The sequence below is a fragment of the Pelophylax lessonae genome, assembly GCF_965119305.1.
Source record: "Pelophylax lessonae genome assembly, chromosome: 9".
In the NCBI taxonomy this organism is placed as follows: domain Eukaryota; kingdom Metazoa; phylum Chordata; class Amphibia; order Anura; family Ranidae; genus Pelophylax; species Pelophylax lessonae.
This window is the reverse complement of record NC_138776.1, coordinates 181,563,441-181,851,798: the sequence shown is the minus strand read 5'-3', so window position 1 is coordinate 181,851,798 and position 288,358 is coordinate 181,563,441. Positions and strand designations below refer to the sequence as shown.

Sequence of the window (288,358 nt, the reverse complement as noted above, 5' to 3'; positions counted from 1 at the left end):
GATCAGAAGGTTTTACACCCTTAATGTGAAATGGTGTGGGTGCGCTGATAAGGGTAAAGCTGCTACCTGAACTAAACCTAGTGAAAATAAATGTTGAAAAAATAGGTGCGCTAAACAAGAGTGCTATAGTGAATCAACATAATGGCATATATGCAAACAATATATCACAATCAAAATACAGTGATGAGTGTATATGTAAAGACAAAACAAAATTAATCCAATAGGTGAATGTGATCCAATCAAAAAGGATGAAAAAACCTTTTGGAAAAAAGAAAAAACCAATAGAGGTTCAAAGACCAATAATAGTCCACAAAGTCCAAATAATATTGTGATCTTCACCATGTGACTCAAATGTGAAAAATAGGGTGTTGGAAATCGACCTCTAGTGATATTCAGGTGATATATAAAGTGACTCCCACCACCGACAGGCTTTCCTCCTTACCAGATGGAAATTGGTAAGGTGCAGATAAAGACTCAATATAGCTAGTTGGAGAGGAGGAAAACTTCCACTACAATTGCACCCCGTTCGATGGCACAATGGGGCCTCTTACCAGATGGTATATAGCTTAATGTTGGAAGAATTCTCCTAAATGGATGTCCCCTCGGCTGGCTGGATATCTGGAATCAGCAACCATGCAAGTCCGCTAACTCACTTCCACTCCCCAGGATTTTCATGCGAGGAATAAAGGAGCAGACAATAGTGTGATACCCCCGGTATTTTATTAAAAAAAAAAAAAAAAGGTAATGCATTTACCCCCTTAATGACCAGGTCACTTTTTGCGATACAGCATTGCGTTACTTTCACTGAAAATTGCACGGTCGTGTGACGCTGTACCCAAATTAAATTGATGTCCTTTTTTTCCCCACAAATAGAGCTTTCTTTTGGTGGTATTTGATCACCTCTGCGGTTTTCATTTTTTACGCTATAAACAAAAAAATAGCGACAATTCTGAAAAAAAATAAATAAATTTTACTTTCTATTATAAAACACCCCCAATAAAAAAAATTAAAAAATATATATTTTTTTCATCAATTTAGGCCAATTTCTATTCTGCCACATATTTTTGGTAAAAAAAAAATCCCAATAAGTGTATATTGATTGGTTTGCTCAAAAGTTATCGAGACTAAAAACTAGGGGATAGATTTATGGCATTTTTTATTTATTTATTTATTTTTTTTACTAGTAATGGCGGTGATCAGTGATTTTTAGCGGGACTGCAACATTACGGTGGGCAAATTGGACACCTAACTGACACTTTTGAGTGGACCAGTAACATCACTACAGTAATCAGTGCTAAAAATATGCACTGCTACTGTACTAATCACACTGGCAGGGAAGGGGTTAACATCAGGGACGATCAAAGAGTTAAGTGTGCTCCTAGGGGGAGCTTTCTGACTGTGTGGGGGTTGTATTCACTGGATGAACACAGAGACCTGTGTTCATCACTGACAGAACAGCGGTCTGCCGTGTTTACATTGGCAGACCGCCATTCCGTCTCTATGGGTAGTGATCATGGGTGCCCAGCTTCCCCTCTAGCCAATCAATCGCGCATGCCCCACTATCTGTTACACGAAGCGACGTACAGGTACGTCGTTTCACGTAACAGAGCCGACCCACAGCAGTAAGACCACGGCGGCTGGTTGGCAAGTCGTTAAGTAAAAAATATGGTGAAGTTATGAGAAAATGCCTCCATGAGTACATTTGCACATGGTGCCTTGTGGACCTACTATTATAATGTCCATTATTAGAGCACTAGCACGGCTTCATCTATATACTGTATTTGCATCCCTGTATACCATCATGTAGCTATTTAGACATACAGTACATATACACGCAACATATATTTGTATATTGTTACTGTAGCGCTACTCCCAAAGGAGTCCCTTTGTAGCAGAAGGAATCTAGTGGACCTTGCTTCTTCAAGACTCTAGCCAGTGTCCCCTTTAGTTTACACCCAGTATGCTGACTTCTAGCACTAAGAGGGAGATTCTGGCAACAACAGTCTCTGGAATCCCTTTAGGGTCTGTACTCATAAGGCCCTGGCCGCAGGTCACCTTTCTCTATGATATCAGACAGGATCCATGGACATCTTCCCTCAGTCAGCTTGCAAGAGAACCATGGGTTTCAGCTTCAGTGTTTCAGGCCCTCAGATCTCCTCCCTGAGACCACATGGCAGCCTGTGCTGGGGAGAGGCAGCAGCCCTCTCCCCACCTTGAACTCTTTCCCTAGAGGTGGGCTGGACTGGACTGAACCACAAGCTCATGTGCTCCTCAGATATAAATACAGTCACCCAGCATGCTAATTGGCCAGGGCTGTATAGACATCATATGCTCTCATCTGCCAGGTTTCCACCCACTGTACAATATAGTCTATATATATAAGATACAGCAATTGGATCAGTGTGAAACATCCAGAGAGCATGAGCAGCACCAGAGCACACTGAGCAGTCTCTGCTAAACAATCACAGCTCTCTGTTAAGCAGACAGCATATATATTTGGCTAACTGTTTTCCTTTTAGGTGGAGAAACCAAAAAACTATATACACTCACTCTAGCACCTGACTAGGCATCTCTGTAGTAAATCCTGTCTCCCAAGTTACACACAGGATTCTTGGTTGGTACTGTAATTGCTCGGTTCTAACTGTAGCAGCATCTCCCCGCAATGACCACACTGAGCCCAGGCGCTTAGCTTCACAGTCACACGCTGAAATCAGCTTTCCTGGCTCTCCACCACCTCGTGTAGCAATCCCAGCATTCCAACTTACTCCGGCACTCGCCATCTTGCTACTCCTCACACGTGGCTGCTTCTTGGCTTCTTGGCTACACCCAGAAGTGGAAATTATGTCACAGCTCCTCCCCACTCAGCTGATTGACAGATTGCGGGCGGCGACTCTGCCCACACTTCAAGACTAGCTGACTTTTGGCGGCAACTCCTTCTGTTGGACCGACCTCTTCAGTGAACCCTTTCCCGCGCTGATGGTTAACCCTTTTGTTGATGCCACTTGAACACTGTTTAACATTTACGGACACTGTAAAGCAGACAGTATCCAAAACAGCAGACACACAGACAGTAACTTCACCCAAAACCTCAGCAGCACATCCTCTCCAGTGTGCAAAATTACCTTCTTCACTGCTACTACTTAGAAATGTCCTGTTATTAGCGGCTGTGTTGCAGACATTTTCTTCTGTAGTACACGTGCTGATGCAACTCCGAGCTTTCCGTTTCTGGTGCCCTGAGTTAACTCTTCCTTTGCTAATCTCTGGAGATGTACTTGCAATGGCCGCTGTAAAGTAGACATTCCCCTCCATGGCACAACACAGTTTCTCTTCGATTGCAGTGCCACAATCCACACAGCAAGACATAGCGATTTCTTTAACACTTTACCCCGCCGTTGCCGGTAGCCACCACTTCTGCGATAATTCAGGTAATAATCCCTGGACGAGCCCCCATGTGTAGCTCTCCCCCCCCCCCCCATTAGCTGCTTGAATAATTGCGCCCAACTCTCTCACTGTTTAAACCACAGCCAGTCACAGGGTATTTTCACACAGCCAGGTGCACACACTCTTCTCCTCGTTGTCTCCAATAACCAGTCTAGGGGATGTGTTTTTGTATTTTATTTGGAGAACTTGGAAAGGAGAAGGGAATTAGTAAGATACTCCAGGATAACTTCTTTAATAGAACTGTGTAGCAAGCAAGTCCCTTTGTAGCAGAAGGAATCTAGTGGACTTTGCTTCTTCAAGACACTAGCCAGTGTCCCCTTTAGCTTACACCCAATATACTGACTCCACAGCTATTGGATCAGTGAGAAACCAAAAACTATATACACTCACTCTAGCACCTGACTTGGAGGTCGCTATATCACTTTGTCTGTGGAAAAATGTAAATAATTAGGCTAATGAGGGGCTTTTTGTCACAAGAAAAGGCACAGGAGCTTCAATGCCCAACAGGAGTCACTTGAAGTCAACACCAGAATAACACCTTATCCATAATAATAATACCTAAATGAACTGGAGAATGGGACCTACAGGACAGATGGTTCTGGCTACAAACCTATATTGACAGAAATATGGTGGCTAGTGCTGGCATCTTCAAAATACTTGCAAGATAAATTAAATGGAGTTAGAAACCATTTTGTCGGGGGCGTGGCCGACCGGGCATGTGAGTAGAAGCGACTCACGGAGCTCCCTCCATTAACCTGGACTAATTGCCCTTTTCCCCGGCCGGGATACACTGTTCTGGACCCTAATCCTCTTCGGGGGGTCCCCCTGAGGCTAGCGTGGTGTACTGCTCCCGGATAGGTGCCTGGATCGGGGCTGCTGCGGGCCGCGAGGAGGGGACCGCACCGCCGGATCACTATCCCCCGCCATCCTCCGTTATCCTTGCAGACCTGGGTCCTGGATCACCTCCCCTGGCACTGCATCACCATCTGCTGTGCGGGCCTGGCCCTAGTTTTCGTGGCGGAGCGTTACCAGCTGAGCTCCAGATTGCGGCCTAGTTGGAGGCCGAAGCCGCGGACTTTCCTGCTGCGGGCGCCCGCTCCGGGCGGCGCGGATGCGGTGAGCGGCGGTTCTCCTCTAACGGCCCACTGACCACTAGGGACTGTTCCGCAATCTGGGCCCTACCTCCTGGCACCTTGCATGTCACGCGCAGGGGCTGCTATGACCCGCGGGAGCAAACTGAAGGATGGCTCTGTCCCTGGCCCGGCCGGCCAAGATGGCGCCGGCGTAGGGACACCGCAGCCCACCTCAAGGGGCCTTGACAAGCTGAAGGACACTGGGACTAAACCAAAAACAGGGCGCCCGGGGGGAAAGGATAGTGCTGGCGATATCCTCCTGTATGCCAAGAAACTGTGTGACATCCCGGGCCCCAGCGCAGTGGAGACTGCACCTCAGCCAGGTGCACAGGCATTGGGGGACACTCAGCTGGACACGGGGGCTCTGGAACCACCTGAGCAGCTTGATTTTGGGACTGAGCTGGAGGGAGTTGTGCTGGAGGGGACTCAGCCCACCTTGGGACATATCCTACTGGCTGTGCAGAAGTGCACGGCTTCCGTGAATGTTGTCAAGGACAGACTGGGGGGTCTCACGGAGGAGGTGGCCCTTTTGCGGCAGGATTTACAAAAAATGCGGGAACGCACCACTGCTGCTGAAAGTCGCATCTGCGACCTGGAGGATCAGATGCCCACATTACTCTCGGAATCCAGGGAAACGACCAGGCTGGCGCAGGCTAATAGGAATAAGACGGACGATATTGAGAACCGCCTGCGCAGGAATAATGTCCGCATAGTGGGGCTCCCGGAGAAGGTGGAGGGACGGGATCCTACTGACTTTGTTGAGACCTGGCTGTGCGATACTTTTGACCGGGCCTCCTTCTCCCCCCTGTTCGCTGTGGAGAGGGCACACCGGGTCCCCACTAGAGCCCTGCCTGGCAATGCCCCCAGGCCAATGCTTGCAAAAATACTCCACTACCGTGACAGGGAGAAGATCCTGCGACTGGCCAGAGAAAAGGCAGACATACGTTTCAATGGGGTCAGAGTGTCATTCTACCCTGATTTTTCTGCCGAGGTGCAGAAGCAAAGAGCAAAGTTTATTGACGTGAAGCAGCGACTTCGCCGCCTGGGTCTGGTGTACGCCATGCTGTATCCCGCCCGTCTCCGGGTCACGGCTGAGGGGCGAGCACACTTTTTTGATACGGCCACAGACGCGGTGACTTGGCTGGACGTGCACGAGCCCGCCCTCCGCCGCAGACGTCCTGAAGATCCGGGAGACTGAGTTGGAGTGGTGGCGTGACGGGTTCCTGCTGGGTTTCGGGGTTTGCTCCCTTCTACAAGTGCTTTCACATTTGGATTATAATTTGGCCCGGCCGGGGACGTTTACAGTTTACCGTTTGGATGATGAAGCTCTACGCAAGGTATGCATATCTGGGCTTTGCTGTATCTATCCACACTGCGGGTGTGGCATGTTATGACCTTTTTGCACGGTTGTGCGTTTTTGGGCGGGTGGACACCACTGGATTGTCCGGACAATGTCGGGTTTACCGATATTGGGCTGCCTGCCCGTTCTCAGTTTTGTGACGAGGCACCGTTGTGCCTTGCTTGACTGATTCTTTTCCTTCTGTTTTCTATTCTTGTTTTTGAGAGAACTTCACCCACACCGGATTTTTTGGATTCTCTGTATCTTCACAGCTTACCCCCTTCGCCCTTGTTGCTGGATGTCGCTCCCTGCTCTGTTGCATGGCGGCGGAGCGGGGGGGCCGAGGCCCCACGCTGTTTTTCTTTTTTGACATGGCTGGAGTACCTGTAATTTCATGGAATGTCCGTGGCCTTGGGTGTCCAGTAAAACGGGCCATGATTGCTGCACAGTTGAAGAAACACCACCCGGCCATCATAGGCCTGCAAGAGACACACCTGCAGGGGGACACTGTGAGCTGTTTGAGATATTCTTGGGTGGGTTGGGGGTACCACTCCACCCACTCCACTTATTCCAGGGGAGTCAGCGTTCTGGTCCACGGGGCGCTGGCTTTCCGGGAGCTGGGGGTGCAGGTGGACCCCGAGGGGAGATTCGTTTTTTTGCACTGTGTTCTGTTTCAATTTACATGTGTGTTGGCGGTGGTTTACATACCGCCCCCGTTTTCCTCTTTAGTTCTTAGAGAATTGCTTAACTTTATGCTAGACAAAGCGGACACCCCGCTGATAGTTGTGGGGGATTTTAATGGTGTCTTGGACCCTGTCCGGGATAGGCATCCACCATCCCCCTCTTCGGTGGCTGGCAGGGGCACTGCCCTTTCGCGCTTCCTGGAGGAGGTGGATTGGTCAGAGGCCTGGCGTTTGAAGCATCCTGGAGTGGTTCAGTTTTCTTGTTTTTCTAAAACGCACTCCTCCCTTTCTAGGATTGATCTCTGTGTGTGTAACAGGGCCGCCCTCCCTGTGGTGGAGGAAACGGAATATGCCCTTAGGGGAATCTCTGATCACTCTCCGCTGGTGGTTCAGCTGGCGGTGCGCCCCTGGGTGGCCTTAACTAGGGCCCCCTGGAGGTTCAACGCATTTTGGTTGAAGCTGTTCCCACAAGACAACGGCATTGCGGCCGCCATCGGGGAGTTCTTCGAGATCCACGGCCATCACGGGGATGTGCTGGCGAGATGGGATGCCTTCAAATGCTACCTCCGAGGGGTGTTGATTACACATATCCGGAAGGTTCAGACGGGATCTAAGCAATTTGAGGAACAATTGGCTGGTAGTGCGCAGAGGTTGGAGGAGGATTATATTGTTGACCCTACTGAGGAGAAGAGGGCGGCCTGGCTCTCGGCTCAATCGGTATGGTTGGGGGAAGTCCGATCTAAAGTAGACAAGAAACGCTTTTTCTCCAAGACCACATTTTATGAAGAGGGGGAGCGGACGGGCCGCTTGCTGTCTCGTTTGGTGGGGGCGCGCCCCTCAGTTCCCCCCATAGGGGCACTTCGGCTGCCGTCAGGGCAGCTGGTGAATCGGCAGGAGGAGATCATGGCGGAACTTGCTAGGTTCTACGCTGACATTTATTCTACAAGGGTGGAGTACACTTCGGAGGAGTTGCAGGAGTATTTGAGTACCATACCATTCACGAGACTCACGGCCGAACAACGGGAGGGACTAGAGGCACCCATTACGGAGGAGGAGTTGATGGAGGCACTGGCTCTCTTTCCGGGAGCCAAGGCACCCGGGGATGATGGCCTCCCAGTGGAGGTTTATCAAACCTTCTCGGGGCTGCTGCTGCCGCAGTTGCTGGAAGTGTTCCGGGTGGCTAGAGAGGCTGGGACACTTCCGGAGTCCATGTCTAGGGCAAGCATTGTGCTTCTGCTCAAACCCGGGAAGTCACCCACGGACCCGGGATCATACAGGCCCATTTCACTGCTCCAGGCGGACGTCAAATTGCTGGCTAAGGTTTTGGCGCGGCGGGTGAATTCGGTGATCACTCATATTATTCATGAAGATCAGGCGGGCTTCATGCCCAATAGGTCCACGGCCCTTAATCTTAGACGACTGTTCGTTGCGATTCAAACGCCTGCGGATAACGTAGGTGAAAGAGCGCTGTTATCCTTGGACGCCAACAAGGCGTTTGACAGTGTGGAATGGGGATATCTGTGGGCGGTGATGGAGGCGTTTGGGTTCGGCCCAGTGTTTCTGTCTTGGGTGAGATTGCTATACCATCAACCACGGGCATCGATACGAGAGGGAGGCAGGACATCTGAGGGCTTCAGCCTAGGTAGGGGAACGCGGCAGGGCTGCCCGATTTCCCCTCTGTTATTCGCACTTGCAATTGAGCCCCTTGCGACGCGTATCAGACACAGGGATTCCATAGTGGGTTTTAAATACGGCCCTCTCCAGGACAAAATACTTCTATACGCGGACGATATGCTTCTGACACTGGGGGACACGGGTGGCTCCTTGCGGGCGGTTATGTCTGAGATCACTGAGTTTGGGAGGTTTTCGGGCCTTACCATAAACTGGTCCAAATCGGCGCTACTGTATCTTGATGCGAACGCCACTCAGCCACTGGACTCTTACTGTCCGGTCCCAGTGGTGGATAAGTTTAATTATCTGGGGGTAGTGGTATCGGCGGACCCGAATCAATATAGTGTGCTCAACATTGGCCCTCTTCTAACGCGGTTCCGGGATAAAATTAAGATCTGGACTAAGCTCTGGCTCTCGCTAGCGGGACGGGTAAACCTTATCAAAATGATCTTGATGCCTCAGTTGTTGTACTTCCTGCACAATTCCCCGATTGTTATTACCCTGAAAACTTTCCGCATTGTGAATACCCTCTTCCGGTCCCTGTTGTGGAAAGGAAAGGCGGCTAGGATCCGTTTGGAGCAACTGCAGAAGCCCAGAGATGGGGGGGGTCTTGCCCTACCCAACCCCTGGCTGTACTATCTGGCGTCCCAGCTGCAGCACCTGGTGGGTGCGCTGTCGGGGGCTCCGGCTGGTGCTGCGTTGACAGTTATGCGGGAATTTACAGGGGCAATTGGGGTGCCGGAGGGACTGGAGGCTCAGCTGTTCACCAAACCCAATCGGCGATACCCGACGTATCGCCTCCTACAGAAGGTGTGGGATAAGACAAAACAAATGCAACAAGTGACGGGATATACCAAATTTAGTCCGATCTGGGGTAACCGTGCTTATCCGGAACTATGCAAATTAGATCAGGCGGATAGGTGGCGGGCTTTGGGGGTGACTCATTTGCGGCACATCCTCCATGGAGGGGTCATGCTACCTTTTGCGCAGTTACAGGAACGATTCTCCCTACCTGACCACATGAAATTCTACTACATACAGTTACAACATGCGCTGCGGGCTCAGGCTGCCAAAGGACAGTTCCACCTGTCACCTGCTCCTGTATTCTATCTTATGGAGCAGTTTACTGACACCAAGGGGTTCATATCGAGTTGCTATAACGCCCTGCTGAGCAAGTACTTGGACAAATACCCTAGTAAAGCCTGTGACCACTGGAGCACAGATGTGGGGGAGATCCCGGGTGAGCAGTAGGAAGAGGCTCTAGAGTCAGTTCGCACGTGTTCTTTGAATGTCTCGCATCAGGTGTCTCAATTATACATCTTACTTAGAGTCCACCATACTCCTCTGAAGCTGTACTCCATGGGTGTCCGTGACGACGATATATGCGGTCGTTGCCAAAGGGAGGTGGGTGACTTAATTCACCTGTTGTGGCGCTGTCCGAAGCTGCACAGGTACTGGACTGAGGTGCGCTCAGCTATTAATAGTACCCTGGGAATAGATGTACCCGGGGACCCTAAACACTGCCTTCTGGGTATCTTAGACCAACAAGTGGAGGACCGGTATCTGCGGGAGGCGGCCTCCCGCGCCCTGTTCCAGGCTCGCTTGCTTATATTACGCCTGTGGACGGCACCTGAGCCTCCGACTTTTCGGATGTGGCTAGAGCAGATAGGGGGCACACTCAGAATGGAAAAGGTTATATACCAACATAGGGGATCTCCACAAAAATTCTCTAAAATATGGGGTGTATGGCTGAGCTGCCCGGGAATGGCCCCTACTGACCTCATCCTGGACCGTTTATTATCCTGAGTATGCAAATATGGGTTGGGGCTGTTGGGGGATGATTGCATGAGGCCCTGGGGTGGAATGGAGGGACATGATAATGATATTGTACCAGTTGCCGCTGCTTGGGGCTGTCTGCTTTAAGGGCGACTGTGGTGTAATTGTTTTGCATTCTATTTTCTATGGTGATGTTGTTTTCATGTTACTATGCTTGTACCGTGTATTGCTGTTTCATTGTGGTTCTGTGAATTTCTCTCAATAAAGATGTTTTCTGATTTAAAAAAAAAAAGAAACCATTTTGTCCAAGGTTTGTCAAAGATCACTATATATTCTGTATTGAATCAAATAAGTGCAGCGCTAAACAATTCTAAAAGAAAGTGTCCATATCCATGGCTGCGGAGAACATAGGAACAATCTTCTATTAGTTCTGTGGAGACCACCACTGACACCCAATCACACAGCCTCCTACCAATTAACACAGACCCATTACAAAGGTCTATGGAAACAGTAGACCATGTATCAGGCACAAGTGACAATGGAATCCTCACAGCGTTCCTCCTCAGTGCTCCTCTCCCTTGGTCTCCATAATCAAATTGAATCATGCGGAGATAAACGGGACACCTCTCATAGTGTATATATCACAAAACCACTGAAGTGTAGGGGGAATGTGCACACACACCACAGCCGCACCGGCTGTGCTCTCCTCACACATGAATCTCTCACCCGAAGGATTCCATTTGATTATGAAGACCAAGGGAGAGGAGCACTGAGGAGGAATGCTGTGAGGATTCCATGGCCACTTGTGCCTGATACATGATCTATTGCTTCCATAGACCTTTGTAATGAGCAGGGGCTGACTGGCAACTTTCGGCCCAGGGGGCAAGTACAAACCAGAGGCCCATGGCGCCTCTTCCCAAATTCCCTTGTCCTAGCCTCCTCCTAACCCCCATTCCAGGCTGAAGCTCTGCTCCAGGTTCTCTCTACTCAATGGCCGAATCCAGGTTCCTCACCTGGCCACCAGGGTGGAACTGGGACAGCTAAGTCGGGGCTGGCCAGGGGAGGAGAGTCTCCAGTGGGGCATGGAACCAGCCTCAGTTCAGACACAGTTTACACCATCCATTTTAGGGGGGAGGCCTGAGCTCTGTCTTTGTCTTCATTCCGCACTCAGTAGCTCAACGGGGAACTTTTTACTTCTCTTCACCAGGAATCCTTTAGGCATGTCTGTGGCAGAAGCAGTGCAGCCTTTTTACAGGGAATCAGAGTGGCCGGGGGGGCAATTGCCCCCCTGGCCCAGTCCTCCCCTGGTAATGAGGGTCTGTGTTAATTAGTAAGAGGCTGTGTGATTGGGTGTCGGTGGTGGTCTCCTAATAGAAGATTGTACTAATGGAAGATTGTTCCTATGCTCTCTCCATGGATATGGACACCTTCTTTTATGATTGATTAGCTCTGCACTTATTTGACTTTTTATGATTGATCTTTTGCAATATTCAAGATTTGGTGCCAGCTGCTTTCTGTATTTTATTCATGCCAGGCGCAGCATATTTTTGCTTATATAATATATTCTGTAATGCAAACTGAATGATATAAACTACTAATAAGTGAAAACATCATTGAATTTTTTCTGGTGAAAAGTTCTTTAGTAAGGTTGATCTAGCAGAAGCCTGCTGAAGGATAGAAAATGAAGAAGACTGCAAAGTGCTCCACTGGTTAAATACAGACTGTGCTACTGTAACAGGCTCCTCTTTGGCATAGCCTTGGCCAGGGCTTTTTTTTCAGTGGGAAGGCAGGGGAACGCAGTTTCTGCACCTCCAGTACTGAATGTACTTGTGTAATGACCAGGGGTGCTAGGATGTGCTGGAGGGTCTATTGATGCCGGATGCTGGGGGGTCTATTGTTGCTGGATGGGGATCTATTTTTGCATGGTGGTCCACTGTTGCTGGTTTTCTGGAGGGGGGGGGGGGTTATGTTGCTGGGGCGTTAATTGTTCCTGGGAAGGATCTGCTTTTGAGGCAGGGGTCTATTGATGCTGACTGTTGGGAAATCTATTGTTGCTGGAGGGGATCTATTTCTGCATGGTGGTCTTTTGTTTATGGTTTGCGGGGGGGGGGGGCTTATGTTGCTGGAGGTCAGTTGTTGCTGCAAGGGATCTGCTGTTGAGGCAGGGGTCTATTGGCTGCTGGGAGATCTGTTGTTGCTGCTCAATGTCTATTATTGCTGGGGTTGTGTTTTTTTGCAGGGGTCCATTGTTGCTGGGGGAAATCTATTGTTGCTGGGGGGGGGGGGTGGGGGGGGGGTCTATTGCTGCTGGCTGCAGGGGATCTATTTTACTGCTTTTCTTGCTATCATTACCAAATTTATTAGCACCAAATGACACTTGGCTCTGTATTCTCTAAAAAAAGGCAGTACTGAGAGTTGGGCGGAATCACAAAATGGAGCTTGGAGATGGGTGGGGGACAGAGACAAAAATTTACTCAGAAAAGGTGGAGTTCTTCCACCTAATCTCTGAGAAAAAAAGCCCTGGCCTTGGCTCCAGTACCCTGACAAAATACCACGGAACAGGGATTATAACATGGCTGTTTGGGTGCCCAGTATTTGGATATTGATTTAATTCGAAAATGACAAAGTCCCCACACCTCATCTGAAAAGTGTTCTAAAGATATTAGAGAATGAAGGACCCTAAGACTGTCACAGCGAATGTGAGTTCTTTAATCCAGGGAGTGCTCATTTTACAACAGTTTTAAATTGTACCAATTAATGTCATATGCCAGACAAGTGCTGATCACAGAGGCACATTGGGGAGTCTAGGGGTGCAAAAAATGTAAAGATATTATCTCTTATACACATATACTGCTGTAGTTTTGTATTGAGATAAATTGAGGATCAGTCATCTACAGAATTAACTGAAATGTGATCTGTGCTGACAGACACTGCCTAGTTAAAGTATGGCAGGTATCATTATTAACTTTTATAAGTAAAATGGATCAATATATGTGTAAAAGCTATTGACATAAGTTTCCCTTTGTCTGTCTCTGTCTGTTTACTGTGTGGTAAAGTGGGTAACACCTTCAATAGGTTAACCGCATGGAAGAAAAGCTACAGCAACAAGTTGATGGCTTGGTACCCGGTTAGGTGACAGGTCCTCTGGTAGCAAGGGGGTCAGTGCTCTGACTCCCTCCTTAGCTTTCTGTCTCCTCCGGTCACCGGAAGCAGACCAGTGTCACAGAGATCTAAGGCCTGATCATTAGGTAAGGGGTAAAAAAAGGGTTAACAAGCATACATGGGGCCAACTATGAAACTCCATTCTGTTACTGGGAGTGAGGTAACAAAGGTACCCTGGACTAGTGGAGGGGGCAATGGCTCTGCATGCTCCTCTGAATTCAACACATACATTTATTCAAGTGTGTATTTACCTGGGACGAAACATCTTAGGGAGGAACTCTGTTAGTTGGTGCTGCACACAAGTGGCTCATCTCTGAGTCGGGGACTGCTTAATGTTAGATTCTTCACATGATTATAGCCTCCACGCGGTCCCAGGCATTGGTAAGCATGCCTTCGGGCAAGGTGTTACCTCTCGTGTAGGGAAGCAGCCAGACCCTGCCCACATGTGTAATCAAAAAATTAAGGCCAACTGCTTTCGGCTGTCCAGGAGAATTATGCACAAGTTGACAAAAAGCCACTTAGTCTAATATGGGGAATACAATGCTACAGTATCTGTTTGGAAGCAAATTGACTCTTCTACCTGATCATCAACCCCTGATTTGTATTTCTAATTACCAACTGACTAGCTTAAATCAGTTAAATACAGTACATTCTAGACACATGAAAACATAAGGTGTTCAAAGTCTTTTCATTTGTCCAAATTATATTAAAAGTGGATGTACTATGTAGGGAGTAAGTATAGCATAGGAGCTACATGTTTGTGACTTCGGAGTGGTAAAAATGAAATCTCTAGTTAGGACCTTTATATGTTGGCCAGGAACAGACGAACAGATAGAATAAATTACATAAGAATGAACAGATGTTCCACAATGCCACGGCAAAACAATGAATGCACAGTTTGCTGGACCCTTTCTTGGCAAATGCTTCTAGCAGTAGTGGTGGATATCCATGCAATGTGGTGTTCCAAAAAACACATTTAACAGCCATACAGATGGATGAAATAATGAAGAGTATCTTGTAAAATATGAGTTTCAGGTTAAGCATTCATCGAATTTCAGTTTTTTCTCTGAACAGTTATCAATTTTTAAATCTGAATGTAACCACCATGTAACATCAGCACAATATCATTCAGCCACAAATGACCTGATGCTAGCTTTAAGGAAAACTTAGCTGGCTGAAGAGGTGTCTGTACTGGACTATTTTTTACTTTGTGTTTGATTAGTCTGGTTTAGCAAGGAAGTACAACAAAGGACAAAACTGTTAGTCTGGAAACTGTATGATATGAAAAGGCCATATTCACTATCTAACCCTCTTTATTTGGTGTATGAGGCAGATGTAGAGTATTAGGACTTTACTTTATATATGCAATTGATTTATATAATTATTTTTTTACATATGAGCAGTAATGTCATCTCAAGGCCACTTAGACCAGACTTCATCAGACTTTTTTGGGTGGCCCCTGTGACTACACTGTAGGTATCCTTGTTCATAGGTAGGGCTGTACTACCTAATTGTTGCCAGAACTTGATCATTGGAAGGGAAGGTTTTTTCCAAGTTAGGGCATAAAACAATAGGAGCTACAGTACAGTCTGTTCTGCCACTGTGGGAGCTGAATATTCAACCAAGCCCAGAAAACATATCCATAGAGAGGGTGAGAACATAATACCAGAGCTATTGTTAATGAGATGGACCAATGATGCCAAGTACTGAGTAACATCCGGACATGACCAAAAGATGTGAAGTCTCCCATTGGGTGGTTGCAACACCAGCAATTCAGAGGAGATAACGGATTCATCTTAGGGACAGTATATGGGGTAAAGTACGCTCTGTGCACTACCTTGAATTTAATGAGCCTGTCTCTGAGGGGGGACAAAGTGTTTAAAGGGAAGATCCCAGATGTCCGACCGATCTCCATCCAAATTGATTCATGGATGTTTAGATGCAGAATTTGATTTAGTGTGCTAATCAATTGTTAATCTATTGCTTGGGGCCTGTCTGTGTCATCAGCTACTCATCATTACTCAGGTGTCTATAGTTATTCATTTGGGGTTTAGGGTGCTGGAAAACTCTTATTGGTCATTCATAGTAATATAGGCCAATTGACATGTTGCTACATGCTATTTAGTATAATAATAGTTCTTTATAGTCTGGCTTTTCCTTATATCACTGTGGGCTTTTCCAGGTCATGTCTGGTCCAAAGACTTATGACTAGTTGTATTAACAAGTCAGAAGACTGGATAAGCATCAGCTCATGCTGACATCAAATGTTATTGCCCTGCTGGTAGTCTTTAACAGGCTCCTTGCACAGTCAGCTCACTTAGGTACTTTACAGAAATCTCCAGTAGGGATATTTACTGATATTAGGATTAACCATTCTCACATATTGAGTCCTCCTGAAATTAACAAAAACATGGTCTAAACCCTTTTTTTTTTTTTTTTTATTACAGTTGTAGACAGATAAGCGAACAACCTGGAAAAGTGCCATGGGACTGCCTGGTAAAGAATCCAACAAAATAATCATATTAGGTGTGAGGAGAGATTTATGGTTAAAAGGATCTTTACAGATTAGCACACCTCAAGTACATTGACAGCCCAACTTTACCATTATTTGCTGCAATTCACTATTTAGGGAAACTCACAATGTGATCTATGTCAAGTGTGATATATTGTATATGCCTATTGCTTTAGTTCAGTATGTTTCTGCTTAGTAGTAGGAATGTGTATAATGCTGTATATATGCTATAGTTATTTGTTGATAATATTGCTTGTAACGAGACCCTTGCTCGCTCGCTTCCGCTCTCCCGACACTCCTCTGTTTCTAGTGAGTCAGCTTGCAGATCGCAACTTCTGATGGTTCTGTCAACCAAGGATCCGGGATCCGAACTACAGCTATGTGCTGTTCGGAATCCATTAGAACAAACACCAATCAGGCTGTATGTAAGTTCAAACAGGAAGACAATTTATTGGAAGAGCATAGCACACTTTTATACAGAATTTGGAACATCCTGCCCCCAACAACCGCCCTCTTATTGGTCAATTGCAAAGTACCTGCAGTTCCCCTTCAGGTCCTCCTTAGCCATGCAAATGAGGACTTGAAAATGAGTCAGCAGGGATTGGTCCAGCTTGGATAGCTTGACCAGAAGGACTATTATGTGTAATGAGACAGAAGCCCCAGGGGGCAATCAATGTACACAATAGCCAGACACAGAACAATGGTTCCCTAACGAGCCCCCAATACACATTACTCTGTGTGTCAATACATCCCTTAGCAGACAGCAGGTGAGTTCATTAGCACACCCGACAATAGGTGAATGGAAAGCCACCTCAGACAAAAGCAACATCGTTAGACAGTCCGTCTCCTCATTGAACTTCCTGGAATGACCATATTAGGAGTTGTACTTCCTGGTCAGGGACCTAATGGAAAATGGGAACAAATTTGCCCCAAATCTCAATATTTCTACATGGAGACCTTGCTGACAAATATGAAGCAATTCAAACCATCACCCATCTGTCCTTAATTTCCAGTGACGGTGAACACCGTCACATTGCTTGTTAAACTTTATATGTTGAATTGAATGTAGCTTGGCTGTTCTAGGTCACTGTGTAAGCACAGGCCTGGTGCACACATTCTACCCTTAACAGGACCATGTACTTAACAGAACCATGGGAGGGAAGGCTACCAACAGTAGAAGCATTGAAGGACTGTGTGAGCGGGCAAGGCCAGCAGTTGCAATTTAATTTCAAAACCCATAGCCAACTTTTACAGGAAATAAATGCAAAGCACAGAGTGAAAGTTACTTAACCATCAGTATACTGTAAATAACTGGAGTATGGAACCCTACTACACCTGTAAAGGCCAATAAATGGTGCTCCCTGTCACCTATGGAACGAATGAGATGAAATGTGAAGTAGCACGATGCTGACTTTACACTGCACTAGTACTAGTGGTCTGTACTACAGCAGCTGGTGAAGGGATACAGCATAGTGATTGTGTAAGAAACTGCTGACCAAATTTAAAATAGTGGAATGAGCAAGCTGGTACAAAATGTGCCAGCTGTAAGAACAAATCAGTGAGTTCTCTAGTTGGATCCCTTTTAGCTGTGAAAAATTGAGAGATACTGTAAATAGCTGGCTGTCCATCCTGATCCCTGAACGTTTGAATCTTTAATACTGAAGTAATCCTGATCTGGCCCAAACTAATAGTAGTTCTGATTCTGAATTGCAGGCACCATATAGCCTCTGAGAATCTTGGATCCCAGGTTTGGCTTAGGAATAAAATTATAACTAAATTCTTACCCCCATCACTTAACCTATGCCTTAGCTTTCAATCTCTAACACTTAAAGCCTAACTCTGGGCTACATTTTTTAAGGGTACTCACATCTCTTTCCACCACTGGATGTTCTCAGTGTTTAAATGATGCTTTGTGTTATCAACCTGGTAGACTGAGGATACCCTGTGAGTACAAGGTGTCATGAATCTTAGGGGGTGTCACAATGGCACCCTTACTTGCAGTATTAAGATGCAGAAAGCAGTGATGACACTTTCTAAATCATAGAGAATCAATCACCCCCAACATATTCAATGGGTACATTAAAAACCCAAAAAGCAAAAAATACACACTGGGGACCCTCCGGGGGGGGGGGGGGGGGGTGGATAGGCCCAGAGTTAAGCTTTAAAGTGTATGTAAACATTAAAGCTACACTTCACTATACGTGGCTTTGTGTAGCACTGCGTTAAGATGATTTTGGTCATTTTGTTTATTGATTAATGATGATGAATTTTAGGAAGAGCTTACTTATACTTTAGCCCTACATTGAAAGTAAGCCCTTTGCACTTCCTCCTAACATTTCCCCTAACATTTAACACTAAGGCTGCTGATCTTTGACTCCAACACTAGCCTGATAGAATCCCTAAAATAGCTTGAGTTCTAAACGAACCCCCTTGTTCACACCCTATCCTTGGCTGAGGGAAACTTCACATAATCCTCACAATGCTACTGACACCAAGCTATGAAAGCCAATAATATTTAGAAACATTTTTCAAACTGGGATCAAGTCACGCTGTGCGGCGCGGCTTCAAAGTCGGGCGACTTTGAAGCCGCGCTAGGGTGAACCGAGACTTACTGTTAAAACACACAAGTCCATATCAATCAACATTGGTACATTCAGCTTCTATTATGAGCTTAGGAATTCACACTTGCGTAGGTGTTTACTCGGCTGGTCCGACTTAGACTGCTCCCACTGAGCAGTGTGGAAGTCTGCACTGGAGAGAGTTTTTAAATGTTTTATGTTTAGCCCCTATACATGGGCTTTAAATAAAGGCTAATATACATTTTAACGGTGTCTCCATTTTTGTTTTCCATCTCCCATATTCATTTTGGAGTTCTCATCCACTGCGAGGAAGGGAGTTCGACGGACCGGTTTGAGATCACATTCTGGAGATTACATCTTGGTCAAGGAGACCATCAAAGCTTCCTTTGATCCTATTGCCTTATGGTAAGGAGGATCAATACCATCTGATGAGTGGGGATTTTTACACTCACTTTCCACACAGGGTGTCACCTTTTCTTTGTTAAAAGCTTTCACTTTTTGTGGGATGCACTGATTTATCACGGCAGGAGGAGTGAGCCTTTGGAGGACACAGAGGACTTTTTTGGGACTGTTTTCATTGAATATGAGTGTGCACTGGGGTTAGGCACAAACTCTTTATATGTGGTTTTTGTTTCACCAGCATATGCATAGGTATTCGCATATGTATATTGATGGTACTATTTGTTTCAATTCTTGCACATTTTTTAGAGAAAGCGATGTTGCATAGAGTATAGCACTCTTGTGGATTTTATAACTTTATACACAATTATTATGCATTTCTTTTGATTGTGCTTTAGTATGCATTCTGCATGACTGTCTGACAGTTAACTATACGTCACTGGGCAGATATACATACAATTTCAATGAACAAGTATTATGTATAAAGAATGTATAGCTTGTAAAAAGCAAGAACGTCTTTAGACTAAAAAGTCGCACTAAGTGTTAACTGGTTGTTATCGTTACATAAATTCTACAGGAAGGGCAAGCAGCAGAATAAAAATAAAGAGCCATTGAGAGCTGAAGCACAGGGGTCAGTGTCCTGGCCACACACCTTGCCAAGTGAAGGTTTACTTTCTGGGAATTCTCCCTAGGGTGTTCTGGTGACTGGCTATACTGAGCAACAAGGAGACAGAAATATGACTGATTGGGGGTGGTTTTCACAAGGTATGATGACTGCGGAATAAGGGTAAGTTGTAAATAATGGATCCCAGAAATAGCTCCATTCAAATGTTCAAATTAAAGGTTTTATTTACGCACTCATTATTACCATTGCATTTAGGAACTTTGCTCTAAAACGCAGCACATATTTACCAATCCAATAAAACGCCTTGTCTCCTCGCTAAAGAATCAAATATAAAACAAAGCAGTCATTATGTTTCTGAACAGGTCACATGCTCAGCAGCAGAAATCTTCCTTCCAACACTATAACCTTTTGTTGCTTCCTTCCAGTTTCTCTTTCTTACATTGCCCACTTATCACAAGGGAAGCTCACAGAGATTTGAGCAATACGTAACAAGCAGTAAGCACTGCAGAAAAAACATTCATGCAGTTTTATCCTTGTGGATGTTACAAGATTTAAGGGTTTTTATAGAACAATCTTTGTAACTGGTTATAATTATTCCATTCCTATTTGTTGACAGGTGGTAGAAGACACATAAAGGGATAATTAAATACCAACAGACAAAACTGTAAAGTTACGAATGTACATTCCTGCATAGTTATGAACAGTGGTCATCTAGAGCAGTGGTCCTCAACTCCGGTCCTCAGGGCCCACTAACAGGCCAGATTTTAGGTATTACCTTGGGGAGATGCAGACTAGAGTACTGCAATCACTGAGCAGCAAATGGTATCACCTGGGATGTATTTCAGTTATCTTGCAAACCTTACCTGTTAGTGGGCCATGAGGAACAGGGTTGAGGACCACTGATCTAGAGCCCAGAGCGAACATGCCAAATTGTGACCCCCCCCACCCAAGATGCATGGGCATTATGTGTCAGCATAAATCCCCCCCCTCGAAAACAATTAGGCAATATTCTGCATGCTCAACCCCAAGTATAAATTCCACCTCCTCCCAGCACAAATATTTGCCCCCCAATTGCCCCCCCAGGTCAAATCCTCCCTCTCCATATTTGCCCCAGCACAAACCCCTCCCCAAAAACAAAATCCCCCTTCGAGCATAACTTCTCACGCCAAATCCCCCCCCCCTTCCAACACTAATTCCCCTACCCCAGTCCCCCATCCTAGCACAAAATCCCCCCCCCCCCCACAAATTTACTCTCCTAGCACAAATACCCCCGTTTCATCCTTGCTAGCACACACCCCCCCCCCCAAAAAAATATCCTCTTATTCTCACTCCAATTGTTGTAATAGTGACTTATCCTTTTCTGAGACCTATTCCTGGTCTGTATAAGCAGGTACAATCACCGTGGACAATCGTTATCAGATAGCTAAACTCACCAGACTCCATTTCTTTCCATCCACGTAGGTTTTATTGAAAGCAGTATGTATAGCAGACAACAAAAGATGGTATCTGCAGGTCAAAACATGGTAATGTGCGAGCAGTTGGATAAAGGCCTAGACAGATGTGGCCATCTCTATTCCCACAAGCATAAAGAAGCAGGAACAGGAAATGCATTATAAATGGGAGGGGACAGGAGGGAACACAGAAGGGAAAGACAGAAAGCAAGTACAACAACTGAAACAACCACAAGATGGCAGTATAATGATCAAATATATAGACATGACCACAAATATGCATTATATTGTATCTTACATATTGGTGTAACAGCACACCTCAGCAATTATACTTTTATAGCACAAATTCTCCTCCTAGCTTAAATCTTCCTCTCCTATCCCCCTTCCCAACACAAATACCCCCAAATCATCACTCCTAGCACACCTCCCCAAATTTGCTTCCTAGAACAATTCTTACCCTCTAACAACCCCCCCCCCCCCAAATTTCCCTTCTCAACACAGATCCCTTCCCCCAAAACTCCATGTGGTGGCCCAGCCCCTCAGCTCACATGATACCACAGTGCCCAGGGCAGTCACCCCTCCTGCCTACCCCTTGTCCCGGCCCTGGTTGTGAAGCACAAATGTAAAGAAGGAAACGTGCTTAAAATTTAAATCTGAGTTACATGTACAGTTAAAATATATGCGCGTGTCTGTTTTACTTAGGCTATATAGTTATGCAGGCTGAAAAAGCAATGAAAAATCAGTTGCAAAAACATTTTTTTCAGAAACCTTAAAGGTAACCCCTTGCCACCATCTAATAGGGTCTTAATGCGGTGTAGAGATGGGCGTCCTGATCACATGGCTGCTATGACTGGTTGTCACAGTATTTACATAATTGAGAGCTCCCAATCCTAAACAATGGCCGGGGACCCAGCGAGTGTGCTCTCACCACGGAAGTGCTGTTCCCCATTGACATTTATATATGTCGGCTTTGTGTTAAAGTGGATGTAAACCCCGTTCATGAAATTTGACCTGGGCACATATATCTGTAGTGTTTACCTATCTTTCTCCAAAGCCCTAAGGGCCAGTTCACACTAAATGTAGTGCAAATTCACAGCGAATTTGCTGCAAATTCGCACTGCATCAGCTTCGCAAACTGATAGCGAAGTGTATGTTAACGACACCCCGCAATAAGTTTGCAAAATGCAGCGTGATTTGCAGAATCGGATCGCAGAGTCCTGGACGGGTTTGGTCCGAATGCGATGCAAATTCAGCCAGACATAGCATGTGATCTGCACAGCAATGCGCTGCAAATCACATGAGATGTCTCCCATCGCACTAGCGTGAACCGGCCCTTAAGCAGGGTACACACTAGTAGAAAATCTGCCGAAAATTCCCGCCTGATGTGAAATCGTCCGATTTTCGCCTAGTGTGTACACAACTTTCAGCAGCCGATGCTGACATTTTCAACGAAAAAAACGGAGGGACAAACATCAAAATTTTTTTCGTCCGTCCCCAGACGACCGATTTTCGTTTAATGTGTATGCAGTACGTCCGTGAAAAATCGGATACGAAAGACCTGATCTGAAGTTGCTGACAACCCGGAAGTCTAGGAACAAATGTGCCAAAAAAAAAGAAAAATCGGACGAGAAATTTTGTGAACATTTATGCACTGTCGACTAAAAACGGTAATGAACGCTGAGAAGACAGAGAAAAATCGGAGGATATTTCGTCCGATTTTCGTCAAGTGTGTACGGCCCTTTAGTCTCGTGTCTTTCTGCTGCTCCATTCTTCTGTTATCAGCATGATAACTTCAGACAAGTTCTCCGACACAGGAGATGAAAGCAGCTGGAAATTTATGTCGGGGTGGTTTCATAGAGATAGATTAGCAGAGAGCTGGTCTAAACTGTGCATGTTTCTTCCTTCCTCTGCCTATGTGGAGGGGTGGGGGAGGGGTGTCCCTTTCCTCTAATCAGCTGTCACACAGTGTATGCCAAGACTCCACACCAAGTGCTGGAACAGGAAGAAAACATTCTAACACGATGCTCACTTTCTAAACAGTGTAGAAAGCTGAAGACAGCAGATATACATGTAAAACTTATGTAGGGAGATTAGTTTCATCTCTGTGCATCAACTGAGGTTGTTCACTTCACTGGGTATATGTGAGGGTTTACATCCACTTTAAGGCCTATATACAGTATGTGTACATCCCTTGGGAATAGGTTAACATGTGATTTGACAAAGCAAAAATTTGACCTAAAGCAGTGGTCTCCAAACTGCGGCCCTGGGGTCGGATGAATCACTTTACTTGCCTTTACCCACCCCTTGGGGCTCTGTTCCTCCAACTGATATAAGACACTGTTCTGCCAACTGATACCAATAATGGGGCACAATTTTTCCCACTGATACCAATAATGAGGCACTATTTCTTCAAATGACATCAATACCGGGGCACTCTCCCGAATAGCAAATGTGGCAATGTTTACTCCCACTGATGCCAGGAAAATTTCCAGTCCCGCTGGCCACAGTCCGACCCCCCCTAAAGTCTGAAGGACAATAAACTGGCCCATTGTTTAGAAAGTTTGGCAACCCCTGACCTAAATTATGGGCGTTCATTCTGTGGCCCTCCAGTTGTTGCAGAACTACAAGTCCCATCATGCCTCTGCCTTTGGGAGTCACGCTTGTAACTGCCAGCCCTGCAATGCCTCATGGGCACAACACAACAGCTAGAGGGTCACAGGTTGAGAACACCCATGATCTTAAGTGTATGTTCACTTTGTTCTTTTTCAGCAGTTGAGGTCTTAGGCAGACGCATACTAAGCCAGCCTTTACCAAGATTTTTATCCCAGGCGTTGAACCCCTTTCATTATTTTCAGGTTTTAGGGAACCTTTGCTAAAACCAATTTATTGGGGGTCAGTGGAAAAAATGTTTTTACATTGGTGGAAAGTGGGAAGAATGACTGTCTTTCAGTGTTAGTCAGAATGTCTCTCTTACAGACAGAAAAAAAAGATCATTGGTGTAATGATGTGGACTCTGCCATTTGACAATGGCCCCAGAATTATGCAGGTCAATCATCTACAGCTCATGGAATCTCTAGCCACCTCTCAAAGAACTCTAGTTGAGAACGGCTTTACTTAAATTGGTTGTAAATCCATGAAAAATTAACAAAGCACATCCTTCTATACTGTCACTTCTGACTTTTCCCAAAACCAAGAGATAAAAAGGTGACGAGGGAGGAGCGCTTCAACACACAGCCTGTAACTGATATCTTCAGCTCTGCATGTCTTCCATGTACTGTGATGTGGGGGTTGTGTCCCTTCTCTCTAAACAGGGCTCGGAGCTGATCTCACTGAGATCGGCACTGTAAGATTTCAGATCCCCATCCACTGCTTTTCATAGCTGAGACATCCTATGTAAATTCTGGACTCTGAATGACTGTATAGGACAGAGGGCTGTAGATAAACAGCTACAACGTGTGCAGTATTTGTTTAATTTCTTTTTATCATCTGATGCTGGTCACTTCACAGGGTAAAGTGGTTTCAACCACTGTAAGATGGCCATAGATGGATCAAAATTTGGAAGTTTCAGCAGGGAACGATCGACTTCTGTTGAACGGACATGTTGGAAAAAAGCCATTTGATCAGCAGCTGCAGCTCTGATCTGTGTATTCTACAGAGGAGGAGTCCCCTGCTATTAGAATACAATATGGCAGTGGGGAGGATTTCCCCATCCTCCTCGAATGTGTGGATGGGGGAATTGGTTCTATTTTTTTCCATTCAGCCCACTGCCTGAGTGAAAAAAAAACCACAACCATATATGGCCAGCTTAGGTAATAAGTCTTGCTTTTCATACTAAAAATTGCCAATAATTGCCTTTTATCACTGAATCATTCAGTGGTCACCTGACTTCTGTCTCACTGTATCTGGTTTACTGAGCCTATGATTTTGCTGGTAGCATCAGGACCTAAAGTCCCAGTCTCCTTTGTGTAATTTCTCTACTGTTGAAGCCTGAGAATGGGACCTTTGGACTTTGCAAGCATGCAGGGTATAACACAGTGGCCTGAAGTTCCAAAGCTGGAGCACCCATGGCAAGGTGACAACATCACCACTGCATTAAAGGAGATGTACAGCCAAAGTTCGTTTGGCTGTACATCTCCTATGGATCACAGGAGTGCAGTTTGTTGTGCACTCCTGTGACCCATTTTCAGCAGAGAGTGGGCTGAAGTCCGCTCTCTGCTGACATCACAGAAGTTAGTCAAGGGCACTGCATCATTACGACAATGCCCGTTTACCAAATTATATGTATTCAGCAGTCATCCAATGGGAGCATGGATCTGCACATCTCTCTAAGAACTTAATGAATTCACTGATCAGCAGATATTACTGAGCCCCAGGACCAGGAATAACCACCTTAACCAGAAATTACTGCGCCTCATGTGCAGTATGTGAAAAATGCAATCCGGTGAGGACAGAAGAGACACCGCAGAAACATTTGGCGAAACCCCTGTATCCATTCCAGAGGATACAAATTGATCATATACAGATGCCAAAGAACCCTAGTGATGGTAGACATGTCCTCCGGTTGGCCAAAAGCCTACAACGTTACAAACATGACAGCCTAGGCCACAGCCAAGAAATTATTCAGTGAGAGATTATGTAGACTTGGGGTCCCAGAGGTGGTAGAGAGCGATCAGGGCCCAGCTTTCACAGCAACCCTTACAAAAGAGATTTGGGCAGCACTGGGAGTTCAGTTTGCTCTACACACCCCATACCACCCTCGAAGTAGTGGGAAGGTAGAAAGGATGAATGAGACTCTAAAGAACGGGATGTTAAAAATGTCCCAGGAAACAGGGATGAGTTGACCAGACAGTTTGTCCATTGCCCTGTTCAGTGTCAGACACATCCCCCTGGGGGAAACATGCCCTGTCTCCTTTTGTTTGGTTCAGCCCCAAGACTCAGCTGTTACTTCCCACAGCAGTTGCAGTTACAATCTGATGTGTTAATTAGTTATGGTACACGTTTGTCTTAAGCAATAACTAATATCCGTTTGAGTATTTTCCTCCATTCCAGACCCAGAAACAGACCCGGGAACCCACAGAAGACAAGATTCTGCCGGCAGCACAATGATTGTGCTATATATCCTTTTCTTTAAAAGTCTGATAAAAAAGCTCAGCAGGTGATTATCACCAAACCAGGTACGCAACAGGTTGCCACCACTAGGACAAATGGTATCATTACATTTTTGTACAATTCATCCAGCACACAAGCAGTTGCATTTACTTTTTGATTTTTGTAGTATAATACTCCTGATAAATACACTCTAGCACCCAACCGCAGGAGGAAGCAAACAGCTCCCTGCGGAAGCTTTGACCCTCATGTGTACATGAATAGGGGTCCCAAGGGGGGTCCCCGATGAATTCGAAGCCAGGGATCAGGTGGTTTTGAGTCTCTTAAGTTGAAGAAGAACTCCGGTATTACAGACCCTTGATCTCAGTATTGTAGCTGGATGAGTGGGTGGCAGAAGGTGTTCGCCCAGGTAGGTGTAACAGTACTAATCGAAGAAGAGGACCGCCTTATGATGGAAGAGGACAAACCCTTCATTCCTCTATAGTCACCCCTACTCATTATTTCCCAGTTCAATAGGGTTATAGGGATAGATAGCACCTGACTGCCCTCTCCAAGCTGTATCGAGGGGGGTAGTGAGCTAGTTACTGCTCTTCTCTATATACGGCCTCCAAAAAAGTTCCGGTGGAGTATGGGCCAGGTGAATAGGCGCTCTAGTAGTAATAGGGACAGATTGAAATAGACATTCCAAGGGGGGAAACTGTAATGGATGTAATACTGGTTATATTAGTGAAATGCCTATTTCACTTTATGGTGAATACCTTATGTATATATGTTACTGCTGAGATTTACTACCTTACTCAAAATGCAATTAGATCACCCCTCGTTTCGGAGAAGCAAGATGGCGATTGAACATGGAGACAACACCCAAAATAAGACCTCTTGATATCCTGGAAGAAAAACTTGGAATGGAAGTGAGCAAGGAGGGGGCAGAGCAGAGAGCTGCTGACTGACAGTCAGCAGCTCTCTGCTCACTGAGCTGTCAGAACTGAGCGATCAGCGGTGTTTGATCTCTCGGTTCTCAGTGTAGAGGCGCCGGGGGACAGATGCAGCATCAGACCGATGCTGCATCCACCTAGGTAAGTATAATTGGGGGGAAAAACTGAATCCCATACATCTCTTTTAAAGTATACCTGTGCTTAGTGTTGTCACCCTATCACAGGAAGGCACCATAGAGAGCAGAAACTGGCAGAATCAAAGAGTATTAAATAAACATTTACTAACGTCTTTATAAAAAAAAATAGTACAACTATGTTTGCAAGCGAATAGAGGAAGCTAATTAAACAGTTTTTTATTTAGGAGAATGCCTGATAAGGAAGCGTGCATGCTCAAAATGAATACCGCCTCCCCCCTGCATCCCAGGAGCAAGTCGCACCCTGGTCGGCAGCATCCTCAGCCCCCACGAGCACCATTGGTAGTGCGGGAATCCACCAGCACAGGCGACAGTCTGCCATTGTTACAGAGACAGAGAGACACCCAGCCGGACTATCCGGGAACTGCTAGAGGGAGTTATTTGTTTTTACAAGTGGGATCTCATCTATCCCTGTGAGTGCATAACTTTTAACCTTTTTGAGTGTTTTCAGCTATTACACTAGAAGCGCTATTCTATCTCTTTCTCTCGGTTTTACCTTACAGTAATCCTCTGGCTCATGGTTTTTACTGAAAGCCATAAAATGTTTTGGTGCAGGAACTCTTTCATTCAGATTTTTTTGGTTGAGATGCAACATTGTGACTCCAAATATGAATTGCAACCATTGCAGCCATAAGCAGGGCTTTACTGAAGCTAGAAAAATAGTATTGACTACCTAGTTCTGTGTATTATAATACAAGTCAGACATCACTGAAACCATTTGATTGTTTTGAGATATTAATATTATTTGTTTAAAGTGGTTGTAACGCTGAGAAACCCCCCAAAAACATGCTTCTGTCCCTTTAGGGCATGAGATGTAGCGCAGTGCTTTTGCCAGGTCAATTGTCCCTTTCTATGTTGTACAAAACCTGGTTGATCCTGCCTGTTCCTGTGTCCCCCGGTTTAAACTGACCATGCTTATCATAAAAGCGTGGTCAGATTACGTGCCTCCATCATCCAGCTCTCTCCTCAGCGTCTCTGCATCTCCCCCTTCCCTCTCCTCCCCTCCCCTCCCCTCTCCTCCTGCCTTAATTGAGTAATACTATTTCCTGGCAGCTGCTCCTCTCCCCCCTCTATGATGCCATTTGGGAGAAATTGAAATCAGGTCTCACAAATTCAGAGTGAGAAAGGAATAACAGCCCCTCCCACTGGAGTCCCTCTGTTCAGGAGCGAGAGCAGACTGAACCATGGAGCACACAGAAGAGCTCCTATATAAAGTAAGAAGATTTTGCAAAAAAAAAAAACATTTCCAATACTATTGCCACATAAGATAATGAATAATGGGAGTGTGCTTATGAGACTTTGCAACCACTTTAAACATAGACATCGTAAATTATTAATATTTTTGTATATGATCATTAGTGTACCTAACAATTCACACAGATATCTGGGGCTCATGTAAACATACTTAAAGCTTAATACCAAAGCCCTAGAATGTTAATCAGGCACAGTGTTTAAAATATACTATTATCAATTTAATATTAAAATATACAGTATAAGGTTTACCATATTTGCCAATGTATTTGAATCCATATAAATAAAATGTACATTAAAAAAAAAGGTCATAGCACACAAAATCAGCTCTGCTCTAATTTTCTTTCAATATTACTTCAAGGCTCTTGTAAAGCTGGTAAACAGTTCTCCCTACTGTTTGTTTAAGTGGATTAGGTTAGATAAAGCACTGTAAAGCTATATATATATATATATATATATATATATATATATATATACATTTATTTTATTTGTTGCTATATTTTTTCAATGCATTTTTTTATTTGAAAAATTCCTGGAGCATCATGGCAGCATACAATGGGTTGGGGCTCTGCCCCACAATCTGATAGGACTGGCTACCTATAAATCAAAGACAGACCCAGCTTGCAGCATTTTCTTTTTTGTCCTCACCTGATCACAGGGCCGGACTGGCCTACCGGGATACCGGGAAATTTCCCGGTGGGCCGCTTTAAAATTATGGCCGATTTAAGACGCGGCCGCTATTGTGGCCGCTTTAAGACGCGGCCGCTATTGTGGCCGCTTTAAGACGCGGCCGCTATTGTGGCCGCTTTAAGACGCGGCCGCTATTGGGACCGCGCCGCGGCTGCTGCATCCCTGGTGAAGTGAAGTCTGTACTACGTCAGCCGCTATGAGCGGCATGACGTCAGATCTGGCGGGAGCGGCTGCGCGGCGCCGGCTGGCGATGGATCATGTGACTGTCAGCAAGACTGACGGTCATGGTGACGGCGCCGAGGGACCCATTACACGGACGCCAGCCCAGCAGCCCAGCAGCCCAGCACCCTGTCTGACCAAGTTAGTAATAAAAAATCAGCAGACTGCAGTGCAATTATTTATCCCATCCTCCGACCTCCACCAGACCACCACAGATCTTCTCCCTAATAGGATGGAGGGGAAGCAGTGGCGGTGGGGAGGATGGCACCCCCCATCACCACTGCCACCAATCTCCCCTCACCACCACCACTGCCAACGATTCCCACCCCCCTCACCACCACTGCCAACGATTCCCACCCCCCTCACCACCACTGCCAACGATTCCCACCCCCCTCACCACCACTGCCACCGATTCCCACCCCCCTCACCACCACTGCCACCGATTCCCACCCCCTCACCACCACCACCACTGCCACCGATTCCCACCCCCCTCACCACCACTGCCACCGATTCCCACCCCCCTCACCACCACTGCCAACGATTCCCACCCCCCTCACCACCACTGCCACCGATTCCCACCCCCCTCACCACCACCACCACTGCCACCGATTCCCACCCCCTCACCACCACCACCACTGCCACCGATTCCCACCCCCTCACCACCACTGCCACCGATTCCCACCCCCCTCACCACCACTGCCACCGATTCCCACCCCCCTCACCACCACCACCACTGCCACCGATTCCCACCCCCTCACCACCACCACCACCACTGCCACCGATTCCCACCCCCTCACCACCACTGCCACCGATTCCCACCCCCCTCACCACCACCACCACTGCCACCGATTCCCACCCCCCTCACCACCACCACCACTGCCACCGATTCCCACCCCCTCACCACCACCACCACTGCCACCGATTCCCACCCCCCTCCACACCACTGCCACCGATTCCCACCCCCCTCACCACCGATTCCCACCCCCCTCACCACCACTGCCACCTATTCCCACCCCCCTCACCACCACTGCCACCGATTCCCACCCCCCTCACCACCACTGCCACCGATTCCCACCCCCTCACCACCGATTCCCACCACCCTCACCACCACTGCCACCTATTCCCACCCCCCTCACCACCACTGCCACCGATTCCCACCCCCCTCACCACCACTGCCACCGATTCCCACCCCCCTCACCACCGCCACCACTGCCACCGATTCCCACCCCCCTCACCACCACTGCCAACGATTCCCACCCCCCTCACCACCAATGCCACCGATTCCCACCCCCCTCACCACCACCACCACTGCCACCGATTCCCACCCCCTCACCACCACCACCACTGCCACCGATTCCCACCCCCCTCACCACCACCACCACTGCCACCGATTCCCACCCCCCTCACCACCACTGCCACCAATTCCCACCCCCTCACCACCACCACCACTGCCACCGATTCCCACCCCACTCACCACCACTGCCACCGATTCCCACCCCCCTCACCACCGATTCCCACCCCCTCACCACCACTGCCACCGATTCCCACCCCCCTCACCACCACTGCCACCGATTCCCACCCCCCTCACCACCACTGCCACCGATTCCCACCCCCCTCACCACCACTGCCACCGATTCCCACCCCCCTCACCACCGCCACCACTGCCACCGATTCCCACCCCCCTCACCACCACTGCCACCGATTCCCACCCCCCTCACCACCGCCACCACTGCCACCGATTCCCACCCCCCTCACCACCACTGCCACCGATTCTCACCACCACTGCCACCGATTCCCACCCCCCTCACCACCACTGCCACCGATTCCCACCCCCCTCACCACCACTGCCACTGCCACCGATTCCCACCCCCCTCATCACCACTGCCACCGATTCCCACCCCCCTCACCACCACCACCACTGCCACCGATTCCCACCCCCCTCACCACCACTGCCACCAATTCCCACCCCCTCACCACCACCACCAGTGCCACCGATTCCCACCCCCCTCACCACCACTGCCACCGATTCCTACCCCCCTCACCACCGATTCCCACCCCCTCACCACCACCACCACTGCCACCGATTCCCACCCCCCTCACCACCACTGCCACCGATTCCCACCCCCCTCACCACCACTGCCACCTATTCCCACCCCCCTCACCACCACTGCCACCGATTCCCACCCCCCTCACCACCGCCACCACTGCCACCGATTCCCACCCCCCTCACCACCACTGCCACCGATTCCCACCCCCCTCACCACCACTGCCACCGATTCCCACCCCCCTCACCACCACTGCCACCGATTCCCACCCCCCTCACCACCACTGCCACCGATTCCCACCCCCCTCACCACCACTGCCACCGATTCCCACCCCCCCCTCACCACCACTGCCACCGATTCCCACCCCCCTCACCACCGCCACCACTGCCACCGATTCCCACCCCCCTCACCACCACTGCCACCTATTCCCACCCCCCTCACCACCACTGCCACCGATTCCCACCCGCCTTACCACCACTGCCACCGATTCCCACCCGCCTCACCACCACCACCACTGCCACCGATTCCCACCCCCCTCACCACCACCACTTCCACCGATTCCCACCCCCCTCACCACCACCACCACTGCCACCGATTCCCACCCCCTCACCACCGCCACCGATTCCCACCCCCCTCACCACCACTGCCACCGATCCCACCCCCTCATCCCCACCACCGCTGCCACTGATCCCACCCCCCTCACCACCACCTCTGCTGCCACCGATCCCAACCCCCTCACCACCACCCCTGATGCCACTGATCCCACCCCCCTCACCACCACCACTGCCACCGATCCCACCACCCCTGCTGCCACTTATCCCACCCCCCTCACCATCACCACCGCTTCCACTGATTCCACCCCTCTCACCACCACCCCTGCTGCCACTCATCCAACCCCCCTCATCATGTCTGCAACCTCTGACATCTCCTGTACCATGTCCGCACAGCCTCTGACATCTCCTGTACCATGTCTGCAACCTCTGACATCTCCTGTACCATGTCCGCACAGCCTCTGACATCTCCTGTACCATGTCCGCACAGCCTCTGACACCTCCTGTACCATGTCCGCACAGCCTCTGACACCTCCTGTACCATGTCCGCACAGCCTCTGACACCTCCTGTACCATGTCCGCACAGCCTCTGACCTCTCCTGTACCATGTCCGCACATCCTCTGACATCTCCTGTACCATGTCCGCACAGCCTCTGACATCTCCTGTACCATGTCCGCACAGCCTCTGACATCTCCTGTACCATGTCCGCACAGCCTCTGACATCTCCTGTACCATGTCTGCACAGCCTCTGACATCTCCTGTACCATGTCTGCAACCTCTGACATCTCCTGTACCATGTCCGCACAGCCTGAGACATCTCCTGTACCATGTCCGCACAGCCCATGACATCTCGTGCACCATGTCTCCACAGCCCCTGACATCTCCTATACCATGTCTCCACAGCCCCTGACATCTCCTGTACCATGTCTCCACAGCCCCTGACATCTCCTGTACCATGTCTCCACAGCCTCTGACATCTCCAGTACCATGTCCACACAGCCTCTGACACCTCCTGTACCATGTCCGCACAGCCTCTGACACCTCCTGTACCATGTCCGCACAGCCTCTGACCTCTCTTGTACCATGTCCGCACATCCTCTGACCTCTCCTGTACCATGTCCGCACAGCCTCTGACATCTCCTGTACCATGTCCGCACAGCCTCTGACATCTCCTGTACCATCTCCGCACAGCCTCTGACATCTCCTGTACCATGTCTGCACAGCCTCTGACATCTCCTGTACCATGTCTGCAACCTCTGACATCTCCTGTACCATGTCCGCACAGCCTGTGACATCTCCTGTACCATGTCCGCACAGCCTATGACATCTCCTGCACCATGTCTCCACAGCCCCTGACATCTCCTATACCATGTCTCCACAGCCCCTGACATCTCCTGTACCATGTCTCCACAGCCCCTGACATCTCCTGTACCATGTCTCCACAGCCTCTGACATCTCCTGTACCATGTCCACACAGCCTATGACATCTCCTGTACCATGTCCGCACAGCCCCTGACATCTCCTATACCATGTCTCCACACCCCCTGACATGTCCTGTACCATGTCCGCACAGCCCCTGACATGTCCTGTACCATGTCCGCACAGCCCCTGACATGTCCTGTACCATGTCCGCACAGCCCCTGACATGTCCTGTACCATGTCCGCACAGCCCCTGACATGTCCTGTACCATGTCCACACAGCCCCTGGCATGTCCTGTACCATGTCCACACAGCCCCTGACATGTCCTGTACCATGTCCGCACAGCCCCTGACATGTCCTGTACCATGTCCACACAGCCCCTGACATGTCCTGTACCATGTCCACACAGCCCCTGACATGTCCTGTACCATGTCCGCACAGCCCCTGACATGTCCTGTACCATGTCCGCACAGCCCCTGACATGTCCTGTACCATGTCCGCACAGCCTATGACATCTCCTTTACCATGTCCGCACTTTTACCACTTTTAACTAGAATTTGCTCTTTTATATATAAAGCACTATATGCTTTCATATCTATCTTATCTATGTATAATACACTCTTCAAATTTGCTTTAAAATGCATGGTTTTCCATTTTATGAACAAGGAAATAATGGCGCTATGCTGTTGGGCCGGTATAATAATGCTATGGGGCTGGTATGACATTTTTTCCAGGGCTGAATTTTATTCCCAGTCCGGCCCTGCCTGATCAGGATTGGATTTGCAAGGTATCCCTTACTGCTAGTTGCCCCAGCCAGGTTCAGCCTCTCCTGGGTGGAAGTCCTTCCTGTCCAGCCTAAATGAGCTATATGGTTGGAGCCCCACTTTCATTGTCTGGGGGGCATGGTTAAGCCACTCCTAGGTGGAAGTTCTTCTTGTGCAGCCTCTAAATGAGCTGTATGGTTGGAGCCCCATTCCGGTGGTGCAGGCTTGTCAAAGAAAGCTTTAAACAAGATATGGTGGTAAGTGGCAGTGTTTTACCTTTGCTTTTCATATATTTTTCCCTTTTTTTCTCTGTTTGTCTGTGCTTTCCTGCACCTGTCTGTGTTGTGGGCATTTGGCATTTCCAAGCTGTCTGCAGCAGTGCATGACACTCTGAGCATGAATGGCAGGAAGTGATGCTGCTGCTGTGGCCAGTTTCCTGGCTTGCCCTTTTCCAAGATGGTGCTGATAGCCCCAAACTGTGATCTGAGCATGCTCAGGCACCGATATCATCACTAATGGCCAAGGGTGCAAATTTTAAATGGTTTTAATGCTTTTTTGGGCAACACATGGTGGTGTTTTCTACTCTTCACAAGACCATTCTAGTCCAGAAGACTTAAAAGCACATTCAATCAGGGCAGTGACAGCACAGTACTTACTGTCTCCTCCTAAGGCGGGTTGCCACCTTATCCATTTAAACTAGGACACACATTTATTACACAGGCTGATTAAGGTGGTATTTAAACTCACTTAGTGGCATAAGTGCATTATATTAACCTTAGAACCTGTGTAATTATTGTGTCCTTTTTTAAAGGGATGAGGTGGCAACCCTACTCCTGAGGCTATTAGCAAGTTAGCAATGTGGTCCTCCCAGAACACCTTCATTATGCTTTGTTAGGTGAACCTGGCTCAGCTTACGACAATAAAATTTGGAACATTTGTTGTGCAGGCGCATACTTACGCTACTGACCATTACAAATTTTCATCTTGCGCCCTCCCATATGGCGAGTTTGTTTCCATTGTATGCTGCCATGATGCGCCAGGAAAAGGGAAAATTCCATACTCACCTTTCTTTAATTTCCCTTTCCTAGGGCATCATCATCACAGCATACAGATTACCATCCAAATGGTGTTACAGAGAATGCAGCGAGCTGGGTCTGTGTTTGATTTAAAATTAACCAATCCTATCAGATTGTAGGGGCAGAGCCACAACCCATTGCCATGAAGATGCACCCAGGAAAGGAAAATTACAGAAAGGTGCGTATACAATTTTCCATTTTAGAGTGGTTAACAGCCATTGGTTAAGGCTTGTAAATACCTTATGTCAATGCATCAAAACACGTTACATGTGTTTGATGCATTTACATATACTTCCATGGGGCCTTCCAATTCACTAAAACACAGAAAAAACTCAGGCATATTTTTACCAATGAATTACAGCACAGAGATGGGAACTGAATTATGGTTTACCGGGACAAATGCGGTGTCGGAACATGTAAGTAAATTGCAAAGATTGGCCCTTATACAGCTATGTGGTTGGAGCCCCATTCTGCTGGTCTGGGGGGCATGGTTAAGCCTCTCCTAGGTGGAGGTTGTTCCTGTACAGCCTCTAAATGAGCTGTATAGTTGAAGCCCAATCAAACCTCGCTTCTTGTACTCATTTTCTGACATGTTGGCCTACAAAAGTTTATTTTATTAATTTTCCAATAAATAGACAATAAACAACACAAGTTGATATATAATGGTTTATTTTGGAAAAAGAAAACAACAAATTCATTGCCTGTTAAAATACTAAAGCACTACAACAAAGGCAAAGAATTTAAGGCACAAGTCGGAATGCCAATATGGGAATAGAGCTCAGTCTGGGTTGTCTACCAGATGCTGAGTTCTGCCCATCCTTTTAGCACTACATATGGTTACCCAGTAACATTTTAATCAATCTATACATACAAAAATTATGACCCCCAAGTTCAGAACAAAATAACATATATGAGGATCCATGCTTATTGTCTACAGTCTCCAAAATACATACTAATATATAGTTCTTGGTTAGTGCTTGCATTATTGCTGCAAATAATGGATTTTTATATATGCACTATGAACTTGGCAAATTACTTTTTTTTTAACAGTGCTTACAATAAAAAGGTTCCACTAAGGGAACAAGGCAACAAAATATCTATAACTGCTATCTAAAGTTATGTAACATGATGGTTGAAAACAGAGGCAATCAAGTAGATAACGTTAAAATACAGAGTGTGCAGAAGGAAAAAAACATATCAAGCAGAATCCAAAAGTTTACACTTTTACAGCCAGTGAAGAATCCAACAGTGTGCACATGTACAGCTAGTCGTAAAGGTTCTACAGGACTGGCTCTTCTATATGTGTGCTATATGATATGTGTGCTAAAGGAAACCTGTACTGAGAGAAAATTCTGATTGATTGGATATTGTGCAAATCCAGTGGCTTCAATACTAAGTCATGGACCAAGAATTGTTCCATCCAGAGGCAGCCAGGCAACTAACATATTCATAAAGAGCAGGGCTAGGTTAATATTTTCTGCCCCCCCTGGCCACTGTCCATCAATAGTCCATCAGCTATCCTTAGAAAATACCAACAAGATCAGATGTCATAGCTAAAAAATGCCTGCCAGGGCTGGGAGTGCTGAGAAGAGAAAATTTGCCCACTTTGCATTTATGAACCTTATTCTGCTAGCAGTTCGGATCTAGGTGTACACAATTCCATCAATCCCAACTAGATTGTGCTGACAGTCTGGTGCCTTTTATTAATCATGATGATGTGTTACTGACATCAACATAATGTGTAGGTGACTATGTGCTGCCCAGGCAGCTTGCTGCCCTAGAACATTGTTTCTTAACTATTTTTCAGTCAAGGCATCCTTTCATCCTTTAAAATTATAGACAATCTCAAGGCACCCTTAAAAATTATGGACACTCTTGAAGCACCCCATTTTAAAATGTAAAAGACTATTCTAATAGATTTACATAATGCAGCAACATCCACATATGTGGGTCCCCCCCCCCCCCGCACGTTAGAGGGGATTTATTTTTCCAATGCAAATACACTTTTCCACACTGGTATTGACTAGTATAGTCCAATGTTTCTCTTCTCTCTCAGTTTCTCTAAATCAGTCAGATGTGACCTCAGTGCTGAGGGCGAGAGGCAGAGGAGGGTCAAACAAGGATGCTGTGGAGACGACTGACATCCTCCTTATCAACTGATTACATCATTGGTTGTTAGAGTGCCAGTGTCTAGAAAGTCGTAATGGTGCATAATGAAAACCTGTGGCTTTGTGTAACTAAAAGGCAGGTTTCATCCACCTACTGGCTTGTATACAATTTTTTGATCAATTTTTAAGCATTTTTCCAAGGCACCACTGAAGAAGCTTCAAGGCCTGGGCAACCCTGGTTAAAAAAGGCTGCCCTAGAATATGGCCAACGTTGGCTATGCATAAATTGGACCCTGAGATAGAGGACAGCAATGGCCACTCTTGTATTTCTCTCAGTGTTTCCTTTAACAAATAAACTATGCAAAACAGCAGCTTTATAACTTCCATTAGTATAGGAATTTAATCATAGTTCTGTTTGCCAAAAGCGGATTTGTTGTTCTGTTTAGTTCTAACATTCTCTTTAGATTTACAATGTTTTATCAACCACATGTTTTATTTATTTGTTATGCACGGAATGCCATGGCTTCCAATTAAGTATTGCCATCTATTCTAAAAGCAAGAATTTTTAACTTGTGCTGCAACATTTGAAAGATTGCATCCATTGGCTGTATGTTTAAATTAAAGCATTGACAATTGTATTTTCCTTCCTTGCCCACTGTGAATGAAAATCCTCCATAACGTGTCCAAACAGACTGACTATGGAATCGTAGATCAAATAAGGGTAAGGGCCTCTGCTGGCTAGATATTAACCTTTAAAGCAAATTCACTGAAAATGTAAGTAAATTCTAGTAATGCTACCTATGTTTTCATGATACAGCAAAACTGGAGAGTATAAGCATCCTATAATCAAAGCAAACTAACATTTCCCTTTAAGAGCTGTAACATTTTTAATGGCAATAATCCAAAACTTCAAAAGCATTATCAGTAAAATATATGTATTTATACCTATTTTAACATCGTAGTTGCTTGTAATATAATACAATAAAAACACACAAGAGGCATTTATGGCAGCAAGTGGTCAACCTGCCTTCACAATATTTCCATCCATTCCAATAAATGTAATAAATTGCATTAAAACAAAAAAACACATTGCTTACATAACTGTAAAAGGTCTTTCTTTAGACATTATGTACCAACTTTAATATAATACTTTTCCGCAGATAATATGTTCATCTTGATGATGGTTTGGTTACATACTTTATACAGACATAAGTATAATAACAAAACAAACTCTTCCATAAATATTTCCTATAGGATAATTCCTTAACTTGTAAAATAAGTACGAAAAGACTTCACTTTCATTAGAGTTCAGAGAAATAAAAAGGCCCTTTAAAAAGTTTAAAACTTTTAAAAACACTTTAAGAAAAAAAAAATAATATCACTTTCAAATGAACATTTTCTAGTAAACCAAAAGGACCCAAAATATATACAGAATAAAACATTGCAAACTGTTCCTTTACCAGAAAATTAATTGTAGCTAGTTGCAAATAAAATTTAACATCTACAAAGTTTCTTTTTTTTCCCAAAATACACACATAGTATTAAAATAAAAAAGAAAGGTATGCTATGTCAAGTAATATTGGGTATAAATAAGTATCTGCAAGCAAATTGTTGAAGATATGGGTAAACATTAGAAATGATGTGATTGTCCCTTTTATAGGATCATACAAGACACACACAAATGTTCGCAAAGGGGATATGTTCTTTCAAATGGTCAGAAGCATGATAAAACATGGCTGAGTATTATGCAGCAAACACTGGTCAGAATTTTTAACCTCTAGCTGCCCCCCTTTGAATCCATTTATGTATCATCAGACATACAAAACAGCACTCATTCATAATAACATGTTAAAATGTACAAAATACGGTAATATTTGCATGAAATACTGTATAGTTGGCACTAATTTAATCATGATTTGCTAAATGCATAAAAACTGGTTGAGTATAACTGAAGGACCAGCTAGGACACAAGTTTGCTTTTATGTAAACGCTATGGCTTATGGTACCCAAAAATATAAGATGACCTTCTTGCCATTGTCAAGTGGGAAGATTTTCTATTGTTCCCCTGATAGGCAGTCTGTCTTCCTTTGTTTCTTGTCCCTACCTTCCCAATTCACATGAATGTACAACGAATGCCCTCTCATCTCAATGGGTAGTTTTAAAAAGTCACCAGCCCTTAAAATTTTATGGATATCTATCCATTACTTTCTCTTCCAGTTCTAAAATTCTGGACCAGATTGGAATCTTAAAAGTAAGAAAACTTTTGAGCCTAACAAGGTCAAGTCCATGATTCCAGGCAACAAAGAAAACAAACTGTGAGAAGGTCTACTAGATAACTCTTTATTGTACTGGATAGACGTGTTTGGGAATTGAATTCCTTTATAAGATATAAGGAGTTCCCAGTTCACCAAGGAAACCTAGTGGGTAGAGTTGGCGCACTACAGCTATTCCTTGGTGACAACTTTGACCCTGAGCATGTTGGTTGCACTCATAATCTGCATCTCAAGGCTTCAGTTTTCATTGAAAAGTACCTTTAACCTGCTTGTTAGCTTTTCTTGCTACTAAGGAATTGTACCTCTTGTTGGCAATCAAATCATCTGTAACACTCAATCAATGTTCTGCAAATGAGGTGGCTGCCAGCAAGTCAGTAAATTATAACGTAGCATGAGATGAAAATCAGTCAAGTAAGTCATTAGGGTTGGTTTAAAGGATATCCTAAGTTATATATGCATTTCTCTAACCTGTGCTAGCCAAAATGACACTGACACTGTGCTATGCAGAGAAGTAGAGATGAAAAATATAGATAAGCATGGTGAGAAACGTGCCTTTCTCACCATTGTGGTGATGCAGAAAATGAACATTTTATGATGATGGCCTTATTAAATAAACAATGCAAGAAGCAAAGTGCTAAGTGCAAAGGACAGTTATCCATAGCTATCCATTAGAATTCACTTTTCTGAATATTACAAGATACATTCTGATTTGGGGCTATGACTAAAGTACATGGCAGTATTGCTTTATTCCTTGAAGGAGCTTATTAAATAAGTCAAAGTACGTGACTATTTTCAGACAAGGCATTAAAGAGGCAAGACTATTATTAAAGTCAGCAACCAGGCTGTTGTTTTATGCCCTCACACTAACACTGAAATGCGTCCGTTAAGAAGCAGCCCAAAGTAAGTTCTGAAAGCTTATCTCAAGAAGACAGAAGAATCAGAACAGTTGACATTACGAGTATTATTAAATAGGTAAGCCAATATTAGGATGAATATTCAATTTTTATAAAGCTGAAATTTAATTTGCTTACATCAAGGGTCTTCAAACTATGGCCCTCCAGTTGTTCAGGAACTACAATTCCCATCATGCCTAGTCATGTCTGTGAATGACAGTTTTACAATGCCTCATGGGATGCGTAGTTCTGCAACAGCTGGAGGACCGTAGTTTGAAGATCCCTGGCTTACGTTGTCTCTCCTGGTTCCACCCATTAACACTCTAATACCATTTTTATTGTAATGTTTTTCATTACACACCTTATTTTAGACCCAGTGATGTCATCATTATGTGTTTGTGATTTCCTGTAATCTATCATGGCTGGTGGGGAGGGGTCCACAGGGTGCTGTACATAGCTTCCTAAACACTTCAAGCACGCTGCCAACAGGTTGAACATAAAAAAATGACCCGATTCCTCCATCCACATATTCAATGTGGATGAGGGAATCCTTCCTGCTGAGTCCCCATCATCAGAATACACTGATCTCTGCTGCAGGCTATAGCCAAACGCACTTACCAGTTGGGAAAAACCCAACAGGTCGTATAACTGCAGTCAAAGAGAACGTTTAAAGGAAACACAGAAGTTGTCATTGCTGGCCTCCTCATCTGCAAATGGTAATTGCTTAGCCATGGTATTGCTCCAATTATCTTAGTTCTTTACTGAAGGACTTCAGACTTTCTGAATATGTGTGTGAACAGCCAATCATCTCGAATTTTCAGAAGAAGATCAGCAGTAGCAGACCCAGCTTTCGCTATCTTTATTCGTTTTTTAATAAGTAGATGAGTGACTATATGCAGGACAGCCTGATCTGTTGACAAACAACAGACTTACTGGCCAGATCACCAGGTGAAAATTTAGGAAAGAAAGTCTAAAAAAAGAAAAATAATGCTGGTAAAAACTGGTAAGCTGCAGTTTAAAAAAAGGTTTGCTATTTGAAACTGCTTTAAGGATTACCATAACCTATCAGTAATAAAGCCACTCCTTCCAGTATTATGGTACCCAAACAAACCTAGATGGATATATCATACTGTATCTCTCTTCCATCCCACATTACAAGCTGTGAGGTATTTAAAATTATATTTACACAAAATAAACTAAAGGCAGTTGTGTAGCCTATGTCTACTGGATATAAAACTTGACCAGTTTCTACATTTGAAACACAAAACACTAAAATAAAGGGCGCTAGTGTTCAGACAACATATCAGAGAGGTTCAATGGGTAAAAGTACTCGACAGAACCTACAAAATGTCCTATGAAGCCTATGTTGTGTAGACCGCATGGAAAGGAGATGAAAAACATAATGCTTGAGATGACATTATTAGAGGTTCCTTAACTAAAGAAGGAAAAAAAATACATTGCAGAGTTTTCTGTAGGTATGTAGGAATGGCTATTTAAAAACCTTAATTTTATTTTTTTAGCAGTCTTTTAGCTACATTATGCTGATTAGTTTGTAATAATTATTGTTACGCATCTACCATTTATAGACTGGGAACACAGAACACAGAAATCCAGGCTAGTTATAAAAATACTAGTGAACTTAAAGTGATTGTCCAGTCTGAACAAAAAATAAAAAATAAAAGTCAGCAGCTACAAATCCTGTAGCTGCTGACTTTTAATATAAGGACACTTACCTGTCCAGGGATCCCACGCCATCCTCACCCAGGCTAGTTCTTCACTAGCCTTCAGGCTCCTGGCGCCTGCATCTTAACTGTTGGCAGCCGGCTACGCAGCTTTCGGCTTCACAAATGGCTGGCCATTGCACATGCACAATCCACACTGCGCTTTGTGAACGGTTCCGACGTGTCCCGTGCGGGGAGGGAGAGGGGAATGAGAACTTACGCTCAGATCGCAGAGGCGATCCAAGTGGGAGCAGGTACCTATACATAACAGGTACTCGCTCCCCCCCTCCATAAAAAAAAAAAAAAAATGACATGCCAAATATAGGAGAGGAGGAGGAGAGGAAGACTTAAAGCGAAACCTTTTGGGTGGAGTTTGGCTTTAAGTAATGTACCTGTTTTATTTTAGTCTAAGCTGCAGTAATACTTGGTATCAGCTAAGGGCAAGTGCCTAGTCATTTCTAATTATGGATAAGTGGAGAGGTTTACCACTGTATGATACTGCTAGTTGGTGTCCACAAGCAATAGAAGTAGAATGTCTCTAGAGGCAGGCTGCAATTATCGTAATGCACCCAAAACTACCTGGAACATTTTTGCAAAGTTGCAACTACTCAAAAAACAGCTATATGTTAACAGCTATTCACATTTATAATTTAATACAGAATGTTGTGTTTTGACAGGAATTCATACAAATGATCAGATCACAGAAATAGCGAACATGCACCTAAATGAAACAACTTCCCCCAACCCTCTTCAACCTAAAGCACTTCCTTGGAGTTCTTCCTTAGCCCCGAATGTGTATGTAGATTAGCAGTTGAGACAATGATCCTTCAGTTGCATTCCTGATTTTTAGCTATAATTAGGTCACCTTTATCAGTAATCTACGAGAGTATCTTCCTGTGTATTCATTATGCCGTAAAGTAAACTTCAGACAAAAATTCTCCTTCTCCAATAATGTCTGCTGCCAGTTCTATAAAATCACATCAAACCCTCCCAAACTCGCTGTTTATCTGTCTTGGTTAAGATAAAGCCGAGCTCCATTGCAACAATAACATTCCTCTACCAAACAAGAATAAAAGCATATGTGGTGACCATAAGGGTCTGTGCCGACGGGCTTCTGTTTGTGTCAGAACTACATCTCTCCCTATACAAGTCAATGGGAATGCAAAAGCAGCTTGAAGAAATTTGATGCAGCTAAGAAGGGAGTGAACCCAGAAGTGTCTGAAACCAATGGGGGTTATTTACTAAAACTGGAGAGTGCAAAATATGATGCAACTCTGCATAGAAACCACTCAGCTTCCAGGTTTTATTGTCAAAGCTTAATTATACAAGCTGAAGTACGAAGCTGATTGGTTTCCATACTCAGCTGCACCAGATTCTGAGTGCACTAGTTTTAGTAAATCCTCCCCAATGTCAAATGAAAGCGGAATGCACCTGAAAGCACTTCATTTGCCCACTGACACAAGTGCAAAGTCCGTCAAAACAGGCTCTAATACTGGTAACCATCACCGATGCCTGCACTTACAGATGTCCCTCACTCCATGTGTTTTCATTTTAATCTGATCCTTTAAAAGAAAAAAAAAAATTATATATATATATATATATATATATATATATATATATACGTATATATATATATATAAAAGAAAAGTAAGCTATACTGTAACTGTATCATTCCACATTTATTGTATGATGACAGGCTGCTATGGCTTCCTGTAGAGCGATGTCTACCGTAAAACACTTGCAGTCCGCCTAAAAGCATCAAGAGGGACAGAAACAAAGTACATTTATTATTGGGGCGGGGAAGGCAAAATCTGCAAATTTAAGTCATAAGGTTCTCTGCAGCGCAATTAAAATAAGTGGAGCTTGGATTAAATCAAATCACTAATCACGTGTGTACAGTACTGTATGGTCTCTAAATATACCCTAACTACAATGGCAAATTCTATATTCCCAAAATTCAGCAAATACCATAACTCACAATCCATGCCTGTCTAAAGCAATTTCCACTATATGCAGTTGAAATGAGAAGCACCATATGCAAATCATTCAGCATTGCCTAAAGATGCCTCCTAAGGTATACTGAAAATGGTCAAGATTTTATTAAGTTGGTATATGTAGACTGCATAGAGTCCAGACTGGGGAGACCGCTCCAGGTGAGACAGGAATCAGGTGCCGGTCGGATCCGTGATCCAAAGCCACATAGAGCAAAAAGGAATGACCGCACTTCCGATAAAGATCAAAAAATGGGGTGTGTTTATTCCACATCAAACAATCGGCAAAGTATAATACATACACGCTGTGAGTGCAGGACAAAAGGTAGACGCGTTTCACGACTAGATGTGTCGCTTACTCATTACCAAGTGACTTGGTAATGAGTAAGCGACACATCTAGTCGTGAAACGCGTCTACCTTTTGTCCTGCACTCACAGCGTGTATGTATTATACTTTGCCGATTGTTTGATGTGGAATAAACACACTCCATTTTTTGATCTTTATCGGAAGTGCGGTCATTCCTTTTTGCTCTATATGTAGACTGCAACCAACTTAAACTATAAGTCTGGACAAACACACAATTTGCTACTACCCCAGACTGTAAGCTATTGTATGACAGGTAATGGAAAGGATAACATTCCCTCCTTTCTACTTGGGCCAGGACTGAGGCCTAGAAAATGGCAGTTGGTAAGTGGCACTCTGAATGCTGCTTATCTGAGGCAGAACATGGGTTTTGTTACTTGAGCTTTTGTTGATGATGGGCAAAGCCACCCTAGCACAACAGTGTATAAGAATGGAGAAAATGCATCAGTTAAATAGATAAGAGGACTAGACTAATTAGCTTCTATGAACATTTAGTAAATAAAATAGAAGTTTCAGCACACAACGACACACACATAAATCACACAATCAGACAAAAACAAATCTACAAAGTGGCTTACAAAATAACAATTATAAATAGTACTTGAGGCAAATCTCTAGCTCAGGGATTAGGGACAATTTCAATCCATGGACAACCCCATATTCACAGTTAAAGTTTTATGTGTGCTTTTGGCCTATAGGAGAATACAATAAAACACAACATGTAACACTGTTTTCTTCTGACATAATACTATTGGTGTTGTGTCTTGCCTCTACCTCAATTTTAGGCCATTTTGAACATAAACCCCTGTTGCTACTGTGGATACTTCCATTAGTTGATCAATAGCAAAGAGGTTAAATTACATGTAAACAAATGTCCCTTACCTTCCCAGAAGTTGAGGATAGTTTTTTTTTTTTATTATTGGTAACAACGTTGCCATATGCATACAGATTTTTATTCTATGTTTTTTTCTTTTTTTTTTTAGGTGATGTGTAGGGATAAGCAACCACCACTACGTGCCTCTAAGTCCAAGGTTATAAAAATAATAGAGGCGACAGCTGTTTCTTGGTAATAACTGTTTGGGACATGATGAAGGAAGACTAATTGTTTAGTTCCCATAGGGCACTGCAGATGTGTTATATGTGGTGATTGCCATCTCCGAGGCACATTGTGTGGTTAGGTCATACCATTCTTTGACAGCCATGACACTATCTGTAAAACATATCTGATGTAAAAGTCCTTTTTTTTATGGTAAACACATGTTGTAAGTAAACAGCAATTGTTTTTTGCTTTTTTAACATTCAGCTTTTGAAAATGGTTCACAACCCATGAAAAAGTGCAAAAATATATTTCCTTCTCTTCCGTAGGCATGGGCATATCGTGGGCATATCGCAAAAGCTGACTCGTTCAAGCTATTCAGAAAGACAAGGAGAAATGTGAAAAGTTTAGTAGCCCATAGTATCCAAAGAGAATCCAAAACTTCTATGATCTTACCTTAACAAACTAAACTCTGGTTGGTTACTGTAGAGTTACGGCATTTTCACGTAAACACTGCCATTTGAACTGTTTTACAGAGCATCTGTGTCATAGTTTGATATTCTAGAAAATAATAGCCAGATCTTCATTTTTTTGAAATTTAACGAAACAGGGAAATCTGGAGGCAAATGGCAACCACTTTCTTAAGCCCTAATGCTTTATAAATACAGTTTTTACACATACACAGGAAGAATGTTACATTCTAAATCTCATATTATTAGTTTATATGCAAGTCACTGTGTCTTTGTTCTTCTATGTCTTCAATTCTTTTGCCCACCACCATCGGAACTTGGTTCTGTTTACTGGACACGGCGGCAATAATATCCCAGAACTTTACACTTCTCGCACAAATGCTGGGGGTGCTCCTTACTTTGATCAGACACATCAAGACCGTCAGGTTTTTCCAAAGGTCGCTGCAAGGGGGAAAATGGGAAACAAAAGATTAATTAGTGCATATGTAATCGAATGCCATGCTTGGTTATAGTTGTGGCTCACCAGCTGTTGGTGGATTTCAACCAAGTCCTTAATGATGGGTAACAGGTGTTTTTTATGCTTGAAGACTTTCAAACTCTCTCACATTTTTTTTTCTTTTAAGAATTTGTTGCAAAGTTTATTCTTTTCAAATTGCTCTCGTGAGAATTTTGGAGGCGTGGAACCTGTACATTATCTACAGCCTTTTTTGTTTTAATTTTTACAGAATTTCTGTACATAAGAGATTTTAAGAAGCCTATAGTGGGTGAGTTAAGTAGTAATAAATCCCAAAACAAAAAAATTATATATTGCAGCTTGCCAGTTCTTAGATGTGGTGGCTCCATTCGATTTATCACTAATGATCAGGAACCAGAGGCGCAACTCCCAATACCCTGATCACTGTAATAGCCTCTGATTGACTATGATGGTGATCAGTCAGTAAAAAGGATTAAAGCAGCATTTTTTAAAAAATTTGTATCAATGTTAGTGTCCTATGGGAAGGAGTGACTGGGATATATCTACATAGTTTATGTTTCCACTTGAGATGGTGGAAATTTATATGGCTGTTTATATGAATTGATCTATAATATATGTACTATCTCTGTTTACTATTTTCACTTTTTTTTTATAGATTAATTCCTCCTTAACAATACTCCTGAAAAAGGGAATTTCCGCAAAACATGTTGAGGTTATTGGAGGCGGATTAGTGGTCCCTCTGTGTGGGGAACTACAGCACCAATTTTCTGATCTAAGTTCAACTCTGAGGGCCTACATGCCTCCAGTGGACTAACACGTCAGTATATGTGTCATTGATATCCCCCTTTTTTCAAAGGTAGTAATGTGTTTTTTAATGTTTGTATAAATCAATAAATGTATCCTTTTATATAAAAAAAGTATTGAGTTGTAAGTCTTTTGCGGTACCATGACAGTCCTCAGTGCCTCAAAACAATAGTTTAATGACATATCAATGTTAGTGTGTTTAGTTAGGGTAAATTATTAATAAAATATATTAATTATGGACATTATTGTTTCTTGGCTCTACTATGGGTACAAACAACAAAGAACATACACATACGAGGTATCACCAGGAACAGAAAAACGTATTTGGGTTGTTCTTTGGTGGTAGGGTATAGTAATAACAAGAAATATATAGCTACATTTTAAAAAATGTTTTGTTTTTCTTTTACTATTTTTTTTCCAGTTTTCCTGTCATAATTAAAAATCAAGAGATATTCATTACCATTTACCGCCAAGTGAAAACTTAATTTGCCCTGAAAAAACAAGATATAAATCACCTGGGTGTACTAAGTAGTTGCGATGATTTGTACAATTTTGCCAGCACATGTCAAAAGTTGCAAAACCACGTTCATTAGGATTTGTTTTACCTTCCATCATGAAGGAGTTAATAAACCAAGCTGTCCACAAAAGTGGCAGTTAGAGAGTTGAGACAAACCATTTAACATTGACAGGGGTGCTTACAATAGTCATCTTTTATCCATTTATGAAAAAACTTTATCCCAAAAGGTAGAAAAACTGTTGCTATAACTGCTTACAAAGTGTTAGCTTAAGTTTCGCTTTACTTTGTTAGTCAAGTCCATCTAAATTAGTTATTGAATCTAACACTACCCCCTCCCCAGACAGACAATGCAGCTGTCCATGTGTGTCTCCATTGCTTTTTCAGTAGCGTGGAGACATGCTGAGACAGGAAGTGTGTTACTGACCAGATCACCAGTGAAAAAAAAGGGGAAAAAGTTTAAAAAAGAATACAAATGCAGGCACCACCTTTATACCACCACCTACAATGACTGCATGCAAGTTCAAAGCTGGGTGGGTGCAATCTCCTGGAGGGGGAGGGCAGGTGCAGGGTGTGTGGTAATGAGGTCACTTGCTGAAGTACTTCCCTAACAATTTTCATGTCCCAAGGACATATACCAGGAAGTAATGGAGGAGTTTTTTTTTATGGAAGAGAGTGGAGGCTGGGGTTAGGCATGCTCTAGGATACAGAGAAAGCTTTTTCTTTTCTGCAACAGAGGTACATTAATGGTATATTGGTACATAGGGAAGCTGGAATTTAAAAGAAAACAAAAGCAAAAAGGTGAACTTAGCCTGGGTTCTTTTGGGGTTATTAATTTTGTAACTGCTTTTCTTAGCTGGGTCCTACATGCAAAATTGACATTGTACTACAGGATACTACCAAAGTGTATGCAGTAATTCTAGAGGGTAAAAAGACAGTATGCAACAAAATGTACTGGAAATATCACTAATAAAACCAGTGTACAGGCAGGCGACTGATACAGCAACCAGGTCATGCTAAGCTATTCCATAATAATATAATAAATGAAAAACACAGTTTGTTTCATAAAAGGTTTTCCATTACATAAAACAAAAACTCCTATTTCTTATTTTTTGTTTTCTTCTATTATTTTCTTGTGACCACATGTTTTTGGCTTTTGAAGTATGCCATGACATACCAATGACATTTCTGGCAGTTCCAGAATCCAGATGTGAAAGGAATGGGTGTAGCTGACAAGTAACATCTGAAAGATGGCAGCTCCATGCTTTAGGAGAATCACTGTAATTGTTTACTTTTTTATACGGTTAGCTTAGCATGTTCACTATTCCTTGCTGGTATTTCATATTTCATATTTTCCAGTAAAACATATTTTGCAGTATTCTGCTAATCTGGAAATGTCCATGTGTCAGTGTGCATCTCCTGTACCCTGCCTGCAGCCTCTGCCTCTCCTGTACCATGCCCGCTGCCTCTCCTGTACCATGCCCACAGCCTCTGCCTCTCCTGTACCATGCCCGCAGCCTGTGCCTCTCCTGTACCATGCCCGCAGCCTCTGCCTCTCCCCCGCAGGCTTTAGAGTCTGTGCTGAGCCTCAAACACACCTTCTGAAACTAATTTTATTATAATATTATCTTCAGCTATCAACAATAGGACAAAAGTACATGTGATATGTGGAACTAGCTCACAGCATATACCCAATATGTACATTTCAAAGTGTGCTATATGCACTGTGATGAAGCACATAGATGGTACCTACATTGGGTACCTTAGGGTTTGTTGTACGCACTGCACACTCACCTCAGGTATTTGAAGGTGAAAATATAGGTTGCAGCGCTAAAACAATATTATAAAAAGTGTGTGAAAATCCAGTTCATCAATGAAATATAAAGACTAATCGAACCATTAATTTTAAACAGATGACGATATTCTGTGTCAAAGTAATTCAATTCCAGCACCAGCTAGTGTTCCTACACCAAAGTAAAAAGTGAACACTCACCAGACCCATTTGCTGTCTTATCAGGACAGCTGAAAGTGTGTAAGATGAGAAATCAGAGAAACCAGAGAAATCAAGCGGGGAATGATCTTCTTATCCCTTCACCGGACATACTCTCCTCCTTAAATCCAAACTTGGTTGTTTTAAATGCTTTTAGGTGCAGAGGTTTGGGGGACTTTTAGACCTCCAGATTCCTCCACAACAGTACCTGTCAAGTGCTAAAAATGAAAAAATATAAAAAATGTAAATGTACAAAGTTTTTCACCTTATTGCATTCTATGCATTAAGGTGAAAAACCTTCTTTGTTGCAGCTGCCCCCAGAGCCAGGGCCATCTTACCAAATGGGCCCCAGTCCCAGCCAAGCATTAGTCCCGATTTCCATATGCATCCCACCAAACTTAGCAGGTGGCAAGCGTCTTTCGGCCCTGCGCTGCTGTCAAGTCACTTGGGCCGTGAAGGGGGAGCCCACAATTGCAGGAATGCCTGTCTGCTTCCACAGGAACAGGCACACACAGGACAGTCGAGTCTGACTCCCCTCCGTGTGTGTGTGTTCACCGGACCCAGCCACTGAACTTGGAAGCTGTCATTAGCCTGGCACTGCTGTACCAATAAATATCGCCTTATCTATAATTTGCAGTTTTATTCTTGTGGGTGATTGTGTAGGAAGGGCTCCAGTGCACTGCATTGCCTGGGGGCCTTTAATGCTCTTAAGATTACACTGCCCAGAGCCCCCCCTTTTTCTTACCTGAGCCCATCCATTCCAGCAATGTTCATGAGTCCAGTGGCTCCAGCTGCTGTCTCTGTCCTCATTGGATAGATTAATAGCAGCAGGAGCCATTGGCTCCCACTACTGTCAATGAAATCCAGTGACACAGGACCGGGGGGGGGGGGGGCAGAGTCCCACTGTATGTGTCAATAGACACAGCAGCGGGACTTAGGAGCGGGCTCGCATGGGTGACCCCATGGAAAGCGGCGGAAGGAAGGAGCCAGGAGTGCCAACAGGGCACCCTAAAAGAGGAGACTCAGGTCTGCTCTGTGCAAAACCCTTGCACAGAGCAGGTAACTATAACATGTTTGTTATTTTTATTATTAGAAAATCTGAACCTTAACAAACCCTTTAATCATCAAAAAAAGTCTAAATTCTCAATCTTTAGTATACTAACAACCCTGAGTTTGTACATCCATGAAACCAACTATCAAATGTGGCTAGAGAAAGCACAAGAGCCTGGGAACCTATAACCTATGAGTGTCCTTTTATTCGTCTATGGAAGAACATTTTCCCTTGCTTAAAGCAGACCAGCAGACCTCCCCCTCCCCTTCTCCTTATATGAAAGAAGCAACATTAAATATATCTGTATGCAAAATAAAATCCATATAACACATTATTTCTTGCCTCCAATTTCCTTTTCCATTTTTCCCCTGAAATTTTGTGAAATCTCACAAGATCTTGCAGTTTTCTGATGAGATCTCCTGGGTAGGCACTAGTGATATAATCTTCCCAGAGTGCAGCTGAGGGGTCAGAGATACATCACCAGTGCCTCAAACTACCAAGAAATGTGATTCAAGAAAATGTGCATGCACCTTGGATTCTTACTATCGGGGGGAGTTCTACTTTAACCAGTTCTGGACCGAAAGGTTTTACCCCCTTAATAACCAGGCCATTTTTTGCGATACGGCCATGCATTACTTTAACTGACAATTGCGCGGTCGTGCGACGCTGTACCCTAATAAAATTTATGATTTTTTTTTCACAAATAGAGCTTTCTTTTGACGGTATTTGATTACCAGTGCGATTCTTTTTTTTTTTTTTTTTTGCGCTATAAACAAAAAAAGAGCGACAAATCTGAAAAAAAAATATATATATTTCTTACTTTCTACTATATAACATTCCCAATAAAAAAATAAAATGTTTTCATCAATTTAGGACAATATGTATTCTGCCACATATTTTTGGTAAAAGAAATCCCAGTAAGTGTATATTGAATGGTTTGCGCAAAAGTTATTGCGTCTACAAACTAGGGGAAAGATTTATGTAATTTTTATTTATTTATTACTAGTAGTGGCGGCGATCAGCAATTTTTTAGCAGGACTGCAACATTGCGGCGGACAGATTGGACACCTAACTGGCATTTTTGACACTTTTGGGGGGACCAGTGACATTACTACAGTAATCAGTGCTAAAAATATGCATTGTTTCTGTACGAATGACACTGGCAGGATATGGGTTAACGCCAGAGGCAATCAAAGAGTTAAATGTGTCACTAGGGGGTGCTTTCTAACTGTGGGAGGGGATGGGCTTGCTGCATGAACACGGAGACCTGTGTTCCTTAATAAGAGGAACACAGGATCCCTGTGTTCATAACTGACAGAACAGCGGTCTGCCCATCCACAGGGAGCTATCCCAGCCGTCAGATCCGCTGATCAGCTTCCCCTATGGCGAATGGGTGCGCGCCCCCGCGAAGCAACATACAGGTACGTTGTTTTGTGGGACAAAGCCGACCTGCTGCAGTAAACCTATGGCGGCTGGTCGGCAAGCAGTTAAAGGAACCTGTCAGGTGAAATGAAGGCAATAAATTAGTAATTTATCAAATAGGTGTTTAAAAAATGTTAGGGTATCTGAAGTGAAGTCTAAGGTAATACTACAGTCAACTTCTTTGTAAATGTGGCCCATAAGCCCTCGTTCATATTGAATGCGGCTTTGAAATGATGCAATTTCATCTAAAATTGCACTATTTCAAAGCAGCATGTCAGTGCTACTTCAGGTACAACTTTGAAGACATCTGTGCAGCTTTATGCACAGATATCTTTGCAAGTCGCACCTGAAATCGCCAAAAGTAGTGCAGGAACTACTTTTTCAAATGGATGCGGCACCGCAAAGTTGGCGTTGCTTCGATTTGAACAGCACCATTGTCGTCAATAGGGTGTGACTTGACTTGTCAAATCGCCTGACAAGTAGCTCCAATGTGAACAAGAGCTAGAGCCCCCTGTTACCAAATAATTTAACTTCCTTTTCCAACACTGCCTAAGTACTAGGGTAAGGTTCTCTGGCCAGCTATTCTCGGGATTTAAGAAAGGTTAAGTAGAGGAAAGGTTCTACATGTTTTTTCCTTCGTGTTTCAGCTGAAGCAAAAAAAATGCATTTATTTTCTAACTCGGGTACTTTCCTCTTTTTTTTTTAATGTTTTTTAGATTGTTGAATGCTTGTTATTTTGGAGGCATGATTAATAAGAGTGTTCTGGACAGGGGGACCAAACTAAAAAGGTTTAGAAAGTGACAATGGCTGCAGCATCAACGTCCATGCAGCAATATTTATTCATTCCTAGTGCCAGGCAAAGGGAAAGTCCAACATAGCATCTTTATGTTCTGCAACAGCACAGTTTTCCTGCAGCTGGCATGAAACCATTCCAAAAGTTTGTAGGGATAAGAACTGGCTGAGTTTGTCATAAATACATAATTCAGTCTTAAAGTCTATAACATATGTAATATTAAAATATGAAGATGTTTGGAGCAGGCACAAACTTTCCATAAGGTCTGCTGACGTTAGTCAGACTCTGGGATGAAAGGAGTCAGATTTAAGAGCTACAGTACCGTCATAACTTAAAGTGATTGTAAACGATCACCATGTTACATAGTTACATAGTAGTTGAGGTTGAATGAAGACAACAGTCCATCTGGTTCACCCTGTGTGTTGTGTGTGTGTGTGTGTGAGTAACGTCAAAGCAGTTACCACCAATTGTGGAAGAGAGTTCCACATTCTTACCGCCCTTACAGTGAAAAACCCCTTACGCAGCTTAAGGTTAAACCGCCTCTCCTCTAATCTTATTGTGTGGCCACGTGTCCTCTTACACTCCTTGAGACTAAATCGTTTTTTTTTCCCATCCTGGGATCACTATTTAGGTATTTGTAAATCGCTATCATGTCCCCTCTCAGGCGTCTCTTCTCCAGGGAGAATAAATTAAGCCCTTGCAATCGCTCCTCATAATTAAGGCCCTCCAATCCCCTAATTCGTTTAGTTGCCCTCCTTTGGCTCTCTCCAGTTCCAGCACATCCCTTCTGAGGATTGGCAATCAGAACTGGACAGAATACCCAAGATGTGGCCGGACCAGAGTTTTATAAAGTGGCAGGATGATAGCTTTATCTCTGGAATATACCCTCTTCCTTATGCATGCAAATATTCTGCCGGCTTTGGCAGCTGCAGCTTGACACTGAACGCTATTGATATCTTCCGTTAGAACCCCGTGATATTTCTCCATCCTTGATTCCCCCAGAGGTTCCCCCCAGAGCATATTTTGCATTTATGTTTTAGCCCCCAAGTGCAATACCTTACATTTCTCCACATTAAACCTCATTTGCCATGAAGTTGCCCACTCTGTTATTTTGTTCAGGTCATTCTGTAAGATTTCTATTTCTTGATGAGAAGTTATTGCCCTGCCTATTTTCGTGTCATCTACGAAAACTGAGATTGAGCTAATTATCCCATCCTCTATGTTATTTATGAATAAATTGAACAAAATTGGTCCCAGGACTGAGTCTTGGGGGACCCCACTTACCACTCCAGACCAGTCTGAGTACGTGTTATATATCACCTTTGGACACGCCCCTGTAACCTGTTTTCTATCCAAGAACAAACCTTGTAGTGGATGCCTGCAGACCTTAGTTTGTAGATTAAGCATTTGTGGAACTGTATCGAATGCCTTAGTATAATCCAGATACACCACAGGTATCCCCCTATCTAGCTCGCAGCTCACCTCCTCGTAAAATGTTAACATTGGTTTGGCAAGAATGTCCTTTTGTAAACCCATGCTGATTACTGCTGATGATACTGCTGTCCTTAGCAAATTCTTGGATATAGTCCCTTATCATCCCTTCCAATAATTTACATAATATTGATGTCAGGCTGACCAACCTATAGTTTCCCGAATATGCCTCTTCCCTTTTTTGAATATTGGTATCACATTGCCTTTCCTCCAGTCACCTGGTACAGTTCTTGTCAATATACTGTCTGCAAAGATTAGGAACAACGGTCTAGATATAACCCTACTGAGTTCCTTGAGTACTCTTGGGTGCAAGCCATCCGGTTCTGGTGATTTATTTGTGTTAATGTTATCACGTCTTTCCTTGATTTCACCCTCTGTTAGCCAAGGCGGCAGTCCTGTGTAAAAACTGAGGAGAAGAAAGCATTTAGTACCTTTTCTGTGTCCTCTGTAACCATCCTCCCATCATCGTTAATTATGTGTGCAAAGTGCTCTGACCTTGCTTTTTTGCTATTAATATATTTAAAGAATTTCTTAGGGTTTTTTTTTTTTTACTCTCCTCTGCTATGTGTCTCTCGTAGTCATTTTTAGCCGTCCTGATTTAATTTTTACATTTCTTGTTACATTCCTTGTATTGGTGTAAAGCCAACAATGTCTCCTCCGATTTATATTTCTTAAAGGCCATTTTTTTTCTCTAATAAGCATTTTTACATTATGGTTTAGCCACCCTGGTTTGACCTTGGCTCTTCTATATTTATTTCCCATTGGAATGCACTGTGAGATAATTTTATTTAATATGTTCCTAAAGCATTCCCATTTTTCAATGTTCCTAGAGTTAGGTCCCAATTTATGTTCTCTATTATTGAGCTCAGTTCAGGAAAGTTTGCCCTTCTGAAGTTTAGGGTTCTTATATTCCCCTCGTGCCTTGTTATCCTACGATTTACACTAAATATGATCATTCTGTGTTGAACCCAAGTTGTCCAGGACTCCTACATCTGAGATTAGGCCTGGGTCATTCGTAATTAATAGAGCTAGCAATGCATTCTTTCTAGTAGGAGAATCCACCAACTGAGACAAATAGTTGTCCTGTAAGGCATTCATGAAATGACGGGCCTTTAATGTGTGAGCTGTCCCCTCTTCCCAGTCAATATCGGTATAATTTAAGTCCCCCGTTACGATGACATGTCCCTGCTTTTCCGCTATTCCCAACTGTGATAGAAATTTCAGCTCCACCTCCACCCTTTGGCTGAGGGGCCTATAACATACCCCCACTATAACTTTCCCCCTTACTTCTTCCTTACTTCTTCCCTATGGAGTTCTACCCACATGGATTCCACCTCCGCCCTCGTTCCTTCTACAATGTCACTCCTCTCTACCACCCTGATTTTATTTTTGATATAGAAACATACCCCACCCCCTCTTTTGCCTTCCCTGTCCTTTCTATACACAGAATACCCTTGAATATTTGCCAGCCAGTCGTGTGAGAGGTCAAACAAAGTTTCTGTTATTCCCACAAGGTCTATGTCCTCCTTGTGTACTAACAGTTCCAATTCATGCATTTTGTTAGCTAGGCTCCTGGCATATGTGTATACCCCTCTCAGTGTTGTAGGAGTGGATAGTGATTTATCATTACCGTATATACTCGAGTATAAGTCGACCCGAATATAAGCCAAGGCCCCTCATTTTACCACAAAAAAGTGGGAAAACTTATTGACTCGAGTATAAGCCTAGGGTGGGAAATGCAGCAGCTACTGGACCCAACTGGAGCACCACGAGACACAAAACAGGGGCTGCGGGCATGGTACAGGAGATGGTGCAGGTCATGGTATAGGCATGGCACAGGTCATGGAAAGGGCATGGCACAGGTGATGGTACAGGCATGGCACAGGTCATGGTACAGGCATGGTACAGGCATGGCACAGGTCATGGTATAGGCATGGCACAGGTCATGGTACAGGCATTGCACAGATCATGGTACAGGCATGGCACAGGTCTTGGTACAGGAGATGGTATAGGCATAGAACAGGTGTAGGTATAGGCATTGCACAGTATGTACAGGCATGGCACAGTAGGTACAGGCATGGCACAGTAGGTATAGGCATGGCACAGTAGGTATAGGCATGGCACAGTATGTACAGGTATGGCACAGTATGTACAGGCATGGCACAGTAGGTATAGGCATGGCACAGTATGTACAGGCATGGCACAGTAGGTATAGGCATGGCACAGTATGTACAGGCATGGCACAGGAGATGCAGTGCTGCGGGCATGGTACAGGAGAATGTCCTGTACCATGCCCGCAGCACTGCATGAGGAAATGCAGGGGCTGTGGAGGAGTCTCACTTACCTTTCGGTGAGATGCCTTCGATTTAAAAATCGCGCCGCCTGGCGCCAATACATCACCGCGAATGCGCCGCCGATGCTCGGGAAAGCCCGTACACGTTCGGCTATTCCCGGGCATGCAGCACATGCGTGGTGACACGTTGGCGCTGGGCGGCGCCATTTTTAAAAAGACAGTGACTCGAGTATAAGCCGAGGGGGAAGTTTTCAGCATGAAAAAACATGCTGAAAATCTCGGCTTATACTCGAGTATATACGGTAAGTTTATTTCTGCTTGGTTTGTGGTTTGTCCGCTCGTTCCCCCCAGTAGTTGTTGTTATGGTTATATTGTCCCTGCTGACCCCCATAATACCTTCTGTCCTTTGCTCACTACTAACTGTCACTACCTATGACCACCCCCCCCCCCCCCCAACACCTAGTTTAAAAGCCCCTCCAACTTTGTGGTCATCGTTCTTCCCAATAGATCTGTACCATCCCCGTTAAAGTGCAGCCCGTCCTTACTAAAGAGCTGGTAAGCGACTGGGAAGTCAGCCCAGTTCTCCAGGAACCCGAACCTCTCCTTCCTACACCAGTTCCTCAGCCATTTGTTCAGTTCCCTAAGCTCCTTCTGCCTCTCTGGTGTGGCTCAAGGTACAGGTAGTATTTCAGAGAAAACCATCTTTCCCTCAATCTATTCCCTAAGTCCCTGAAATTATTTTGTAGGATCCTCCAGCTTCCTCTTACTTTGTCATCGGTGCCTACATGCACAATGACCACTGGGTCCTCCCCAGCCCCACCCAATAATCTGTCCACCTGATCCGCGATGTGCCGAACTGGAGCGCTCGGTAAACAACATTCTGTTCGGCGACCGTGATCGTTTTGACAGATAGCCCTTTCTGCCTCTCAATAATTGAGTCCCCTACTACCACTACCTGTCTAACCTTTCCTGAGTCTCTGCCCCCCTCCTTCCTGGAGCCGTCGCTCCCCTGGCAGCTAGGGGAGGGCGCCTGCTCCAGAACTGCCACCCCTGAGCTTATATCCCCAACAACATGTAACTTGGCATATTTGTTGGGGTGTACTAACTCAGGACTGGCCTCCCTAACACCCTTTTCTCTTCCCCTCCTTTTAACTGTCATCCAACTACCAACCTCTGGCTCCTTTCCAGGTTGTTGATGCTGCACAGTGTTGCCACCTTGTTTTCTAGATCTAGGATCTAGGCTCTGTGCTTCAAAAGAAATAAGTCGCTCACATCTCGCACAGCAGTATTCGCCCTCGATTGGTTCATCAAGGAACGCATACATGGAGCAAGAAGTGCACTAAGTGGCAACCCCAATCCTGTAAAACAACCCATTCAGTTTAAAATAGAAATGAAAGGCAAAACATTTGTGTATAGCACAAAAAAATTATATAAATCTCTTTTTTCCCTTTTTTATAAGTGATCATATACCCTCTGTTCGAGTTGCATAGCAGCTGGAGAAAGAGAAGCAGCAACACACTGAGCCTCAACATAAAAGGCTGTGCTGTGAAAGTATGTCAGCACAAGTCTGATCATTGGAGCATAGAATTGACCATGTTGAGCTCTCCTGCTTAGCGTGGTCAGTTTTTATTAGGAAAGCAGAGGGACTGGCAGGAACACCAGGGATTTCACACAGAGGAAGCAATATAAAAAGAACTGGATACTTTTTCATACAAGTACATGACATGGTACAGCAGGCACATATTAGCATACCTGACATGGGAATGAGGGACACCTATTAGCAAAAGTATGTAGGCATAGGACACACCCCCCGCTATGCCCCCCTCCCCTACCCCTTAAAGGAAAATTATACAAAAAATGATTGGATAAACTCACAAGTGTTTTTTTTTTTTTTTTTTTTACTACTACTATTCCTTTGTATTGGCTTTTGGAATTTACAGATGCAACAAGTTTGAAATCGGATGAAAGATTTAGCATTGTAAAATACTTTTGGATAGATAATTAGTGCATTTTCTATACAGTACAACTACACAATATTGTCAAAATTATTGGGACGCCTGCCTTTCCACGCACATGGACTTAAATGGCATCCCAGCCTTAATCCATAGGGTCCAATATTGAGTTGGTCCACCCTTTGCAGCTATAACTCTTCTGGAAAGGCTGTACACGAGGTTTAGGAGTGTGTCTATGGGAATGTTTGACCATTCTTCTAGAAGTGCATTTGTGCACTGCTTGCTTTGTGCACTGTGCGCAGTCATGTTGGAACTGTTCCCACAAAGTTGGGAGGATGAAATTGTCCAAAATGTCTTGGTATGCTGACCAGTGGCATAGCGTGGGGGGTGCAGGGGGGGCCGGCCGCACCGGGGGCAACATCTGGGGGGGGCGCATTCGCAGTGTCACTCTGTCTGTCTGACTCTGACATACCGTAATGTTCTGGTACCTTTGGGTACCCTAATTACTCTTTCATAAGTGTATGCGCCCCACCATTCTCTTTTGGTAAGGTGCGCATACACCTTTAAGACTGATGCTGTCATCACTGAGCGCCGGACTGGATGGCTATTTAGATCGCCGGCTCTCACTCACATGTGTTCGTTCAAACTGCTTTGTGCCTTGATGCTAACCTGTCTTGAAGCTCTCATGCTTGCAAGCATGCCTCGCTGTCGGAACCACGCTGCGCTGATCCCTGTATCCCGCTACCGGATCATCCGCTCTTGCCGAACCTCTCCTCTGCTACATTGCTATTAGTGATAAGTACCCCACAGGGGAAACCTCTATAACCTTTATACTAAAGCTTACACTATCTAGCTCTGCATACTAAGGACTATTACTACATCTGCATTATCTAAGATTGCTAGCTCTTGAGCCTACTACCACCTGTTCTTGCACTGGGTTGATCTCTCTTGTATGTCCACCTGCTACTCTGTCATCTACTACCATACATGATTGCTAAACCTATCTGCATCCCATCTGCTACTATTTTACTTTCAAGAACATTTCCTTTCAAGTGTCTGTCATCTACCATCTCTACCCAACCTGTCTCTTCAGCCTATCATCACTGTGTTACTATATACATAAGTCACTCTAGGAAACATCTTATTGAGTGTGTGTATTTACTTGCTGAATTGAGATCATCCACACATGATGAGTCATTGAGAGTTGGGAATGGTGTCTCAGCGTTTCTCTACATGACTACTGAAGTGGAATATTTCTGCAGCTGAAAATCCACATCATACGTAAAACGCAGGAGCGTTACACATACACAGTTCACACACTGTCTGCGGCTGCCTCCATCTTTAGGCTGGGAGATGTCCAGCGCGGCTGCCCTATGGCTGCAAATGGCAGGTCGGGGCAGAGCTGGACTGTGCCTCACCTGTCCATTGGTGTAGGGTGGGGTGGCGTTGCAAGCCAAGCCCCACCTATGCCGCCTCTCCTCACTGCTCAGCCAGTTAAGCAGCGAGTGAGTCAGCAGTGTTTTTTTTTTCTTTTTGAATCACCTGATTAGAGCCAGAGGCTCTAATAGGCTTCAAAAAAGGGTGGACCCGGGGCACAGAGCCCACCCATTGTGTGACAATAGCGAATGAAAATTCGTTATTGTCACACGGATCCCCCTCCTGGCCAATCAGGAAGCGGGTCCGAGACCTGCTTTCTGATTGGCCGAAAGGTGAACGCATGCCATTGGCCGAGGAGGAGGCGGGAGGACTCGAGGAGACGCAGGGAACTGAGAAGCCGCCGCTGCAGGTAAGTCTCTCTGCATTGAAGGGGGCACGCTGGTCATTCTGCATTGAAAGGGGGCACGCTGGTCTCTCTGCATTGAAAGGAGGCACGCTGGTCATTCTGCATTCAAAGGGGTCACGCTGGTCACTCTGCATTGAAAGGGGGCACGCTGGTCTCTCTGCATTGAATGAGGGCACGCTGGTCTCTCTGCATTGAAAGGGGGCACGCTGGTCTCTCTGCATTGAAAGGGGGCACGCTGGTCATTCAAACTTGTATTTAGATGCATTTTACTTTAATTACATCAGAATTTTCATAACAAACAATACATGTGCTTAGGGGGTAAGGGTTTCTTTAAGTAACCTAGTGGAAGAGACTCGAGTGCTGAAATCCCGCGGGTTAGGGGGCGCAAATTACTTGCCTTGCCCCGGGTTCTGACAACCCACGCTACGCCACTGATGCTGACGCCCTAAGAGTTCCCTTCACTGGAACTAAGGGGCCAAGCCCAACCCCTGAAAAACAACCCCACACCATAATCCCCCCTTTACCAAATAATTTTTACCATAGACACACTCCTAAAACTTGTGGACAGCCTTCCCAGAAAAGTTGAAGCTGTTATAGCTGCAAAGGGTGGGCCAACTCAATATTGAACCCTAAGACTGGGATGCCATAAAAGTTCATGTGCATTGAAAGGCAGGCGTCCCAATGCTTTTGACAATATAGTGTAGATAAATTATACCAAAAATGATGGACAAATAAGGAGGAAAGAGGGACAGAGGGACGTTGTTTAAATGAGGGACATTCCCTCGAAATCAGGGACAGTTGGGAGCTATGCATATCAGGAATATGACATGTTGGGTTTACAAATGCTTTAATATCTTTCCCCTTATTGTTCTCTACCATCTGTTAACCTGTGTCTTTTTCTTAGTCTTAGCTATCCCTGGATCTATCAGCCTCATAGGATGCATAAGGACTCTTCTACTACTCATCTTTAATTCTAATATGTAGAGTATCCTGTTACCCAGCTTTTGTGTTCTGCTCCTTTACCCAGTTTCTTATTTTTAATTGTGCCTACTAACCTCAGCCCTCATTCCCTGACTGTTGTTATTCATCTCACTATTTCCTGCACATGCTTCTGATTATGTTAGGATTTTACTTGTACTGCAACTACCTCAACATTCTGGATATATTTAAAACCTTCAGCCAGATTGCCATCTTCCCTGACCTCTGTATATTTCAACATATGATCTAGTATTTCACTTCAGTGGTTTGCCACCCCATCAAATTATAACAGTGGGATATGCCTGCAACCCAGGGCTGGCACAAGACCTTGTGCTGCCTGGGTCCAAGAATGAAATGCTGTCCCCCCCCCCCCCCACAGAACAAAATCACGCCCACCAAAAGGTCCACCCATTATTTATCATAAAATTTAGAAAATATTATATAAATTGTTATCTTCTTCCATAACTAACCACCAGACCGGTCCACCAAACACACGCTGTCTGTCTTCAGTCCTCCTAAGGACTCTCACTGCGTGAGAAGGAGTGCACTGATGTCTGACGTCTTTGCGCACACCACGATCATGTGAGGGAAGTTTGCACTATGGGCGGCAGTATGAAATAGGAAAATGCTGCCCGTAACCGACTGCAAACTGATGACACACAAAACTACTGGAAAAAAAAATCTTAGGGGTCAATTTGCTGCCCCTCTCCAAGTGCTGCCTGGGTCCAATGGACCCAGTGGGACCCATGGTAGGGCGGGCCCTGCTGCAACCAGTACAGGTACAAAGAGTGGGCCACTAGCAAGTAAATGACCACATTAAGCATTAGGAAAAGCCCTAAGGGACCGTTATATGGGTAGTATGAATTAGTTGAAAATCTTGCTTTCAGATATTTCTTTCAAGTGGGGTTGACATCACCTACCTATTTTTAAATAAAATACAAAATCTATACCTCTTTTTATCACCTGAATGTAGACTACACAATGTAAATGATTCAGGATTACCTCAGTTTTAAAATGTTAAGTAAACTTATTTCTTCTTCAAATATAATTTTTGTGTAAAACTTATCTTCCTTTGAATTGATTGATTCCATTATTGCAATGACACACTACACAATGCATTCCTTAACCACTTGCCAACTGCCCGCGGCAGATATACTGCGGCAGGCTGGCTCGGCTGCGCGAACCACCGTACTTATATGTCGAACATGGGGGGCGATTTGCAAAAGGGGAAGCTGATCTGCGGGGCCGGCGGGCACCCGTGATCACTCCCCGGAAAGACAGAACGGCGGTCTACCGTTGTAAACACGGCAGACCGTTGTTCTGTCAGTTATCATCACAGGGCTCCTGTGTTCCTCCTATTTAGAAACACAGGTCCCTGTATTGATCTAATAAGCCCATCCCGCTCACACCTAGAAAATACCCCCTAGGCTCACATTTAACCCTTTGATCACCCCTAGGTTAACCCCTTCCCTGCCAGTGTCATTATTGCAGTAACAGTGCATATTTTTAGCACTGATTACTGTAGTAATGTCACTGATCCCCCCATAAAGTGTTAAAAATGTTGTCTGCCGCAATGTCGCAGTCCCGCTAAAAATCGCTGATCGCCGCCATTACTAGTAAAAAAATAAAAATAAATTAAAATTACATAAATCCTTCCCATACTTTGTAGACGCAATAACTTTTGCGCAAACCAATCAAAATACGCTTATTGGGATTTTTTTTTTTACTTAAAATATGTAGCGGAATACATATTGGCCTATAATGCTGAAAAAATTAGATTTTTTTTAAAAAATTTTTTGGTAATTTTATATAGCAGAGAAGTGAAAAATATTGTTTTTTTTTCAGTAGTGTCGCTCTTTTTTTTTATATCGCAAAAAATAAAACACAGGAGACCAAATACACCAAAAGAAAGCTCTATTTGTGGGAAAAAAGGACATCAATTTTATTCGGGTACAGCGTCGCACGACCGCTCAATTGTCCGTTAAAATAACACAGTGCCAAATTGCAAAAAAAAATGGCCTGGTCATTAAGGGGGTAAAACCTTCCGGTCCTTGAATGGTTAAACACAACTGCATGCATGATTTATTGGCATCCCACTCTGGCTTACCTGTTTATGGGGGTAGACATTGATGTGGCACTTTATACACTCTTGACCCATGTTGGCCCATGAGTTCCCACTCATCCATTTCCGCTTGCACTTCGGACATTTGTATTCCCCAAAACATCGTTTCTTTCCTTGATATGGGGTTAGACCTTCACCCTTTGGACGAGCCTGGCAAAAAAAAAAAAATAGATGAATGTACTACATCTGTTATATCCTGACACCATACACAATGGTGACCTGACATGTCGTAAAATACTTCACTGTGAGTGGTTTTATCACACTAGAAGTAGTAAGCAATCCAAGTTGAATTAAAAAAAAACAAAACTATATTTTGCTCCATGACAAAATTACCTGTTAAAGATATCAATACTTCAAAAAATGTATGCCTATTACCATCCCATATATCCTGCACTCTACAGACATCAAATTGGCAGGTGACCTTGTCTTAGAGCTGTAGCCTATGTCTTATCAAGCTGTCTAGTGGAAGGCCTGATATGGGCTTTCAAGTAGATGGTTTCTCTATAACAGTCTATAAAAAAATGCATATGTAGCCTGGATAGAAAAGAAGAAACAAATGCTCCTGCGCTTAAGAATTGGTAGTGGCTTGGTCTATATGACTCCACTTGTTTAGTCGCTATGAAGGCTGTGCTGTCACTCCAATCAGGTCAGGGAAACCCAAATAGACTCTAGAATGAAAAAATACAGAGGCCGCACCAGCCTAGCACATTACCTTTGCAACAATTTATATAAAAAAAAGGAATTTCTATACATTATACTCACAAACGAGATGACTTGTTCAAGCGTGATAAAAAAAAAAAAAAAAAATATATATATATAACTTTAATGGCATCCCAGTCTTAGTCCATAGGGTTCAGTATTGAGTTAGCCCACCCTTTGCAGTTTTAACAGCTTCAACTCTTCTGGGAAGGCTGTTCACAAGGTTTAGGAGTGTGTCTATGGGAATGTTTGACCATTCTTCCAGAAGCGCATTTTTGAGGTCAGGCACTGATGTTGGACGAGAAGACCTGGCTCGCACTCTCTGCTCTAATTCGTCCCAAAGGTGTTCTATTGGGTTGAAGGCAGGCCAGTCAAGTTCCTCCACCCTTAAGAGTTCCCTTCCCTGGATCTAAGGGGCCATGCCCAACCCCTGAAGAATAGCCCCACACCATAATCTCCCCTCCACCAACTTATTTGGACTAGTGCACAAAGCAAGGTCCATAAAGACATGGACGTGTGAGTTTGGGGTGGAGAATCTTGACTGGCCTGCACAGTCAATATAAATAAATACAGTATATTTATATATATATAAATATATGTATTTATATACAGTATATACACAATTATGTTTGCCATGCATTTCTATTTTAAACTGAATTGGTTGTTTTACAAGGTAAGGGTTCGCACATACTTCCAGTACCTTACTAGTGCATCATTATAGTATAGTATGGTATAGCTATAAGCTTCTCATTAGTCATTGTTCTCATGATTCACTGCTTGGGTTCCTCAAAATTAAGGGTGGGTTCCCGCCAGGATTTGGCAATTTTCTGTCCTGTGGTCAAAATGATAAAGGTGAACAATGCTACTTCACGTTTGATACGATTTGGGATCCTCTTATTCACCAATGCTTCCTCAAGTGTTCTGTTATAGATGACAATGTAGTATGGATGAGACAAGATTATATTCTTGGAAACTCAGCTTCTGAACTTTTAGGTAGTCCCAGCAAACATGGAGAATAGAGTCTGAGGAGGTACAGCACCAAAAGCAGTAGTGAATAGTGTAGGAGTATAACTAGTGATTCTATCTGGGGTCAGGTACAATTGTATGATTTCTTTCACTACATAAGATGAACTTTTGGCATACTATGACCAAATTATTTGCAACTCCATTTGCTGAAAGAAGCCCACAGTTTTTTTCCTACTTATATCATATATGGAAGTTTGTTAGGACTTCGTGAGGAATTGAGGTCTCTATATCAAGAGGAAATTGGGCACATACTGTAGATTGTGGCTTGTCCAGAAATGTGGTTTCAAAGTTTGAAATCTGTAGTGGTGAAACTGTTTTGCTACTGAATAGGGATTCTAGAAACAAATTTTATTTGTAGGCATCAAAAAATTCAGATTTTTGGAATGCTGAAATGTGGTAATCAACCATAAAAAGTTAATAGTCGTATTTAGGTGCATGATATTGCCAAGGTTTGAAGAAATAAGATTCTGTATGGGAGGAACTGAATAGGGGGAGCATATTATTACAACCAAGGGTGGATGGGGGATACCAATGCACTAGAGAGTTTAACGGCATCCTATTTGTCTAAGGGTTAGCGCAGTGTCTGGCCTTGGACGTGTGGACGATATTGTGGTGGGAGACAGATTCGATTGTAAATTGGAGTAAGGGAGAATTACATGAAATTCAGATTGGTCCATAGTAGGAGTTCTTGAGTGACATGAAGTGATGAAAAACATGCTACTCACGCAGAAGTGTAGTATTTCAGAACCTATCCACCTGATAATTTTTAAGTGTTAACACATTGTTCAGTCTCCTAGGCCCCATAGTCCCCAATATATATTTTAAAATCTGGAATTTTCAATGCATAAGATATGGTTTCAAACAGCAATTGATAAGGCTTGTAGGTGGTACCATAAATTTGGTAGGTTAGACATTTTTATTGTATGAAGTCTACATTATAAAAAGATGGGCAGGATTTTCATTCAATAATTTTTTATTAATTTTCTTCCATTTTCTAGAATAAATTTGACAAGCATGACATTACAAATGAAAAACATGGGCAGAATTAATAATCAAAAGGTGAGAGTTTGCTAACGAGAGCTGGGTAATTCTCTCTCTATAGCAAGTTACTGTATAAACTGGGGTAATATATACTCCTAAGTATGGCTGTATGGTGGACCAGGTAAACGGTCGGTTTGAAGAGTAGAAAAAATTTGAGGGTCCAAATACCGTATTTTCCGGCGTATAGGACGACTTTTTAACCCAGGAAAATCTTCTCAAAAGTCAGGGGTCGTCTTATACCCCGGGTATCGTCTTATAGGGAGGACGCTGAAACTTCGGAGCCGACTGAACTATACGGTGGGGGGGGGGGGGACCAAAAAGGGCCACGGTATGCCTGCTTGGATTGGCTCTCCCTGCTTCCCAGCCCTCCCTGTCTCAGAGACTATGGTATGCCTCTTTCACCCGTCTCGCCCGCCCTTGTATCCTATTACCGTACCTCCTTCTCTGCATCGCGCTCCCGAGGACTGCAGTAAAGCGGTGCAGGCGCGCATGTGCAAGATCTGAGAGGCAGAGAAGAAGGTACGGTAACAGGATACAATGGCGGGCCAGACAGGTGAAAGAGGCATGTTTTTCTGGTCACATCGCCGCTCTCTCTCTCTCTCTATCTCTTTTTTCCATACCCCGGGCATATGGTATTTTTAATCATAGATAGCATCTAGGTGCTGGATCACACTATATAAACGTGGAAGGGCTGGTTGTGTACAGAAAGCAAAAATATCTTTGCGTTACAGACAGGATGCTGAATTGGTTATGAAAACTGAAAATTCAAGTGACACAGTATCGTCTATGACAAACATGCATTCAAAAATTAAAAAACACTGTCACTGAGATCAGGGGCCATTTTTTATTTTGTTTTCCTTGCCAATTATATTATCCTCTAACTATTGGGTCATAGTTTGAAATCAAATATTGAAATATTGGCCATATTGAAATCAAATGTGATGTTTTTTTAATTTTTATTTGGTGTGCGTTGGAAGAGGGGTAGTATATCACAAACTCTATATTTTACCTGGAAAAGTTGGGGGTCGTCTTATATGCCCAGTCGTTTTATACGCCGGAAAATACGGTATTTATTTATAGCTTTTGTCCACAAAAAAAAAATAAAAAATAGGCATTGAAATAAAAGGTGCGGAATAATGCAACAAGATGTCATCCACAAAGAAGATTATTTTGTGGTGGCTACCTGCAACTTCTAGTCCCTTTGTGTTAGAATCTGATCTAATGGGTATCACGAAGGCAAAGCCAAAGAGGACAGGGGATCCCCAAGGTCGCTATAGATTGCTTGTCTAAGAAATGTATTGAGTCTGGTCACGAAGACCTTTGCAAGTATAATTACGATATCTGTCTGAAATTTAAGGATGGAAAATTTCATAGATGACTGAACTACTTTCTTTCACAAAAGAATAAACAGGTTGTACTGCTTTGGAAGAGTTTATACAACAGTAAAATCCTGACAGAGCTTATAATCATTCCCCCTTCTGTTCAAAATGTAAAAGTCTTTGGGTTTTGTTAACTGTCTCAGCAGTAGGGCCAACAAATCATTGCTCATTATTAATACTACAACTTGCACTACACCTGTAGGACGTACAAGCAAATCATGATTATCTTTTAATGAATGCATAGAGCAAGTGAGCCATACATTTAGTGAAGTTATTCATGTGGCTGGCAGCATATGCAGTTGAGATCAAGTTGTATGTCACCCTTTTAAAAGACAGTCATGTATAACCAGTGCCAGGAAAAAATACAGACACAATTTTCCAAAGCTAAAATAACTAGAATTCCTCCATGAGGTTTTATAGTTTCTTTGCCAGCTATGAATTATCACAATTAATAGACATTGCTGTGCAACCCAAATGATGTGCTCTCATTTTGCTGTTAAAGCTGAGGTTTAGCCATAAAAAATAAAAAAAAATAAAATCTCTTTAGCTTTAGTGAACCAACTTACCTATAGTAAAGGATGTTCCACGTTGTGCAGGCAGCTGGATCCTGTATAAATCTTCACTGCAGGGATGCCTGGTCCTCTTCCTGTCTTAGAACGTTGCTGCTGTGGAGGTCAATTGCTTGGGGCTTCTGTAAAACTACTGTGACCTACCCCTTCCTCCCTCATACTCCATTATTATTGCTATGTTTGCCTTTTTTGATTTGACTTACATTTTTACTAACTCATTGTTTTACATTTTTGTTAATTGTTTTAAATTGCATTAAATTACAGATTACACTCCCAAGAGTGCAACCAGTTGCCCAATGCAATTACTTTGTCTTCTCCAACTCGAACAATGAACTTCTCCTATTTATTACCTTTTGGCTTATTAAGTAAACCGCTCAAAGCTTTTTTTTAAAACTGTATGGTAAGTGAAAAAATATATCTGTAGATCATCTCAGAAATTCTGAGCTGTCCTTTGCCCTGTGCACATTTCCTATGTTATCTCAAGGAGCCTCATTAGCCCTCCAATTTCCTCTCTTGAAATATCACAATGATTCATATCTATTGTAGCACCCTCCAAGGTAGGTGCTAGGTAAAGTTATAGTGGTGCCTTTGCCCACTTATCAGCAGGGCCATATGATTCAGCTAGGCTGACATGAGCTCCCAGGTGTGCCTGTTGTGCTGGGGAGTCTCCCCACTGTATCCCAATGAGGGCTCTCATTGGGCAGTGGAGGAAACCTGACCAATAGCACACCAGGGCTTGTATCCATCCTGGAAGGGCAGATTCTGCCTCACAGCATTCTGGGAAGGGGTATAAGTCTGTGGGGCGCGCATGTCAGATTGTCTTTGGTGGGAAGCAGAGTCCCGGGAGGGAGGTGACGGCTGTCTCTCCTCCTGTCAGAAGAAACGGGTGCCCCAGTCGGCTTGCCTGAGGGGATACTGGGCTGAGCTGAGCTGCAGAGAAGGATCCAGGGTGCTGAGGACCGGCGGAGCTGTTGGGGAAGAGTTTCAGGAAAGCATTCTGAGTCGTGAGTACTGCAAACTACCCCTGGGGTCTGCCTAGGAGAGGGGATCACTTTGAAGATGGTCAGAGGGATCCAGGAGCTAGCTAGCCGGTGTGAAAGTGTAGCAAAGGGGGTGCCAGTGTATGCCCTGAAGAGTAAAGGGGGCACCAGCAGTTAGGCCCTGAATTGTTAAAGTGTTGAGAGTTGGAGCAGTAACTACAAGTGGCTACCTCAGTCAGGGAGGACTGGAGGAAGCAGTGCAAAGGACTTTTGAGCTAACAGAAGTGTCAGACGTCAGTTTCAGTTCAGTGACAGCAAGTCAGTAATCACAAGCACTAGCAAGCGTTGGTCGGCATTCAGCCGGCACCAAGTCAGCGCTAGAAGGCATTTTTTCTCAAGTGTCCCATTTTTGTAAATAGTTGAGCCCGAGGAGTATCCCACTCATTCCCTTCTCCCATCCCCATATCAAATAAACAAAAAAACCAAAGATGCCGGACTGTTCATTCTCTCAGTTCTCACACTTGGGCAACAAGCTTAAATGTGCTGTTGGTGTTAGCGGTAACCCTGGCAGACCCATATCCAGCACCAATGCTGGAAATTCTGCTATTCTATGTTATGGAGTGGAGTGGGTGGGTTTGGGTAGTCTAGAAAATAAAACCGGGCAGGGCTGTCACCACTCAGTCCACAAAGGAGTTGAGTGCATTTATAGCACATCAACAAGTGGAGAGGTGGGGGCGTGAATGACACAGTCTCCACATTGTCCAGTCAGAGAATGCTTAGCATTCACTGAGAATATGAGAAGTATTCTCTGAATAAAGCCTGTACCAAGCTGGACCACTATAACTATGTAAACGTTTCCATAAGTAAACTTCAGCTTTAACCACTTGCCGACCAACCACTGTAGTTTTACTGCGGCAATTTGGCTCTATTACATGAAACGATGTACCTGTACATCACTTCGTGTAATAGATAGTGGTGGCGCAAGCACGCCTCCGGAGGTGCGCACACACGCCGATTGGCCAGAAGGGGGCCAATCAGCAGGTCAGACGCGATGTCCGCCGGACGCGATGTCCCCTGGCCACCTGCAAACGCTCCTCATGGAGACAGAACGGTGATCTGCCTATGTAAACAAGGCAGACCTTTGTTCTGTCAGAGATGAATACAGAGATCCTACGTTCCTCCTATTTAGGGACACCGGTCTCTGTGTTCAACCAGTGAGTCTATCCCATATACAGTTAGAAAGCACTCACTAGGAGAACACTTAACCCTTTGATCACACCTGGTGTTAACCCCTTACCTGCCAGTGTCATTTGTACAGTAACAGTGCATATTTTTAGCACTGATTACTGTAATAATGTCACTGGTCCTCTCAGAAGTGTCAAAAGTGTCAGGTAGGTGTCCCATCTGTCTGCCGCAATGTCGTAGTCCCACTAAAATTCGCTGATCGCCGCCATTACTAGTAAAAAAAATAATAAAGAAAGATTACGTAAATCTATCACCTAGTTTGTTGATGCGATGACTTTTGCGCAAACCAATCAATATACACTTATTGGGATTTTTTTTACCAAAAATATGTGGCAGAATACATATTGGCCTAATTTTTTTATTGGGAATGTTTTATAGCAGAATTTAGAAAATATTTTTTTTTTTTTTTAGAATTGTCGCTCTTAATTTTGTTTATAGTGCAAAAAATAAAAACCACAGAGGTAGGGAAAAAAAAAAAAGGACATCAATTTTGTTTTGGTATAGCACCGCAAGACTGCGCAATTGGCAGTTAAAGTAACGCAGTGGCATATCGCAAAAAATGGCCTGGTCATTAGGGGGTAATAGTGGTTAGAAAGGTTTTTTTTTTTTTGCCCTGACATACCCTTTAACAACAGTTGGGATAAAATATTAGCCACATAGGGAGTGCTTTATTTTCAGTGACTCAGCCAGCTAATAGGCTTGCAATGTGAGATGAGAAGCAACAGCAGAGAACAACCATTATATAACACTGCAAAACAGGAAGCACAAGCTGCATATGTCATGTGTAAATATGACTGCCGCATAAATAATTAAAACTTTTACATAGCTACAAGGATTATACAACATTAACAAACCCTATTAAGAATATTTACATCAAGATTGAGAATACAGAGCTTTATCTGACTCTCATGTGTAAATGCCTTCCCCTGACCATCACAGTCTATAAAGGGTTTATAGAAGGGCTGGATTCATCTCTTTTTCATGGATAGTGTAGGACCCACTGATAATGGGGTACTTTGACGCAGTAGTGGGCTTGAGCACGATATGGCCATATGGTGGGACCAAACCCCCATTTTTATTTATGGACTCTCTTCAGATTTGGTAGTAATTTCTTTTGCATTTGCGCGCTATTCTTTTTTAATATACATGTCTTTTGGTTCATAGCTGCAGCAGCTTTGGAAATACATGGGTATGCTCCCCCAAATTTTTTGCCTGTTTATTATGTATTCGGTCTGACCAGACTATCGAGGTTGAGCAGCCCTCCCCACCCCCCACATACACCTGTACTCAATCAGTGTCCACCATCAAATGGATATAGGAGGAGTCCCCTGTAGTGCATTTGCACATTTTTCCCAGCAAGGAGTGTTGTCTCCAAGGGTTAGAAGGGCTGGATTCATCTCTTTTTCATGGATAGTGTAGGACCCACTGATAATGGGGTACTTTGACGCAGTAGTGGGCTTGAGCACGATATGGCCATATGGTGGGACCAAACCCCCATTTTTATTTATGGACTCTCTTCAGATTTGGTAGTAATTTCTTTTGCATTTGCGCGCTATTCTTTTTTAATATACATGTCTTTTGGTTCATAGCTGCAGCAGCTTTGGAAATACATGGGTATGCTCCCCCAAATTTTTTGCCTGTTTATTATGTATTCGGTCTGACCAGACTATCGAGGTTGAGCAGCCCTCCCCACCCCCCACATACACCTGTACTCAATCAGTGTCCACCATCAAATGGATATAGGAGGAGTCCCCTGTAGTGCATTTGCACATTTTTCCCAGCAAGGAGTGTTGTCTCCAAGGGTTAGAAGGGCTGGATTCATCTCTTTTTCATGGATAGTGTAGGACCCACTGATAATGGGGTACTTTGACGCAGTAGTGGGCTTGAGCACGATATGGCCATATGGTGGGACCAAACCCCCATTTTTATTTATGGACTCTCTTCAGATTTGGTAGTAATTTCTTTTGCATTTGCGCGCTATTCTTTTTTAATATACATGTCTTTTGGTTCATAGATGCAGCAGCTTTGGAAATACATGGGTATGCTCCCCCAAATTTTTTGCCTGTTTATTATGTATTCGGTCTGACCAGACTATCGAGGTTGAGCAGCCCTCCCCACCCCCCACATACACCTGTACTCAATCAGTGTCCACCATCAAATGGATATAGGAGGAGTCCCCTGTAGTGCATTTGCACATTTTTCCCAGCAAGGAGTGTTGTCTCCAAGGGTTAGAAGGGCTGGATTCATCTCTTTTTCATGGATAGTGTAGGACCCACTGATAATGGGGTACTTTGACGCAGTAGTGGGCTTGAGCACGATATGGCCATATGGTGGGACCAAACCCCCATTTTTATTTATGGACTCTCTTCAGATTTGGTAGTAATTTCTTTTGCATTTGCGCGCTATTCTTTTTTAATATACATGTCTTTTGGTTCATAGCTGCAGCAGCTTTGGAAATACATGGGTATGCTCCCCCAAATTTTTTGCCTGTTTATTATGTATTCGGTCTGACCAGACTATCGAGGTTGAGCAGCCCTCCCCACCCCCCACATACACCTGTACTCAATCAGTGTCCACCATCAAATGGATATAGGAGGAGTCCCCTGTAGTGCATTTGCACATTTTTCCCAGCAAGGAGTGTTGTCTCCAAGGGTTAGAAGGGCTGGATTCATCTCTTTTTCATGGATAGTGTAGGACCCACTGATAATGGGGTACTTTGACGCAGTAGTGGGCTTGAGCACGATATGGCCATATGGTGGGACCAAACCCCCATTTTTATTTATGGACTCTCTTCAGATTTGGTAGTAATTTCTTTTGCATTTGCGCGCTATTCTTTTTTAATATACATGTCTTTTGGTTCATAGCTGCAGCAGCTTTGGAAATACATGGGTATGCTCCCCCAAATTTTTTGCCTGTTTATTATGTATTCGGTCTGACCAGACTATCGAGGTTGAGCAGCCCTCCCCACCCCCCACATACACCTGTACTCAATCAGTGTCCACCATCAAATGGATATAGGAGGAGTCCCCTGTAGTGCATTTGCACATTTTTCCCAGCAAGGAGTGTTGTCTCCAAGGGTTAGAAGGGCTGGATTCATCTCTTTTTCATGGATAGTGTAGGACCCACTGATAATGGGGTACTTTGACGCAGTAGTGGGCTTGAGCACGATATGGCCATATGGTGGGACCAAACCCCCATTTTTATTTATGGACTCTCTTCAGATTTGGTAGTAATTTCTTTTGCATTTGCGCGCTATTCTTTTTTAATATACATGTCTTTTGGTTCATAGCTGCAGCAGCTTTGGAAATACATGGGTATGCTCCCCCAAATTTTTTGCCTGTTTATTATGTATTCGGTCTGACCAGACTATCGAGGTTGAGCAGCCCTCCCCACCCCCCACATACACCTGTACTCAATCAGTGTCCACCATCAAATGGATATAGGAGGAGTCCCCTGTAGTGCATTTGCACATTTTTCCCAGCAAGGAGTGTTGTCTCCAAGGGTTAGAAGGGCTGGATTCATCTCTTTTTCATGGATAGTGTAGGACCCACTGATAATGGGGTACTTTGACGCAGTAGTGGGCTTGAGCACGATATGGCCATATGGTGGGACCAAACCCCCATTTTTATTTATGGACTCTCTTCAGATTTGGTAGTAATTTCTTTTGCATTTGCGCGCTATTCTTTTTTAATATACATGTCTTTTGGTTCATAGCTGCAGCAGCTTTGGAAATACATGGGTATGCTCCCCCAAATTTTTTGCCTGTTTATTATGTATTCGGTCTGACCAGACTATCGAGGTTGAGCAGCCCTCCCCACCCCCCACATACACCTGTACTCAATCAGTGTCCACCATCAAATGGATATAGGAGGAGTCCCCTGTAGTGCATTTGCACATTTTTCCCAGCAAGGAGTGTTGTCTCCAAGGGTTAGAAGGGCTGGATTCATCTCTTTTTCATGGATAGTGTAGGACCCACTGATAATGGGGTACTTTGACGCAGTAGTGGGCTTGAGCACGATATGGCCATATGGTGGGACCAAACCCCCATTTTTATTTATGGACTCTCTTCAGATTTGGTAGTAATTTCTTTTGCATTTGCGCGCTATTCTTTTTTAATATACATGTCTTTTGGTTCATAGCTGCAGCAGCTTTGGAAATACATGGGTATGCTCCCCCAAATTTTTTGCCTGTTTATTATGTATTCGGTCTGACCAGACTATCGAGGTTGAGCAGCCCTCCCCACCCCCCACATACACCTGTACTCAATCAGTGTCCACCATCAAATGGATATAGGAGGAGTCCCCTGTAGTGCATTTGCACATTTTTCCCAGCAAGGAGTGTTGTCTCCAAGGGTTAGAAGGGCTGGATTCATCTCTTTTTCATGGATAGTGTAGGACCCACTGATAATGGGGTACTTTGACGCAGTAGTGGGCTTGAGCACGATATGGCCATATGGTGGGACCAAACCCCCATTTTTATTTATGGACTCTCTTCAGATTTGGTAGTAATTTCTTTTGCATTTGCGCGCTATTCTTTTTTAATATACATGTCTTTTGGTTCATAGCTGCAGCAGCTTTGGAAATACATGGGTATGCTCCCCCAAATTTTTTGCCTGTTTATTATGTATTCGGTCTGACCAGACTATCGAGGTTGAGCAGCCCTCCCCACCCCCCACATACACCTGTACTCAATCAGTGTCCACCATCAAATGGATATAGGAGGAGTCCCCTGTAGTGCATTTGCACATTTTTCCCAGCAAGGAGTGTTGTCTCCAAGGGTTAGAAGGGCTGGATTCATCTCTTTTTCATGGATAGTGTAGGACCCACTGATAATGGGGTACTTTGACGCAGTAGTGGGCTTGAGCACGATATGGCCATATGGTGGGACCAAACCCCCATTTTTATTTATGGACTTTCTTCAGATTTGGTAGTAATTTCTTTTGCATTTGCGCGCTATTCTTTTTTAATATACATGTCTTTTGGTTCATAGCTGCAGCAGCTTTGGAAATACATGGGTATGCTCCCCCAAATTTTTTGCCTGTTTATTATGTATTCGGTCTGACCAGACTATCGAGGTTGAGCAGCCCTCCCCACCCCCCACATACACCTGTACTCAATCAGTGTCCACCATCAAATGGATATAGGAGGAGTCCCCTGTAGTGCATTTGCACATTTTTCCCAGCAAGGAGTGTTGTCTCCAAGGGTTAGAAGGGCTGGATTCATCTCTTTTTCATGGATAGTGTAGGACCCACTGATAATGGGGTACTTTGACGCAGTAGTGGGCTTGAGCACGATATGGCCATATGGTGGGACCAAACCCCCATTTTTATTTATGGACTTTCTTCAGATTTGGTAGTAATTTCTTTTGCATTTGCGCGCTATTCTTTTTTAATATACATGTCTTTTGGTTCATAGCTGCAGCAGCTTTGGAAATACATGGGTATGCTCCCCCAAATTTTTTGCCTGTTTTTTATGATCATATGTTTTATTTAAATGTGCTCACTATATAAATACACAAAATCTCATGTGAGCTGCCAGAGCCCTCACTGTAAATTCCTACCACTGGTTGGTGGTTATCTGCTGATTCGCCTGGTTTGGATGTTTAACCACTTCTGGACTGGAAGGTTTTACCCCCTTAATGACCAGACCATTTTTTGCAATTCGGGAGTTATTTAACGGACAATTGCGTAGTCGTGCGACGCTGCACCCAAATGAAATTGACGTCCTTTTTTTCCCCACAAATAGAGCTTTCTTTTGGTGGTATTTGATCACCTGTGCGATTTTAATTTTTTGCGCTATAAACAAAAAAAGAGGGACAATTCTGGAAAAAATATATATATTTTTCCCATTCTGCTATATAAAATTCCCCCCACAAAATTTTAAAAATCAACATTTTTCATCCTTTTAGGCCAATTTGTATTCTGCTACATATTTTTGGTAAAAAAAATCTCAATAAGCGTATTTTGATTGGTTTTCGCAAAAGTTATTGCGTCTTCAAACTAGGGGAAAGATTTATGTCATTTTTATTTATTTATTTTTTTTACTAGTAATGGCGGCGATCTGCGATTTTTAGCAGGACTGCGACATTGCGGCGGACAGATCGGACCCCTAACTGACATTTTTGACACTTTTGGGGGGACCAGTGACATTACTACAGTAATCAGTGCTAAATAATATGCACTGTACTGTACAGGAAGTGCAGAATTATTAGGCAAATTAGTATTTTGACCACATCATCCTCTTTATGCATGTTGTCTTACTCCAAGCTGTATAGGCTTGAAAGCCTACTACCAATTAAGCATATTATGTGATGTGCATCTCTGTAATGAGAAGGGGTGTGGTCTAATGACATCAACACCCTATATCAGGTGTGCATAATTATTAGGCAACTTCCTTTCCTTGGGCAAAATGGCTCAAAAGAAGGACTTGACAGGCTCAGAAAAGTAAAAAATAGTGAGATATCTTGCAGAGGGATGCAGCACTCTTAAAATTGCAAAGCTTCTGAAGCGTGATCATCGAACAATCAAGCATTTCATTCAAAATAGTCAACAGGGTCGCAAGAAGCGTGTGGAAAAACCAAGGCGCAAAATAACAGCCCATGAACTGAGAAAAGTCAAGCGTGCAGCTGCCAAGATGCCACTTGCCACCAGTTTGGCCATATTTCAGAGCTGCAACATCACTGGAGTGCCCAAAAGCACAAGGTGTGCAATACTCAGAGACATGGCCAAGGTAAGAAAGGCTGAAAGACGACCACCACTAAACAAGACACACAAGCTGAAACGTCAAGACTGGGCCAAGAAATATCTCAAGACTGATTTTTCAAAGGTTTTATGGACTGATGAAATGAGAGTGAGTCTTGATGGGCCAGATGGATGGGCCCGTGGCTGGATTGGTAAAGGGCAGGGAGCTCCAGTCCGACTCAGACGCCAGCAAGGTGGAGGTGGAGTACTGGTTTGGGCTGGTATCATCAAAGATGAGCTTGTGGGGCCTTTTCGGGTTGGGGATGGAGTCAAGCTCAACTCCCAGTCCTACTGCCAGTTTCTGGAAGACACCTTCTTCAAGCAGTGGTACAGGAAGAAGTCTGCATCCTTCAAGAAAAACATGATTTTCATGCAGGGCAATGCTCCATCACACGCGTCCAAGTACTCCACAGCGTGGCTGGCAGACTTGTATAAAGTACTCGAAATTTCTACTTGAGTAAAAGTACAAGTGCTCGATCAAAAAATTACTTGAGTAGAAGTGGAAGTGCTCGCAGAAAAAGTTACTTAAGTAGAAGTACTAAAGTATTCAACATTTTTTTTACTTAAGTATTGCAAGTAGTTTTTTCAAAAAATTTGCTACTTAAGTACTAAAAGTAAAAAGTACCAGTAGTTTTGAAAAAAAAATTCTACTCAAGTACTGAAAGTAGAAGTACAAGTACTGTGTTATGTAGTTATTAAAGAAAGAAGTCAAAAGTATGAACATCATATTGTTTTTATTATTTCAAATGATTTATTCAAATGATTAACCTGTGTTTGTTAGTAGTTTCTTGATGCACTTTAAGCGCTATAGCACCATTTATTTGTTTGTTTCATATTTTCTTTTTATTGGAAAGATTTGGTATAGCAGCTTTTATTATACACAGCCTTTATTTTCGTATGTGCTGATTTACAAATGACATTATACACATTTTTTTGAGCTTTATGCAACCTGCCATCTACTGTTCTGGCAGTGGTAATTTTTTTTAAAAGTAACGAGTAACTATGCAGCACAAAAAAAAAATACTTGAGTAGAAGTATCGAAATCATCGAAAAAATGTAGTGAAGTAAAAGTAGAAGTAGGAGAAAAAAATTCTACTCTAGGAAAGTACAGATACCGCATTTTGGTACTTAAGTACAGTACTTAAGTAGTTCTACTTCGTTACTATACATCTCTGGTGGCTGGCAAGAAAGGGTATAAAAGAAGAAAAGCTAATGACATGGCCTCCTTGTTCACCTGATCTGAACCCCATTGAGAACCTGTGGTCCATCATCAAATGTGAGATTTACAAGGAGGGAAAACAGAACACCTCTCTGAACAGTGTCTGGGAGGCTGTGGTTGCTGCTGCACGCAATGTTGATGGTGAACAGATCAAAACACTGACAGAATCCATGGATGGCAGGCTTTTGAGTGTCCTTGCAAAGAAAGGTGGCTATATTGGTCACTGATTTGTTTTTGTTTTGTTTTTGAATGTCAGAAATGTATATTTGTGAATGTTGAGATGTTATATTGGTTTCACTGGTAAAAATAAATAATTGAAATGGGTATACTGTATATTTGATTTTTGTTAAGTTGCCTAATAATTATGCACAGTAATAGTCACCTGCACACACAGATATCCCCCTAAAATAGCTAAAACTAAAAACAAACTAAAAACTACTTCCAAAAATAGTCAGCTTTGATATTAATGAGTTTTTTGGGTTCATTGAGAACATGGTTGTTGTTCAATAATAAAATGAATCCTCAAAAATACTCATTTGCCTAATAATTCTGCACTCCCTGTAATAATGACACTGGCAGGGAAGGGGTTAACACCAGGGAGCGAACAAAGGGTTAAGTGTGAGCATGGGGTAGTGTTTTCTAGCTGTAGGGGGGAGGGACTTGTGAAATGACCATAGAGAGCTGTGATCCTATATAGGAAGAACACAGGCGCTATGTAATCATTTCAGAGAGAACAGCAGCCTGTGGATCGGCATCCCCGCTGCCTAGAGGAACGCCCCCAGCACTGTTACCGCAAACTGACGTACCTATACGTTGATTCACGCAGCTGAGCCAGCCTGCCGCAGTATATACGCTATGGGCGGTCGGCAAGTGGTTAAAAATACTTTTCATCTACTGCATTAAATTTCCTTGGTTTCCACCATTGTAGCTCTTGTCCTCAACCTTACCCAATTAATTTATTTATAGTTAATTATTTAAATAAACAAATAAATTAATTATAATTAATTTATAGACAGAAGGATTTGAGGCAGCCTACATCTACAGACGATCTGTGGTTAGTTCTCCATAATGTTTAGAAAAATCTACCTGTCAAGTTCCTTCAAAAACTGTGTGCAAATGTACCTAGAATTGATGCTGGTTTGGAGCTAAAGTGTAGTCACACCAAATATTGATTTGGTTTCAATTTTTCTTCTGTTCGCAACTTTGCATTTTGTAAACTTAAAAAATAAACAATTAAAATAATATATTGTTGCTTTACAGCATTTCTTCACACCTGCCTAAAACTTTAGCAGAGTACTGTATGTAAATTTTGAAAAAGAAAATGTATGTATTTTCATAGGTATGAATAGACCCATAAAACCTGTTTGTTTACTCTGTAAATCTTATCAAAACTTAAAGAAAAAAAATCTTCCAGAGAAAATCTGGTTTCCTGACAGACTCCATGACAGCATTGGTTTTGGGTTTAGCCCCGCTTCCAATCCTATGTTAAAGGACCCCACTCCCATAGATATTTGCTCCTGTTCAGCATCCGTGTCACTTTTTTGTCTTCCTCAGGAGCACCTATATGGTACACTGTTCCTACCAAAGGTGGAAGTTCGGATTAAGGCCAGGCAAGCAGCAACCGAGGGAGACGAGTCGCTAAACTCCTATAGGCTCTTGTTATTAGCAGGGTATAGAGTGGGCAATGGAAGAAGTGCTAAATGCCTGGTCACTGACTGGCATGTGATTTGTTGGCTAAATAGCCCAGTTGCTGCGGGTGGCCGTATTTGCAGGAGTGGTAAGACATACCTTCCATGGCAGCAGCTTCTTATGTATAAACCTTTGATGAGTGTATTTTTCTCCTCTCCTCCTTCTTCCTCTTCCCTGGTGCTTGGCCATCGCGGCTGGTTCTGCATTTGCATTCCAAGCCGCCGCTGTGTCTTCTGCCTCGGTATTAAGGCTTGGTTGCCCGTGTGCAGTAGCGGCAGGATGGCGCGGTCACGCATGCACAGTGCATCGCCAAGTGGCTTCGGCAATGACGTCAGCCAAGGCGCTAATTTCAAAGGAATACTGTCCTGGCAGCCTGTGGGAATGATCGTGGGCCAGGCAGCGACTGTCCCCATCTCCAGAAAGGTGGTAGCAAGGTAGGGATGGAAGCCTCACCGCCCTCCTGTGGCCAGCCCTCTCACAGCAGGTACTTTGTGGGGTTATGTGCTGGGGTACGGCTGTGGTGAGTGCTGGGGGGGGCGGTGGATCATGTCCCCTGCTACCTGTGTGTTTCTTTCTCTTTTTTTTTTTTTGAAGCCCTTCTAGGTCTGATCTTCAATGCACTGCATGTATAGAAGACGGTCATTCAAAATCGCAACACCGGCACTCTTCCTCAAGGTCCAGGTCCCCTTCTGGCTCAAGGTGCCACAGTAGGGACCCAGCCTCCTTACCCGGATCCTCATGTCACCCAGACAAGACAAGGTGCTGGAGATGCAGCTCTCGGGTTCCAATTGGGAGATCTCTGTGTGATCGCTGTTTTTCCCAGGCTGCAGGTGAAAGAGGTAGCTAGGACCAACAGCTAGAATCCATGGTGAAATGGGTCCTTAAGGATTCTGTAAGCGAATTAGGAGTTAGCCATGTCCAGAGTCTGGCCTTGGATCCTCCACACTCTCCGTCCAGAGAAGCACAGGGCCAAGACACCTTGTAGTCATCACAATCAAACCGCCCTTCGGCCATGTTCTCAGACAGTGATTCGGAAGTAGAAGATCCCTGTCTGGGCTTTGACTTTGGCCTAGTTCGCTGGGAGAAGTCATCACGGACGAGTGGAGTAAGATGGAAAGGAAAAACTCCAAGCTCCCGAAGATGTCGAAACTGTATCCCTTGAAAGAGAAAGAAGTGACAACATCTGGAGTCTCCGCCTCTTCTAGACCCGGCTGTGATGAGGCTCGTAAAGCATGTGACCCTTCCTTTAGAGGATACAGTGTCATTCAAAGACCCTCTGGACAGACGTATTGACTCCGACTTCAAGCTAGTCTATTTAACAGCCGGCATGGCTTGGAAAATGGCCTTAGTCCTAGCAGCAATGTGCAAAGCGATGGAGATATGGGCAGACAACGTGGATGAGACCCTTAGGAGCGTCTCGGAAGAAATGGCCAGAAGCTCTCCTATTCAGGAGCTGAAGATGGCCTCGACCTTCTTGGGAGAGGCTTCCATCGACATCATTTGCCTGGTGGCCCAGGTTAGGCTCTCCTCAGTTACCGCTAAGCGTGCCCTTTGGCTTGGGCCTTGGGTGACTGACCCTGCATCCAAGCAGGTGTGGTGCCGTATCCCATTTAAGGGTTCTTTCCTCTTCGGTAATAAGTTAGATAGCACCATAACTCGTGCAATGGGTGGTAGGTCGAGGTTCCTAACCCAAGAATCAGAAAAGGGCTCAACCCAGGAAGCAGTTTTCAGATTGTGCTAGGGAGGCACGTAGCTACAAGCCCGGCAGGGAGTTGAAAAGAAGCAGGAAGTCAAGACAGTGTTCTTTTAGGAAACCCCCCAAGAGTGGTTCTATTGGGGACCGAGAGGCCACCAAGTCTTTTTGAGATTGGGCCTGCTCAGAAATGTCAGGTGGGGGCTCGTCTAATCCGCTTTCAGCATGTGTGGGCAGCCTCAATTCGGGACTCCTGGACCATCAGGACGGTTTCTTATGGTCATACCTGGGCTTTCAGCAGCATTCCCCGGTTTAGGTTCGTTCTCACTTCTCTGCACTTTTCAACAGAAAAAAGGCAAACGCATCTATCCTACGTGGAATCCCTGGCATCACAGGGTGCCGCCATTCCCATCTCGGAAGATGAGTGGAGGCAAGGAATCTATTCACCTCTCTTCATGGTGCAAAAAAAGAATGGTACTTGGAGGCCTGTGATAGATCTTACCCATCTAAATCAGTTTATCAGGGGGCAGAGGTTCAAGATGGAGACACTACTAACAATCCAGCAGTCGGTCCACCTGGGGGATTGGCTAGCATCAATAGACCTAAGAGACGCTTATTTCAATGTTCCCGTTGCAAGGAACTTCCAACTGTATCTCTGGCTTGCCATTGGGCAGTCTTACCTACAATTCACCTGTCTCCTCCTTCAGGCTTTCCATATCGCGTTGTGCGTTTTCGAAAGTTTTGTTGTAGCCTTGATTAAACTCAACTGTTTTCGGCTCCATCGTTACTTAGATGACCTTCTCCCCCTGTCTCAAGACAAGAGTCAACTTGTGGAGCATCTGGGTCAAGTCATTACCACTCTCCAGGAGTTCGGTTGGCTCTTAAACATGGAAAAGAGTCATTTAGATCCCACACAGTCCCTCGTATTTCTCAGGGCTCAGTTTCACACGGCGAAAGGCACCATTTCTCTGCCCAAGGAGAAAATTTCAGTGGTCCGAGACAGGATACTTCTTGCTCTCTTTTCCTCTCATCTCCATGCCCAGCAGTGTCTAAAGGTCATTGGGACCATAATTGCCACACCTTCCATGGTGAAATGGGCTTTGTGGAGAATGCGGCCCTTCCAGAGAGGTTTCCTCCAGCAGTGGAAAACAAAAAACATGGACCAACGCATCTTCCTAAGATTTATAGCAGTGGGGTCCCATAGGATAGGATTGGAGGTAGGGCTAAACCCAAATCGTATGCTGCCATGGAGTCCATCAGGAAAGGAAAATTACGGTAAGTATTTGATAACAATTTTCCATTTTATACACACCAAATTATTTCCGTTTGGGTTTAAACATTCTTTTTCACTATAGGTCTGAAAGCAGACCGTGAGGGAGGCAGCATTACTAAGTAATAATGCGGTGGTATACTGTATATTTATACTTGGTTCCTAATTTTAGTTTTCAGTTTCAACAAATTCCGTGAAATTAAATCTCATGTACTGCGCACACACAGCTCTCTTGTGGACAAAAATGTGACGTTACATAATAACAATTTTGTTAAAATGTGGTATCAATATGCTACCAGATGTCTGAATCCTAGTAGAAATTCAGGAACTACTGACATTTTTATGAGGCTTTCTCTATTGTTAGCAGTGCAAAAATACTCCTCCTGGCTCCCCTATAAATGTTTACTGAGTCCTAAAACTGGCGGTCTTATCACTTCTAAACAGAATTATCTTGCCTTGTATAAATACACAATTGTAACCTTATTCAATATTAACTCACATAATACTTAGGTACTAGTATTAATAAAATACTCTACTACGAAAGGAGTAGAGAGTCTTGCATTCAAAGTAAATTGTCACTTTGTAAAGTGGATTATCAATTAGCAAACGAGGTGAAACAAATTCAAAATTACCTTTGCAAAGAATACCCAATGATATGCAATGGAAATTATGAAAAAATAATTTTTGCACATTCATGATCAAGTCAGCACACCTTAACTCCGTTGACTAAGGTAAGTCGAAATTCACTTTAAACTGTGTACTTAACGGTCACCCATTCTGGATTCTAACATCTAGAGCCAAACTCCTTGTAGATTAAGGTAACCGTTTGCCCTGTTCTAATCATCAGTGCTAGATTTAAAAATGCAGGCTGTCTCTTTAAGCCTTTCTGCATCCATCCTTGGCTGGCCTTGAGTGGCTATGACATCATGTTTCAGTAATGTGATAGTAGGGTATCCAGAGCTGTTTAGGGTAGGAGAGGAGCAACAAAAGTTAGTTCGCCTTGGGGGGCAGGAAATATAAATCAAGTGCTGAGGCTCAGAACTGTCAAGCTACACAGCGATTTATGCAGGTATCAATAATATTTGGCAACAACACTTGGATAAAATGAACGTATAAAGTTTAGGAACCTCTATACCAGCCTCTGTTTAACCAGGGTGCCCAGAAGCCTTGGTAAAATGTCTTAAAATTGACCACAAATTGTATATAAGCTAGCAGGTGGATCAAGCCTGCATTTTAGTTACACAAAGCCACAGGATTTAGTTGTGCATTACAACCATCTAATCGTCCATGTCCTAATAACCAATGATGTCATTAGTTGATAAAGTGGGCATCAGACACTGTACAGCATCCTTGTTTGGTCTTCCCCTACCCCTTTCCATTAGCAATGGGGTTACATTAGCTGAGTGAGGTAGAGAAACTGAAGAAGATAAACATTGGAATACTAGTCAGTGCCAGTGTGCTTTGGAAGAATAAATCACCTCTAATGTTGGGTGTCCTATGTGTGTGGAGGCTTCTGCATGACGTAGAACTATTCATTTTGTTTTTTTACGTTTTAGAATGGGGTGACTTGAGATTGTGCAGTATTTAAAAGGGTGATTGACTGAAAAAAAAAAGGCTTAGAAACACTACCTAATACAATTGCAATAAAAAAAAAAAAAAAAAAAAGAATTCTGTATTACTGAACGATTTTAATTGGAAATGATGCCTGTTCTGATCTGTCCTTAATGGTTTTGCTCAGGGACCCATCACACGTACTATGGGTACAACATTCCAATTTACAGAAAAACAGGCGTCATATTCTTTGCATTACTTTAATCTTTTTTCTCTTTGTTATATTTGCATTTTTTTTGCTGCCCATATCCTATTTTAACTACTGTTTGAAAATGAGATACAGTATCTCACAAAAGTGAGTACACCCCTCACATTTTTGTAAATATTTTATTATAACTTTTCATTTGACAACTCTGAAGAAATGACACTTTTCTACAATATAAATTAGTGAGTGTACAGCTTGTCTATAACAGTGTACATTTGCTTTCCCCTCAAAATAACTCAACACACAGCCATTAATGTCTAAGCCGCTGGCAACAAAAGTGAGTACACCCCTAGCAAAAAATGTCCAAATTGGGCCCAAAGTGTCAATATTTTATGTGTCCGCCATTATTTTCCAGCACTGCCTTAACCCTCTTGGGCATGGAGTTCACCAAAGCTTTACAGGTTGCCACTGGAGTCCTCACCCACATGACAACATCACGGAGCTGGTGGATGTTAGAGACCTTGCGCTCCTCTGCCTTCCATTTGAGGATGCCCCACAGATGCTCAATAGGGTTTAGGTCTTTAGACCTGCTTGGCCAGTCCATCGCTTTTACCCTCGGCTTCTTTAGCAAGGCAGTGGTCATCTTGGAGGTGTGTTTGGGGTCGTTATCATGTTGGAATAGAGCCCTGCGGCCCAGTCTCCGAAGGGAGGGGATCATGCTCTGCTTCAGTATGTCACAGTACATTTTGGCATTCATGGTTCACTCAATAAACTGTAGCTCCCCAGTGCCAGCAGCACTTATGCAGCGCCAGACCATGACACTCCCACCACCATGCTTGACTGTAGGCAAGACACATTTGTCTTTGTACTCCTCACCTAGTTGCCGCGACACACGCTTGACACCATCTGAACCAAATAACTTTATCTTGGTCAAATGAGACCCCAGGACATGGCTCCAGTAATCCATGTCCTTATTCTGCTTGTCTTCAGCAAACTGTTTTCAAGCTTTCTTGTGCATCATCTTTAGAAGAGGCTTCCTTCTGGGATGACAGCAATGCAGACCAATTTGATGCAGTGTGCGGCGTGTGGTCTGAGCACTGACAGGCTGACCCCCCCACCCCTTCAACCTCTGCAGAAATGCTGGCAGCACTCATAAGTCTATTTCCCAAAGACAACCTCTGGATATGATGCTGAGAATGTGCACTCACCTTCTTTGGTCAAACATGGCGAGGCCTGTTCCGAGTGGAACCTGTCCTGGCAAACCGCTTTATGGTCTTGGCCACCGTGCTGCTGCTCAGTTTCAGGGTCTTGAAAATCTTCTTATAGCCTAGGCCATCTTTATGTAGAGCAACAATTCATTTTTCAGATCCTCAGAGAGTTCTTTGCTATGAGGTGCCATGTTGAACTTCCAGTGACCAGTAGGACAGAGTGAGAACGATAACACCAAATTTAACACACCTGCTCCCCATTCACCCTTGAGACCTTGTAACACTAACGAGTCACATGCCACCGGGGAGGGAAAATGGCTAATTGGGCCCAATTTGGACACTTTCACTTAGGGGTGTACTCACTTTTGTTGCCAGCAGTTTAGACATTAATAGCTGTGTGTTGAGTTATTTTGTGGGGGCAGCAAATTTACACTGTTATACAAGCTGTACACTCATTACTTTACATTATAGCAAAGTTTCATTTCTTCAGTGTTGTTACATGAAAAGATATAATAAAATATTTACAAAAATGTGAGATACTGTACATAGCACTGAAATGCATAATTTGTGAAGTTTACGTAGAGCTATTCAGGGAGCATTCTTCACAGACAACTGCCTAAGCATCACGCAGCTCAAATCAGGCAACTGCATCTTCTCCTGGTTAACGAAACAAAAACAAAACTGACGTATGCAGTGCTGAAAGAGCCCAGGGTGTGGAATCCTAGAATCATAGCCTGCAGCACACGCACGCAAACCCTACAACGCATTAAATAAAAGCCAGCTCTACTCCCCTAGGAAAGACAACAGAGGCCCTCAGCGTGCAGGACTGCAGCAGCGTTCTGTGGCCTACACCTCTAACTGGAAATACCACTACAAGCTAGTCATCAGTTCCAGCTGATGAAGTAACTTCAACTTGTCTTCTGAGACAAGAAAGCAGTAAAAGCACTCAGCAGATGATTGCTTAACTGAATATTCCTGAGCATAAAAACAAAAAAAAAAAACCCTGATATATATATATATATATATATATATATATATATATATATATATATATATATATATATATATATTTATGTATGCAAATACATTATACAGTATACTGATCAACCATAATGTTATGACCACTGACAGGTAAAGTTAAAATCATTGATTATGTCACTACAATGGCATCTAAAAAGGAGTGGGATAAATTAGGCATCAAGTGAACAGGTTGTCCCTCAAGTTGATGTGTTAAAAGCAAAAAAATGGACAAGTAGGCCAAATTGTAATGGCTAGATTACTTGGCCACATCATCTCCAAAACTACAGCTCTTATGGGATGTTCCCAGTCTGCAGTGGTCAAGACCTACCAAAAGTGGTCCAAGGAAGGAAAATGGATAAACCGGTAACAGGGTCACGGGAGGCCAAGACTCATTGATGCACATGGGGAAAGAAGACTGACCAACAGAACAGAACAGCTACTGTAGCTCAAATTGTGGAAAAGTCAATGCTGGTTCTGATAGAAAGGTGTCAGAACACACAGTGCATCGCAGTTTGTTGCATATGTGGCTGTGTAGCCACAGACTGGTCAGAGTGCTCTTGCTGGCCCATGTCCACACCCAAAAATGCCTACAATGGGCACCTGAGCATCAGAACTGAACCACGGACCAATGGAAGAAGGTGGCCTTCTCTGATGAATCACATTTTCTTTTACATCATGTGAATGGCTGGATGCATGTGCTTTGCTTACTTAGGGAAGAGATAGTACCAGGATGCAGTATGGGAAGAAGGTAAGTCAGCAGAGGCACTGTGATGCTTTGGGCAATGTTCTGCTGGGAAACCTTGGATCCTGCCATTCATGTGGATGTTAGTTTGAAATGACCACCTTATTAAATAGTCTTGCTGACCAAGTACGCCCTTTCATGGAAATTATATTCCCTGATGACAGTGGCCTCTTTCAACAGAAAAATACACCTTGCCAGACTACAAAATGGTTCAAGAGTGACTTGAGAAATTCAGCGAGTTTGAGGTATTTACTTGGCCTCCAAATTCTCCAGATCTCAATACAGTCAAGCATCTGTGGGATGTGCTGGAAAAACAGGGCCAATCCATGGATGCCCCACCTCGCATTTACAAGAATTAAAGAATCTGCTACTAATGGCTTGGTGTCAGATACCACAGCATACCTTCAGAGGTCTAGTGGAGTCCATGCCTCGACGAGTCAAGACTATTTTCAAAGCAATATTAGGTGGGTGGACATAAAGTTATAATATATATATATATATATATATATATATATATATATATATATATATATATTCACACACAGTATATATACACACAGTACTGTACAAAAAGTGTTAGGCAGGTGTGAAACAATGCTGTACATTAATACATTAAGAATGCTTTCAGAAATTGAAGTGTTAATAGTTTATTTGTATCAATTAACAAAATGAAAAGTTAATGAACAGAGGAGAGATGAAAATCAAATCAATATTTGGTGTAACCACAATTTGTCTTTAAACCAGCATCAATTCTTCTAGGCACACTTTCACACAGTTTTTGAAGAAACTTGGCAGGTAAGTCATTACAAACATCTTGGAGAACTAACCATCTATCTTCTGTCGATGTAGGCTGCCTCAGATCCTTCTGTCTTTTCATGTATTCCCAGACAGACTCAAGGATGATGAGATCAGGGCTCTGTGGAGGCCAAACCATCACTTTCAGGACTCCTTGTTCTTCTTTATGCTGAAGATATTTATGACATTGGTTGTATGTTTGGGAGAGTTGTCCTGCTGTAGAATAAATGTGGGGCCAGTCACACACCTCCCTGATGGTATGGCATGCTAGATAAATATCTGCCTGTATTTCTCAGCATTGAGGACACAATTGATCCTGACCAAATCTCCAACTCCATTTGCATAAATGCAACCTCAAACTTGCAAGGAAGCTCCCCCATGCTTCACTGTTGCCTGCAGGCACCTATTATTGCAGGAAGATTTGAGGTTGTGTATATCTACAGATGATCTGTGGTTAGTTATCCAAGATGTACCTGTGTACCTGTCAAGTTCCTTTAAAAACTGTGTGCACGTGTACCTAGAAGAATTGATGCTGGTTTGAAGCCATGGGGTAGTCACACCAAATATTGATTTGATTTAGATTTTTCTTCTGTTCGCTCACTTTGCATTTAGCAAAATGATAAATAATAAAAAATGTAAATATATATTTTTTAAAGCATTCTTACTTTTACAGCATTTCTTCACATCTGCCTAAAACTTTTGCACCAATCAGATTTAACCTTGCTCTACAAGATGATAGAAACTAAAATCTTAAATATCATCAACATGAATGGGGACTTGACCTCTGTTTGACCGTATGCTAAAATTGCTGCACGAGAGCAGTCATTACAAAGTGCCTAAGATTACTTTGGTATAGAGGCCTTGACTGCTTGAGGCTCAAATATAAGCAAGAAATGGTACTAAGCTCCCCCCCACCCACCTTCTGTCCAGTATGTTGCTTGCCAATAAAGTACCACCATTGGACAGGGGGCCAGTGAGTAGGTGGAAGGGGGCTTAGCACAGTGGGTGATCAGTACTCTAGGGCAGCCTGTTTAGATAATAAGAGTGGAGAACAGGTTTGGCTTAAAGTCCTAATATTTAATACAAGATTTTTGGCTTATACAATCTAAGTTTGTTCTCAAACTACAGCTTCTAAATGAATTAGATGGGTGACAGAAAATCCTATCAAATAGAATAAACAGTACCATGTCAGTGGTCATGAATAGGGATGATCGAACTTTTGAAAAGTTTGGTTCGACCAGAACACCCGAATTCCCCGAAAAGTTCGGTTCGGATTCCAGAACCCCATTGAAATCAATGGGACCCGAACTTCTGGAATCAAAAAACACAATTTTGAAGCCCTAAAACCCAATTAATGCCCCTAAAAAGTGCCTAGGGTTCTGGGTCATGCCCCAAGGACTATGAATCAGGCAAAAAAAAGTTCTTAAAAATTGTCGTTTTTGATAGAGAGCCAATTATTGTAAAAATTATTGAAAAAAAAATAATTTCAGTAGCGCAGGGATGGTGTTACCCTCCTTTCACACCTGGGCGTTTTTGTTTCAGGCGTTTTTCAGGCGTTTTTCGGGCATTTTTTGAAGGCGTTTGGAGGCAGGCATGACATCTGAACTTCTGTATAGAGGTATATATATATGTGTGTGTGTGTATGTATATATATATATATAAATGTCTATGTATGTATGTATATATATATATATATATATATATATATATATATATATGCTAAACTACACTACGGTCACCCTGACATGGAAGAGTTCGGTCACCCTGGTATGGCAGGCAGAGTCAGCTAAACTACACTACGGTCACCCTGACATGGCAGAGTTCGGTCACCCTGACATGGCAGAGTCAGTTCACCCTAAACTACACTATGGTCACCCTGACATGGTAGAGTCAGGTCACCTAAACTACACTACGGTCACCATGACACTTAAAGGTATCCCTACAAAAACTAGATTGTTGAATCTAACTATAGTGGTATATAGTACCCTAACTACACTGCATATCCCTTTCCTCACAATAATAATTGCAAAATGACACTGGAGCTTTACAAGCAGCAGGAGAAACACAAATGCTTCCACTCTCTTCCACAGCCCCTGTATTACAGTGCTAGAGGTTTGGCGGGGCTATGTTATATACTGGGGGGTGTATTCACTACTGATTGGCCTCTGGACCCCGTAGTCACTCTAATCACATTCCTAGCAGACTCCTGCCCCCTAAATTGGCTTTTACTGACATTTCTGGGCCAATCACGGGCTTTTAAAGCCCAGTTCCTGTCCCATTGCATTTTGGTCGGTTCTGGTGGCCGAATTCCGAACTTTTACCGCAAAAAGTTCGGAATTCGGCCGAATTTCGAACAGCCAATGTTCGGGTCGAACCGATGGTCGACCCGAACCGTTCGATCATCCCTAGTCATGAACAGTATTGCTCGTATGGTTCACAAACCACAGATAAAAAGTACTGAACAGTGCAGACATACACCTGTACTTGATGCAAAATGAAAAAAAAAAAAAATGGGATTATGCTTAACCCAAACCAACAAACATTTTCACAAATGTTCCTGTTCTGATCCGATCCTACAACTTACAGAGGGAAGGGCAAGCACAAAAAAAAATACTTTTTTTAATTCTTTCACATGTATATGAATGTTAGAGCTATATTTTAATTCGAACATATGAATATTAGAGATATTTGGTGTTTTTCGCAGAAAGTGTTGTCTTATACAATCACATTGGTGATCCAGCATGTGGTGATCTTCAATGCAATAAGCGTTCAGTGGAGTTTTTTTTTTTTTTTTTTTTTTAATTCTGGGTAAAACACCATGACATGTGTTGAATAAAAAATAAACATACTGAAAAATACAGAATAAAAAAAAAAACACACACTTTTTTTCTCCCATGGACAGCTTTTATGTAGCCAATCCTAGCCATAAGCAGTATTGTTCAAAAATGTTGGAATGAAAGTTGCTTTGTTTTGTCTTCCAGTTTGGATATAAAACTCAGAGTAGAGAGATGTGGTAATAATAGATGACTTTGAGATACACTAATTAGATAATTAACAGGTAAGAACTGGGTAGTGTGAACAGAGAACTGTCTATGTGCCCCAAAACTAACAGCACAACTAAATACTGCTAGGTGAGGATGAAGACAATTTACACAGCTCCATAAAATATGTTCAAAATTCACTGGGGAGTGTCTACATCGCCAGCACTCTGCAGAGGAGGAGTGATAAATAGTCGCTAGTCTAGCTGGTATATAGTAGATCCTATGAAGGAATCTGAATTTAATCAGTCTGCCCCTTGCTGATATTAGGTGTTTAAAAGGCTGCTGCTCCCACACGTCCTCCCACTCCTCTCGCTGGACCACAGGCACCTCTATCATCCATGTTTCTCTGCATTTTGTTACTGCAGGGGAATTTTTTTTTAATAATTCTTTGTAAGCTACTGAGAGGATCTTTGGTAGATCCACCTTGGATAGGAGGCTTTCAAGAGCAGAGGGCAAAGCCTCAACCCTGCTATCAAAGAATTGTATTTGAAAAGCATGGCGAATTTGAAAATAATGGAAGTAGTCAGAGTTTGGAAGGTCATGTCTTGTCTTTAATTGATCAAATGTATGAAGATCCCCCTCCCTAGTTATGTCCCCAACTGTCGTAATGCCTTTAGACCTCCATATCATGGGATCAGGTAGACCATAATAATGTGGGAGTTTTGGGTTCATCCAAAGGAGAGAGGAGGGCGAGACCCCAGTGTAGCTAGGGCTGGAAAGTCTCTCCGCCAGCTCCCAGGCTCTGATGGTAGCTTTCATGGAAGTGGTTAGAGGAAGGGTAGATTTGGGTCCCCTAAATAGTGCTAATCACAGACTTTCATAGGAGCCCAATAGTGCCGTGCCACCTCTAGAACAGTTGCAGAGTCTTACTCGTCTCCAACCAGCCAACAGTGGGCAAACACCATATCTTTCTTCAGCTTTAGGCTTGACTGCAAGATCCTTCCCCAGCCTCTCCCCTCAAAGGGTAGAGCGTGACTACCTTCAGCAGGCCTCCCGTCTCTGTGTTTTCCCTGACTAGAATGAGCCCAGAGCTCCATCAATCTTAAATAAGGATGCCAAGAAATCCCTCTACTGGTAGGAGGAGCAACCCTTAAGGGTACCTTTACCTACTTCCACATGCCTACATGCTTTCAGGCCCAATCACTAGCATGTGATCAAATACATAGGAGTGGACGTGATAAGCCTCCTATTTGTTTCAATGGGGCTGCCTACGCAGTTAATTGCGGGAACCCCACTGGGTTTCTCGCATCTAATTGCAGTGTGAGTGCATTTGCAGGTGTGAATGCACCCTAAAGCTGATAAAATACCATTAGAAATATTTTGTTATTTCTGTTTGATAAGTGCAAAAATACCTTTTAATCATGTCACTCTTGTCAGTAATTCAGAGCTATCCTGTGTCCTATGTTATCTGTGTTATCTAACAGAGCACTCCTGGATCTTATCATGGACTACAGAATAATTAAGCCTTTATGTTGTAAAGATCTGAGAGTGGGAGTCATTTAATAGTTTAGTAAGGGGGACTGGACAGGGCTAACACTAAGTTCACAAAAGTCCACAACAGGAGCTGACCTAGAGGTTCACATACCCAAATTAACAGAACCGCTCCAAATTGGCATCTCCTAATGTTCACATACCATCTGGGTGCCACCTCCTGTAGCCCTTCTATACTCCAACATTAAAAGATGGCATCTTTCACAACAACGAACCAATTGGGTCTGTCTGTAATTGTTTTAGGAGGACCATCCATTGCCCTATATGGAGCGGCAGATGTCAACAGACATGTGTCCTTTGACACCCGCCGACATCCAATCCTATTCCCTAAAAACAGATGGGGGATCAGTTCCCCATCAGTCTGGTTAGATCGGATGACAGTTAGTCTGTTTCCATCTGTCCGTCCATAGGGGAAAGCGGGTTTTGTCCGTGTCCGCTCTGCATTAGCAGAGCAGACATGGATCTGTCATCCATCTGCTCAGCAGGGATCAACGGGCAGATTCCCCGCAGAATCCACCAGTCTGAAAGGGGCCAGAGAGTCCCACTACATAATTATCTTGTTCTTGATACTTTATTCTATTGATGATAAAGTACTGTATTTTCTGGCGTATAAGACTACTTTTGAACCTCAAAAAAATCCCCCAAAAATGGGGGGTCGTCTTATACGCCGTGTATAATATCTCCAGGTTAACCTAGGTATAAGTATTACCGTTAGATGTAATCTCTCAAGACACTGGCTGTGTGGGAATCCTGTACCGGTATACCGTATGTACCGTAGCTTTGGCTACATACAGTATACCGCGCTGAGCCAATCAGGGAGAGCGATGTATTCTATTATTGAATGCAAAGCCTGCTCGGATTGACGGAGTAACATCAGCCTGCCTCTCTGACTCTGCCAATCCGAGCAGGCTTTGCATTCAATAATAGAATACATCGCTCACTGTGATTGGCTCAGCACGGTATACTGTATGTAGCCGAAGCTACGGTACATACGGTATACCGGTACAGGATTCCCACACAGCCAGCGTCTTGAGATTACATCTACTGGTAATACTTAGGGTACCTTGGAGATATTATGAGAGATTACATGTATTACCTTGGAGATCTATAAGAAATCTGATGTTTTTCAATGGTGTTGCCTTGCTTCGGAAGGGGGGTAGTCTTATACGGCGAGTATAGCCCAAAACCTATGTTTTAACTTGAAAATTAGGGGTTCGTCTTATACGCCCAGTCGTCTTATACGCCGGAAAATACGGTAACTAAAAAACGACACTCTCTAAACGCCTTTCACCTCAATGGGCTTTCTCAAAAGGGTAGAGTAGGCCTACTATATACCTGTGGGCTAACAAATTGGGGTGAAAAGTGTTCAGGCAGTGTGATTTTTTGGGTGCAGACTATATGCATTGAGTTACTTTATCATTAATAGAATAAAATATTAAGAACGAGCTAATTATGGAGTGTAACTCTTTATCTTCTTATCTTACTACAGCTTTCATTGTTCTTACTCTGGCTGAATGACAGGCCGTTAAGAAGATTAAAAAGTTCTGGCAATTCCAGGTATTGAAGGACGTTGCCTGCCATTTTTTTATACACATTCATATAGCTTTGGGAAGATGGGAGGATCAAGAGGCAGGAGACAGTTTCTGTCACTACCAGGAAATGTCATAGCTTTACCCATTTAGAACAGTCCTGCATACAGGCACAGGATATGGCAGTGAAAGCTGTTTCAGATATACACTATATTACTAAAAGTATTGGGACGTCTGCCTTTACAAGTGCATGAAGTTTAATGGCATCCCAGTCTTAGTCCGTAGGGTTCAATATTAAGTTGGCCCACACTTTGCAGCTATAACAGCTTCAACTCTTGCGGGAAGGCTGTCCACAAGGTTTAGGAGTGTGTCTATGGGAGTGTTTAACCATTCTTCCTGGAGTACATTTGTGAGGTCAGGCACTGATGTTGGACAAGAAGGCCCGGCTTGCAGTCTCCGCTCTATATCATCCCAAAGGTTTTCTATCAGGTTGAGGTCAGGACTCTGTGTAGGCCAGTCAAGTTCCTCCCCCCCAAACTCGCTCATCCATGGGCCTTGCTTTGTGCACTGGTGTGAAGTCTTGTTGGAACAGGAAAGGCCCATCCCCAAACTGTTCCCACAAATATCTTGGTATGCCGACACCTTATGAGTTCCCTTCACTGGAACTAAGGGGACAAGCCCAACCCCTGAAATCCCCCTTCCGCCAAATGATTTGGACCAGTGCACACAGCAAGGTCCATATAGACACGGATGAGTGAGTTTGGGGTGGAGAAACTTGACTGGCCTGCACAGAGTCCTGACCTCAACCCAGTAGAACACCTTTGGGATGAATTAAAGTGGAGACTGCGAGCCAGGCCTTCTATCCAACTGTTATAGCTGCAAAGGGTGGGCCAACTCAATATTGAACCCTACGGACTAAGACTGGGATGCCATTAAGAAAAGCCACTCATCTAGGTAGGGCGGGTTGTTATATGGCCAACATCCCAGATAAACTGCAAAAGAAAAAAAAAACCCTGATAGGGAATGAGACTTTAACGGCCAAAATAACACCACAATTGTAAAATGTAAAACATGTTTTTAATGAATAAACATAAAATCAACAATATGGAAAAAACACATGAAATACAAAACATAAATCACAATAGAATACTTGTCATAGTGAGACAAGGATGTAGTAAAGCACAGATTTCCAAAGGGCACCCAACACCCTACGTGTTGCGGGAATACCCTTCATCAGGGGTGTAAGCAATGGAGTTCAGAGTGCTAATGTACATGTATTTCCTGAGAAGATGACCAAGTCAAGATGGAAGAAGGATCCAAAAGAGATGACTAAGAAGCAGTGTTGGGGGTAACTAGTTACAAAGTAACTGATTACAGTAACGACATTACTTTTTTGGTAACAAAGTAATGTAACTAGTTACAATACTAATATTGGTAACTACACTACTTTACTAGGCTATAGGAGGTAACTACACTACTTTACTAGGCTATAGGAACGCGCTTTCCTGCGTTACCCAAGCCGTGCGATACAATCGTTATTTCGAAGAATAGAGAGGGATGAAGTTTATGACTTTTTGTTGCACTTTATGTTTTATTCTGTTTTTTCAGGTTTTGTTCTCATGTTTCCCAAAGCCTGTGTTTATACAATAAACTCTATGCAGAAACAGTGTCATGTATCTTCTTCTACACGGTCAATTAAGACCCCGTTCAGACAGGGGCGACACGACTTGCTGGGGCGACCTGTGAAGTCGCGGTGCACAGCGTGCACTGCGACCTCGGCGCGATTTGCATGGACTTCATATAATTGAAGTCAATGCAAGTCGCCTCCAGGTCGCCCCAAAGAAGTACAGGACCCTTTTTCTAAGTCGGAGCGACTTGTGTCGCTCCTATTAGAACGTTTCCTGTACTATTCAATGGCGGGCGACCGACCGCGACTTGTCAGGCGACCAAGTCGCCTGACAAGTCGCGTTAGTGTGAATGGAGTCTAAGAAAGAGGAAAGTAAAGTAATAAGTAGTGAAGTTACTTTTCAAATGCAGTAACTAGTAAAGTAATCTTGTTACAATTTACAGAAGTAATTAGTAACTAGTTACATTTTTTGAGTAACTACCCCAACACTGCTAAGAAGAATAAAGGAACGTCGAAAGTGGAGATGAGAAGATGGCCGAAAAAATGTCTCTAAACACAGGTCCCTGTATAGAGAAATTATTTGGCTCAATTGTAACAAATCCCAAATGAATAAGTAAGTGCATATATGAGAATGTGGAACATCCTTGTTTAACCACTTGCCGTCTGCTCACGTTGAGCCTACTGCGGCAAAGTGGTTCGTTATCGTCTGACGACGTAGACCTACGTCGTCAGACACTCCCCTTTCTCGGCGGCGCGCGCGCGCCGCCGGAGGCTCGCTCCCGCTGTATTCAGTCACAGCGGGAGTCAGGCCAGGGGAGGAGCAGCGGCGATCGCCGCTGCTCTTCCCCGATCGTCGGGGAATCGAGTGTGGAGATCCACCCGCCTGTGTAAACACAAGCGGGCGGATCTCTGAAGTGACAGGCAGGGTCAGATTGCAGGGTTCAGCATAGTTGAACCCTCGATCTGTCCTTGTGTCACACAGTCACCTCCCCCCCACACGTCAGTAAGCACCAGGCATACACTAACCCCTCCCTCTCCAATAAAATTAACCCCTTCCCTGCCAGTGTAATTTTTACAGTAACAGTGCATATATATAGCACTGATTACTGCAGTAATGTCACTGGTACCCCCAAAAGTGTCAAAAATGTCAGTCAGGGGTCCGATCTGTCCGCCGCAATGTCGCAGTCCCGCAAAAAAAATCGCAGATCGCCGCCATTACGCGTTAAAAAAATAAACACCAAAAATGACAGAAATCTTTCCCTTAGTTAGTAAACGCAATAACTTTTGCGCAAACCAATCAAAATACGCTTATTGTGATTTTTTTTACCAAACATAGGTAGCATAAAACAAATTGGCCAAAAATTTAAAAAAAAATAGATTTTGGGGAGATTGGGGGGAATTTCATATAAAAAAATTTGAAAAATATTGTTATTTTTTCAAAATAAACGCTCTTTTTTTGTTTATAGCGCAAAAAGTAAAAATCGCACAGGTGATCAAATACCACCAAAAGAAAGCTCTGTTTGTGGGAAAAAAAGGACGTCAAATTCGTTTGGGTACAGAATCGCACGACCGCGCAATTGTCCGTTAAAATCGCACAGTGCCGAATCGCAAAAAGTGGCCCAGACGTAAGACAGCAAAATCCTCTAGTGGTAAAGTGGTTAAGCCCACATGCAGGTGGCAATGTTAGATCATGGCACTGGTCAAATGCTGAAGGAAGTACAGGTAATCAATCCTGAAAGCCCAGGTAAAGAAAACCTGAGCTTTACAGAGGAAGGATGAGAAAAAACGCCGTCTGGGTCGGTGAGACCTTAATGGGATGCCATTAAAGTTTATGTGCGTGTAAAGGCAGGCATCCCAATACTTTTGGTAATATAGTGTATATGTAGGCACTTCTAGGTGCCTAAACTTTATATCTGCTAGCAGCTTTTTTTTTCAATGACAGGGTCTCTTTAATGGTAGCACTAGCTATAGCTTAAAACAATGATGAAGCAGACTTCAAGCAGTACAGTTATGTTCTTTGTAAATGCTTGCGATTCCTAGCGTCTTCATCCTAAATGTTTACACGCAAAAAAAAAAATGGCTGTATTCGGACTTAATGTGGAGCTACAGCTGCAACTCATGATCAAAATAAATCAAAACAAACTCGGTACATTTAATATATTATGTCAGTTTTATCCTGACTTTAGGTGTCCTTTAAATATGTGCTTTAATCTTTATAAAGCTCATTTTTTAAAGTCATGCATGCAATGCAATTTTTCAAGGGGAGATTAACGTAGAACGTAAGGACAGCTGGATTCTATTGTAGAAAGGGGTATGTTGGTGCCAAGTAAAACAGCAGAGAGAGGAAGGCGCTCAGGTTTGTTAGTTTGAAGGAACAGACCACATGGTGTCCACGGCAGGCTAGGAGTTCTCATGTTCTGCTTGTACTGTCTCCGAGGAGTTGGGGTGAGGTGGAGGGGGGGGGGGGTCATTGTTTATAATGATAGCTTCCAGATGCTCTAGACAGCCAGAGCCAAACCCATGGGGTTTTGACAAAGACTTGAGATAACACTGGACTAAGTTCTTTATATTTTATGAGCTACATCTTCAAGTCTGAGCTCCTGCTTCAAACTAGCTGATAAAAAATATAACTGAGAAAAACATAACCCACAAAAGCATATTGCTGATGAAGGCTTTCGTCTTTTTTTCTCTATGGATTAGCAAGATTTATTGAATAATATTAAGTGATCCTGCAGTTATCGAATCTGCATTTAAACCGGGGTGGATTTTCTAAAAATAAACAGTTAACCACTTGCCGACCGCCTCCCGACTATATACGGTGGTGGTCAGCCCCTCCCAGGCAAAGTGACGTACCGTTACGTCACTAGCCTGGGAGCCAATAGGGGGCGAGCGCGCGCCGCCGGAGGCGCGCTCCCGCCCCCGCTCATTCACTAAGCAGCCCGCATGTGTGACCGGTGGACCCGATGTCCGTCAAGGGTCCGATCTGTCCGCCACAATGTCGCAGTCCCGCAAAAAAAATCGCAGATCTCCGCCATTACTCGTTAAAAAAAAAAAAACAATAAAAATGACAAAAATCTTTCCCTTAGTTAGTAAATGCAATAACTTTTGCGCAAACCAATCAAAATACACTTTTTGCGATTTTTGTTTACCAAACATATGTAGCAGAAAACAAATTGGCCTAAAATGTTAAAAAGTTTAGATTTTTACATTTTTTGGGGGGGAATTTCATATAAAAAAATGTGAAAAATAGTTACTTTTGCAAAATTGTTGCTCTTTTTTTGTTTATAGCGCATGATCAAAAAAATCGCACAGGTGATCAAATACCACCAAATGAAAGCTCTGTTTGTGGGGAAAAAAGGACGTCAATTTCATTTGGGTACAGCGTCGCACGACCGTGCAATTGTCCGTTAAAGTCACGCAGTGCCGAATCGCAAAATACCCCCTGGTCAGGAAGGGGGTAAAATCTTCCGGGGTTAAGTGGTTAAAGAGGAATGGAACTCTCATGTCAAAGGCAAAAAAAGAAATGTACCAGTCTAAAGTATTGTCAGGGTAATTCCAAACCCTGGCGTGGTTCTGCCCTATCAGCTGACTCTGGGTCACTGGAGAACAAAGTAACTGGATCATGCGACCCAAAAAAGAAGTGTGGCCAAAAAAGCTTTGGCTATACTTCTCTTTTAATTCAGCTCTGTAATAATCATCACTTAGGGCTAATTCACACCATCTGCTGCATTACAACACAGCGGCTGGTGTGTGGTGAAGTCCAGTCGGATTAATGTAGTTCTGATATTGGCCCATCTCACTGTTCGCTTTTTCTTTTTTAAATAAACTTTATTTACTTACTTTATTTATTTAATGTCATCCAGGCATATCATTCAATTGGCCGCTGCATAGCCACCATTTCCCAGGGCATGCTACACATGCCACAAGATTTACATTATTTTTCTGCTCCATCCCAGGGTTACCTAGGTTTTCCATAATTCTAGGCATACTCACCTTTTTGCTTTGATTTTTTAATTGCAAAGCCAAGCTGATTACTTGTTATACAGTGTCTTGAAAAAGTATTTTTCCCCTTTGAAATTTTCCTCATTTTGTCATTTTACAGCCAAAAACTTTATTTTATTGAGATTTTGTGTGATAGACCAACACAAAGTGGGACATAATTGTGAAGTGGGAGGTAAATGGTAAGTGGTTTTCAAAATGTTTTACAAATAAACATCTGAAAAGTGTGATGTGCATTTGTATTCAGCCCCCTTTACTCTTATACCCCTAACTAAAATCTAGTGGAACCAATTGCCTTCAGAATTCACCTTAGTAAAAAGAGTCCACTTGTGTGTATTTAAATCTTAGAATAAATACAGCTGTTCTCTGAAGCTCCAAGTGGTTTGTTAGAGAAACTTAGTGAACAAACAGCATCATGAAGGTCAAGGAACACACCAGACAGGTCAGGGATAAAGTTGTGGAGACGTTTAAAGCAGGGTTAGGTTATAAAAAAAAAATCCCAAGCTTTGAACATCTCACGGAGCACTGTTCAATCCATCATCTTAAAATGGAAAGAGTATGGCACAACTGCAAACCTACCAAGACATGGCCGTCCACCTAAACTGGTAGGCCAGCAAGGCGAGCATTAATCAGAGAAGCAGCGAGGAGGCCTATTGTAACTCTGAAGGTACTCTTGAACGTAGGGGGTGGAGTGTATGGTCACTGAGCGTACAAGTGTGAACACGGACAATTAGAAAGAATGGGATTTTGCATAGACAGGTGTAGGAAGGTATAGGAAAGCACAAAGCAAGTGTGAATGGGCATATAATGGGCTATTATTTTTTTATGTTGTTATTTTTGGATGAAGATCTGCTTTAAATGTCTGAAACTTTCCTAATTTACCAAATATATTTATTGTTGAATGTTTTTAAATCTTTTTTTTTACATAAAATATTTCATGAAAAGTAAATTACTTGTTATGGGATAATGTTAAGTGTACCTTTATTAACTGTCACATTTATCTTCTCCTCAGTTACTTTATGAAGTTCTATTGCTTGGTGTTTCACGAGTAAAGGCCCATACACACGATAAGAAAATCTGAAGGGAAATTTCGTCCGACGACCGATCTGCCAATTTTCGGATTGTTAGTATGGTGCTTTCGACAGCCGACTCCGACTTTTCTGCCTAAAAAATCCTGAAGTGCAGGCTATAAAATTTTGATCATCCGTCAACACAATGTCCGATTTTCGTCTCATTTGTACAGTTATTAACGGAAAAAAATCTTGAGAGCAAGACTAGGCATGCTCAGAGACGAAAAAACACATACAAAACAATCCAACACATAACATCACTTCTGAAGTAGAATTCTGTCGTACGGGAAAATTCGTATGAAAATAACCTCTTCACTTTCCACATTAGACTAGCATGCCACAAAAAACGGATGACAGATCGTTCGATAATCTGATCATGTGTACGGGGCTTTACCCTCCGAGCAGCCAGCAATTCACTTGACATTATTCAGGAAACAAGCCATCAGAAATCTTCATGTAGAGATAAGCTGGGACTATTGGCTTGAGGTTTAACCTAGAATGCCAGACCATCCCATTCCCAGCGGTTCTATAAGACTGTCAAACTCTGCTACAGCAAAAATATAAATTTATAACCATGAAAGGAGGTTGTAATTTCCTTCTTTCATGTACTGGAGCATGGCATGAGGATCTGAGGTACAGCTGCCAATTCCTAACAAAGAGGGAACCATTTTGACATCCAGACATGTAAACTGTTGAAAACATGTACCAAATATCCTGTGGTATGATCTATATAAGGTCAATAATATGCAAGATTTATTATTGTTACAATTACTTATAAAGCCCTGACAATATAGCGCTTTATGTTTATATTCTACATTTATACCAGTCTCTGCCCTTACCAGAGTATGGGTAAAAAATTGGGTCCAAAAAGTCCCAGACCTGCACAAGATGGACGATGAAGAATATCAAACAACTAGTGCTAAAAAATGTAGTGTACTGTTTTAAGGGCAGCTCGTTGAAAGGCCATATTAGCCTAAAAATAAGATGTGGATAGTATATAACCGCGCTCTCAATTTGTTCAAATAAATATGTGACATCAAACTTGTGGCAAAAAGTGGAAATAATTAAGGAATAGAAACTTTTATACTATTAAGTGTTCACACCAACTAATTGTGAATGTGCCACTTCCACCACCATCTGACGTAAAAATTTGATGCAATATTGTAAAGTCCGTTTTGCAAAAAAATGTAAATTAAAAATTAAAAACAAAAGTCTAAGTTAGATCCAAATAACGGAGTGATGCTTAAACACCAAAGTGAAAAATAGTGCCACCACTATATGTGTGTATAGCTCACTCACCAGAACATCTTGACCCCTATTGCACAAAGTCAAGAACAGCGCCAGGAACACATTACTTCTGCCATTTTTGAATGCAGATGGAACACAAACGATTCTGATTTTATTGCTGTTACTGCTTTACCTTGGTGTAAGTGGAATTTTATTTGTTCTTAATACATTTTATTACATTCTACACTATGAGAGGCCCCTCTTTTCTTCCCCTCCTCATATGAGCCATTTGTTGATTATATAAAGGAGCAGGCACGCTTTATTATTGGTGCAATTCTGGATAACCTCTTATACATTCAAGTCTCTGGCTGGATGCAAGTGATAGAAAAGGTAATGTGATGCCTTTGTATTATGTGAACTCATTCACACAAAATACAAAGGCTTCTGTGAATGGGCAGCAGAGGGCAGAGGTGGGCATAGCTGATGTGTATGCTTCTCTCCTCTCACAGCTGAAGCGTGTCCTCTGGGAGTGCAATACACTTGTCATATATACGTAATAGAGATGAGTCCAAGAGGTAACATCCACCTAATTGGACATAACTCATGGAGTGCTTGCACATGTGCAAAGTTGCTAAATTCCTGGAGTTAAGCTTTAAAAGTCCATTCTATTAATTTGTACAATGATAGCATGTACAGTTTGAAATCTGTCAGTGCCTCCATGCCATGAATACATCTGTCTGTTCGCTGTAAAGCCAGGGCCCTCTGTTATTTCTCATTGAACACACCTGAAACAGGGCGGTCTTGTGGCAGAATTTATGGCAGATTGAAAATTCTCTATAAGTGTAAAAGAAAGCACCCTTTATTGCCCTGTAGGGTAGGTATTCTTCAAGGAAGTTGTCATTTAATGTTTAGTCAGACTGCCTTTTCTGGTCACAATAACATTACAAAATGCTGTGCTGTTTTCAGAAGTGTTTAAAAACTCAAGCTGGCCATACATTATGCAATTTTATTTGCTTCAACCATGGGATGAAAGAAAGAAAATTGCTGGATGACCCTTTCAACACAGTCAATGTAGATGGGGGAATCCCTTCCGCTGTGCTTTTGTATTCTGACAGTGGGAGGTTTCCCCGCTATCAGAATACAATGATCACTGCTTGTGGCTATAGCCTGCGGCAGTGATCATAAAAAAAAAAATCAAGAGTCTGGTTATACTGAAGGCGATCAATAGATCTATCTCAGTAGCCTGCCATAGCTAGATTGGAATTAATTTGGTTACTTCTGCACCAACTTCATTTCAATCCATCTATGACCGGCTTTAGAGGTAAAAGTACAAAAGGAAGTTTTTAGTCTTCTCAAATAAAATAATGTTACCTTTAGAGATCCAAATAGATTCAATGTAAGTGAAACCATGAAGGAAATGTCCACTCTTCCTGAATCAGCCTAGGTTTTTAGGGCTTATTTAAAACTAAAGTAGGCCTAAACATTTTCCCTTAGAAAAAGTAATAAGAGGTACACACATACCACAAATGCTGAAATCCAAATTAATCTCTCTGTCATTATTGGTTTCATAACCAAGCACCTAAGCCTTTGTGTTAGGTAAAGAATCTAAATTTAATCAGAACTACTCATTGGTTCACTCTGCCTAAGTGTCATTTACTTGAAGCCCAACTCCAGGAATTACTCAATTGGGGTGGCCAACTGGAAGTGTTAAATGTTTGTTAACTCTAGGAGATGAGTAGTAAGGTTTAATGCTCACCCTACTCTTTGTTCTGGTGTCTCCTCCATTCAGGGTTGTGGGCAGCCCCACAACATCCTCATGTACAAAGCAGGGCTATTGGCATTGTCATTGTTTGACCACAGCCTAGACCAGTTGCACAGCTGGAGGGAGACAGCCAGAGAGAGGACTGGAAGGCAGCAACAGCAATAAAAGCTCTCCAGAAATTACAACTCTTGCCCCCTCTACTAAAATTGTGTTTTTGTCCCTATTGGAAAGTTTTCCTAACACTTGGGATGAGGGGAATTTCCCCATCAAGGTAACAGACAGCTAGGTTCTGGGGAGAAATGGTTAAACTCATTAACTTTAGCCTTCAGATGACCCTCCTGGCATCTCCAGAACTGGCGTTGTTGGGAATTCAGAACGATGCGCAGAGGCCTAGATGCACCAAATAGGCAGGGGGTTTACTCCCCGGGCGCATCTCGGTCTGCTGCTGGTGTGGCTGTGATACCCCATTTTTGTATTCTTGTACGAACTGAAGGTTGGGCATTGCTATCCTTACAGTTTTTAATATGAATCTCTGTGAGTGTATATTTTAAAAGGTAACTCCAATTTCAAGGGAAAAAAATAGTAATTAAAGAAAAAACAATATAGCATATACAATTGCGACACAAATCATATTGTAATTGAATGTTGTGACAGTATTCACTGTCACTGGAAGTTAAAGACAGATGATTAATGGTTTGAATTGCTTCAGATGGGACGGTCATATTTGCCAGCAATATCTCCATATAGGAATATAAAGATTTATTCCCATTTGCCATGAAATCTGTTCTTCCTAAATGCTGTGTATATTACATATCTTTCAATGTCAGACAGTTTTTCCTTTTGTTGTGTATTGGGAGGGAATGTGGATTGCCCTGTCTCATTGTTAAGTGTTAATGACCTCACATTGTTCTGTCTGTCTGCCTTAAAAGAAACTTATTATGGGATGTATATAGGTATGTGGATTGGATGCTAAGGGGGAGGGGGGATTGTCCCACATTGTGTACACTGTATGAGAGTGTAAAACTCTGTTCCTATTGGATGGTGAATGTTACGTCCAACAAGGTCCACCTGGGTGGTAACCTTGTGGGTGAAAACTGTATATAAGTCTGTTTTCTTGTTTAATAAAGTTGTTCTAGAGTTACTTCACCCTCAATCTAGAGTCCTGTCTCTTATTGGGGGAATCTGCTACAAGGGATTGCTATGGTCTTCCATACACCCTTAGATAATCACTGAGCTCTTGTAAGAGCTTGTGTAAGAGCTTGTTCTGCGGCACTCTCTGGGGAAAGAGAGGTTCACCCACAGGATCCTGGAGCCTTGTCGTAGGTCCAGGGTGGGTAGGAGATGCCAAGACCCTAACCAAGCTGCGGCGGTTCGTGGGGTCTGAAGTGGTTATGGTGTCTGGTGGAGTGCTTGGAGCCCTCGGAAAGCACTAGGAGCATCTGTCAACGGAGGTACCCAGTCAGGGGTGCCCTGTTCCGTTACAAATGTTACTAAAAATTACTTTTACTTTTCAATCTATAGCTGTTGTCATTTTCTGAAAATGCAATGCAATATGGCTACCTGGAGCTGTTCTGTACACAGAATGTGTACTGACCACACCCCAGAAACATAATTTCCTGCTTGTGTGAATGGCTCACCAATTTTCCCAGAAGTCTGGCTAAGATACAATTTAGATTTCTGGCATCCCCTGCAACAAAAATGTAATAGGAACATGTCTAAAGGGATTCAGGCCCAGCAGTTTTCCTCATTAGAGCTCTGCAGCTGCCCCAGCTGATAGATAATTATGAAACCACTCCCATTTGACCCACTCAGCACAGAGAAACACACAGGCATTTCTTCAGAATAACAAAAGGTAGGAATCTGCAACAAAGTTTGTTAAAATCCTTGTAATGCACATACATCACCCAGAGGGGAACGTTTTTTTTCTCAACAAAAGTGGACTTACGCTTTAAGTCATGAGGATATTGATCTTTTTTGCCACTGCCCGTGTGTGATGCATTACTTTGACTACTTCCATACTACTGACTTTGTACCATGCCTTTGTTTCAATAAGCCCCCATTCACACTAGCGCGACCAAGTCGCCTGACAAGTCGCGGTGGGTCGCTCGCCATTGATTAGCACAGGACCCGTTCTAATAGGAGCGACACAAGTCGCTCCGACTTAGAAAAAGGGTCCTGTACTACTTTGGGGCGACCTGGAGGCGACTTGCATTGACTTCAATGATATGAAGTCTGTGCAAGTCGCGCCGAGGTCGCTGTGCATCACAGGTCGCCCCTGTCTGAACAAGGGTTTTAAGGAAACTTCCGTTGTTAAAAAAAAAAAAAAGAAAACAGACAGCCTGATAAAGGTTCCTACTGTTCCTTGCTCTATTTAAAACAAAATAAAAGGTTCTGGGTAGAGTTAGGTTTTAAACACCATTTAAGTCACTAACTTGGAACTAGCCCATGAATTTGCATTTTCAGAAGGAGAGGGCAGCAACGGCAACTTCTATGTTTCTCGTAGTACTTGCATTGTGTAATCATCCATCAGTCAGCCAACCTTGTTTCCTAAGATCATGTCATTTATATTCCATATTCACTATGATGAAGTTGTAGGTATATATACCTGTCTCCCAATATATAAAAATATCTCATAACTACTTTGGGCAACTGGTAGGGCCAGATGGGAATCAAATCTTTATTTAAAATTTAAAGAGTTGTCAATTGCAAACTTTGAACTAAAGGAAAAAATAGAGAGGGAGTACTGTATGTGCAAAAATTACAGTTAAATAATTTTTTTTACATCACAGGAAATATAACTGAAAAGTCATGACATGCTAGCTGTGACTCACTTACTCTGCACTCTTTTAAAGCTGTGTCTCTTCTTCCCAAATCCTGCTCAGGAAATGTACAATTCCGGGAGAGATTGATAAGACACAATCGGATTCCCCTCTCTGACAAGAAACTGACACAGCAAATGTTCAACAACCTGCATCTTTGTTTTTTTTTATGTTTATTTTTGGGGGATTTTGGTAATACACACTTATTTTACTGGTGGTAACAAATCATTAAAAAAAAAATTATCATCCAGAATTTAATGTTTAATATATATTCGCTCCTATTTGTGGGAATTATTCATTTAACATCCTAATTTCTATTTCTAGAATCTCCTTTCTAAAACTCTTTTTAATTATTTATTTTATACTAAGTTTTAAATATTAGACCGGGTTTTTAATAGTATTCATATGATATAGTTAAACTCCAATTTTTACAATTCAATATAATTTGGTATTATAGTATTCCCATGCCGTGTAATAACTTTGATTGATATTTATATTTATTTTCCATGTATAATATTTTCTATTATGATATACTTTGATACACTTATTTGTTACCTGATGCTTCAAATGAAATATACATTTTTTTTTTAAACAGAAATAGTTTATATACTGTAGCCTTTGGGCTTCAATAAGTTATTAAAATAATAGTTAAAATAATAGTTAAAATAATAGTTGAAAAAAAAAAAAACCTTTGCAAATCTACGAGTAACTGATCTATTTTCTTAGAGTCTACATTTTTAAAACACCAAAAAAAACTATCTGCCCCAATATTTCTATTTTCAGAGGTACAACCATAAAAACAGTTCTAATCTGTTATATCAACCAAAATGCTAACCAAAGTCACTGGCTATACCACAGACAAAAATTACTAAAAATAAAGTCCCTGACACACCAACTAATTTTACTGTTTATGATTTGCACTCACTGTCATAGTGACTAATGACACTGTACAGAATTTTCCTCCGACCATCACACTGACTGAGCCTACTGTGTCATATATAAGCTACTAACTACTGTCATGCTCAAAAATGACTTACAACTGTCATAACCACTAATGCCAGTGTATATACTCTATCACCAACCAGCAGAAAAGTTCCCTTCTGTGCATAGGAACACATCCAAGTAACACCTATAGAGAACTACATGTTCTTAGCAGATGTTTCTTAATTTTCTTTTTAAATTGGCATTTATTAAGCACAAAGTTGGTACCTAGTTGACGTCATAATGTTTGGATACCAATTATGACCAAAAATTCCAAAGAATAAACATATACCATAAGGCAAAAATCATGCCATCATTCTTTTTTGTATTACTCTGTCTTCTTACAGAACAATATAGCTTATCCATCATAGATATGTCATTTTTAAGCTGTTATCCCAGCAATTTTTTTTTTAAGCAAGTTCCCCAGCTTTTCTGTTATATTGCTTCTTCAGGCAATCCCCAGTTCATCTGGAAATACAGCCTACTAACTCATCTAGCAGGGAGTTATGTGGTGGGTAACCAGTTTAATGCCCCCACTGGTTCTGCAGGACTAGGGACATAGCCCTTTAGACTCCCTTTCCCTGTGCTACTGGGGGAGAGAAGATCCAGAAGCTCATTAAGCATCCCCCAGACTTCCCAGAAAATTCTCTCTTAACAGGATCAAAATACATTTTTTTTGGATGGGGAGGGGTTTTTTTTGTAATCCTCGGTGCAAAAAAAAAAAAAAAAACGTAGGTGTACAAAAAAGGTGCATGTGCAAACACACACAAAAAAGTGCATTTAAGGATGTGCCCCCCTCCATCCCGAAGGGGTAGGGCCTTAACCTCAACCCCCAGGGTGCAAGGCTCCTGACAGGAACAAGGTTTCAAACATGGTCCACCTAGCCAAAAGGCCTGGCGGACCCCTTTTCTTATAGTCAGCTGAAGCCAACCAATGAATACTAAGTTGAGGGGCTCTCTTGAAAGGAGACCCCCCCCCCCCAGTTCAGGGGAGGAAGGAGAATGACCACTCATCCTTCCCCTAGACTTTAGCATAGGCCCAAGGACCACATCCTCCATCCAGTGATAAAAAACACACAGAAAAGTGAAAGGTGACACACGTAAGAAAAAAACTATATAAATAAATAAATAATGGCAGTGCTATGTGCACTGGCTAGGCCCTGAGGCCTGGTAGCAAAAATTACCCCGGACTTAGCCAAAAGGCCTAGCCCACAGAAGTGCAGTGCAGAAAATGTTTTGATGCTGTGACCATGTGCTCATTCACACTGTGAGTTTAACACACCCAAGTGCTACTAAGCACACCCCTGGAGTGACTATTCTAAAGGACACAGACTCTCTCCTTCCCATGGCCAGACAAGGCAGACCCATTTAAATTAGTAGGAACTGGGTCCATCAAATTTTCCTGGGGGAATTACTCCCGTGCCCCAACTGCCCATGGGCACCTGGGTTTCTGTTCCAGCCGGTACTAGCCATCAGAGCTTCCATCATACCCACAGGGAAACCATAGAGCCAGAAATTCCTACCAAAAGGCCAGAATGACGGCAGAGTACCCCTATTAAACATTGATAAACAGATACTTCACTTGAGCCAAAAGCTGAGAAATGGATTGGGGGAGGGGGGGGTGGTTAGCCTAAAAATTCTGAGATTCCAGAGATGAGCTTTAAAGTCTATGAAAAACATACAGAGCCACCCAATCAGATTTCGTTTTTTTACCAATTTATAGTTCTTTTATACTTTTTATAGAGTTCCAAGGAAACTCTAACTGAATTTCTCTTATTCAGTCCCTTTTTTTTTTGCTATATCTGTTTGATAACTGCACAAAATACATGTTGGTTTTTCCAGAAGTCTTGTGAGCTCTGGGAGGAGTTATGGAGATGAGGAGAGGTCTGTGTTCTTTGTAATCCAACAGAAATGTTAAAGGCAGGGCTGACAACACCTTCTTAGGCCAGCCATATCCCGTTCGAATCTTGGCCGGTTCAGCGGGAACCAACTGAGATTTGAACCGTTAATGGGCAGGCTTAATATACCAAGTTGATCAATGGGTTTAACTTGGGTACAACCAGCCTGCCAGATTCTCTTGCGATTATCGCTAGCGGCTGCTATAACTGCTAGCAATAATCACAGTCTTCTCACCGCCGGGACAGCTTGGACACAATGGCCCGGAAAGAGGGATTCCTGAATCAACAAGGTCTGTGTTAATGGCATAATGGAAATAATGGAATGCAATGCCAAGCTGCAGTTTCCAAAGCAAGCAAAATCTTTTCTTGTATTAGGAGAAGTATGAACTCCAGAGAGGGATATCATTTTGCCCCTGTACAGATCATTAGTAAGACCTCATCTGGAATATGCAGTTCAGTTTTGGGCACCAGTTCTTAAAAATGATATTGGGGAACTGGAGAAAGTGCAGAGAAAGGCAACCAAACTGATAAGAGGCATGGAGGAGCCCAGGTATGAGGAAATATTAGAGGAACTGAGTTCATTCTCTCTTGAGAGGAGATTAAGGGGTGATATGATCAACATGTACAAATACATAAGAGGTCCATATAGTGAAATTGGTGTTGAGTTGTTCACTTTAAGGTCATCACAGAGGAAAAGGGGGCACTTTTTACATCTGGAGGAAAAGAGATTTTATCTCCAAACACAGAAAGGTTTCTTCACAGTAAGAGCTTTGAAAATGTGGACTAGACTCCCTCGAGTTGGTTCTGGCCAGCTCAGTAGATTGTTTTAAGAAAGGCCTGGATTCTTTCCTAGATACTGGATACAAATAAATAAAGATAAAGTTGATCCAGATAATATCCGATTGCCTCTTGGGGGATAAGAAAGGATTTTTTCCGCTGCTAGAACAAATTGGATCATGCTTGATTGGGGTTTATTTTATTTTTTTTTGCTTTCCTCTGGATTAACTGTGGTTATAGGACTGCATATATAGGACTGTGTATGTATGTGTGTGTATGTACAGTATCTCACAAAAGTTTTTTTTTTTTTTTTAACACATTTTTGTAAATATTTTATTTTATATATTTTTTATTTTATATCTTTTAATGTGTCAACACTGAAGAAATGACACTTTGCTGCAATGTAAAGTAGTGAGTGTACAGCTTGCAGAACAGTGCAAATTTGCTGTCCGCCTTAAAATAACTCAACACACAGCCATTATTGTCTAAACCACTGGCAACAAAAGTAAGTACACCTCTACGTAATAATGTCAAAATTGGGCCCAATTAGCCATTTTCCCTCCCTGGTGTCATGTGACTCCTTAGTGTTTCAAGGTCTCAGGTGTGAATGGGAAGCAGGTGAGTTAAATTTGGTGTTATTGCTCCTACTCTCTCATACTGGTCACTGGAAGTGCAACATGGCACCTCATGGCAAAGAACTCTCTGAGGATCTAAAAAAGGAATTGTTGCTCTACATAAAGATGGCCTAGGCTATAAGAAGATCCAAGACCCCGAAACTGACATGGTAGCCAAGACCATACAGCAGTTTAACAAGACATGTTCCACTCAGAACAGGCCTCGCCATGGTCGACCAAGGAAGTTGAGTGTACATGCTCAGCGTCATATCCAGAGGATGTGTTTAGGAAACAGACATATGAGTGCTGCCAGCATTGCTGCAGAGGTTGAAGGGGTGGGGGGGTCAGCCTGTCAGTGCTCAAACCATACGCCGCACACTGCATCAAATTGGTCTGCATGGCTGTCGTCCCAGAAGAAAACCTTTTCTAAAGATTATGCAGAAGAAAGCCCGCAAACAGTTTGCTGAAGACAGTCAGACTAAGGACATGGATTACTGGAACCATATCCTGTGGTCTGATGAGACTAAGATAAACTTATTTGGTTCAGATGGTGTCAAGCGTGTGTGGTGGCAACCAGGTGAGGAGTACAAAGACAAGTGTGTCCTGCCTACAGTCAAGCATGGTGGTGGGAGTGTCATGCTCTGAGGCTGCATGAGTGCTGCTGGCACTGGGGAGCTACAGTTAATGGAGGGAACCACGAATGCCAACATTTACTGTGATATACTGAAGCAGAGCATGATCCCCTCCCTTCGGAGACTGGGCCACAGGGCAGTATTCCAACATGATAACGACCACAAACACACCTCTATGAAAACCACTGCCTTGCTAAAGAAACTGAGGGTAAAGGTGATGGACTAGCCAAGCATGTCTCCAGATCTAAACCCTATTGACTATCTGTGGGGCATCCTAAAACGGAAGGTGGAGGACCACAAGGTCTCTAACATCCACCAGCTCCATGATGTCGTCATGGAGGAGTGGAAGAGGACTCCAGTGGCAACCTGTGAAGCTCTGGTGAACTCCATGCCCAAGAGGGTTAAGGCAGTGCTGGAAAATAATGGTGACCACACAAAACATTGAGACTTTGGGCCCAATTTGGACATTATCACTTAGGGGTGTACTCACTTTTGTTGCCAGTGGTTTAGACATTAATGGCTGTGTGTTGAGTTATTTTGAGGGGACATTGTAGCAAAGTGTCATTTGTTCAGTTTTGTCACATGAAAAGATATAATAGAATATTTACAAAAATGTGAGGGGTGTACTCACTTTTGTGAGATACTATATACAGTATATATATATATATATATATATATATATTTTTTTTTTTTACTTCTATTGGTTGTGTGTGTGTTTTTTTTTTTTTTTTAGCCAAACTAACTACTAACTATGTGTTGACATTTTCTCCATGTATGGCCTGCCTAAGGAATTCAGAGCCAAAATGCACTGTGATACTATGTCAAGGAGGAAGCTAGCAGCACACTAAGGGGTTGATTTATTAGAGGCAAATAGGGCAGTTGGTCCAGAACTTAGTAAATGAGCTAAAGCTTCACTTTGCAAACAATACTCAATCACATGCAAGGAAGAAAAAAAAAGTTTTTGTTTGCACATGATTGGATGATGAAAGTCAGCAGAGCTTCTGCTCATTTACTAAGCTTTGGAGCAACTGTACTTGCAGAGTGCAACTTCACTTTGGAAAGTACACAGTCTATATGCCTTTAGTAAACCAACCCCCATATTTATGGCACATTGATTTATCTATATTTGCACCATGTTAGAGGTATAAAACATGGGGACATGTGAATGTATTCTTGGGATGTGCAAAATATTTTTTTTCTATTTTGCTTTGACTTACACTTTAAGGCCTCCATTGCATACACGTTTATTAATCTCCTGATTTCAATAGTATTATTTGCTTTACAGTAGACTTCATAGTGCTAATAAATATCACATGTGCAAAAGATTTTGTGCCCCCTATTGCCTCCTCTGCTTTGTTCTTCCATTATAATCATCATCAAACATAACATTTAATCCACAAGACATACCAAAAAAGACATAAAATATCATACACAAAACATTCCACATCCACAAAATGACAGCAATCAACAACCTGCACACTGCCTTGAAATTACCCCGTTCATGAAGGAGCACACATTACCTAATCCTCAAAAAAAATAAACCTTTAACAAAGACTGTCGATTCCCGTACATTATCTGGCCCATTTCTTGTTCAGCGACCGGGAATAATGGGGGAGGTTTTGACTTCTTTTCTTGTTCTGGTTTTTGCACTCAGAACTTGGCCCCCTCCCTGCTATCTGACCAGCCAGGAAAAGCATAACACATTCTAGAAGTGGAAATGCAGCAGAGGGATTGAGAATAAAAGATAAAGAGAGACAAGTGAGGCATGACACAAGACAGGGTTACTTGGCAAAACAAGCTGCTTCACTGCATTTTACAAATGCCCATTAAACCAAAGCACAGCAGTGCACTGCAACGTGTTGAGTTTCTTAAAGGGAAACTATGGTGACTTTTTTTGTGAGTCATTATTGGTATTTTTATAAAAATTGAATGTATTTTGTAATTTTTGGACGACTCAACCCACCTTTCACCATAAAGCATAAGTTTAAAATAATCCACTGTAGCAACATTTCTATATTTTCCATATTAATACAGAGCCAACGTATCTTGCAGCATTTCACATAGTACATAGAGTCACTCAATTGTCCTTCACAGGTGCTTACACTGTAATGTCCCTCCTATACTCCCTAGACCAGGTGCTTACACTCTAATGTCCCTCCTACACTCCCTAGACCAGTGGTTCTCAACTCGAGTCCTCAGGACCCACTAACAGGCCAGATTTTAGGAATTACCTTGGGGAGATGCAGACTAGAGTACTGCAATCACTGAGCAGCAAAATATATCACCTGGGATGTATTTCAGTTATCTTGCAAACCTGGCCTGTTAGTGGATCCTGAGGACCGGAGTTGAGAACCACTGCCCTAGACCTAATTTCGGTGGAAGCCTTGAGTTCCAGTTCACATATATATGAGATGTGGAAACCAGCACGATTCCAGTTGAGGTTCCCGCATCGCATGTCACATTGCCGACGGTTCACACTGACATCTGCCAACCACTGAGGGTGTCAATGCAAAGTTAATGACACCCACGGATCGGTTTGCAAATTGCAGTGTGAACTGCCAAATGGTGCAGGAATCAGATCGTATGGGTGTGAACACCCATGCAATCCGATTCCAGTGCGGATCAAAAAAAGGGTCCTGCACCATTTCGGTTGGGGATTCGATGCAAATTCAGCCATACATTGCATCACACAGACATCGCATGTGATCTGCAGTGCAGTGCGAATCACATGCCATGTCTAACATCGCGCCAGTGTGAACCCAGCTTGAAGATTGTTAAAGCGGAGTTCCAGGCACAAAATCGATATTTTTTTTGTGCCCGTCCGCTAGTTCGACATCACCTGAAAAGGAATTGGATAGTTAGGTTTTTTTTTTTGTTTACTCACCTTGTAATTGAAGATCGTAAATACTCACCTCAGTGTACTTCCTCCCTCAGCGCCGCGGCTCCGCCGTCACTTCCTGTCTCGCGATGATTCCTGGGAGCTGAACGTCATCGCTCCCAGGAATCAATGCGACGGCACCGGCCCCGCTCGTCACTTCCGGGCGACGCCGCATTCCCCTGCTAAACAGCTTCTGGGCATGCCCAGAAGCTGTGGAGGAATGCGGCGTCGCACCGGAAGTGACGAGAGGGGCCGGTGCAGGCGCATTCTGGGAGAAGAAGACGCGTAAGAAGACGCCGAAGAGGACCGCGCCGGCTTCAGCTGCCCACAAGAGAGATGGAAACGCTGTGGAAGAAATTTTATAAGTAAGTATTTCTTCTAAAAGGTAAGTGCGAACCGGGATAGATCAGAGGCTAGCCATTGTGGAATGTACTAGCCCTGACTGTCCTGGGGGTATGTTTGTTGAAAAATCATTTCTGTGCCCGGAACTCCGCTTTAAAGAGGAATTACAGGTATGATATTTTTTTACATAGTTACATTGGTTAAGCGTGGACTACTGTAACTATGTATACACCATATGTATAACCGAATGGAAGTCAGCAGAGCTTCTGCTCATTTACTAAGCTCTGGAGCAACTGCTCTTGCAGAGTGCACAATCTATTTTCCTTTAGTAAATCAACCCCAGAAGGTTTTGGTTCCAGAAGAGAGGAGGTTGGGAGTTATGAACATAGCAGTTGCCATATCTCCAAATACAACTGAATGAAAATGTTATGTACATGACAGCATGAAAATACTGCAGAACCATTTATTTTGGAGGAACTCATGTCACCCCCACCCCCCCCCAAAAAAAAAATAATAATAATAAAGTAATGGCTATAATGTGTTAACAAGTAGCCCAAGTTCCACTGTTCTTCTTTTGCAGAGCTGCTAGCTGAAGAAACGTCTGCATCTGACCTTTCCAGGAGTGTTGGATCACTGGTCCCCTTCTGTCGATAGCAATGACATAAAGGCTGGTGGTGGAAGGAGCCTCAACACGTAGTGGAAGACCAGGCAACCGAAACACCAGGATGCAGAAGGTTCTTTGGGGCAATAGGAAGCAGTGTTGGCGGCAGGATATGTAAGTATTATCTGTGTTATTTTACAGGCGTGACTTTGTTTATTTTTTTCTAAAGTGGTAGAGTCACTTTAAAGGTATTTTCCATGTTTGCTTGAGATGATGGCCCCATCCCTATCTGCATGGGTCTTGTCGTGTCTACATCTTTTGAATAAGGAACTCCAGAACTGTCAACCATATTCTTTTTCCTTACTTACCGAGTCACCCAGAACAGAAGTCAGAACTCCTGATCTGCTCACTTGCTCTGGGTCACTGACCCTTGGTCAGTTTATGTTTTTATTCTTTATTAAATTACTAGACTGCATTAGCAATCTGCCCATCCTATCTGTTTAGTACGCCGGAAGAATCCAGGAGATGTTTTTATCAGTTGTCCCCCCAATGATCTGAAAGTTCCTCTACAGCACCACAGGTCTGGATATCATAGCACTGACCGTAAGGCCAAAGCTGTCAAATCTGCCCATCAGAATGGAGGTTTCTGGATTAGCAAACGGGTTCTTACTTGGCTGAATGTTTCCATCCTTCTATATTTGATATATATGTGATCTGCTGTGAGTAGCGGGAGTGCTCATGGTGGGGGTGAGTGGGAGACTAGTTGGCAAATGTTTCTCTCCCCCCCACCCCTACATGTTTTTAATGATTTGTACAGCTGCAGTCTGGTGCTGAGTTACAGACAACCAAATACAATTAATAGATTAACCCTGTCTGCTCCACCTCTTCCCCTTAAAGCTCAACTCTAAGCAAGAAGCTAAATACACAGCTGTAAAACATGTATATGAACTGTTTTATGGGGTAAATTATATGTTTGACCAGTCTACTGATCCAGAGATCCCTGCCAGACAGCACAGCCAGATCAATAACCTTACTTTTCTCCATTAGGTCTCATGCACAATGGACGTTTTTACAGCGGCTGTTTTTGGCGTCAGGCGTTTTTTTCTGCAGCCAGTAAACTCCCCAGCATGTTATCCTATGTGTCCATGCACACACAGGCTGTTATCAGCAGTTTTTGGCAGGGGCATTTTCTGGCTGTAAAAAACTAGTGGGTTTTAGGAGGTGTTTTTCAGCTGTAAATTATTGATTTACAATCAATAATTACAATCAAGTGATTATGCGCAGCCGAGCCGCCCAGCCACAGTAAATCTGCACGAGGCGGTCGGCAAGTGGTTAAGCTAGCCAACTGCATCAAAGTAATCCCTCTTCTGGCCAGTCCCACACTGCCTTGCCACTGCAAATGCTCCGGTGGACACCATGCTAACCTGGGGCAGAAAGACCTAAGGTGGGGGGAGAGCAACTAGGCCCAGATCTGGTCACTGATTCGCTTTATAACAAATAAAAGATATACCTGTGCTCAAATCCCAATAGCTTGTTCATGTATTTGGGGTCACACTTCTTTAGCACTTGATAGTTCAAATGCCCCAGGTTGGCATGGTGTCCACCGGAGAATTTGCAGTGGCAAGGCAGTGTAGGACTGGCCAGTAGAGGATTACTTTGACGCAGTTGGTCAGCTTAACCTCCCTGGCGGTATGATTCTTTTGGATTTTAGGTGCTGAAAGCGGTACCATTATTTTAGGTGCTGAAAGCATGTAATTCTTGTGAATGAGCAGCCCAAACCAACTGTATACATTTATTATACATATTATATATATATATATGTATGTATACATATATTATGTATACATATATTATATATATATTATATATATATATATATATATATATATATATACGTATATATATATATATATATATATATATAATGTATACAGTTGGTTTGGGCTGCTCATTCACAAGAATTACGTGTATATATATATATATATATATATATATATATATATATATATATATATCTATATATATCTATATATATACATATATATATATATATATGTATATATATATATATATATATATCTATATATATATATATATATATATACATATAATATGTGTGTATATATATATATATATATATATATATGTATATGTGTATATATATATATATATACGTATATATATATATACTGTATATATATGTATATATATATATATATACATATATTTACATAAATAGTACAGTAAAACTGCAGGAAAGGGCACTGGGGGGTAATGTAATGTGATTTTATTTTGAACGGTATCAGTGTGTTTGGTGCATTTTACATTCGAATTTGCCGCCGGTTCCACCCCCCGGCGGACGTCACGTCGCCGGAGACGGAAGCCGGGGCTCGCAGACGATCTGGAGAGAGCTCCGCCGCCGCACACCGCCCGCAGTCTTCGCTGGATCCCGGAGAAAAGGTAAGTAAAACCTCCTCCAGCATCCAGCGATCTTCTTAGCGCTACCCCGAGTGTGACTCGGGGTTACCGCTTTTGGCACTAAAATCTTACCCCGAGTCACACTCGGGAATACCGCTAGGAAGGTTAAACATGTATTGCAATATATGTGAACTAAATATCCCTGTTTTTCATTGCATAGTTTTCTGGAAAGGGTGTAGCAACGTGCAGAGGGTCCATCCAGAATTTGTAGTGTTACTATGTGGTCAAACCCATTTAGCACCTGATAGTTCAAATACATGTACAAGCTATTGGGATTTCAGCACAGGTATGTCTTTTCTCTATTGTAACGCAGGTCAGAGACCAGATCTGGGTCTAGTTGCTCTCCCCCACCCTGTGTTTTTATGCCCCATGTTGACATGGAGTCCACTGGAGCATTTACAGTGGCAAGGCTGTGTAGGCCTGGCCAGAAGAGGGATTACTTTAACGCAGTTGGTCAGCTTAAACATGTATCGCAATATATGTGAACTAAATATCCCTGTTTTTCATTGCATAGTTTGCTGGAAATGGTGTAGCAGTGTGCAGAGGGTCCATCCAAAATTTGTTCGGAATCCCCTCTAGGTGATCTATTTACATTGAAAGGATTTTAACAAACTTTGTTGCAGTTTCCTCCCTTTTGTTATTCTGAAGAAATCACTGTTTGTTCCTCTGTGCCTCTGTGCTGAGTGGGTCTAATGTGAGTTGTTTCATAATTATCAATCAGCTGTGCACCTGCAGAGCACTAATGAGGAAAACTGCTGGGCCTGCATCCCTTTAGGCGTGTTCCGATTGGGAGTATCTCACCAAAAATTGCATTTTTTTGCAGGGAATGCCTGAAATCGGACTTAGGCAGACTTCTGGGAAAATCGGTGAGCCAATCACACAAGCAGGAGATGATGTTTCTGGGGGGTGTTTAGTACACATTCTGTGTACAGAAAAACTCCAGGTAGCCATATTGAAAACAGCGGCTGCAGATTGAAAAGGAAAGGTAATTTTTAATAACATTCAATTACAATATGACTTGTGTCGCAATTGTATATGCTATATTGTTTTTTCTTTATTTGCTATATTTTTTCCCCACAAAAGTGGATGTAACGGAACTCGACCCACACTGTGTTTGTGGACTTCCGTCACTATACGGCTTCCTACAGTCTTGAACATATATAGATATATACCAGATTTTCCCAGCCACCCTACAGAACTTAGCTTGTACTGGAATCTCTCTTTATTGAACACTTACATAGAATTTATATACAGCGTGGACCTCCCCCTCCTGATAAGATTACCCCACACAGGTCAGGGGTTGCCTGATTACATTATCATATGCAGAGGAAATTGTATACAGAAATAGAGAAATAACATACAGTGCCTTGCGAAAGTATCTGGCCCCTTGAACTTTTCCACCTTTTGCCACATTTCAGGCTTCAAACATAAAGATATAAAACTGTAATTTTTTGTGAAGAATTAACAACAAGTGGGACACAATCATAAAGTGGAAGGAAATTTATTGGATATTTCAAACTTTTTTAACAAATGAAAAACCAAAAAATTGGGCGTGCAAAATTTTTCAGCCCCCTTAAGTTAATACTTTGTAGCGCCACCTTTTGCTGCGATTACAGCTGTAAGTCGCTTGGGGAATGTCTCTATCAGTTTTGCACATCAAGAGACTGAAATTTTTGCCCATTCCTCCTTGCAAAACAGCTCGAGCTCAGTGAGGTTGGATGGAGAGAGTTTGTGAACAGCAGTTTTCAGTTCTTTCCACAGATTCTCGAATGGATTCAGGTCTGGACTTTGACTTGGCCACTCTAACACCTGGATATGTTTATTTGTGAACCATTCCATTGTAGATTTTGCTTTATGTTTTGGATCATTGTCTTGTTGGAAGACAAATCTCCGTCCCAGTCTCAGGTCTTTTGCAGACTCCATCAGGTTTTCTTCCAGAATGGTCCTGTATTTGGCTCCATCCATCTTCCCATCAATTTTAACCATCTTCCCTGTCCCTGCTGAAGAAAAGCAGGCCCAAACCACGATGCTGCCACCACCATATTTGACAGTGGGGATGGTGTGTTCAGGATGATGAGCTGTGTTGCTTTTACGCCAAACATAACGTTTTGCATTGTTGCCAAAAAGTTCGATTTTGGTTTCAACTGACCAGAGCACCTTCTTCCACATGTTTGGTGTGTCTCCCAGGTGGCTTGTGGCAAACTTTAAACAACACTTTTTATGGATATCTTCAAGAAATGGCTTTCTTCTTGCCACTCTTCCATAAAGGCCAGATTTGTGCAGTATACGACTGATTGTTGTCCTATGGACAGAGTCTCCCACCTCAGCTGTAGATCTCTGCAGTTCATCCAGAGTGATCATGGGCCTCTTGGTTGTATCTCTGATCAGTCTTCTCCTTGTATGAGCTGAAAGTTTAGAGGGATGTCCAAGTCTGCGTAGATTTGCAGTGGTCTGATACTCCTTCCATTTCAATATTATCGCTTGCACAGTGCTCCTTGTGATGTTTAAAGCTTGGGAATTCTTTTGTATCCAAATCCGGATTTAAAACTTCTCCACAACAGTATCTCGGACCTGCCTGGTGTGTTCCTTGTTCTTCATGATACTCTTTGCACTTTAAACAGACCTCTGAGACTATCACAGTGCAGGTGCATTTATACGGAGACTTGATTACACACAGGTGGATTCTATTTATCATCATTAGTCATTTAGGTCAACATTGGATCATTCAGAGATCCTCACTTAACTTCTGGAGAGAGTTTGCTGCACTGAAAGTAAAGGGGCTGAATAATTTTGCACGCCCAATTTTTCAGTTTTTTATTTGTTAACAAAGTTTGAAATATTCAATAAATTTCATTCCACTTCATGATTGTGTCCCACTTGTTGTTGATTCTTCACAAAAAGTTACAGTTTTATATCTTTATGTTTGAAGCCTGAAATGTGGCAAAAGGTCGCAAAGTTCAAGGGGGCCGAATACTTTTGCAAGGCACTGTGTCTAAAGAACAACCAACACAAACAGTATACTATTTCCACTCAGCAACTAACATATGACAGTGATTCAATCAACCTGAGCCAATTAACTAGCAGACTTTCTGTACTCGAGCTCCTAAATATAATACACATTATCTCAATACACAAACAATAGGGAAAGCCTGTCTCTGACATTGAAGGACATGGAACAGAAGCCAATGTGATTAGCTCTTTCAATGAACATGTTCAGAATCAAACAGGAATAGTCCTCACATATTTCTTGAGAGATATTGTTGATAAATATTACTTTCCCATTTGAAGTTATCCAAACCATAAAGTATCTGTCTTTCACTCCCAGTGACGGTGAGTACCATCACAGTGGAGTTTTAATGGAGGGTAAACTTTTTTCCACCCAAAGTTGACCCTAAATTGTATATGTCTGTGGTAGGGGCCTGAAGTTAGAAACTTGGGTAAGTTCACACAACATGTGCTAGCATGCACTGGTGATTAACATTCTGGTGCATTATTGCATACACTGCATTGCATTTTTTACATGTACATGCAGAGCATGTTTTTTTCACATTGCCTTTTTAACCGCCACTTGCTGCAGTGCAATAAAATGCTGCCTGCCTCATTATTTACAGTACATACCAACACAACACATTGTTGTGAACTGAACTTGTCCATACATGGGCTTGAACAGACTGCCAAAAACATATAGTGTGGACAAGCCATTAAGTGACTAAGCCTAAGCTTAGAAGACCTCCCAGCATTATGCAATGTTACAAACAAGTAAACTACAAATACCATGTGGTAAAAGTTGAAAAGACCTGAATGTCTGGCTGTCAGATCAACAAAAGAAATGTACTGTTTCACTCATATGGCATCTCTTTCCAATGCCATACAAAAAACTGTCTTTAAAATTTTGACCCGATAGTACATATAGTACATATAAGCCTTTGTCTTATAACATGATCTTCTCAAATCTTCCCCAAGTGTTGGAGGTGCTTAACACATGACAACACTTATCTTCATATTTTTTGGGCCTGCCTGGTTTTACAAACATTTTGGACACAGGTCCACGAGCTAATCTACAAAATAACTGACGTCCAATTGAGTGATGACCTTGTGGCACACCTGCTTCACTTGGCCCCAATGTAATATAAACAATATGAGCATTCTTTCACTATTCACCTGCTTAATGCCGCAAAGGCTTGAATTCCATACAATCTGGAGGCAGATGATACTAGCCCCTGTGGGGGTTTGGCTTTGCAAAGTTCAGGAAATTTGTATGATGAAGACACCTTGGCTTCTTCTAATCACAAAGAAGAACAAAATCCTGGTTCTACTGATTTGACATACTTTCTCTGCAACTTACCCTGCCGATCTAGCACATTAATTTCCTCACCGGCTATAAGGACCCTTTTGGCCTGTGGATCTGGAGAGTGACCGGCTACCCTTGCTTCCTGATTAGTCAAAGATGCCGGAGACCCACCCCCACTTACAGTTCCTTAACCTCCTTCTCCGCAGTGCAGTTGCACTCTACAAGTGAAGTTGCTCCAGAGCTTAGTAAATGAGGTACAGCTTCACTTTGAAAAGAATATCCAATCATGTGCAAGGAAATGTAAAAAAACAGCATTTTTGCTTGCGCATAATTGGATGATAGAAGTCAGCAGAGCTTCTGATCATTTACTAAGCTCTGGAGCAACTGCACTTGCAGAGAACAATTGCACTTTGCAAAGTGCAGTCAGTTTGCCTTTAGTAAATCAACTACATTGACTCTGCTTCCTACAGACCATCCTATGGTCTTAATTGCGATATGTCTGCTTTTAAGATTCTTACTGGAGCTCATCCCTCTAAATATTTTGTCTAACATGTCATATGTATCATGTGGATACCATTAATTATCATGGGGCTGTCACACTTTTCCAATTTTTTCCTTTTTGTGCTTGTGTATGCATACATTAGGTGCATGGACCGGTACCTATAAAAGCAGGTTTTTTTTACACCCAGTGTGTATGAGCCCTAATAAGAGACATCAGTATAAGAAACAACCCCTTTACTAAATGAATAAGGGTGCACTGGTATTCAGTAGCTGTAAACAAGCAATCACATCCAGGCATTCTGCCTCCTTGAAAAAGAATAGAAAGTATCTTAACGCTGTTGAAAAACACGAGAGGCGCAATTGTCGGAAGGAGCCTACCTTATGATGTGGGTTTGTTTGCTTATTATGCCATTGTGTACTGAGACTTTTGGCTGATGCTGGAGTCGGGTCAGTTGTGATATAGTTTGCCCTTCTGGCAGTCACTTCCCCTTGTGAAGAGCAAAAGTGCAGGGGAACCGACTTCATGGTGGACAGCCTGGGGTATGAAGCAGACAAGTGAGGACGTGTATTGTCATGTAGCTTTTCTTCAGGCTGCCACCACCCTTTCCAATGGGACCCATTCTTTCGGGCAACCACTTGTCATTGACCTGTTGCTATCGAGTGCTACATCTTAAGATATTGGTGGCACCACTCACTTTATGCACCATTTTCTTTAAGCACCACTAGGGACAGCACAGCCAGATAGCACTGCCACAATATCGATTTCTATTTTTTGTGATTTCATGTGTACGAAGAGAATGATGTGAATCTGCAACTGTTATTTTGCAAGTTTGCAAGTAAAAAGAGTTTCATGACAAAGATTAGTGTCTCAATCGTTTACTGATGAAGAAGTAAACAGAGTGTGGGCACAAGGAGTATCTAAGGCAGTGATGGCAAACCTTGGCACCCCAGATGTTTTGGAACGACATTTTCCATGATGCTCATGCACTCTGCAGTGTAGTTGAGCATCATGGGAAATGTAGTTCAAAAACATCTGGGGTGCCAAGGTTCGCCATCACTGATCTAAGGTTTAACCATGGTATACCTTTTTAATACTGGGAGTGAAGCCACCATTTTAGAAGAGACAAGTACATGTGGAACTAAGTTAACCCTTGTGGTAAATAATATGTCAGTGAATATTACAGTCAACCTGTATAGTTATGGAGCAGACGTGCAAAGAAGGAGTAAAGGCCAGCCAGCAATGGAAGCAAGTGACGGTGATGAGCGATAGGAACCCTGGTAGTGCTGGAGCTGATATATTTGATAAAACAGAAACAAGATACTGTATACCTGTGCTCAGATCCCAATAGCCTGTACATGCATATAAACTACCAGGTGCTAAAGTGGTGTGACCACATTTTAACACTCAAGATACTGGATGGACCCTCTGCACACTACTATACACTACTGCATGACTCCAGATCAATCTTCTTTGCAAACATTCTGCAAGTCTGCTGCAAGTTCTGGTTCAGTTATGTTGTGCAATAGTCATCCCGCCATAGGGGGTCACTGTGGTTGAATTTTCATGCTGTAGACCTGCAGAGCTCTTGCTATAGACTTACCACTGCAACTTTGCTCTTGCTAGAGACTTACCACACAAATTTGCTACAAATTGGAAAAGTGTCAACTAGAACTTGTACTTCACCTGCTCTGCAAGTGTACAACTTGCCAGTGAAAATGTGCAGCCATCCCCAAACTTTTCCCACAAATTTGGGAGTATGAAATTGTTCAAAATGTCTTGGTATGCTGATGCCTTAAAAGTTCCCTTCACTGGAACTAAAGGGCCAAGCCCAACTCCTACAAAACAACCCCACACCAAAATCCCCTCTTCACCAAATGATTTGGACCAGTGCACAAAGCAAGGTCCATAAAGACAGATGGACTCGTAGTTCATAGATATTTCCTGCAGCTCAGCAACTGACAGACTGTATAGAGGTATAGGCATAGAGGTGTAGGAAGTGTCTGCAGGAGCCTGCCATAGCACTCACAACCCACTGATCACAGGTGCAATGCTTTGCAGGTTTCTGTGCAAAGAAAAAAATAAATGCGCATTTCTTACCTGCAAATACTTGTGCATTTATAATTTTTTTAAACAAAGGTGAATTTGACATTTAAGTTTTAAGTGTTAGGTTTCAATAGGGATTAGGTAAGGCCCCTTTCAGATGGGGCAGAGTCAGTCAAGCGGATCCGCCTGCTCAGCGGGGGATCTCTCCACTGGCCCCTGCTGAGCAGACAGATGACAGGTCTGTGTCCGCTTCGCTATGCAGAGCAGGCACAGACACAGGCCACTGTTCTCTATGGGGTGGTCGGATGGAAACGGACTGCCTGTTAGTTTCCAACTGACTGTCATCCAATCCAATCCACCAGATGGATGGGGATCCTCATCTGTCTGTTTTTAGCAGACAGGATCGGATTGGATAACTGTCTGCTGACATCTGCCGCTCCATAGAGATCTATGGATGGTCTGATCAGGTCCACCTGAAAAACTGACAGGCAGACCCGATCGATCTGTCAGTTTGAAACGGGCTGGGGCCTAATGGTTAGGAGTCAGGGCACATGGTAGTAAAGTTTTCAGTTTACCTCATACGGTATTCTTCCTAAATGTAAAGTCCCTAATATCTAACAAGCAGAGCTCTCTGTTTTCTCCTGTATTGTATTGTAACTGTACTGTCTGTTCTCATGCTTTGAAGCGCTGCGCAAACTGTTGGTTCCTATATAAATCCTGTATAATAATAATAATATTGATCATGTCTATTCAAAAACATTTTAATAAATCAAGTTTTATTTTAGATATTCCACCTATATCGTGCCTTGACTACTGCAATTCCCTTCTCATTGGCTTACCTCTACATAGGCTATCCCCCCTTCAATCCATCATGAATGCTGCTGCTAGACTCATCCACCTTACCAATCGCTGTGTCCGCTACTCCTCTCTGTCAATCCTTCCACTGGCTTCTGCTCACCCAACAAATTATATTCAAAATACTAACAACTTCTTACAAAGCCATCCACAGTTTAGACCCCAGCTACATCACTAGTCTAGTCTCAAAATACCAACCTAATCGCTCTCCTCGTTCCTCTCAAAACCTCCTGCTCTCAAGCTCCCTCATCACCTCCTCCCATGCTCGCCTCCAGGACTTTTCCAGAGTCTCTCCAATCCTATGGAACTCCTTACCCCAATCTGTCTGATTATCTCCTACTCTATTAGCTTTTAGACGATCCCTGAAAACCCTCGTTTTCAGAGAAGCCTATCCTACCCTCACGTAACAACTGTACTTTCATTTTCTTTAATTTTCTCCATCAGTTCATCCCCCACAGTTATTGCCTTTTGTTACACTTGACCCTCCCTTCTAGATTGTAAGCTCTGATGAGCAGGGCCCTCAAATTCCTCCTGTATTGAATTGTATTGTAACTGTATTGTCTTACCTCATATTGTAAAGCGCTGAGCAACTGTGGGCGCTATATAAATCTTGTATAATAATAATAATGATAGAGTTCTTAGTAAACCTCACTCCTTAGAAAGTTCAGTATATATAGGCTAGAGCCTGCTTGTGCTGGCGTTGTGGTAGCATAGTAAGTACAGGCATACCTCATTTTAAGTACACTCACTTTACGTACACTCGCGAGTACAGACACAGCCTGGTCAGCTTGGCATGGCACTACTCCCGGTTTTTAACATTGGCATCTATGGGAAATCTTGGTCAGCTTGACATGGCACTGCTCCCAAACCATAAGTGACAGGGATACCAAACTTAGGAAGCATCGAGAGGGGACACAGGATTACAACATATCCAATTTGTGGCTGGCCAGCTTTTCTAGGTAATCTACCATGTCATAGTCCTGGATCCCCTAACATGCTCCCCAAGCTCGGTGTCCTTGTCACTTATGGTTTGGGAGCAGTGACATGTCAAGCTGACCAAGATTTCCTATGGAGCTAGTGTATTTACATGCATTGAGAAATGAAAAAAGATATTGCTTCACTTTAATTATATTTTTGTTTTACATACATGCTCTGGTCCCATTGTGTACTTAAAGCGGAGTTCTGGGCACAGAATCGTTTTTTTTTTTTCAATCTCCCCCTAACAATCACCCTTACACATCGATACATCCGCTAATCCTGGTTAGAATGGTGAAATAATGAGTTTGCAAGAATAAAATCTTACTTTATATAATTTCTGATGTGCGGCGCCATCTTTGTTGTGGATTGCCGAGTCCGTTGTGGGGAAATGTCTTCCCTTCTTCCTGATTCCAGTGGGCGTAGGCCTGTGAGTCAAGAAATGAGAACAGTGGTCGGCCGCCCATGTGACTGCAAAGTGCATCATGGGAGCGCCGAGGAAGAGCTCCCAGGACGCATTGCGGCACGGAAGTGACGAGGAGAGCCGAGGCGCAGGAGGGAGGAAGTCCTTTGAAAGGTGAGTATACAAACCTCTGTAAACAGGTAAGTGAAAAAAAAAAAACTATGGGAATATCCAATTCTGACTCAGCGGAGGGTAAAGAATACAATGCAGTAATTATTAGAAATTGAATTTTGTGCCCGGAACTCCGCTTTAAAAGTGGGGTATGCCTGTATTGTAAACAGAATATTTCATTGTATGCATTGCGATAAACTTTAGTAAATGAGGCCCAGAGAATCTGGACCAGCATCCATCAGAAAAGTAAGGTCTCATGCACAGGGATGGTTTGAGCCTAAAAAAACAATGCAATAGCCTAAAATCAGTCAAAAAAGTGAATGGCTGTACACACTTGTAGTTGAACATACGCTAATGCCTTCCTGCATCGGCCTAAAGTCATGCCTGAGACTCACTAAGTAATGATAGTATAGTTTGTATGGTAGCCAGGGAACTATCAGGTGGCCAAAATGAAATAAAAACAAGTTGAGCGTAGCATATTTAAAAATAATAAACCTGCGGTTACTACATTTTATGCACTCAGACGGTGAAGTCCAAAGCAAAAGATATGTGTGTAAGATTTGTATCTTGCAGCAGCACATGAGTCTTGATGAGATATAGAACATGGACACAAGTGGCCTCTGTGCTCCGAGAAGAAAGCAGCCCAGGGATGGGAAGAGGCTCAGTCCTGTCATAAGAAGAAGCTTCTTTGTGGCTCACATTCCTCAGCAAACAGCAGGGCTAATCAGTCACACATTAGAACAATAAGCCCTTGTGGTCCTGCAGCTTCGTATACTAGGCCCTGCACTGTTCAAGCGTCTGGGAAGGATGCATCAAGTGCTGTATCTGAATGTATAAAATGGCAATACCTCATCATCTCAAACAGGGGGTCAGACGAAGGCCTCCAAAAATACTGTAAATTATAACACTGATTTCTTTGACGCCTAATCTGCAAAGGCAAGTTTATTGCAGTTATCTCTCATGGGAATCCGGTAAGGAAAAATGGTGCTCCAGTTGGTACTACACGGCCAGACTTCAGTAATATATATACAGCCCATGGCTACAGTGCTGTTCTAATCAAGGTTTTAAGTATTTACTCAAAACTTGTAAAAAAACGAAAAAAAAAAAAAAACTGCCAAATAAACCCATTACCCTGTAGAATCAGTAGGTCAATGAGGTGTCATTGCTTGCTTAGGTTGGCTTGGGCTGGATTAGTGGTCACCTCTCATAGAGGGGAGAGTTTATCATATAGCACTATATACTCAAGATTACATTTTATCACACACAGTGCCCCAAAGCACCCCCACCATGTTGAGGGCATGTGGCCTGGTATAGTCCAGGAGGGGGGGGGGGCGCTTGATCAACCCCCCCCCCCCTTTCCTGACCTGCTGGGTTGCATGCTTGGATAAGCCCAGATAGCAAGCAATTGAGCTGTAAGTTTGATAATGGCTTGCTAAACTATTGCTAGACTTGCCAGGCTTCACAAGTGTATTGCACAATTGAAGCAAGTCCACATTAAATGACTCCAGATCAACCTTCTTTGCAAACATTCTGCAAGTCTGCTGCAAGTTCTGGTTCAGTTATGTTGTGCTATAGTCATCCCACCACAGGGGTCACTGTGGCTGAATTTTCATGCTGTAGACTTGCAGAGCTCTTGCTGTAGACTCACCACTGCAACTTTGCTCTTGCTAGACTCGCACAGGTGTCAAACTGGCGGCCCTCCAGCTGTTGCGGAACTACAAGTCCCATGAGGCATTGCAAGGCTGACAGTTATGAGCATGACTCCCACAGGCAGAGGCATGATGGAACTTGTAGTTCTGCAGCAGCTGGAGGGCCGCCATCACTTACCACACAAATTTGCTACAAAATGGAAACGTGTCAACTAGAACTTGTACTTCATGTGCTCTGCAAGTGTAAATCTTTCCAGTGAAAATGTGCAGCAAGTTAAAGAGGAAGTAAACCCTCCTCTGCCACTTGTACCTATAGGTAAGCCTATATTAAGGCTTACTTATAGGTACTGTAAATATCTCCTAAACATGCACCGTTTAGGAGATATTTACTTTGCATGCAGCCAGTGACATCACTGGTGCATGCGCTCTGAAGGAACGGCCGCTCGTGCCGTTCCTTCAGAGCCCCGTGCCGTGACCGTCGGCTCCCACGCGCATTTTTTTTTTAATTTGGTGTGGGGTTCCCTTTCAAGATTCATACCAGACTCAAAGTTTTGGCGTAAGGGTCCCCTTCAAGATCCTCAGAGCACAAGTCACATGCCACAAGTCAGATCAGTTAGGATGATGATCCGACTTTAATAAAATTTAATGGGCTGAAAATGAACCAAAGTCGGACCAAAGTAGTGAGGGAACCTTTTTCAAAGTCGGACCGACTTGTGTCGGACCAGTTAGGACTGCTCTCATAGGGAACCATTGATTTATACATGTCATTCGAGGTCCTCTCAAAGTTGTAGCGTATGTTGTACCAGTGTGAACCGGGGCTTCAAACTGCAAAATCTGGTGCAGCTGTGCACTGAAACCAATCAGCTTCCAGGTTTTTTTTGCCAAAGTTTAATTGATCAAGTAGAAGTTAGAAGCTGATTGGCTACCATCACAGCTGCACCAGAGTTTGCACTCTCTAGTTATAGTAAATCAACCCCTGTATGTTCACAACTACTTTAAAGTGGGGTACACACTATAAGAAAATCGGGCGAACGATCGTCTGATTTTCCTCATTGTTACACAGCAAATCAGGACCAATGAACGAAAATTTGTATGAAAATTCCCGTACGACAAAGGCTTTTTTTATTGTTGTTTATTGTTTCTGATCATGCGCAGTCTTTTCTTTTCTGATTTTTCTTGTACAAAAATCGTACGAAAACGATACACATTAAACAAAAATCGTTAGTTTTTTTCTCATACGAGAAACATTTTGGAGTTTGTCCCTTCGAGAATCAGCTGTTGAAAGTTGTGTACACGCTATACGAAAGTCGTACAAAAAATTCTTTGAACGAAAATGTTCGCCCGATTTTCTTATAGAGTGTAATAGCCTTAACCCCTAGCCTTGCACCTAAACAAATGTTAATACCTAAGCACAATTTTGCAATTTTGACATGCATCTGTAAAACTGTACATAACATCACAACTACTTTGTTCATCCAGGTGGATTATACCTTGTTTTTTTTTAGGACAAATTGGGCTTTTATTTTGTGGTAAATCGTAATGGATATCTCCTGATTTTATTTTTTTTATTATCAAAGGAATACTAGCCCAAAATAGTAAAAAAAAAAAAATCTTTTTTTTTTATTTAGCTGTATATTTCTTGTTACTACCATAACCTACCACCAAAGAACTAGCCAAAATAAATTCTCCTGCTCCAGATGATCACAGCTATACCACATACGTATGTGTATGTTAGTTTTTGTTTGTACCTCTAGTACCCAGTGCCAGCCCATAAGAGCATTATAGGACCCCGGGCAATGCAGTGCACTGGAGCCCCGCCTACACAATCACCCACGAGAATAAAAATGCAAAATACCGATATGGGGATATTTATTGGTACAGTGGCAGGCTAATGACAGCTTCCAAGTTCAGCGGCAGGGTCCGGTGAACACACACACGGACGGGATTTAGACTTGATTGTCCTGTGTGTGCCTGTTCCCCTGGAGGCAGACAGACATTCCTGCAGTTATGGGCTCCCCCTCCACGGCCCAAGTGGCCTGACAGCAGCACAGGGCCAACAAGCACTTGCCACCTGCTAAGTTCGGCAGCGGGATGCACACGGGAGTCAGGACTAATGCTTGGCTGGGGCTGGGTTGCTGGACAGGTGGGGCCCCCCGGGCAAGTGGGGCCCCCGGGCAACTTTCCAGCGAGGCTCTTATCTCTGTGCTCTGTGTGGTCAAAGACAGATACACATATATGCGGCCCCATGGAAAAAAGCCCAGTAAAGTGGGGCCACATATATGCATACTGTCGGTGTAAAGTGGTTAAGGGGACATTATCACTTTGTAATTTCAGGGAAGAGTGACAGCGTTTGTTTACAACGAAGGCCTCATGCACACTGGACGTTTTTACAGCTGCTGTTTTTGGCGTCAGACGTTTTTTCTGCAGCCAATAAACGCCCCAGTATGTTACGTCCATGCACACTTAGGCTGTTATCAGCAGTTTTTGGCAGGGGCAAATTCTGGCTGTAATAAAAACTCAAAAACAAGTGGGTTTTGAGTGGCATTTTTCAGCTGTAAAAATATTCTAACGTCGATAAACGCTAAAAACGCCAATGCAAAAAAAGCTGAAAAACTCACTGCAAAGCTACTGGCGTTTTTATAACATTCAGTGTGCATGAGGAATAATACTCACCTTTCCTGCATTCCCCGCCACAGCTCCTTCTTTTATTGCAGCCACCACCAAATGACTTTAAAAGTCAGATCCTAAAGGCAGCAGTTTTATCATCACTCTGGCCTAGCGAACGGCCACTTGACTCCCCTATACCTGGCATCACCAGGGGTGCCCACTGTAGGATTCTTCCTATCTTTCAATGAGAAAGATAGAAATATAATATTCTCTAAAACTGTCAAACCTGGCAACCTGGAGGTGCTGTCCATCGGGGATATAGAAAACTTCCCTACATTTTATTTGCATCTATAATAGTAAAAATTGAGAAAATAGTATTATCTTGTCATCTAATGACAACAGTAAAATTGGCTTCAATTTTTTAGATGCTTTTTCAAGACAATTCCTCACCTAAAGGGATGCATACACTGAAGAATTTTTATCTTACAGCACTGGCTTTGCACTAGGTTAAAATCAAGAAATAATTAGACAAAAGACATGGCAAGGCACCCAACGAATTCTTCGCAAAAGAGGAAAGTATGAATATGTATTTTGCAGAAATCCTTGAAGTATCTAGCTCAAGAATTGGAGTGGATCTTTACTTTAACTACCGTTTACTTGTACCCAGTAATTTTAATTAGGAGCCATCAAACCATTAAATTACATTAAAGTAGAGTTCCGCCTGAATTATTATTATTTTTCTTAAAAACACCCCTAGTATAGTTAGGGCTCGTGAGTTATCCTGTAGACCACATGTGTCAAACACAAGGCCCGCGGGCGGAATCCGGCCCCCGAGGCCATTTTATGTGGCCCTCGCAACTCTCCTGCAGCTGTGGCACCCCCACCCCACTTCTCCATGCAGCTGCAGCACCTCCAGCCCTCCAGTTGGTCCTCCTCCAGACACTGCACTTTCTGCTTACAAGCTCTGCCCCCAGCCATTCCCAACAGCAGCACAAGTGTAAGGGGGTTGCACTGTGATGTAAGGGAGGGTGGGGGGGGCTCTTGACATTGAATGTAAAGGGGAGAAGGGTGATCTGGACATCTAGTCTTACAAATATAACTGGCCATTTGAGGGTAACCATAATGATTATGTGGCCCACAATAAAACACAATAAATTTGACACCCCTGCTGTCAACTGTCCCCTTTCTGTTTTTGTGCAGCATGTCTCACTTACTATTTTCTTCTCCTGTACAGCGCAGCCATCTGCAGTCTGGGCATCTGAAGCCGCACTGTTCTGCTTCTGGGATTCCGTGCATGCTGTCTACCCAGCATGCACCTCTCAGTCTCGTGCATGCACAGTGCGTTGCAGGCGAGTTACACAGCTCGTTACGAGCCGGCGATGCCCATTGACTTCTGGGATTGATGACACTCATCTCCCAGGAGCAAATGCAAAGCAGGAAATGACATAGGCGACAATATAGAGGAAGTGAAGAGATTTTTTAGCAAAAATAAGATAAAGGAACCAAAAAAAAAAAAAAATAGCCAAATCGTTTTTAGCATGTAAAAAAGTTATGCATGATGGGAAGTGTAAAATGTGGCTGAACACAGCTTTAAGCACCATAATACTGGAGTTTTTGAATAAAAGGATATGCACCCTGTGCCAGCTCTGAACCTTCCCACTATTCATCATCATATATTGCACAGTGCCTGCTTCTCTTGCCCAAAGTTGTACTTTTTTACATACACAGCGGCACAACTAGAAGAGCTAGAAGTATTCCTGATCTCTCCGTCTGTAATTGCTAGTGGCCTGGCTGTCATGCTGGGAGCTTTTGTTCAACTTTTGATAGGAATATAGGCTGAAATGTCTACTGAATTATGAGATGAGACAGCCAATGAGATGAGTTTAATAATTTAAAGCGGAGTACCACTAAAAAGTGGAACTCTTGCTTATCAGTCTCCTCCCCACCTTCTGTGCACCTTTCGGGTGGGGGGTAACCTGTCTCCACTTCCGTCAGGCCTTGCTGCAGCGAGGTACATCAGAAGTTCGGCCCCCTCCTCCTCCCTCGGCTTCCAGGCCAGTTACTGAGTGCAGCATGCTTCGCACATGTGCAGTAGGGACCTGGCTGTGAAGCGGCAAGGCTTCACTGCCGGGTTCCCTCACCGGCAATGGCGGCGGCAGCATCCACCAGCCGATGGAAAAAATCAGCTGTGGTGCTGACATTGCTGAATTCCAGGACAGGTAAGTGCCCTAATATAAAAAATCAGCAGCTACAGTATGTGTAGCTGCTGACTTTTAATTTTTTGAGGGGGAGGGGGGCGGAAATCCCATTTAAAGCGGTAGTATACTCCGCTTTTTACTTTTACCTACAGGTAAGCCTATAATAAGGCTTATAATAAGGCTTACCTGTAGGTAAAATTAATATCTCCTAAACCTGCACGGTTTAGGAGATATTCACCCTGCATGCAGCCGCTGACACCAGTGGCGCATCCGCTCTGAAGGTCTGGCGTATCTTGCTGGACCTTCAGAGCTCCTGGAACATGAAATGTTAGGGTAACAAACGCTTCAACTGCTTGCTGAACACCCGGCGCATATATACTGCGGCAGGCTGGCTTGGCTGTGTGAATAGACGTATGGGTATATCGGTTCGCGGGACGGTGCTTGGAGCGAGTGCGCGCCGGCAGGCGGCGTGCTCCCACCCCCACTAGGCAGCGGGGATGCCGATCCATCGGGCTGGCAGCCGTGATTGCCGCCGGTCACCTGATCGCTCCCCGCTGAGAGTAAACAGAGCGCCTGTGATCCTTCTATATAGGATCACAAGTCCCTCCCCCATACAGTTAGAAAACACTCCACTAGGCTCACACTTAACTCTTTGATCACCACTGGATTAACCCCTTCCCTGCCAGTGTCATTATTACAGTAAGAGTGCATATTTTTAGCACTGATTACTGTAGTAATGTCACTGGTCCCCCCAAAAGTGTCAAAAATGTCAGTTAGAAGTCCGATCTGTCCGCCGCAATGTCGCAGTACCGCTAAAAATCACAGATCGCCGCCATTACTAGTAAAAAAAAAAAATTAAAATTAAAATTAAATAAATCTTTCCCCTAGTTTGTAGACGCAATAACTTTTGCGCAAACCAATCAAAATACGCCTATTGTGGGTTTTTGTTTTTTTTACCAAAACTATGTAGCAGAATACAATCTGGCCTAAAAGAATGAAAAATTTAGATTTTTACATTTTTTTGTTTTTTTGGGAATGTTATATAGCAGAATGTGAAAAAAAAATTGTTTTTTTTCCGAATTGATGCTCTTTTTTTGTTTATAGCGCACAAAATAAAAATTGCACAGGTGATCAAATACCACCTGAAAAACAAGAAGATTCTGCGCTAAGTGAATTAATATAAACAGAAAATGACAAAAATTGATAATGTGAAGCAGCTGAAACACTTGATCTATATAAATCAAAAATTATGGAAAACAAATAGTGCAGCGCTAACATAAAATGAACCATGTGTTTAAATTGATTACCAAAAAAGACACAATAATTGGTGCAATTCAAAACTAATTAAGTGACCAAAAAAAACAAAATATTTGGTGCAACTCAAAACTGATAAAGTGACAAAAAAGTGCAAATATGATAAATGTGCATATAAGTTAGAAGAGTCCAAACTTCAAATACCACCAAAAGAAAGCTCTATTTGTGGGGAAAAAAGGACATCAATTTTATTTGGGTACAGCGTCGCACGACCGCGCAATTGTCTGGTAAAGTAATGCAGTGCCGAATCGCAAAAAATGGCCTGGTCATTAAGGGGGTCAAACCTTCCGGGGCTGAAGTGGTTAAGGACTGGTAAACTATAATACAATACATTTACCCCCTCTGTCCTTTCTAGTTATATTCCTGGAGCCAGATGGATTCCTTATGGCTTTGGCAATATCTATACCACTAAAAGAGTCATGTTTTATTAACCTTTGAAACATTATTTTATTATTGAAACAAATTATTTGTATATGCAAATTAGAAAAATAAACGGAATCCTCAGTCTGGCAAAATCCTTTTTTCTTTTATTGAATAAATGAATAGACTATTAAATGTCACATGTTTTCTACATTGGTGCCACATAATCCCTCTTAATAAGTTATCATATCTCTCCCCTAATGTGTAAAGTGTTAATTACACATATCTGTCATAACTGTGAAATTAGCTTACAAACTTAAATAGAAGGAAGAATTGGGAGAGTCTGTTCAAGACTCTAATTAAACTGAAATCTGGGCTGTACTGCCGTTTGCTCTATAAATACACTGTCCATAAAAAACTCCAATACTGTGCTTTGTAGATGGTACTTGACCCCATCCTGGATAGCTGAAAATATTTCATATTCTTTTCCAAAACTGCTTTCTGCTTCTTTGCATGAAAATGGTTCTAAAGCCTAAATATTTCTTTTCCTTGATGCATTCCCTGCGTTAAGGTAAAAAATGTTTAGCTATTGGTATCGCCCCTCATCCAGTGCTTTGCCCATCTACAGGTGCATCTCATAAAATTAGAATATCATCAAAAAGTTAATTGTATTGCAGACATTTAATTCAAAAAGTGAATTTTATATATTTTATAGATATATTTCTAGATATTATATATAGCATTTCTTTCTTTTAATTTTGATTTTAATTTTGATGATTATGGCTTTCAGCTAGTGAAAACCCTAAATTCAGTATCTTAGAAAATTAGAATATTACATAAGACCAATACAAAAAAAAAGATTTTTATTACAGAAATGTTGGCTTACTGAAAAGTGTGTTCATGTACAGTATAGTATGCACTCAATACTCGGTCAGGGCTCCTTTTGTATGAATTACCACATCAATGTGGCGTGGTATGGAGGCAATCAGCCTGTGGCACTGCAGAGGTGTTATGGAAGCCCAGGTTGCTTTAATAGCGGCCTTCAGCTCGTCTGCATTGTTGGGTCTGTTGGCTCATGTTCCGCTTGACCATACCCCACAGATTCTCTATGGGGTTTAGGTCAGGCGAGTTTGCTGGCCAATCAAGCACAGTGATACCATGATCATTAAACAAGGTATTGGTACATTTGGCAGTGTGGGCAGGTGCCACGTCCTGCTGGAAAAAGAAATCAGCATCTCGATAAAGCTGGTCAGCAGAGAGGAGCCTGAAGTGCTCTAGAATTCTAATCCTGGTAGAGGGCTGCGCTGACTTTGGACTTAATAAAACAGAGTGGACCAACACCAGATGAAATGGCCCCGCAAATGATCACGGTTTGAATTGAATTACTAAAATAAATTACCTTTTTTTGATGATATTCTAATTTTATGAGATGCACCTTCATAGTGGCTTTTCTGCTCTCACAGGCTTTGCTGTGATTGGCTCCCACTGCTGTCAGTCAAATCCTGTGACGAGGGAACAGGGGTGGGGCCCAGCAGTGCTGTCTATATCTATGGAAGCAGGCAGTGCAGCTTGGGATCAATCCCACACGAGTTCCCCCATAGCAGGCAGCTTCTTTTTTTTTGGGGGGGGGGGGGGCTCGCAGAAGAGGAGGAGCCAGGATCGCTGGGGAAGAAGTCAAAAAGGGAAGGACAATTGAATTGCACAGAGCAGGTGAGTATAACATGTTTGGTATTTAAAAAAAAAAATCCTTTACAATAACATTAAAAGCACAATAAAAGCACAACGCTACACATTCAGTGAGCCTACCGCAAGGTCCAAAGTCAGAACTACTATCTCATTACCACAGCACCTCATCATAACATATGCATGGAGGCTTTTATTTAAAAGAAAAGACGGCTTGCATAAAGGAGTGAAGATTTCCTATGTTTGTCTTTATGGCAGCAAACTTTAACTAAATCCTGGAAAAAAAAACTTTTCTCAATCTTCAGGAAGTTAAAAACCACATTAGCAGTATGACTAACACAATAAATTCCATAAACTGTGGCCACCTTGGACTAATTACATTGGATGCACATGAATCAATGAATCCCTTAACTTTGAGGCAGAAAAATATTCATTCTTTTGGAGTGCAGTTGGTTTTGTTTGTCTGTCCTACCCTTTCATATTTCTTTCTTCTTCATTTCTCTGTTACCACTCTATGTACCCTGGATTTTATTGTCATAATAGTTTATACTCCATTGTAGCACAATTTATTCCAATTCTCTACCAAGTGTGGCAGTTTAGTAAATACTGTATAGCAGATACCAAAAAAACTTATTAGGTTCTGTTTAGTGGAGTGATGGTTTGCTGTCTTCATAAATCACCCACCTAACAACCCAAATTCATGCCATTTTAGTTCTGTCATACATAGGGATTGATTTACTAAAAGCAAACAGGGAGTGCACTTTGCAAAGTGCAATTGCCCTCTACAAAGTGCAATTGCCCACTGGAAGAAGACGATAATTGCAAGCAAATCCGTTAGACTATTTGTATCCAAGTTGGTTGATCGATCAACTTGGTACATTTGGCCTGCCCACTACTAGGGCTTTAGGTGCCTGTCCCAGGAAAGTATCTTCAGCCCCCAGTAAGGAGGTGATACCAGTATAGGAATGGAGTAGGGGTAAACTGCCAGGTGCCCGGCCAGTGGTCAAATCTTTGAGATAGTGAGATCAGATCTAACCAACAAGAAAACAGACAGCAATGAAAATCTGGCACAAAATCCAAACTATGTAAAAAAATAAAATAAATAATAATAAAGGTGTAGCCAGGATCTGGCTAAATTACCTTCAGTGATAGGGGGCCCTTAGCAATGTTTGCTACAGAAAGATTATTTCCCCTAATGCCAAGAATAGACTCTGTTGCACTTTCCTGAATGCAGAGCGAGTGAAGACTTGCAAGTGGAGAGCAAAGGATCTTGGGATATGTAGTCCGGTAAGCCAAGTTTGCATAGGAGCCAGACCATCGTGGACTACAAGTTCCAGTAGGCTGAAGGGAAAAGACAGAATGCTAGGAGAGAAGATAAATAGCCCAGGGAGAGGAGAAGTCAGTCTCTTGGGACTACAGCCTGCATCTGAAAGCAATGACAGTTGGGAAAGCGCAGCTGTGCTGCAGCCTATGCAGAAAGTGAGAGTCACTGGAAGGAGGTGTAGGTGCACCTGCTGTCAGCAACATCTGATCGTCGGGTAACAGCCGGAAGGTCACACTCATCACCTTCATCCCAGATTCAGCTGGATTGCAGCGTGGAGCAACGTGGGAATGAGCGCAGTCCCTTGAGCCCAGATTCTGCAGAGGCCTACTGCAAAATCCCCATGCCATTTCTCAAGTGGGATATCAATGGGATTGGTGAGCGGGCACTAGCCCATCCTCTTTACACTAAAGGATACTGCATGCAGACACCATTGCCTTATTCATTTTACTAAGCCCTGTAAGGAGACACTTACAACCATTTGTTTCTACACTGATGGAATGTTGCATTCACCAAACTTGCCAAGTCACATTGGGCCCATTTAAAAGAGCTAGCTGAAGACACAAGACTTCTACCTCATAGGACTACTATATATCACCCCCGCAAAAGAGACAGGAACCTTTGGTGCCTATTAAGGCCTGTAACAACCAGTAACTCTCTCTTATGGCACTTTTCCACTGCAAGTACCGGCTCGGCTCCACTTGGCCCTGCTTGGCCCGGTTTGGTTTTCCACTGCATGGTACCGCATGATACGGTGTAGGAACAGTTCGGTACGGTTTGGTACAGTTTGCTTTTCCACTAAAATAGTACTAAAGTAAGTGGGTGGGATAAAAACGATTCTCTGACCAATCAGTGGCTAGTAGTGACAAACAGTCAAGGCTGCATGCAAAGGATTGTGGGATATGGTACCGGTACGGCCCTCTTGGAACCACAACTGAGGTGGTACTGTTTTTGGTACTGTTTAGAGAGCCGTACCGTTCGGTTCCATGTAGTGGAAAAGCGCCGCCTTACCGTACCGTAGCGAACCGTTCCTACACCGTACCATGCGGTACCAGCAGTGGAAAAGCACAAAAGCGAGTCGAACCCTTCGGTTCCATGCAGTGGAAAAGAACCATTAGAGAACAGGATCAGAGACTCAATAAGTTGCTTATTTTGAATTGCATTCAGTGCTTGTGTTATTACTGGTCTGTGGCGGCAGGAAGCTAAAGGAAGTAGTCTGACTCGAGCTTGGTCATTCTCCTACCCTTTTCGGTCCTGCAGTCATAGACCCTGAATTGGCTGAACTGGTTACATACCACTAAAGGATTTCAGTTGCCTATCTATTTAATTGTTCTTAACAAAATGTAACAATAACCATATATCTTTACCTGCTGCATTCCCTTTACTGTTGACCTTATTTACTGCAGAACTTTAAGTAAACAAATGCAACTGGTTTGAATTATCGTGTGTTTTGCATTCAAATTTCTTTGCCTACAAAAAATGTCTGAACCCAGAGTGTCAGAGGTGTCGGAAGGCTTGCAAGGTCAGGGCAACCATTGGGATGACGCATCTTTAAAGAGGAAGTAAACCCTCCTCTGACACTTTTACCTATAGGTAAGCCTATAATAAGGCTTACCTATAGGTACTGTAAATATCTCCTAAACATGTACCGTTTAGGAGATATTTACCTTACATGCAGCCAGTGACGTCACCGGCACATGCGCTCTGAAGGAACGGCCGCTGGTGCCGTTTCTTCAGAGCCCCGTGCCGTGACTGTCGGCTCCCACGCGCGTGGCCGGATGCCGCGATCCCGGTAGACGGGCGACTGGACATGTCGCCCGTCATACAGCTAAGCGGACGGCATGGCGGGGGCTCGTTCTAAGGTAAGTATTTCATAATGAGCTAGTATGCGATGCATACTAGCTCATTATGTGTTTCTCTTTCAGGTCAAAAAAAAATAAAAATTTGTATGGGTTTACAACCTCTTTAAGCGCCCCTCACAGGGGTAGCGCTACAATGAGTTTAATGCTAAATCTGAAAGTGGATTAAGTATTTCCATTCAGATCTCCTGAACCTGTTGACATCCACAGGCAGACTCTGGTAGGGCTGGGGATATCAATTTTCTAGCTTGATTCTAAGTCTCATTTTCTTCTACATGTGCGGCAACACTAAATACCCCCCTTGTAAGTATAATGTGACCCAGTACTGATGTTATTTACTTACCTGGCTCAGACTGCGTCTTCTCTTTTAATACGTCTCATTATATCAGAATGGTTGAGCTGTGATGTCAAGTTTACCTGCAGTGGGCCCCTCAAATAAGATCTGAATGAAGGAGATTTTCCTCTGAGACAGTGGGGTTGATTTACTAAAACTAGAGAGTGTAAAATCTGGTGCAACTCTGCATAGAAACCAATCATCTTCCAGGTTTTATTGTCAAAGCTTAAGTGAACAAGCTGAAATTAGAAGCTGATTGGCTACCATGTACAGCTGCACCAGATTTTGCACTCTCCAGTTTTAGTAAATCAATCCCAGTATATGAAGTGATTGGAGTCATCTGTAAATTCTTATGGTTACCGGAACGTTTCTTTATAGTTGGCTTTGTCAAGTGAACACTGTGTCCAAACATGGCTCATTAGCTTGCAAATTCTGTTATTGACTCCCTCCTTCTGCTCCATAACCTTTGGCTGTTAGTAATAGTTCATTCACCCCATTAAACTCCTGCAACAATGAAGATGGCTATTTTCGGCATAATGTTTATTCGCGTTATACATCATGGCACATGGGGCATTATTTTTAGTGTGCTTGGATGACAACTAAACTTAAGCCCAGCTTGGTCAAAAATTTAAATAAATCAGACTCCAGCATCTATGGAAAGTAAAGCAACTCCAGCTGAAACTCACCCTGTCTTACGTTCTGTCCTATGCACACTCACGGATCCAGCAACGGTGCTCTTCCAGTAAGAATTACATCCAGCATCACTGAACGCATTTCTTGGAATCAAGGATGTGACGTCAAGGGTCTGTCCCCTGCACTAGACTGACCAGAGAATGTTGTAGAGAATGGCACCTGGTAATAAAGTGGTGCCCCTTTTTGCAGCATTCACGACCTGCCTATTACCAGAGAAAGAATAGGACGAAGAGTAAATTTGTTATCACATGACAGGACAAAAGAAACCCAGAAAAAGGGATTCTCTTTTTAAAACTGTTAGGGGGTATTACAATGCAGAAAGGGTTAAGTGTTAGGCAGCAGCGGAAAACAAGCCAGGAGTTGGGCTTTAAGGCATGCACTGGCAAAGTGGTCCAAGATGCCCCCTACCAAACACTATAGCCAGGTTGATGACTTTACATTTCTCTATGGTAATAAAGTATGACTAAAGGCAAAAATGTTTCTTTAGTTTTGAATAGAGTGGAGAGGGAATAGTACACCTGTCAGGTTTTTATTTTTATTGCCATCTGTGTTCCTGTTAATGGAGAAGTACAGCCAAAGCTTGTTTGGCTTTACTTCTGCTGTGGATCAGCTGACGGCAGGCTGAAGCCCCTTGTTGGCTGATGTCATAGAGCCAGTCCAGGTTGGGACAAGTTTACGAGAATAAGTTGGGATCCACCTACAACCCTGGACCAGCACCTGACTTAGAGAGGCTGAGCCAGTTGCCCCTGCCCCTTCACATCCCAGCACTCCAGTAAGTGCAGGGGGAGGGGGTGCAGAGCAGAGAGCCGGTGACTCACAGTCACCAGCTCTCTGCTCACCTAGCTCTGAGAACAGAGCGATCAGCAGTCTTTGATCGCTTGGTTCTCAGTGTTAGAGCCCGCGAGGGACAGATACAGCACTGTAAGGTAAGGTAAGTATGATTTTTTTTTTTTAAAGTCAAACTTCTCTTTTAAGGAGATTCACCCTATTTGTCATGTTTATCACCAAAAGTTGATGCAAAAGCAAAAGAAAATCACAATTTTTGGGTTGTTCCTAGAATACCGATAGTAGAGAAACCTTTCAATAGGAACACTAGTCCTGGTGACCAACCCAAGTGACAACCAGGAATTCTCTCACTTTAGAGGGATTTCCTCTTACTTCCTGTTTTGGATATTAAACAGGAAGTGAGGAGAAATGCCCCCAATGTGGCACAGATAGAAAACAACTGACAGGGGCTATAACCCTCCCTCACTCTATACAAAATAAATAAAAAAGTTTTTCCTTCAGTTCTATTTTAAAGTGGGACCAACTAACAAAATAGTGTCAAATTGTCAAATTGTTTCCTTAAATTTTTTTTACTGTATGTTCATTGCTTACATTTAGTTAAAATGTATCTCTAGGCCAAACCTTTTTCTTGTTATGGATAGAGTGGGGAAGGACTAGATTGTCTCTCAAATTCTTATTGCTGTATGGGTCCCTATTGGGAAGATATACCCCTCTATTAGTGCTGGTAATTCATCTCGCAGAGAAATCCAAAAATTTAGTATTGCCCCCCAGAACAAGAGGTAAGGGAAAATCTTCTAATGGACATGTTTTCTGGGGATTACAGTATAATAGTGGTTTTAAATTTCTGCTAACTTCCTGTTGTATATCTGAATCACAGACAGCAAAACCCTACTCTATCCAAAACTAACAACATTTTTGGCTATAGATACACTGTAAAGAGGAGCTCCAGGCTCCCCCCCCCCCCCGAAAAAAAATACAATAAAAGTCAATACTGTAACTGCTGACTTGAATTTGTTTATTGATTTTTACTTTTTAACAGAAAAGTAAAAAAAAAAAAAGGTTACAAACAATGGACAGCGTATAGGGCTAACATCAGACCAATATACAAAATTTAAAAAATAGGTCAAGGAGAACTCAATAGGTGCAACAGCACTAAAACTTTAAATAATATGCACAATGCTATCATAGAAACACCACGTTGAAGAACTAAGCTTTTTTGAGCAGTAAGAGTCGGGCCCAAACCAATGGGAGCTGCTGACTTATAAGGACATTTACCTGTCCTGGGATCCAGCAATATCATCACCTAAGCTTACTTGTTACACTGTCAAAATGTTACATTCTATAAGTCAAAAAATTGTATTGTTAGTAATGCCAGACTTAATCCGGAATATGCAGTTCAATTTTGGGCACTAGTTCTTAAAAAGGATATCAGGGAACTGGAGAAAGTGCAGAGAAGGGCAACCAAACTGATAAGAGGCATGGAGGAGCTCAGCTTTGAGGAAAGATTAGAGGAACTGAATGTATTCTCTCTTGAAAAGTGAGATTAAGGGGGGATATGATCAACATATAGAAAAAAAAGGGGGTCCATATAGTGAACTTGGTGTTGAGTTATTCACTTTAAGGTCATCACAAGGACAAGAGGGCACTCTTTACGTATAGAGGAAAAGAGATTTAATCTCCAAATACGGAAAGGTTTCTTCACCATAGGAGCTGTGAAAAAATGGAATAAAGTCAATGATTACATGGCGCTGCTAGCTTTCGGAGCATCCGTGCTCCTTCATTAGGCGGCTAATGAAGGAGCACGGATGCTCCGAAAGCTAGCAACGCCCATCTTTCCCTCCGCCTCACAGGAGGTGATGTCGGGCTGACAGGAAGTAGGAAGTGGAGCCCCACTGAGAGTCCTCCACCACCACAGCACCATCAGACAGGCTGCCAGACAACAGCCTCCACGCACCACCGGCACCCTGCACCCCTCCTTTCTGCAACGGTATCCAGGACAAGAAGATGGATGATCCCATTCACCTACCCTACCGGCCTTTACTTACCTAAGAGTAAGTCACTATGTGTTTTTTTTATTAATAAACCTTATGCTTCACTAAGCTGGCGCTGCTTTCTTTTTGAAAATGAGCAATAGACTCTCTCCAGAGGTAGTTCTGGATAGCTCACTAGATTGCTTTAAAAAAAGCCTGGATTCTTTCCTAGGTGTTAATATTATAACTGGGTACTAATATTTATAGGTAAAGTTGATCCAGGGAATATCCGATTGCCTCTCGGGGGATCAGGAAGGATTTTTTCCCTCTGCTGTAGCAAATTGGATCATGCTTTGCTGGGGTTTTTTCTCCTTCCTCTGGATCGACTTTTTGTTTTTTATTGGTTGAGCCAGATGGTCTTGTGTCTATATTCTGGTTTCCCATTATCTCTATACCCATACATCTCCCTGGGATTACCACCATATAATGGGGAAATAAGGAGAAGTAAGGAAAAGGAACTTTCCCCAGAGGCATTATCCAGTTCCTAAAGTCTGATAGCCTGAGGAGAGGTTCATGTGGAGGATACAGGTGGAGGACTGATCCATCCTAAACAAGGATCAAAGGCTCCATAGGTCCTTGCAACCTGATTCGATCTGGTAAGCAGGACTGTTTACCACATTATCACAAACGAGCACGAGGTGGAGCACTGAAATTGGAGAAATATATATTTTTTATATGTGTTTTAATTTTTTATATACCGTATTTATCGGCGTATAACACGCACTTTTTCCTCCTAAAAATGGAGGAAAAAGCAGCAGTGCGTGTTATACGCCGATATTAAAAAAAAAAGGGCAGGAAGCATTGCCGAGAGCAGAAGGGGGCGGGCTGGGCCGAAGAGAAGGGAGAACGAGCGAGCGCAGTTATCGGAAGTCCCGCCTATGACAGACGTCACACGTCTCGGCAGAGGAGGCAGGACTTTCGATGACTGCACTCGCTCGTTCTCCTCAGGCCCGGCCCGCCCCCTTCTGCTCTTATGACAGCTCGTCCTTCCTTCTCCTCGGCCCGGCCCGCCCCTTCTGCTCTCGGCGCTGCTTCCCGGCCTTTTTTAAAACAGATTTGGATAGTTCCAATGGCGCTTGCAAGGCTGCATATATGGCCACTGTGCTTGCGAGGCTGCATATATGGACACTGCTGATGAGGCTGCATATATGGACACTGCTGATGAGGCTGCATATATGGACACTGCTGATGAGGATGCATATATGGACACTGCTGATGAGGCTGCATATATGGACACTGCTGATGAGGCTGCATATATGGACACTGCGCTTGCGAGGCTGCATATATGGACACTGCGCTTGCGAGGCTGCATATATGGACACTGCTGATGAGGCTGCATATATGACCACTGCGCTTGCGAGGCTGCATATATGGAAACTGCTAATGAGGCTGAATATATGGACACTGCTGATGAGGATGCATATATGGACACTGCTGATGAGGATGCATATATGGACACTGCTGATGAGGATGCATATATGGACACTGCTGATGAGGCTGCATATATTGACACTGCTGATGAGGCTGCATATATGGACACTGCTGATGAGGCTGCATATATGGACACTGCTGATGAGGATGCATATATGGACACTGCTGATGAGGCTGCATATATGGACACTGCTGATGAGGCTGCATATATGGACACTGCTGATGAGGATGCATATATGGACACTGCTGATGAGGCTGCATATATGGACACTGCTGATGAGGCTGCATATATGGACACTGCGCTTGCGAGGCTGCATATATGGACACTGCTGATGAGGCTGCATATATGACCACTGCGCTTGCGAGGCTGCATATATGGAAACTGCTGATGAGGCTGCATATATGGACACTGCTGATGAGGATGCATATATGGACACTGCTGATGAGGATGCATATATGGACACTGCTGATGAGGATGCATATATGGACACTGCTGATGAGGCTGCATATATGGACACTGCTGATGAGGCTGCATATATGGACACTGCTGATGAGGATGCATATATGGACACTGCTGATGAGGCTGCATATATGGACACTGCTGATGAGGCTGCATATATGGACACTGCGCTTGCGAGGCTGCATATATGGACACTGCTGATGAGGCTGCATATATGACCACTGCGCTTGCGAGGCTGCATATATGGAAACTGCTGATGAGGCTGCATATATGGACACTGCTGATGAGGATGCATATATGGACACTGCTGATGAGGATGCATATATGGACACTGCTGATGAGGATGCATATATGGACACTGCTGATGTGGCTGCATATATTGACACTGCTGATGAGGCTGCATATATGGACACTGCTGATGAGGATGCATACATGGACACTGCTGATGAGGCTGCATTGCTGGACACTGCTGATGAGGCTGCATTGCTGGACACTGCTGATGAGGATGCATACATGGACACTGCTGATGAGGATGCATTGCTGGACACTGCTGATGAGGCTGCATTGCTGGACACTGCTTATGAGGCTGCATTGCTGGACACTGCTGATGAGGATGCATACATGGACACTGCTGATGAGGATGCATTGCTGGACACTGCTGATGAGGATGCATTGCTGGACACTGCTGATGAGGCTGCATTGCTGGACACTGCTGATGAGGCTGCATTGCTGGACACTGCTGATGAGGATGCATACATGGACACTGCTGATGAGGATGCATTGCTGGACACTGCTGATGAGGCTGCATTGCTGGACACTGCTGATGAGGCTGCATTGCTGGACACTGCTGATGAGGATGCATACATGGACACTGCTGATGAGGATGCATTGCTGGACACTGCTGATGAGGATGCATTGCTGGACACTGCTGATGAGGCTGCATTGCTGGACACTGCTGATGAGGCTGCATTCATGGGCACTGGTGAGATGTCATTTGATTAAAAAAAAAAATGTTCTGAGTTCAAAGATGTTTATCTTAAATTTAAGCTTTTTTCCTGAAATTTCTCTCCAAATATTGAGGTGCGTGTTATACACCGGCGCGTGTTATACGCCGATTAATACAGTATATAACAAGAACACATGGACTATTAATCACTACTTTTGCCCTAATATTGTTTGAATTAATTTTTTGGGCACCAATTCTAGTTTAGTTTTTATTTACACACCATTAAGTTATAGTTTTTTTAGTACAATTTATTGTGCACAAACATTTGCTTTAATATTGTCAAGGTAGACTATATTTATTGGTTTGGTGATTGCTATTTTACCATTACAGTACTAAAGGATTATATTGGCCAGCCTTGAGCCATTTAAATCATACACCTAGTCACCCAGTGCACAGAATTCTGGTAGGGGATAACATTGGTTTTCTGGTTGAATTGCTAAGGTTTGCCCAAGGACTGGACCACAGTGCAACATATGAGATTATTGTTGCGACTTACATTTTTTCAACACCAGTACTAGTTGAAAAGTAGTAGTTTTAGCACATAGTGGTTTCTGTGGTACACATATCTACCCTACAAGAGCATACTCATAAATACCAGTGCCTACTTTACTATATTCTATATGTAAATAGTTGGTTTGGGCTGCTCGTCCTTAAGAATTACTAGCAAAATAATGGTACCGCTTTCAGCACCTAAAATCGGACACAATCATACCTCCAGGGAGGTTAAAAAAATAACAAAAGTCAAAACTTTTTTTTTTTTTTTGTATAGAATGGAGAGGGATTAGAACACCTGTCAGTTTTTATTGCTGTCTGTGCCTCCAGTTAAAGAGATTCACGCTTTCTATTTGTCCTGTTTTATTATCATTGAAAGTGAAAGTAAAAAATTATCCAAATGTTGGGTTGTCCCTAGAAAATTAAAAGAGGGGAAATCTTTCAATGGGTATAATAGTTCTGGTGACTTGGGGGTCCCCAAGAAATTCCCTTTATTTACAGGGATTTCCTCTCACTTCCTGATTGACTACAAATCAGGAAGTGAAGTGAAGTGTCCCCAATGGGGCAGCCGTATGCTGCAGGGACACATCGCGGGACCCCGGGGACAAGGTAAGAAATCTCTACCAGGATCCAGCGATGCTCCCTGGCGGTACCCCGAGTGTGGCTCGGGGCTACCGCTAATGGCACTAAAATTCCACCCCGAGCCAAACTCGGGAATACCGCTAAGGAGGTTAAATTGGTCCAAGCTGGACCTATGTACCCAGATAGAAAGGTTAACTTGTAGCAGTTTTGAATTGTAAATCTGTTAACTTGCTGCACATTTTCATTGGCAACTTGTACACTTGCAGAGCACTTGAAGCACACGTTCTAGTTGACACTTTTCCTATTTGTAGCAAATGTGTGTGGCAAGTTTATAGCAAGAGCAAAGTTGTAGTGGTGAGTCTACAGCAAGAGCTCTGTTTGTCTACAGCAGGGGTGGGGAACCTGCGGCCCGCACAATCGTGACGTCCGGCCGCACGATCGTTACGTCCGCCCCCCTCCCCGTGCTGCTGTGTCAGTAGGAGCCAATGGCTCCGTCCTGACACTGAGTCTCTGAAAAGGGTGGACCCGAGGCGCAGATCAGTGCGCCTCGAGCCTGCCTATTTGTGTGACAATAGCGAATGAAAATTCGCTATTGTCTCACGGATCCTCCTCAGCCAATGCCATTGCCGAGGAGGAGGCGGGACGCGGGAGGACTCGAAGAGACACGGGGACTGAAGAGAGGAAGCCGCCGCTACAACAGGTAAGTCAAGTGCACTGGTCTGGGGGGCTTGGCACGCTGTTCACTCTGCATTTTAAGGGGGCACGCTGTTCAATCTGCATTTTAAGGGGGCACGCTGTTCACTCTACATTTTAAGGGGGCACGCTGTTCACTCTGCATTGTAAGGGGGCACGCTGTTCACTCTGCTCACTCTGCATTTTAAGGGGGCACGCTGTTCACTCTGCTCACTCTGCATTTTTAGGGGGCACGCTGTTCACTCTGCTTTGTAAGAGGGCACGCTGTTCACTCTGCATTTTAAGGGGGCACGCTGTTCACTCTGCATTTTAAGGGGGCACGTTGTTCACTCTGCATTGTGGTCAGTCTGCAGTGAAGGCCGGGGGCATGCTTTGGTCAGTCTGCATTGTAAGGGGGCACGCTGTGGTCAGTCTGCGTTGTAAGGGGGCACGCTGTGGTCAGTCTGCATTGTAAGGGGGCACGCAGTGGTCAGTCTGCATTGTAAGGGGGCACGCTGTGGTCTCTCTGCATTGTAAGGGGGCACGCTGTGGTCTCTCTGCATTGTAAGGGGGCACGCTGTGGTCTCTCTGCATTGTAAGGGGGCACGCAGTGGTCAGTCTGCATTGTAAGGGGGCACGCTGTGGTCAGTCTGCATTGAAAGGGGGCACGCTGTGGTCAGTCTGCATTGAAAGGGGGCACGCTGTGGTCAGTCTGCATTGTAAGGGGGCACGCTGTGGTCAGTCTGCATTGTAAGGGGGCACGCTGTGGTCAGTCTGCATTGTAAGGGGGCATGCTGTGGTCAGTCTGCATTGAAAGGGGGCACGCTGTGGTCTCTCTGTATTGAAAGGGGGCACGCTGTGGTCTCTCTGCATTGAAAGGGGGCACGCTGTGGTCTCTCTGCATTGAAAGGGGGCACGCTGTGGTCACTCTGCATTGAAAGGGGGCACGCTGTGGTCAAATATAACAGGCTCATTTTTATGTTGATTATTTTGTACGGCCCCCGAATGATGTTACAAAAATCCAAATGGCCCTTGGCAGAAAAAAGGTTCCCCACCCCTGGTCTACAGCATGAAAATTCAGCCACAGTGACCCCTGTGGTGGGATGACTATTGAGCAACATAATTGAACCAGAACTTGCAGCAGACTTGCAGAATGTTTGCAAAGAAAATTGATCTGGAGTCATGCAATGAGGACTTGTTGCAATTGTGCAATAAACTTGTAAAGCCTGGCAAGTCTAGCAATAGCTTAGCGAGCCATTTTCAAACTTACAGCTTAATTGCTTGTTTTCTGGGTAACTATGTATAAAACATCTATACCTACAATTATATTTTAAATTAAAGTGAGTGTAAAGGCAGAAGGCTTTTTTTTTTATCTGAATGCATTTATGCATTCAGATAAAAAAACCTTCTGTGTGCAGCAGCCCCCCGTAGCCCCCCATAGTACTTACCTGAGCCCGTCTTTATCCAGCAATGTTGCAGGAATGTCTAGGCTGCCTGGGACTCCCCTCCTCAATGCCTGAGACAGCAGCACTGTCAAGCAAAATCTTTCAGAGGGGACAAGGCTGAATGGACACAGGGGGCTGTGACTCGGTTTTGGTGCCCCCATAGCAAGCTGCTTGCTGTGGGGGCAATCAACAGGAGGGAGGGGCCAGGAGAGCCAAAGAGGGACCCGAGAAGAGGAGTGCAAAACCACTGCACAGAACAGGTAAGATAACATGTTTGTTATTTTTTTATTTATTTTTTAAACGCGACTTTATTTAACTTTAAGAATGACACAAACGTAGGCAATTCTGGATCTGAAGATCCACTAGGATTGCCATCTCATCCCTTTAAAACTGACCACATATGAATTACCCAGGTTCTGACTCATGTAATGAAAACAAGGCTGTGCGTAAATCAACCGACCAACTTAGTCAGCAGCAAAACTTGTATAACACATATGATTTTGTTTTTAAAGAGACACAGCAGCAATCTAAGCTCCAGTGATAATAAGAGCTGAAGTAATCTTGACTTGTTGAAGTTGAACTTGGTCACAGAAGCTCACATTTATGGATAAAACTGTAGAGCAGATAACACTATATGAGATGCATAACATTTTGTTAATATTCTTAAATGTTTCTAAGAAAACTCGGATGTAAGGGATGGTATTACTTAGCCAACTGTTTTAGCAGTGCAGTCCGCAGCTACAAGGCTGCATGCTTGTCATGTGAGATTTGCACAAATGAAAAGCTTGTGAAGCTATCAGGCATGCAGTAAGTCGCTGTATGTACACACGGGAGGCTAGGGTTACAGCTGTTCCTGGAATTCCTCTTGATTTTACTTGTGGTAACCCAAGCCAGCTGATACAGAGGTGGGGGCACTGGCTATTATTTTGGGAAGGTAAAGAGGGGGTTGAAGAAACATATGGATTTTATTTGCAAGATCTTGAATGCCTTACAATTTTTCTAAAACAAAGAAAATGCTGAACAATCAGAATCTTTATATAGATGATGATGCAGAGACAATGGATAAAGTAATACAGCCAAGGTCACAATGTTTCACTAGAATAAGAACTGTATCTGCGCCATTTTTCTGTGCCTCTAAAGCTGCCTATAGACAAGCAGCGATCAACCCAAAGAAAAATCCACTGCAGTCCTTGCTGAATGCGGACACTGGCACCCAGTGGTCTCCAAACTCCAGTGGTCTCCAAACCAGATGCAGCCCTTAGCTTGCTTTTATCTGGACCTTGGGTCACTATTACATCCACTGACACCAATAATGGGGCATAATTCCCCATTATTATTATGATTAAGCACACAGTCAGTGTGTGAAACGTGTCTACCTTGTCACGATTGTCATATTTGGATGTCCAGTCAATAAATCTGGATTTTGACTCAACCTGGAGTGCTGCCAATTCCTTTTCCTTTATCAAGTTTTCACGGAGGCGAGCCGGGGCATGCACCTGTGTGAGTCATCAGGCAATTACACCACCTTGAGCAGTGAGTCCTTGTCTCTTCAATGGGGCATAATTCCTGCAGCTGACACTGAGGAGCACTATATCTCCCAATGACACCAATGATGGGTCACAATTCCTTCCATTGACATCAAAGAAACCTATTGACAGCTTTTGACTCATCGGTTGTTAAGGATGCCACAGCTAGCTTCCTGGCCTGCTCCTTAACAACCAGCTTACACTGCACCCTGATTGTTCAAAGCTTTGCCCAATCAGGGCGCAGAATGCACTGTGCAGAGCTCAGTGTATTGCAGGGTGTTCATTGGGGCAAACACTCTGAAAATTCAGATTTTCGCCAAACGGCTGAACAAGCAAATGTTGGGCCCAAACTCATGCTCGGGCCGAACCGTTCGCTCATCCCTACTAGTAGGCATGAGCTCAAGCATGTTCGGATGCACTTTCAAACCCACATGGCCAAGCTCACCAGAAAGCTGTCATCTGTAATGGGCCAATCATTTGTGGCTGAGGAATTCTCTGTCTCAGTATACAAGGAGCATGTCTACTGTATGTACAGCTGTGAGACGTGGAATGCCTCAGCTGCAAATATTTGGCCCATTACAAGTGACAGCTTCCTGGCGGGTTTGGCAATGTAGGTTGAAAGTGCGCTCAAACATGCCCAAGCTCATCTCTACTCTCTTTCAATGACTCCGAGAGAATCAGTTTGACAGCTAGGCAGCTATCATTTTCTGCAATGTCAGAGTACGCATTTCTCTCAGGATAGGTTCCCTTTCAAGTTGCTGTTGGGTCTCTATATATATGTCCTATATGCCCACATCCTAGATAGTACATATAAGCCTTCACACAAAATTGTAGCCAAGGACATTTTAGGACATATAGTGAATGGAACCAGAAAGTTTAATTGTTTTTTGTTGTCCCCCAAATGCCCAGTCTCTGGAAGGAATAATCTTTGTTCCAGCAACCCGTAATAAAACCTTATGATTTTATGACACCGGGTTCTATTTATAAATACTGGATGCAGTGCTATATATGTTTTTAATGTACATTTATGACTTATTTGGCCGATGTCATTGGAAAAAATGCACTTTACTTTATTGGTCCATGGGAAGAATGCCCTCTTACAGTGGTGGTTAGAATGCCACCCTTACAGACAGATAACAAGATCATTGGTGTTGGAATACTGCTCTTTGAAAGCGGGGCTCCAGCCCCCTCCACCAAAAAAATAAAGTCAGCAGCTACAAATACTTTAGCTGTTTACTTTAAATATTAGGACACTTATCTGTCCAGGGATCCCACAATGTCAGCACCCAAGCAGATTTTTAAATCGGCTCTCGGATGCTGATGGCACCATTCCTCGTAAGGGAAACCAGCATTGAAGCCTTTCGTCTTCACAGCCATTTCCCTACTTGGCATGAGCATAGCGCTCTGCACTTTGTCAATAGCCAGGCGGCAGGGGAGGGAGGAGGGGCACCACATTTCTGGGGGACCTTGCCACTCGCCCCCCCCCCCCCTCCCAAGGTTGCCAAATGCGGCAGCGGAGGGGGAGGAAGTAAACAAGTGAAGCTTCCCCTTTTGGGTGGAGATAAGCTTAAAGTGGCATTGTCCCCAGAGCTGTGCAGGCACCAATAAATGGATGCTCAATCATTTTAAGGAACCCCTAGCATTCCCTAGGATTCCAGGGAACGCTGGTTGAGAATTGCTGGCTTAGATATTTGTGGTAGCATCACAATACCTGCTATGAGAGCATAACACTGATGTGGGTACCACAATACTGACTTAGACACCACAATAGTAACATACATTTTCATATTCTCAGGTACTGTGATTTCTGTATGATTTGCCCCTCACTTTCTGTTCTGGGTACAGCCATTTTACCAGACAGGAAGTGAAAGAATCTCTCCGGTGGAGTCTCTAATGGCAGTAAAGCCTAACTGGAGTTCTTTTCCTTCCCCATTCTATCCAAAAAAAAAAAGGTTTGGCTATAGATACACTTTAACAAAATATGATTTCTAGTAGTTTTCACTGTATTTTGATACAAAATGATATCCTTATTCTCCAAAAATAATCCACTACCTAATGTCCCTGCAATCTATCTTTATTTAGGCGTATCTTACTGTGCTTTTCTGCCTCCTTGTAATGTCCTCTGTGACCTCCCTACTTTCCATTTCCCTCTCACTTCTGTTAGTTTGGAATGAGCAACAGGCCCAGGGCCATGGGGATGCATGTCAGGGGTGGACTGGGCCAGGGGGTAGGGTGGCAATTGCCCCCCAGACCGCTCTGATGCTCTAAAAAAAAAAAAGGCTGCTGCTTCACTCACAGTACTAGTCCTGGCTGAGACCCGGTTCCGCTCGTTCCTCCACTGGCGGCCACTGTCTGGTTGCTAGGACGGCTTGGCATCTAGCAATCATTGATGTCACCTAATGCAGAGAGGCCCCAGCATTTAGATGTACATTCTTACTTCTAGTGCTCAGCTCTACCCACTTCTTCCAGTCTCTGAGGTGAGGCTAGGGATGGAACTTGTTGGGCGGTCATGACGGAGCTAGGCAGAGATGCAGGGACAGAGAGGATGCAAGCTAAACTGGTGCTGGTTGACAGATGACGCCCTTGGAGGAATAGAAGGGGAAGGAGGAGGTCACATCCATAGATCTCAGGGGTGCATGCTGGGACTTGTTGTCCTTTACTTTAAGGGGATGTGACCCCCAAAAGTGAAGAACTAAAAGTCCCAGAATTAACCCCTCAGAGCTGAGGAAGTGACACCCCCCAACTAATGAAGGACTACAAGTTCCAGCATGAGCCCCTGAGATATAAGGAGTCACATCCTTAGTTCTCAGAGGTTCATGCTGAGACTTATAGTCCACAAGAGACTTATGAACCCCTCAGAGTTGAGGATGTGACACCCTCCCAATTCAAAGAGATGCTAGCTGCCACAGAGGGGATGACCCTAGGCATCCCGCAAGAGATGCAGGGCAACTGCCCTAGGTGCCCATGCTAGTGCCCCCCCCCCCCCCCACCAGGCGAGTTAGTGGAGCCAAGTTCCGGCACTAGGTTTCAGAACACAGGGCTGAGAACACACCATGTTCAGGTGGGACAGTAGGCTAGCAGCCTAGGCAACCCATCAGAGGAGGAATAGAGATGTTTCAGGCTATGCACATCGCGTAGGATATGCAATGTGCTTAGTATTCACTAAGGGCGTAGCCAGATACTGTCTTTATTCTTCTTCTGTGGTGCTGTGCTGGTCTGCTGCCCTCTAATAAGCTTGCAGGGGTCTCAGTCCTTCTCTCACAGTAAGGTTTTGTTTTTTAAAAGAAGGCTGCTTAGTCTTTATTGCACGGGCCTATTTTTTGTCCCAGTCCGGGCCTGACAAGCACTAACTGCGTTAGCTGTCATGTCTACTGCTCTAAAAAAATCCCTTAGTCCATAATCCATTTTGGGAGTGAGCAAGAGACGGTGGTTACGTTCCTACATACAGTGGAGCATGTAGGTGGCCAAGCACTAACATAAAGTAGAATCACAGCAGAAAAAAAAGGAATTCTGAGATTTGGAGGACTAAGAGCAACAAAAGGTACTTTATAAGTAAGAATACTTTGGTTTTTGAGACCAGAATTTGGGCTTCAGAACACAGGGCTGGTTCACACCATGTTTAGGGAGGGACAGTAGGTCCCTTCCTGAACTGAGTTGCTCTTCATTAGGGATGATCGAACTTTTGAAAAGTTCGGTTCTACCAGAACACCCGAACTTCCCGAAAGTTCGGCCCGGATTTCAGAAATCCATTGAAATCAATGGGACCCGAACTTCGGTAATCAATAAACACCATTTTGAAGCCCTAAAACCCAATAAATGCCCCTAAAAAGTGCCTAGGGTTCTGGGTCATGCCCCAGGGACTATTAATCACACAAAAAAAAGTTCTTAAAAATTGTCATTTTTGATAGAGAGCCAGTTATTGAAAAAATTATTGAAAAAAAAATGAGATTTCTTTGGATTTAGTGTCTGGGGGGTCTAAAAAGTGTACCTAGCTAAAAGAGTTTCAGCTCTGTAGCATGTCCAGAACCAGAAAAAAAAAGTTTGTTTGTATTAGAATTGCAGTAGAGCAGGATAGTGGCTCCGCTATTTTCACACCCGGCTTTTTGTTGCAGGCGTTTATAGGGCTTTTTTGTGGAGGCAGGCATGACATCTGAACTTCTGTGTAGGGGTATATATACACACACACATGTATGTATATATACATATACATATACACATATATAGGTGTGAAAGTAGCAGAACCCTATGCCTGCCTAATGAAATTATTAGCAGGCATAGGGCTACGCTCCTATCACACTTATATGTGTGTATGTGTATAAATACATACATGTGTGTGTGTATATATACCCCTACACAGAAGTTCAGATGTCATGCCTGACTCCAAACACGTCCACAAAAAAGCCAAATTAAAACGCCTGCAACAAAAACGGCCAGGTGTGAAAGTAGCGAAGCCACTATCCTGCTCTACTGCAATTCTAATAGAAACAATCTTTTTTCTATGGCGGTCACCCTGAAATGGAAGGGTTTGGTCACCCTGCCATAGCAGTCAGAGTCAGTTAACCCTACACTACACTACGGTCCCCTGACACTTAACACTTTCCCTACAGAAACTAGATTATTAAATCTAACTATAGTGGAAAATAGTACCCTAACTACACTAGATATCCCTTTCCTCACACTAATAATTGCTAAATGACACTTTGAAGCAGGAGTAACAGAACTGCTTCCACTCTCTTCCACTCTCTTCCACAGCCCTGTATTAAAGTGCTAGAGATTTGGCGGGGCTATCTTATATACTGGGGGGCGTATTCACTACTGATTGGCCTCTGGACCCCCTAGTCACTCCAATCACATTCCTAGCATCCTCCTGCCCCCTCAATTGGCTTTTACTGATGGTTCTGGTCCAATCACAGGCTTTTAAAGCCCAGTTCCTGTCCCATTGTATTTTGGTCAGTTCTGGTTGCCGAATTCCGAACTTTTTCAGCAAAAAGTTTGAAATTCGGGCGAATTTCGAACAGTCAATGTTCGGGTCGAACCGATGGTCGACCTGAACCGTTCGATCATCCCTACTCTTCATCTCCTGTTATCTACTTTGAATAGATTCCTTAATAGAACTTTCATTTTTGAAACCAAAATTTAGTGTCACTTCAACTATTAATAGGTACACGTTAGAATGGTGTTATAGTGTTACCAGTTACTATATATACACTGTTAGCAGTGCCTAAGCTCTGAATACTGAACGGTACTGTATTTTAAATGAGCTGGTTACAAAGATGTTCCTCCTACTGATTTGCTTAAAATTGTACAAAAAGGATGATCTATTTTTTCCCCAGAAGAAATTCAACATATACCAAAGGAGAGTGAGGCACTATGATAAATGTTGTAAATAATGTGCTATGGGTATAATAGCGAGGCTACTAGTTATCTCCTATAACCCCTGAACACAAAAATATAACTTCCTTTATAACAACACCTTAACAGGATTGGTTTCCACATGAAACAAGCAAAAAAGAAAAAGTTTTTAAGCACTTTATAAATATATACATATGGAAGTAAAATTTAAAAATTCCGAGAAAAACTAGCAGGATTATAACACCGTTGTTACGTTGTTATGCTTTCATTTAGTAGCTCCACAAAGAATGTTAGGAATCCTTGAAAAACCATGAAGTTCTCATATGGCCAATGCAAAGATAAATCACTGCAAGTTTAAGTGGCAGATAGTAAAAGTAGTAGAGTGAGGATAGGGTGGGCTAATAAAATCCCTATAAGGAACAACGCTATCTTCATAAAAAAAAAAAAAAAAAAAAAAAGATTTCCTAACCCAACACATTCATTTGAGGGTATAAGGTAAAATAATTATTTTGTGCCCCCTTTTTAATTCATTGTGCTGTGAAAGGAGAAGTAAAGAACAACCATTGTGTAGCAACATAAATTGTTTAACAAAGAGCAGAGTCTAGTAATTATGTAATAAGCAAATATGGCTTTCCTCCAGTATATATAAAAAATGACAAGGTATACATGAAATCAAGGTTGTTAAAACATTACCAGTTGTTTATCTATAAAACTGATTCCTAGGAATTCTTTTTGAGATGATGGCTAAATTGCAAACTAGAGATTGAGGGAAATTTTAGACATACCAACCAATGGAACCTTTTGTGTTTAGAGTATGAGCTGACACATATGCCTGGGAGCGGCTTATGAACAATTCTGAACGCCCTTTATTATCTATGGCCAGTTTTAAATATTCAATGCCTTCTATGTCCTGGGTAATCAGTAGTAAATTAAGAAGCTGCTTATCCTTTTTTAAACAAAAAAATAATAAAATGTATCGATCTGTATTAAAGGATGTGAGAGTTAAACTATAACAAATTTCAAGGGAGTAGTAAAAAAAAGTCATTACTTTTATAATGGGACCCCTTGGGAAAACGAGGGTCACCAAGACTGAAAATTGACATGCAATGGAGCTATAAAGGTCCAAAGTCCAAAGTATTTTATTCGTTTTTTTAATGCTTTGTTAAGCTTAAATGATTAATGGCTCAAATGCCGCAATTTCTTCGCAATTTGCCGCAATTTCTTCCTTCCTATAGCTATATTAGTGCCAAGGTAGATTAGTGCCATCTTTTCACTATTCCTTACACTGATTATTCTTGTTTTATTATTATCTTTCATTATTGTTTCTCATATGTGTTATTCTTATATATGTGTTCTCATGTACATCCCTGATGAAGGGGGATCTTCTGGGACCCGAAACGTGTTGGACTTATTGGCTTGATTACACTATAACAAATTTGTTTGGACAAATCTTCTCTTTTTCGAGCAATTGTTTCTTAAACATGGAAATGTACCCGTGACAGCTCATACTTTTGTACCTTCTGCATTTCCAGATGAATCAGTGCGTAATACAACACATGACACATAGGGGATGATTTACTAAAACTGGAGAGTGCAAAATCTGGTGCATGGTAGCCAATCAGATTCTAACTTTAGCTTCTTCAATTAAACAATCTGGAAGCTGATTGGTTTCTATGAAAAACTGCACCAGATTTTGCACTCTACAGTTTTAGTAAATCAACCCCACAGAGGATTGCACTTTACAAGTTGACTAGCAAGATATTGAGGCTCTACTTCAAATAGTCATATGACCATTTGTCACCACATAGGTGCAAAAAGGCACAAATATGTTTCTTACCTGTGGACAGTCTTTGATGTAATGACCTTTGTTGAAGCAGAGATGGCACAGGTAGTTTGGAGGGGGTCGCTTGCTGGGTTTTCTGTTTTCAGTGGAGAGTGAGATTTCTGAGAAGTGTTCTGTTAAAGAGCTCAGCCCATCCACAATGTTGTTCAAGGAGCCATAAGGAGATGCACTCTTGTAAAGGCTGCTACCCAATGCCTGCTTTAGAAAGAAATAAAATGATTAGATCCTTTGCATGTTACTGTGCTCCAATTGTACAAAACACCCGAAGATATCAATTACAAATAAATACAAAGGCCAAAGGGGTATTAAAGCTGACTTCAGAAAGTACATGGTAACTTATTATTGAAATATTTAACCACTTAAGCCCCGGAAGCTTTTACCCCCTTCCTGACCAGGGCCTATTTTGCGATTCGGCACTGTGTGACTTTAATGGACAATTGCGCGGTTGTGCGACGCTGTACCCAAATTAAATTGATGTCCTTTTTTTCCCACAAACAGAGCTTTCTTTTGGTGGTATTTGATCATTTGAGCGATTTTTTTATCAAGCGCTATAAACAAAAAAAAAGCGACAATTTTGCAAAAATAACAATATTTTTCCCATTTTTTTTATATGAAATTCCCCCCAAAAAAATGTAAAAATCAAGGTTTTTTAACATTTTAGGCCAATTTGTTTACTGCTACATATGTTTGGTAAAAAAAATTGCAAAAAGCGTATTTTGATTGGTTTGCGCAAAAGTTATTTGCGGGACTGCGACATTGCGGCGGACAGATCGGACCCTTGACTGACATTTTTGACACATTTAGGGGTACCAGTGACATTACTACAGTAATCAGTGCTATACATATGCACTGTTACTGTAAAAATTACACTGGGAGGGAAGGGGTTAACTTTATTGGAGAGGGAGGGGTTAAGTGTGTCCCTAGGGGCGTGTTTCTAACTGTGATTGGATGTGGCTGTGTGTGTAACAGCACAGATCAACGGTCCTACATAGCAGGACCAAGTGATCTGTGCTTTTACACAGGGAAGAATGATAGGCGGCTTTGTTTACATTAGCCGCCTGCCTTTCTCCCTCTCCACCCGACGATCGCGAGTGACCGGCGCACATCGGGTCCGCCGGTCACACGCGTGGGCTGCTTAGGGAATGAGCGGGGGCGTGAGCGCGCCTCCGGCGGCGCGCGCTCGCCCCCTATTGGCTCCCAGGCTAGTGACGTACCGGTACGTCACTTTGCCTGGGAGGGGCTGATCGGCAAGTGGTTAAAGTGTTACTAAACTTATAACAGTAAAAGCATTCACTCCACTCACTGTGGAGCCCAAGGGGTAATTCTCCTCACTGTGTAAAAAGTCAGTTTGATCCTGTCTTCTCTGATCTACCCCTTCTTCCACTGTCCTCAATCCATCTCCTGATAAGACAGAACCTTGGAGGCACTTTGCACATTCTCAGTTGTGTGTATTGCTAGAGAGTTTTTTCTTTTTTTGGGAGGGTGCATGTGATCAGCACAGGGCCAATCAGCACTGTCCAGACAGAAGGTCAGTGGTCATGCAGCTTCATAAGGCAGTCAGAGTAGAATGAAAACTCCTCCTACAAGCTTTACCCAGACACTGATAGAAGTCACAAGACTGCTATATACTTCTGACGAGAAAAGGTATTTAGCAGTTTACATTTACTAAAATAATTGCATTTCCATGTTCTGTGTAGTGTGGGAGACCAGATATAGTGAATGCCGGCTCCTGGGTTTAGTAACACTTTAGGTCAGTTTTGACACGACCTTCGCATTCTTACTTGCATGCACTCTGTATGTTCATTATCATCATATTCAGACCTGTAAATGCTCTTTCTGGTGGTCAACTGTATAATAGGAGGTGTGCATGGCACTGCAGTGATAAGTTCAGTAATGAGCTATAGGCTTGTCACAAGGGAAAGGAGCAGTGGCGGGCCGTCCAATGGGGGTGCAGGGGGGCCGTCCCCCCCATCCATGCATCTGGCCCCCTAAGCTACATGCAGGGCACCGGATGCATGGATTCCAATAGGGTTTTTTTTTTTTTTTTTTGAAGCATCTGATTAGAGCCAGAGGTTCTAATAGGCCTCAAAAAAGGGTGGTCTCGGGGCGCATTTTATACTCAAAATGATGGTCCATTTCGGCCCGCTGCATCCAATTCTGTTTTTTCCTGTTACTTGTGAATATACTATTGTTAACACCAACCGCTCACCCCCTCCAGCTTTATATCCCTTGCTCAATATGGCCTCGGACTTAGCCTGATTAGGGAGCACTAAGAAACACAAATAAATCCGGCGCTAGTATGACAGGACCAGTGCCCTCTCCATGATAATTGGCATAACACCTGGGGGCCAAGTAGCAGCTGTGTGGGAACAAAACACACCAGGAGGGATGTTTAAAAGTATCAGTCACACAAGGGTTAACCACATATAATCTCTACACGAACGCACCGATGACGATTACTAAACACCTGTTTAGATTTGTCATCCATGTGACGAAATGAAAAGCATGCCGTTTGCAATAAACTTTGCATAAAATCGTTCATTTGCATTGGTCCACAGAATGTCAGGCAAAATGGTCGACCCTTACGCATGTTCACTTCATCAAATCTGACCCTCTCTGAAAAAGTTTGGACACCCCTGTGCTGAACAATGTCACAGAATTAAGGAAAACATGACGTTTACAACCAATTGACATAATTCTACAGACATGTTTTGCATGTATGACTCAAATATACTGTATATTGAATTACATTGTTAGGAAAACTCAATATGTACTTTGGTTGAATATGATATTGTGTTTCCAGTGTTTTTGTCACCAAATAAAATGCAATGGTACATCACAGTCATTGTTTAGTGTTTTGCTGGGAATTGATAATAAGCATAAAAATGAGCTAAATTTTTCCATGGTGGAAAAATGTTTAGAAGACTTCGATGAACCCACCCTGTGTTTGGCAAATAAAGCAGCTTTAGGGAGGTTCGAAAATTCAATATAAGCTGACAAAACAACTGGCAGAACATTGCACAGTGACTTCACTTCAGTGAAATACAAAGTGTAGCGCAAACGTGTCTTGTAAAGTGCGCGCTGGTCGTGTCCACCCTATTGTGGTTCTCTGGTGTTGGGCCGACTGCAAGAGGTCACTATGTTGTTCTCAGATTGTTATTAATCAGGGCAGAGGAAATCTGGAATGATTACTGTGTTACTGAGCTCTATGATGCAATGGCTGTCAAATTCATTCATATCCAGAGTTCAGAAAAATATACAAGGCTGGGATCACTTAGAGGGGTTTGGATTCTTTTCCCTATATGTTTCCAGTCTAAAAAGAAAAATAAACAGAGGGCGCACAAGCCTAGCGCATTACCTTTGCGACAATTTATTTTTAAAAAATGTATACACATCATACTCGCAAGCAGGATGAAATGTCAAGCAAAATATATATATAAAAGTCCACCAGATGCTCCACTCAGCATGGTCTGCTGGTTAGTGACAGTTGTGGAATGAAAACATCCAAATAAAGCTGACGCGTTTCGAGGGGTGTCCCCTCTTTCTCAGAGCTGGATTTGGAATGCAGGTAGCTGGTCTTTATATATTCCAATATATATATGGATTGCGCTCACCAGATGGATGGGACCCAAATACCATATAGTATAGGGGTCAAACAAGCTTGAGGGGATAATGATGGAATGTCCCATCAGAATTCACCAACCTCGATGGGTAACATGTAAATCAGCAGCGAGTATGAACACTCAAAGTCTCCACTCCAGCACGGTAGATGGTATACCAAAAAAAAGGGGGGACAGACATAGCGTAATACTGCTAAAAACAATTTATTAAAAATATAGCCGATACACTTACAAACATCCGTGAATGAATAGCATGTCAAGTATACACAGCAGGGCTGACTGTAGTCCTCGTAACGCGTTTCAGCATACATGCCTTTTTCAAACTTTTGAAAAAGGCATGTATGCTGAAACGCGTTAAGAGGACTACAGTCACCCCTGCTGTGTATACTTGACATGCTATTCATTCAGGGATGTTTGTAAGTGTATCGGCTATATTTTTAATAAATTGTTTTTAGCAGTATTACGCTATGTCTGTCCCCCCTTTTTTTTGGTATACCATCTACCGTGCTGGAGTGGAGACTTTGAGTGTTCATACTCGCTGCTGATTTACATGTTACCCATCGAGGTTGGTGAATTCTGATGGGACATTCCATCATTATCCCCTCAAGCTTGTTTGACCCCTATACTATATGGTATTTGGGTCCCATCCATCTGGTGAGCGCAATCCACTTTATCTTCACTGGTGTTGGGATTTGCTGCACATTTAGTTCACATTCTTCTTTGTTGGAGTTTTCTTATCATCATTATTCACATGGGATTTTTTTAATGGACTTTTCATGTTTGCCGGACTCTCATGTATTATTTGCTTATACATATCCATCATTATCAGCGCTGCACATTTGTTTTGTTTGCTTGTATTTTCTATCACTTTGTTGTCTAGTGATTGGTGCTAGCTGCTTTTTCACTTATTAGTTAGCGCAGTCATTTTTTTGCTTCCATATTTATTGCTATAAAACATATCCAATGAAAAATTTAAAAATCAAATGTCTTCATAAATTTAGGCCAATATGTATTCTGCCATGTTTTTGGTAAAAGAAAAATCCCAATAAGCGTATATTGATTGGTTTACGCGAAGGTTATAGCGTCTACAACCTATGGGATATATTTATGGAATTTTTATTTATTTATTTTATACTAGTAATGGAAGCGATCAACGACTTATAGCAGGACTGCGATATTGCAGCAGTCTATAGGACACTAACTGACAGTTTTAACACTTTGTGGGAACCAGTGACATTAATACAGAGATCAGTGCTAAAAATATGCACTGTCACTGTACTAATGACACTGGTCATGAAGGGGTTAAACATCTAGGGTAACTGTGTGCCTAACCAGTGTATTTGTGTAGTCTGTGCGCTGCTTTCACTAGGGGAAGAGATCAATTGTAGCCCCTGCTTTGCAGAGACACAGGAACAGTCCCTCCCCTTCTATAAGAACTGAGATTTGCCTTCTTTACATATCTTAGTTCTGTGTGTTTTACTGATAATCACTGGGTGCCGGAGGACATCGAGTCCCCGGGACCCGCAGAGCGGCTTCTGCTGTAAATTATCACAACAGAAGCGAAACGCCGGCAGCGCGCGTACGCCCCATGCTGGTGCAGAATCACATATATGTTAATGCCTAAAAGACATGCCTAAAAGTGCTATAGGGCGGTCAGCAAGTTGGGTAAAGAATTCCTGATGATCCTGCCAGTGGCGTAGCGTGGGGGGTGCAGGGGGGGCCGGCCGCACCGGGCGCAACATCTGGGGGGGGCGCATGATCCGCTCGGCGCTCCGCAGTGTCATGTCAGTTCAGTTGTCCCTCACACTGTCTTAGGCTGGCTGCCGCCGCCCGCTCGCACTCGCAGCTCTCTGCCCTGGCTCACTCACTCTCTCACTGCAGTCACAGTGCTGGCTGTGGCTGTGCAGCTCGGTTCCCGAATCCGATCCGAGCCGCCGGGTCGCCCACTGTGGGGGAGGGGGGGGGTGTTTGGAGAGACACTTCCTGCACGCCTGGCCTATCTGGGGGAGGGACTAACCCCTGCAGCGGCCGCCCAGCGCAGCGCTGAGCGCGGGAGAGAACCACCAGGCCAGGCAGGAGCAGAAGAACCTGGCAGCGGTGGCAGATGAGAGGCCAGAGAGGAGAGAGCCAGTGGAGACGACGGTCAGACGGTACTGCAGGAGGAAATCCTAGGGGGACTCGAGGAGAAAACCTAGCCTGCTGTGATGGGGTCTGGGACAGGTGAAAAAAAAAAGTAGGAGTGTGTGAGAAGAACACTGAAAACTGAAAAGATCTATCCCCCCTTACAGCAGGCCAGGGTGAGGTTAGGTCACTCTGGGGTCCCCCATATAGATCCCCCCCCCTACAGCAGGCCAGGGTCCGGACCTCACCTTACCCTGGCCTGCTGTAAGGGGGGAGATCTATATGGGGAACCTGCCCTGGCCTGCTCTAATGGGGGATCTATAGGGACCCTGCTCTAAAGGGGATCTATGCCATAGATCCCCCCTTTAGAGCAGGATCCCCATAGATCCCCTTTAGAGGAGGCCAGGGTCCCCATAGATCCCCCTTTAGAGCAGGATCCCCATAGATCCCCTTTAGAGGAGGCCAGGGTCCCCATAGATCCCCTTTAGAGCAGGCCAGGGTCCCCATAGATCCCCCTTTAGAGCAGGGTCCCCATAGATCCCCTTTAGAGGAGGCCAGGGTCCCCATAGATCCCCTTTAGAGGAGGCCAGGGTCCCCATAGATCCCCCTTTAGAGCAGGGTCCCCATAGATTCCCCACTTTAGAGAAATGTCCCCATAGATTATATGGAGACCATTCTCTAAAGGGGGATCTATGGGGTCCCTGCTCTAAAAGGTGATCTATGGGGACCCTGCTCTAAAGGGGCATCTATGGGGACCCTGGCCTGCTCTATAGGGGATCTATGGGGGACCCTGCTGTAAAGGGGGATCTATAAGGACCCTGCTCTAAAGGGGATCTATGGGGACCCTGCTCTAAATGGGATCTATGGTATACATTGATAATTGTTTAATTAAAAATGTTTTAATACCGCTTAAATGTTTGTTTACATTTATTTATAAAAGTGTGTGTGTATATATTCATATATATATATATACACATGCACATGTGGTTGAGGTGCACACCCTAATGCCATAGGCTGCGCACGCCTATGCACTCTGTCTGACTCTGACATAACAGTTCGCTCAGTCAGTTTAGCAGCGAGTGAGCAGAGTCAGCAGTCTGGCGCTGTCACAGATTTCGCTCCTCCAAGCCAATCAGGAAGCAGGATCCGCTTCCTCATTGGCCGAGCTGCCGAGCAGGAGGCGGGAGGACTCGAGGAGACGCGGGGAACTGAGGAGAACCCGCCGCTGCAGGTAAGTCTCTCTGTATTGAAAGGGGGCATGCTGGTCTCTCTGCATTGAAAGGGGGCACACTGGTCATTCTGCAATGAAAGGGGGCACACTAGTCTCTCTGCATTGAAGGGAGCACGCTGGTCATTCTGCATTGAAAGGGGGCACGCTGGTCATTCTGCATTGAAAGGGGGCACGCTGGTCATTCCTTATTGAAAGGGGGCACGCTGGTCATTCCGCATTGAAAGGGGGCACGCTGGTCATTCCGCATTGAAAGGGGGCACGCTGGTCATTCCGCATTGAAAGGGGGCACGCTGGTCATTCCGCATTGAAAGGAGGCACGCTGGTCATTCCGCATTGAAAGGGGGCACGCTGGTCATTCAGCATTGAAAGGGGGCACGCTGGCCATTCCGCATTGAAAGGGGGCACGCTGGTCATTCAGCATTGAAAGGGGGCACGCTGGTCATTCCACATTGAAAGGGGGCACGCTGGTCATTCTGCATTGAAAGGGGGCACGCTGGACACTTAGCAGGGCAACTAATCTAGTGGAAGAGACTCGAGTGCTAAAATCCACAGGTTAGGGGGCGCAAATTACTTGCCTTGCCCCGGGTGCTCACAACCCACGCTACGCCACTGGGAGCAGAAGAACCTGGCAGCGGTGGCAGATGAGAGGCCAGAGAGGAGAGAGCCAGTGGAGACGACGGTCAGACGGTACTGCAGGAGGAAATCCTAGGGGGACTCGAGGAGAAAACCTAGCCTGCTGTGATGGGGTCTGGGACAGGTGAAAAAAAAAAGTAGGAGTGTGTGAGAAGAACACTGAAAACTGAAAAGATCTATCCCCCCTTACAGCAGGCCAGGGTGAGGTTAGGTCACTCTGGGGTCCCCCATATAGATCCCCCCCCCTACAGCAGGCCAGGGTCCGGACCTCACCTTACCCTGGCCTGCTGTAAGGGGGGAGATCTATATGGGGAACCTGCCCTGGCCTGCTCTAATGGGGGATCTATAGGGACCCTGCTCTAAAGGGGATCTATGCCATAGATCCCCCCTTTAGAGCAGGATCCCCATAGATCCCCTTTAGAGGAGGCCAGGGTCCCCATAGATCCCCCTTTAGAGCAGGATCCCCATAGATCCCCTTTAGAGGAGGCCAGGGTCCCCATAGATCCCCTTTAGAGCAGGCCAGGGTCCCCATAGATCCCCCTTTAGAGCAGGGTCCCCATAGATCCCCTTTAGAGGAGGCCAGGGTCCCCATAGATCCCCTTTAGAGGAGGCCAGGGTCCCCATAGATCCCCCTTTAGAGCAGGGTCCCCATAGATTCCCCACTTTAGAGAAATGTCCCCATAGATTATATGGAGACCATTCTCTAAAGGGGGATCTATGGGGTCCCTGCTCTAAAAGGTGATCTATGGGGACCCTGCTCTAAAGGGGCATCTATGGGGACCCTGGCCTGCTCTTTAGGGGATCTATGGGGGACCCTGCTGTAAAGGGGGATCTATAAGGACCCTGCTCTAAAGGGGATCGATGGGGACCCTGCTCTAAATGGGATCTATGGTATACATTGATAATTGTTTAATTAAAAATGTTTTAATACCGCTTAAATGTTTGTTTACATTTATTTATAAAAAAGTGTGTGTGTATATATTCATATATATATATATATACACATGCACATGTGGTTCAGGTGCACACCCTAATGCCATAGGCTGCGCACGCCTATGCACTCTGTCTGACTCTGACATAACAGTTCGCTCAGTCAGTTTAGCAGCGAGTGAGCAGAGTCAGCAGTCTGGCGCTGTCACAGATTTCGCTCCTCCAAGCCAATCAGGAAGCAGGATCCGCTTCCTCATTGGCCGAGCTGCCGAGCAGGAGGCGGGAGGACTCGAGGAGACGCGGGGAACTGAGGAGAAGCCGCCGCTGCAGGTAAGTCTCTCTGTATTGAAAGGGGGCATGCTGGTCTCTCTGCATTGAAAGGGGGCACACTGGTCATTCTGCAATGAAAGGGGGCACACTAGTCTCTCTGCATTGAAGGGAGCACGCTGGTCATTCTGCATTGAAAGGGGGCACGCTGGTCATTCTGCATTGAAAGGGGGCACGCTGGTCATTCCTTATTGAAAGGGGGCACGCTGGTCATTCCGCATTGAAAGGGGGCACGCTGGTCATTCCGCATTGAAAGGGGGCACGCTGGTCATTCCGCATTGAAAGGAGGCACGCTGGTCATTCCGCATTGAAAGGGGGCACGCTGGTCATTCAGCATTGAAAGGGGGCACGCTGGCCATTCCGCATTGAAAGGGGGCACGCTGGTCATTCAGCATTGAAAGGGGGCACGCTGGTCATTCCACATTGAAAGGGGGCACGCTGGTCATTCTGCATTGAAAGGGGGCACGCTGGACACTTAGCAGGGCAACTAATCTAGTGGAAGAGACTCGAGTGCTAAAATCCACAGGTTAGGGGGCGCAAATTACTTGCCTTGCCCCGGGTGCTCACAACCCACGCTACACCACTGGATCCTGCCATAAAGGTCATTGTTCAGGCATTTGCTGTTACGGAGTGAAAACAGTCCTCCAACCGTGTGGTTATCTGGACACCTGTGCCACCGATAGAGACTACAAGTGTCCATGCCAACACAAGCTGCTCAAGCATGGTCCACCGTTGTTACTATTGAAAAGCTGGTGCAGACCAATGATGTGCACCGGAGGCAGAAAATGGATAAAAAAAAAAAGCCTGCGAGAGATCAGCACTGGGATGCAAAAAATAAAATAAATGCAGAAAAAGTGTGAAAACCGTAGTCTGTGGAAGAAAATTACAGTTTCTATGATATACAACACTTCAGCAAACAAAATGGCTCCTTTGTAATGGACTATCCACTATCCTTCCTCCACTGAGAACTGCAAAATTTACTCCATATAACATCAATCGTTTACGCCTGATTTATAAAATGCAGATTGCTCAAAAAAGTCAGCTCCATTGTAGAGCTGCACGATTCTGGATAAAATAAGAATCACAATGTTTTTGCTTAGAATAAAGATCACGATTCCCTCACGATTCTTGGCGTAACATCATCTTTACATTATACAAAAAAATTCTGCTAATTTTACTGTTTAGTTAATTTAAAATTCATTAAAAAGGAAGTAAAGTCTTCAGTTTATATATTTTTTCTTTTTTTTCTTCCCTGCAAAGTAAATGCATAATGTGCTAGTATGCATCGTATACTACCACATTATGTGACACATCCATCTTGGCTCATCTTCCTTCCGGGGCTGGGGACTCCAGCTGTAGTACTGGCCGGAGCCGCGTGACGTCACTCACGACACAGGGCGCCGGTCATGATACAGGGCGCCAGGTCACAACACAGGGCTCTGAAGACACGGCACGGGCGGCCGTTTCTTCAGAGTGCATGCGCCGATGATGTCATCGGCTGCATGCAATGTAAATATCTCCTAAACAGTGCACGTTTAGGAGATATTTACAGTACCTATAGGTAAGCCTTATTATAGGTACAAGTTATAAAGGTGGGTTAACAACCACTTTAAAGTGTATTTTTTCCCAAAAAAAACTGCGTTTGAAAGACTTCTGCACAAATTCAGTAAGACATAAAAGATTGCAACGATCGCCATTTTATTCTCTAGGGTCTCTACTAAAAAATATATATACAGTACCTCACAAAAGTGAGTATACCCCTCACATTTTGTAAATATTGTATTGAAAATAATGACATGGCTGTGTGTTGAGTTATTTTGAGGGGACAGCAAATTTACACTGTTTTATACAAGCTGTACACTCACTACTTTACATTGTAGCAAAGTGTCATTTCTTCAGAGTTGTCACATGAAAAGATTTAATAAAATATTTACAAAAATGTGAGGGGTGTATTCACTTTTGTAAGATACTGTATGTAGGTATGTATATATATATATATATATATATATATATGTGTGTGTGTGTGTGTGTGTGTATATATATATATATATATGTGTGTGTGTGTGTGTGTATATATATATATATATATGTGTGTGTGTGTGTGTGTGTGTGTATATATATATATGTGTGTGTGTGTGTGTGTATATATATATATATATATATATATATATAATGTTTGGGGGTTCTAAGTAATTTTCTATCAAAAAATACTGATCTTAACTTGTAAGCAACAAATGTCAGAAAAAGGTTTCTTCTTTGGTTAAACTGCCCTCACTTACAGACTGAAGTTCATTCCTTTGAGCTAAAAGAACGAAATGATACATTGTAAAACATTTTGTTTATAGTTATTTCGCAGCCCTAAGGCCCCGTTCACACTGGGGCGATCCGACTTGCCAGGGCGACCTCACAGGTCGCGGCGCGCAGCTCGCACCGCGACCTCGGAGCGCTTGGCACGGACTTCATAACATTGAAGTCAATGCAGGTCGCTCCGGGTCGCCCCAAAGAAGCTCCGGACCCTTTTTCTAAGTCGGATCGACTTGTGTGGCTCCTATTAGAACGGGTCCACAGCTTCTCTATGGCAGGCGACCTACAGCGACCTTTCAGGCGACCAGGTCACCTGACAGGTCGCCCCAGTGTGAACGGGGTCTAACAGTTGATAAACATTGGAGGCTCTCCTTTTATTTTTATTTTTTTGACAGCTGTGATTGAGTAGAGAACAGCTCTGTAAGAATTGAGGACATGACGTTTAAGTCCTGGTTCACATTTGTGCGATGCGGGAAAGCTGCGAATATGCAGCGTGATATCGCATCGCATCCGCACCCCTGGCAGTTCACACTGCAATATGCGATACGCAAGGGGTGTCAATTAAAAGTTAATCCCCCATCTGCAAGTTCGCACAGAATTGTATCGCACTTGTGTGAACCACCATGCGATTCCATAAAAAAAAGGGTCATGTGCGTGTTTAGTGCGGATGCGGTGCGAATTCAGCCATACAAAGTGTATACAGCCCATTAATTGTCATGTGCCTATGCAAACAGGCGGATAAACACGCGCCGTGCATTCTTCTGTAAAAACAAAATAGAAACATCTGCATTTTTGGTCAGTAATTTACACCTCATGAGTGATAGTGTGAAGGCGTGTGGTTTTTGAGCAAGGTGTACACTAAAAATGGACCTGCTGCCCCTTTAAATGTGTATAAACAATTCAACTAAATAAACAAAATGAAGGTAAGTGCTGGTATTAGTGGTACAATAACTAAACAATAAGTGATTTTCAAAAATAGTGCTCATAAAGTGCTTTGATTAGTATAAATTATGGTGAAGTGCACAAATATACAGTCCGGTGATATAAGGCTCAGCACAATAAATACAGTGCTCAGGTGTTTCCAAATAGGAAACAAATGATGTGATTTGAATATGTGAATAAATGATAATATAATGCAAATAATAAGTGCAATGCGGCGATTCCAGATATCAACAAAAGTCCATGCGATATTTCCAAGACCAAATTTGCAAACTGAGAATAATCCACCTCGTGAGCTGTGATATACAGTATATATGTTCTCACCAGAAATGGGCAGGTCACACAGACCTATAACGCTCAATCAACATCCAAATCAATGGGAAAGGACATTTTACTCCTCCTCTCTCCTCCTGGGGTTGTTCCCTGGATCACTCATTCAAATAATGGTAAATGGGAAACACAAGAAGCCACAAATAGTGTAATCCTGCTTATATAAAAAATAAAATGGGTGCTTACATAGGAAGTGCCCGCCTGGCACAGGAAGAAACGCCAAAGTTGCTAAGTGTGAACCGCCAACAGTGCAGAGTCTTTCTCCCTCTGATAAACTGGTAGCGTGGCAGTGGTTGGCATGCATTCCGCCGCTGATGAGGAAGTGATGTCAATGGTTTCAGATTACTCGGGCAATTTTTTGACCACTTGTGTGGAAGTGCAATTATATCATTGCTTTACAAACAGGGCTCATAATGCAATCTAGTTCCAGTTAGGGCTCTTTCACACGGGCGATCCGATCAGATCCGCCTGTCAGTTTTTTAGGCGGATCTTATCGGATCCTCCATGCAGCTCTATGGGGCAGCGGATGTCAGCGGAGACACCTCCGCTGACACCCGCTGCCATCCGTATCCGATCCTGTCCGTGAAATCTGGACGGATGGAAACCCTATTTTTCCATCCGTTCAGGGATCGGATCGGATGAGAGCGGACAGGCTGCTCTCATCCGATCCCCCATAGAGAGCAGCGGGAGCTGTGACACCTCCCTCTCCGCACTGCAAGCGGAGACGGAGCTGTCATCCGCCGGCTCAGCGGGGATCGGCGGATCGATCCCGCTGAGCAGCACGGATCCGCCTACGGAGGCGGACCTTGTGAAAGAGCCCTTAAGCCTAAAATCTACTTGTTGCAAAATGTATGCTACTTAGGCTGCCAATAGATGGAAAACAAATGGATTCCCACCCATCCACACAAGTGAGAGGAGGACTTATCCTTTCACTTGTGTGGTTGGGTGGGAATCCATTTGATTTCCAGAATACACTGATCAGCGTTGCAGCTTACTGGCTGCAGGCACTGTGATCAAATGAAAATTTCCAGCATTCCCGTTCAACAGAAGTCTTGAAAGATGGCCTGCTGAACCAGACAAGTTTTGAACTATCTATGGGCAGTGTAACTTTGCAATTAGGTTTTGTACATCTATGCCTATAGGTGACAGAGGTGGGTATTTTCCATTATCAGTAGAAATATAGTCCTGCCATACAAGCTTTTATACACATTATTACAACATTCAAACACAGGTTAAGCCTAGTACACACAATGAGATTATTGAACGAATGATCGTTACTTTTTTTTTTTAATGCTAGTCTTCATATCGAATGCGAATAGGTTACTAAAGTAGGAAAATTCTCGTACGACAGAAAATAAATTCGGAAGTAATGTAATGTGATGTAATGTATTTGTATTGTATTTTCGGACGACAACTGTAATGATTAAACTAAAATTGTATGATTTGGTATTGTATGAGAAACGTTTTCTTAATTGTCCCTTCTGAACATTTGGATGGCAACTGTGTACTAACGATCAGATTATGGTACGATCGTGTTGAAAGCAGAATTTTTTATCCGGTTTTCTCATTGTGTGTATGAGGTTTTAGACACAGTAACAAGATAATGTTTTGCATACAAGGGGTGATTTTACCCAGAAGGTGTTGCTCTGGGCACCTACATGCTCCTGTAGTAGAATCTGGCCTTGTGTTTGCCTATATATTACTCAAAAATTCTGCATTGGTTTACAAAGTATTTATAATATTAGGCCACAAAAAAGTGTATAGTCTTATATCCTTACCAAGAAAAATACAAAGGTAAATTTGTTGAGAGCTGCTTACCCTAGCAGTATGTTTTTTGATGTGGGGTAATATGTAGATAGTGACCCTGGTGCGAACTGCACCAAGAACCCCAGTTCCATAGATGTGCCCAGCCTACTGCATTAGGGTGTGCACCTCAAAGCTCAAACACACATGCCTTTCTCTGCAGCCTCAGCTGCAATGGGACAGCGAATGAATAGGAAGTGCTGAGTGGCTTCCTGTTCATTCACAAACTGAAACATAGTAAACACAGTTTACTATGCATAAGTTATGAATGGACACAGTGAGCGAGTGTGTTCACTGTGTTCATTTAGAAAAGTAAGGGGCTGGTAGATGACATATTTACTAGCCCCTCCCCCTGCTCTTTATCCTGAAAGCAGCTGGGGGGGGGGGGAGCCAGCAGCATTGCAGGGTAGGGGGCCAACAAGAGGGGAGATCTGCCCTACACACATAGTAATTAGGGTGTGTCCAGGCACACCTGGCACACCCCCTGCGCACGCCTATGCCCAGTGTTCGCAAGATGTGATGTATGTACAAGGGTTTATTGGTGGATCCCTCCACTCTCTATCCTGAAAGCAGCCGGGGGGGGAGGGGAGAGGAGGGAAGCCAGCAGCACTGCAGAGTGAGGGGCCAACAAGGGAGGGGAGGGGGGAATCTGCTCCGAACATAGTGATTATGGTGTGCCCTGGCACGCCCCTCCAGGGGGTGCCACTCTGACACTGGGGCAGCTCTTCTGGAAAGTGGAAGTGACTCCAACTGATAGAACAAGAAAGGGAGAAGGTGCCTCTAAGTGCAGCATAGACTACTATGGATGTCTATAGACTTGGAGACAACCAACAAGCCTTATTATGACTATATCATGGGATCTGTTTTTTTGTGGTTAATTGTACAAATACCTGAAAACATATCTAGTATTCAGCTAATGTATGGATCCATTTATGCTTTGTAAGTGATGCCGATGCTTTCAAATTTCCACCTTTTCAGCTTCCAGCCAGTAAAATGCCTATAGACATCCATAGTAGCCTATGCTGCACTTAGAGGCGCCTTCTCCCTTTCTGGTTCTTTAGTGTTTAGTGAATCCTAATTAATGCATATGGTAATGATGCTACAATACCAGGCCTTTATATCTGAGTTTGGTGGCCAGCCCCTTTTTATTTCTTGGCTTTACTTGTTCTATGCAGTTCTTGAGTGAGGAATTAGGTGTGCCCAGTGCTGAATAATAAAGAATCTTTCTAAAATAGATGTAAGTAGATGTGACAGACATTCTGGATAAGCAATTCCTTGCTTAGTGGAGACAAAGACAAATAGACACACTTGGCAGTCTTAGAGTTAAACTAGTGCCTGCCAAGGCCTGGAAATAGCCTGTCTTTTGCAGTGCATTCATATGCAGGGCTCGCCTCGGTCCGAAATAGCCACAGACTAGGATGCTGAATTTCATTGGCACTATTTAAAGCATGATCTGAGATTCCAGCTCTCCATTCACAGCTAAGAATGGACAGGCACACTAATGTGGCTTTCAGCTTTAGTAAAACGTTTTAATGACGATCCAGGCACAAATCAGAGGGCTAGTAACTATTAATGCTTCTAGGCACAGGCTCTGGTTGTGGCAATGCATTTGTGTAGCTGCAGACTCCGTTGGGTAGCTACGCAACTGCAGCTGCAGCCAGGACACCACAGCCAGTGTGCCTGTAGGTCTGCATGCAGCGTGAAGTGAATATGTAACTAAGGCTGCATCCACCCTGGCGATTTAGATCTGTGCGAATTGTAGTGGCAGAAATCAGAGATTCCTGCTGTGATTCTGAGTAGCTAGATGCGGTCACAGACCCCCTTCCTTTTTATAGACAACAATGGAAAGGTAGCCGCTCAGGTGTGATTAATAGGATCCTCAGAAGTCAGGTGCATGTCCAGTACGCGGTCTGAGCAAGTCCAATCACAAGAGAAATGTTGACCGCACTCCGATATGAAGACAAACAGTGGACTTTATTGAAGAAAATAATATCCAAGTATGGCCAACATCACGGACATAACAAACGAACAAAGGAAGCAGTTGACGCCTTTCAAGAATTAGATTCGCTTAATCATAACAAGATTATTCTTTTATTCAATAAAGTCCACTCTTTGTCTTCATATCGGAGTCCGTTCCCTTTTATGACAGGTCGTTGGCAAATGCAGCTATTTGCTGCGGTCCAAAAAAAAAGGATATCAGGGAACTGGAGAAAGTGCAGAGAAGGGCAACCAAACTGATAAGGAGCTCAGCTATGGAGAAAGATTAGAGGAACTAAATTTATTCTCTCTTGAGAAGAGGAGATTAAGGGGGGATATGATCAACATGTATAAATACATAAGGGGTCCATATAGTGAACTTGGTGTTGAGTTATTCACTTTAAGGTCAACACAGAGAACAAGGGGGCACTCTTTACCATCTAGAGGATGAGATTTTGTCTCCAAAAATGGAAAAGTTTCTTCACAGTAAGAGCTGTGAAAATGTGGAATAGACTCACTCCAGAGGTGGTTCTGGCCAGCTCACTAGATTGCTTTAAAAAAGCCTGGATTCTTTACTAGGTGTACATAATATAATAAGGTACTAATATTTATAGTAAAGTTGATCCAGGGAATATCTGATTGCCTCTCGGGGGATCAGGAAGGAATTTTTTCCCCTGCTGTAGAAAATTGGATCATGCTTTGCTGGGGTTTTTCGCCTTCCTCTGGATCAGTGTGGTTGCCCTTCTCTGCACTTTCTCCAGTTCCCCGATATCCTTTGTGTAAACTGGTGCCCAAAACTGAGCTGCATATTCTAGATGTGATCTTACTTATTCAACCCAGATAAACCCAGATTGCCACTAGAGCACACAAAAGTGATTGTTTTCTATGTGCCCGGTTCACCCCAAAATACCAGATGGAGCCACATGTCACTTGACCTGCATTGCAACAAGTCCTGCTGCTATGCAAAAACATAAACAAACCTCAAACAAAGCTTAAAAAAGTAGTAAGCAGTACGATGTGCTAGAACCCGTTTTGCACTGCTTCCTGCTAAAGCTTTCACTGGCAGCTCACAATGCGTTTTCCCATGCAGGCTAATGTGAACCAGGCCTAAGTGTGTATTAAAAACGGAACTCCAAGCAGATACAGTACAAGTACAGCTAGGTACAACCTACCAAGGTATAGGGCAGAGGTAGGCAACTTTTTGAGCACAGTGTGCCAAAAAATGTTTTCAAAGAAATTGAGAGTGCTGGTTTTATAAAAAAAAAAATGTCAACTTCACACTCTCAATCCGGAAAATTAATTCTTATAAAGTAAATGCTGTAAACTACTGATTAATAGTGAGAACTTAACATTCTACACTTTCATGTCTCAGATCAGCCCCAATTCCTGCACCTCCAGTCCCCAGATCAGCCCCAATTTATGCACCTTTACACATCAGATCACTGTACCCCCCCCCCCATATTTTTGCCCCACCACTGTACGCCTCTGCACATTTTCCCCACCACTGTACCCCCCTGCACATCTGCCCCACCACTGCACCTCCCTGCACATTTTCCCCACTACTTTACCCCCTGCAAATCTGCCCTACCACTGTACCTCCCTGCACATTTTCCCCACCACTGTACCCCCCTGCACATCTGCCCCACCACTGTACCTCCCTGCACATTTGCCCCACCAGTGTACTCCCCCGCACATCTGCCCAACCTCTGTACCTCCCTGCACATTTGCCCTACCCCTGTACCCCCTGCACATCTGCCCCACCACTGTACGCCCCTGCACATCTGCCCCACCACTGTACCCCCCTGCTCATCTGCCCACCACTGTACCCCCCTGCTCATCTGCCCCACCACTGTACCCCTCTGCTCATATGACCCACCACTGTACCCCCCGCTCATCTGCCCACCACTGCACCCCCTGCATATCTGTCCCACCACTGTACCCCCTGCTCATCTGCCCCACCACTGTAGCCCTCTGCTCATATGCCCCACCACTGTACACCCCTGCTCATCTGCCACACCACTGTACCCCCTGCTCATCTGCCCCACCACTGTACAATCTGCAAATTTCCCCCACTACTGTACCCCCTGCAGATCTGCCCCACCACTGTACCTCCTGCACATCTGCCCCACCACTGTACGATCTGCACATTTGCCCCACTACTGTACCCCCTGCACATCTGCCCCACCACTGTATGCCCCTGCACATTTGCCCCACCACTGTGCCCCCCTGCTCATCTGCCCCACCACTGCACCCCCTTTCTCATCTGCCCCACCACTGCACCCCCTTTCTCATCTGCCCCACCACTGTACCCCCTTTCTCATCAGCCCCACCACCACTGTACCCCCTTGCTCATCTGTCACACCACTGTACCCCCTTTCTCATTAGCCCCACCATTCTACCTCCCTACACATCTGCTCCACCGCTGTACCCCTCTGCTTTTCTGTCTCACCACAGAACCCCCTTCTCACCTCTCCTAACACTACCAATCTGCTCATCTGCCCCACCACTGTAACCCCCTGCTCATCTAGAACAGTCATCCCCGCTGGAATGGATGCGCAGTAATGAGATCAGGCAGGGGCATTTTCTGAAAGCAGTGGGCCTGTGTACAAGATCATAAGTTAGGCCCTCCCAGCTAAGAAAAAGCGGTGCTCCGTAGCAAAAATAGGGTGTGATTTTTAGTGCGCGGTATACTGGCTGTGGCTTAAAGGGACACAGAGTGCAGGGGTTCAGTGGTATGTGACGCAATGGTTCAGGTGTAAGTGAGGCAGAGTTCAGGAGTCAGGAGTAAGTGAGGCAGAGTTCAGGAGTCAAGAGTAAGTGAGGCAGAGTTTAGGAGTCAGGAGTAGGTAAGGCAGAGTTCAGGAGTCAGGAGAACGTGAGACAGATTTTAGGAATCAGGAGTAAGTGAGATAGAGTTCAGGAGTCAGGAGTAAGTGAGACAGAGTTCAGAAGTCAGGAGTAAGTGAGGCAAAGTTCAGGAGTCATGAGTAAGGCAGAGTTCAGGAGTGAGGAGAACATGAGACAGATTTTAGGAATCAGAAGTAAGAGAGACAGAGTTCAGGAGTCAGGAGTAAGTGAGACAGAGTTCAGAAGTCAGGAGTAAGTGAGGCAGAGTTCAGGAGTCAGGGGTAAGTGAGGCAGAATTCAGGAGTCAGGTGTAAGTAAGGAAAGGTTCAGGAGTCAGGAGTAAGTGAGGCAGAGTTCAGGAGTCAGGTGTAAGAGAGTCAGAGTTCAGGAGTAGGTGAGGCAGAGTTTCTGGAGTAAGTGAGGCAGAGTTCAGGAGTCAGGACTAAGTGAGGCAGAGTTCATGAGTTAGGTGTAAGTAAGGCAGAGTTCAGGAGTCAGGAGTAAGTGAGGCAGAGTTCAGGAGCTAGGACTAAGTGAGGCAGAGTTCAGGAGTCAGGTGTAAGTGAGGCAGAGTTCAGGAGGCAGGACTAAGTGAGGCAGAGTTCAGGAGTCAGGAGTAGGTGAGGTAGATTTCCGGAGTCAGGAGTAAGTGAGGCAGAGTTCAGGAGTCAGGAATAAATGAGGCAGAGTTCATGAGTCAGGAGTAGGTGAGGCAGAGCTCAGGAGTCAGGAGTAAGTGAGGCAGAGTTCAGGAGTCAGAAGTAAGTGAAGCAGAGTTTAGGAGTCAGGAGTGAGGCAGAGTTCAGGAGTCAGGAGTAAGTGAGGCAGAGTTCAGGAGTCAGGAGTAAGGGAGACAGAGTTCAGGAGTCAGGAGTAAGTGAGGCAGAGTTCAGGAGTCAGGAGTAAGTGAGGCAGAGTTCAGGAGTCAGGAGTAAGTGAGGCAGAGTTCAGGAGTCAGGAGTAAGTAAGGCAGAGTTCAGGAGTAAGTGAGGCAGAGTTCAGAAGTCAGGAGTAAGGGAGGCACAGTTCAGGAGTCAGGAGTAAGTGGGGCAGAGTTCAGGAGTCAGGTGTAATTGAGGCAGAGTTCAGAAGTCAGGAGTAAGGGAGGCAGAGTTCAGGACTAAGTGAGGCAGAGTTCAGGAGTCAAGAGTAAGTGAGGCAGAGTTAAGGGGTTGGGAGTAGGTGATGCAGAGGTCAGTAGTAGTAGATGACACAGAGCTGAGGGTTCAGTAGTAAGTGACACACACACACACATAGAAAAAATAAATAAATAAATAAATATATATATATATCAACAAAGTTTCTATAAGATCAATAGTATTTCCACAAATGGTCACCTGATTGTTGTTTTCTTAGTCACAGTGAAGTTCCTTCTTTCTGAAGGAGATTGGTAGCAGCATCCAAGCCATCTTCCTTCAGATGGTGGGAGGGGCTAGCAGGACTGTGATTGACTTTAGCAGTGGCCAATCACAGTCATCCTCCTACTGGAAACAGGGAACGCTCCACTAGCAGAACTGCACCCAATCTCTTACTCCCATCATAATAGATGATAATCGCAGCTACAACAAAGTTAGAGAACCAAACAATGTTTCCCATCTTATACAATGTATGTCCCCCTCAGTGCGGCTGCGGCGCAGGTAATTCTGAGATTGGAATGCATTAGTGCGGCAGAAGCTTTGTTTTACTGACACTAACCTAACACTAACACTAACACTAACCTGACACTAACCTGCACTGCTATGCTGATGGGGAGGGAGTCACGTGCTGACAAAAGAGGCCTCGTGTGCCTCTTGTGGCACCCGTGTCGGGGATGCCTACCCCTGGTATAGAGGTGAATTTACTAAATGTGCAGATGCTGTTGTTCACTTAGCAAAGAGAATGTTTGCTAACCTTGATAAATAAGGTGAAGCTGTTTTCACCCTAAATACCCAATCATGTACAAGGAAAATAACAACGTAGGCCTTTGTCTTACATGTGATTGGATGACTGACGTGAACACAGCTTTGCATGATTCAGTAAGCATCTTCTTTCTAAAGTAAATAATCGCTTTGCTAAGTAAACCAGCTCCACACCTTTAGAAAGTCAACCCCTTAACAAAAGCCATTTCAGACTTGTGAAAAACCAAGGGTAGTATCCATCAACGGGGGTTTGGAACTGTTAATGTGTGCTATGTAGGAAAGTACTCTAGGCCTACACACATACACATGCATACACAACCTATTATAACAGCAGCCTTTTTCCAGCGCTGTATTTACATACCAGTTCCCTAAATACTTGTGATGAGTAACACCCTTTCTCTAAATCTTTTGTTATTCTGAAAATTAAAAGCAGCTGCTTTCTGTACAGATCTACCACGGGACTGTAATGTCCTCTAGTTGAGGCCAATACAAGTAGGGAACATGGTTGCATTTTACTTGACCTCAAGAGACACTTGTGACCCGTCTCAGACTTCTAACGCCTTCTCATTTTAGTTCTGTTGCCAGCAATGCCCAACCTTGGTCAGGCAACTCCTGAGGGCCGCACAATAGCAGCGCATTTTAAGTGTTTCATGTTAGTTAGCGGCAATACACCTCAACAACCTATAATTTTAGTCCTGCTGTATTTTCAGTAGAGTTAGTTGGAGTGATTATTGGTCAGTGGTCACAATAATAACTCCCAGCAATGGTGACAGTGGATGCAATAAATCAATGTTGGCACCAGACTGCCTATTTATAAGGATGCATTGATCCAGTGTCGGTTCTGACTAATCTTCAGCTTTATCCTGTGCCTTGATTGTGTTCCATGTATGATTCTTGATACTGACCCAGCTTGCCTCTGACCTGAACTTGGATTCTGCCTGTAATGCTGCTTACAAGTTCCTGACTTCAGTTCTGTCCAAGACTCGGACTTGCCTTATGATTCTGTATCTCATTGCCTGCTTGCTGTTGACCTTGGCTTCCTTTATGATCTGGCTCCAACCTCTGATTCGGCTCCATGCTCTTACTGAGTGTCTGCACTGGCTGCACTTAGCATCAGCTCCAGTCCATCCTGTGGGTTCTGTTTGCCAGCTCACTGGGAGCGTTATTCAACTCTGCTGTCTGGATCCACAACAACACTGAAGCTCCCCTTTAACCTCCACTGGTTCTTCCTGCCAGGGCCGGTGCTTCCACTAGGCAAACTAGGCAGCCGCCTAGGGCGCATTGCCACCTAGGGGCGCAGCCACGAGTCAGCACTCACGCTCCATCATGAATGATCCTTGTGAGCTGAGGAAAGGGGCGGCAGTGGGTGAGGAAGAAGAGACAGAGGAAGATGCCAGGTGTCTGGGACAGTGGCAGAACTACCAGGCCCTGGCTTTCCACCATTGTTGGGGGAGCCCCAAGGGGCAGGAAAGGAGCCCACCGGAGTGCTAGCTGCATAATGATTCTCTTCGTCTGGAGCTGAATGGCCTAATCCCTGGGCGGGAAGTGACTCTTTAATCTGAGCTGGTGGGCAGCCGTTCATTTCCCTGGGTCGGTATTAAGCAGGGAGTGGAGGAGAGCTGCACCTGAGCCGGAGCTCGGCACTAGAGGGTGGCACCTTTACTGGAGCAGAAGCGACGAGGCAACTGAATGGTCTGAGGATGTTGGTGATGAAGGAGGTGCGGAGCTCTCTGACTGCTGCTTCTCCCTCCACCAGGAGCAGGTTGGAGCTGTGGTGAGCGCTGTGGTCCAGGAGAGGGGCGTCTTGGGACAAGGAATAAGCAGGATCATGGTGAAGGAGGGCAGAGTGCAGGAAACTCTCTTCATACTGCCCAGTAAGTGTCCCCAGAACAGAGAATCAGGGTCCCTGGGTGTGACATGGAGTATCCCTGGTGTGAAAGAGAATTGCGGTCAACAGGTATGCCATGGGGATTCTGAGTCACCAGGTGTGACATGGGGGAGAGGGGTCACAGGTGTAACAGGGGTTTGGGGTCATCAGGTGTGCCATGGGGGATTGAAGTCCCCAGATGTGACATGGAGGAACATCAGGGTCCCCAGGTGTGACATGGAGGAACATCAGGGTCCCCAGGTGTGACATGGAAAACATCAGGGTCTCCGGGTATGACATGGAGGAACATCAGGGACCCCTGATGTGACATAGAGGAACATTGGGATCGCTGGGTATGACAGCATTACATGGAGGAACCATCAGATCAGGGTCACTGGATATGACATAGAGCAGTTTTTAACCCCTTCCCTTTTTTTTTTTTTTTTTGGGGGGGGGCGCAAGTAGCTGATCTTGCCTAGGGCGTCTAGCACCGGCCCTGCTTCCTGCTGTGCTACTGTTCCTGACCAGAAGAATAAAGAATTCTCTGAATAGAGGAGATGAAGAGTGTGACATCAATGCCCTGTCTCCCCACCTTGTCCAATCAGAGAATGCTTTACATTCATTCAGAAAATGCAAAGCATTCTATGAATGGCTCCCGTGCTGGCCAGCCAACCTACTGTGCTCACTATGCGGCAGAGCAGGCACTCAGTCAGCACGGGACCTAGAAGCAAGTGGAGATCACTGGAGTAGCAATATCCACTTTAGGTATTTGTAATTATGTAAAAATATACCACGCCTGGAATTATTCATTAACCTCCAGCTACAGTGATTTAGGCCAGGGCTTGTTGTACTGTCAGGTGGTGATTACCTGTCAATACTGTCTATTTCAGTGCCAGGTAGTGCCCAGCATCTACCAGTCAACAATGTGGATAGGTGCCCAAAAGGTGTTAGACCCAGCCAAGGACACGGTGAGCCGTACACAGAGAGCTGGTGGGTTGCGTTTTGGGCACCACTGGTATAGGCACTGGTCCAGAATTGTCTTATGGGACATTAGCTACCTTAATTTTCATCTACGAAAAGTCCAAAAGTAGTCAGATATTACACGGCAGGGTGGGTTTATTCCATTTGTTCTTACAGGGCTTTTCCAAAACTGATCATTCCTTCATATCAATCCGTGTACATAGTTTTACAGAGGTCCCTCCATGATTACAAGACCCATATTTAGCTATTAATCTTAGTGGGCTCCCTGTTTTGTTACATATAATGTTTAAAAATACATAATTTATAAAATGTACAAAATATAATTTATAAAATTGATCATTCCTTCATTTCAATCCACGTAGTATCACAGATGTCACCTCCTCCTCACTTACAAGACCCTCATTGAGCCATTTAACTTTGTGTCTTGCCTACAAATATTATTTAATAGTCCTCAGAAAAGACTGTGTATTGTATATAAAGTACTGATTCATACTACAGGTAATATGTGAGATCATATGTCGGCTCTTCTAAAAGGAACAAACATGGGATGGGGGGACATCCTCACTATAAAGTGATATTAGCCAGCTAAAATTCTTTGAAGTATTTTTGACAAAATGACAAAAATGTACCTAAAAAAGGGTGACAGTGAAGCTCTTGGTCAATCATTAATCTTACTGTGGCTGAACAGGTAGCAAGGGTCAAATACAAAGTAGTACAATTCTCTCTCCTTAGTGCAATACTCTAATATAAAGTGTCTGCTATAAGGACTGTTTGAAGTGTTTCACAGTAATGACATCAGGTTTAAGGAGGGGGGGCAACTGACCAGGGTCACCAAGCAAATAGGGGGTAGCCAGAAGGGGGGAGATATAGTGTTTGGAAACCCCTCCTCCATCCCTTGTGATAGAAAAACTCATAGGCATTGTATTTTTATGACTACAGTCTGATCCCTCCTCCTCATTTTTTACAACATCCATACTGGATGAGGTGGGGGGGAAAAAGGGAAGTGGGATCACAGTGCAGGGTGTACTGGGGAGGAATGGGTAGAGGAGTCACAGTGCTGGGGATATCAGGGAGGTAGAGAGGTGACAGTGCTGGGGGTATCTGAGGTTTAGAGGGGTCACGGTGCTGAGGGTATCTGAGATATAGTGAGATCACAGATCTGGGGGTATCTGGGGTGTAGAGAGGTCACAGTGCTGAGGGTATCTGGGGTGTAGAGGGGTTACAATGATACTAGAGGTATTTAGAGTGAATATGGTAACAGTTCAGGTGGTATTTGGGTTTTAAATAGGTTACAGTGCTGGGTAATATATAAGGGGTATTTAAACACAATAGGCTAGGTGGGACTTTAAGTGAGACCCCAGCAGGTGGTGCCCGGCGTCTCCATCCCTATATATAAGGGGTATAGCGGTAGTAACAGTGCTGGAAGGAAATCTGGTGTATGCTCCAGCCCCTCCCAATGTTCAGCCATGCCCAGGACAAAAAAAAAAAAAAACAGCTCCTAAGTTTTTTGGCTGGCTCCTAGATTCAAAGCAAATTTTTCAAACCCTGCAATAAAATAACATAGTAACCAAACAGCAGCATGGCATCATTCTATGGAATACAATAAGATATGTATATCAACCTCAAGCAAAATTGCAAAATAGCATCACTCTGAGGGAATATAATAACACAGCATCATTCTGCGGCCAAACAATGACATAATAGTGTTGTTTTACTAAAGACAAATAGACTGTGCACTTTGCTAATGCAGTTTCACTCATGATACCGATACTATGTTATTGTATTGCCTCAGAGTGATACTATGTTGTCATGCTATGGTATCATATTTTCTCAGACTAATACTATTTTGGTCTTCTCCTTCAGAGTGATATTAATGTTGATTTACTAAAGGCAAATAGACTGTGCATTTTGCAAGTGAAGTTGCACTCATTTCCCCCAGATCTTAGCGAATCTGATGAAGCTCTGCTGATTTCCATAATTCTGTGCAAGCCTATGAGTGCAGCTTCTCTTGCAAAGTAAATCAACCCCAATATCGCTATGAAGGAAAACAGCAACATAGTATATTGGTCTAACAAAATATGATACCACAGTATGGCAACACAGAATTACTCTGAGACAATAAAATAGTGTAGTATCACTCTGAGGCAATACAATACCACAGGATCACTCTGATGCAATACAATACCATAGGATCACTCTGAGGCAATACAATACCAAGGATCACTCTGAGGCAATACAATAACATTGGATCAATCTAAGGCAATACAATACCATAGGATCACTCTGAGGCAATACGATAACATAGGATCACTCTGAGGCAATACAATAACATAGGATCACTCTGAGGCAATACAATAACATAGGATCACTCTGAGGCAATACAATACCATAGGATCACTCTGAGGCAATACAATACCATAGGATCACTCTGAGGCAATACAATAACATAGTATCACTCTGAGGCAATACAATAACATAGTATCACTCTGAGGCAATACAATAACATAGTATCACTCTGAGGCAATACGATAACATCGGATCACTCTGAGGCAATACAATACCATAGGATCACTCTGAGGCAATACGATAACATAGGATCACTCTGAGGCAATACGATAAATACGATAACATAGGATCACTCTGAGGCAATACAAATTGAGGCCTAGTGCTTATACATTATTTCAGGTAAAATCTGCTGCCTTGGAAGATGTTACGTTATGGAAATTTCAATAAAAATGTGCAAATTTGTTTAGCAAATTTCTTTACTAAAACTGTTTTTGTATTTAACAAATGTCAGTCTACACTTGGAGGATATCTCAGTTTATAAAATGTATATTGCAGTATTAGTTGTACACAATGAAAATAACACAAGAATTACCACAGGATATTGCAAATAATATTCTTCATTGATCTGTATTTTGACTTTTTTACTATAACAAATCCAACCAGAAGGCATGGACTCTACTGCATGCCGCAATGTTAAATAACACTGGAAACTTTTTTTTTTTAAGTGAAACTTCATTCTCCCAATCAACATTGATTATTTTTAATATTAATGCTGCTAGCATTAGTAAATAGATATAAGGGTTAGGTAAGGATTTCACATTTATTTTTTTAACCTTTTTTTTTTTTTTAGATTTCATCCAATAGTTCCTGGTTTTAGGCCTAGGCAAATTATGTCATACATTCTAGGAGTCTTCAGGAGTGGAAGAGATGAGGAGGGATTTTCTCACCTGAGCACACTCTCCTTCATGCATGCTTGAGCTAAGGGCAGATGGATTCCAGGAAGTAAATGCTACAGCAATCAGTTTCCTTTACTCAAGATGGCCATGGCCAGCAATGCTAGGGAGGGTGTTTTTCACAGTGATTTCTCAACAAAATAAAGCATGGCAACATGGATGGATGGGGGGTGTTGGCTTTAAATATTAAAAATGAATAGTGTTTTTGGTTTGTGGCGCTCAGTTGCAGTGTGGTTCTGCTTTATATAGCGTTTCCCTACATCTCACTAACTTCAGACGGACAACTATGTTAGTGGAATCTGTTTTACTTCAATTTCCAAATACTTTGAAGTATCCTGTACAGAGATTTGAACAGCTCAGATGGATTTGTGGCCTGACTCTTCTGCCAGTAAAGCCTAACTGCTTCATCGCACAGTTTGGTCACCTCCTTGCCCCCAACCAAAAACTGGACATTGAAGGAGCAGCAGGATATGATGAGTTCATCCCTCTGCTCACCCTGCTCTAACTGCTTGTCAAAATGTTCCTTGTCAGCACATATGTATGCTTCATACCTGCTAGGCCCCAAATCCTCTCCCTGTCAGAGTTCTTCTGTACAGAAGATTACTAGAAGCTGATATCAAGTAAACTTCAGTTACTTACACTAGTTACATTGTAAAATATGTTTAATGATTTTCTAAGGCTTAGTTCACCTTTCTGACCATATTTCACGTTATTTAGGATGTAACACAATACACGGTAACATTTCCTAATCCACTACCCTCAAACAGATCCTTTATTTAAATCGATGGGTGCATAACCCTGCAGACATCTGTTTTATTTTGAATTGAGCGTGCATGGCTTCACCCACACAGTCATGTCATCCATTCACAGATCCATTCACAAGGCTACAAGTCCTATCTGCCAGAGGGCAGAGGGACTCATAGATTGCAACAGGACAAGTGCGGTGACATTTTGAGTTCTTTTGTTTACTTCCTCCAGCTCCATAACGCAAGGTCCTCACCTCTGCACAGGCCTGGAATGTAAACAATACAGGGACCTGTGCATTACAACCACCATGCACAGATCATAATTGCAATGCTCCATAGAATTCAATGCAAACATAATAAATTCATATTTTTTATTTTAGTGATGTGGGTGCATTTATTACATTTTTGCAAAAGGTAAACAGCGCCTTTAACCACTTGCCGACCAGCCGCCGTACATATACTGCGGCAGGTCGGCTCTGTCCCGGGAAACAATGTACCACAGGGGAAGCTAGTTTGCGGGTACGGCAGCCGCGATTGCCGCCGGGCACCCGCGATCGCTCCCTGTGGAGACAGAACGGCGGTTTGCCATTGTATTGTCAGTTATGAACACAGGGATCCTGTGTTCCCCTTATTTAGGAACACAGGTCTCTGTGTTCATCCAGCAAGCCCATCCCCCACACAGTTATAAAGTACCCTCTAGGGACACATTTAACCCTTTGATCGCCCCTGGTGTTAACCCCTTCCCTGCCAGTGTCATTAGTACAGTAACAGTGCATATTTTTAGCACTGATTACTGTAGTAATGTCACTGGTCCCCCCAAAAGTGTAAAAAAATGTCAGGTATGGGTCCGATCTGTCTGCCGCAAAGTCCTGCTAAAAATCGCTGATCGCCGCCATTACTAGTAAAAATAAATAAATAAATAAAAAATGACATAAATCTTTTCCCTAGTTTGTAGACGTGATAACTTTTGTGCAAACCAGTCAATATACATTTATTGGGATTTTTTTTTACCAAAAATATGTAGCAGAATACATATTGGCCTAAAATTATGAAAAAATTAGATTTTTCAATTTTTTTTTATTGGGAATGTTATATAGCAGAAAGTAAAAAATAGTGTTTCTTTTTTTTTCAGAATTATCGCTCTTTTTTTGTTTATAGCACAAAAAATAAAAATTGCACAGGTGATCAAATACCACCAAAAGAAAGCTCTATTTGTGTGAAAAAAAGGACATTAATTTTATTAGGGTACATCATCGCATGACCGCGCAATTGTCAGTTAAAGTAACGCAGTGCCTTATCGCAAAAAATGTCCTGGTCATTAAGGGGGTAAATCCTTCCGTCCAGAAGTGGTAAATGTATTACACTGCTGAATATTTCTCTATCTGGTGTTCAGCCAAACAACTTAAAATGAACTGCTTGCCAACCATATAATTTACATATACGGCAGCATGGCTGCTCAGGATCACATACCTAGTACGTGATCTTGCAATTCTGGGTCTGGGGCGCTGGGTAAATATACACAGCGGGAGCTGATCTGCGGGTACGGTGGACTCAATGTCTGCCTGCACCTGCCGATCATTAGGCAGAGAGCCAGAACGGCAATCTACCAATGTAAACAAGGCATTTCGCCATTCTGTCAGTAGGGAAGGCATTGATCCTGTGTCCCTGCAAAGCAGAACCTAGTAAAAGCACTTCCCCTAGTAAAAGCACTTCCACACAGTACACAAGCACTAGCTAGGCACGCAGTTAACCCTTTGATTGCCCCTGATGTTAACCTCCTCTTAGCTAGTGTCATTAATACAGTGACAGTGCATATCTTTAGTGTCACTGGTCCCCAAAAAGTGTCAAAAGTGTTAGTTAGTGTCAGATTTGTCTGCTGCAATATTGCAGTCCTGCTATAAGTCGCTGATCGACGCCAATACTAGTAAAAAAAAATGAATACATAAAAATTCCATAAATATATCCCATAGCTCAAAATTTTGCGCAAACCAATCAATATACACTTATTGGGATTTTTTTTTTACAACAAATATTTAGCAGAATACATATTGGCCTAAAATGATGAAGAAAAATATTTTTTTTTACATTTTTTATTGTATATGTTTTATAGCAGAAAGTAAAAAAAATTGTTTTTTTTTTTTACTTAAAATTGACTGTCTTTTTTTTTTTTGTTTAAAGCCCAAAAAATAAAAACCACAAAGGTGATCAAATACCACCAAAAGAAAGCTCTATTTGTGGGGAAAAGGACATATATTTAATTTGGATACAGCGTCACACGACGTGCAGTTGTCAGTTAAACTAATGCAGTGCCGTTTTGCAAAAAATGGTCTAGTCAATGGTCTAGCCAATGTTTTTTTTCCCCACGAAAGTGGAGTTATCCTTTAAGGCCAACATCACACAAATTAACCTTGCCACTAGAAAAAAAGGGGTTGATTTACTAAAGGGAATCGACTGTGCACTTTGCAAAGTGCAGTTGCCCTCTGAAAGTGCAGTTGCTCCAGAGCTTAGTAAATGAGGTAAGGCTTCATTTTGCAAAGAGTATCCAATCACGTGCAAGGAAACAAAAAAAAAAAGCATTTTTGCTTGCACATGATTGGATGATGGAAGTCAGCAGAGCTTCTACTCACTTACTAAGCTCTGAAGCAACTGCTCTTGTAGAGTGTCTTTTTCCGTTTAGTAAATTATCCCGTAATTGTCTTATAGAGTCGCTTCCTTTGTAGCCAAATACAATGAGATGTTGCTGGCCTGAGCACCACTGACTCTCAATGTCTAGTAATGGGAGCGATGTCTTGCAGCCTTAGCTATAGAGGGAGCGATTCCATAGGCACGCAGCCCCTTAGTGATCCTGCCCCTAGAGATTTTGACAATTTGCCAGTGGCTGGTTTGCTAGCGGCAGAGTCGCCCGTCTGACATCAGCCTAACAATAAATCATTTCCTATTTAAAATAACAGAGCAGTCAGGAGAAGCTGTCATTCTTCATTAGCCATGTACAAACATAGCAATGAATAAACAGTGCTGCAAATCTGGGCCTATTTCCTAGCATTTCCTGCAGTCAGAGCTGTCACAGGGCATGCACACATCCTGCAACTGGCAGACAAAATGTTTGGATTCATCTGCAGCTTGGTCACATAGAGGGTCAGTTGTGTCTGTTAGGAGCGAAGTAGTTAAACCTAAAATCCACAAGTTGCAGAGAACAAATTGTTCAACGCTGCAAGTTCTCCTGAACTGACACTGGACACACTCTGTGTCTTTGTTCCCTTACAGATGAGGCTTGTATTCTAACATGTTTCAGGGCACAAAGGGAGTTTGCACAGGGAAACAGCTGGCCTACACAAACAGCTGTTTTCTGTTTTCCAAAAGCCTCTCATTGTACAGGAAAGAGGCCGGCATCTAGCAGCCTTCTCTTCGCCTCCTCTCTACTCTGCTTCGCCGCCTGCTTTTTTTATTCCCTACTTCTTCTCACTCTTTCTGATTTCCCCTCATTTCCATTTTCTGACATTATTCCACAAAGTTCCCTTTTCATGCAACTTCCTCTCTTTCATCCCTTCAGTCCACATTTGTTTCCATTTACAATTAAACCTATATGCATCAAATGCTTATTTTATTTATTTATTTCAGGTACTTATATAGCGCTGTCAATTTACACAGCGCTTTACATATACATTGTACATTCACATCAGTCCCTGCCCTCAAGGAGCTTACAATCTAAGGTCCCTAATTTTTTATGCAGGATCCAATTAACCTACCAGCATGTCTTATCGATCCCCAAAAATAATGCTTGAGGAAAAAAAAAATCTATAAAAGCAAATTGCACAGATGTCAGTGGTAATTATAAAAGAGTAGAGGCAGTTCACTTTGGAAATTGAATACTGATAAATAAGGTAAACCTGTTAAACCATATGTATCCCACCCCGTCCCCCACCCCCCCTCAAAAGAGCTGCTGGAAAATGTGGGCCTATTTCCCCCTTTAGAGCACACAGTCAGACAAATGGCATTTTCGGCATTCTTCCTCTGGCACAAGAATCAGTCTAGGGCACATGTCAAACACAAGGCCCGGTGACCGAATCCGGCCCACCAGGCTATTTCATGTGGCCAAGAAAAACAAAGAAAGGGCGCACCGACCTAGCGCATTATCCTCATTAACAGGCTTTATTCATGTAACATATAAAAATGGCTACTCACAAACATAGGTGAAAATAGATCATATCGAGCTCAGTTGCTCAAATGTCAGGAGTAGTCCATAAATTAGTCCATATCCGATAAGATGACGGCTGGCGTGTTTTGAGGCTTAGCCTCTTCCTCAGAGCCACTGTTTCATGACTTACTCCTCAGTTAAAATAACAATGCAATACTCTAATCCCCTCCCTCAGATCTCAGAGGCTCCTCCCTCTAGGGGAGTGGCTGAGACACTAAATCCTTCCCTCTTGTAACACTATCATTTATCCCCCAATGGGGTTAATGCACGAAACCCATGGAATGTACCCCACAGTTGCATTATTAAAACAAAACCATTGCACATACAATTGAATAAAATTGATCTACACAATACAGCTACAAAAATTAGCATCCGTTTGAAATAGTAAAAAAAGTAAAAACACACAATCACAATGAACAGAAGTGTATGAATAAAAACCAATAATAGATGTGATTAATGCAGGTGCTTGAAACACTTTCACTAATATTTCATGTGGCCCTTGCACCTCTCCTCCAGCTGCGGCATCCCCTTGTCTCTGCCCCCACCTTGTCCCAGTGGTCGGTAGCAGAGAGGAGGAAAGAACTCTTCCTACAGATCCTGCACCTTCTGTGCAGCCACAGCACCCCCTCGTCTCCTCTTTCCCTGTTCTCACCATTCAGCAGACTCCGGCAGTTGACTTCAGCCTTACTCTGGACTTCCTCCAGACCCTGTACTTTCTGCTTCTCAGCTCATCCCCTTGCTTCTTCCTGGAAGCTGCACAAGGCAAGGGGTAATCTTAACCTCTGATGGTGGGGTGGCTTTTGACATCTTACATAAGGGGATGGGGTGTTCTGGACATCAGGTATTAAAGATACATCCGGCCCTTTGATGGCCACCATAATGCTGATGCGGCCCAAAATGAAATTGAGTTTGACACCCCTAGTCTAGGGGTTTCTTTTTTGTTTTTGTTATATTGAACAGGAACTTGGATGGGAATAGGGAGGATGGGATACCCTGGCACTGTAAAACTTGAACTTGGACAAACCTGAGGAGTGCTAACTTTCTGGCTGCTCAACAATTGAAAACTGTACAACTCCAGCTGCACGTGTACAACACTCAACGGTATTTCACCCCTGCTTGGCTGTACTTGCACAACTTCTGGTTGCACTATTCCCAGCAGAAAGTCCTAAAGGATCTCTATGCTCCCTAAAACTTGTCCTCTTCCCAGAGACTAAAGAAACACACATTCCTTTTTTGCAGTACTGGAGTCTCGTACTCACTCAGCCACAGGATCATCAGTTACCTCCTGCCGATATCCACCAGTCTCTTCCCCATGAGGGAGAGACTCACACTGCCTCTTGGACAACTTGGGCTCTCCCCCACAGCTTCCCGCTGGCTCTTTACCGTGAGCTCTTTCCTGACCCTCTGGATTCTTGGGTTACTCTCGGAAAAGCCCCCCCCAGCTAAGCTTAGCTGGGACCTCGGCATCTTCATGTTGGCTTCCTTCTCCAGCTTCTGCTCTTAATAGCGGCCTCCTCCAGCAGGCTGGTCTCAGGAACACTGCCTTACACCCACATGCTGCAATTGACCCACTGCACAGACTTCAGAATATTTATGGTCCCTCCACCATCTTCTGGGCACACACCTTCCTTGGGATTGACTAGAGTTCCATCGATAATCAGGCTGCAGGCTATGCCCTCCCTCCCAATATGTTCTGGAAATCTCTAGAAAACAGAGGTAAGTAGCAGAGGAGCAGCCTGTAAAACCCTGAGTAGCCCCAATAATCAACCCTGGTTACAGTAAAACTAAAGCTACATTTGGCCTAGCAGCCTACTCTATCTATGAGGGTGCTACACATATGTAGGAGAGCTTAAAACAACAGGGTAGCAAATGATTTAGGTTTATTTGCTAAAGGTCCTTTAATGCAGATATACAGTTCATATCCAGCTGTCAGTTTCTGAGGCAAAGCTGAACAGAAGCTCCATGTAAGTCTATGGGCAGATGGATGAAAACAAACATGCATTAGTTTACATCCAATTACTTCCAAATCTTTCCAGGTCTGAAAAAAGACAGAAAGGGTCCGTGTCCTTTTTATACTTTTTTTTGGCCAAAGCATGATGGACCAGAGATAGTCAGATGTAAACAAATGCAGGACACCTGCCCACACATAGACATTACAGCCCTGGTGCTCAACCTGCGGCCTGAGGGCCACATGCGTCCCTTTGGTATATGATGTGCAGTAGGAACATTTATTAGGGTAATAGAATTGATCTCTACTAGCCTCATGTAACATGTCCCCAATTTCATATTGTGTCCTGCAGCATATCCCCAGCCACAAATATAGTATGTCCACACTCTCTAACCCTCATGTTCCCTATTAGGTCTGCAGATTCTGACAGTCCTCTTAAGCACTACATACTGTATACTGAACATTACGTGCATCCCTTCGGTAATGTCAGGGGCTGCATTTGAAGCCCCCCTTTAGCTCATAAGTTGACAACCAATGACTTACAGGGTTCATTAGGGTACAGAGGAAAAAAATTAAATGGATACAGATGTTACAAAAGAAGCAGTATCTGTTTCAGAACGGATGTGGCCCATGTGACGGATGGGGCCTAAGTGGTGCATGTTTACATTGCAAATCAAATTTTTACGAGAGTTTTATTATCTTGGCGAATACGGTAAAGGTAATTGAAAATTCACTTTACATAATGAGTGAGGTAAAGCAATGCTGACTTTAATCATTGAATCATGTGTGAGCAAAACTCATCCACATGATTGGGTATTCATTGCAAATTATTTTTTTTAACACATTCTTTATTCTTAATTTAAAGTGGTTCTTAGGCCTAAACAGCTTTTACCTTTTACCTAATGCATTGTTTGCATTAGGGAGAAAATGTTTAGGCGTTAGCTTCCCCTCTCAACCCCCTAATACTTACCTGAGCCCTCATTTAATCCAGCGCTGAGCACGTCTGGAGGGGCCGAGTCCCGCTGTCTGTGTTAATGAACGCAGCAGGGCTCAGAAACAAGCATGCATGAGTGCCCCCATAAGAACTGGTTTTCTATGGGGGTACTGAACAGAGAAGAGGAGCCAGGAGCGCCGGCAGGGGACCCGAGAAAAGGAGATTCGCGGCCACTCTGTGCAGCACTGATGGGCGGCACTGATGAGTGCCACTGATAGGCACTGGTAGGCGGCACTGATGGGCACTAATAGGTAGCTCTGATAGATGACATTTTGGGCAGATTGGCAGCACTGGTGGACATTGATTGGCAGTATTGGTGGGCACTGATTGGCAGTACTGATGGGCACTAACTGTCAGCACTGGTGGGACTGCACTGATAATCAGAACACTGATAATCAGTGCCCTTGCTATCAGTGTAGATGTCCCTTGAACATACCTCGGTTATCAGCTTTCTTCTCTCCTCACACTATCAGCATGCGGAAAAAAGCCAATAACCGGCTTGAGTTTACTGTGACAGCTGATTACATGGTAAAAGGCTGCTGTGACTGGTCCTTTACCTCGATCTGTGATCAGCTGAGTCTGAAGGACTTGGCAATCACTGAGTGTGCTGCCGCGCCCTGCATGCAGCGCAGTCACGGAAGGATGTCCATGTATGACCTCCACAGCACGCGCTGTAGCCGATTTTCTGCTATAGCACAGGCAGAAATTGGTTAAACAATCCCAGCAAAAAAGGGAGAAAGTCTGGTACCATGGAAGTCAGCTAAAACAACATTTTTTTTAATGCAGGTGAGCAACAGTAAAGAAAACCAATGCATTTCGGCCATGATTAAGGCCTGATGGCCGAAACGCATTGGCTTTTTTGACTGTTGTTCACCTGCATTAATAAAACAATGTTTTAGCCGACTTCCATGGCACCAGTCTGTCTCCCTTTTTTTGCACAGATTACACGTGGAGGTTTGCAGGGACTTCCCAGGCTGAGTCCTGTGTTCTTGAGACTGACCAGGCATTACACAGGCAGTAGTAGCTCAGATGCACCTGTTCCAACATTGAACAAAATGGAACCAGTCATGGGAGGTAGATGCACATGTAACTTGATTAGAACCGAGTAATGTACACATGCATGAGCATGACTAAACACAAAGTAGGAGCCGAAGGATAGAGAACATGACTGATTTAAGTGCAAAAACAGTGCACACATATTTTAAGTCAACAAACTATGTACAATGAGGGTAGAAAGAGTGGTGTTAGGCCCCTGAAGGAAAAATAACAGGGTATCAAATATGAACATTCATAGCAGAAGTGCTACAGTTTCAGGCCAAAAGATATGTAGAAGGTCCACCGACAAGGTGCCACACTGCCAGTACTGGTCGTGGAGTTCAGGAGCAAAGATTGTGGAGAGTCCTGTACCACCTTGGTATAATTCTGTGCCTCCAGACATTTATTGCTTATAGAGGATTTGAGGGCTAAACTAGGAAGTCTAATTTTTCTTCCTATGAGAACATGATCCTGTTTCCATTTGTTAAGAAAGGGAAGCAAGGTTCCAAGTCAGTCTGGAGCAGTAGCTTGTAGCAGAAGGAAAGATTGTGAGTAGCCAGTCCCGATTGTATGCATTCCTGCTTAAAGGATTACATTGGACAGAGAAAAGTCATAGTTTTAGGTAGAAAGGGTGGGAAATGCACCAGCTGTCTCCAGCACCAATGTCCAAAGATTGCAAAGTCAAGATCTAGGGCTCCGTCTGTGTGTGGGCCAGGCTGACCGAGGAAGAAAGCGTTATTTGTCCACTTATGGAGCTAATGATGTGAACAGAGAGTCCAGGTGGGGATGCAGATCTCTAAAGTTTTGCGAAAAATGGAGAAGGATGTGGAGAAAAAAAGTGTATCTGGGGAAACTCCCTTAGGCATGTCCCAGATGTGCCCTATGGTGGGAGGGAGTTTAAAAGCCGGAGATGAGGGGAGAGTTTGCACTACAAACAAGTATGTGAAGAGGGATAGAAGTTATGGCCTGCTCAATGCCCTTAACAACCCACAGTTTAATCCCTTTGTGTTAGCAACAGTCAATCATCTGTGCCACATGTACTGCCACACAGTGGTGGGATTCAAAAATTTTAGTAACCAGTTCCGACTTTCCCAGCAGAATGACCAGCGTGCCCCGTTTCAATGCACAGTGACCAACGTGCCCCCTTTCAATGCACAGTGACCAGCGTTCCCCCTTTCAATGCACAGTGACCAGCGTGCCCCCTTTCAATGCACAGTGACCAGGGTGCCCCCTTTCAATGCACAGTGACTAGTGTACATGCCCCCTTTAATGCACAGTGACCAGCGTGCCCCCCTTTCAATGCAGAGAGACCAGCGTGCCCCCTTTCAATGCACAGTGACCAGCGCTGCGTGCCCCCCTTTCAATGCACAGTGACCAGCGTGCCCCCCTTTCAATGCAGAGAGACCAGCGTGCCCCCTTTCAATGCACAGTGACCAGCATGCCCCCTTTCAATGCACAGTGACCAGCGCTGCGTGCCCCCCTTTCAATGCACAGTGACCAGCGTGCCCCCTTTTCAATGCAGAGAGACCAGCGTGCCCCCCTTTCAATGCAGAGAGACCAGCGTGCCCCCCTTTCAATGCAGAGAGACCAGAGCATTGCCCCCAATCATTGCAGAGTGCCAGCCACAGCATTGCCCCCAATGATTGCAGAGTGCCAGCCACAACATTGCCCCCAATTGCAGAGTGCCAGCCACAACATTGCCCCCCAATTGCAGAGTGCCAGCCACAACATTGCCCCTAATTGCAGAGTGCCAGCCACAACATTGCCCCCAATTGCAGAGTGCCAGCCACAACATTGCCCCCAATTGCAGAGTGCCAGCCACAACATTGCCCCTAATTGCAGAATGCCAGCCACAACATTGCCCCCAATTGCAGAGTGCCAGCCACAACATTGCCCCCAATTGCATAGCTCCAGCCACAACATTGCCCCCAATTGCAGAGCACCAGCCACAACATCGCCTCCTTCTCGTCCAACGGCACGGTGTTTGTCTTTCGGCCAATCAGGAAGCGGGAGGACCCGCTCCCTGATTGGCCAGGAGGAGGATCATGTGACAATAGCGAATTCTCATTCGCTATTGTCACAGAATGGGCGGGTCGGGCGCACTGCTCCGCCCCCCGGCCACCACGTCTGCCCGAGCGCGGGACATTCAATTGTCCTGCGCGTCCTCAGACGCGCAGAGGGATTCAGCCGGTTCTGCGAACTTGCAGAAAGTTAGCAACCGGTTCTATGGAACCGGTGCGAACCGGCTGAATCCCACCACTGCTGCCACATAGAAATACACTAATTTGTAATAAACATAGACTACTGGGACCTTGAAGAGGGAGACATACCCCGAAAGGGGGGGGGGGGGTGGTAGTTGGGTGTCCTAGTGTGGGGCAGTCTCCCTGCTGTCCAAATACATGGACACAGCAGATATTTATCCAAATATTGTCAGGACAAGAAGTAATGGAAAATCTCCCAAACAGGGACATAGACAAGGGTTTCATGGGTTCCCTATGGGTACTTTGGTTTCTTTCTATACCCCATGCTGCTAGGTTAATTGGTTCTTGCCTAAATTGACCATAGTATGTACATGTATGCATGTGACATAGGGAATTTTATTGCAAGCTCCTTGAGGACAGTGAATGAAGTGAATGTAAAATATATATATATATATATATATATATATATATATATATATACAGTATATATATATATATATATACACACACACCGCTCAAAAAAATCCAAGGAACATTTTGAAAACACATCAGATCTCAGTGGGGAAAAATATCAAGCTGGATATCAATACTGATATGGTCTGAGGAACGAAAGGATGCCACATCATTTGATTGAAATTAAAATGATCAACCTACAGGGGGCTGAACTCAAAGACAACCTGAAAATCAAACTGAAAAAATGATGCAGCAGCTAGTCCATTTTGCTGCAATAATGGTACTCAGTAGTTTGCATGGCCCCCACGTGCTTGTATGCATACCTGACAACATTGGGCATGCTTTAAATGAGACGGCGAATGGTGACCTGGGGTATTTCCCCCAAAATCTGGACCAGGACATGACTGAGCTCCTGAACAAACTAAGGTGCAATCTGGCGGATGGACCGAAACATAATGTCTTAGAGGTGTTGTATTGGATTTAGGTCAGGCGAGCATGGGGCCATTCAATGGTTCCTTCATGCTCCAGGAACTGGCTGCATACTCTCACCACATGAGGCCAGGCATTGTCATACACCAGGAAGAACCCAGGACCCACTGTACAATCGTAGGGTCTGACTGCACCAGTGTAAGGTCTGATAATGGGTCCAAGGATTTCATCCTGATACCTAATGGCAGTCAAGATGCTATTGTCCAGCCTGTAGAGGTCTGTGCATCCCTCCATGGATATGCCTCCCAGACCTTCATTGACCCACCACCACCAGTCATGCTAAATTATGTTACAGGCAGCATTACGTTCTCCACGGCTCCTCCAGACCCTTTCTCGCCTGTCACATTTGCTCAGGGTGAACCTGCTCTCATCTGTAAAAAGCACAGCGCGCCATTGGCTGACCTGCCAATTCTGGTGTTCAATGGCAAATGCCAATCGAGCTCCATGGTGTCGGGCAGTGAGCACAGGCCCACTACAGGAGGTCAGGACCTTGGGCCACCCCCATGAAGTCTGTTTCTGATTGTTTGGTCAGAGAAATTTACACCATTGGCCTTCTGGAAGTCATTTTGTAGGGCTCTAGCAGTGCTCATCCTGTTCCTCCTTGCTCAAAGGAGCAGATACTGGACCTGTTAATGGGTTAGAGTAACCACCTGTCTCCTGGAATCCCTTCCATGCTCTTGAGACTGTGCTAGGAGACCCAGCAGTGTATGTAGGGAGCTGTGTAAACTGTTGGTGCTATATAAATACATGTAAAGAATAAATAAATTGAATAAATGCACAGTAAGTGAGGTACATATACCATGTGTGAAATCTGTGCAGTCTTTTACTGTATCTTAACTGCCATTTTTCAAAAAGTAAAAATGCAAACAGACAGTGTTTCATTTTTGGAAAAAGTCAGGATAGGTCAGCAGCTAGTAACAGAGTGAGACGTGCTTTCCAAGGAGAAGTAATAGAGACCTGTTGCCCCCTCCGAGGTGCATCAAAGTGCTAGAGGCCTTTTCACTCTCTTGCCATCAGTGTGCATGATGCACAAGGGCCCAGAGGGCTGACACCATCAGGAAGCAACGCATTTTATTTCTACACCCAGGAGTCACAGGTGTTTGTGTACAGCTGTGGCCATCAGCCTATACAAACAGAAGACTAAAGGCTAAAGTTGGCCATAGATGGATGGAAAATAGGCCGGTTCAGTATAAATCTGCCAAATTTTGATCCATCTATGGCTTTTACCTTCAATTACCCTTACAATTGTACAGATTCCTCTCCTGTATTGAAGTTGCTTACTCCAATTTCACTGCTCTAAGGGCTCATGCACACTGACGCTCAAAAAAGCTGCGTTTACAAGCATTTAAGCTTTTATTTCAGCTTGAAGAAGCTTATACTTTTTTAATACTCTTTTGCATGTTTTTATTGAGCTTCTTTGAACTTTTTTGTGCATAAGCATTTTTTTCACAAACCCTCCCCTCCTTCCTTGAGCTTTTTCATGCTTTTCCATGCTCATTTGAGCTTTTCTGCACCTTTTCCGTGCGTTTTCATGCGTTTTTGGGTACTAAGAAGTCTTTTCTACTCTAAAGCTCCTCTCAAAAATGCAAGTATGGTAGATTTTTTTCTGCCTGTAAGAGCATATGCCTGTAAACTCCAAAAAAATGCAATATTGTGTATATACACATTGGCTAACATGGAGTGGAGTTCCAGGCAGAAAAATGAGAGCTAAAAAAAAGCTCAAAAACCGTTAGGAGCCGCTTCTTTGAGCTGCAGTGTGCATGAGCCCTTATAGTGTGCATTAGAACCTGTATCACGCCAGAAAGAGCCAGGCTCACTAACTGACTGGAGGACATCATCTGGAGAGCATCATCTAGCTCTTTTCTCTCTAGCTTAACTGCCCCTGATCCACGCCTTTCAGTTCTTTCAGTCATGGAGGCTCGGTGTCACATACAGGCATGGCCACTGATAAGGCAGTACAGCCAGCCCTCCCGTACTGGGCCCAGGCCTCCTCAGTTCAAAAAGGGTCACTGGAAGTCTACTTTCTATAGTCAGTGCTGGCCAATATACTCTCCCTTTTTCTGCCTCTATTATCATCAGTCAGTTTAATGTGAATGGTTTTCACATGAGGCTTTCTGTATATGAGTTGCAGCAAAGAGCCTGTAGTCACAAGCAGAGGTTTTCACATCACCAGATTTCCATTGCTGACCACACCAAAGATGGCTGAAAAATGAAAGCTCTTGTCTATAACAATGATCCCTGAATGCATCTTAGGACTTGTAAGTGTATGTTGAGGTTTTTCCATTGTCCTATTACCTCCTTCAATCAAAAACTCATAAAACTGCAAAAGAGACATTAGAACATGCTCTATAGCACACAGCATATTTCTGAGAAAGCATTGCAAATAGGGCACTTTCATTGCCCTAAAAATGTGTCCAAAGGACAACCAAATTGCATTGATAGGAATGGCCCCCCACAAAACCTATGAGACAGGATTGGATTTCCATGTCGAAATGAGCTTAGTAAATATTATGAAGGTATGTTCACTAAATACTAAAATATGTGCAAGATAAATAAAAAAACCATGATTTCTGCTTGCACATCATTGGATGAAGCTTCACGCCGGTTACAAAGACAGTGGAACATATACTTTGCAGAGTCAACAATCTCTATTCCTACAGCAAATCAATTTCAAAATATCAGTCAACAAACTCATTATGAGACAGCACAATACTCTTGGTGTATGCTTATTACTATTATGATTGTTATGTTATTATTCATCTTTCTCATAGCTCTTAGGCCCCATTCACACTTATTCAACTTGTGTGCTTTAAGGGTGCGGGGTGTTAACAAAAAATTCTGCTTGCTGCATCACAATGGTGACACACGTAAAATGCACTGCATAGGTGTATACTAGAAATGATGGTTTATAGTAAAACAATGCAGTGCAAATAGAAGAAACATAGGAAAGAAAACTTATCATTTATAAGGAGCAAAAACACATAAAAGATGAGAGAGTGATTACTTATGAACAATATACTGTAGTTATAAACCAAGCACTAGGAAAGCCTGAACAAATCAAAGACAGGATAAAGGACTGGACCTACTCATGACAATTATCTAATAAAAGTTTACATATTTTCTTTTAGTGAGGAAGTGATGTCAGCAAGTAAGGTCACTACCACTTGGTGACTAATAAAGCAACCACATTCCTAAATAATGTACAGCAAGGGCTAGATGTTAGAAAATTGGGGCTATATACTGTATATATATATATATATTTGTATGTATATATATATATATATATATATATGTATATACACACACTATATCACCAAAAGTATTGGGACGGCTGCCTTTACACACATACATGAAGTTTAATGGCAACCCAGTCTTAGTCCGTAGGGTTCAATATTGAGTTGGCCCACCCGTTGCATCTATAACATCTTCAACTCTTCTGGGAAGGCTGTCCACAAGGATTAGGAGTGTATCTATGGGAATGTTTGACCATTCTTCCAAAAGTGAATGTGTGAGGTCAGGCACTGATGTGAATGAGAAGGCCTTGCTTGCAGTCTCCACTCTAATTCATCCCAAAGGTGTTCTTTTGGGTTGAGGTAAGGACTTCGTACAGGCCATTCAAGTTCCTTCACCCCAAACTCACTCATTCGTGTCTTTATGAACCTTGCTTTGTGCACTGGTCCAAATCATTTGGTGGAGGGGGGATTATGGTGTGGGGTTGTTTTTCAGGGGTTGGGCTTGGCCCCTTAGTTCCAGAGAAGGGAACTCTTAAAGGCGTAGTATCCCGCTTTTTTACACTTTTACCTACAGGTAAGCCTATAATAAGGCTTACCTGTAGGTACAATTAATATCTCCTAAACCGGCACGGTTTAGGAGATATTTGCAGTGCATGCAGCCGCTCACGCGAGCGGCGCATGCGCTCTGAAGGTCCGGGGGGACCTTCAGTTTTGCTTGCCGGGAGCTTGCCGGAAAATCACTCCCGCGGGAGTGACGTCACCGCGGCTCTGGCCAATCACAGCGCCGGAGCCGCCGAACCCGGAAGAGACGGCGAGGGATCATGGCAGCGCCCGCAGCGATGTCCGGGGGTCCGTGTCGGGGCTTCGTTCTAAGGTAAGTAATACATAATGAGCTAGTATGCGATGCATACTAGCTCATTATGCCTTTGTCTTGCAGGTTTTTTTTTTTTTTTTTTTTTTGCGTTTTTGGGTTTACAACCGCTTTAAGGTGTCAGCACACCAAGACATTTTGGACAATATCATGCTTCCAACTTTGTGGAAACAGTTTGGGGATGGCCCCTTCCTGTTCCAACATGGCTGCACACCAGTGCACAAAGCAAGGTTCAAAATTAGGTGACTTCTGAAGGCATTTGGTTCAAATAGATTTTAATTAGGGGTATCAGAGTAAAGGGGGCTGAATACAATCGCACACCACACTTTTCAGATATTTATTTGTAAAAAGTTTTGATAACGATCATTTTCCTTCCACTTCACAATTATGTGCAACTTTGTGTTGGTCTATCACATAAAATCCCAATAAAATTCATTTACGTTTTTGGTTATAACATGACAAAATGTGGAACATTTCAAGGGGTTTGAATACTTTTTCAAGACACTGTATTTATATCTTAGAAGTATATTTTCAGTTTACAGTAACATGGAAAGTATTTTTACGGCTGGAATTACTATTGTATTACTATTAATATTATTATTAACAGGGCCCTCTTAATCCTCTTGTATTGTAACGGTATTGTCTCTCATTATATTGTAAAGTGCTGTACAAACTGTTAGCCCTATATAAATCCTGTATAATAATAATACAATTATTAACAATTACTACATAAAATATCTTCTTATAACAGGGCACTGGAAATATTGCAATCACCAATTTCTAGTGGCTAAAATTCCCTAGTTATCTTTTCTTCACCTAAATATGAGCACATAAATTCATGTCCCCTGATGAATGGAATGTTTCAAGCTTCCACTGAGTTAAATATGTATACTCTCCAATCTAAAGCCTGGAGTATTTTTGCAGCTTGCAATGCAATCAGTTATTAATCTGTTTCTATTTTTGCCTTTGCTAGGTCACCTCTTAATTTAACACAGCGAGCCGGGCATCTGTTATTGTCACTACCCTGTGCACAGTTATGAGGGCCTAACATGCCAGTGATGAGTTGAACAGTATGCACCAATATAGTAGCGGCATCACCAGACACATGGTAAGCCAGAGCTGCAAGAGGGTTCTCCAAAATCACTGTACATGATTGCATAGAAGAAAAGCTTCAAGTAATTGTTCAAGACTTGTTCTCGCTTTTGACAAAGTACAGATTGCAAAGAACAGATGCTTGGAGAATACAATTCTATTGTAGACATATGTCTTTGTACTTCATGTCTGAGTTTATGTACATGTGTACCCTAACTGAATTACATTTCATTTGCTGAAGCACTGTGTATCATTAGCACTGACAAATATATATATATATATATATATATATATATATATATATATATATACCCAGTATGTGTATATATATATATATATATATATCCAGTATGTGTATATATATATATATATATATATATATATATATATATAAATAAATATATATATAAATATACAGTATATAAATATAAATATATATATATATATATAAATATATATACTGTATACATATATATATATATATATATATATATATATATATATATACACGCACACTGTAAATATATATATTTCTTTTTTATATATATTTATTTTTTTACTCTTTATTTCCAGACAAGGCGACTGCAGATAAATGCACAGCCATCCTACATTTCATACTAATACAGGTCAGTAAGGTATTATAACATACAATACAGTTATACACACATGTGTAAGCACATATGTTTACCAAAAAGGTGCCCATGAACATTGACTCAACTAACTCGTATAGATTAAGGGGCGGTTCACACTAATGTGATGCCAGACACCGCATTGCTGTGCAGATCACATGCGATGTCTGTGCGATGCAATTTCAGCCATACAAACTGTATGGCTGAAATTGCATCGTATTTGCACCAAAATGGTGCAGGACCCTTTTTTTGGTCCGCACTGGAATCTGATTGCATAGGTGTTCACACCTATGCGATCTGATTCATGCACCATTTCATAGTTCTGCGATCTGCGAACCAGTCTGGGGTTTTCATTAACTTTACATTGATACCCCCAGCGATTTGCAGATCACAGTGTGAACCGCTGTGCGATTCAGGTGTGATGCGGGAACTAGCACTGAATCGCAGGGCTTCCCACATCGCACCAGTTTGGACCGAGACTCAAAAGCATGGGAACCTATCACAAAGCAACAGAATACAATACATCACATGTGATAAGACAATCAAGGCCATGTGTCATACAGCAAATAAACTTAAAATCAAATTTAAGATATCACCAATTCTGGGATTTTACAACTAAGGCCATTTTTACATGGGCAGACTGATTGGGTCTGCCTGTCAGTTTTTTAGGCGGACCTGATCAGGCCATCTATCTTTGAAGCGGTGGGTTACATAGTTAGTCTAGTTAAAAAAAAATATAAGTCCATCCAGTTCAGCCAAAAGAAGGAAAAAAAAATTATGCAATCCAACATACACAATCCTATACCCACAGCTGATTCAGAGGAAGGCCAAAAACGCCAATAAAGCATGATCCAATTTGATCCATCAGGGGAAAAATTCCTTTCTGATCCCCCCAAGAGGCAATCAAATATTCCCTGGGCATATATCCATTTACACCCACTGACATCCAATCCGATCTGATCCCTAGGGGATCAGATGACAGCTAAATATAAAGGGACAGGCACTCCGTTTACAGGAAAGCGGGCTGTGTTTATGTCCGCTCTGCATAAGTGGAGCGGACACAGGCCTGTTATCTGCCTGCTCTGCCAGGATCAGCGGACAGATCCCCTGCTAAGCAGGCGGATCTGCTGGCAGAGTCTGCCCATGAGAAAGAGCCCTAAGTAGAGGAGAATGGGTCTAAAAGAAGACCTTGAATGCCCTTTTCACATGAGATTTCCGAATAGGTCCACCTGTTCGTTTTTTTAGGCAAACCCGATCGGATCATCCATTCTCCTCTACCTCCAATCTGATCTGATCCCGCAAAAACAAACAGAAGGGGATCCATTCCCCTCTGTCTGGCCGGATCGGAGGGCAGTGGGGTATAAACAGGCAGCCGTTCCATTTACATCTGACTGCCCACAGAACAGCGCAGGCTGTGTTGCTGTGTGCTCTGCAAAAACTGTGCAGACACGGACCTGTCTTCAGCCTGCTCTGCTCAGCCGGAGATCAGTAGGCAGACCCCGTGCTGAGCAAACCGGGGTTAAGCGGAGTCCGGCTGAATGGGGCCTAAAGGTGGCGAATCAAGGAAAGGGCCTTGCAACAGAGTGGGAGTAAAAGTGTGAGGTATGGGGAAAATATAGGTGTTGAAAGGGTAGGTAGAGCTATTAAGGTGTGGAAGTGAGGGGAAGATACACATCTAGGGCCCTCGGAGCCTTTGCCAACCGCTTGCTCCTGAGAGCACCTATCCCGGCCGGAACCAAGGTAGATAATCAGATGATTGTTGCCCATTAAGGTTATCAGAGAACTGGAATGCTATTGTAAAATAAAAATGCTTGTTTCACATTTTTCTCATTCTTTGTTGCATCTCAGTGAGGCCAATCTCTTGCAGCCACTTAGCCGCCACTTCCTAATTACATTTACACCAGCATTAGCTGTATGTTATTTCTTGGAGTGGTTTTCCTAATGGTGACAACAGTGAAATGTGCCTTAGGAATGCACCGCCTGGAACACAGCCAGGGTGAGATTCGAGGACACGCACCTGCACGGAAGTCACATTGGGATGCAGCGGCTGTATCCATTTAGCTGTATATCCCAATAGACATCTATGGGACTGCCAGTATGGGGAGGTATGCAAAACATGGCCCTGCACCACCCACAAAAGGAACCAGCCATGTGAACGAGCCTCTTTTAAAGAATCGGGAAATACCACAGTAAGATATACTTTATATATATATATATATATATATATATATATAAAGTAAAATATGCATATATATAAAGATGGTTATAATTTACATCACCATAACAATCAAGTAGCCACAAAGTATACACAGATTATTAGGTAGATACACCAACAAGCAAAATTAAGGCCAAAGAGCAGCATGTTAGCGCTACAAGAACATTGCGAATGTGGGAAAGGTTAATAACAATGAATTACAAGGAAGTTTGTATAGCAATTTTATATGCCTTTTCTTTTTTTTTTTTTTGCGAAAGTGGAGTTTTCCTTTAAATGCCATTTAATGAAGGTTCACCAAGATGTACAAACAGAAAAAAACGACATTGTCCTGGTTGTAAGCTGCTGCCACATTTGGCACCTTTTGGGAGGGGGGGGGGGGGGCGGGTACCTGGTTTTTGAAGTTTGCCCCCAGCAGCTGGCCCATTCACACAGCACAGCGTGCTTCATGCATGGGCAGTACAAAACTGGCTGTGAAGCCGCAAGGCTTCACTGCCAGTTTCTGAAATTGTCGCTATATTCGCTCTCCTGCGCTCTGCGATAAGTCTCAACATGGTGTCAAACTCCTATCTTGACATACTACTGCTTGTGGATAACGTGCTCCTCGCTGCCCTCAAAAGACTGGGGACACCCGGTATGACTGTAAGTATAGGAAACAAAGAAGGCGCGTGGGCCTAGCACATTATCCTCAACAGGGCAGCCATCAGGGGGGACAGCCCATACACATGTAGGGGGCCCAGGCGCTCCGAGGGGCCCGGCCGCCCAGGCCCCCACCAATGAGACCGAGTTGTTGCTGCTGTAGTAACTAGCAATTGCTAAAGCAGGGCAGCTGCAGAGTTAGCCGATGCAGCTGAAGGGATGTCTCTTTGCTGGATTGGGATGTTTCTTTGCTGAATATATGAGGCCGTCTCTTTACTGGATTGAGATGTCTCTTTGCTGAATATAAGAGTTCGTCTCTTTACTGGATTGGGATGTGTCTTTTCTGAATATATATGAGGCTGTCTCTTTACTGGATTGGGATGCCACTTTGCTGAATATATAAGGCTATTTCTTTGTTGGATTGGGATGTCACTTTGCTGAATTTATGAGGCCGTCTCATTTACTGGATCGTGATGTCTCTTTGCTGAATATATGGGGATGTCTCTATGCTGGATTGGATTCATTTTCATGTAATAGGTTGTAAGAGTGTTAAAATAGAAGTGGGTGCACTGAAGGACTCGTGGGATGGCCAGTGGGCAGATTTGGTGGGACGATCAGAGGGCGGGCCCTGCGGAATGTTGGTGGACAGGCCCGGAGGGGCCCAGGCCTAAAGCTGTGTAAGGGGCCCCAACATTTCTGATGGCTGCTCTGATCCTCAAAACATGTTTAATTAAATGGTATAAAGTGGAGGTGAATGTACTCACAAACCAATGCTTGTATCATAGCTTAGACATAACATTATCTGCTTAAGTCCATATATGTAAATTCACAATGCTCGTAGGTACATCGGCTAACGCGTTTGTTGGAAGTGCTCTAGGCAGTCAGTCCAGGGGGTGTCCTTCTATTATCAAGCTCTGAAGAAGAGAGTGACCTTGAAACGCGTTAGCCGATGTGTCTATGAGCATTGTGAATGTATGTATATGGACTTAGTCAGATGATGTTAGGTCTAAGCTACAGTATGATGCAAGCATTGGTTTGTGAGTACAATCACCTCCGTTTTATACCATTTAATAAAACATGTTTTGAGGATAATGTGCTAGGCCCACGCGCCTTCTTTATTCACTGCCGGTTTCCCTTAGTCAAGATGGCGGCAACAGCAACCAATAGCCGATTCAAAATCAGTTCGGGTGAGGACACCGCTGAATTCCTGGACAGGTAAATGCCCTAATATAAAAAGTGATAAACTACAGTATTTCTAGCCGCTCACTTTTAATTGTTTCTGAAGGAGCCTGGAGCTCCCCTTAAACTCACCCTATCCGTCCGGTTTGTTATCCTAATAAGGTAAGGCAATCATTAGAATAGCATGTGGAAATATGTCTCAAAAATTATGTGCAATGCTCATTACAAGTAAACTTTAGGGAAGAGGCTTGACTGTACTCAAGCTCCATTCTGTGTCATAAAAAAAATTTACATTTGGCATAGCTGTTAAAATGTAATTCAATAAATAAGGAATGCAAAATAAATCTGAAAAACTCCAGACTTTTTAAGGAGAAGATGAGGAGCCCCAATGGAAAATACGGTAAGTGCCCATTTATACTCTCATGCTGTAGTAAAGCATGCATTACTAAACAAGCAGCAATGCACGTTACATGCATTGCTTTAGGGCTCTTTCACACGGGCGGTCCGATCAGATCCGCCTGTCAGTTTTTTAGGCGGATCTGATCGGATCCTCCATGCAGCTCTATGGGGCAGCGGGTGTCAGCGGAGGTCACCTCCGCTGACACCCGCTGCCATCCGCATCCGATCCTGTGCTGAAATCTGGACGGATGGAAACCCTATTTTTCCATCCGTTCAGTAATCGGAGCGGAGCAGATCTGAGGAGAGCGGACAAGCGGTCCGCTCTCATCCGATCCCCCATAGGGGGCAGCGGGGGCTGAGACACCTCCCTCTCCGCTCTGCAAGCGGAGACGGAGCTGTCATCCGCCCGGCTCAGCGGGGATCGCGGATCGATCCCCGCTGAGCAACACGGATCCGCCTGCGGAGGCGGACCGTGTGAAAGAAGCCTTACTGCAGTGCCAATCATTTTGAATGATGCAGCAACCATGCAGCAGGCTGCAACGCATGTGATTAGAACCTACATCCTAAACATGGTGTTAAAAATGTAAATACAGCTACACAACTTGCATATTACTCCTGAACCAACATCAATTCAACTTCAATCTGATGTTAAAAAGTAAACCATATCCCAAAAGTAACAAATATTAATAAAAAAAAAGAATAATATTAATAATCAAATACCACTGATAATAACAAAGATAGTGAGATCTAATACACAAAAATCTCCAGATTTGAAAAAAGGGCTAATGAAGGCATAATACTGTTATAACAGAAATTATAAAAAGCATTAATGTTCATGAATGACTGGTGGAATTTTGGCATATAAGGAAATTAAAATTGGATTAATGTTTATCGCCAAAAGGCTGCACTGCTTCTGCCACAGACATGTCTAAAGAAATCCTGGTGAAGAGAAGTAAAAAGTCTCTGCCACTGACCTACTGAGTGCGGGTTAAAGACAAGGACAGACCACAAGCCTCCCTCTTCAGCAGGGATGGTGTAAACTGTGTCTGAGCCAGGCAGGTTCCATGCCCCACTGGAGACTCTCCTCTCTTGGCCAGCCCCAACAGAGCTGTCCCAGCTCCCCCTGTTGGCCAGGTTGGGAACCTGCATTCAGCCGGTGAGTAGAGAGTATCTGGAGCAGAGCTTTAGCCTGGAATGGGGGTCAGGAGGAGGGCATGGGCATCTAGTCTGTACTTGCCCCCTGGGCCGAAAGTTGCCAGTCTGCCCCTGCTCGTCAGTATGCCCTGTCTATTCTTCTTTCACCTGCCTTGTTTGGCTCCTGACAGCTTAGCTAATACCCCATTGTCCTTTCTGCCTATGATGCACATACTTCTCCATGGGCCTACTTATCTATTTATACATCATTTTATCTATGGTTGCCGGCTTTGTACTCTGTCATGCCCCGGGTCATTTTTTAATGTTCATTTCACTTGTTAATTATTGCAAGGTTTTTTTTCTTACCCCCCCCCCCTCCCCGTAACATAAAAAAGGAGACTGAATGCATACAAAAGTAGCAGGGATTTACATTGCTAATGCACAGTTTGGCCATATGTGAAGTTTTGTTATACACAGTTCCAATTTTGGAATTATCCAGGGAGTACTGAAAGCTGGGGTCATAAGCCTAGGGGCATTCATGCATGAGACCGTTTGGATTTTGTACAGTTACTGTATATCAAAGTCATCTTTCTACACAGTACACTCAAATCAGCAAAAAATAAAAAAATCAGCATTTACTTCCATGCTCGAAACATTCATACATAGGTTTTTGAATAGTTAAATGGACAAGACATGGCTTTTCACGTACCAACTCCTAATTTCCCTGTAATATTCCACTGCTGTATCACTGATGGAGTCTCCATAAAATGAGTTCATTCTTAAACTATGGAGAGTCGGCTTCACTAAGCATTTTCTAGCTGGATTCGACACTTATTCCTGGCAGTTCTGAGCAAGGAAATCAAGAGGACTGAGAAGGCATAACTTGGCTTCAATATTAGCTTTGGCTGAAGCCAACAGACAGATCATGAACAGGTTTCTTTTCTACGTATGCTTTAGAACAGTCCGAATATCTGGAATATCCTAAACAGGGTCATCTGCAACGTTGAGATAAATATTATAATCAAAGTTCTCTACAGACAAAATATGTATTAGTGCTACTACATGGCCAATCCATAGCTACCAACTGTCATAAATTTATTTGGACCATCTCAGCCTACACCTGGAAAGTTTTTGTCTTTGTATTACCCAACAATAGCATACAATCTCTTCTCTGCCTTTTTACATTTAATTCTGCTAATATATAAAATCTGATCTTCATGCAGGTACAACACTGTATTTAGGTGTGTATTCCGTTAATCACTTGAGCTCCGGAAGGTTTTAACAGCACAGCTACTTTAACTCGAGCTACTTTCACTGGCAATTGCACGGTCATGCAACCCAGTACGCAGGTGAAATTGTATATCATTTTTTTTTTTTTTTCACACAAATACAGTTTTTTTTTGATTTTTTGGTATTTGATCACCACTGGGTTTTTTTTTTATTATATAAGTGAAAAAGGACGAAAATTTTATTGAAAAAAAAAAACAAAAACCATATTTTCTACTTTATTTTATAAAATATATTCAGTAAAAAAAAAATAAAAAAATTTAATTTCTTCAAAAATTTAACTGGCAATTGCTCGGGCATGCAACACTATGCAAATTACATTTTAATCATGTTTTCACACAAATAGAGCTTTCTTTTGGTGGTATTTGATCAGCACTGGGTTTTTATTTTTTTGCAGAAATTTTGGGGAAAAAAAATAATTTTCTACTTTCTGTTATAAAACAAATCCAATCAAATGTCTTCAAAAATGTAGGCCAAAATGTATTCTGCTACCTGTCATTGGTAAAAAAAAAAAATCCCAATAAGTATATATTAATTGGTTGTGCAAAAGTTATAGCGTCTAAAAACTATGGTATATACACTATATTGTCAAAAATATTGGGATGCCTGCCTTTACACGCACGTGAACTTTAATGGCATCCCAGTCTTAGTCCGTAGGGTTCAATATTGAGTTGGCCCACCCTGCAGCTATAACTACTTCAACTCTTCTGGGAAGGCTGTCCACAAGGTTTAGGAGTGGGAATGTTTGATCAAGCAATGATGTTGAAGAGAAGGCCTGGCTCGAAGTCTCCGCCCAAAGGTGTTCTATCGGGTTGAGGTCCTGCACCCCAAATTCCCTCATCCATGTCTTTATGGACTATTGTTTGTGCCATCCCCAAACCGTTCCCACCAAGTTGGGAGCATGAAACTGTCCAACATGTCTTGGTATGCTGATGCCTTAAGTGTTCCCTTCACTGGTACTAAGGGGCCAAGCCCAACCCCTGAAAAACATCCCCAGACCATAATCCCCCCTCCACCAAATGATTTGGACCAGTGCACAAAGCAAGGTCCATAAAGGCATGGATCAGCGAGTTTGGGTGAGGGAACTTGACTGGCCTGCAATAAGTCCTGACCTCAACCCAACAGAAAACCTTTGGAATGAATTAGAGTGGAGACTGCGAGCCAGACCTTTTCGTCCACATCAGTGCCTGACCTCATGAATGCGCTTCTGGAAAATTTGTCAAACATTCCCATAGAAACACCCCTAAATAGTGTGGACAGCCTTCGCAGAAGAGTTGAAGCTGTTATAGCTGCAAAGGGTGGGCCAACCCAATATTGAACCTTACGGACTAAGACTGGGATGCTGTTAAAGTTCATGTGTGTGTAAAGGCAGGCGTCCTAATACTTTTGGCAATATAGTGTATACTGGAATTTACACAGAAACAGGCTGTCCTACTCACCCTGACTCCCCACTCCAGCAGGCTCTGGTGTTTTCCTCTTCTTCCTGAAGCTCTGGTCTGAGGGCACTCCCTCTGCATCATTATGTAAAATGCAGGGCTATTAACCCAGGACTTTGCGGGACCGGTCAGACCACTGGAGGGACCCTGCTGGAGCGAGGAATGCGGTAATCACTGTATTTCTCCTTATTTATGCACCCCTAGACTTTAAATCTGAACCCCTGGTATTATTTTAGTTCCATAGACTAAGCTGTAAGTATGCATGCATCTTAAACCTGAGGGACCACTAATGAAGCTGATGACTACTACAGCGATCATTGCAATCTTCTGGGTCCTGTGCTCAATGGCTGCCCCACTGCATATTGACCAGAGGGAATTATTCACTTGGCACCACCTACATTTATAGGACACCTTGTATTTTTACTATGATTACAAGGCGCCCTCTGATTGGACAAGGTGGAGACTGTGATGTCACTGCTCCTCCTCTAGATTATTACAGTAATTGTCAGCTTCAACAATGGTCCCTCGGATATGGGACATGCATACTTATGCAGGCCACAGACAGGGCGAATTTGGTTGCAGGAAAGAAATTGGCACGATTCCCCCATCAACACAGACAGTGCTGACAGCGGAATCCCTCCTGCCAAGACATTGTCGTATGTCGGCGGGAAAGGGGTGGCGGAGGGCTGGGGGAAGCCAATGAATTGGTAGCAGGCCTAGCGGCTATAGCAGCTGCCAGCAATAACTACAATAAATAAGTAAATCTGTCAGGCTGGTTGTACTCAAGTTGATCGATCAATCAGCTTGGTACATTTAGCCCACCCAGACAATGTTGGAATTTCAGCTGGCTTGGTCCAAGCTAAACTAATGTTACTATGCAATTAGGATCATACCTGGAGTCTAGCTTTAACCCTTGCAGAGTGGGAGGGTCCCACTGCCAGGGTATTTTTCCTTTTTTTGTGCTTGGATTTGGGCTTTTCAAAAAAATGTATTTAGTTATGTATAAATGATTACAATAATGTAATTATTTGTGTGTTTTATACCTGCCTAGAGTTCAGATTTGGGTACAATATACACTCACTGGCCCCTTTATTAGGTACACCTTGCTAGTTCCGGGTTGGACCCCCTTTTTCCTTAGGAACTTATTCTTCGTGACATAGATCCAACAAGGTTTTGGAAACATTCCTCAGAGATTTTGGTCCATATTGATATGATAACCTCACGCAGTTGATTTGTCGGCTGCACATTCGTAATGTGAATCTCCCATTCTACCACAACCCAAAGGTGCTCTATTGGATTGAGATCTGGTGACTGTGGAGGCCATTGGAGTACAGTGACCTCATTGTCATGTTGAAGAAACCAGTGGTGAGATGATTTGAGCTTTGTGACATGGTGCATTATCCTGCTGGAAGGAGCCATCAGAAGATGGGGACACTGTAGTCATAAAGGGACGGACATGGTCAGCAACAATACTCCGGTAGGCCATGGAGTTTAAACGATCCTCAATTGGTACTAAGAGGCCCAAAGTATGCCAAGAAAATATCTCCCACACCATTACACCACCAGTCTGAACCATTGATACAAGGCAGGATGGATCCATGCTTTCATGCTGTTTACGCCAAATTCTGACCCTACCATCCTAATGTTGCAGCTGAAATCGAGACTCATCAGACCAGGCAACGTTTTTCCAATCTTCTACAGTCCAATTTTGGTAAGCCTGTGTGAACTGTACCCTCAGTTTCCTCTTCTTAGCTGACAGGAGTGGCACCTGGTGTGGTCTTCTTTTGCTGTAGCCCATCTGCTTCAGGGTTCGATGTGGTCTGCATTCAGCGATGGTATCCTCCATACCTTGGTTGTAACGAGTGGTTATTTGAGTTACTTTTGCTTTTCTATCATCTCAAACGAGTCTGACCATTCTCCTCTGACCTCTTGACATCAGCAAGGCATTTTCCTCCAGACAACTGCCGCTCATTGGATAATTTCTTTTTTTGGGACCATTCTCTGTAAATCCTAGAGATGGTTGTGTGTGAAAATCCCAGTAGATCAGCAGTTTTTGAAATACTCAGACCAGCCCGTCTGCCACCAACAACCATGCCACGTTCAAAGACAATTAAAGCGGTTGTATCCCCTGTGTAAAAAACAAAAAACAAAAAAAATAACCCTGCAGGACAATGGCATAATGTGCTAGTATGCATCGCATACTAGCACATTATTAAATACTTACCTTAGAACGAAGCCCCCACACGGTCGCCCGGACACCGCTGAGGGAGCTGACATGTTCCCTTGGCGTCTCTTCCGGGTTCGGCGGCTCCGGCGCTGTGAGTGGCCAGGGTCGCGATGATGTCACTCCCGCGCATGCACCCGGGAGTTCACTTTCCGGCAAGGAGCTCTGAAGGTCCGGCCAGATACGCCAGACCTTCAAAGCGCATGCGCCGATGGTGTCAGCGTCTGCATGCAGGGTGAATATCTCCTAAACCTTGCCTTATTATTATTTCTATTTTTAATTTTATTTTCATTTTTAAAATTCCTCCTTGGTGTTATTTAGGGGAGTGGTTTGCTCTGCTTGTCTGCCAACTCTTATAGAAGCATATTGTTGCCTTTCTTTCTAGACGGGGTTCACACAACAGTCTGGTTGACAGTTCAGGGTTTTCCCTGTCTGCGTTGGAATAGTTCATCTATTTCTCCCTGGGGGTTCTGGACTCGACATCCTCCCCTTACGGGTCTTGTGGGCTTTGCCCGAAGTACCTTATTGTTGGTTGTGCCCATGGGTCGTCCGGGGCACCTTGTGAGCGATTGATGTCCTGAATCCGTAACTTCATGTTGATAGCACTTGCACTTTTGGTGAGAACTCAATATCTACATATTATTGTATATAGTTGTATCAAACGAATAAAATGAATATATGCTTATTGTTTATAATCATGTATAAAATCAAATTATTATTTTTTTCCTGTAAATAGTCCACCTGGGATTTCAAAGGGGTCTTTGAGAAAGCTACTTACTCAGCGAAACGCGTTAGAACCGTCCCATACTGGCTGTGACTATGAAGATTGCTTGTGATATTTACTATACAAGTTATGTGATGATCAGACTATGAATCGGTCTCATCTATTTAAATTTTTCTATGTTTTTATTGCAAATTGTTTAATAAAACAAGTGTATTTTTTGTCTATGATGTGTCGACTGTATTACATAGTTAGTGAGGTTGAAAAAAGACATCAGTCCATCCAGTTCAACCTATGATGTGTGTGTGTGTTTGCTTTTAACCGTACATTGTATACCCCTGTATGTTGTGGTCTCTAAGGTACCCATCTAATAGTTTTTTGAAACTATCAATGCTCCCTGTATTGATGTTCATGCTCACCTAATTAGTAACCCTTTTCACCATCTCATATAGTTTTATTGGTGTGGATGAGGCCCATCCATCCTTCTATGGTTGGACCTCGCCATACCTGTATTTTCTCTTTCGTGCCTTATTATAGGCTTACCTGTAGGTAAAAATTAAAAAGCGGAGTATACTACCGCTTTAAATCCCCTTTCTTCCTAATTCCGAAACTCAGTTTGAACTTCCCCAAGTCGTCTTCACCATGTCTAGATGCCTAAAGGCCCGTACACACGATCTGAAAATGGGACAAAGAAATACCGCATTCAAAGCGATCTTACGATAATCGGATCGTTAGTACAGAGCTTTCGAGAGCTGATCATGACAGTTCATCCGAGAATATCTGATCAGACAAGCACAAACATTTTTCTCGTACGATACCAAATCGCACGATTTTCGGATCGTGTGTACGGGGAATTATTGCATTGAGTTGCTGCCATGTGATTGGCTGATTAGCAATTTGTGTTACAAAGCAATTGAACAGGTGTACCTAATAGAGTGGCTGATGAGTGTACATACTTATTACAAGGCGAGGAAGTATTCATGACTGACACTTGGTCAAAAACCACCATACTGAAAGCATGGACAGGAATGCTTTCCCCATTTAGCAGTACAAATCTGTTGGCAGTGACACACTAATTGACTTGCTTTAATTTACTTTGATGGATTCATTACCATTTTGATGGTTTCACAAATGTCCGCCATCATTAGGCTGTCCAATAAGCTGTAACACCTCTAGTATCAAACGTGTTAAAAATGGGAGGGCTGGGATGTATTTGTTCAGGCCACATTAAACCATGTACAAAAGTCCCTTAGCACATAAAATGCCGACCATCCCCCCTCTGTATCATTAGGGGCAGCCCTGTGCACTCCCCACTCTCCAGGAATACTGAATAGTTTAACTGTTAAGGGTAATTTGTATTCTGACAGCATCATGTGTTGTGTTAAAGAGGAGTTATCAATGTGTATGCTCTATTCACTCTTGTTTAGATAGTCTTTCATTAGAAGCAGCTCCGAATGTAATGGGTGCTGCTTAGCGAACAATCAAAACCTAAGAACCAAAATTGCTCCATATCCTCTATTAGATGATCAATAGTGTGTCTCTATGTAGATGTACACATATGGCGACTTGTGACCTTATATACGTTATTTAATTATACACATAACTATAAGGGATACAATTGTGCTCCTAGGCTCAGAACAGTTGCATAACTATTGAACCAGATCATTCGGGCAAATCATACTATGAACTCATTCCACAGTTGTAAGGCTTTTTTGTTTAGAATGCATAATTGAATGTTATATAATATAATTGTACTTCTGTCTACATAAACAATATCTATTTTTGAAAGCTAGGTCATAAAAACGGCAATTGATTAAGTGTCCGTTCACACTACAGCGGCACGACTTCGGGGGCGACCTGTGAAGTCGCGTGCACCGCGACTTCGGCGTGACTTGCACGGACTTCACATAATTGAAGTCAATGCAAGTCGCTCCGATGTCGCCCCGAAGTAGTACAGGAACTATTTTCTAAGTCGGAGCGACTTGAGTCGCTCCTATTAGAACGGTTCACGTAGCACAGAATGGACCGTGACATGTCAGGCTGACAAGTCGCCTGACAAGTCGCGGTAGTGTGAACCGGGACATAAAGGTGTTTAACAAATCAGGTACTTAACTGCACTCTTGGATTTCCAAGGTTGCAATACTGGTGGACGTACTGGACACCTTTGCTGCCATTGTACTATATGCTAGCTGTCCAGTGCACCCCTGTATCCTTTAAGGAGGGGTAGGCTCCTTCCAGGCTCTCCTGCCCTCTGCCCATCCATTGTGATGCATGTGCTTCTACTATGGAGGCTCTCAAACATGTATAGATTTAGGACTGCGGATAATGATGGGATGCCTTGTTGCAGCATTTGCAGCTTAAGCACGTATTTGCAAATGTGTGCAGGGCCAGTGCTACCAATAGGTGAACTAGGCGCACTGCCACCTAGGGCGCAGCTATGGCCAGTGCCACATTCCTCTCCTGTCACCTCCTCATGCCCAGTGGATGTCACCTCCTCATGCCTGGTGGATCCCGGCTGGGTCCCAGCCCCAGACAAGGCCATTTAATGTAGGATGGTGATCCCTGCTCCCTAACAGCTGAAGTCGGCCCAAAGCCCTGATTACTGCCTGTCATTGGGGAGCTTGTGGTGGAGATGCCGGTGTGGCCGGACTGCAGGAGTGTACCAGAGGAGGAGAGAGAATGTCGGCAATGGGGGACCGTGCCCGGGCTGCAAGCCAAGATGGGGTTCAGGCGCAGAGTAGAGAGGCAGCTGGAGGATGGGCTGCACCTGGCGGGGACCTGCAGTGTGAGAACTAGAGGCTGTGGGAGCAGGTGGATAAACTCTGCTGTCAGATGGAACCGTGGAAGCACTGAGCCGGGTGGCAGGACTGAGCAGGGACTGACAGACCAGGTGCTCCAACCATGAGCTGCTGGCTGTCTGGCAAGGCAGCTCAGGTCAGTTCAATGAGGGGGCAACATAAATCACAGGGGGGTATAGTCTATACCGGGCAGTGTGTGCAGGAAGGGGGGGCAGTTTGTGCAGGAAGGGTGGTGTAGGGTTAAAGGGAGGCAGTGTGTAAAGGAAAGGGAGTGTTGGGTTAAGGGGGGAAAGCGTATACTGAAATGGGGTGTAGGGTTAAAGGGGGCAGTGTATACAGGAAGGGTGGTGTAGGGTAAAGGGGGGCAGTGTGTACTGGAAGGGTGGTGTAGTGTAAAGGGGGGCAGTGTGTACTGGAAGGGTGGTGTAGGGTAAAGGGGGGCAGTGTGTACTGGAAGGGTGGTGTAGGGTAAAGAGGAGCAGTGTGAACAGGAAAGGGAGTATAGGGTTAAGGGGGGGGGAGTGTATACAGGAAGGGTGGTGTAGGGTAAAGGGGGGCAGTGTGTACAGGAAGGGTGGTGTAGGGTTAAAGGGGGCAATGTATACAGGAAGGGTGGTGTGAGGTAAAGAGGAGCAGTGTGTACAGGAAACGGAGTGTAGGGTTAAGGGAGGAGGGGTGTATACAGGAAGGGGACTGTAGGGTTAAGGGGGGAAAGTGTATACAGGAAGGGGGATGTAGGGTTAAAGGGAAGCAGTGTGTACAGGAAAGGCAGTGTAGGTGTAAAGGGAGGCAGTGTGTATAGGAAGCGGAGTGTAGGGTTAAAGGGGGCAGTGTGTATAGGAAGGGGAGTGTAGGGTTAAAGGGGGGGGCAGTGTGTGCAGGAAGGGGAGTGTAGGGTTAAAGGGAGGCAGTGTGTATAGGAAGGGGAGTGTAGGGTTAAAGGGGGGCAGTGTGTACAGGAAGGGGAGTGTAGGGTTAAAGGGGGGCAGTGTGTATAGGAAGGGGAGTGTAGCATTAAAGGGGGGCAGTGTGTGCAGGAAGGGGAGTGTAGGGTTAAAGGGAGGCAGTGTGTACAGGAAGGGGAGTGTAGCATTAAAGGGGGGCAGTGTGTACAGGAAGGGGAGTGTAGCATTAAAGGGGGGCAGTGTGTGCAGGAAGGGGAGTGTAGGATTAAAGGGAGGCAGTGTGTACAGGAAGGGGAGTGTAGGGTTAAAGGGAGGTGGTGTGTATAGGAAGGTGGTGTAGCATTAAATGGGGGCAGTGTGTATAGGAAGGGGGTGTAGGGTTAAAGGGAGGCAGTGTGTATAGGAAGGGGGTGTAGCGTTAAAGAGGGGCAGTGCGTTTAGGAAGGGGGGTTTAGGGTTAAAGGGGGTGTAGCATTTAATGGGGGCAGTCTGTGCAGGATGGGGGTGTGGTGTTAAAAGAGGGCAGTGTGCAGGAAGGAGGTGTAGGATTGAAGGGGGCAGTGTAAACAATAAGGGGAGTGTAGGGTTAAAGGAGGGCATTATGTACAGGAAGGGGGGTGAAGGATTAAAGGAGGGCAGTGTGTACAGGAAGGGGGTATAGTGTTAAAGGGGGGCAGTGTGTATAGGAAGGGGGTTGTAGGGTTAAAATGAGTGTAGCATTAAAGGGGGGCAGTGTATGCAGGAAGGGGGTGTAGCCTTAAAAGAGGGCAGTGTGTGCAGGAAGGGGGGGGGGGGCAGTGTCTACAGAAAAGGGGTGTAGGGTTAAAGGGGGGAAGTGGGTACAGGAAGGGGGGTGTAGGATTAAAGGGGGCAGTGTATACAAGAAGGGGAGTGTAGGGTTAAAGGAGGGGGGCATTGTGTGCAGGAAGGGGGGTAAAGTGGTGGGGGTGAAAGTAGCTGGTCTTGCCTAGGGCAGAAAATAGTCTACCACTGGCCCTGAATGTGTGCTAACCCCTGTTTTTAACGCAAACTGTTACACAGGTAATTTGGTTGGTAGCAGGCTGGCTGGTGAGTTGAGCTGGGAATTTTCTTTAGCTTTGTTTTGCAATCAGCAATGCACATTTTTTTTTTTTTGCATGTACTAAATTCTGCAAATATTTTCCCCCTATGTTAAAAACACAGAAAAGCAACCCAAATTAAACTGCTGTCCCCATAGCGTGATAAGTTGGTGTGTTTGTACATATTCAGTAGAGTCATTTCAGGATAAGTTAGTATCAGAACTTGCCTGCTAAAAATGTCCTGATTAGACAAGAATAAGGGCAGTTTGTGTGATTCCACATTATGTTTAGCCACCCTCAAGTTCAATATTTACCAACCTGCTATTAAAATAACTGGTTGTCAGCTTTACTACAGAGGACTGAGCTATCATTCAAGGTTTTACATTCAGGGCTGACATACACAGGTAAATGGCTGTGCATTCAGAGGGAACATAATACACACGCCTCTTATATACCTTCAAACCTGCAGTGAATGCAGGCACTCATGTACATGCAGTGCAGGTCAAAGTTCCATGGCATTTACCTAGACAACTATGTCCCTTCTGCAACTCCTGGCCCATGCTATGAGTATCTTAGTCATATAAAGCAATGTGGTGAAAAGGGCCATCCTGAGCATAGCAGTACATGACATCAGGCTTGTAGAAAATGCCTATTCTCCGGGACACACAAGTTCTAAGGTCCTGTTCACATCTTAGCTCTGGAAACCTGACCCGTACTTTTCCAAGCCCTACTCTCACAGTGAAAGTGTCCTCCCAGGATGCCTTTAATGTCACCCTACATCCTAAAACCGCAGCATGCAAGGCTTTGTTTATTGCAGTGTTACGCAAATGCTGAAGTGTGAATGGCAACGTTGACCTCGGAGTGTTACCTATGCAATGTGCTTTCTAGTGCGAGAAAATGAATGGGAAAGTGCAAGGGTGTGACCAGGCCTAACTTCAGCCATTTTAACAGATGCTTCCAAACTAAAGTAAACAGAAAGCTATTTAAAAAAATAAAAAAAAATAAGCTTAGTGGTTAGCACTCCTACTCTGCAGCAGTGGGGTGCTTAGTTCGAGGCTAAGGCAGGACACTACCTGACAGAGGCATAACTAGAACCTTCAGGGCTCCAGTGCAAGAAACCATGAAGGGCCCCCTGGACCCCTGGCAAGGGCCATTCATTTCAAGCCTGGGGCTCTTCCCACTGATCCTTTATTCTCATTGCGGGGCCCTTTATTACGCTCCCACAATGGGACCCTTTCACAAGTTCTGCAGTGGGCCCCCTTCCTGCCATCTTGGGGCCTCCCCACAGTGGTGGAATGCCACGGGCTGGTCTCAAGTGTGACCTTTGCGATCCTTGAAGTTCACCCACTGATGTCAGTAGTTTTTATTTTTTGATATTTTAATTGTATTAATTGTTATCATTTTTTTTTGTTACAATGTCACTGACTATGACTCTGTCCATTCAGAAAAAGAAGGAGCTGGTAAATGACATATTTACTGACCCCTTCCTGGTTCTCTATTGTGACACATCCCCTGCAGCAGCCGGCAGGAGAGTGAAGGGAGCACAGGGGGGGGGGGAGCACACACAGGGGCCCAGAGACAACAGAACACAAGTGAACTGGATAGGAGGAGTGGCGGGGGCAGCATACAGAGGAACCAGTCTCTTCCATTTTCCTCCTGCAGCTACAGTAGGAAAAAGGAGGACAGTGATTACTCTACATGCTGCCCCTGCTGCTTCTCCTATCCAGGTGTACAGGGGAGCCACACAGGCCCCCTGGAGCATGGGGCCCGGTTGCAATTGCAACCCCTGTAGTTATGCCCCTGCTACCTGCGTGGAGTTTGTATGTGTTACCTGTGCTTGCTTAGGTGAATTGGCTACTTTTTAAATTGGCCCTTTAGTATGTGTGTACATGGACATGGAGGTAGGGACCTTAGATTGTGAGCTCCTTGAGGGTAGGGACTAATGTGAATGTACAATATGTAAAGCATGCTGGTGCTATTTAAATACCTAAAAAAAAAAAAAAAAAAAAAAAAAAAAACATGTTTGCTCCGTTTCCACTATTGCGACTTGTTGTGCGACTTGACACATGTCAAGTCGCACAGCAAGTCAAAAGCCATTCATTTCAATTTGGCCTGTTCTAACTGCTGTGACTTCAGTTGCCGCGACTTGGAAAGTAGTTTGTGCACTACTTTTGGGCTGACTTCAGTGCGACTTCCTTCTATAATGAGGGACAATTAGCACTGAAAGCCGCAAATAACTTACATTACGAAGTCGCGCTAGAAGTAGCACGACTTCGTAGCCGCGATAGTGGAAACGGAGACTAAAGGTAGAGAGGGTATGATATAGTCACTAACAGTAAAGTCCTATCCACAGGGCTGTACAAAGGAGTGTGATTTCTGTGTCAGGGGATCTCAATGAGTGCACACAGCCACAGGCAGAAGACAGATCAATGACAGGCTGACAGGCGCCACGGCTCTACACACATCTGAGTATGTGCATCTGTAGAGAGGCCGATAAACAGCTTCTCGGCCTTTTGGCTAAGATCAAGTGTAGTATCTGTTCTTATCAGTGTTGGAATGGAACCTGAAGGTTAGTATCGGTGGTGGCCGAAGTATACCGGGGCGCTCTGGGCGTAACTGGAGGACCGGAGGGTTCCAATGCCTTCCTGATTTGAATGGGTCCGCCCCTACCAGTTTGAAGGGAGCGAGAAAACTGGATCTGCGGCCAGTTAGTACTGCTCCTGGATGTGATTGGTAAGGAACGGCGGTGGCGGTGGGGGAACCTTTCCTCCTGGGTTGAATCTGGCCTTGCAAAAGGCTTGTCCCCAGTTGAAGGCAGGTTCTCCCTAAGCTATCCAAAGTTCTGATGCCTCCTGGTAGGATAGGGCTACACTTGGTCTGGCCTTTGGGCCGGGGTAGAAAAAGCCCGTAGTGTATGTGCCCCTGGGGTGGCAGCCCAGGGGTGCCTTAATTCTCACTGGTGAGGGGCAGCTCGCCTTGAGTTTTTCGGCACCATGGTCACTGCACCTACGCACACTTTTTTAAGCACCTGCCTCTTGGGCAAGGCCTTTTGGCTTCGACCAGAGGAATTTTTATTCCGGCCGGAAGGCCTGCCTTTGTATTTTCACAAGGGCACTAATTCACCTCTCCACTTCCCCTCCCCCACCTTTTTGTTTGTGTGTGCCTTTTCTTTGTAGTTTGTCACTTGCTATCACCTTTTTTCACTTGCACGACTTGTAGGGTGTGGGTCCTCGGGCCCTACCTTGAGTCTTGGGAGGGTGTGGGTATGGCCTTTTGGCTTGGTCCGCCCTCTCTCATGGGGTCTCCCTTCGGGGGAGCCCTACTTAGTACTCGGTGGGGGCTGTTTCGGCAGTCACCCTGAAGAACGGGGTCAGTCTGGTTTCGGCCAGACTGACCATGAGTACCTTAAATCCCTGTCAGGAGTCTTGCGCCCCGGGGGATCGAGGTTCGGGTCCTACCTCTTCGGAGGGAAGACCAATTGTCTGCACACCCTGTGCACTTTTTGTGTTCCTCACGTTTGTGTGTGTGCACTTTTTTATGCACCGGGTGAAGTCTTTTGAGTGTGTTTCACACGCTACGGGCTTTAAAAAAAAAAAAGAGGCCGATAAACAGCCGCAGACGCAACCCCATATTAATGTAACCATTGGGATGTGCAGGTAAATGCATACAGCCGCAGTGTCTATCAGCCAGTCATTAAAGTGGAAGTCATTTCCCATGCATGATTTTCACCTATAGGTAAGCCTATAATAAGGCTCACCTATCGGTACTGTAAAAATCTCCTATACATGCACCGTTTAGGAGATATTTACTTTAGATGCAGCAGGTGATGTCACCGGCGCATTGTGTTCTGAAGGAACGGCATATCTGCTTAGCACATCAAGCCCCTTGAGTCCCGGTTCACATATCTATGATGACAGACATCGCATGTGATTCAGAGCGTACTGCTCTGCACGTCACATGCGATGTCTGTGGGATGCGAATTCAGCCATACAGATTGTATGGCTGATATTGGATCAGATTCGGACACAACTCGCACAGAAGCCTTATTTGGGTCCGCACCAGTATCGGATCACATGGGATGCGATCTGATTCATGTCCGAACTGACAGTTTATACTGTGATATGTAAACTGATCTGGGGTTGTTGTTAACTTTGTATTGACACCCCCAGTGATTCACATATGGCAGTGTGAACTGTCTGCGAGTTGAATGCGATGCCGGAACCCGCAGTGGATTCGAAGGGTTCCCACATCGTATATGTATGATCCACGACTCCAAGGCACACTGCAGTGATACATTCTGTATTCTGGTAACTGCATGTGATTAAAAAAATGGAAGGATAGTATTTAGTTTATTGTTTACTTTTCTTATTATATAGGCCTTCATTTATATTTTTCTCCATCCTTACTGACCCTGCGGCCTAGCAAAAGTGACAGTTACAGGATTGGGACAACATATTATACTCATAAGGATAATCACAACGGCCAGCTTTATTTATAGAAACATAGAAAAGTCATGGCAATATAAAGACTATGCGGTCCATCGAGTCTGCCCGTTTTTTTACATTTTTTAAATTTTGTTTTATTTACTAAATTTTAGATTTGTTTTTGTTTATTTATTTATTTATTTATTATACTTTTTTTTGTCTGAGTATAGATCAATGTTTGAATGCATTTACTGTTGACCGTCTCACTACCTCTGCTGCAAGTCTTTTCCAAGAGTCAACTACCCTTTCAGTAAAATAATATTTTCTAAGATTAGCATTCATATGGTTTACCAAAAGAAAAAAAAAAAAAACGACTGTATTAACTAAATAAAAGTGTTAGCTGATTGGTGGTTTTAATTTGTTTGTAGTTTACTTGAAGTCCATCAAATATTACATGATCATCCAAAACCACCCTGTCCATAGGATGACAATGCTGCATTCATTTACCTGTGGAATGAACATTGTTGTCACTCTGTTAAAGCGGTAGTAAAGCCCGCTTTGTGATTTTTCCTACAGGTAAGCCTATAATATGGTATGTAAAATGAATATCCCTTAAATGTGCACAATTTAGAAGATATTCCCCCTGAATGCAGCTGGTGATGTCACTGGCGCATGCTCTTCAGAGCACCATGCCATAACCGAGGGCTCCTGCACCCAAGAGCGGGAGTGACGTCATCGTGGCTCTGGCCACTCACACAGCCAAAGTCTGCAAACCCGGTAGGAAGACCAGGGGAAGATGGAAGCCCTCTAAGCGGTGACAGCACTTTAGGGTAAGTATTTAATAATGTGCTACAATGTGATGCATACTAGCACATTATGCTATTATTTTGCAGGTGACATTTTTTATTTATTTATTTTTTTAAATTGCAGCAGTTTAAAAACGCTTTAAAGGAAAATAAACTGACCTTCCAGAAGGTTTAACAGATAATAGAGCTATGTAATAGGGGGACTGCTGTGTATTGTCACTGACAGACTGCAGCTTATATGTCATATTTGAAGTATTTGAACTATAAAGTAGATCTACTTTATCACACCATAATAAAAATGCAGCTAAAAATAGGACACAATCACCTTGCAAAACAACCCATTTAAATTCAATTAGAAATGAAAGGCAAAACATTTGCATATATATAAAAAAAAAAAAAAACATTAGTAATTCCTTTTTTTCCCTTTTTTTTTATAGGTAATCAAATTCCTTCTGTTCTCAGCTGCAAAAGAGCTGGGGGGACGAGCAACAACAGCACACTGAGCTTCGCAGTGAATGGCTGTGCATGGGGGGGCGTGTCAGAACAAGTCTGATTATTGGAAGAAAGCTGAGTTCCCAGCATAGCTAGAGAACTGACCACAATGTGTTCTCCTGCTTAGTGTGGTCAGTTTTGAATAAGAAAGCAGAGGGACTGGCAGGAACCACCAGGGATATCACATAAAGGAAGCAACACAAAGAGAACAGGATACTTTCTCATACAAGTACATGGTACAGCAGCCACATATCAGGAATATAAAATGTTGGGGTAACATACTCTTTAACTACTTGCCGAACGCCAGCCGTGGATATACTGCGGCAGGCTGGCTCGGTTGCGCGAACCGTCGTACCTGCACGGCAGTTCGCGGGAGCGCTCCTGGGGGTATGCGCGTGCCGCAGGAGGCACACGCCGGCCCCCATTACGCAGGGGGGATGCCGATCCATGGAGCTGAAAGGCTGCGATTGCTGCTGGGCATCCACGATCGCTCCCCGCTAAGAGAGAAAGACGGTCAGCTATTGTACACACAGCAGACTGCTGTTCTATCTGGAATGATCACAGAGCGCCTGTGATCCTCCTATATAGCATCACAGGTCTCTGTGGTCATTTCACAAGTCCCTCCCCCGTACAGCTAGAAAACACTCCCCTAGGCTCACACTTAACCCTTTGATCACCCCTGGTGTTAACCCCTTCCCTGCCAGTGTCATTATTACAGTAACAGTGCACATTTTTAGCACTGATTACTGTAGTAATGTCACTGCTCCCCCCAAAAGTGTCAAAAATGTCAGTTAGGGGTCCAATCTGTTCGCCGTAATGTCGCAGCCCCGCTAAAAATCACAGATCGCCGCCATTACTAGTAAAAAAATAAATAAATAAATAAATAACATAACGATTTCCCCTAGTTTGTAGACGCGATAACTTTTGCGTAATTATCCATTAAAGTAACGCAGTGTCAAATCGCAAAAAATGGCCTGGTCATTAAGGGGGCAAAACCTTCCGGTCCAGAAGTGGTTAAAGCCCTCCATATGCATGTTTTACACACTGGAAGGGATCTTCCTGCTGTTTGCAGTGTTGAAAAGTAGTCAATCACTGCTTTCTATATCTCCCTGGTCTGTAAGTAAAGGAGTTGTTTACATTTTCTTTTGGTTACAAGTGGAAAGAACCTTCAAGTTATATAACAGATTTTTTCGGTTGCACTGTTCCTAGCTGTTGTATGAGCAAGCCAAAAGGTTCTCTTCCTGAGTATGGCCAGCTTCAGAGGCGGCGATTCTGCATAACAAATCCATAAATTTAACAGACAATAATATTTTTTCCATGTGACCCCCTGATGACGTCGGACGCTCTGACGAAACGCGTGTAGGGTTAATACAACCCGACATATCACTTCCTCTACTTGGAATGCAGGTGGAACGCGGAACGGCGTCCCTGCTATACTGAATGGCCTTTTAGTACACATCACCTTGTAAGTTTTTAATTTTTTATGCAGGTACCAATAAATGGAATTACTACACTATGAGGAGCCATTAGTTCTTTATATTCTATCATACATATTCTGGAGACCAACTGGAATAGTGTTATTATAGGAGGATACCTATTAGCTCGGGGGAGACCTCAATGGCTGGATATGCATAATTATTTCTATCTCTGGTGAGTAGGCATCCCTAACTTGTAGGCATCCCTGACTTGTAGGCATCCCTAACTTGTATGCATCCCTGACTTGTAGGCATCCCTAACTTGTATGCATCCCTGACTTGTAGGCATCCCTGACTTAGGTGGTGGAAGATCACTCATCACTATTCCCGTTTTGGAGGAGTTGTCATTTTCTCACGAATATGTCACTAACCACAGTTCCCTGATGTTGATGGACAATATTATTAGCATGTACCAGTACTTGAGAGCGTGGTTTATTTTATAGCAAACTATCATTTTCACATTACTTGGCCATATTATCTTACCAAACCTGCTGCCTCGCTTTATTTATTTATCTATTTGTCACCATTTCATTATTATTATTGTCACATAGTTAGATTCACATCATTTGTTTTGTATTAATTATGGTATATTAATTGGATTCTTACTTTATTAATTTAATTTGATATTAAATTGATTCACACTATCAATTTAAATATATTTACACAAGTTGCACTATCAAGATCCCACAGTGATTGCAGGACTAATCCAGGGTGCGCAGGTAAAAATCAATAGTCTTTACAAGTGGAAAGAACCTTCAAGTTATATAACAGATTTTTTTGGTTGCGCTGTTCCTAGTAGACCATGCAGCAATCTTACTTACAGTTGCCATTGTCATCCGCTACTTGCGGAACATCATAGGATCACCACATAAGCCATAAAAAACAGCACAAGGCCTACTGCTACCATCACAACGAAGAACAAGAGGGAACTGGATAAACGTTTCCAACCTTCCTTCCAAATCTGACTTTTTGTCCATCCGTTTCCATCATTGTTGACCCATTCCCTACCCAGCTGTTGTATGAGCAAGCCAAAAGCCTTTGCGGCAGCAAGGTTCTCTTCCTGAGTATGGCCAGCTTCAGAGGCGGCGATTGTGCATAACAAATCCATAAATTTACCCGACAATAATATTTTTTCTGCGATCTCGGCTTGGAATAATGATATACATATGAAGTATATTTTGGAAGTCTGATCTTGCCGCTTGATGAACAACTGACCTCCAAATGCACTAGTGCCCTGCATTTTTAATGTTCCTTAAGAATATTTGGATGGAAAGTTTGTTTTTTTGGAATATTCTTATTCTGGGAAAACTTTGAAGTTTGCATGAAAAATAAAACCCTTAAATTGTTATTAAAACTTTTATAGCACGCTTGGATAAAGCTGATGGAATTTTCTTTCTTTCCTTTCGTTACAGGCCCTGGATAGATATTACTGTCTGGGATCACTCAAAGGGAAATCTGTGTAACCATTTGTCTACAAGAGCAGCTGTCAGGGCAGGCTTTTGTTAGCTTCAGCCAAGTCCGTTTGGCACTGACTGGGTTAATCACACTGTCAACAGTATTATCCTTACACTTCCCTGGACTCCGGCTGATCTAAAGCAAATAAAGGAATTTTCTCCACAGACCAATGCCAGATGCCCTTAAATAAAACTTGCTAGGCAAGGCAGAAAATATATTTTTTCTTCTTAAATACTTTGTGAAAGAGCCACATAAACGTTTGTTAGAGTCCCCATACACATCGCAATCTAACCATGCAATCTTTGTGCAATCAATTTACCAAAACTACGTCTTATGGGGACCTACCTGGTCTAAGACCTCATCTGGAATATGCAGTTCAGTTTTGAGCACCAGTTCTCAAAAAGGATATCCGGGAACTGGAGAAAGTGCAGAGAAGGGCAACCAAACTAATAAGAGACATGGAGGAGCTCAGCTATGAGGAAAGATTGGAGGAACTTAATTTATTCTCTCTTGAGAAGAGGAGATTAAGGGGGGGGGGGATATGATCAACATGTATAAATACATAAGGGGTCCATATAGTGAACTTGGTGTTGAGTTATTCACTTTAAGGTCATCACAGAGGACAAGGGGGCACTCTTAACATCTAGAGGAAAACATATTTTGTCTCCAAATATGGAAAGGTTTCTTTACAGTACAAGCTGTGAAAATGTGGAATAGACTCCCTCCAGAGGTGGTTCTGGCCAGCTCAGTAGATTGCATTACCACTTGCCGACCGCCCACTGCAGATATGCTGCGGCAGGTTGGCTCAGCTGCGCAAACCGCCCTACCTGTACCCCCGGTTCGGGGAGCGCTTCTGGGGGCGTGCATGTGCCCCCATTAGGAAGCAGTGAAACCAATCCATGGGGCACCCGCGATCGCTCCCCACTAAGAGAGAACGATGGTCTGCTGTTGTAAACACAGCAGACCGTTGTTCTCTCAGGAATTAGCACAGAGCACCTGTGTTACTCCTATTTAGTAACACAGGCCTCTGTGTTGATTCCACAACCCCATCCCCCTCTCAGTTAGAAAGCACCCCCTAGGCTCACACTTAACCCTTTGATCGCCCCTGAGTTAACCCGTTCCCTGCCAGTGTCATTATTACAGTAACAGTGCAGATTTTTTAGCACTGATTACTGTAGTAATGTCACTGGTCCCCCCAAAAATGTAAAAAATGTCAGTTAGGTGTCCAATCTGTCTGCCGCAATTTTGCAGTCCCGCTAAAAATCACTGATCGCCGCCATTACTAGTAAAAAAAAAAAAAAATAAAAAATGACATAAATCTTTCTCCTAGTTTGTAGACGCGATAACTTTTGCGCAAGCCAAACAAAATATGCTTATTGGGATCTCTTTTTACCAAAAATATGTAGCAGAATACAAATTGGCCTACAAGAATGAAAAAAATTTGATTTTTACTTTTTTTTGGGAATGTTATGTAACAGAAAGTGAAAAATATTGTTTTTTTTTTTTTCAGAATTGTCGCTCTTTTTTTGTTTATAGCGCAAAAAAAAAAAAAAATCACAGAGGTGATCAAATAGCACCAAAAGAAAGCTCTATTTGTGGGGAAAAAAGGACATCAATTTTATTTGGGTACAGTCGCACGCCCGCATAATTGTCCGTTAAATTAATGCAGTGCCGAATCGCAAAAAGTGGTCTGGTCATTAAGGGGGCAAAACCTTTCGGGCACGAAGTGGTCAAGGTCATCACAGAGGACAAGAGGGCACTCTTTACAGTAAGAGCTGTAAAAATGGGGAATAGACTCCCTCCAGAGGTGGTTCTGGATAGGTATAGTTGATATAACTAACTGGGTACTAATATTTATAGGTAAAGTTGATCCAGGGAATATCCGATTGCCTCTCGGGGGGTCAGGAAGGATTTTTTTCCCCTGCTGTAGTAAATTGGATCATGCTTTGCTGGGTTTTTTGCCTTCCTCTGGATCAACTGTATTCTGTATATGGAATTGTATGGTTGTGTTTTCTTTATTGATTTTTGTTTTTTGTTGGTTGAGCTAGATGGACTTGTGTCTTTTTTCAACCTAACTATGTAACCAATCAATTTTTATCCAATCTGGCAGGCCCAAACACTACATCGTTGTTGGTAAGTCTGAAGGAGATGGTAACCCATATTGTGAGCATTAGGGCACCAAACATTAGCCAATCTCCAAAAATGTACAGCAAATATAATGAAGGCATTTGTTTCATGTGAAATCCTTCTATAAGTCATTGTATCAATACAGTTCTGATGTTTTGCAAAACTTTTTAGTATTTACACAACTTGCTTATATTATTTTAGACTGAAAACGATACATGTAGCAATTTCACTGACTATTAACAATACAATGTGACATATAGAGACACAACTGTAGAGAGTGCAGGTAATAGTAACAGTGAAGTAGGTACAATAGGAGAGTTGTAGTAATATTCTGAGGACACATACTGGGACTGGACATTCAGGGCTCTCCAAACTATGGCCCTCCAGTTGTTCAGGAACTTCAATTCCCATCATGCTTAGTCAGGGCTGGTGCAAGGATTTTTGACACCCTAGGCAAAACCTAATTTTGCTGAGCCCCATCCACCACCCAACCCCCCACTTCTGCCCATGACTGAGATTTTTGCAGTGCCCCTCCACCTATTTCTTTAACCGTAGTCTGCAGGCCTGCACCTTCACAACTCTGGACCCAGCCTGAAGACAAATAGTGGTGGCACCAGCTTGCTTCCTCATGCCGTGGTCTGCAGGTATATGGACAGGCTGGGCAATATATGGACAGGCTGGGGCAGTAGATGGATAGGCTGGGGCAGTATATGGACCGGCTGGGGCAGTATATGGACAGGCTGGGGCAGTATACGGACAGGCTGGGGCAGTATACAGACAGACTGTGGCAGGACAGGTTAGGGCAGTATACAGACAGGCTGGGGCAGTATACGGACAGGCTGGGGCAGTATATGGACAGGCTGGGGCAGTATATGGACAGGCTGGGGCAGTATACAGACAGGCTGGGGCAGTATACAGACAGACTGGGGCAGGACAGGTTAGGGCAGTATACGGACAGGCTGAGGCAGTATAAGGACAGGCTGGGGCAGTATATGGACAGTCTGGGGCAGTATTTGGACAGGCTAGGGCAGTATATGGACAGGCTGGGGCAGTATATGGACAGGCTGGGGCAGTATACGGACAGGCTGGGGCAGTATACAGACAGACTGGGGCAGGACAGGTTAGGGCAGTATATGGACAGGCTGGGGCAGTATAAGGACAGGCTGGGGCAGTATATGGACAGTCTGGGGCAGTATTTGGACAGGCTAGGGCAGTATATGGACAGACTGGGGCAGTTTACGGACAGGTGGCCTCACCTATGCCGGCATTGCAGAAGGCCTGCAGGAGGTAAACAGGGGAGCAGATCCAGGCGCCAGCCAGACGATCTGAGGACCAGAGCAGGAACAGAAGGGCCACAGGGGCCAGAAAGAAACTGGGGCCGATTGCATACTCAAAGCCACATGTAGATCCAGGGGAGAGCAGATCGGTGTCCCAGGCGCTGTGTGCTGTGTAGGCCTAACCTGGTGCTCTGGGGATTAGACTCCTTCTAATGGGCGCTCCACCAGGACCCTCCATACTGGGTAATGGGAGAATATTTCAGACACAAGCTGCCTGTCATCCCAGGAGGAGGGGGAAGGGAGGACAGAAAGCCAGATCCAGGCAACTTCCCTTGTTTCTGGGGAGATACAGGGAGAGGGGTCTCTACAGGGATGTCCATGGAGAGGAAGCTTTTTACGACTGGAAGTCCCCTTTCCTTCTCAGGCTGAACAAGGAGGATGAGGCACCTCTGGCGCTCCAGACTGGTGTGCGCTCTAGGCCGGTGCCTACCTTGCCTATAGGTACCACTGGCCCTGTGCCTAGTCATGTCTGTGAATGTCAAAGTTTTACAATGCCTCATGGGATGTGTAGTCCTGCAACAGCTGGAGGGCCATAGTTTGGAGATCCATTAGACAGTGATACAAGGTATATGAGTGGAAGCTCTGCTTATCTGCTTCCTCAAAACAAGTACCCGATCCATCTTCCGGGTAAGGGCGCCCCGGCAATTTACATCATTTGAGGGATACACACACAGGTCCCAGAAGACAGGGGGACCATTCGGAAAGCGCATGCACAGTAGGAAACAGGCTGTGAAGCCGCAAGGCTTTACTCCCTGTTTTCCTTAGTAAGGATGCTGGTGCCGGCGCATGCACCCAATGAAGATGGGGGGTTTGGCTTCGGGTGCCGACATCGCAGGCTACCTGGACAGGTAATTGCCTGTATATTAAAAGTCATCAGCTACAGTATTTGTAACTGCTGACTTAATCCCCCCCCCCAGCTGGAAGTCCGCTTTAATATAATAGTATATAACAGTAACAGTAGAGTAGACAGAAGTGATGATAGAAGTAGTAACATTTTGCAGACAAGACATTGAGATTGAACATAAAGGCACAGGTTATGCTCAAGTTTCTATAATATAATAGTATATATTTATAACAGTGGAGAAGACAGAAGTAAAGATTACCACACAAGCTGAAATCTCCTATAGGCCTCGTTCACACTGCAGCATCGCAGTCATGTGTGCTTCGCTTTCCTGTCTTGTGCGTTACGTGCAATGCACATGACAAACGCACCAAAGAAGCTCCTGCACCATTTTGGGCATAGAACTTGGCACATATTTTACTGTACTTTTTAGCCACTTGCAAAAACACGCATTCCCTGGCTGAACCGAACGCACAATGCATTTTTCTGCACATTGCAGGAACACATGCAGAAATGCACGCTTCTGCAAGCGTTTCTGGAACGCATAGATGTGAACGGCACCTTAGATCTACCGACAACTATGTAGAACAAAGGCCTGCCTATCTGGATACAAAATGATTGGATAGATTAGGTAAATCCTCATATTACATTTATATTTGCTAAATCTAGAGTAGTCATCGTAGAAAGGCTGTAAGGCCAGATTGTAATGTGTATGGGGCCCTAAGAGATGAGGAGTAGTATTTTTTTGCAGATTACACATTTTGAACCTGAACACACAGCCAGCAATCAGACAATGACAGTTTGTATATAAGTATAGTATATCGTAGTAATAGTGGATTTGATAGGCGTAGTAGTTTTTGCAGATGGCACATAGAGAATAAACAACAGGGCAGACATTAGACAATGATACAATTTATATAATATAATAGTATATATTAGCAACAGTGGAATAGATAGGAGTAGTAGTATTTTGCAAATTACATACTAAGACTGAATATACATGCAGAAATTAGACAATGATACGGTTTATATATAATTATAGTAAATAATAGTAACAGTGGAGTAGATAGGAGTAGTAGTATTTTGTAAATGGCATATTGAGATTAAGTATACATGCAGAGATTAGACAGTGATACGGTTAATATGTTAGTATAGTATATAATAGTAACAGTTGAGCCGATAGGAGTAGTAGTATTTTGCACATGACATACTGAGACTGAATATACAGGCAGGGATTAGACAATGATGCAGTTTATATATAATTATAGTATATAATAGTAACAGTGGAGTAGATAGGAGTAGTAGTATTTTGCAAATGGCATACTGAGATTGAGTATACATGCAGAGATTAGACAATGATACGGTTTATACTGTATATTAGTATAAAATATAATAGTAACAGTTGAGTAGATAGGAGTAGTAGTATCTTGCAAATGGCATACTGAGATTGAGTATACATGCAGAGATTAGACATTGATACAGTTTATATATTGGTATTCTATATAATAGTAGTAGTGGAGTAGATAGGAGTAGTAGAATTTTGCAGATGAGATATTGAGACTACAAACAGGCCGAGATTAGAGGCCGATACGGTTTTTATAATGTAATAGCATACAGTATAAGGCGTAGATATGAGTAGTAGTATTTTGTAGATGACACATTGAGATTGAACATAAAGGCAGAGATCAGAGTCTGATGCATTCAGATAAGGATATTCATAGATTAAACAATGATTTAGTATATAATACATTAGTACATAATAGTAAAAACTGAGTAGATAGAAGTAGTAGTTTTTGCAGATGACACATAGCAGGACAGGACAGAAAGGCATATATATAGGCACTATATAATAGTAACATAGGAGTAAACATAAATAGTAGATCAGACAATGGTTTACTTTATATAATACATTAGTACATAATAGTAAACATGGAGCAGACAGAAGATGTAGATTAGAAAATGTTTTAGTTTACAAAATCCATTAGTACATAATAGTAAAAATGGAGTAGATAGAAGTAGTAGTGGATTAAGCAATGGTTTCGTTTATCATATATTAGTACATAAAGGTAAATGCGGGGCAGATAAAGGTAGTAGTAGTTGCAGATGCCACATAGTAGTACAAGACATAAAAGCAGAGATTAGAAAATAGTTCAGTTTCTATATTATAATATTATATAAAAGTAACAGAGGAGTAAACAGAAGTAGCAGTGGATCAGAAAATTTGGTTTGTAGAATCCATTAGTACATAATAGTAAAAATGGAGTAGGTAAAAGTAGTAGATTTGACAATATTTTAGTTTACATAATCCATGAGTACATACATGTAAAAATGATAGAAGTAGTAGTAGATTAGACGATGGTTTAGTTTATATGTTATATTAGTACATAGAAGTAAAAGTGGAGTAGATAGAAGTAGTAGTTGATTAGACAATGGTTTAGTTTATACCATATATTAGTACATAGTAGTAAAATTGGGACAGATAGAAGAAGTAGTAGATTAGCGATGGTTTAGTTTATATCCTATATTAGTACATAGTAGTAAAATTGGGACAGATAGAAGTAGTAGTAGATTAGAGGACGGTTTAGTTTATACCATATATTAGTACATAGTAGTAAAATTGGGACAGATAGAAGTAGTAGTAGATTAGACGATGGTTTAGTTTATACCATATATTAGTACATAGTAGTAAAATTGGGACAGATAGAAGTAGTAGTAGATTAGACAATGGTTTAGTTTATATCATATATTAGTACATAGTAGTAAAATTGGGACAGATAGAAGTAGTAGTAGATTAGACAATGGTTTAGTTTATATCATATATTAGTACATAGTAGTAAAATTGGGACAGATAGAAGTAGTAGTTTAGCACATAACACATAGTAGGACAGGACAGAAAAGCAGGGATTAGAAGATGATAGAGTTTGTAGAATAGTATATAATAGGAAGAGTGTAGTAGTAGATCAGACAATGACTTGTAGTGGTGACAGGCAGAAGGAAGAGGGGGGTTTTGGGAAGTGAGGGACACACCTCAGTCCTCTGGAGCTGCAGGAAGTTGCTGAGATAGCTGGAGTGGATGGAAGAGTTGAGATCTGGGGGGCTCTTGGAGTAGTTGTTGAGATCAGGGTGGGAGGCATTGCTGGATTCTGGTCTGAAGGCATCAAAGGCACTGGCTTGGTGAGTGTCTTGCAGGGACAGATAGACCCAGTTGAGGAGCTGGGCAGGCTGGTAGACTGATGCAGTGGTATCTATGGCAGACAGCAGGCTCATTTTGCCCCCTGAGTTAGAAGAAAGCCCCCTCCTCTCAGGCACAGTCCTTCTCTCCTTCTTTTCTTCAGCCTCTTCCTCCTTCCTTTCTTCCTGCCCCCTATCTTTCCTTCCTATAGGGATTTGGCAGAGGGCTCAGTAAGGGCATTGCTGCAAACTTCTCTCTGCTCAACTTTTCCCAAATTTCTCTGCAATCCGCTATGTGATTGCACGGCCCCGCCCTCGCCGCGCTGCCATTGGCCGGCCAGCCTGGCTCATCTGCATGGGCTGCAGGGAAGGTCGGGGCTGCTCTCCATAGGCCGGTCTGTTATTGATGGGAAGCCGGTTCCCTTTAACCACGATAGGGGGAGACTAGGGGGGTGCATCTCTTGTACCAAGAGGGGGGAAACCAGGGGGGTGCACCTCCTGTACCATGAGGGGGGAGACCAGGGGGGTGCACACCTCCTGTACCATGAGGGGGGAGACCAGGGGGGTGCATCTCCTGTACCAAGAGGGGGGAAACCAGGGGGGCGCACCTCCTGTACCATGAGGGGGGAGACCAGGGGGGTGCACCCCCCTACACCATAGGGAAATGTGATCCGGGCTCACAGCTCTGCCACTCACCGCCAGGGGGAGAATAGGGGGGTGCACCTCCTACACCATAGGGAAATGTGATCCGGGCTCACAGCTCTGCCACTCACTCTTCTCATCTACCCCAACAAGACTGGGCTCCTCACATTACACATCTCCCTTCTAATAGTCACTATGACTGCATTCCACCAAATATCTCTATTCATTATAGACACATTACATATTCACCATCACCTTATCATATCCCATGGGGGGGGGGGGGGGGCTCATTTATATCAGAATTGCTGCGCGCATATATATTATAATCGCTGTGCTTGTTTACACCATAATCACTGTGCTCATATATAATCGCTGTGCTCATATATAATCGCTGTGCTCATTTACACCATAATCGCTGTGCCCATATATAATCGCTGTTCTCATTTACACCATAATCGCTGTGCTCATATATAATCGCTGTGCTCATTTACACCATAATCGCTGTGCCCATATATAATCGCTGTTCTCATTTACACCATAATCACTGTGCTCATATATAATCGCTGTTCTCATTTACACCATAATCACTGTGCTCATTTACACCATAATCTCTGTGCCCATATATAATCGCTGTGCTCATTTACACCATAATCGCTGTGCTCATTTATAATCGCTGTGCTCATTTATAATCGCTGTGCTCATTTATAATCGCTGTGCTCATTTACACCATAATCTCTGTGCTCATTTATAATCGCTGTGCTCATTTACACCATAATCACTGTGCCCATATATAATCGCTGTGCTCATTTACACCATAATCGCTGTGCTCATATATAATCGCTGTGCTCATTTACACCATAATCTCTGTGCTCATATATAATCGCTGTGCTCATTTACACCATAATCTCTGTGCTCATTTATAATCGCTGTGCTCATTTACACCATAATCTCTGTGCTCATTTATAATCGCTGTGCTCATTTACACCATAATCTCTGTGATCATATATAATCGCTGTGCTCATTTACACCATAATCTCTGTGATCATATATAATCGCTGTGCTCATTTACACCATAATCGCTGTGCTCATTTACACCATAATCTCTGTGCTCATATATAATCGCTGTGCTCATTTACACCATAATCTCTGTGCTCATTTACACCATAATCGCTGTGCTCATTTACACCATAATCTCTGTGCTCATATATAATCGCTGTGCTCATTTACACCATAATCTCTGTGCCCATATATAATCGCTGTGCTCATTTACACCATAATCGCTGTGCTCATTTACACCATAATCTCTGTGCTCATTTATAATCGCTGTGCTCATTTACACCATAATCGCTGTGCTCATTTACACCATAATCTCTGTGCTCATTTATAATCGCTGTGCTCATTTACACCATAATCGCTGTGCTCATTTACACCATAATCTCTGTGCTCATTTATAATCGCTGTGCTCATTTACACCATAATCACTGTGCCCATATATAATCGCTGTGCTCATTTACACCATAATCGCTGTGCTCATTTACACCATAATCTCTGTGCTCATATACACCATAATCGCTGTGCTCATTTACACCATAATCTCTGTGCTCATATATAATCGCTGTGCTCATTTACACCATAATCTCTGTGATCATATATAATCGCTGTGCTCATTTACACCATAATCGCTGTGCTCATTTACACCATAATCTCTGTGCTCATATATAATCGCTGTGCTCATTTACACCATAATCGCTGTGCTCATTTACACCATAATCACTGTGCTCATTTACACCATAATCACTGTGCTCATATATAATCGCTGTGCTCATTTACACCATAATCGCTGTGCTCATTTACACCATAATCACTGTGCTCATATATAATCGCTGTGCTCATTTACACCATAATCGCTGTGCTCATTTACACCATAATCGCTGTGCTCATTTACACCATAATCACTGTGCTCATTTACACCATAATCACTGTGCTCATATATAATTGCTGTGCTCATTTACACCATAATCGCTGTGCTCATATATAATCGCTGTGCTCATTTACACCATAATCGCTGTGCTCATATATAATCACTGTGCTTGTTTACACCATAATCGCTGTGCTCATTTACACCATAATCGCTGTGCCCGTTTACACCATAATCACTGTGCTCATATATAATCGCTGTGCTCATTTACACCATAATCACTGTGCTCGTTTACACCATAATCACTGTGCTCATATATAATCGCTGTGCTCGTTTACACCAAAATCACTGTGCTCATATATAATCTGGTCACTGCATTGAAGGGGGCATGTGCGCTGGTCACTGCATTGAAGGGGGCATGTACGCTGGTCTCTGCATTGAAGGGGGCATGTACGCTGGTCACTGCATTGAAGGGGGCACGCTGGTCTCTGAATTGAAGGGGGCACGCTGGTCACTGCATTGAAAGGGGGCATGCTGGTCACTGTTTTGAAGGGGGCACACTGGTCACTGTGCATTGAAAGGGGGCACGCTGGTCACTGTGCATTGAAAGTGGGCACGCTGGTCACTGTGCATTGAAAGTGGGCACGCTGGTCACTGTGCATTGAAAGGGGGCACGCTGGTCACTGTGCATTGAAAGGGGGCACGCTGGTCACTGTGCATTGAAATAATAGGGTGATGCAAAGGGTGGTCCCAGGGTGCAGAGCAGTGCGCCCCGAGCCCACCCATTGTGTGACAATAGCGAATGAAAATTCGCTATTGTCACACCGATCCTCCTCCTGGCCAATCAGGAAGCCGGTTTAATACCGGCTTCCTGATTGGCCGCAAGGCAAACCCCATGCCATTGGCCGAGGAGGAGGCGGGAGCGGCAGGACTCGAGGAGAGTGGAGACGCGCCTCCGGGGGACACAGTGAGGAGAAGCCGCCGCCGGGACTGAAGAAAAGCCGCCGTCCAGCTAAGGTAAGTGCACTAGTCTGGGGGGGGGGGGGACCCACACTGCATTGAAGGGGGCACGCACGCTGGTCTCTGCATTGAAGGGGGCATGTACGCTGGTCACTGCATTGAAGGTGGCACGCACGCTGGTCACTGCATTGAAGGGGGCACGCACGCTGGTCACTGCATTGAAGGGGGCACGCACGCTGATCTCTGCATTGAAGGGGGCATGTACGCTGGTCACTGCATTGAAGGTGGCACGCACGCTGGTCACTGCATTGAAGGGGGCACGCACGCTGGTCACTGCATTGAAGGGGGCACGCACGCTGGTCACTGCATTGAAGGGGGAACGCACGCTGGTCACTGTATTGAAGGGGGCATGTACGCTGGTCACTGCATTGAAGGGGGCATGTACGCTGGTCACTGCATTGAAGGGGGCATGTATGCTGGTCACTGCATTGAAGGGGGCATGTAAGCTGGTCACTGCATTGAAGGGGGCATGTATGCTGGTCACTGCATTGAAGGGGGCACACACGCTGGTCACTGCATTGAAGGGGGCATGTACGCTGGTCACTGCATTGAAGGGGGCATGTACGCTGGTCACTGCATTGAAGGGGGCAGGTACGCTGGTCTCTGCATTGAAGGGGGCACGCACGCTGGTCACTGCATTGAAGGGGGCACACACGCTGGTCACTGCATTGAAGGGGGCATGTACGCTGGTCACTGCATTGAAGGGGGCATGTACGCTGGTCACTGCATTGAAGGGGGCATGTACGCTGGTCTCTGCATTGAAGGGGGCATGTACGCTGGTTACTGCATTGAAGGGGGCATGTACACTGGTCTCTGCATTGAAGGGGGCATGTACGCTGATCACTGCATTGAAGGGGGCACGCACGCTGGTCACTGCATTGAAGGGGGCACACACGCTGGTCACTGCATTGAAGGGGGCATGTACGCTGGTCACTGCATTGAAGGGGGCATGTACGCTGGTCACTGCATTGAAGGGGGCATGTACGCTGGTCTCTGCATTGAAGGGAGCATGTACGCTGGTCACTGCATTGAAGGGGGCACGCACACGGTGGTCACTGCATTGAAGGGGGCATGTACGCTGGTCACTGCATTGAAGGGGGCATGTACGCTGGTCACTGCATTGAAGGGGGCATGTACGCTGGTCACTGCATTGAAGGGGGCATGTACGCTGGTCACTGCATTGAAGGGGGCACGCTGGTCTCTGCATTGAAGGGGGCACGCTGGTCACTGCATTGAAAGGGGGCACGCTGGTCACTGCATTGAAGGGGGCACGCTGGTCACTGTTTTGAAGGGGGCACACTGGTCACTGTGCATTGAAAGGGGGCACGCTGGTCACTGTGCATTGAAAGGGGGCACGCTGGTCTCTGCATTGAAAGGGGGCACACTATACCTTAATTACTGGAGACCCCTTTCACACTTTTGTGACCTCAAAGTCACGCAATTTTTTACAGCGTTTTTTGCCGCAAAGCAATGCCTATTACATTTTTCTGTTTGCGCCCCCCCCCCCCCCAAAAAAAAACATTTTGAGCACCAGCCGCCACTGGGCTGAACACAGAGGTCCAGTGAAGGCTGACTGGTGGAGTTTGGAGGCAACGGTGACTCTGGAAAAACAGTGTCCATGAGTACAGAGGAACTTGCCCAGGGGTCTGCCAGGAAGGGGACCACTCCAGAGGCTAGAGTCAGTGGATGGGTGTCAGCACACAGGCAGTGAGAGTAAAGGGGGTGCCAGTTTCAGAACCCTGAAGAGAATATTTACACAGGAACATTTAAAGTATCTTCACTTAGTGGCAAGGTGAAGCAGCGGCCTTGCCGCATTCTACAGTTGGCTGTCCTCAAGACTGAGAATAGTTAATAGTTGGAGTGTCCCGCTCATCCCTTCTCCTATCCAAGTTCTCAATAAAACCACAAAAACAACATCCCCTGGACTGATTATTGATTGAGCCAAGAACTTCCATTGCTGTCTATCTGCTGTCAGTTGCTAAGGGTAACCCAGGGGAACCCAGAAAGTGTAATTCTCAGCAGTCCACTAGGGGGCAGTGCTACACAGACATCGCATGTGATGTGCACAGGAATGCGGTGCAAATCCTGTGCAAATCATATGCAGTGTTCCGCATGTACCAGTGTGATCCCGGGCTCAAAGTGAAAGAAAATCCCAAATTTTGAGTTGTCACCAGAATAGGAATAGAGAAAAAAATTTTCAATGGCGATACTAGTTCTGGTGACTCCGGTGACAACACCAGAATTTCTGTCAATTAGAAGGGATTTGTCCTCACATCCTGTTGTTAATATGGGACAGGAAGTGAAGAGAAATTTCCCCAATGGAACACATAGCAAAAAAAACCCCAAAAAAACTGACAGGGGTTATAATCCAATGTATCTCCCAATATTTTTTCTAGTTTTGTATAGAGGAGAGAATTGTTAGAATCCCTGTAAGGTTTTTATTGCTAGTGACAAAAAAAGGCGAGCACAGCAGGAGTTTATGACTGCAAAACTTTACTGAGTTCTGCATTGCAAAATTGTGCACCCCCTCAAGGTGTTGAAGATATAGGGAGGGTGCAGGTTTTTACTGCTGTCCTCACTGAAGGGATTCACCTTCTTAATTTGTCCTAGTGACCATTGTTAGTGGGACAGAAAATGATGGGAAATCCAAAATGTTACATGAAAAGAAGTCTTTCAATGGTGACACCTGTTCCAGTGACAGCTGTCTAAGTCCTAATTTCCAGTCCCGGATTATCAAATAGGTGGAGTAGGCACCAGCCTATGGCCCCACACCATTTGAGGGCTCCATGACAATGGATCAAAATAATATTGATTTGATTTTGAAAAAGAAAAATTTCAAGCTTTCTTAAATTTTTTACAAAAAATAGAAAAAATGAATCAACTCAAAGAAATGAACATTTTACATTAAGGACTCTAATGAGAAGATACTGTAATAAAGTATAACTAAAAGCAAACAATTTTTTTAAGTTTTGAATAGATCGGAGAGGGATTAGAGCACCTGTCAGATTTTATTGCTGTCTGTGCCCCCCCCCCCCGGTAAGGAGATTCACTTTCTCTATTTCTCCTGTTTACTAAACAGAAATCTTCCAATGGGACACGGGTTCTGGGGACCTAGGGGTCCCCAAGGAATTCCTTTCATTTGCAGAGATTTCCTGTCACTTCCTGTTTGGCTATGGGACAGGAAGTGAAGCGAAATCTCTGCAATGGGACACAGATGGTGAAAAAAAATCTGTCAGGGGTTCTAACCCTCCCTTACTCTATTCAAAATTTAAAAAAAAAGTTTTTCCCATAGTTCTACTTTAATGTAATGTACGAAAAACAACATAAAGTGTTACTAAACCCAGGAGCCTGAAGTCACTATATCTGGTCTCCCACAGTACACATGGAAATGCAATTATTTTAGTAAGTAGTATATGGCAGCTTTGTGACTTCTATCAGTGTCTGGTTAAAGCTTGTAGGAGGGGTTTTCATTCTCCTCTGACTGTCCTATGAGGCTACAGGACCCCTGACCCTCTGTCTGGACGGTGCGGATTGTCCCTGTGCTGATCACATGCACTCTCCCAAGAAAATAAAAACTCTCAAACAATATACACCAAACTGAGCATGTTCAACTTGTCCCCTAGCCAAGCAAGGTCCATAAAGACATGGATGAGCGAGTTTTGGGTGGAGGAACTTGACTGGCCTGCACCTGATAGAACATCCGACATCAGTGCCTGGCCTCACAAACACATTTCTGGAAGAATGATCAAACATTCTCATAGACACGCTCCTAAACCTTGTGAAAAAGCCTCCCCAGGAGATACGAAGTTGTTATAGCTATAAAGGGTGGGCCAACTCAATGTTGAACCCTACGGACTAAGACTGGGATGCCATTAAAGTCTATGTGTGTGTAGAGGCAGGCGTCCCAATACTTTTGACTCCATAGTGTGTATGTAGATAAAACTAAGGAGCAGTTGAGAGACAACCTTGATGACCACCTACAGGACATTGCTGAAAAGAAAATGACCATTGGGGGCACTCGGAAACTACACAAAGGTAAGTGCAATTTAGCACCAATGTTGAGGTGGACTTTCTGAATCACATCTGTGCCAGCCAGTATTTGGGCATTATTCCTGCCTCTAACACCAATGAAAAGTCACCATTTCTTCCACTGAAGCTGACAATGGATAACTTTTTTTCTCTGACACCACCTATGGGGTACTACTTCTTCCCACTGGCAGCAATGATGGATACCTATGGGGTACTACTTCTTCCCACTGGCAGCAATGATGGATACCTATAGGGTACTACTTCTTCCCACTGGCAGCAATGATGGATACCTATAGGGTACTACTTCTTCCCACTGGCAGCAATGATGGATACCTATAGGGTACTACTTCTTCCTACTGGCAGCAATGATGGATATCTATTCCTGCAACTGAAAATAACAAAACACTATTCCTCCCATTGAAATCAACAATGGGGCACTAATCTTTCCACTGAAGCTAATGATGGGAAACTGTTCCTTTCACTGAAACTTACAATGGGTTGCTATTCTTCCCACTAAAACCAACAATGACACACTATCCTTCTGAAACCAATGATTTCTCCCTCTGACATCAACCCTGAGATGTTCCTCACACTCACACTAACAACAGGGCATTATTTTTACCACTGAAACTAACAATGTTCCTAACACTGACACCAATGATTAGACACTATTCCTCCCACTGACACCCACTCCCTTGCACTATTGATTCTACTGACACCAATGATGGGGCATTATTTTTCCTACTGAATCTAAAGATGGGACACTGTTCCCCCCACTGAAAATAACAATGGAGGCACTATTACTCCCAATAACACCAACAATGACACTAGTCTTTCCTTTGAAACCAATGATGGGGCTCTATTTCTCCTTCTGATGCCAACCCTAGGGTACTATTCCTCCCACCAGTAATGGGACACTATTTTTCACGCTGAAACCAACGATGTTGCACTATTCCTCGCACTGACACCAATAATGGGAGACTATTCCGTCCATTGAAACCAACAATGGGACACTATTCCTTCCGCTGACATTGACAATATTTCCCTCTCTGAAACCAAAGATGGGGCACTATTTCTCCCACTAAAACCATCTATGAGGCCCTATTCCTCTCACTGGAACCAATGATGGGCAATTATTTTTCCAAATGAAACAAATGATGGGGAACTATCCGCCCCTCTGACACCAACAAAAAGGCACTATTCATCCCACTGAACCAAAGATGGGGCACTATTCATCCCGATAAACCCAATGATGGGGTACTATTCCTCCTACTGAAACTAAATTGGGGCACCATTACTCCCACTGACACCAAGCAAGTGGTAGTAATACTCCCTCTGAAACTAACACACTATTCCTTCCATTGAAATTAATGATGGGGCTCTGTTTCTCCCTCTGACACCAATGCTGGGGTACTATTCCTCACACTTACCAACAATGAGATACTTTTTTTTTCCACTGAAACCAATAATGGGTCACTTTTCCTACCATTGAAACTATCCTCCTGCTACCACTGATCAGGAACTATCATTCCTACCATTGATTGGGAACTATCCTCCTGCTACCATTGATCGGGAGCTATCATTCCTACCATTGATTGGGAACTATCCTCCTGCTACCATTGATTGGGAACTATCCTCCTGCTACCATTGATCGGGAGCTATCATTCCTACCATTGATTGGGAACTATCATTCCTACCATTGATTGGGAACTATCATTCCTACCATTGATTGGGAACTATCCTCCTGCTACCATAGATCGGGAACTATCATCCCTACCATTGATTGGGAACTATCCTCCTGCTACCATTGATCGGGAACTATCATTCCTACCATTGATTGGGAACTATCCTCCTGCCGAAACCAAAGATGGGACACTCTTTTTTTATTCTGGCACCAACCATGTTTTTCTATTTCTCCCACTTACACCAATAATGGAACACTATTTTACCGACTGAAACCAACGATGGGGTACTAGTCCTCCCACTGAAACCAACGATAGGGAACTACTTCTCCCGATGACATTACCAATACAGCACTATTCCTCCCACTGAACCAAAATGTAAATTACTAGTCCTTCCACTGACAACAAGCAAGAACTGGTATTAGTCCCACTAAAACTAACAATGGGGCACTATTCCTCCCACTGACTTCACTAATAGATTGATGGGGCATTATTCCTTCAAATGGCTCGAACCATAGGATAATATTCCTATCACTTACTCCAACAATAGGACACTTTTTTCCCACTGAAACCAACAATGAGGCACTATTCCTCCCACTGAAACTAATGATTGGGAACTATTCCTCCCACTGACACTAATAAAAGGGCATTATGCCTCCTACTGAAACCAAATGTAGCACTGTCCCCATAGGTACTGCTGAATATAAACTCTGCGGGCTCCCCTGGTTACCAACACACGGTTATAAGTAAATACAGTTCCTACATTCCTCTTGGCTTTTCACTTCAAAAAACGGTCCAGGGGTATTGTTTTTTTTATTTTTTATTTCATGTTGTAATGGGGATAGGAGAAGGGAATAGTGGGATACTCCAATTTAACTATTCACAATATCTGAGGACTTCTATCTTCACTACTCCGCTTGTAGATATGGAACAGCCAGGCTGTTAATTCATCCTGCCACTTTAGATAGGGGTTAAGTCTCTTGCTTTCTTTATCCTCTCTCTCAAGACAACTTAATGAACAATATTTTATCTTCAGGATACTCTCCTTACCATCCTCTTTCTGCTGACACCCGTCCACTGACTATCCTATGAGCAGGGGTGGCCCCCCTCAGGTCAGGCCCCTTGACAAGAATTCCTGTACTCACGTCACAATCCTGCAGAAACAGGACCTCCAGTGTCTCCCCTCTCAGTCAGCTTCCCTGGACCTCTGGGTTCAGCTCCTCTCAACCGCTCCTCTAGCCCTCAGGACGACCTTCTGTGACCGCATGGCACCTCTACAGAGGAGGAGGCAGCCACCCCCTCCCTCCGGGACTCCGCTCTCCAACAAGAAGACCCCAAGCACATGTGCTCCTGGCTTTTATACAGTATCCCAACATGCACCAAGGCAACCTGCCCTTAGCCAATCATCAGGACTCTATCAAAAGCCTATCCACCCATTCGTCAGGTTTCCTCCCACTCAACATGCCTCCCAATTGGAGCAGCATGAAACACACTCCAAACTGAATGAATAGTGCATTGAGCACAATTAGCAGACCTCACTAACAGATCCTGCTCTCTGGTAGGCAGAGAACAGTATAGATTTACCTGCAGTCCCTCTGGTAAGCAGACAGAGCTCAAAACTATACTCTCTCACTAGTACCTACCTAGGAGGGTGCTACACAAAGATGGGGCACTATTTCTCCCACTAACACCAGATATGAGGGCCTATTCCTCCCACTGACACCAATGATAGAGCAATAAATTTCCCACTAAAACCAACAATGGGGAACTATTCCCCCCTCTGACATTAACAATAGGGCACTACTACTCTCACTGAAACCAATGATAAGGTACTATTGTTCCCACTGAAACCAAGATTGGGGCTCTATTCCTCTCACTGACTATTGTCAATAGATTGATTGACAATAGATTGATGGGACACTATTCCCCCACTGACAAGAACCATGCAGTACTTATCCCCGTAGTGAAAATAACAATACGATACTATTCCTCCCACTTACACCAACAATATTCCTCCCATTGAAATCAAGGATGGGGCATTATTACTCCCAATGAAACCAAAAACGGGGCACTATTTCTCCCACTAAAACCAACTATGAGGCCCTATTCCTCCCACTGACACCAATGTTGTGGCATTTTTTCTCCCACCAAAACCAATGATGGGGCACTATTCCCTCTGTAGAAACTAAGATTTGGGCACCATTCCTTCCATTGGCACCGGGGATGGAGTGCTATTCTACCCACTAAAACTAATATTAAGGTTCTATTCCTTCCACTGAAACTTACATCAGGGCACTATTCCTTCCACTGACAACAAAAAAGAGGTACATTACTCCTTCTGAAACTAACACTAGCACTTTGGTGAGCATCTATTTTTGATTTTTTTTTAAGGATATAATGGTTTAACTGATGCAAATGTTTGTATATGCAAAACATTTTCTTTAACTAATATTGTGTATCTTTTTCTTTTTTGTGATAGTCAACTGGGGATTATTAAGTGGTCTTTGAGAAAGCTTTACCTAAGCGAAACGCGTCAGCCCCATCCCTACCGGTTGTTACTACAACAAATGCCTGTTATTCATTGTGAGATATATGATGTCAGGTCTATCCAACAACCAATCTCTCAAGTATATAACAATGCCGCACTGTTCCTCCTACTGACTCCAGCAATGAATTTATCTGGTACTATCTCTCCCACCAAATCTATCAGAGGTACAATTCCACCCGCCAATTCCACCAGTTATGGGGTACTATTCTTTTCACCAAAACTAACAATGGGGCATTATTCTCCCCACTGACACAAATAATTAGGTACTATTTCTCCCACTAACACCAACACTGGGAAATTCTTTAACTTTCACTGAGGCTGGAGCATTTTTTATTCTTATTGACCATAGGTTCATGGGCATGTTTTACTCCTGCTATCCATGTAGATTTTTTACTTCCCTTCACTAGTGGTCTGCACAGACTGAAGGACAGTAAACTGGCCTTTTGGGGCTGTCCAGAAAGAAAAGGAGGTAGGAGGGGGTTTGGAACAGTACTGCAAGGGAATCCAGGACAACGTCTGATCCTGGACAGTGCACACATCTCATTACAGCAATATGAAAAAGCACAGTAACAATAAAAAGAGAAATATTATCTCAATCAACAGGAAACAAAAAATTTGGGTCTTGACCTCCTTCCCTCTTGAATACCATAAATGTTTAGTTTTTAAGTTGCTATCTAGGAAGAAAAATTGTACGATGGTGTGATACATTGTCAGGTAGGAAATCCCTATTTGTGTATTTTTCTGTAAAGTCATAGCAAAATTGTCATTAATCCATTGAAAAATCAACTCCTAGTATCTAAAAAGTGTTGGACATCTCGGCATCCTGTCGATGAGAGTCCCTACAGCTCTGTAACTTCTAGTATGATCAGGGGAAAAGATGTGCCCCCAATTAAATGTTTTCTAGGAAGTATGGTAGACCTGATAGACAATAGACAGTTGTGAGAGGTTTATGAGTTGGAGAGAAGGACGTAAGGGTTATGGATTCAAGTGTTCAAGACTATTCTTCAGTTGTAAAGGGTATCTACATCTTTCTGCCATTTTTCTTCACTATTTGCCGTGGCATTGGTATGCCTTGGAAGAGAGGGGGATATTATAGATTTTTGCAAAGAGACATCTTCTATTGCCATTTTCTGTGCTATTATAGTGATCCATAGGGGTCGAGAGTAGGAAATAGTTGTTTTGCATAATTGGGAGTGTATGACATTCAAAGAAAGAATGTTTTGGGAAAGAAAGTACTTCTTGCAGGGTCTGAAAGGTTTTAACATGGTTGCCATGGAATACTTGATGTAGGGTGGTCAAGCCAGCTAAGTACCATTTTTCAGACTATTAAAAGTTTAGTTCCTGCATGGTTAAAGTATGCAACAAGAGCATAAACTGAGTGTACCCTGTGTGGTGAATGATTGTTTTCTTGGTACGCCATACTCTTGTTTGCTATAAAAGGGTTGGAAACAAGGAGATCCAACTGTCAAAAAGAGGCAAGATACTAGAGGTCACTTTCTGGTTAGGGCCTACACTGTAGGTGGTGTCCTATTCCACCATTTGTTGCAGCTGGGATGTAGAAGTAAAGTGCTTATTTTTCAATAGCATTTATAAACAGTTTGTTCGGAATTTTTTATGGGCCAGTCTCACTTATTTAGATAAATATCCACCTGTGTATGGTTGAAATCCAGATCATCATAGATAGGTAGTAATCTCTTCTTTCTTTAATCCTCAGACTGGTACAGTGTACTGAGATGTGAGGTGACTTTTTGGAACCTTGACAAGGGAGCCCCCAGATCACTGTTCTCTCCCTATGTACCCCTACTCATTCACCAAACAAATGAAAAGTGTAAATATAAAAAGCACACTGTTCTTTTGACAAATTTTTTATTAAAAATGCTTTTAAAAAAAATGTCCCCAGTTGCTACTCTCCCAGTATACTAGATCTGAGCACTCTGATTTACCAAATTCTGCTAAAAGAATCTAACCTGCACCTACCTCCCTCTCTATCAAATTTTGAGCAGGAACTTGATATACCATCAGATGTCGTGGATTGGGACATAGTATTGAAACACACCTAAAAAATGTATTTTTCATCCCATGCCCAAGAACTAACTACTGAATAATCTCTGGATGGAACTGATGCCCACAAATCTTACATAAAATCAACCCCCCTGTCCCTGATACATACTGGAGTTGTTTACAAACCCCTGGCACTATGACCCACATCTGGGGCTTGTGGGTTACAAATTCTCTAACAAACCCCAAATTACTGTGCTGTCTATATTGCCCACTCCTATAAACAAACCAAAAATAGTTTGATTAGGCACTTCCTACCAGCTTCTCCATCCATGATAGCTAGACACTGGTGACAAACTGAAACTCCTTCGCCGGCTGAATGGGCTTGTAAAATTAACCTAATCGAATGCCTGGGGCGTATGATTGCCTGGGACAAGATCCTATAAGCTTATGTGCACTGATTGGTCCCACTTTCGATACTCTTCAAATTTTAAACCATTCGTATCAGGTACGATTTGACCACCTGGCCTTCTAGACCGTTTTTTTTTCTTCTTTCCCTCTCCTTCCCCCTCATACTTGTTTCATAAATCTTCTTATATCTCTTCTCTTCATGCCACCAATCTACCCTCCTAGTTTCTGATGACAACCTCTCCTACCATGGAGATGTTCAATGTTCTATGATTATTCCTTCCTTGTGACCACATTTGATATGTTAATGAGTAGCTGAGGGTAAAGCAGTACTACCTGACTTAATATTCGTTACCTCATGTTTAATTGTGGTTCCTATCTGATTTCCTGTATTATTGGATATGTACTATACTAACATACCTCTGAACCTAAACATATTCGTTTTCTATTCAATAGATTGAGTAAGAAATTATTGGAGACATAGTGATCTATTAAAAGAGGTCTTAAAAAGGGAGACAAGATTTATGAACTTGATACGCTACAGCTGGGAGGATCAGACGTAGACATTGATTTGAACTTCTTTTTGACAAATTTTTAGGAACTTCTTTGCCTTTTGTAATATGATAAAGTTTGAATATTAATGAGTGTAATAGATTGTTGCACCAACATGAGAACATTTTTATTGGTCTGGAGTTCTGTCTAGACCATTGGTGTGTATCGTTTTGAAGATCAATATTTACTTTGTAACAGTTTATATATATATATATATATATATATATATATATATATATATATATATATATATATATATATATTGTCTGTTCTAATATGCTACTTGTTTTGTATATTGCTACTATTTGATGTTTTATTGTGTGAGGTTTTACAAAGAAAGTTCATATTATATATATATATATATATGTATATATATGTCCATAGACATGGCATCCAATCTGCTCCTTGAAGACATTGTTCAGACAAAATGTGTAGGGTGGTGGGGCTTGCTGCATATGACATCACCACAAAAGTTGGAGTCCGAGCTTGCAGCCAGAAATTGCAGCTGGAGCTGGCTCGGATTTAAAGAGATACTTGTATATGCTAGTGTCAGTGGTGATACAGCTAAATGTAAGTGCGTGATTTTTTGTTTTTAATAAAAGGTTGCCGGTGGGAAGTGAAAGTTCTTGAAAATGCAGTAGTGGATTGGAAGTGGCGCTTCTCTGCTATAATAGAGATAACAAAATTCAAAATGATTTATGTTTTTGACACTAGCATTGAGTTTTAATAAGTTATATAAAAAGCCTGGTGGTAATGATCATTGGGAATGTTTGTCACAAGAGTATAACTACAGGAATTTTTCTGTGGAGATTGGACATGTTTTTGTGGAATTTCACATTTTTTGATGAGTCATTTTTTTCAAGAGTCATTGTTTAAAAGTATACACTGATGTACAGAAGTTTTCTGCATATGTTTACGGGACAGTGAAAGACTAAACTTATGTACTGGACACTTTACTTTATTTATTTTGTTTATTATTTTAGTATTTTTTTGCACATTGTTATTTATGCACAGGACACGTGCATAATTTATGGGACTTATGATGATTTATATGAGTAAGTGTTTTTGAAAATTAGTTGACACGACACATTTTTTTAATTTTATAATTCTTTATTGATTATGGCACACTTAGAAATAGGAATTGATGGGGGCGTGTCCAAGATGGCGAACTGAGCTCCGAGAGCGAACTATCCTGTAACCCATCCATGGCTTGATTTTTCTCTCCTGGTGCGTTTGTTGTACCTTCTGCGTGCCCTGCAAGTCTTCCGAGAGGTCGCAGAGGGGGAAGAAGCTTCACTTTTCCCCGGACGCCACTTCGCTTGAGGCCTCATCTCCTGCTTCGGGCCGGTCGGGCTTGCTGCCATGCACTACTAGCATGGCTTCGCAGACAGACCCTGACAACGCCACTACTGCCCGCCCGACTGGTATCCCGGAGGTCACGGCAGCTATTACGTCCTGTCAGTTAGCCCTTACCACCAAGATTGAGGCCGTTCAGTTGGACCTGAGTTTGCTGCGCCAAGACTTTGACAAGATCCGTTCCACACTTACCTCGGTGGAACAACGTGTCGGACATGTGGAGAATAATGTGGCGGAACACTCGGCTGCCCTGCGGGTGTTGCATACTAAGGCGAGGGCCCTGGAGTATCGGCCGAGGATGCGGAGAATCGCAACCGGCGCAACAACCTCCGCATTGTGGGCCTGCCGGAGGGTGCGGAGGGCAGGGATCCAACGTTGTTTGTGGAGGACCTGCTGAAGAACCCTTTTGCCCTCCGCTCGCTACTCCCCACACTACACTGTGGAATGTGCTCATCGGGTCCCGCCAAAACCTGGCCCTGAGGACTCACCCCCTCGCACGATGATCCTCCGTCTCCTTAACTTCAGGGACAGGGATGAGACTCTGCGGGCGGCCAGGGCTGAGGGCTCTCTATCTTACCTCAACGCCAGGCTAATGATCTTCCTGGACTACACTGTGGAGACCCAGAAGCAGCATCGGTCTTTTGATGCGGTTAAAGCGGCTCTGCAGACCAAGGGCCTCAAGTACAGCATGCTTTTCCCTGCCAAACTGCAGGTGATTGATGGAGAGACCACCCGCCTCTTCACTGACCCAAAGGAGGTCTCAGACTGGCTGGAGATGTTACCTCCAGAGTGTGAGTTACTTTTTTCTCCTTCTACTTGGGCCCTGTGGTTGTGACTTGGAGTTTTGCATGGGGGGGTCTGCTCCCCGGGTTCCACTGACTCCACTTCTTTCTGTTGCCTGGCACTGGCTGCCCGGTCTCTTACCCTTCGCCTCCGTTGTGCATGGTGGCCCCCCCCCATCTGATTTTGCTGTGATGCCGGAAGTCTGTGCCCTGCCTCTTCTCAAGCAACTTACTCCTGTTCTTTAGCTCTCGGCTGTTCTACGCGGCCGCACCGGACTGGTGCCTGTTGTGCCTCTGTTCTTTTGCGCTGACCTGGTGCCCGTTGGCACTTGGTTTCACGTCACCTACCTGATCTGACTGTTTTGTTGGGGGTTTTGGTGATCCATGCCTACCTCCTTGGCTGGGGATGGGCGGGGTAGGGGGTGGGGGGGGGCCCAGCCATTGCTGGTGCTTGGTTTTTGTGGGACCTTTTTATTTTTTGTAGTTTTTTTGTTTTATACTGTTGTTGCTCTTTATATGTGCTGTGGTGTGGCTATATGTCTCAGTTTCTATCTGGGGTGGGGGCCTGCTTGTGTGCGGTATGCTTGTACCCCCTGGTGTCTGTGGCGTGGTGGTTGGCGCCCCCTTCTCCTGATTGTGGGTCTCCTGTCTCCTTATGGCTCGGGTTAATGTGATTTGATGGAATGTGTGGGGCATGAACTCGGCTGTTAAACGCTTCTTTGGTTTTTACCTTTTTGCGTAGGTTCTCCCCCCACATTTGTGTCCTCCAGGAGACTCATTAGTTGGGCTCTCGTATCTTGGGCCTGAAGCAGGCCTGGGTGGGCGCCCACTACCATACCACTTATTCCAACTACGCCAGGGGGGTCAGTATGCTTGTCCACAGGTCTCTGCCCTTTCACCTGATAGAGGCCAGGACTGACCCGGGAGGCCTCTATGTGTGGCTGCATGCTACCATATACTCTGTCCCTTTTGTCCTGGTGGGCCTGTATCTGCCTCCCCCAGCGGAGCCTGAATTTCTCTATGCCCTCTAACTCCAGATCTGGACCGCCTCCACCCCCCCTCTGCCTGGTCTGATGCTTTGGCACGCTGGATGGCCACGTTCTCCCTGGCAGACGTCTTGTGTTGCCTTCACCCGTCTGACAGGGAGTTCACGTGCCACTCGGCCTCTCATCGGACCTTTTCCCACATAGACTTGGCTCTGGCCTCGTCCGAGCTGCTGAGACTGGTCGGATCTGCCACTATTTTGTCTAGGGGCATATCAGACCATGCCCCCCTGTTGCGGCTTGCCGATGGGTGTCGTCGTGGGGGCTGGCGGTTGTCCAGATACTGGATTATGGAGCCCACCATCCTGGCAGCGTTGCCAGAAGAGTTGACTCAATTTTGGCTGCGCAATGAGGATCATGCTGACCCCCTTATACTGTGGGATACCTTTAAGGCCTGGCTACAGGGGGTATATATTACTCGCATTGCTGCGGTTCGCAGGAATTCTGTGCAGTCTTTGGAGCAGTTGGAGGCAGCCCTCCGCACTGCGGAGGAGTCTTATGAGGCCTCCCCTGATTCTGACAGGTATGCGACCTTGCAACGTACACTTCGAGATCTCTCCATGTACAGAACTGCCGCAACGCAAAAGTCTCTTCTCTCGACGGCTCAGCACATATTTGAATATGGAGACAAGAACGGGCGTCTCCTTGCCTGGCTGTCGAGGGAACACACTGCCACTACCCATATTGGCCGGGTCCGCTCTTTGTCTGGTGACCTCTTGACTGACCAGGAACCCATTAACGATTGTTTTAGTAGCTATTATCAGACTCTCTACACCACTAGAGTGATGTATAGTGACGTTGACTTGGAGGAGTTCCTTGATGGTATATCCCTTCCCGAGTTGGACGCGGACACTAGGGACAGGTTGGATGGCCCTATTACTCTGGAGGAGATCCAGACTGCCCTGGCCCGTATGCAGCCTGGTAAGGCTCTGGGCCCAGATGGGATCCCCATTGAATTTTTCTTATGTTTTCAGGAACTGTTGGCGCCCCGGATGGTGGAGTTGTTGGGTAGGTTTGCTGAGCTGGGTGCCTTGCCAGCCTCATGGTCTGAGGCCTTAATTGTGCTCATACTCAAGCCTGGCAAGGACCCGGAGGATTGTGCCTCATATCGCCCAATCTCCTTGCTAAACGCAGACGCCAAGCTTCTGGCCAAGGTTTTGGCCCTTTGATTGGTTATTGAAGATCCTATACATGTGGATCAGACGGGCTTCATGCTGGGGAAAGGTACGGACATCAATATCCGCCGCATTTTCCTCAACCTTTCTACTACACACCTTAACTCAGGCCAGAGGGTGGTGGCCTCCTTAGACCCCGAAAAGGCCTTTGATTCGGTCGAGTGGCCTTACCTCTGGAGCGTATTGCGTCATTTTGGTTTTGGGCCTCAGTTCTTAAGATGGTTGGAGCTACTCTACCGGCAGCCAGTGGCCCGTGTCCGCACCAACAGTACCACCTCTGAGGTGTTCCCGCTGGGCAGGGGGACAAGGCAGGGGTGCCCCCTGTCTCCGGGGCTCTTTGCCTTGGCACTGGAACCGTTGGCTGTCCTGCTCCGTACCTCTGGGGAGGTGTGGGGTTGGCAGATTGGCCCCCTTGAAGAGAAGGTGTCCCTGTATGCGGATGACACTCTCCTGTACCTGGCTGATGCATCCTCCTCCCTGCGGGCGGCCCTGGACATTTTTTAAACTTACGGCGGGTTCTTGGATTAATTGGGATAAGTCCGTCCTGTTCTCCCTGGACCCTGACTCCAAGGCCTTGGCGGCTCCTACCCCTCTGTTGTGTGTTGAGGAATTTAAATATCTTGGTGTCAGGGTCACTAAAGATCTCGGGGCGTACCCTGATAACAATGTTCTACTTATTTTGGAACAGCTGCGTGCGCACTGTGCTGGCTGGGCCACCCTACCTCTGAATGTTCTGGGCCAAGTTAATATCATTAAAACGTTTTTTTTTTACAAAATTCCTTTACGTTTTTCGTCATTCCCCTTTGTGGATTCCTGCCGCCTTTTTCTGAGACCTGGGGAGCTGTATTGGCTCATTTCTCTGGGCTGGGTCGCAGCCCTGCTTGGCGCGGTCTACTCTGCAACTCCTGATTACCTCGGGGGGGGTCTGGCCCTTCCTGATTTTAAATTTTATTTTTGGGCGGCCGTATTGGTCACCATTCATTGGTGGTTCTCGGTCCAATGTGGCAACCTGCCTGGAGGCGGCTTGCTTTGGCTCCCTGGCTGGGCTCGGCAATCTGGCCTACCAGGGCGCAGGTGCGTATCCGTCCCTCCCTCCCTCTCCCCACTAGAGCAACCCTGCAGATTTGGACGGCAGCCCGGGCGCGTTTTCTCCAACCTAACACCTGGTCTCCCTATCAGCCTCTATGCAGCAACCCGTCGCTGCCCCACCTGCAGATGCTTCCCGATCCGCAGGTGTGGGCCCGATGTGGTATAAAATGGCTGCGAGATATCATGCCCCTTGGTACTCTCCGCACGCTCCCGGACCTAAAGGGTTCGTTTGCCTTACCCCGCTGGATAGGATTTCGCTACTTGCAGTTGCGACATGCGGTTAGGGCTCAGTTCCCTGTCACTCCTGTTCTACAGACTGACCGTTTGGAGGACGTGTTGGCGCAGGCTGAATTACCTAAGCCACTATCAGCCCTCTATGCTACCCTGCTGACCACGGACTCGCCTGTGCTGGAGCGTCTCTGGCAGCGATGGTCCACGAACATACCTGACCTGAATAGGGAGGATTGGGAGGACTGTTTGGGGGCCGACTCGAAATTGGTGATAGCATCTAGGGACAAGCTCATTCAAACGAAGTTCCTCCATAGGGTATATTTTACCCCGCAGAGGCTGCACAGAATGTATCCTGCCAGGTCAGCTACATGCCCTAAATGTCTTGCCGCAGAGGGTTCGTACTTCCATATGTTCTGGACATGCCCACGGGGGGGCTGAGTTCTGGGAGTTGGTGTTTGACATTCTGAATACCCGCCTGCAGCTCTCGTTACTAGCGCCCCGGAGCTGGCACTCTTGGGCATTCCAGATACAGTCAGACGGTCTAAGTATACTCGTTTATTGATTTCTCTGCTACTCTACTATGCTAAGAAGGAGATTGTCCTTCGCTGGGTCTCCCTCTCCCCCCCTACGACGGCCTTGTGGGAGGCCCTGGTCAACGGGGCCCTCCCGATGTATAAACTCACCTATATTAATTGAAATTGCCCCCAGAAATACGAGAAAATCTGGCAACCCTGGTTGGACTGTTAGGATTATTGAGTTCCTTTACTGCCTCATTTGCTTAAACTATCTTGTATTCTGTGTACTGTATCTTCTGCATATTTCACGTTGTTTTTGCAGTGTATTCCCCCAGCCTGATTGTTATTTTTCTTTGCACACCCGTTCCCCCCTCCTACGTGATGATGTACACTGGCTACACTTTTGTTGTATTCTGTAAGTTTCCTCCTTGTTTTTTCAATAAAGAGCAACCTTGTTTGTAAAAAAAGAAATAGGAATTGATATTACATATATTTTTGCATGAAATAATATTTATTTATTTGAGGTTTTTTTCTTTGGTAAAAGTGCTGTTTCTTATACTGTTGTCCATAAAAAGAGTTTTCTGTGGTGCAGATTTATTTAATTAAATTACCATATGGTGACAGTATACTGCTAGAGCGACAGTATGTTAAAAATAATAAATAAAAATGTTTAAAAAATGTAAAAACAAATTTAAAAAACATTATAATTATTTTCTTTTTAACTCACTGTCACATTTAGTGTCCCTAATCACCACCATCCCCTCAAATTGTCCTTAATCACCACCACAGCAGTTTCAGTGTCCGTGATCCTTGCCACACTAGTTACATTGTCCATGATCACCACCGCACCAGTAACGGTGTTTGTGGTCACCGCTATACTTGTTATGGTGTCCGTGATCACCGTCACACCAGTTATGGTGTCTGTGATCACCACTACACCAGTCCCAGTGTCCCTGATCACTGCCACACCATTCATATTGTCCCTAATCACAGCCACCCACTCACAGTGTTGCTCATCAATGGTACAGCACTCACAATGTCCGTGATCACCACTACACACCCATCATATTGTACCTGATCATTGCCATAGCAGTCATTTTGTCCCTGATTATCACCACACCAGTTATATTGTTCCTGATCCCCACCTCACCACTTTTATTGTCCCTGATCACTGCCACACCAGTTAAAGTATTCTTGATCACCACCACACCAGTCATATTATCCCTAATCACCGCCACACCAGTTACAGTGTCCCTGATCACTGTCACACCAGTCATATTGTCACTGATGACTGCCACACCAGTTATGGTATCTGTAATTTTTGCCCCATCAGTCTCAATTACACTGTTCCTGAAACCTGCAATACCAGTGCAGTGTTGCCCCTGCCTGCTGCTTGTACCAATCCTAGCCTGTTTATTGACCACATTTCTGCCTGCTGCCTTGACAGATCCTTTTCCTGCTGACACCAGTCCCAGCCATCCTTTGTGGACAACTGCATGCCTAAAACCACAGGAACTATTTTGTTCTTCCTTTCTTCAGACTCCGGTACCTCCTGGACATTGAACATGGCATTCCTAGATGCAGCCGTGTACCAGTAGGCAGTGTTGGTCATCTTACTTTAAAAAAGTAATTAGTTACAGTTACAAAATATTTCTCCCAAAAAGTAATTGAGTTAGTGACTCAGTTACCACATTAAAAAAGTAATTAGTTACTCAGCAAAGTAACTGCGACTTTTTTTACTATTCTATAATGCAATTACGTTCTATGAGACCTTTAATAGTTGTGGCAGTGTGGCACACTGTGGGTTTCTGAGTCCTGAGTCCTCCTGACTGTGAGTAACTGTATTTTGTTTTGTTTTTTGGTACCTGCTGCCTGGAGTGGCTGGCTGTTGGTGGTGTGGCACATGAGTGGTGGCAGTGTGGCACACTGGTGGTGGTGGCGGTGTGGCACACTGGTGGTGGCAGTGTGGCACACTGGTGGTGGTGGCAGTGTGGCACACTGGTGGTGGCGGTGTGGCACACTGGTGGTGGCGGTGATGGGGGTCTGAGTCCTGACTGACTGTGAGGTTTTTTTTGTTGGTACCTGCTGTGCTGGGCTGGCTGCTGGAGTTGGTGTGGCCTGGCAGGCACTGGCACACTGTTCGGGTCCGTCTGGCTACGTTCTCCTCCTGGGGCTGGCGCGCTGTACTCTCTGCCTCTCAGGTCGCCCCCGAAGTCGTAGCGACCTAGTGTGAACCGGTGTAGAGTGAAAATCGATCTCCCAGAGAGAAGCGGTCTGCCTGCCGCAAATGCGCATGTGCAGGATTTCCACCGAACAAGCCGAGCGCTGAGCCCGATATACCTTGATATGATTAACCCATTATGAGATGATGGCTGCAGAGGGGGCGGAGATGATGGCTGTGGAGGCGGAGATGACGGGGAGATGCACTGCTCTGGCAGAACCTGCCTTGCTACATATCCATTGAGGGTTCTGCAAAATATGGAGATGACCACAGCGGGCGGAGGCAGATCGTTTTTCATGCTACGGAGCTGCGGTGTGGAGTATGGAGAGATGCACTGCTCTGGCAGAACCTGCCTGGCTACATATCTATCCATGGAGGGTCCTGCAAACGTCAGGGGGTTGCCATCCACCATCCAGCAACTAACTCCCATCCCACTACTAAACAGGCCCAATGCACACTCATCTGCAGCCTCCACCCCTCCCCCCCAGAGCAGTGCATCTCTCTGTACTCCACACCGCAGCTCCGTAGCATGAAAAACGATCTGCCTCCGCCCGCTGTAGTCATCTCCATAGTTTGCAGGACCCTCCATGGATATGTAGCCAGGCAGGTTCTGCCAGAGCAGTGCATCTCCCCGTCATCTCCGCCTCCGCAGCCGTCATCTCCGCCCCTCTGCAGCCATCATCATCTGCCGATTCTCTCGTGTCTACTTGTCTGAGTCTCCTCCTCTTCTACTTCCTGTACCGCAGACAGCGGTCATAGAGGAGAGGGGGAATTACAATTACATCTACTGCCATCTGGTGGCAGTAGATGTAATTGCAGTAACACAGCCGAAAGTAGCGGCAACGGCGTTACAGGGAGGGAACGAGTAATCAGATAGATTACTCGTTACCCTCAAAAGTAACTGCGTTAAGTAACACCGTTTACTTAAACGCAGTTACTTCCATCACTGCGAGTAGGTTAGGCTTGCTTGCTTTATAGGAACTTGAACTGCTATGGGTGATGCTACACTAAGCTATATTCCCTGATCACCCATACAGAGGCGACCATTACCATTGGTTTTGACACAATTGGCTGATTTGTCTGATACACAAGGTACAATGTCATGTACATAATCAGTCCAGACACTGAAAAAGTCTCACACATGTGGTATCATCCTACTCAGGAAGAGTAGAATGTGTTTTGGGGTGTAATTCTAATTATGCCCATGCTGCGTGTGAGAAATATCTAATTAAATTGACAACTTTTTTAAAAAAAAAGTATTTTCATTTTCTTTCTGCATTTTTCAAACATTTTTGCCTAAAAAAATCTTCAAAAGACTAACCATTTCTCTTAAAAAATATCTTGGGGTGTTTACTACATGTGATAGGTAGTCAGGAAATGAGATGTGTAATGTATGCCCCTGGATCCACTATAGGTGCTCCTTGGATTTTGGGCCCCTCTATGCATCTAGGTTTTTAAAAAGTCTCACACATGTGGCTTCCCCATATTCAGAAGGAGTAGCAAAATGTGTTTTACAGTGTAATTGTAAGTGTGCCCATGCTGTGTGTGAGAAATTACTAAATGACAACTTTTTTAAAAAAATTATTATTTAATTTCTTTGTTTTCCGGAAAACTGTGACAAAAAATGACAACTTCAAAAAACTCACCATGCCTCTTACTAAATACCTTGGACTGTCTAACCTTCCAAAAAGGGGTCATTCGGGGGTATTTGTACTGTCCTGGCATTTTAGGGCCTTAAGAAATAAGATCAGAAAGTCAGTACATCAGGAATGATCAGTTTTCAAAAATATATACCATAATTTGTAAATACAATTTCTTCATACATTTAAGCCAAAATATATTCTGCTACATTTATTGGTTTAAAATAACTAAAATAAGTGTATATCATTTAGTCTGTGTGAACATGTCTAACCTTCCAAAAAGGGGTCATTCGGGGGTATTTGTACTGTCCTGGCATTTTAGGGCCTTAAGAAATAAGATCAGAAAGTCAGTACATCAGGAATGATCAGTTTTCAAAAATATATACCATAATTTGTAAATACAATTTCTTCATACATTTAAGCCAAAATATATTCTGCTACATTTATTGGTTTAAAATAACTAAAATAAGTGTATATCATTTAGTCTGTGTGAAAGTTTATATCATTTAGTCTGTGTACATGACATTGTACCTTGTGTATCACACAGACTAAATGATATACACTTATTTTAGTTATTTTAATTTCCAATATTTTTATTAAAGTTTTTCAAAAAGTAAACAAAGTGTACAACAGTGCAATTTACGCCCATAAGGCTCAAACATATATCTCAAGGATAGCATAACATCCCATAATATAAATCAAGGCACAACTGATACAGATATAGCCGGTGTAAAATAAAAGAAAAAATGCAACAGAAACATAGTAATGGTAAGAATGGCAGCCTGAATCGGCCGCCAGGTTGGCCAGGGGCCCGAGCCACCCCCTCCGGCGCCCCACAAGGGAACACACTGCGCCCAAGGAGGGAGGAGGCCCCAGACCCCCGGCCCTGGCCCCCCACCCTAAACTGAGGGGGGGGCACCGGCTTTCCGGCAGTGCACTGTAATGAGTAAGAACGAAGAAGCAGGGAGAGAGAAGAGAAGGAAAAGAAAGAAAGAAAAAAAAAAAAAAAAAAGGGGAGAACAAAACAAAAATAGAAAAGGTAGAAGTGAGCAAAGAGAAGGGAAGCAAAGGGTGAAAGAAGGGGAAGAGAGAAGGGGGTAAGTGGTCCACTAGGGCCCAAGCAATAGCAATGAAAGAGAGGGAAGGGGAGTTAGTAGCGGTGGGTCAAGAGGGTAGGGGGGCGTCCGCGCCCAGGTCCGTCCACCCCCAGCAGGTCACCTCGCTCACCCCAGCTCCCGTGTGGGCCAATAGCACTTCCCCTCAATGGGGGCCTGCCAAATATCTGAGCCAAGGGTCCCACGTCTTATCAAACTGGCGCATTTTATCGTTAAGCAGCGCCACCATCCGTTCATTTATCATGATCCACGTCAGCTTGGCTTTGAGCAGCTCCAGCGGTATAACCGGCGAGCGCCAGGAGCGGGCTATCGCAATTTTAGCCGCTGTAAATATAAAAGCTATAAGGCGCTTAGCGGGTTTAGACTCCCCCTTGATCCGCCCACCCAATAAGGCTTGTTGGGGGGATTTAACTAGATTGACTTGCGTCAATGAGTAGATCAAATTGTATGTGCGGATCCAGAAGCGTCTTACTTTCGGGCAAGTCCACCAAGTGTGGAATACCGTGCCCGCTTGTCTGCATCCCCGAAAACAGTCGGGGGACGCGGTACGAACTGCCGCCGCCAATCTGACCGGGACCATGTACCAGCGAAGGAACACCTTGTAGTTGGCCTCTATTAAAGAGGTGTTGAGGATGGATTTGGAGTTAGATTGTGCCAGGGTATTCCATTCAGCTCGGTCTAAGTCATCATTTAGATCTTCCTCCCAGCGGAGCATGTACGGTAGTTTAGTTTCGTCATCATGCAACATGTTATAGATCGAGGATATGTAACTCTTTTGCTTATCCACCATGCGACATAAAAATTCCATTTGCGTGGAGGTAGTGATGTCGCTCTTGTTTTTTAGGGAGGTTACATAATGAGAAATTTGGGTGTAGCGGTAGCATTCACCGCTCGGGAGGGAGTATTTTTCCTCCAGCTGGTCCCTGCTGAGCAATCCACGGTGATCACAGAGATCTGCCAGTCGAAGGAGGCCTTTGTTTGTCCACCACTCGAAAGCCGAGGGGCACAGGCCCGGGGGAAACGAAGGGTTGCCCAACAGAGGAGCCAGAGGCGCGTGGGGGGATTTAAAACTGTGTCTTTTCGAAAGTCTATCCCATATGCCCAGGGAGAAGGACAGAGTGGGGCAGAGCACCCCCGGTCTATCCTTGGCCCTCAACCATAGTGCGTGATGTATCGGAAATGACAGGTGGGCCGATTCCAATCGCATCCAAATGGGGTGAGGAGTTTGGGAATGGAAGCGAATTAGGTGAGCAAGTTGAGCCGCGTGATAGTATTTCACCAAATCAGGGACCCCCAGTCCACCCCTAAGCTTCGGGGTGAAGAGAGTACGTCTATTCACCCTGGGCCTCTTGTCCCCCCATATAAAGCGGATAAGTGTCCCCTGAAAGTCCCTGAGGTCCGACATGTGCAGCATCACAGGTAGAGTGCGAAACAAATATAGCAGTCTAGGCAAGATGTTCATTTTGACTGTATTCAACCTACCGAACCACGATGGAGGGCTGACCGACCAGCGAGTGAGGTCCTCCCGAAGTTGTTTGTATATAGATGGGTAATTGTGCGTGTATAAAGTGGCAATGGATGATGTAAGATGTATCCCCAGATATGGTAGCGACCGTTCCTGCCATGCGAAGGTGAAATTGGCCTTGATGGCCGACTGTGTTGGCGCATCTAATGTCAGATTCAAAGCCTGGGACTTGGAGGGGTTGACCCGCAGACCAGAGAGGGATGCAAACTCTGTCAGGACCTTAAGCAAGTTAGGGAGAGATAGTAATGGGCTGGAGACGAACATTAAGATATCATCCGCGAAGAGGGCACACTTGTGTTCCATGCCCCCACACGGTATACCCCGAATATTCGGGTTAAGGCGGATCTTAGAGGCCAACGGCTCCAAGGCCAGAATGAAGAGAAGAGGCGACAAGGGGCAGCCTTGACGTGTGCCCCTGCGTATTGTTAGGAAGTCAGAACCATAGCCCTTAATAGACAGCCTCGCTATAGGGTTATCATACAGCGTTCGAATAAGGGTAAGAAAGTGGTGCCCAAAGCCAAAATGTTCCAAAGTCCGCATTAGATATTCCCATGATAGGGAATCGAATGCCTTGTGTAAATCTAACGATAACAGCATGCCTTTCCTATCCCCCATGCCATCCCAGTTAGATTGAAGGGCCGAGATAATGTTGAGTGCGCGCCTGGTTTGGTCCGGGGCCTGCCTACCGGGAACAAAACCCGATTGATCCGGGTGAATGTAGTCTGCCAGGAAGGAATTCAACCTGGTCGCCAGTACCTTAGCCATTACTTTGAGGTCTACATTAATGAGTGATATCGGTCTATAGTTAAGGCAGTCTCCGTGATCCTTGCCCGGTTTAGGAATGACATGAATGAACGCATTGTTTTCATATCTGGGGATAGCCTCACCCCTCCTAACAGAGTTAAAATAGGAACAAAGATGAGGGGCTAGGGTTTCACTAAATTTCCTGTAATAGTGCCCGGAGAACCCATCGGGGCCAGGCGCTTTAGTAGGGTGGATGGTTTTAATAGCGGCCAGTACCTCTAAGTCCGAAAATTCCCTGTCCATGAGGTCCGCATGGGGGGAGGATAGCCGAGGCAGAGGGATATCTCGAAAAAAATCGTCAAAAAGGGGCTGACGGAGGGGCGGCGGCTGTGAGTAGAGTTTGGAGTAAAAGTGGTACAATTCGTTCACCACTAATTGAGGGTTCTGTGTCCGAAGACCAGACCGTAGTCTCAGTTTAGGAAGTGCCGGTGAATAAGGCCTTGGAGTTAACTTACGGGCCAGCAGCGTGTGGGGTTTGTCTCCCAAAGTATAGTAACGGTTACCCGTCCAGCGGAGAGACTTCTCCGCCTTAGTGGTCAGGCTGAAATTGAGGGCCACTCGGGCCGCATCAATTCTGTGCCTAATATCTATCTCTGGAGCCCTCTTCTGTTCTCTCAAGAGGTCACGTAAGACCCCTTCCTGTTGTAATATTTCCCCTTCCCGTTCTCGCTTTTTCCGAGCGGCTATTTGGATTAGTTTACCCCTGATCGTCGCTTTGTGCGCCGCCCAGACTATCGCGGGGGAGGTGTCCGTGACAGGGTTTTCCGCAAAGAATTGGCGCAAACAGTCCGACACTTCCTGGGAAACTGAAGGGTCGTTGAGCAGGGAGGCGTTGAGCCTCCAGGAGGACGGTTTAGGCTTAGTCCACAGGTCAGAGACCGTCATCACCACTGGAGAGTGGTCCGACCACGGGGTAGGGATTATCTGTGCTTTTAGTACAAAGGGAAGGATTGCTGACATGGCAAAAAGGTGATCGATACGGGCATAAGTTTTATGGGCGTGGGAGTAGTGTGTAAAGTCGCGCATCGTCGGGTGTTCGTTTCTCCACACATCCACCAATCCTGCAGAGTGCAGCAGACGGGCCAGCCGGACGCCCTGCCGCGGAACGTGTTTTAGGGACGCATGTAAAGAGTTAGATTTGTCCATGACTTGGTCCAAGGGGACATTGCTGTCGCCCCCGAACACCACATGACCCGATGCATGAGGCATAATCACATTTAGCATTTCAGTGAAGAAGGGTATTTGGCCTATGTTAGGGGCATAGTAAGAGACAAAAGTCACTTTATGTTCGTTGATTGTACCGTGAACCATAATGTAGCGCCCCTCTTTATCTCTAATTACCGTCTTAGGTGTAAATGGTACTTTCTTAGCTATGCAAATCGCCACCCCCCGTTTCTTGTCAGTGCTATTGGACATGTAACAGGTGGGATATTTGGCGCTAAGGTGTTTAGGTGCGGATGTGCGGGTGAAGTGGGTCTCTTGTAAGAGGACAACATCAATACCCTGCTTGTGGTAGTGACTGAAGGCTTTTGTCCGCTTAACAGGAGCGTTAAGACCCTGGACATTGTGTGTGAGGATTTTAAAGTTACTCGTGGACGGACGTGTCATCGTGGCTCGGTAGGTTGTACTCGCCTGATATTCTGGAGAGTCGTTTCCCCGGGTTTACTCGGCTCTAGAGATGCTCTGGCAACGAGGCAGGTGGGGACTGGACCAGGACGCCGACACACCGCTAGTAGAAAGGGGGAGAGAAGAGAAAGGTCAGAGAGCAAGAGGAGAAAAAAAACATGAGAAGGGAAGAAAAAACGATCCCCTGCCCTCCCCCCCACCACCCGCTGGGGGTGAGGAGGGGAGGGCAGCGGATCCGCTCTTAAAAACATATAATACACAGTTTATGCTGGTTGTGGGGTCCAGCTCCCCGTAGGATAGTGCGAGGTTGCCCACCATCCGAGGACAGGGGCAAGGACGCAGTAAGTGGCATGCGGGACCAACCCACAAATGGCTTCAATCCAGGCTGAAAAAAGAAAAGAGAAGATACGACGTTTGTCGGCAGCAACAACAAAAAGTAAAAGAAAGCAATTTCAAAAACAATTTGGAACCTTCTCCCCAGGGCCCGAATCAGGCCCAACACAGAGTTCAGTGGACCCCAGATGGTCCTTCCCCTCCGGCCAGCCACCAAACAAAAGGGATGTGACCCCCGGAGGAAGAAAGGAGCAGGCGGAAGTCCGGCACCCTATTACGGGGAGGCTACACACAAAAGTGAACAATAAAAAAAAAAAAAAAAAAAAAAAATATAAAAATATTAAAGGATGGAAAAAAAACATCTCTTCTTTTTATCCCAAAAAGGCTAGAGCAATGGACGGGGGTAGACGGTGTCCATCCCCCCCAAGACAAATAAACAAGAGCAACTAACAATCGCTAAAAACTATCAGTAGGTGGATAAGAGCTGGAGCTCAAAGACGAGGTCAGCCGCCAGAGACCACAACGGTGGCCAGGAGCGGCCGAGCTTCCCCCCCCACCCCCATTTACCGTCCCATAACCGTCCATGTCCGTTTGTTCAGACGAAATCCACAAAGGTTGGGACTCAGAGGTCTACAGCAAAAAGTGGGCCCCAGTTGGCCAGGTCGGCCGACCAATCTCAGATCACTGGGTGGATTAGGGTAGGGGCCCTCCGAAACAGGAGAAAACAAAAGGAAAAAAAGGGCTTAGGCGCAACGCCCATAAAGCAGACAAAGTGTAGTTCATGGCGGGGGGTAAGATTTGGTGGCCCCCCTCCTGGAAGGCTGTGACCACAAGGGCGACAATGGCCTAGGTGCTTCCCCCTGGGATCCCGGAGGGGACCTGGCTGGTGGGGGGTCTCTGGATATGATGCCTAGGCCCAGCAGAACATCTTCTCCTTCCTGGAATGTTGTAAAAGAATGGGATTTGCCCTTAAAAGTAAAAGATAATTTGAATGGGTAGGACCAACGATATTTGATCTGTCGGTTGATCAGGTGTGTCAGTAAAGGTTTGAACGAACGTCTCTTCTGAATGGTGGTCTGGGAGATATCCGCAAACAGCTGGATGGGGTGGTCAAACAGAGTGATATCATTGCGAAAGCGGGCTGCCGCCATAACCTTCTCCTTGATCCGGTAGAAGTGAGGCTTTACTATGATATCCCTTGGCAAACCATCGGAGCGCGGGGCTGTTAACGCTCGGTGAAAGCGGTCCAGTTCCAAATGATGCGGAGAGATGTCCGGGATAAGAGAGGACATGAGCGTGTGGACAGCCGGTTCTAGGTCAGTCACTGTCTCGGGGAGCCCCCTTATGCGGAAGTTGTATCTGCGGGACCGATTTTCCAGATCTTCAATCCTGGAGTTAGCAGTGTCAAGCTGGTCTTGTAAAGAAACAATTAGCTTGTGATTTTGGTTGACCCTGTGTACAGTGCCATCCATCTTGGATTCTATGGTGTCCAGGCGCCCCCCTATCTCCTGGAGGTCCCCCCTGAGGCCCGCTGTAATGGTGGCACATGCTTTAGTCAGCTCTTGTTGCAGTAGAGCTGAGAAACGGGCGATGAGGACCGAGTCCCCAGAGTATGTAGCTTGGGGGGGAGGGGGGGGGCCGTGGAGCTGCTCTGGCTCAATGCAAGTTCTGCAATGTCTGCCATGTGTCTGTCCAGGGAAGAGGCCGGTGAGGAGGCCCCCTCCATGTCCCCATCGGATGAGGCCTGATAAGGGGAGAGATGGTGGGAGGCAGCCAGCGGGGATTGGGAGCTGGTTCCCTGCGACTGTGAGGAGAATGGGTCTCTCACCTCTTCCATGTGCGCCTGTGGCTGTGCCAGCAAGGGGCGTCCCACTCCAGGGGACGGTGATGTGGCTGTCTCCAGGAGCGGTGAGGCTAGATGGGGTGAAGCCAATGGAGGGCCGCCTCGTGCTGCTGAGCCGCGGGTCGCGGCCATCTTGGCTGGCTGTGAAGATGGACAGGGAGACCGGCCCGGTTTGCCGGCCGATGCTGCCGGCGTATGGTGCTTTTTCTTTACCGTTCCTGTGGCCCTCCTGTTCATCCTCCTCTCCCCCACGGGTTGGTGTCACTGCCGAGCGGCTGCCGATGTTAGAAAGGCTGAATTTATGCTCTGAAGCCGGTGGGTCGTGCGGAGCGCCGTCAGTACATGACTCTTCCCGGCGCCGCGTGCATGCGCACTTATTTTAGTTATTTTAAACCAATAAATGTAGCAGAATATATTTTGGCTTAAATGTATGAAGAAATTGTATTTAATTGCAAAATTTTAAAACCTAAAGAAAAACATGTTTTCCGCTTATATAACAAAAAATAAAAAAAACAGTGGTGCTTAAATACCACCATACGAAATCTCTATCTGTCTAAGAAAATTATAAAAATGTAATTTGGGTACGAAGTTGCATGCCTGAGTAACTGTCATTCAAAGCATGCTAATTCTGGAAACTGAAAAATTGCCCGGACTGGAAGGGTGCGAAAGTGTCCGGACTTGGGGTGGTTAACTAACAGACTTGTATAAAGTACTCGAAATTTCTACTTGAGTAAAAGTACAAGTGCTCGATCAAAAAATTACTTGAGTAGAAGTGGAAGTGCTCGCAGAAAAAGTTACTTAAGTAGAAGTACTAAAGTATTCAACATTTTTTTTACTTAAGTATTGCAAGTAGTTTTTTCAAAAAATTTGCTACTTAAGTACTAAAAGTAAAAAGTACCAGTAGTTTTGAAAAAAAAATTCTACTCAAGTACTGAAAGTAGAAGTACAAGTACTGTGTTATGTAGTTATTAAAGAAAGAAGTAAAAAGTTTGAACATCATATTGTTTTTTATTATTTCAAATGATTAACCTGTGTTTGTTAGTAGTTTCTTGATGCACTTTAAGCGCTGTAGCACCATTTATTTGTTTGTTTCATATTTTCTTTTTATTGGAAAGATTTGGTATAGCAGCTTTTATTATACACAGCCTTTATTTTCGTATGCACTGATTTACAAATGACATTATACAGATTTTTTTGAGCTTTATGCAACCTGCCATCTACTGTTCTGGCAGTGGTAATTTTTTTAAAAGTAACGAGTAACTATGCAGCACAAAAAAAAAATACTTAAGTAGAAGTATCGAAATCATCGAAAAAATGTAGTGAAGTAAAAGTAGAAGTAGGAGAAAAAAATTCTACTCTAGGAAAGTACAGATACCGCATTTCGGTACTTAAGTACAGTACTTAAGTAGTTCTACTTCGTTACTATACATCTCTGTTAACTAATAATGGCAACCCCATAATTCCGGTAACAACACACGGAGTGCAAATGGGAGATAAGGACACCGCTTTGTCACCCTTTAACAGTAAGTGCCTGAGTAAGGTCATTTATGGCAGGCTTTCCAGGTATCATGTTAATAAAATCAACAGGTTTAACCACTTAAGCCCCGGAAGATTTTACCCCCTTCCTGACCAGGGCCTATTTTGCGATTCGGCACTGCGTGACTTAAACGGAAAATTGCGCGGTCGTGCGACGCTGCACCTAAACTAAATTGACGTCCTTTTTTTCCCACAAACAGAGCTTTCTTTTGGTGGTATTTGATCACCTGTGCGATTTTTTGATCATGCGCTGTAAACAAAAAAAGAGCGTCAATTTTGCAAAAATAACAATATTTTTCACATTTTTTCTATGAAATTACCCCAAAAAAAATGTAAAAATCAAAATTTTTTAACATTTTCGGCCAATTTGTTTCATGCTACATATGTTTGGTAAAAAAAAAATCGCAAAAAGCGTATTTTGATTGGTTTGCGCAAAAGTTATCGCGTTTACTAACAAAGGGAAAGATTTTTGTCATTTTTGTTGTTTTTTTTTAACGAGTAATGGTGGCGATCTGCGATTTTTTTTGCGGGACTGCGACATTGCCGCGGACAGATCGGACCCTTGACTGACATTTTTGACACTTTTGGGGTTACCAGTGACATTACTGCAGTAATCAGTGCTATACATATGCACTGTTACTGTAAAAATGACACCGGCAGTGAAGGGGTTAACTGTATTGGAGAGGGAGGGGTTAAGTGTGTCCTAGGGGTGTGCTTCTAACTGTGATTGGACATGGCTACTGGTGTAAGAACAGAGATCAACGGTCCTACATAGTAGAACCGTCTGATCTCCATTCTTACACAGGGAAGAATGACAGGCGGCTTTGTTTACATTAGCCGCCTGCCTTTCTTCCGGTGTCACGGACGATCGCGAGTGCCCGGCGGACATCGGGTCCGCCGGGCACATGCGCGGGGTGGTTCGTGACCGCGCGGGAGCATGCCTCCGGTGGCGCGCTCGCTCCCTAGAAGCCTCACAGGCTAGCGACGTAGCCCTACGTTGCTTTGCCTGTGAGGGACTGACCGTGCGGCGGTCGGCAAGTGGTTAAAATGTTGGAAATTACTTTTTTTTATATTAGGACATTGACATGTTAAAGCTTATACGTGTTTTTAGTGATTCGAATCTCGGCTTTGCTACAGAGAACAAAAAATAGGTTCTCTTCAATGGTCACCAGAAACAACAAGGAAGCTAGTATTTTCAGAAGCATATCAGTAATGGCAACCCCTGTATTTTTTTGGAACATCTTTTCTTTAAACTAGCCCTGTTTAAAGAAAAGATGGCAAACATTCATAAAAGAATATATTTAATTCTCATCTTTGGGGAGTAAGTCAAATCTTCACCATCTTGAAAAGCTACAGGTACCATTGATACATTGGTACATTGGGTACCTGGCATGTTGGGTGATGTGGTTTCTCCTGCCAGCCACTATATCAGCACAGTTCATAGAGGATGCAACCCGCTGTAGTTCTCCTGAATATGTATATATTGCTCAACAAGAAAACTTAGTTGGCTGTTTAATCATAACTTCGTGAACAGTCAACTCAGAAAAGTATAATAGCTTCCAAATGTTCTTCTTTTGTATCCCTATGTGCCTCTAATTATCCCACTTTAGGTGTAAAGTTAAAACCTGTATAAACATCTGTACTATTTAACGCCAAATTCTAGCAACAAACCAGCCATCCTAGTCAACCCCGCATAACATGAAGGGTCCTCTTCCTCTTCGCCTCTTCTCAGATGCTCTTCAGTCCTCAATGGTACAGAAAGGGGCACTAACGCTTTGCCAAAACTGTTCTTTACAGCATTGTTCTGTGAGCCCAGGGCGACATAATGGAACACCTCCAAGCGTTGTGTCCATGATGCCCTGGGCTCCCAGGAAGTGGATTATATTATGCTGGGTGTCATTTAGCCCAGAAGAGGGCTAACATTGGACCAGAGAGCGCTTAGTCTTTGGAGAGTTCAGCGCTGGGGAGAAGGTGAGTTTTGCAGTAAAAGCTGGGAGCAGCGGTACTGAGCTTTACTTAAAAAAATATTACTAGAACTGGGCTTTACCAACTAAAATGGGTAGAATTTCCATGTGGTGAACTGGACTTTAACAGTTTCAAATAGAAGTGGTATAATTATGTTCTCAAATGATATTTTATTAACTTAAAAGAGAAGTACATGTTTCTCTTTTTTATCGATTTTTACTTACCTAAGTGGGTGCAGTATCGGTGCGAAGCTGCATATGTCCCCTGGCGCCTCTATACTGAGAACCAAGCGATCGAACACCCCTGATCGCTCGGTTTTCAGAGCTTCGTGAGCAGAGAGCTGCTGCCTGTCCCCTCCTCGCTCATTGAAGCGCTGGGCTGTGGAGGGGGTGAAGCGGCCGGCTCAGGCTCTCAGTGGCTCGCTGAGAGGCTGAGCCTGGTGTCGGTCCAGGGTTGTGGCAGATCCAGGCTTCATGGTCATGTTGTCCTGGACTGACTTCTGTGACGTCAGCAGAGAGTGGACTTCAGACCGCTCTCTGCTGAAAACGGGTCACAGGAGTGCAAAACTAACTGCACTCCTGTGATCCACAGAAGAAGTACAGCCAAGCAAGCTTTGGCTGTACTCTTCCTTTAAAGTGATTGTAAATTATCACCTTGTATAACAACCCATTCAGATTAAAATAAAAAAAAGGCAAAACATTTTGTATAGATATAAAAAAAAACATTATAAATACGTTTTTACCCTTTTTTATAAGTGATCACAGCAATCATGTTCTGAGAGCTGGGGGGGGGGGGGGAGAGAAGCAGCAGCACACTGGGCTTGCCAGTGAATGGCTGTGCTGCAGGGGGCATGTGAGGACAGGTCTGATCATTGGAGGAGGGTACAAGAGAGCATAGCTAGAAAACTGACCATGGGGGGGGGGGGAGAAGCAGCAGCACACTGGGCTTGACAGTGAATGGCTGTGTTGCAGGGGGCATGTGAGGACAGGTCTGATCATTGGAGGAGGGTACAAGAGAGCATAGCTAGAAAACTGACCATGGGGGGGGGGGGGGGAGAAGCAGCAGCACACTGGGCTTGACAGTGAATGGCTGTGTTGCAGGGGGCATGTTAGGACAGGTCTGATCATTGGAGGAGGGTACAAGAGAGCATAGCTAGAAAACTGACCATGGTGTGCTCTCCTGCTTAGCGTAGTCAGTTTTTAATAGGAAAGCAAGGGAACTAGTGGTAACACCAGGGATTTCACATAAAGGAAGTAATACAAAGAGAACAGGATACTTTCTCATACAGGTACGTGGTACAGCAGGCACATCAGGAATATGAAGTGTTGGGGTAACAAACGCTTTAAAATGGCAGACAGAGCTGCCAAGCTTGAAAACTCAGCTAAAAATACAAGTAATTAGGCTTTTCATGATTGTAGTACTGGTCTAATTATGCAAACATTTGACTTCAACCATAAACACTTATTTATCATTGTGACATATCTAAAAAAAAATACAGTAAAATGGTTGGAAAAAAGCTAACACATGCCAAAAAGGTGAAAAAGTAGCTAATCAACCCTTTATAAATAGCTTTGCTATCCAGCTTTAATGTTATTGTATATTTTATTTTCTACTGCTAGTTGGAGGATAGATTAGGATAAAAAAAACACTGGTATGGGCCTCATGAATTTTTACCTATGTATAGATGTTTTTTTGTCCGTGAAGACTTGATAGTTTGTGTGATCAAACAAAAACCTTTTACTGTTCTGGAGACAAAACTGTTTGTTTTACTATGTCGCTTCAATTCTGATTCTAAATGGGAATGACTGGTTCATCTGGTGCACTCTCAGTGTTCTGGTGAGAAAAGCTATGGGGTGCCTTTAAAAGTATCTAACCCTTGTAGAGTATCTGACAAAAATACAATTTCTATTGCAGAGGATGCCTAAAATCTGACTTTTTTTTTTTAGTGTCGGCTTCTGGGAAAATCAGTAAGACAATCACACAACTAGGAAATCACACTTCTGGGGGTTTTTTTTAAAAGAATGCCTCAAGGCAAACCTCCCATCACACCTTTGTAAATAATGCCTCAAGGTAGCCATGTTGTATTGATTTTACAGAAAATTACAGCAGCCGCAGATTAAAAAAGAAAGTTAATGTGCTTGTGCAGCAATTGTAAATTTCATTGGCTATATTTTTGTTCATGAAAGTGGGGTTACCCTTTGGGTGATTACTGTCAGGAAGTGAGGAAACATCTCCCTGACAGGAACACAGACAGCCTTAAAAACCTGACCGAAGTTGTTACCATTCCCTACTCTAGCCAATGTAAAACAAGTTTTGGCAGTAGTTCCACTTGGTGCTGGTTGACATAAGGTACAGTAATTGTCAACCAGTCTGTACAGTTTATTTTGTATACCATGAAATGATCTTTATGCCTTTGGCTTCCTGCAGACATTCTCCACCACTCATTTGTGGGAAGTCAATTCGCTGGGTTGGATATTTACAACCATTAGCTTCAAAATAAGGCTAGCTCCTGGGGTGTTTGCCCTCTGCATGAGCACTCTTGGCAATGCAAGCATAGATGTGTGGATGAATTGTACAAAGTGTCTGTGGTATAGTGGCTGCTGGCACAGATAAGCAATATACCCAACCTATACAAATAATATATAAAAAGATTTGTACAGTTAAGGGAAAAAGTATTTGATCCCCTGCTGATTTTGTACGTTTGCCCACTGACAAAGAAATGATTAGTCTATAATTTTAATAGTAGGTTTATTTCAACAGTGAGAGACAGAATAACAACAAAAATATTCAGAAAAACACATTTCAAAAAAGTTATAAATTGATTTGCATTTAATGAGTGAAATAAGTATTTGATCCCCTATCAATCAGCAAGATTTCTGGCTCCCAGGTTCTGTACAGGTAACAAGCTGAGATTAGGAGCACTCTCTTAACAGGAGTGCTCCTAACCTCCACTTGTTACCTGTATAAACGACACATGTCCACAGAAGCAATCAATCAACAAGATTCCAATCGCTTCACCGTGGCCAAGACCAAAGAGCTGTCCAAGGATATCAGGGACAAGATTGTAGACCTACACAAGGCTGGAATGGGCTACAAGACTGTCGCTAAGCAGCTTGGTGAGAGGGTGACAACAGTTGGTGCAATTATTCGCAAATGGAAGAAATATAAAATAACTGTCAATCTCCCTTGGTCTGGGGCTCCATGCAGGATCTCACCTCGTGGAGTTTCAATGATCATGAAAACTACACGAGAGAATCAAGGCAGCTGGGACCATAGTCACCAAGAAAACAATTGGTAACACACTAGGCCATGAAGGACAGAAATCCTGCAGCGTCCCCCTGCTTAAGAAAGCACATGTACAGGCCCATCTGAAGTTTACTAATGAACATCTGAATGATTCAGAGGAGAACTGGGTGAAATTGTTGTGGGCAGATGAGACTGCCTATGACTCCCAAGAACACCATCCCCGCCGTCAAACATGGAGGTGGAAACATTATGCTTTGGGGGTGTTTTTTCTGCTAAGGGGACAGGACAACTTCACTGCATTCAAAGGGACGATGGATGGGGCCATGTACTGTCAAATCTTGGGTGAGAACCTCCTTCCCTCAGCCAGAGCATTGCAAATGGGTCGTGGATGGGTATTCCAGCAGGACAATGACCCAAAACACACGGCCAGGGCAACAAAGAAGTGGCTCAAGAAGAAGCACATAAGGTCCTGGAGTGGTCTGGCCAGTCTCCAGACCTTAATCCCATAAAAAAATTTGTTGAGGGAGATGAAGGTTCGAGTTACCAAAGCCTCGAAATCTTAATGACTTGGAGAGGATATGCAAAGAGGAGTGGGACAAAATCCCTCCTGAGATGTGTGCCAACCTTGGGTTTTGCCACCAAGTACTAAGTCATAATTTGCGAAGGGGTCAAATAATTATTTCACTCATTAAAATACAAATTTATAACTTTTCAAATGTGTTTTTCTGGATATTTTAGTTATTCTGTCTCTCACTGTTAAAATAAATCTACCATTAAAATTATAGACTGATCGATTCTTTGTCAGTAGACAAACGTAGAAAATCAGCAGGGGATCAAATACTTTTTTCCCTCACTGTAGCGCCAAAACATAATTGACTGACAATAAAGATTAAGTGAACAAAAACAAGTAAAAAAAAAAAGTGAAAACAGCTTAAAAATTAAGAAAATTCATGCAAAAAATCCCATAAAGCGGTAATAGCTTGTAAGGAAAGTCTAAAATAATAGTAAATAATAGTAAATCATTTTTACATTGCTGCACCAGACTTTCCTTACCAGCTATAACTGCTTTATGGGATTTTGTGCATGCATTTTCTTCGTTTTTAAGCTGGGAGGACTTGTTTTTCACTTCTTTTGGACTTATTTTGTTCACTTATTGTTTTTTGTCACTCAGTTATGTTTTGGCGCTATGCATGGATGTATTGGATTGATTTATTGATCTAAATTCCCTGATTAGCATGTAGCCCTGCATCATACATTAAGTACCAATAACACTGTACTGCCAAGATCATAATTGATTTTTTTAGAATACAATGTTTTGAACTAAATTAAATAAATGCATGCCTTCAAACTTTGGATGCAATATTGTATACTTTCCAGCTGAAAATTCCTAAATAGTACAACAGCTCCAATTCCACAGAACTGCCTTTAAACAATGACATATTCAACTGGAGGAGCCATATATGTGAAATCTGTCACCCCATTCCCCTTGTGCAATATTACTCTCTCCCATAAGATAAACCTCCCGTCCCACCTTTGTAAAGCCTACTATCACCCTTCCCCCTCTGCATGCAAAACTTTACTTTCTTGTTTCCTATCCAGATTTATTTCCCTGCTTCCATTTTGTTCCTCAAGGTTCAGACTCTCTACTTTTACCATTATAAGCATTGTGTACCCTAACTTTGTGTTCAGGGTGGCAATTTTTCCTTCTTTCTCATTGGTGTGCAGGATCCCCTCCCCCCACACTTACAAAAATCTTTGATTACACCTCTCCATTCTCTTCCGGCTACCAGCTCAGGGAATACTATCTATAGCATCCTCCTAGGTAGAATATAGTTTTTGGATCTCGCTTACCAGATAGATTGCCAGGAAAATTTATATTGTTCTCTGCCTACTATAGAGCAGGATCTGCTAGTGAGGTCTGCTCATGGTGCTCAGGTGCAGCTCAGTTTGTCTGAAGTGTTTCACACTGGTCCAATATATTGGACAGTGGGAGTATACCTGACAAATGAGTGCAAAGACATTAAGTACAGCCCAGGTGATTGGCAGAGGAAAGTGCCTCAGTGCATACTGGAATATTGTATAAATAAATATCAAGGGCACATGTGCTTGGGGTCTTTCAGCTGGATAGTGGGGCCTGGAGGGAGGGGGCAGCTGCCCCTCCTCTGTAGAAGCTGCCATGCGGCCTCAGGTGGTCGACCTGAGAGCCAGAGAGGAACTGAACCCAGATGTCCTGTAGAGCTGACTGGAAGGGAGACACTGGGGAGGATCTGATTCTGCCTACAGTGAGTACAGATCTGTGTCATGGGGCTTGTTCTGAGAGGACCATCCCTTCTGTGGAAGAGTCAGTGGATGGGTGTCAGTCAAAGGGGATGCTAGAGAGTGTTCTGAAGATAATCTCCTATTCTCCTCCTATGATAACGTTTAATAGTTGGAAATGTGAGGAAGAGTCAAGGAATTACCTACTGAGATACACAGGATATTTTACTAAAATCGATAATTTAATGGAAAGCTGGTGAGTGAGGGCACGAGAGGAAGGGAAGCACAGCACTTTCATCACCTTGCTATATTTTATTGCATGGATTGCACTTTAAAAGAAATAATTGTGGCACATAGGAGTCACAGCACTGGATTTATGAACTTTTATTTCTCAATGTTGGAATTTTCATGTATAATAATTTTTTGATAACACTATATGAGATTTTTATGTTTCATTGTTTTCACATCCTCTGTGGTAAAAATACATATAGAACACAGGCAGCGCAGGGATTTCACTATTTCATTTTATCTTGGCTATTGCTAGACTTTTACAGTTGTTTATTTTAACTGCAAAATAGAAGTATTTAATGCATGCAATATGTACATGAAATTATTTGTTAAAATAAATATATTCCATTTTTTTTTTATTCCAGATTCTAGTCACTCTCTGATTTTTCATCACTCTTCTTACAAGTGCGCAATGCCCCAGGCTCAGACTGTATTTTGGATTGATATAATGAGGCCATTAGTCCTTTGTAATTCTTTTCATTTCTCTTTTTTAGTTGATATCATTTTGTGCTTTCCATATTTGTACTGTAAGGTGCAATACCTGCTGGGCTGGGCAGTGTGCTAAATGAGATGCAGAGACAACTAGACCCTAGATGCAGAGCCAGATAAAGACCAAATTGACCCTGGCCAAAGTAGCAGCTTCGGTCATTCCTTCATCGATGAACTTCAGTTTTATGTACTCAATGTACTCATAGATACAACCTGGTCAGAGACAAGGGGTGAGCGAGAGGGGCACCTGCCCAAGGTGCCCGTGGTGGGGGGGGGGGACACCAGTGGGCTACTACAGTGTCGGCGATTACTAGCACTGAGCACTTGTCCACATTTGCTGTCAGATGTCCCTGAGTCACAGGTGCAGCGAACGTAGACACTGTAAAAGCTAGTATCTCTCCCAGCCGGCTGCATGTTTACAGCAACAGTAGTTTTAGAGCACTGAGGAAAGTTTCCTGTAGGCTCCTCTTCAGTTCTAAAGGGAAAGAAGGAAGAAGGAGATCTCCAAGCGCTGAGATCCCAGTGTCTGAAATCTGTGCTTGGGGGAGGAATAAGAGGAGTTGTGCTAGAAGGAGGGGTAGATTTATGCTGGAAGTGAGTAAGAGGATTTTTTTTTTGCTAATGGGAATTTGGAGATGAGACCATTTGTTTATTGGGGGGGGGGGGGTAGGATCAGTGGGGATTGGAGGAGGGGGTAGGAGGGTTTGTGTAAGAAGGAGGGGTTTTGGGGGGATTTATACTTAAAGGGGGAATATGGGGGGGGGATTTGTGCTGGGGGGGGGGGGGTGGAGGCAAGGGGTTGTGCTAAAGGTGGGATTTGTGCTGGAGGGGTGTATATGAGGGTGAGGATCTGTGCGGAGAGGGTTTTTTTCCCAGAAGGGGTGATGTATGGGGGGGATTAAGGTTGGTCATAACTCACTCTCCCTAGAGCTTTGAGTCACTATTTTAATTTTTATATTCCCAGGGTAAGGTGGGTTGTTGTTGGGGTGTCCCTACCTTTGTTCCTGACTTCATGTCTATCTTAAAGTTTTGGGTGTTTTCACCCACCTTGGACTATTCACATTTCTGTTATATTCTAGCATCATTTTAAAACAAATGAGAACTACACAGAGAGAGTGAGATCCTGTTATAATGTCTGCAGTAGGCGTACAGACCTAAGAAATCAAATGCGAATCTCAAATGACGAACGTGTGGGGTGATTTGGCTCAGAATGGTAGTGCTGTAATATTGGTTTTGGATGGAATGACCCTTACACAGAAGCTGTTTGTTGGGTAAGGAAAAAAATGAAAGCACAATACCCAGTTTCTCTTTGTGTCTAGATGCTGTCCAGAAAAGGACAAGCCATACGTTCCAAACTATGACTACAATGTGGTGCAACTGTTCCCAGGCTTATAAACTCCAGGAGCCTGAACCCAAGCCCATCTTCAATTTAGCAGATTTTTATTTTGTATTACATTGTGTACAAAACAATGTGCGCCTTTTCCTATTCTGCTGTGAGCTCTTTTCACCTCTCTTTAGCTTATTAGCCTTTAATAGGGTTATTAAAAGAGAACAGTCTATACCCCAGATCATTGTAGGGAATGTGAAGTGGGCCCACAATTTACAGCAGACGTCAGTGGAGTTTATTTAAAACAAATAATTCTCTGAATATATCCATGGATAGAAAGGAACTTTGAAAATGTAACCCCTTAGCTCTTCCTTCTATTTCTATTTGCTTTGAGGCTTGGTTCACACTGCTGGGACCTGAAAGTTGCGGCACTTACAGTGCAACTTTGCCAGGTGACGTCCTGGCGATTTGCTGGCAACTTGAGTACTACTTGATGTGACTTTGAAGCAACTTTCAGGAAGTGATTTTTCTGTAATGTCTAAATCAAATCACATCAATATAGAAGAGAATCCGACTTGGAGGTGGCTTCCATTAAAGTCTATGGACACAAGTCGGATAGAAGTTGCCTTGAAGTAATAGAGAAACCTTTTCTAAAGGTCGGACCGACTTTAGTAGTACTAATTAGGACAGCTCTCATTGACTAACATGGGATTTCACATGTCACGCAATTTGTGGTCTCACAAGTCGGATCCCAAGTCATGGCAGTGTAAACCGAGCCTGAGAGCTGGAAATAAATGCATTGACAAATGTAAAAATTGTTCTGTTTATATTTAGTTGGTCTGCACTATAGCTGCAGACAAAGACTGAGAAAAGGAAGAAGGCATCTCTTGCACAAATCTCTTTGATTCTATGTAGTCAATGCCAAGATCCGTGAATGATGATTGGTATGTTGCAGTGCACTCATGCAATCTCTGGTGATCACAAACTGTTAAAACAGTCATCCCCTGCGTTTTAAACACAAAAACTATACTTTTTTTGCTTTTTTGGTTCAATAGACTTCAGGGACAGTTTACACTGGTGGGATGTGGGAAACCCTATGAATCCAGTGCAGGTTCCCGCATCGCACCTGAATTGCCGGAGGTTCATACTGCCCTCTGTAAACCGCTGTGGGTGTCAATACAAAGTTAAAGACACCCCCAGGTCAGTTCTCAGATTGCAGAATGGAATCGGATCGCATGGGTCTGAACACTCATGTGATCCAATTCTGGTGCGGACTAAAAAACGGTCCTACATGAGTTTGATCTGAATGCGATGTAAATTCAGCCATACAATTTGTATGGCTGAATTCACATTGCACAGACATCGCATGTGATCTGCACAGCAATGCGGTGCAAATCACATGCGATGTCTGGCATCGCACCAATGTGAACCTGTCCTCAATAAAGAAGATGCAGAAAAGCATGTAGTGCATTTTTACCATGTTTTACTGTGATTTGGCTGCAATTTTGCACGGAGTTGCGTTTTTAAATCGGCCCAAAAACAAATTTTCCAAAAAAAAAAAAAAAGCATAAAAGATGTAAATCGCAGTGAAAATGTGGCAAAATCGCTGTAAAAAAACATGGAAAGCACAGCAAAAAGCACTACAGTAATGCTTGAAAGCAACATGCATAGGTGATAATCGAGCCTCAAGCTGGATACACACTATACAACTTGTGTTGTTTGATTTCCAATAGATTTACCTTCAACAATGTAGTGCAAGGGCCTGCCTGATTGCATACAAATTAAAAGTGTTTAGGTTTGACCTCATATTATATGGTTTTGGCAAATCTAAAGGAAAAATTCTAAAGAATATTGTATAGTATGTATCCAGCATTAGATTTGCAGAATACGAAATCGTCAGTGGTAGCCTCAGGCCTGGTTCACCCCTATGCAGTTTGCAGTTTGCATATTCCAGGTGCATTTTGCGTTTTTCAATACACATTTTTGATCCATTGAAGTCTATGGAACCAAAAACCAGAAAAAAGTCCCTGGCCCTTTCCATAAAATGCACAGATGTGAACATGACCCATTGGAAACCATGGTAAATGGACTGTAGTGTGGTTCTGCAAAACTGAAAATGCACTAAAAAATACATAGGTGTGAACCAGGCCTAACATTTCTGTTGGAAAAAAATACATTGCATAACAGCTTTTGATTTGGATATGATTTGGAATCTGTTATACACTATTATGCAATTGATAATTTTGGAAATTTTGCAGGTTTCATTAACCACTTGCCGACCGCCGCAAGTATATATACTGCGGCGGTCAGCCCCGTGCAGGCAAAGTGACGTACCGGTACATCACTAGCCTGTGAGCCAATAGGGGGCGAGCGCGCGCCGCCGGAGGCACGCTCCCGCCTCCGCTCGCTCATGGACACCTCCGCGCGAGTGAGCGGCGGACCCGATGTCCGCCGGTCACTCGCTATCGTCAGTTACAGAGGGAGAAAGGCAGGCGTCTAATATAAACACAGCCGCCTGTCATTCTCCCTTGTGTAACAGCAGAGATCAAACGGTCCTGCTATGTGGGACCGTTGATCTCTGCTGTTACATGAACAGCCACATCCCTGCACAGTTAGAAACACGCCCCTAGGGACACACTTAACCCCTCCTTCTCCAATAAAGTTAACCCCTTCCCTGCCAGTGTCATTTTTACAGTAACAGTGCATATGTATAGCACTGATTACTGTAGTAATGTCACTGGTACCCCCAAAAGTGTCAAAAATGTCAGTCAAGGGTCCGATCTGTCCGCCACAATGTCGCAGTCCCGCAAAAAAAATCGCAGATCGCCGCCATTACTCGTTAAAAAAAAACAACAAAAATGACAAAAATCTTTCCCGTAGTTAGTAAACGCAATAACTTTTGCGCAAACCAATCAAAATACGCTTATTGCAATTTTTGTTTACCAAACATATGTAGCAGAAAACAAATTGGCCAAAAATGTTAAAAAATTTTGATTTTTACATTTTTTTTTTGGGGGGGGAGGATTTTTTGGTTTATAGTGCATGATCAAAAAATCGCACAGGTGATTAAATACCACCAAAGGAAAGCTCTGTTTGTGGGGAAAAAAAGGACGTCATATTCGTTTAGGTACAGCGTCGCACGACCGCGCAATTTTCGGTTAAAGTCACGCAGTGCCGAATTGCAAAATAGGGCCTGGTCAGGAAGGGGGTAAAATCTTCCGGGGCTTAAGTGGTTAAATAGTCAAATGCAATGCATTTGCTTTGTGCTAGTACATAAACAGCCATAGGCAATCTGCCATTATTGTATTTGTTTTTGTGCTTTTAGCATCTGTGTCAGAGTATGTGGAGGTAATAAATAACTTATATTAGGAAGTTACTGTTAATGGTAAAAGATAACGTGCTCAAAATGCATTCTTTCTCAATCTTTATTGGTTGGTTAGGTGTGTTTACAACCTGGACAAATGGATAAATGACTTTGTCCTCCCATTCACACTTCTGATGGAAGCTTCAGCACCTGGTGGAGTGTGTGATTTATTGGAGGGATGGGGAAGGTTACATGTGTATGGGATGTTTACAGATCAGAAGTTACTAAAGAGTGCCTTCTCCATTTGTCTGGCCCACCAGGGATATCAGTAGGTGTGAAATAGGCCCATTTGGTTCTCTTGAGTTGAACTCTTTTGACAATGTATAAATCTCATTAAATAATAAAAAAGTGATGTCAGCGCCCAATATGGGTAAACCGCAGCGTGCAATTAGTGTCATTATACAAACATTAGTGTACATATAAAAGAAAAAAAGATTGCAGCGCTATGAATTACAGTTACTATATCACAATAACGTGTCCGACAAAAAAAAAATAGTGTCCATTAAGCATACACCAAAATGCATATCTATGAAAAATGTAAAAATGTTCAATAGAGCTAGGAGACAAATGAAGTGAAATGTTCTTATAATAGTGCAAGTGTCCAATCTATATCACAAAGTGAAAGATTGAAGAGCTCCAACAGATATATATATATATTCATGCACAGTGAGCTAAAATGCACACTCACTAGAATTAATTGCAGTCTAGAGCAGCCTTTCTCAACCTTTTTAACACAGAGGAACCCTTAAAATAAATTTCTGGTCTTGGGGAATTCCTGATAAAATGTAATAATCTACAACTCATGATACATTAGTGTGAAGAATGCTCCTTACTCTTGTGATCATTGGGAAGAATTACCCCCTTACAGATCGCTAAAAGGAACAATGGTGCCATTGGAAACTTATCTGAGAGGCAGAAATCGCTCATTGCTCAAGGAATCCCTAGCAACCTCAGGAGGAACATTGATACTGATAAAGAAAAGCCGCTCAGGTAAGACAAAGCATTCCGGTGCGAGTCGGAGCCGTCATCCAGATACTGCATAGCCAAAGGAAAGTTGACCGCACTCAGGAATTAATGAAGTAGAAGTGTTTTAATTCCTCATAAAAAATAAATACAGACAGTGCATCACAGGAACATGCGACAGGTTGACGCGTTTCACGATACAAATGATCGCTTACTCATAACCACGAATTTCTGGTGGAGAAACCTTGGTCTAGATTATAGGACAGCAATTATGGCCTCAGATGGTAATATCTCGGACTAGATAGATGTCCCAAAAGGTCCAGAAAGATGGTGAGTGGAGAATTCCCAATCAGACTCATCAGATAAATCGACAGAAACAAGAGAAAAAATCCTCATAGTGTAGTATTTATTTATAAAACAACTATATATAATCTATACTGGGAAAGATGTCCCAAAGGGTGAAACCAACAACTAAACCTGAGGTGTGCAGGTAAGTGCTGGGGTACAAAGAAAAAAAGAAGAAAGAGAAAAAGTAAGGAAAGGGAAAGAGAAAGATGGGAGGAGGGAAGCAGGGGAAGGGAGAGGGATGGGAAAAGCAAGGTAGGGAAAGTAAAAGAAAAAGAACTGGGAAGGGGAACTGGAAGGGACAAGAATGGGGGAAGGTGGGACAGAGAACTGTAAGATAAAGAAGGATAGGAAGAGAAATGGGAGGGCTGGTGGGACTTTTAAGGTACCAGATAATTCAAAATGATAAGGACATAATTAAAAACTAGAAATGTTTATTAACATAACATCTTTAAAACCAAAGACCAACAGTGTGACATAGATACAACATCTATATATTTTTTTGACATATACAAATACAAATACAAAAAAAGGGGCAAATACATAAAACATAAGGCTGTAAATGAATGATAAGGATGAGTACGTCCAATGATGAACATCAGACCAGTCCCGACATGTTTCACGGGCAACAATGCTCCGTTTCTTCAGGGGAATGAGAATATATCAATATATCAATCTATAATGCCTGTATGATACAACAACAGTAAACATTAGTTATTGGATTAAATGCATATATGTATAACGACAAATATAAGTTGCTTGCCACCATAGAGTATTGAGATGCATCCGAGACCACCACCAAGGACAGACCCACTCGTGGACCAGTTGGATAGAAGTGCTCCCCAAGAAAAACGTCTCACCCGCGGATGTGGAGGGGCATATGGAGCAGGATAAAGATATAGGCTGAAAAAACCTTCACCATCAAGGAAAAATGGAAGAAAGTAAAGGGAAACTATATATTCGGCTAGTATATATACCTCATTTGATGTGTATAATAGACCCGTTTGTATAGTCAGGATAAACACGGTTAAAAACAGGAGGGCTCGAGTTTGGCGGCCATGTTGGAACCAACACGCAGGGCAATGAACTGTTAAAGTGAAAAATGCAAAAAACGTGTGCCTGTGATTAGGAGTCTGTAGAGTGACTCTCCAATAAGTAAATGGAAAAAAGGGGGGGAGGGGGGAGACAAAAGAGCAAAAAAGGGGGGCTTTACCTGCAAAGTAATAGATGGATAAATAGGCCCTTTCAAGTACGGGTTAGTAACTCGGAGTCTGAAAGGGAGTCCAAATACTGGATTTGTGTGCTGTTGTCGCTGGGTCAAGAAAGGCCAGCCGTTAAGCAGTTCTTTAAAAGCATTGTCAAAGAGATGAAAAGGTTCAAAAATTAATGAATCATTCTGTCACCAAGTAACAAAAAACAATGTGCTGCACAATTCTTACCCGCGTGGGACCGCCATATCGACCAACGCCGACTCCTGACTGAATAAGGCATCGAGTCCCGCTTGATATGGCCCTCAACCCGACGCCACGCTGCGCATGACGTCATACACAACGTGGGCGGGTCAGGTCCTCAACTGTGCGCGCCTCCGGGGAGGCGCGTGCGCAGTGTCGCTCTTAACGGGCCACAATGGGCAGCCCAGAACGGCCACAACAGCGCCGAACGAAAGAAAACTTCCGGCCAGCGGTGTGTGAGAGGACCACACATCCGCTGAGACGTCTGGGGAGCGCACCACCCAGTGGCCGGAGGGGAAATGACGGAGGTGGACAAGGCTCGGATGCAAATCAATAACCCAAAAGGGGGCCGTAGCATGCACAAAACATTTCACCAGTTATAAAATGCAAGAAAAGAGTGTAACAAAAAACACCAATTAGCAAGTATATAGAAAATAGAATTCCAATCACAACAGTAAACTGTGGTTGTAAAAGAGACCAGTAGGGAACATAGAGATCCACCGTGGTTTCTACATGTTATAAAACAACTAAAAATAATAAAAACAAGCTAAAAGACATTAAAAGCCGGTTAACACTGAGGCGACACGACTCCTTACTACTTCGGGGGCGACTTGTGCAGTCCCGTGCACCACGACTTCGGAGCGACTTGCAGAGACTTCACATAATGGAAGTCTATGCAAGTCGCTACAAGGTCGCCCCGAAGTAGTACAGGACCCTTTTTCTAAGTCGGAGCGACTTGTGTCGCTCCTATTAGAACGGGTCCTGTAGCGGTCAATGGACCGCAAGGGAGCGCGACTTGTCAGGCTGACAAGTCGTCTGACAAGTCGCGCTAGTGTGAACCGACTCTAAGTCAATCCTCCAAAAGCCAGAAGCCATGACAGGTAAAACTGGCAGTAGAGTAAACACGGAAGGTCCAATAAAGTGCAATCGATAACTGGTAGTGCAAAAAATACCAATCTAAGCATAGAATGGCAGCTGGATCTCAGGGATATCACCAAGCTCAACGGCGCAAAACGGCAATTCATTCTAGTGAGTTTGCATTTTAGCTATCCGGTGGAGGCTCACTGTGCATGAATATATAAATCCGTTGGAGGACTTAAATTTTTCACTTTGTGATATAGATTGGACACTTGCACTATTATAAGAACACTTCATTTGTCTCCTATGTTCTATTGCATATTTTTACATTTTTCACTATGTATGCATAGATATGCATTTTGATGTATGCTTAATGGACACTCTTTTGCTATTATATTTATTTTTTGTCGGACACTTTATTGTGATATAATAACTGTTATTTATAGCGCTGCAATCTTTTTTTCCTTTATATATAAATCTCATTAGCTTCCTTTCATTGAAGTAAACTGGTAGCTACTATTTGTAAGCTTCTATGCAACAAATTTCTCTTAGGGCTTTCATCCAATTCAAAACGGATGTTAACAAAGGCAGATATCAGTGCATGTCAACAAATGATCATCCGCTAACATCAGCTTGCACATAGAAATACACTATATTGTCAAAAGTATTGGGAAACCTGCCTTTACACGCACATGAACTTTAATGGCATCCCAGTCTTAGTCCGTAGGGTTCAATATTGAGTTGGCCCACCCTTTGCAGCTATAAAAACTTTAACTCTTCTGGGAATGCTGTTCACAAGGTTTAGGAGAATGTCTATGGGAACGTTTGACCATTCTTCCAATAGCGCATTTGTGAGGTCAGGCACTGATGTTGGATAAGAAGGCCTGGCTCATAGTCTCTTATTCATCCCAAAAGTGTTCTGTCAGGTTGAGGTCAGGACTCTGTGCAGGCCAGTCATGTTCTCCCAGCCAAAACTCACTTATCCATTTCTTTATGGACCTTGCTTTGTGCACTGATTTAAATAATTTGGTGGAGGGGGGGATTATGGTGTGGGGTTGTTTTTCAGAGGTTGATCTTGGCCCCTTAGTTCCAGTGAAGGGAACTCTTAAGGCACAGCATACCAAGACATTTTGGACATTTTTATTCTCTCAACGTTGTGGGAACAGTTTGGGGATGGCCCTTTCTGTTCCAGTGCACAAATCAAGGTCCATAAAGACATGGATGAGCGAGTTTAGGGTGGAGGAACTTGACAGGCCTGCGCAGAGTCCCGGACCTCAACCCCAAAGAACACCTTTGGGATGAATTAGAGCAGAGACTGCAAGCCAGGCCTTCTCATCCAAAATCAGTGCCTTACCTCACAAATGCGATTCTGGAAGAATGGTCAAACATTCCTATAGACACACTCCTGGACCTTGTGGACAGCCTTCCCAGAAGAGTTGAAGCTGTTATAGCTGCAAAGGGTGGGCCAACTCAATATTGAAGCCTACGGACTAAGACTGGGATGCCATTAAAGTTCATGTGCGTGTAAAGGCAGGCGTCACAATACTTTTGACAATATAGTGTACAATAGTGTCTGATTTTCCTCCGACATACGGAATGCTCGTATGAAAGGGACCTTATACCTTGTACACCTGAAGAGATTTTTTGACATAACATATGTAGCACCACCCCCGCAGGAGCTGCTGATTAGATTATTGGGTCTACGTCCTGCCTTCCAACCCCTGAAATTGGCTCGAACCCTCCCTAGGCACAACTGACACGAAATGGGACTATAATACCAAATGGCTACAGGAGAACACAGTTCAGGATATATCACCCCAATAAGTAATAATAACTTGTTACCTTTCTTCAGCCGCA

General features: G+C 43.7%; 1 protein-coding gene across 1 annotated transcript; it reads right to left on the bottom strand.

Annotated features, from left to right (window-relative positions):
• Positions 1–45,783: 45,783 nt before the first annotated feature.
• On the bottom strand, positions 45,784–236,711 carry ZCCHC24 (zinc finger CCHC-type containing 24). The gene is made up of 4 exons (XM_082268201.1): positions 236,175–236,711; positions 159,260–159,463; positions 63,533–63,697; positions 45,784–46,320 (listed from the first exon to the last, which is right to left on the bottom strand). The coding sequence occupies exons 1-4, from the start codon at positions 236,412–236,414 to the stop codon at positions 46,207–46,209; spliced, it is 723 nt and encodes a 240-aa protein (XP_082124327.1). The 5' UTR covers positions 236,415–236,711; the 3' UTR covers positions 45,784–46,206.
• Between the last annotated feature and the right edge of the window lie 51,647 nt (positions 236,712–288,358).

Excerpts from the sequence above, each read along its gene's own strand:
- ZCCHC24 (XM_082268201.1), bottom strand. The coding sequence starts at position 236,414 with ATGAGCCTGCTGTCTGCCATAGATACCACTGCATCAGTCTACCAGCCT. Across the intron at positions 159,464-236,174 it reads TGCAGCTCCAGAGGACTGAG|CAGGCATTGGGTAGCAGCCT; the intron begins GTGTGTCCCTCA and ends TTCTTTCTAAAG. Across the intron at positions 63,698-159,259 it reads ACATCAAAGACTGTCCACAG|GCTCGTCCAAAGGGTGAAGG; the intron begins GTAAGAAACATA and ends TTTTTTTGCCAG.